Here is a 288,358-nt window from a genome sequence, read left to right on the forward strand (position 1 = left end):
TCTTCTTCAATTTCTTTCTTCAGAGACTTAAAGTTCTTGTCAGGCAGATATTTCACTTGCTTCATTAGAGTCACACGGAGGTATTTTATGTTATTTGAAACTATTGTGAAAGGTGTCATTTCCCTAATTTCTCTCTCAGCTTGCTTATCCTTTGATAAGGAAGGAAGTCTACTGATTTGTTTAAGTTAATTTTATACGCCATCACTTTGCTAAAGTTGTTTATCAGGCTTAGGGGTGGAACATTTGGGGTCACCTAAGTATACTATCATATCATCTGCATGATATGACTTCTTCCATTCGACATTATATCCCTTTGACCTCCTTTTATTGTCTGATATCTCTGGGTAGGATTTCAAATACTATATTGAATAAAAAAGGAGAGATTGGACAGCCTTGTCTAGTCCCTGATTTTAGTGGCATTGCTACTAAATTTCTCAATTTAGTTTTATGTTGGCTACTGTCTTGCTGTATGTTGCTTTTACTATGTTTAGGTTTGCACCTTGAATTCCTGATATTTCCAGGACATTTAACATGAAGAGGTACTGGAGTTTGTCAAATGCTCCCTCAGCATCTAATGAAATGATCATGTGTTATTTTTTTTTCTTTGATTTTTGTTTCCATAGTGGATATGTTGATGAGTTTCCATATATTGAACCATTCCCACATGCCTGGGATGAAGCCTCCTGGATCTTGATGGATTATTGTTTTGATGTGTTCTTGGATTTGGTTTGCAAGAATTTTATTGAGTATTTTTGCATTGATAATCATAGGGGAAATTCATCTGAAGGTCTCTTTCTTTATTGGGTCTTTGTGCGTTTTAAGTATCAGGGTAAAAATGACTTCATGGAAGGAATTGGATAGTGTTCCGTCTATTTCTATTTTGTGAATAGTTTGGACAGTACTGGTATGAGGTGGTCTATGAAGGTCTGATAGTATTTTGCTCTAAACCCATCTGGTCCTGGGCTCTTTTTGGTTGGGAGACGTTTAATAACTACTTCTATTTTTTTTCTAGGAGTTATGGAATTGTTTAGACAGTTTATGTGAAAGATTTAACTTTGTTACCTGATATCTATCTAAAAAAATGTCCACTTAATCCAGATTTTCCACTTTTGTTGAATATAGGCTTTTATAGTAAGATCTGATGATTTCTTGAATTTCCTCAGATTCTGTTGTTAATTCTCCCTTTCATGTCTGATTTTGGTAATTTGGATACATACTCTGTGTCCTCTGGTTAGTCCGGATAAGGGTTTATCACTCTTGTTGATTTTCTCTAAGAACCAGCTCCTGGTTTTGTTGATTTTTTTGTATAGTCCTTTTTGTTTCTTGTTGGCTTATTTCAGCCCTAGAGCATTTAGGTGTGTTGTCAAGCTGCCAATCAATGCTCTCTCCTGTTTCTTTTTGGGGGCACTCAGAGCTATGATTTTTTCCTCTTAACACTGCTTTCATTTTGTGCTATAAGTTTGGGTATGATGTACCTTCATTTTCATTAAATTCTAAAAGGTCTTTAATTTGTTTATTTCTTCCTTAATCATGTTATCCTTGAGTGGAGCATTGTTCAACTTCCCTGTGTTTGTGGGCTTTCTGTTGTTACTGTTTTTATTGAAGACCAGCCTTAGTCCATGGTGCTTTGATAAGATGCACGGAATTATTTCAATCTTCTTGTATCTGTTAAGGGTTTCTTGTATCTGTTGTGACCAATTATATGGTAAATTCTGCAGAATGTACCCTGAGGTGCTGAGAAGAAGGTATATTCTTTTGTTTTAGGTTGAAATGTTCTATAAATATCTGTTAAAACTATTTGGTTCATAATTTCTGTTATTTTCTCTATGTCTCTGTTTATTTTCTGTTTCCACAATCTGTATATTGATGAAAGTGAGGTATTGAAATCTCTTACTATTATTGTATGAGGTACAATGTGTGCTTCGACCTTTAGTAAGGTTTCTTTTATGAATGTAGGTGCCCTTGCATTTGGAGCATAGATATTTAGAACTGAGAGTTTAACTTGGTGGATTTTCCTTTGATGAACATGAAGTCTTCTTCCTCAACATTTTTGGTAACTTTTTCTTGTTAGTTGATTTTATTCCATATTAGAATGGCTATTCCAGCTTGTTTCTTGGGACTATTTGCTTGGAAAGCTTTCCAGCCTTTTAATCTGAGGTAATGTCTGTCTTTCTACCTGAGGTGTGTTTCCTGTATACAGCAAAATGCTGGGTCCTGTTTAAGTATCCTGTCTATTAGTCTATGTCTTTTTATTCTGAAGTTAAGTCCATTGATGATAAGAGACATTAAGGAATAATGATTGTTTTTTCCTGTTACTTTTGTTGTTAGAGGTGTAATTATGTTTGTGTGTCTCTCTCATTTGGGTTTTGTTGTAAGGAGATTACTTTCTTGCTTTTTCTAGAGTGTAGTTTTTCTCCTTTTGTTGGAGTTTTCCATCTATTATTCTTTGTAGAGCTAGATTTATAGAAAGATATTGTGTAAATTTGGTTTTGTCATGGAATGTCTTGGTTTTTCTGTTAATTGAGAGTTTTGCTGGGTGAGCATTCGTGTTCTCTTAGGGTCTGTATGATATCTGTGAAGGATCTTCTGGTTTTCATAGTCTCTGGTGAGAAGTTTGGTGCAATTCTGATAGGTCTGTCTTTATATGTTACCTGACCTTTTTCCCTTACTACCTTTAATATTCTTTCTTTATTTTGTGCATTTGCTGTTTTGACTATTATGTCATGGGAGGAAATCCTTTTCCAATCCATTCTATTTGGAGTTCTTTAGGGTTCTTGTATGTTTATGGGCATCTCTTTCTTTAGGTTAGGGAAGCTTTCTTCTATAATTTTGTTGAAGATATTTACTGGCCCTTTAAGTTGAGAGTCTTCACTCTCTTCTATCCCTATTATCCTTAGGCTTGATCTTCTCATTGTGTCCTGGATTTCCTGTATGCTTTGGGCTAGGAACTTCTTGTGTTTTCATTATCTTTGATGGTTTTGTTAATTTTTTTCTATGGTATCTTCAGCCGCTGAGATTCTCTCTTCTATCTCTTATATTTTGTTAGTAATGCTTGCTTCTATGACTCTTGATCTTTTTCCTAAGTTTTCTATCTCCAGAGTTGTCTGCTTTATGCTTTCTTTATTTTTTCTATTTCCATTTTTAATCCTGGATTATTTTTTCAATTCCTTCACCTTTTTTGTTGTGTTTTCCTGTAATTATGGGATTTTTGTGTTTCCTCTTTAAGAGCTTCTACTTGTTTGTCTGTGTTCTCCTGTATTTCTTTAAAGGAGTTATTTATGTCCTTTTCAAAGTCCTCTATCATCATCATCACATGTGATTTTAAATCCAAATCTTGCTTTTCTGGTGTTTTTGGATATTCAGTATTTGCTTTGGTGATAGAACTGTGTTCTGCTGATGCCAAGTAGTCTTGGTTTCTGTTGCCTTGGTTTCTGTACTTCTTGCCATCAGGTTGTCTGTGGTGTTAGCTTGTCTTGCTGTCTCTGACAGTGGCTTGACCCTCCTGTAAGCTTCTGTGTCAGGGCTCCTGCAGCCAGGTCTGGGATCAGAGAGTTGCTCCTGGATTTGTGTGTCTTGACGCATCCAGGTGGGTCACTTTGAGCAGAATAGTTGGTCTTACCTTTGCCCTCAGGTTTGTAGGTTCTCCTGGAAACTGGCTTTCAGTTCTTGGTGTAGGCAGACACTGCAAGGGTCCTCTCCTTAATACTTCTATGTTTTGTGCCGAGAGGGCACATAGGGCACTAGGTGTATTCCTCTTGGGTTTGTAATGTGGGCAGAAGTAGTTGTCTCTCCTGAGCTCTCAGGATTGTCCCTACTTCTGAGAGTCCAGCTGTTTTCCTGACAGGATTTTGGTGCAGGAAGCTGTTGTGCCAACTGAACGTTATGCATGCTACCACAATCTTCATGGATTTAAATGTGTGCCAGACTTTTGTGTCTAAAAGACACAAAACATCCCCACTGGCTGTTATGGTCTTTCTGCTTCCTATTCTGCATAGATCCCTGAGCCTTGAGGGAAGATTTTGATAGATTCTATTAAGGACTTTTCCAAAGTTTTGTGTTTTCTTCCCATTTTCCAGTTGTGATTCACTTTTAGTTTAAATCTACTTAAAGAAGAAACTTCTGTGATGGTGTCTGAGCATGGATCAGGCACAGGTACAGTAGATTGACATTAGAAACAATTACATTGTTAGGTTCAATTAGAAAATCAATATTATTTTGTTTACCTAGGCTTATTGCTTATCTATTCTTAAGTTCTTACATGCACAAACAATATCAGGCATAGATTCTATCTTATTGAGTAGGCCTTAAGTCTAAGCATACAGTGGTTGTTTACTCCTACAAGGTTATGCTAACTTAGTTTTTATTTCATCCAGTATCTGAATTCCAAATACTAAACTCATATTATCAGACTTTGCAGCAAGAACATTACCTACTGACCTAATTTACCAGACTTGGTTTAGTTTATATAATTATCAAAACCAACTTATGCAGAATGTTAAATAATAATCATCTGATTAAACTGGAAGCCAGAGATATATAGTCATGCCAATTATTTATTGTGCTATAACCTTTCTTGATGTTTTTACCTGGTATTTCTAAGTTCTTAATATAGTTTCATTTACAAATAGGGTTACCTGAACTTATGGAACTGCCTGACATTGGGCTTGTCTTGGTGGAATTCTATTTGTCTTCACAGCATGATCTTATTAAGGCAAAAGTCAAAACTTCAAGTCTGTTCACACAGCATCTGTTAGTAAATTGTACAATTGTGCAATTTTATGTAGTATGTTGAATTTCTAGAAACAAGGCTCATGTCCAACCAGACTCAAAGGAATTATACCACTCTTGAAGAGTACTAGTGAAGATACTCTGAACAAGTAAGCATATTGGGGCAGTAGAACTTATGGTCATTACATAAACAACAAAAACAGGCAATTATTGTGATCAATATTTTAGACATGAGAAAAATAATCTATAAATAGATTTGGAAAACTTTTCAAGATCATGTCAAATCATGACATCGAGGCCTGAATACAGATTTTCTATAAGGAACTACTACATCATCAAAATTGTTTAGAGATGAGGACTCTGAGAGCTGATCCCCAGGACTCCAAAACTCAAGTACTTTTTTACTCTCTACCTCTGCATTGTGCAATAACATAATAAAGGTAAGAATAGAAGAGGAAAAGGGATTGTCCAACTTGAAGGGTGTCTCCTCATTTCAACAGAAAGGTTTGTACAGTCCCTCATAGAAATTATGTATGTGTAAGTATATAGGCATTGATTATGTATGTATGAGTATATACTCAATATTTCTTAGTGAAGTGTCTCCATTCTAAGGAATTTTCAGGTAGACAATTTTATTGTATAAACGTGAATATACTTAAACATGTAGCATGTACTTTATAAATGGAAACCCAGACTAAATCCAACTAGGCACTGGTGGTCTTGCCTACTCTAATGGACAAACTCAAGCACACTCCCACAGCCAGCCTGCTGCCAAGAGGCTCAGGTCAAAACTCTGCTTCTTAGATAGCTCTCATGGTCTCAGCTTGCTAAACTGACCAAACCAGTCTTTCCTGAAATACATGACAAGTATTGCAGTTCCCAGGCCATCCACCAACTCTAAGGCTGGCCTGCAGAAAGCCAGCTACCACTCACTCAGATCCCCTTAGCCAGTGAAATGAAAACACTAGAGACTTATCAGATACCAGCCTGATTTATAATGGTAAATCTTCAATGTTCAACCCCAAAATGACCAGGGGAAAAAACACAAAACTCAATTGATATAAATACAAGCTACACACCTAGATTGGGCAAATGTTCCTTATACTATACTATTTCTCATCTATGAAGTCCCTAGATATTAGAATCTCCTCCATGACACATGGTTGTGGTTTATCTTCTTCTTCCTTCATTTTTCTCACCCTCCTACAGTTTGCCCTTCTTTCTCTATTCCCTCTCTGAAATTTTCAGCTCCACTTTTTCCTTCCACTATACCAGGTAGCCTTGCCTGAACAATTAAGATTTCACCTGACCTCATCTAAGTAAGTGATCTATTCCTCTTTGGGGTACCCCTCTTGAAGGAGGAGAAAATACAAATAGCAATCCACAACACTTAGATGAACTTTACTATATATCAATGACTCCGTGTGGCCTGTTGGTATGATCAAAAAATGTGATAAACACAGTATATGAAACTGCTAAAGGATTGGGCATAGTGTATTGTTTTAGAATATGTTTTTATAAGTAGGATGACATTTAAAACTAAAAGTACAATGCAGTGACTACAGAAAAGAGCATCATAAATAATATGATGGCAAGTGTTGCATGTACTCGCATGACATATGATCCCTTTACCTGATAGGAGTACAGTAACTTTACTTATGTATAAGAATTTCAACAATGTCTTATGGTAAAATGTACTAGTAAATAGGTAAAATGTACTAGATAACGATTCTAATAACAAAAGGATTTTTAGCTCCAATAACATTTTATGGGGTCACCACTATACAAATGGTGCATAGTTTACTGAGTTATCATTATATATTGTGTTTTCTGTTTGGTCATTTCATGCAGATATGTTAGTTTAAATAAATATTTGGGTTTATGTGTGCTTTTCCAGCAAAATGAAAGTGAAGGCAGTAAAATCTAACCCAAAGTGTTGAGTGACAATAAAGTATTAAACACGAGACAAATCAGTTGATTTAAAGCATTTTTTTACTTTTTATATCTATTACTCATATCTCTAATTAGGCTTAATCTTAATTGCCATTGTAACCTGATTTCAGGTTTTCTAGAAGTGTGTCTGCAAGGACATTTCCAGTTAGGATTAACTGAATGGAAGACCTGCTCATATATGGGTAGTAACAAAAAATTCATTACAGGACCAGAGTAAATAAGAGGAGGAAAAGGAGAAACTTAACTGAGTCCTAGCATTCTTCTATATCTGCTTGCTGACGGTGGATGCTAAAAAACAAACAAACAAACAAACAAACAAAAAAACAGCCCATTGTTCTTTATACTATGCTTCCTTACATAAATAAGCCATTTCTCCTTAAGTTCCTTCATGTCAGGCATTTGATCCCAGCAACATGAAAAGTAACCACTATAGTACTCAAAGCCATAAGAGTCTAATCTTTTATAATTAAAATCTAATTGTATTTTATAAAATGTGCGTAAGGGACCATTGGAGTTGGAATGTTTATAATAAAATAAAACTTCCAGGAATACACAATTGTACAAAAAGTGGGATGTAACTAAATTTTGTAAATTTTATTTCTATTTGTAGAGTGGTTCTTTTTCTTACTGGATTATTCCATTTCTCATTTCTAACATAAAAAGAAGTGTAGTTCACCTTCAGCCTGCCAGTTCCCCTTGGAACTTTGCAGTCTATTTGTCAATAGCCTTATTCTGCTTTTACAATATGATCTTTATTTTACTTTAGAGCACAGAATAGGGGGCAGATCTGAAAAGGAGACATACATTAATTTCCACAACATAAGATAGAGAAGATAGTGTTAGTAAAAACACTTTCAAAACTAGGAGTCTGTGTGATTCACGGAATGTCATTCAAGGATTTTTGTTTACTATATGAAAAATGAACAAACATAAATCTTAGAGCAGATAAGTACTGGTGGGTTTCAGATACCAAAAATGTGTAGGACACACAAACACTGAGAAATAAGAAACATCCATGGCAGGAGAACCTCCCCATGGGCAACTCCCCAACATCTGAGATGTTGATTTTGTTTCTAAGACTTCTTCAAGATGCTAGCTGTCCTGCCTTGGCCTTCACTGATCTTCACACACCCCAGGCTGCCTCCTTGGCTTGTCACACTGTACTCAGAACTCCACTTCTGCCCCATGTAAGACTGTTTGAATGCTTCTTCTCTCTGAAATGTTCTGCTTCTATATTTATGACTGGCTTCCCCATCTTCTCTAGTGCTAAACCACTAGCACCTTCTTCTTCTTCTTCTTCTTCTTCTTCTTCTTCTTCTTCTTCTTCTTCTTCTTCTTCTTCTTCTTCTTCTTCTTCTTCTTCTTCTTCTTCTTCTTCTTCTTCTTCTTCTTCCTTTTTTTTCTTAGATGCATTTGCTTTATTTACATGAGTACACTGTACCTGCTTTCAGACACATCAGAAGAGGGCATCAGATTCCATTAAAGATGGTTGTGAGCCACAATGTGGTTGCTAAGAATTTAACTCAGGAATTCTGGAAGAGCAATCAGTGCTCTAAACCCTGAGCCATCTCTCCAGTCCCCCTACTAGCACCTTCTTAATGATGATTTTCCCACTGTCCTGTTGGAAGGGATGTGCAAAGTCTGACTGAACTACTAAATTTACTTAACTTTTCATAACATTTTCAACTTCTTCATGCAGTGTTTTTTTTCTATTTTTTTCTGTATATTTTATCTGTTCTTTATTTTGGAATATAAAGTCTAAGGAAGAATTAATTTGATTGTTCACAACTGATTTTATTGTTCAAAAACATAGTCACTATGTTTCTTTCCTTCCACTTTTTCAGAGCTGCTGTGGCCAAATACCACAGACTGGGTAATCTGAGCAAAAAATTAATTTTCCTCAGTTCTGGATGCTCAGACTCCAAGATCAAGTTGCTAGCAGATCCAATTTTACATGATCCCTCCCCCTTTACTTGCACATGGATGCCTTTCCACCATATCCTCACACAATTTATTCTTGCTGAGTAGAGAGTCTGATACACTCATCTAGCAAAGCATTTTAATTATTTGGAAGCATTTTTAGTACTATGTTCAGAAACCTGCAGAAGGTTATTTTAAAAAGAAAAAGAAAGACATGTGAGACTTCTTATTGAGGCTCCTAATTATTAGCAATAAGGTCTTACTAACTAACTAACTATCCAACTAACTAACTAACTAACTAACTAACTAACTAACTAACTAACTAACTAACTAACTGTAGTCTCCACTAAACAATGATAGGAACATAAGCAAAACTCTATTAGTTATCACTGCATTTGATAACAGTGTTCTACTAATAAATGTCTTCGAAATGGGTGAGGTCATACAAAGAATAATTTCCAACAATGACTTAGAAACATGCTGCAGTATGAGAGAAAACTATTTTTCTTTCTTCATCACCATTACATAAGTTCTATACATCCAGTAAACCCTTCTACTTTTTAAATATCCATGCAGATGCCCAATCTATATGCTGAACTATAAATTAAAATAAGCTATACAAGGGGTTGGGTATTTAGCTCAGTGGTAGAGCGCTTGCCTAGCAAGAGCAAGGCCCTAGCAAGGCCCTGGGTTCGGTCCCCAGCTCCGAAAAAAAAAAAAAATAAGCTATACAAAATGTTCAGTCTGAAATATATGCCTGCCTTTGTCTCATGTTTCATTTCAGTGCTGGCATTAACAAAATAACTAGTATGACTGTTTAGTCCTAGGGTAAGCAACTTTTCCTTTCAATTTCTTAATCTAAGGGCAAGCAACTTTGAGATGCTTGATGCTAGCATTTCTAACTCTTTCGTTACTTTATTACAACTAACATATTCCATATAATCATATATTCCTCTAGGAGAAGTCAACTATTCGAAGAAAAATATTCGTGGTATCTGAATTCTGTCTTTCAATATGTAACAAAGATCAAAAAGGATATGTGTTCTAATTTTTGAACATTAACATATTCTTCAAACTGCAAAATGGAATTACTTAGGGTTGTTATGAAGACCCCTGTTGTTATGATCCTATAAATGGAAGGTCTTAATATAATGTACATAATTAATGGTAGAATATTTAATATCACTCAAATAAATTGGAAAGAACAAGGCACCTGGTACTAGAATATTATTTTAAATATTTTACAAAGTAAAGCAAACTGTGTGATGTTTGAAATATTTAACAGAGATACCTTACTTAAGTTCAGTCTTATACATTATATTAAAACTATTATTTTGTAATGTGTATAATACTTTTTGTGGTACAATTGGAGAGTTTATCATGAAGCAATATTTGTTAATTGGTTGGGAAACCAGAAACAATACATGGCTGCAACCTGCCAAAATTTTGAAAGAATACTCATCATTAATGATTTTAATCTGTTGGTCAGTACCTGATTCATGATGTAAGATTATATCAATAAAAATATAGAATAATCATTCAAAGTATGTAATGAAAAAGTATATAACCTGTGTTTAATTCTTTTTCAAGAGTTGGAAGATTCTCGTGTAGTGGATTTTTCCTCTATATTTAACAGATAGTACAGGGATTTATTATTCAAGGAGAACCTTCTCATTTTTGTAATTTCCTTGTCATTCCAAAAGGAAACTCATTCCCTGCTCATCTTCCCCCTTTTATAATAACCAATATATTTTATTCTTCCCATTACAGGACATTTTGACGAGGAGTCCATTTATAGAAAATTGAGATACACATTCTCAGTGGATGAAGGCAACTCTGTCATCTATATTTTCCATGACTCAGCCATACCCTTTGTTCTTGGACGTGAAAATCTGTTTTCACTCTCAGTTGGAAAGCCAGCATGGTTCGACCAGATGGCTGTTGACCTTCAGGCAATAGAGAGGAGAAGAGATTCCCAACAGCTCTCATTATGCTGGACAGCGATCTCACTTGGAGCAGCCGCCTTGAGAAGCAAACACCTGAAAATAGACTCTCTTTGAACACTAAAATCTTCTGGTTGTAAAACCCTAGGTTGCCTAATTTTTGTGATCTCAATGTCTTTTGTCAGTTTCATGTCCATTATTTTTTTATCTATTGAAGACCAGTTAATAACATTATAATGCCTTCTAAGTAGTAGAGGATATCTGAGTTCAGAAGCCTGAAGGTACTGAAGTATTGAAATACCTCTCTTATTTGTATAATCTTTCTCCTAGGACATGATAGACAGAAAACGAATGTTTACAAGGTAAATGATAGTAACCATGTTATGAACACTCATAAGACATTTGCATAAAACATTCAGAAACACAAAACATTGTCAGAATTATCTCATGGCAGAATAATAGCTTAATATAACCTAAACAATAGAAAAAATGGTACATGAACAAGTATGTCTGCCCAACTCTGGTGTGCAGTATTTCTTAAAAGTGTTCTGTCTTTTTTTTTCCTTTTGTTACTCTGGAAATATGATTCAACAAAGACTAAAACTATCCTCAAAATAATAAAGTAGTTTTCCAATATGTTGTATTTGATTCTCTAGCTCTACTCACATTTTTATTTACATGATCAACATACACAGTAATATGGAAAACATATCATTACACTTGCTTAAAAACTGACAAAGCTCATGAAGCTTGGAGGAGGTTGACCCAAGAATATTTTTTCTCTGTCGTTCCTGTTAGGTTACATTTTCCATCTGATTTGATCTAACAGCTCCTCACAAGAACATCTGGGTATGCTGGTTTATTAGTCCTCTGTTTAACTTTTGTGTTCTAATTCAAGAAAAACTGACATCTTGCAGGACTGTGTCTTTAACTCTCAGGTCTGAAGACATTAAACAACTAAAACAGGAATTAGATCATCTGAGAAAATACATCCATTTATTGGGCCACAGGTCAAGGGAAATCTCAAATGTGACCTCAGTTATGAGGTATAGGTGATTCTAGTACTAAATACATATTGATTTACAGACGAGCAGATCCTAGCATGCTGTTATGTAAACAGTTTCTATACAAACTATATTTATACATTAGATGTAACATGCTCATTTTAAATTCTGTCATTTGACTTACCACAAGTCATCACCCCTCATGACACAGAGCATATTGGGATGATATTCCTGTGTGGACAGAGGGTGTAGGGTTGACTAAGTTGCTTTATGACAAGTCTGTGACCATTACCTGTTCATTGCCTTTATTCACTAGCACATACTGGCTGGCCTAAATGGATGTGTTGTTCAAGTCAGAATGAGTAAAAATACCTAATTTTCTTTCAATGCTTTATATTGATAACCTCCATAATAGAACCGTGGAATAAAGCTAAGAATTTTTGTTCTTGCCCTATATCTCGTTTCTCCTGACTCATAGTTATCCATTCTACATATATTTGCCATCAAGTTCTTACTAATTTACAAAATTGAAAAGGAATTTTGTACACTTGATATTCACTCAGAAGGAAACCATTATTAATATTAAAAGCCTAACATTTTTATCTTGAAGAAAAACATAATTGGACTGAAGGTTATTTCCTGGGTACTTTTGAAAAAGCCAAATAACAGCTTTTCAACATGTTCTGCATTAAGTATCTTCATAGTGATGCATGAAAATAGCATCTGGCAATGGCTTGGTACCAGGAGTGACATGGCCACAGTATTTTAATGCATCTGTCTATACTTTAGACTCCATTCACAAATTTGTTTTGATGTACTAAGGGTACTTTCACTTGAATTTTTATTTATTATTTAACACAAACCTAGTAATTGCATAGTCCTCTCTTTAAAACTAACACAATTGATATAAAACCCTTGTTGGGTTTCAAAGAAAATTAAGCACTCAGTAATCTGAAATACCAAAAGAAACACAATTTTTTTCCATTGTATGTCTTGTTGTATTGTAGAGAACAATACTGTTACAATCCACCAAACTCACATTATCATTCTTAAGGAGATCTGGAGTTTTTCTTCTCAGCATTAAAAGAGTTGTTTATAGAGATGGCACTGGAGAGAGAAGAGTGTCTTCTTTCTAATTCTGTCCATATTCAATAAAGATTCCTTGGCAAAGGAAAATAATAGCAGGTCTCTGGAGACGGCTCTTACGCATTAGTTTTCACTGCTTGGGAGCAGTCTGATCTTGAGTTACTAAGTCTGCCTTATGAAAGTGATTGAAGAATTAGATCACATATACAATGTTTTGCTTCTTTTATCTGTAATGACTGTGATTAAATTGAACTATAAAATAGTTGCACGGATAGGTGAATTGAATATTGTATTTGAGTCATTCAATTCTGGTTTTGTTACAAGGTAAAATATAAGACATGGTGTTGAAATAATCTTCTGGTACACTGTAAAGGTTGTCTTTGTATTATTCTGATATTTGTTTCTGTACCAGCAAAATACTGAGTCCTGTCTGGACTTTGATATTGTTTGTTATTTGTATAAAGTATCACCTATCTCAGTGATTTGTAAACACTTTTCTCCATCACATTCCGATTGGTTTAGTAGCGATCTCATGGCCTATAGCAAGGCAGGAGGAGAAGATAGTCAAGACATCCAGGCACAGAGAAACTCAGGGAAAGAATCAGGAGCAGGGGCTTCACCAGCCAGAAACAGGAAGAAACAGTTACATGGAATAAAGGAGAGGAAACAAACCATGTGGCAGATTTTAGATTAGAATACATGGGATAATTAAGTTATACAGGGTAGCTGGGAAAGAACCTAAACTATAAGGCCTAATCATTAATAAATATTAAGTCTCTGTGCCATAATTGGAACCTGGCAGGTCAAGACAGTCTAGCGGCAACATGACAGGTGTCTTTTTAGTTTAGTAAATGATTTTTGAACTCACTATTTCAGATTATAGGGCATTTTACACCAGACTTCATATATCCACCCTGTAGAATATTTCAATTTTATTTACCTCATTATGTAAACATGTAGTTATATGTTTAGACGCAAGGACTTCTAGTCAGTTCTCTAAAGTATATGCAAGATAAAAAAAAATTCATCTCACAAAATTGAGCCTTGAGGAGGATACTCAATGCATCTTGAGAGGAAGATTGTAAATTTAGATTTTTGAACCCAAAGTCTATGTGGTTTGATAGCCATTTTAGCATTAGTGAGAGAAGCTGAAATTTTTCACAGTTTGGGCCCAGTGACAAGGTCCCTGATCCTTTAAGTGAACTATGGAGCCCTCCTGCATTTTTTCCGTGTGGGTATTTTGTTTCTCCTCAAGCCTCTATTATAATGTACTGTTATCTTGAAGAACCAGAACCAGCTGAAGATAAACTATCACCTCTGAATTCAGGACCCAAAGTAAACAATGTGTCCTTACAAGTAAATTATGACAGGTATGGTCACAGTAAGAAGAAGCTGATGTGCAGACAATTGACACATAATTGTGGCACTGTGTGGTTCAGCAAAATCAAACTGCATATAGTTCCACAGTGGAAAGCAACAACAAAAATAATGCTGTAGTAATGCACAGTTGTTCTTTTTCTAAAATTCTCTTTTCCCATTCATAGCATCTGAAACTTTCCTACAAAGCTTTTAATACAACTCAGCTACCAGCCTTCTTCAATCTTAATATCTCTGAATTGGACAAATTTCCATAGTCTGTATGTCAGTCATTCAAGAAATGCTGACATCAGCCAGCAGGAAGCAGGAAACCATTATCTTCTGTCCATCACCGTACTATTCTTCTGAAAGGAAGAAAGTTCATTGAGAGACATGAGATCACCAACTATTTCAATACATAAAATGATATTGACAATTTTTCTCTCTCTCCTTCTTCTATATTACTATTTCCTTATTTACTTGTGGTTTATGTTACCTAAAGGAACCCATCATCTAAGGCTGGTCCAGGAAACTCCTCAATCATGTGATGGGCATGAACGCATAGCTCTCTCTCTCTTCTCTCTCTCTCTCTCTCTCTCTCTCTCTCTCTCTCTCTCTCTCTCTCTCTGTGTGTGTGTGTGTGTGTGTGTGCCTGTGTGCGTGTGCACACACACTCACATGTACACACACAAGAGTTCAACATTAAGTGTCATCTGATTCTCAATTACTCTCCACTTTATTTTTAACAATAATGTCTCTGACTGAACATAGAGCTCACTGATTTTGTAAGACTAACTGATTAGTCCAGGAACCCCTCTGCCTCTGTCTCTTCCAGTAGTTGGAATAGAAACGTACATTGCTTACATGCTGTGTTTTTGTGTATGTATTGAGAATTTGAACTCTGGTTCCCATATCTATGCAGGAAACACTTCAGCCACTGATCCATCTCTCTGGTCTCTATTGTTATTGTTGTTGTTGTTGTTATTTGCAGGGATTATCTCCAAAAATCAGAATGCAAATCTAAGACAATCCTTTTACTTTTAATTTCTAATATTTGAATCCTTAGTCCTAAGAAATAGTCTCCAATACAATTTTAAAGGACACTATTTGTAAGTCTACTAAATTAATATGAAATCAAGAAAATTTCCTGGACAATCTACTCATATTTCTTGAGGGAATAACTTTGTCAGGGAGGATCATTGATATTAAAGACTGAGGGAATTCCCTGTTTATACTAGAATACAATAGCAAAAATTCACCACGATTGTAGTGCTTTTAGTACAGTTTTCTACTACTGTAGTTACCAATTTATCTGAATAAATTAGGATTATCAATTCAAAGTTCATAAATGCCTTCTCATTTGTATGATGTCCAGTAACTGTATTTTATACAATTAATTATATTTTCATTGTTCTTCACACTATTCCAATCAGCATTGTTTAAAAAATTCTAGTACCTATTACCCTATTCCAGAAAGCCATGAATATGTCTTACCCGAAGCATAAAGACAGTGAGACACAGAACACAATTATTGGGTAGGAGGTGTGAGCAAACTATATTAGCTCCTTTCAGCTGCTCTAGGTAGTTTCCATTATTATTATGTACAGAGAGTGGAGCTCATGTAAAAGCTAAGGGCACATTAGCAAGTTTACTCCATAATTATTTCTTTTTCTACTCTTAAGTTTCCTCATAATTTATCTGTCTTAAAAACATAAAGCGGGTCAGTGAAGTTTACCTTTAACCTGCCTTTTTGCTGATTATTTTTAAGTGACTAGAAAAAGAAAGACATAGCAACATTCTAATGAATGCATCAAAATGAAGAATATCTAAGTATCTACACTAATGCATAGTAAATATAGTTCACTACAGGGAAATGCAATATAATAAGCTTTTGAGTAAAGAACGTAAACTTGGAAGATCTGCTTAACTGAGAGGTGCTGTTTCAAGCATATTGGAAACACACTTGAGATGTTGTTGCAAAGACGATCCATTTAGCCTTTAGCTCCACATAGAATTTCAGAGATATCAAGTTAAATCACTAAAAACAAAGACAGAATTACTGTCACGAAATGTAAGGATACTTTTGCCCCCAGAAAATGCAGATCATGGCCACTTTGTTTTCCAATCAAGCCATCAAAAGACTTGAAAATGGACCAACTGCTGCTTCTAAAACAAATCCAAAGTTCAAAATGAGTTCTAGGACATTGAAAGCCAGAATTATATGCAAAAGTAGTAAAATACTACATTGGAAACAAACAGAAAACTGAGACTGTGTCAAAATAAAAGAAAAAGAGAAAAAGTCTAAAATGTGTTTTACAATATTATATAATTGTGAATGTGTTTTTAGAATCCTCTGAAGCATGGTACTCAGTGAAATAAAGATACAATTAAATACTTTAAAAGACAGATTACAGAATTTTAAAGGAAGTACATTAAACTATGACAGAAAAACAACAAATCCAAATTAAGTATTAGCTCTTCAGCTTTTGAAATGACACTGACAGATTTTAATTCCATGTAGTGACCTGTCCTGTTAACACCAAGTTCAAATAAAGATTTATAGAAAAAATACTCAGCCAGAATACAAAAAGTATAAAGATGAAAATATTCCAAATTTTACTTAATTTACACTCAAGTAATTAAAATGCATTCCATATGATTTGAAGTTCACAAGGAAAAAGCTGAAAGATTTGACAAAATTGGATTTTGATTAATAAAGCGTAAATCTCTCTAGCAAAAGTGTAGGTGACAAAACCTAAGCTACATTAAATATTTATGTTTTTCTAATTATAGAAAGTGTTTTTTAAATATATTTGAGACCAAAAAATCCTACAAGTCATTTAATAAAATCATTTTTAATTAATCACTTAATTTTTCACTTAATCATGTTTGTTTTCTGAACTTTCTGAAATGTTTAACTCCCTGAGATCATATCAGAATTCTTATTTTGCCTTTTAATATTCACGTATAGATGAAATAGTTCACATTTATCAGCATTAAGGTACCTTTTAAAACTAAGTGAGGGTCTACAAACACTGTGGAGTGATCCCTTCCAGGTCTCCTGGTTAAGCATAGAACGCACCCAAACACCTATTTCCAACACACAAAGATTTTTTACTGAAGGCGACAAAGAGGCAAGGTGACTGAATCTGAACTGGGCAGAAATAGCAGCAAATGGCTTTGCAGGAGTGACTTTCAAAGGGAAAAAAGATGAAGTTTGGTCTGTATTAAGATGATCTAGGATTAGTTGGTAGGTTCTTAATGAACCTTGAAGGTCAGGTTTAAAAGAGTCAGACATCATGAAGTAGGCAAATGAAGGAATAATCCTTGATGGCCAGCTTTGGGAATGTGGAAGTGGCTAAATAAGAGAATCTAATGATTTAGCAAGAGAAAGAAAAGAAGGGTCTGGTGGCACCTTGATTACCATGCTTGATTACCCTTCACTAAGAATACTGTTAAATTCAAGATTCCTGAGACAGAGGTGTCTGGGAGCAGTTAAATAAATATCACAAAGTCAAATTGTACATTAAAAGCTGGCAACCTATGTTCTGTTCGTCAGCTTTCCAGATTGTTCTATGTTCTGCTCAAGACAGGTTCTCTTGCTGTTCTAAAAACTCTCTGTATAGCACATTCCTTGAAGGTCAAAAGCATAGTCTTTTAATTACATATCAATTCAGTCATTACGCCACATTCCCATAAATCTGTACACCATGAATCTAGTCCCTTGATTGTTCGACAGTAGAACATTTTTCAGTCTTGCAAAAATATTCATAGCCTTTGCTAAGGACAGGCAATAAGATAGCTGGGTGGAACCCTGATCCCTGCCCTAAAATTACCATTCCAACAATGGACTTAACTTGACTTAAACTTTCCTTGTCTCAGGCTGACCTTGAATCCAGAAATCTTCCTGCCATTGTAAGCACAAACAAAAACTTAGCTGGGTGGGATCTTGCTCTGCAGTTACCACTTCCTAAATCTCTTTATAAATCCTTCCTTAGTGTCTTTTTGACAGACTGGCTCTTAGTGCAGCTGCCTCTGTTCTTTTAGATCTGATAAGATCCTTATACAATTTTTATTGCATCCTTATATTTTGCATAGTTGAAAAATTATATAATTTCGGACTCATGTTTTCAGAGTTCGTTTGAACAGCCTTAATGGCTGTCCTTAAGCTCTCAGCACTTACCATTTTGCTGAGACATAAAAACACTCTCTCTCTTCGATTGTTTCTAATTATCATAGAGTTATTAACCTTGGTAACCTTGCCAGGGAGAATATTTCCCAAAGTAGCAGCAAGAAGTAGTACACACACACACACACACACACACACACACACAGAGAGAGAGAGAGAGAGAGAGAGAGAGAGAGAGAGAGAGAGAGAGAGAGAGAGCCTTATATGCTCAGAAACCACTAACACTTTTCAAGGCAACACATGGGCTGGCTCTGTTTCAAGGGAGGGAACCATGTCACACTATTCTTACCATGGCCAAGCCTGACTCAGCAATGGGGAGCTGTAGTCCATCAGTGTTGCTTTGGAGGAGTACTTGGCTTCTTATCTGACTTGGCATTCTTTTGGGATTAGTGAGGTTGGCACTCAGAAAATTTCCTTGCAAGGATAACATATCTGAATTAGCCATAGGGTTCTAGGATAGAAGCCCCTAGTGTTTACAGTCTATTCTTCCTGAGGGACCCTAAAGGCTTTTCCAGTCCCACATCCTCTTTACAGCTTCCTCCTTCTGCCCGAGGTCAAGGCTAGGCCAATTCCATTCTCTCTCACCAGAACATTCTTGAATAAAAATTCTCAGAATGTACTGACCAATAGTCACCTGACCCTCTCAAAAGTCACAGGTAGAGTTCACATGCTTGTCATGCTTGCTAGCCAATAGATTTAAAGGTCAATAGGCTTAGCCAATAAGTTTGAACTATAACCTTGCTGTTGTAACCTACGCCCCTAAAAAGTATAAAAATTGCTTGTAATAGTCATTCACCTTGAGGGACTAATTGAAGGTTGACCTGAAACAGGGGACTGCCTATCCATCTCCATCTAGGTGTCTCACTCAGTGTCTTGAAGTAAGTACCACTGGCTGAGCGTTGGCATCTCACATTCCCATATACCCTTTAGATTCTGTGTGTTCAGAAAATGGACAATAAAAGCAGAGGAGTTAAGAGAAAGGAAGGGTTATTAACAGACTCTTATCTCCATTTCTCAGACTTGGTCTTGAGGCAGTGACTCTATGTTTCCTTTATTTATATTATCTCTTAATTCTCCCTAGATATCTCTGGGGCAGGCTACACTATTTAAACTTCTGTTTGTAAACCAAGGACCTCTCAGTCTGACCTCTGTTACCCAGTACCAGCCACCACTCTCTGAATATACTGAATAACAGAAATTTGTATTTCGAGGTCTATATCTAGTAAAGCATCATGTTGATCAAGAAGAAATATATGTTGTCTCTGAAAATAAAATCAGACATTAAATTATGGAGAAAACTATACACAAACAAGATGAGAATCTGAGTGGGCCTTCATATATCTCAAACATGTTTGAACAGATATTATATATCAATATTCATATTATTGGACAATTTAAAGTAATATAGGAGTCATAGATACCATTCTGTTAGCTTTGTTATAAAATGAAATGGACATTCATCTACCACAGAGCTCAAAAACTGTCTTGTGTCTTGATCTTTATGGTAAAACATAATGAGTTACAAATGGAAATGTAGATTCCACACATGTATTAAATTTTTAGATGAAATTTATGAAAACAAGTCTTGTCTAAACTTTGCCAGTGAGTAGTTCACATTTGGAGATTTCAGGAATTTCTGAAAGTAAAGGACCTAACACATACTATATTCAAGTATATGTTTGTGATCTTTTCCCATGTGAAACATGTTCATTGTGGGGTTTTGTATTTTTAAAATGAATAATATACATATTTTTCTTATGTGACCTATTTTATACTTGGAAAACTGAGTGCAATTTCTTCTCTTAATACACTAGTTATAGCTAAAGGGCAAAGACATGTTTGTTGTAGCACTGGAACCCCTTCAGAATACAGACATTGTATCCTTTTCTGTGCCTATACAAGTTGAGAAATTAAACAAAAGTGTCACAATAGATAGAAAAAACAAAGGACTCAGACCTTATTATTTTCTTTCTCTTCAAGTCATTCTCAAGACTCCTTTCCCTACGTACATGTTTTCTGCTAAAGATTTTGCACAGGTAACCCCTTATTGAATTTTACATAAAATGCATCTTTTAAAAGCTTTTTATTAGTTCTTTGTGATTTTCACATCATGCACCCTAATCCCACTCATCTCCCCCCACCTCATACCCACTCTCCACCCTTGTAACCTCCCATCAATAACAACAAAAAACACCTCTTTGTGGAAACTGTAGTGTGTCACAGTGTGCCCCACAGCGTGTGCTTTCTTTTGTCCATACGTTTTTGCTTGCAAATGTTCATTGTAAAGATCCATTTGTCTGGGATGAGACATCTGGCTTCTGCTCCTCTTTCAATACTGTAACCTCACTGGGACTCTTCTTGGACATTGTGTTGTTGCCCTGTGTCATGGAGTTCCTGCAATTTTGCAGAATCAGTCCCTTCATGAACTTCAGCATTTTTTCAATCAGGTATATGTTCATGTGGACCAATTCAAAGCCCTTGATCTGGGCTTGGGAGGTATCAGACCAGCTTACCCGCAACCCCTACAACCAGGTCAGCACTGTGCTGCTGTACAGGTGAGGTGCAAGGCCTGCTCTGTCAAATGTTGCAGCTCTTAAGGGATATGGCCAGTTCTCCCACTCTCATAAACCTGGGACAGTCTCTCTAGTCTGACAGAATTGGTGAGGGATGAGAGAGGGTGTTTCTGCCTCATCTGTACTACTACCCAGCAGACAAGAGGCAGTGCCAGCTCTCCTACCCTTATATACTCAAGGCCAGTTCACCGGAAACTTCTACTATAAAGACCAGGTCTATTGTGCTGCCCAGGCAAGGTGCAGGGGCCCACTCTGCAGGAGGTGCAGGGCCGAGATAGCTCTCCTGCTTTCATGTCTCCATGGTAAGTTCTCCTGCCTGCAGAAGGTGACAGAGTCAAGAGGAGGGGGTATCATCTCCTTGCCCATGTTGCTGAACAGCAGACAAGAGGCAGGCCCAGCTCTCCCAGGCTTATGCCCTCAGGGCCAGCCCATCCAAACCATGGTCAGTGATTCTGTGCTGCTCAGGTGAGATGCAGGGTCTGCTCTCCAGAGTACTGCACTAGTGAGGGCTAGGGATAGTTCTCCTGTTCTCCTGACTCTGTCAGGGCCAGGTTTTCTATCTGTCACTCCTGGTGAAGGCACAAGAGAGGGGATGGGCTCTCTACCTACCTCACCAATGCTACCTCATGTCAGAAAAAGTCAGAGTTGGCTCTTACACACTTATACCCTTGGGTTTAGCTCACCTGCAACTGCAACGCCGATGTGCATAACCAATCTCCATGTTTGATGCAGTGCCTATTCTCCCTATTGCTAAGCAGGTGAGGGTCATGACTTGTTCTACTGCTCTCATAGCCTTGAGGCCAGCTGTCCTGCCTGTTATAAGTGGCAAGGAGCAAGACGGGGTCATCTCTTCCTTGCCCATGTCACCAAGTAGCAAGTAGGAGAGCCAGCTTTCCCATGCTCATGCCCTCAGGCCTAGCTCACATCTGCCCCTACCACCATGGTCAGCTTTCCTGTGTTGCCCAGGCAAGGGACAGGGCACAGTCTCCTGAGTGTTGCAGCTAGTAAAAAACAAAGACAGCTCTTCTGCTCTCATGACTTCAGGGCCAGCTCTCCTTCCTGTTATAAGTGGAGAGGGATAAAGCAGAAAGAATGCAGCATCTCACCCTGGCCCATGCCATGGCAAGGAGATAAATGATAGTGTCAGCTCTCCCACACTTCAATCCTTGGGGTTAGCTCGTCCACAGTGTGTTCTCCCAAGTAATGCAACTGGCTAGGGTCAGGGTTGGCTCTTGTTTACTCATGGCTCTAGGGTCAGGTCACCCAAGATGCCCAGGTGAGGGGTGCAGTCAGTTTTGCATAGCTCTGAGACCAGACTATGGACGTTTGCCTGGCCTTTGGAGGTGACATACTCCTGCTGTTGTACCAAGATATGGCCCCTGGTGGCAGCTCAGGGCAGATATCCACCATCGTCACAGGGTGCATGACTGGCTACTTGCATCAGGCTGTTCCTCACTACCTTTGAGTCTCCAGTTCTACCCCTTTCACTTTCTCTTCTATGTCTCTATTATTTATTCCTGATAGTGGCATCTGGGGTCTCTGATCTTAGGAGTAGTCTCAGGAGTTCTTTGCTCTGCTCATGTACTATGGTATGGTAGAAGACCTCTTGAGCATGGTCTGCACCCCCAATCCCACGTCTGTGCAGCACTGAACTGGTGTTCATCTCAGGCTAGACCTCTGTTCAGGCCCCATTGTGCCAGTCTGATGGTTGCCTTGTGCTCATTCCTCACTCAGTCTGGCTGGGTGGCCATCTGTCTTAGGCTCGCTCCCACCCAGGTCCTTCAGACCTAGTCAGGGTTCTTCTATTCTCCAGCATTCTTCCTGTCCTGGGAGCCACTCTGGGTCTGCCTGCCACCAGACTGGTAGTTGTCTCAGCCTGACTTTTTTTCCCCTCAGGAAACATTAAGTTACTAGTGATTCAGATGTTCATAGGTCAGAACACTGAGTATAGACATAGCCTCTCTCCTCTCTATCACTTACAGACACACATGTTACACAGCAGTCATATCTACAGTCACTGTAGGAGCAATGATTTTAAGCATTTTAAGTAAAAACCTTTTATTTTATTTTATTTTGGTGTGTTTTCTGATTAAAATTAAGTTTTTCTTTATATCTACTTATTTTACTTTTTGATGTTATAACATTATTACATAATTTTCCCCTTTCCTTTCTTCCTTTCTAATTCTCTCACTAAGAGTTACATATACATATGTGAGCTAATATGCATAGATGTACACTTCATACATGCATTTTGTTATAACTGCCTGTTTAAAGATAAGGCAAGAATTAAGATAGCTAGAAATGTCAGTAAGTAATTACATCCTGAAAACAATAGGCATGTAACATTAAGAAATAAAGTCTTACTTTTTTGTTTGTTTGTTCTCCAGAAAACTATTTGAATTTCCCATACGAAAATTATCAAGGAAAGTGCTTTCTAAGGTCAAATCATGACTGACAAACAATAGTTGTTAAAATATTAAAGGCACTTACTATTGTGTCTTGCTATTTCTTTACAGACTGTTGTAAAGATTACACAAAATTTAATGGAGACTCATGATCTGCTCCCATTTTATTATTAGTTTCCTTTAATCTTGCCTTGGGTCTTGCATGTTATAACAATCTGGCAATTTCTTCTTACTCTATTTCATAATCTGTTATGGTAAGTCATACATGTATAAACATATTGTAAAAGATATATATTATGTCCATCTGTCACTACTGTTTACCTATTCATTACTCTCTGAACTATTTGGTTGTAGATGTGATTTGGCAAAGGTATTATTATGAACAGATGTTACTGTTATTGTTTTTGTTGTTATTGTTGTTGTTGTTGTTGTTGTTATTGTTTGTATTTACCAAAGTGTTTATACTTTTGGTAGCACCAAGTACTTTCATAAGAACTATGACCCCAAAAGTGTAAATGAATTAATCAACAGCAGAGATAAGTCCTATAAAAGCAAGAATAAGCAAATTGTTTCTGACATTTGTATTGAAAAGGTGTGGGTAGACACATAGTGTCCCTTGTTTGCAGTTGTTTATCTTCTCGACTTTTAGCACTCTGAACTCAACAACACAGTCAACAAACTAAAATCTTAACTTATTGACTTATCAGAAGTGAATCTCCAAAGTCCTTTCTTTAGCATAGCATGGCTTCTCTTGCTCGGACACCTTGTTTTTTCTTTTTTATTCTTTTCCTTCATTATCATTTTCTTAAATACCACATTTCTCTGGTCCTTTAATTCTCAGTTTATTACCAATAAATCTAAGTACTGTCTCTTTCAAGCATTTTCTCTATTTTCTTTCTTATTTACACATGTAGCACATTACCAGTACCCATGATTAATAGCCACAGGTTTACATTACTCTACTCAATATTTCACACATTGATGTCAAACTCTAACTAAATGGAAAACATAAGTACACACACACACACACACACACACAAACACACACGCACACACGGACACACACCATACAGTATTAATGATAGTAGCAGTAATAATAATAGATAATGATAATAATAATAATAATAGTAATAATAAATACCCCCAAACACACATACACAGCATATATAAGAACTGTTTTTGCCTTTTTCAAAAGCTTTTCAAGATTGATTTGTGCTGCCTAAATATTCCTGGATGGGTGGTCTTCTCTTGGCATATGGCTAACTAAAACTCTTTCTATTTCATAGCTAATAATGATCATTCACCTATACTTAGGAATGAGGAAGTATGTTCAAGCCACCATCTCCATGCTGGACTTTGGTTTCTCTTGTGTTTACATAGGTTATGGAATCCTTTAAGTGCATTTTCCTTAGCCCTAATTCCAGTAGTATTACTTTCCGTGATATGGGGCAGAAGAGTTTAGATGAATTTCCTGGGTAATTTTCTATACTGATAGGCAGCTCAGCTCTAAAAAACTGTACTTCTGGCAAGAGACTCAAGTGCATTAGGACATCAAACAGGATTGGTAAATGTAGCTGAGTAGGACTTCTTTTCTATTAAAAATGTACAAATATTTCACTTTGGAAAAGTGTTGCTTCATCAAGAAGTACCAAATCTTCCTAATGTTTCAGTCCCAGAAACATGGATTTATATGTGTGTACAATCTGTTATTTTATACAATAGAAAAACCATTCATAGTTTAAAAACAAAAGCAAAACAAAACAAAAATAAAACAACAGGAAAACAAACATGCTTTGAAATATGAAAGCCACATATCCAGGCAGGCAGATTTTAGTTCTGATTTTATAGCAGCCACAAGAACTGAAAAACACCAATCTTTGGGTGTGGGGTCAAGCAAGGAAGGAGGAAGACTTAATTGAAATGAGCTAAGAGAAAGGAAAAGAATGAGGATGGGTCAGGGAAGGAGTGGATTACAAATAAGGGGTGGTGAGCCATGTCAGATGGTTTGGAGAGGTCAAGTACAGTGTGCCCTGGAGACAGACAATTAGCAATTAGGAGGTCACTTGTTATTTTGAAAATAGCACTTCCAGAGCAGGAAGGCAAAAGCTAGACTGTAATGGGCTGGGAAGAAGTTGGATGAAGAATGAAAAAAAAAAGAAAAAACAGGCACAGATTATTCCTTGCAAACATTGGGCAGTGAAGCTAAGCAGGAAGATAATGCACTGGATTGAGATAGTAATAAAAGTACAAACAGCTGATTTTATTATATTTTATTGAAATATAACACATGTGGAAAACACAGACAGATAGACAGACAGACACACGTGCGCACGCACACACACACAATAAAACTTTAACAATACTGCAAGGTAGCATTTCTGAGATATTAACAAAATAAAATCTTAGGAAGAAATATTTAGTACCCATATATGACATATACTGCCAAATTTACTTAATGTTGCATAGTACATACATGTATTTAAAGTTGACCATTTGCGATTGGATAACATAACAGGTAGGCTCATCTCTGGGTAATTCTCTCTCTCTCTCTCTCTCTCTCTCTCTCTCTCTCTCTCTCTCTCTCTCTCTCTGTCCCCCTCTCCCTCTTTCTGTTGCTCTCTCTGTGTCTCTCTGTCTCTTTCTGTCTGTCTCTCTCTCTCTTTCTGTCCCCCAACCCCTGTTGCTGAAAGAACTCTTTGGGGATTTTTTTTAAAAATTTATGCTTTTATTGCAGTCCAGACTTTATCTCCCTCTAACTGTTCCACATCCCATACTTTCTCTCCTGTCTCCAAGAGGATGTTCCCACCCTCCACCTCCACCCCTCCAGTCCTCTCTACTCCTTGGGTCTTCAACTTTCTAGAGGGTGCATCTTCTTTGAGTCTAGACCTGCTAGTCCTCTACTGTATCTGTGCTGGGGACCTCATATCCACTGGCGTATGCTGTCTGGTTGGTGTCTGAGAGGTCTTGGAGGTCCAGGTTAGCTGAAACTGCTGGTCTTTCTGTAGGGTTGCCCTGCTCCTCAGCTTCTTCCAGCTTTTCCCTAATTCAAATGCAGGGACCAGCAGCTTCTGTCCATTGATTAGGTATAAATATCTGCAACTGACTCTTTCAGTTGGTTGCTGGGCCTTTCAGAGGACAGACATATTAGGCCTCTGTTTGTAAACACAGTGTAGCATCACTAACAGTGTTAACCCTTGGGGCCTCACCTTGAGCTGGATCCCAATTTGGGCCTATGACTAGACCTCCTTCCCCTCAGGCTTATCTCCAGTTTTGGCCCTGAAGATTTTTCAGGCAAGAACAATTCTGGGTGAGAGTTTTTGACTGTGGGATGGCAACCCCATCCCTCCATTTGATGCCCTGTCTTTTTACTGGAGGTGGACTCTACAAGTTCCCCCTCCAGAAATGCCCACTATAGGGCATTTCATTCAAGGTTCTTCTCTTTGAGTGCAGAGCTCTCTGGTACATTCTAGAAGGTGCCCCCCACCTCCTACCTCCTGAGGCTACCTGTTTCCATTCTTTCTGCTGGCCCTCAGAGCTTCAGTCCTGTTCTCCACATCCAATACCTGATCATGTTCCCCTCTTCTCCTCCCTGTCCCCTTTCTCACCCTGCTTATTCCTCACCCTTCCTGTGCTTTCTTTCTTTTCTCTCCCAAGCGGGATTGAGGCATCCTTACTTGGGCCCTTTTGCTTGTTAACCTTCTTGAGTTCTGTGGATTGTATCCTGGGTATTCTGTACATTGTTGGCTAATATGCATTTATTAGTGAGTACATACCATGAATGTCCTTTTGGGTCTGAGTTACCTCACTCAGGATATTTTCTCTTAATATAAGTGTGGAGTTTTGTGAGAGTTGCTGTATCAATATTGACAAAGCTACTGTATTGATTTTGTTTAGACAACTATACTGATGAGATTTCATGAGTGTGGCTTCTCTACCATATAGAAAAGAAAAATCTTAGAACAATTTTTTTTGCACAATATTTCTGCATCCTCTTTCCTTAATGTTTCCAGAGCTTTAGATATAGGGGGTATGTTGTGGCATATCATTTGGGACTGGACACCCTGTGATCAATTCTTCCTTACATTTCAACCAGTTGTTGTCTTCTTCAATTTTCTACATCTCTTGCAAAAATAAATTTTAATGAATAGAAAAAGCCACTTGATATGTAGTATATGGGTAAATTTTTAGAATGCAATTGGAAAGTATACCAGTATACAAACCAGCAAGAGCGGAAGGCATCCTACTGCACAGATATTTACACAGCCATATTCATTGCCAATTTATTTACAGTAGCTAGGAAAAGGAAAAAACTTTAATATTTTTCAGCTGATGAATAAGTTATAAAAGTATAGTTCAAATACACAATGAGATACTATTCAAATATGATTAAAAATAAAATTTGCAGGTCAATAAATGAAACTACAAAATACCATGTGTGCTAACCCAGATCCACAGAGAGAAACTCTGCACAAACTCTCTAATTTGCATATCCCAGCTCTGAATCTTTAGATTTGAGTATACTATCTGGAATCATTCTAGATACCAAGAAGTAAGCAAGGACTATGGGGAAGGAGGAAGAAGGAACTCTGGAGAGGGTAGAAGTAGAACTCTGAAGCCATGAAAGGAGAAATGGAAAAAATGGAATGGGCAGAGATTTACCTGAGGAAGGAGGAGGAAGGGCAGCACAGCAAAGAGAGTGAGCAAGAATAAATAAGCCTAAGGATGGTGAAAAACCTATAGAAAATCATATTATTTCATGTGTACTTGAAATTGTGTATATAAGGGTAAATGTACATATACACATATGTGCAGTTGAAGTGAACTTATTCAACTCATATTGATAATGCTCCCTGAAAGGCCATAGTTTATCTGACAAAAGCCACAGTGCCACACATGGAGATGATCCTTTCACGATTTTGAAGAGAATGTCTGAGTCTGAGAGTTTCCCCGAACAATACAAGTTGCTGTCATTCATATAGGTTGCCTCTCAGAAATTAAGGATAAGATTTTTGCCTCCATTGCCTATGGTCACTCCCCTACTTAAAAGCGTAATTCATCCCAATAAACGACACAGGACTCTTGCTTGGTCTCCTTCTTCTCTTCACCCCCATTTTGGCCCACAGGTAGAAAGCCTCTTCGGGACCCTGAATAACTGGGTCCCCGCTGGCGGGGACAGTCATTCATCTAGGTTGCCTCTCAGAAATTAAGGATAAGATTTTATTGTTGATGTTACTACGTAATTCAGACACAAGACTTAGAGGAATGTAACTGGAAGCCTACTAAGGGATAGACCTCATAATAACAGAAGTATCTTCAAAGCTGCCAAAGAAGAAACACAATCAACAGTCAGACCCAGCTGTTATGTCTATTAATGCCAACAATGGCCAGAATAGCAAGATCTCCTGAAATATGCATCAGTGGGACGTATGTCCCGAGTACAACAGCCAACTACTGAGATATAAAGCAGTTGGATAGGAAAGAATTTAATCCTGGTACCATACACCTAGTCTACTACCTGTATCTAATCAGGTAATGGATGCTAGAACAGTACCTACTTTCCTAAGCTGCTATCATTTCTAATTGTATTATAAACATTTATACTTATGTCTTTATATTTTTATATCCTTTTACTCATATTCTTTTCCTTATGAGTATAGCAAATGGATTCAACAGATATCTACAGAATGTTTCATCCCAAAGCAAATATATATATATATATGTATATATATATATATATATATATACCTTCTTCTCAGCACCTCAGGGTACCTTCTCAAAAACTGACCATATAATCGGTCACAAACAAACCTCAACAGATACAAGTACATTTTATTAATCCCATGCATCCTATTAGATCACCATGAACTAAGGCTGGTCTTCAATAACAACAAAAACAACAGAAAGCCCACATGCACATGAAAGAGGGACAAAACTAAGAGCATACAGTCACATGATCATGTTGTTCTTATACAGCCATGAGGATAAAGAAAAAGCGATTTCATAGGATGCTGCCTGTCTCTGTGTGTGGAAATGAATATTTCAACCCTAATATTTTAAATAATATGTCTATGGTCATAGAGATAACACAGTAAAAACAAGGATTCATATAAAATTAGTTTTGATTCCCTAAATCCTTTTCTTTCTTCATATTGTTTCAGGCTGTCTGTTCCTTTTTTGACCTTTTGGATATAAGGAAATAAGAGTTGCCAAGCGTTCACTCTCTGAAAAATTACCTCAGTTGTCAACTTGATAAAATCTGGAGTCACTAGGAAGAGTAGGCTCTGATCATGCCAGTGTGTGACTATCATCATTAAGTTAATTAAGGTGGAAAATAATCTGGATGGCACCATTTCCTAGGGAGAGAGCAAACAGGTGCTGAGTACAAGGTCTGTGTTCCTGATTGTGGATGTGACATAACCAGCTCCCTTAAGCTCCTGATGTTATGATTTCCCAGGTATGGTGGTGCTGCGGTTGAGAACTGTGAGCCAAAATAAATTTTATTTCTCATGGTTTTTTGGGGGGTGGTTGGGATATTTCATTACAGCAATCGGAATATAAGCTATGATACACTTCATTGCACTGGTTAGTAATTCATTTGATTGGTGGTAGTAAAGAAGCTGTGAGCTTGCTGAGCGCTCTGACAGCACACTATCCAGCGCTGCTTTGTCCATAAGGCTTTTGTCTGTTCTTCTACTATAGGGATCGCCTACCTTTTCAGGCTTACTTTTTAGCTCTGTCCTGAACTACCAGTGTAGATGCCTACGAAAGCTTTTATAGTTTTGCTATGTATCAAATCTAATACTCCAATAAAAACTTTCTGTTAATACTCATATCTCTCTCTCTCTCTCTCTCTCTCTCTCTCTCTCTCTCTCTCTCTCTCTTTTCTCTCTAATGGTACAAAATTTCAGAGAAGGAAAAATTGGGTATTACTTATTTGAAATACTTTGCTAGAGTAGATTAATGTGTGAAATAAAAATCAACATATGATTAAAGTGACTAAACTCACAGAATGCATTATTGCTACAGCAGTTTAATGGAAATTGGAACAATAGTAGATTTCATATAATATGTGATCCTCTGTACTTGTATTTTTTGAAAACTTATTTGCTTTTATGTATGTTCATTCGTGTGTGTATGTATGTGTGTGTGTATTGTGTGTGTATGTGTGTGTATTTTGTGTGTGTATATGTGTGTATGTGTGTGTATTTTGTGTGTGTATATGTGTGTATGTGTGTGTATTTTGTGTATGTGTGTGTGGTGTGTGTGTGCGCGCGCGCGCGTGTGTGTGTGTGTGTGTGTGTGTGTGTGTGTATGTGCGTGTGTTTGGTAGTCACATGTGCACTGGCATAAGCTCATACATATAGGCATATCTGGAGTTCAGAAACTGGTATATTGATGTGTTCATCAGGTTCTTTTCTGCCTTCTTTTTGAATGTAGGATCTTTTTTAGTGCACCTAGTACTGTCCATTTTGAATAGTATAAAAACTCAGCAATCTTTCAAGATCTGCTTGTCTTAGCACATTCCTCTACTTGTAGCCCTTTGAGAAACAAATGAGTGTTATTATGCCTGACCTGTTTATATGGGTGCTACACATCTGAACTCATATCCTCATATTGTGGAGCAACACATTACCCACTGAGTCATCTCCCTTGCCCTCACAGTTGAATTCTTGATTGTGCTACACATCAGGACTAGAACAATACATTGAAATCGGTGGCATGAACAATTCTATGAACAGCTTTGCTGTGTCCGGCATTATGTAGAAGCAGAAACTCATGACAGGCTAGAGATTACTCTAAAACCCCAACATGAAATGGGAAAATGTTTAAAGCTTATAAGGATTCAGCTAGGCAAAAAGTTTGAAGCAAAATTGTAATAAGCAAAAGAACCTCTCCACACATGGCATGGTCCAGTTTTTATTATTTTGGTTAAGAGCAAATATCATGGTTATTAGCAGTACTTAATCCACTGTGGGGACAAAGAACATATAAACATATATATTCAATAACAAAAATTATTATTTTCCCCTTAATTAATCCATGAAGAGAATAACAAAGCAATTAATTAGGGGCCTTATATTTTAATAGAATTATTATTTTTAATGAATATTTCTTTTAACATGGTGGAAAATGAGAATGAAGAAAGCTCAAGTGACATGCTCTAGGTCATACAGTTTGTACAAAGCCAATCTTTGAAACAAGCTGAAAGTCCTTCTCTACCACTTAAAAGATCAACATAATAAAATCTATTATAATAGCATTCTAGTTTTTCATAAAACCATAGCAAAGTATAGTCGTTACATGAAAAATAGAGTAACTAATATTTTCCTTAGTAAATCTATAGTAAATCGGTTCTAATAATAGCAACACTATAATAATCATACTAAAAAATAACTGCAAATTACAATCTGTATATTTAGTATGCCATTGTAATAGTTACCGTTCTACCAATATTTCTTTTGTAGAAAAGCTAAATTTACTCCAGGAATTTCATTATCTTTCCTTGTCTGCATAATTATAAGATTATAAAAGTGTAACCTTTGATGTGACGCATGAATGCTTTACATTTCTTACCATTATTGAATGATAAGAAATTAGGAAAAATAAAAAACACACAAAATTAAAACGCGAATATATTTATGTGTGTGAGAACAGGAAATCATTTGAGGGATGTCAAAATCATAAGGCCAGTTCATGACAAAGCTTAAATGTAGAGAAATCTAAGGTGTGTTTACTTAACACAGAAAAGGTCCAGCTTGTCTTACGCTACCTCAGTAGAGGACATCTCACTTTTCCATTAAAGATTTTCTTGGACTTTTCTGAAGGAAAGGGGGCTTATCTATGTGCACCAAAGGAGAGATGTACTGGTGAACAGCAATGAGCTCAGTAGAACTCAGATTCTTGCCACAGTTAAGCTGATGACTTGTCAGCAGTTGTGCTGAGAATTTAGGTATAAAAAGTTAACAAAGAAGCTTCAGCTCTTTCAGAAACTATAATTCTTTTGTTCTTAAATTTGAGTCACTACACCATGACTGAGAAACCATGTGTGGCAGAGACTGTTTAATGCTCAGGTCTATTAGTATTTCCTGAACATATAGGGTATTACCTTGTCTTCCACTTTGTCTGTAGACGGTCTGTGCTGCCTTACTGATGCGCCTATGATATCCCTCCTATAATACTCAATTTCTTCATCCTTTCTGGAGTGGGTGAGATGAAACACTGAAAGATTACAAGAATTCTGGTCTCTGAGTCCTGCCCTGAAGCTTCTCAACAAACAAGACTGAGAAGGGCATGCTACTTCATGGTCATGAATGATTATGCCACGGAGAATTTAGGGCATTTGCCTTATCAACCAACATTTCTTGATGTAAGGTGTATTTAGTTTAGGTTTTAGCTGTAGAATCAGATACAGAGAACAATATTGTTTTTTCTCTTCTTCATTCCTGCACTTCATCCTATCCTTTCTTGCTTTTCTCCCTCCCTTACCCTCCCTCTCCCCCTTCTCCTAATTCCTTTCCTTCTGTCTTCTTCATGTTTCCTCTTCTTCCCTAATAAAGTTTGGAGAGCACCACCCCAAACACTTAGCTTGGTTTTATTCTTTTAGCTTTCAGAAGCTTTGTTTTGCTTGTGTGTGGGATTATATTTTGAATAATAGTATGTGTATTTAAACACACAATGTTTTGACTGTAACCTACTAGAAGCCTCTGCCTAAAATCTATACAAATCTAACAGTGAGATACAAGCAATAAAAGGTTTATGTTTAAACTGTCTAAATAGCTTAGGGATGTATTGCAACAGCAAATTTCTCACTATTTAACACTACTTAAACAAAGGGAGCAAATAGCAGCAATTTTAATTTCGAGCTCTAAAATTCCTAAGGCAGAAAATAATTCATTTTTCATTATGTTTATGTTGTTGGTTTTGTGTTTTTTTCCCTGTGATTTCTTGTGTATTATTTCAGAAAATGTATTGTCTCCTTAACAGAGATTCAGGCACACAGCTCCCAATATGCACTTCAAAAGTACCTTTTTCAATCTCTTAAAGAAAAGCCTGATACGCAGTGGGCTCCCCACACCACACGAATGACATTTCTATATCAATGTTATCCAATGCAAAGTGGGTCACTTCAGGGACTCCCTATGGGTTACCATACCTCTTATACAGTGGGTGGTACTGAGACTAGAGGGAAGTTATTCTTATTGTTGAGAGTACAAAGACATTCCACTTTTAGTAAATTCATCCACAAATAAAAATCTTGAAAAGGGGCTGAAAAGAGGGTTAAGTTACTCAAATGTGAGAACCTGAGTTTAGATTTCAGCACCCACATAAAGACCTGGGTTTGGTAGCACTTTCCTGGAATCATAGAGCCAGAGAGGCAGAAACAGGACGTTTCTGGAGCTCACTAGCCACCTAGCTTTGCTGAACTAATACACCTTCAGTGAGAGACAGTCTCAAAATATAGTCTGGAGAGAGGGCAAGGAAGAAATTTGATATTGTCCCCTCATGTACACACACACAAACTCTCTCTCTCACACACACACACACACACACACACACACACACACACACACACACAGCACATAAGTAAAATACTTGAAAGAGAAAGTGTAGAACAAACATGGAACCTAGGGTTCTGTATATCCTGGCAGGAGCTGTTCTAATGAACTGCACCCTCAACCTGAACTTATCATCAAGTTTTGATTTACTATTAGCCGTTGTTAATATGAGCTAATTAGATTACTTTGCCTCTCTGTCAGGACCACGAGCGCAAGTGCTATTGTTGAATTGTAGCTTTGGGCTAGATAACTTCAGGACATTGCTGAGACGGAAGCTCAGCTTGCCTTTAATCCTCTCCTTTCCTGTCTACAACACATACTCACAGTAACATTTCTGGAGCGGGACAACCCGAATTAAGAACATTCCTAAGAAGCAAGCCCAATCTGTGGTGGGCAGACTCAGGATATTGGTGAGATATAAACTCAGTCAGAGATGGAGCTTCAGGTCTGTTTTACCATCAAATCCTTGAGAGTGGACCTAATAAAAAGTTCCCTTTGAATACCCTTGGCAGGGAATAGAGAGGCAAAGATTAAAACAGACACAGAAGGAACACCCATTCAGAGCCTGCCCCACATGTGGCCCATGCATATACAACCACCCAATTAGACAAGATGGATGAAGCAAAGAAGTGCAGGCCGACAGGAGCCGGATGTAGATTGCTCCTGAGAGACACAACCAGAATTCAGCAAATACAGAGGCCAATGCCAGCAGCAAACCACTGAACTGAGAATAGGACCCCCGTTGAAGGAATCAGAGAAAGAACTGGAAGAGCTTGAAGGGGCTCGAGACCCCATATATACAACAATGCCAAGCAACCAGAGCTTCCAGGGACTAAGCCACTACCTAAAGACTATACATGGACTGACCCTGGGCTCTGACCTCATAGGTAGCAATGAATATCCTAATAAGAGCACCAGTTGAAGGGGAAGCCCTGGGTCCTGCTAAGACTGAACCCCCAGTGAACGTGATTGTTGGGGGGAGGGCGGCAATGGGGGGAGGATGGGGAGGGGAACACCTATAAAGAAGGGGAGGGGGAGGGATTAGGGGGATGTTTGCCCAGAAACCGGGAAAGGGAATAACACTCGAAATGTATAAAAGAAATACTCAAGTTAATAAAAAAAAAAAAAAAAAGTTCCCTTTGAAGGGTGTTTTCTTAAGAATGTAAAAGTAAGAACCAGTATATTACTTCTATGGGTAAAACAATGGGTTACAAATATGCAAAAACATTTTGACTATTGGAATACCATACCAGACGTTTTCCTTCTTATTTGGTGTAATTGGCATCTACAAGCAATTGAATTAAGAAACAGAGAACTCAGAAGAAAATCTGTTGGCGTCTCCATATATGTCTCAAGAAAGTTTCTTTTTCAAGAAAAATGTTCACACTTCTAAATAAAGTCACCATTACAAATATAAAATTCTCAGCTAATGTCATGCTTTCTCTCTCGAAAGGAAATAATTATTCACTGCAGTATCTTTGTGTACTTCTTTGCCATTTTTCCCTATTAGATTCTGGAAACACCTATTGATCTGCCACTCCTACACCATAATGAGGGCTTGTGAAACAATGGTCAAATTCACAAATGTGAAGTAAGAATTGTAACATGGACTCTCTTGTACTGGTCGTAAAAACTATGGCTTGTGAGCATTTTGGCAGCATAGACAAGAGACTCTTAGTCTTACATAAAATGGTAGCATTGGTCGGCAGGAAGAAATCACTGTGCTCTATTGTCCAGATCAGGCAGGTAAGGCAGGAGACTCTGCTCTAGGAAATAAAATTTGGTTCTTGTCATACATGTATGGCACAGGCAGAGAGATAACGGTTGCCATGCCCATGGAATCCTTAAAAATAATTAATGTTCTTATTCAAGGGACTAAATAAAACAACTATAGCAGTAGTTGTACAAAGAAAGACTTAAAATGTATTTGTACATCCAATACCATATTCTTTATTCTTCCTTCTCTGTTTCTGTCTCTAAACTATGCAGAAGAGAATCTAATCTTATTATTTTATAAATGGCAAAGTAAGGAGAAAAATGAAGAAACCACTCCAGAAAAATAAGTAACAAGTCAAAGTTAGACAGACAAGGATCTTTAAAATCTGCACCAGCAGGTAATGAGAATTTATATAATTGTATTGGTAAAAAGCCATGAGTTTCAATTGTTATATATTAATTCTAATCTAATCTAAGGTACTGCTTTAGCAGCGTTAACCTTGGAAAAACAAGATAAAAACTAAGTTCTGAGTTAGTTTCACAAGTTGTTTTGTGGCTCACGCTGTAGAACTGAGTCTTGCTGGCTTTTATTTGAATGTCACTGACCCTCAGTGCCTCAGTAGGAACTTAGAAATACTGATAAATCTTAAGGTAAAGGCTTATGGGGTGACTATGTTCTATGAGTACTTGATATGCTTGGCACATTGTAATTGCAGAGTATTGTCACCACTGTGGCGATTTAGAGTGGGACTGGCAGTGCTACTTGACTTTATTACAGCAGCAACTCTAGACCTTTCCTGGTAAAAACAGGAAACATATTCAAGTAGTTCTACACACTTAATTCTTAGGAAAAAACAAAAACAAAGAGTAACTTTGTAAATAAGAATACTCAGATTCCTTACATATTTTCTGCATACTTCCTACCGGCACAAAGCTTTTCCATATATTAAAATGTAGTCAAAATCTCCAGGTGGGAAAAGATACTGGCTTTGCTACCAGTAATTAATTACTGAGGAAGACAAAAACTACAACACTTTATAGAAATTAAATGTGTAGAGTGAACGGTCTTGATTACATTAAGTAGCATGTGCTCTGATCTGAGCAAAAATGTAAGGTGTGGACTTTGAATGAAGTAAAAACTGGTTTTTCTCAGACTGGGCATTGACTTCCTCTTCGAACTGCTTTCCTGTACATAGGGAATTTGAGGAGAAGTTGAGAGGATAAGAGAGGAAATTGAAAAATACCTTACAGTTTTTAAGAGAAAAGGGAGGCAAAAAAAGCTATGTTTCTACAAGGTAGAAAATTTTGTGTTTTACTCGATCGAAATTATGTGCTGTTATTATTATTGTGTTGTTCTCTCATACATTATATCCTGATGGCTGTTTTCCCTCTCTACATTCTTCCCAGTCTCTCCCTTTTGCTTCTCCCTCGAATCCACTCATCCCTTTCCCATCAGAAAAGAACAGGCCTCTCAAGGATACAACCAACAATATTATAGCAAGTTACAAAAAGAGTGGGCACACACTCTCATATTGTTTGGATGAGGCAACCAAGTAGGAGGAAAAGGGTCCCAAAAACAAGCAAATGAGTCAGAGCAGCCCCCTCGAGATTTATACTTACTCCATTTACTTCAGGGAGAGTGTTTATTATCTGAAGGCATTCCCTACTGGGGGTTCTTTATGTATACTAGTGTATATGTGCAAATAGCAAAACATTTTTTTTTACTTTCCAATTGAAATCCACTGGATGGCTTTCCATTTTCTTATTGTTCTAGCTAGAAATTCAAGTACGATATTGAGCAAACATGAAGAGAGTGGATAGTCTGTGTAGTTCTTGATTTTAGTTTAATTACCTTGAGTTCCTCTACATTAATTTATAATAGTTTGCTGTTGGCTATTGGAATACTATAAATTGTCTATCATATTTAAGCATAGCCTTTATATCTTGATCTCGCCAAGATTTTTATTAAGAAGGAGTGTTTGATTTTCTCAAAGGATTTTTTAGAATGTAATGAGATGATCTTTTTTTCTTTCAGTTTGTTTATGTGGTGGATTACAAATGTGGTGAATTGACAGATTTTCTTATGTTGAACCAACCTAGCATTTCGGAGATGAAGGCTACTTCATAATGGTGAATTATCTTTTATTATTTTCTTGAATTAGGTTTGCAAGTATTTTACTGAGTGTTTTTGCATTTATGTTCACAAGGAAAATTGGTCTATAATTCTCTTTGTTTATTTTTATGTGGTTTTGGTATTAGGGTGATTGTGGCTTCATAAATGAATTTGGTAATATTTCTTCTGTTTCTGTTTTGTGGAAATATGTGAGGAGTTTTGGCATTAGTTGTTCTTGCAAAATGTGGTAGAACATTGAACTCAATTGAACCCAGTGCTTGTTATGGTTGGGAGACTTTTAAGGAATGCTTCTATTTTCTTAGAAGTTATAGGTCTATTTAAATAGTTTGTGTAATCTTTATCTAACTTTGGCAAGAATTTTAAAGTCTGACCTAGATATACATTCTTTGAGATTTCTTGATGTCTGTTGTTGTGCCCCCTCTTTTCAGTTTTGATTTTGTCAATTTGGACAGCCTACCTCTTTGTTTTCCTTAGTTTTGATTAGGGTGTGTTTATCTTGTTGACTTTCTCTAAGAAGCAGAACTTTGTTCAATGATTATTTGGATTGTTCCCTTTGTTTTTATTTTATTGATTTCAGCCCTAGTTTTGATAATTTTTGCCTTCTGCACCTCTTGGGTGTGCTTCCTTCTTTTTGTTCTAGAGCTTTCAGGTATACTGTTAAGTTGCTAATATGACATCTCTCCTTATTTTTTTCTCATTAGGTACTCAGTACTATGAACTTTCCTCTCAACATTACAAACATTGTGTCCTGTAAGTTTGTTATACATTTTTTTTTGCCTTGGCCTCGTAGTCATTCAGTAGAGAGCTGTTCAGTGTCTGTGAATTGGTGAGCTTTCTGTTCTTTCTTCTTGAAATTGAGCTTTAATCCATGGTGGTCTGATAGAAGGCAAGGAGCTATTTCAATTTTCTCTTAGGTAATGAGACTTGATTTGTGATCAAGTATGTAGTCTATTTTGAAGACAGCTCCATGAGGTGCTAAGAAAAAAGTACATTCTTTTGTATTTTGGTTGAAATGTTCTATAGATATTGCTTAGATCCATTTGGTTTATAACATGTTTAGTTTTCTCAGTTTAGTTTTTGTCTGAATTGTGGGCTGATTGGAAAGAGTATGGTACTGAAGTTTCATACTATCAATGTGTAATTTAAGATTTGGTAGTGTTTCTTTTCCAAATGAGCGTTCCCTTGTACTTGGGCAATTGATTTTAAAAAGCTGCTAAAAATTATTTTCTTTGTGAGTATAAAGTATCCTTTATACTCCTTCCCTATCTCTTTTGCATAATTTTGATTTGAAGTCTGTTTGTTAGATAATAAAATGGTTATATCAGCTTTTCTCTTATGTCCATTTGCTAGGAAAAATCTTTATTCAACCCTTTACTCTGATGTAATGGTTATCATTGATGTTGAGGTATATTTCTTGTATACTTTCAAAAGATGGATCCTTTTTGTTTTTTTACATGCATTCTGTTAGTCTGTGTCCTTTCTATTTGAAAATTGAGTCTATTGATATTGAGAGATACTAATGATGAATTATTTTTATTCTGCTTTTTTGTTATTTTCTTGATGATGGTAGTATATATGTATGTGTAAATGTGTGTGTGAATGAATATGTGTGTGTGTGTGTGTGTGTGTGTGTGTGTGTGTGTGTGTGTGTCTGCCTGCCATTGGCTTTCTGTTGTGACATGATTTGTTTCCTGAGTTTTCCTTGTTGAAGTCAACCTTCTTGGTAGAGTTTTCTTTCTAGTATGCTCTGTAAGGCTGGATTTGCAGATAAATATTGCTTGAATTTGACTTTATCATAGAATTCTCTAGGTATGGCTATTGAAAGTTTTGTTGGGTATAGAAGTCTGAAATGACATCTATGGTTTCTTAGAGTCTGCAGAATATCTGTCCAGGTCCTTCTGGTTTTTATAGTTTGCATTGAACAGTTTGGTGTAATTCCAATAGGTCTACCTTTTCACATTATTTGTCCCTTTTCCCTTGCAGCTTTTAATGTTCTTTCTTTGTCCTGTATGTTTGCTTTTATTGACATGTGGTAAAGGGACTTTCTTGTTAAATAGTTCTGTCTATTTGGTGTTCTGTTTGCTTTAGACATTTCCTTCTTTAGGTTAGGAAAATTTTCTCAATGACCTTGTAGAAAATACTTTCTCAGTCTATGTTTTCGACTGATGTATCTACTTCTGTCATGTTTTCAACAGCTGAGACTCTTTCATTTCTTGTACTCTGTTAGCTATGCTTGTATCTGGATTGCTTTCCTACACCTTCCTGTTCCTTTTTGCTTACCTAGATTTTCCCATTTCCAGAATTATTTTTTTCTTCTATTTTCTTTTTGAAGTCTTGAACAGTTTTAATCATTTTCTTTATCAGTTTGTTCATTCTTTGTTTTTCTGTTTTGAAAGATTTACTCATTTTCTGAATTTTTGTTTGTGCTTTTCTCAATATCTTTAAGGTATTTATTTATTCTTCTCTTTAAGGACCTTTATCATCTTCATTAAGTTGTGTTTAAGGTCTTTTTCTTCTCTTCCAGCTTTGTTGAAATATCCAAGGCTTGCTGCAATATAAGTGAGCTCTGTTGATAATGTATTGCCTTGGCTGTTGTTGATTGTTTGTTCTCACTAGTCTTGGCTGTCTAGGCATCTTGGTTTGTGGTTATTGTTGATCTAGGTACCATTGAGTTTGTCTTTGGTAGGTAAGTGTTTTGTTTCATCATTTTTGTTTTCTATCAGATATTCTGATCTATGTGGTCTGGAGTTCAGGTAGGGTTCTCCACTCAAGTTGGGGATGGGACATGATGACGAGGAGAAGTGGAGAAGGTTCATGGCTGGGTAACCTGTCTGGAATTCTGGTAGCAGGTGTGATTTTTCTTTCATCAGTGAGTCTTTACCTGACATTGCCTACCCATTCTTCTGGCTGTTGTGGTCTGCAGCTGGTCAGAATGTCCACCTGAGTTGGGGATAAGGGCATGGTAACTGGCTTACGTGGGAGAGGTGGAAGGGGTGACAGCAGATTGAGATTTTTGGAGTCAAAGCCAGTGAGTAAGAAAGCTCTATGAGCAGGTTGAGTGTCCTATCTATTCTTCATCATGTCTTAATAGGACATGTAGATAGTAATTTAATCTCTGACCACTAGAGAATGGTGTTAGTATTTCTGTTCTACATGTTCATTTTTCATTCACACTCTTTCTCTTTCACCAATTGCTGAGGGTGTGTATAAAAATAGGATTCATTGAAATAATTACCAGTTAAAAACCAAATTAAGTACTAGATTACTAAGTAAAACATATTTTATCTATACCTAGAGCAAAATAAACCAAAAAAATCAATATAATTCAATTCAAGACTAACTGAAAAGTGAATATAAATCTTAACTCACAGATCACACTGGAATGAGTTAATAAATCATTAGTCTGCTTGCAAGATGCTAAAATTGGATCCATTTTTCTTCATTTGTCAATTGGATCAGATTCTTTTAAGATTACACTTTATATGTTGGAGGACAGTACTTTTCAAATAGTCTTTTAGTGTGACAAAGGAAAATATGAAGTTTGGGGAAGATAGTGGGGCAGTAGCCATGAAGAATCTGTACAAGACAGCATATGAGTGCTTTACTGATGTGATTCTACTGTGACAAGGCCCATGGAAACCTTTTCACAATTTGGCAAGGACCTGTGGTAAACTTGGTAATCTCTATGCTTATTAACTAGATTGTGTGTGCTACAAGCTCTCCTTGCTTTCATTATGATGTTAATACTCATAGAAATACTTTGCTGGACATTGGCAACATCGTAATCTTGCAGGCTAATACCCTCTGGGTGAATCTATGTATTTCTCTATACTCTTTCAAGGGGTTAAACCTTCCTATCCTCTCTCTGCAGATGTGACCATGAATTCTGAGTATTTTGGAACACATGTGATCATGTCACTAGAGAAGCAGCTGCAGTCACACTCAATAAGCCGGTGGCAGTTGTGGAGGGGAGTGCATTCTGCTTGCATAACTGATCTGAGAAAGATATGCTTGATCAACAGAGACTTAAAATAGCAAAGCTATTTCTGACAAGGCAGCATATAGAGACTGAAAAATGGTTCCTGGAAAGATAGTATCAGGAATTGATAGATGTATATCAGGAAATGTTGCTTGAACATTGTATATGTTTCTGTCTGCAGTTAAAAAGTATTACCACAGGGCGGCGCTATTTGATGTCTGGACTTATCCTTACAATTGTGTAATCTATCTCTCACTTTGCATAACTGTATTAGCACATTTGATACCACTGGGTATGTGCTCATATCTACAGGACATGTCTGGCTAGGCATTTACTTTTGGCTTCTTAAAATTGTGCTTTGTGTTACAAAATAAGGGACTGGGTGATTGACTCAGTGGGAGGGACAAGAAAGGGGAAAATGTTGGGGATTTTTTTTAAAATAATAAAGTATTTATAATGCTGATTGTGATTTCTTTTAATAGAATAACCCATGATGTCACTACTCAAGTAAGGAGAATTATAATTGTTTAAGTAAAGATGGGCTGAGCTCTTGGGAACCATTTGCTTGAAAGTAACCAGATGGTCACTGTCTTTACCTTCACAGATACCACACATCTGTCCTCAGTTTCTAGAACTTCACCAGAGCTGGATTCCTGCAATAGTGCTTGAATTTATTAACTATATCTCACATCTGCAGATATGAGTGGAAACACACTCTGTCTCAAATGATCTTTGATAGCAAAAGTAAAAAAGAGAAGAAATACGTTAGACAAGATCTTCCGAGCCTCTGAGAGCCCTGTGAATGATGAATAAAATCAACCTGCTGTTCCATGATCACAAAACAAAGGAAATGGCACACATTCTCACAGTACACCTGTCACCATGGTGTAGTGACTCTTCTAAACTGCTGGTGGCCTCCTAGTTGCCTATATTGTGACATAGGCATGTCAAAGCCTCTGTTGTGAAGAGCCACTGGGAAACTTTGCCTTATTCTCATGTTCTGAACAAACGATTGTCACTGATGTTGGGAAACATTGCTTTCCTTTTCTCTTGTATAGGTATCTCATTTTTATGAAGACAAAAGCCATACATTCACACTGAAGAAAAATAGAGTTAAAAAAGATTTTTCAATATCTAAACACAGTCTTACAATTCAAAAATAAATTTTGGTAAGATTTCAGTTTTTATTTCTGTACCCATATATGTGTATTTGGTATAATTACAACATAAAAGATATTTTAAAAGGCTATTTTATAATAAGAATAGTGGTTGCTTATTTTAGGACCTAGAAAATGTGAGGACAATTATTTTCATTTCTACTATATCTATATTTGGATATTCTTATTATTTTTATAGTATGCATGATTGTATATAACTTCTTGTTTTAATCAACTTTCCGAAGTAGCAGTGTATCATGATCATCTGAACTTCAGTACCACTTATAATAACTGAATGATCTTGCATTGAATGATGCTAACGTTTTTGGAGACTAGATAATGGAAAGATAATTCTCTTAGAGAATAGAAACTAGATAACGATATTTCAGTTTTAGAACTGGATATTTTTAGTGTTTTTCAACATAATAGATTGTTGTAGTTGAAGGCTGTAGGTGTGCTTTGTGTGTGTGTGTTTGTGTGTGTGTGTGTGTGTGTGTGTGTGTGTGTTTAGGAGAGTATGAGAGAGAGACAGACAGACAGAGAGAGAGATAGAGAGAGAGATAGAGAGAGAGATAGAGAGAGAAAGAGAGAGAGAGAGAGAGAGAGAGAGAGAGAGAGAGAGAGATATTAAGGTGGTACATGTTCAGAGTATACAGACTGACCAGAAAATCAGGAGATCAAATTGTGCTTCAAACTTGGATCTACCTAGGTGCTCTTGACTGAGTTAACATCAGCAGACTAGCCTAGATAAGACTGACAAGAGGATAAGAATTGAGACAGAAGCTTAGACAGAAAGGTCTATCATCCTTCTCTCCTGTATAATAACACATTTCTTTACAAAATTGCTGAAGAGAACAGTAATAAATCTTGTCATTTTACAACCAAACATCAATTCATGAATATCCATTTGTCAACCTACTTAGAAAATTAGGAGTAATTGGTACACTAAGTTGTGTGAATGAAAAAAATAAATAAAAGAACAGTATGAGAGAAGAAGTAAAACGTGGAAGAAATCTTTGCTCCTTATTTTGTTTCCTCTTAGTGAAAAATTAAAGCTATATCTAAAAAGTCCTCCTCACATACAGCTGAAGGCTAAGATCAATATAAATCTTCTGTGTTTCAACATGAAAGCTTGAACATAGGGTCTTGCACATGCTATTTAAGTTTTCTACCATTGAGACATATCCCAAGTTAAGTTTACCCTTTTAGAGAAAATATAAATGGTTAGTACACAAGTATAAACAATGTATTTAGCCACATTTATGAAAATATTAGCTAATTTTTACTACATCACTAAAGTGGTCATTAGTATCGATTAGACCAATTCTACATAACAAGATTTATGGTGTTTATCTAGAATTTTTACATTTGATTGCCTTGTGACTAAGTGAATCAATAATTTTTAATTTAGAAAATAAAAATGCTAACTAAATTTAATAGTCCTATCAGATGGTCATCACTATTGATTAAAGTTGATAATAAGGATTGCTAGGTGCATATACGGCTTGTGTATTATATACTTATTTTATAATTATCAAATTAATTTACTTCTTGAGAAAAGCTCTTATATATTGAACTGGAACTTTCTATGTTGGGCACACTTTCCTCACATATGTAGCAATCTTTCTTCCTCTTCCTACTGAGCTTTAAAATTACTGTCATAAATGATCATTGTCAAATACTCTTTCCTGTATAAACTCATAAACACCTTTCTCCTTGAAAGAAATATACTAATTTGACTATAGTGTATTTGGATATTATCAATTCTACTTTCCAAACTTCTGATGAACAGACAAGTGCAGGCTCTTCTGAACAAAATCCTGGACAACATTGATAATACCCCCTCAACTAGAAAAAGTATAGTTTTAAACATATTACCTCCTTCCTTTTCATCTAATGATTGATAAAGCTCAGTCAAGAGAGCTAAACAAGGGTATTCAAACACAACACACAGTTAAAAGACTTTCTGAGTTCGTGTAGTAGGAACCAATGTTTTAAAGGCATAATACACGATTCAGTAGTAAGTAGAAATGGATTCTCACAGCAACTCAGTACTCAGCTAAAAACAAACAGTGCAGATTCAGTCATGTAAAGGACTTTTTTGCCTACAAATCCCTAAAGGTTTTGAGTAAAAATGTTGAGAATAATAGCTGTGTGGTACAGAGTAGTGTGTGATGAGTTAGATCTGTCTAGTCAGGTTACATTTTCCATCTTTCCTCAGAAGCACAGCACTCAAGCTATAAAAAGAATGGATAACCATTGGGTGGGATAAAGATGCTAACTACCCTTTGTTCTAAAGGCACGAAGAAGCCAAGCTGCTAATAGAGCAAGGGCACTGGAAAGTGATGAGCTGGCTTAAGTTTCAGTGTGTCTGCAATGTGACCTTAGAATTTCAGCTTCCTCTCTGGTACACTATGTGTCGTAATAACTGTTCATATCTCAGAGCATACACATGTAGTAAATGATACACAGAATGGAGGTTAATTGAGTACCAGGCATCTACTAGTTGGTCACCAACCAACCAACTTATTTTACTCCTTCATTTTTTTTTTAATATTTTGCTGTAAGTACTTATAATCTAATGTCCATGTGACCCACACTACGGAATTTGGATATTTCTTGTATTTCAATATTACCACATAAATTCAAAACATTTTCTTAGTTTATCTATATTCTCTACAATAATATTTCCTATTTATTTTATTTCCTGGTATTTATCACCACTTAATACTCATTTACTTATCTGATTCAACTTCCTGTCCTCAAAATAAGAGCTTAAGTGAATAGGAGTCAGGAATATTTTTCAATGGTGACTATCCACTTACAAAACTTTGTGCCTATTACATACAGAACATTCAATAAGCATCTGTTGAAATGAAAATAAATTTATTTTATTTACATCTGACAAGAGGACTTCTAATTGCAAGGAGTAACAAAGTAGATAATATGTTTTTCCAGCTTCATTTAAACACATTGCACAGTCAACAGTCGACATTTAATATGAGCCTCTTATTTAAGTAGTACATATGTGAGAGGCTGTTGGGTATGTTGAAAAAAAAAAGTAAAAGAAATTAATGATTAGGATACAACATTACAAATAAGTATTTTCTGGAAATGTAGATTCATATTTTTTTTTACCAAAACAGATAAAAGGCTTATAAAATACAGTAATGTGGAATTGAGTTGTCATTCATATATATGCATACATACGAGTCTAAGGCCACAAGTGTGTTATGTGTGGATATGTATATGTATTTGACAGTAATATAAAAATTTTCTGCCTATTTATTGATTAACCCATTGTTAGTATATTCATATAAATACAAAAACAAATCATATTTTTATTCAGTATTTTCAACTAACAGCACAAATACTTGTATGAATTTTGCCTGTGAAATGTCCCAGGATTAAAGTATGAGCAAAGAAGAATCCTCAGTTTGGATGGAAATAAAAGATAAAACATATGAAATAAGCTTAAAATGAGATAACTTAGACATAACTATTGTTTATTATCTTAATTTTTTTTTTACTAGAGATAGAGAAAACTGAAAGAGTTCCTCAGGAAAGGGAACTGGGTAAGCATTTGCATTGTCATGCAAAGTGAAAACCGATGGGCTCTCTTCCCCTCGCTTGGTGTCTGTGGAAGCCAGGAAGACTGAGAAAATGTAGGAAATGGTGCTTTAAAAGAGAATGTGGCCAAGCTCCCTCCCCCACACCCTCTCCACTTCAGCTCCTGCCAGGCAAGAGCTCGAATCTTTTGTGGCACACCATTATAGTATTAGGAAGTCACACAGTCATGAAGAAGAGAGAGGCTTTGCGTGCACTGCTCTGTGACTTAAAAGCCCCCCATGCTGAATCTTGAAACAGCATGAGACTCAGTAAAGACCCACAGGACAAAACCGTGTGGTCTACGAGCAGACCTGAAGCTGCTTCAGAAAAGCATTTAGCCCCAAGAGACGTTGTATTCACTTTGTTTATTAAATTTAGTATAAGAAATAATGCACCACACTTGCGTGGCTTCAACCTGAAGCTAGGCCCTGTCCCTACAATGGGATCCAACCTCCTAAACCCAAATTTGCATCCTTCCCTATCTGCTTCAGGGGGAACTGGAAGCATATTTCTCTTCTGAAGTGTTTCTGATAGGTTTTATGGGAAGTGGTCATGGAGGGCAGTACTCGTGGATAATGCGGACTCATCATCATGCGCATACAGTCCCTTCACAATGTTTCACAAACACACACAACACAAACACATAAACACATAGCTTAGGAACTTCTCCCTGCCTCCTTTGTCATTTTTCTAGTAACATATTCCCATACAGTTCCTCCCCCCCTCACATCAGCTCATCTCAGCCACATCATTCCTCTGAGAACAGTCTAGTATCTTCTTAGAGTATTAAATCTCCTGTTTCAAAAAAAAAAGAAAAGAAGAAAGGAAGGAAATAAATAAATAATGATGATGATGGTGGCAATGACGATATTTCACAGGGTATAATCCTGCTTGTCTTATAAAGCTCCCATCCACCCACGCATGTACACACACACACACACACACACACACACACACACACACACACACACACACAAAGAGTACATAGTGTACATTTTATTTTGTGCCCTACAGTGCAGGGAAATGTGGAGGTTTCCTGCACCTTTGCAACTATGAAGGTCCAGTTCATTTAAATATAGAAACTGAAAAATATAGAAGTATTTAAAGCTAACTGAGCAAAAGAACCAGAAGGAATTATTACCATTTGAAGATCAGAAGTAAGGGAAATAAATGTGTACTGACGAATCCTCTCCACAATCAGACTTGAAAATTTCTTCCGAAAATGGAAGGTGGAACAAGGGAAAAGAAAAGGTTAAAGAAATAAAATGGACAACCATGAAACGATTCATAATTTACTTTTAAAATGAATCAGCAAAGGAGGGCCTGATCTGCCATTTGCTCTGAGGACTCTGGGGCCTCACACTGAATAATGTTCCACAGCCCATTTTGATGTGCACTGAAATTAACAGTCAGCCATTTTATGAAATATTATCTTTGTTAGCTTTACCACTAACAAAAATACACTTCCAATTTTTCAGAATCACACCCAACATCTATTAAAGCAATCGGGGAAATTAGTTTGAGATAAACTGCACAGCGATTTTATTCATAGTCTCGCTGTATCTCACACTGTCAATCTGCATCACAGCTCACTAAATAGTGCCTAATGTTTATTGCATTTAACTGAATGTATACGATTCGGAGGGTTCGCCAGGGACCGATTATCATAATTATACATGTTTCTATGGAAACCCACAAGTCTATCAGTTTTGATTCATTATATTGTTATACCTTCTAGCACTTTCTAATTATTAGGTGCCCATAAAAAGTCTCAGTCTTGCTGTTACTATAGAAATGAGCTATAGACAGGCCTCAATTGTTAACCCTTAAAGGACCAAAATATATAGTCTCAGACAGCTGGTAGCTCTTCGTGTAGCTGAAATAGCTAATAATTTCATCTATTAGTAAAATTCATGTGATTTACAGTTGTTAATTTCTGAAAATATTTCAGTTGGGCAGCTAATGAATAATCACTACAGATTTAGCGTGATCGTCCTGAGTTTGAGATTTCCTCTCTTTATATATTTGCTCGGGTATTGACAAAAGATGCACAAAAATGAACACAACAATGAATGAGGGATCACAGAGTGTAAAATGAAAAGTCTTGTGAGACTGATCCTTTCTTTCATAGATAAAGGCACACTTGCTGGTGTAAACATGGAATTATATGTTAAGTGATAAAACAGAGATTGTAGTATAATAGAGACAGCTCGGGTGCAAAGTCTTTAAATCAAGCGTCTAAAATTGCTTCACAGCAATATGGCTATTTAGGTATAATTTAATATTGCTGCTTAAATTGCAATTTGTAATTTAATATTTTCATTTTACTTTTTCTCTTGCATTCACTAACAGAATCTGAGAAAATTGAAAGGGACTGAGCAGTTTCATTGTCTCTCTAACCCTCCTGCTATTATAGTTTTCAATTAGAAGTGCCTTTTAATTTAGATCAGGAAAGCTCTCCTAAAGTGACAGCTCGCCCTTCACACTGCATATCTATTTATTTCGGAAGTCAACACACCATTCAATAACCTGAGAACAGCTCTGATTGCTATGCTAATAGTATTCAGAAATATGTCGACACCCGATAGAAACAAGTAAACTAAGGCTAATTCATAAAGTGAATGGTAAACGCAGAGGACTCTGCCGCTGCTCTCACTCGCCAGTGCTGCAGCTGGAATCTTAAGGTTACAAATTTAATTCTTCCCCTCCCTTAGGGAAATGAACACTATATGATAACCAAACTGAAATTACATTTTGCCTAATGTTACAGCCTAGCCCATTTGATGTGGCTTGTTTTATTATATAAAGCTGCAGAAGGAGGCCACGGAGACAATGCCTGGATATGCTAATGCCTGGGTGAACCAGAAGATGTGGCTTCAACCAGAGCTCCCTTCAGCTCAAAGCTGAATGTATTTTGCTTTGTGCAGAGGGGGGAGGAGAGAAAGACTGGAGAATTTAAATGTATGCCCATATTAAGAAAAACAACAGCACTTGTTAGACAACCATTTTACTTTTTCATATTACAAGCAGAATCCACCACCATCCATAGCAGCTCCTCGTCAATTAGAAATCAATCAAATAGTATAAGCAACAAAAGACATAGACATTAGCATGTGGAAGTTCAAACCCGAAATAACAGAGAGAAGCAGCAAAGCCTTTTGTTCCTGGCTTGTATGTGACTACTGTTGGCTTTAGAGGAAAGTAGATTTGCTACTAAATGCAAAATTTAAAGCAGATTAGGAGTAAATTGAATCAGACACATTAAAAACTCCATTAATCAGAACACACATATGATATATAGGTATACAGCCGAGAATTAATTTTTTCTTAATTTATAATAAAATTCAACTCCTGCTCCAAACTAGACATTAGTTATGCAGAATAATTCAGCTATAGCTGCATATTTTTACTTACTTATAAAGAGTAATGTTTAATAATAAATACCTTATTTATAATCTGTGTCTACTTTTATTCTTGAGATCATTATTATTCCACTGAAACAACTAGATATTTTAGACATCTACAGAGCCTATTGTGTATATTTCAAACTAAAAAAAAAAAATTCACATAAATTGAGAAACTAACAAAATACACACATAGATAAAATATACAACCGTTTCTGGATGATTCAAAGGACTGCATGATAATAGCCCTATGGCCAGCACCTTATGCATTTGACTAACTAGCATAAGGATGGCAATGCCACCATTGCTTCAGCAAGCAAGCACTACCTGGCATATACACTTTGAGAGTACCTAAAGGCCACCCTTAAGTTACTGAATCCTGGGGGACTGAATGAGGTTCAGATACCAGGTCACAGGGTGATTAGGCAAAAGAAGAAAAATAAAGCATAGAAAGTAAGCCATCCAGGTAAGAAAGGTATCAATTCCTGAGATGCTGTTTATTTCCTAGAAAAAGAGTAGAGTTTGGTCCCTGAATGGCAAAACCATGAATTAATTAAATGCTGCTTCCTAACCTAGCAGCTAGCATAATATGCTTAGATTTTTGGTGACTCAGTAAATGAGGAATTATCATTCATGTTTGGAGGTTAAAATCCCAGAGAACAGAGCCAATAAAAGCAACTCCATGTAACAAAAACTCAGAAGCTATACCATCATTATCCACCAAATTGACATGTTTTAGGGCTCATATTTATTAATAAAACTTTGCCACTAAGGAAAAGATGTAGTCAACTAGAGAAAGTTGAAATTATTTGGTTCTATTTGATGTTGTTTGGTTTGTTCATTTTGTTCTGAAAGGGAAAGTACAAAAAGCCACTAATGGGGGTAGGTGGGCAGGTAGGGGAGCACCCTCATAGAGGCAGAGGGAGGGAAGACAGGATAGGGGGTTTGTGGAAGGGAAACTGAGAAGGGGGATGACATTTGAAATGTAAATAAATAAAATAACCAATTAAAATATGAAAAAACCACTAACAACTTGTGATTCTCTTTGGCTGAGAAGGGGCTCACTGAGAAGGTAGGCTGGTGGCCTGCACACTCCTTGTCCCATATGGCAAGCCTCAGGTTGAATGATTGACCCCTCAGGACAGCAACAGGTGCAGGTGGATTTGGCATTAAGTAAAAGGGTGCATCAGAAAGAAACAAACAAGCAAAACAATATTTCTACCAAAAGAGTGAGAAGGGTAGTCAGTCATCTTTAACAATACCAGACTCTTGAAAGGCATGTATAAGGAAGGTTTACCTCACAAAGCAGGATGCAGAATATCTAGAAATATCTTTAATGTGATTATATGAAGGGCATGGTTTATGCAGTTAGATAAAATGGATGAAAGTAGGGGCTACTGACTGGTCTCCAGAGTATCGATTTCAGTCCGTTGTTAATAGCAAGTCAATGAGTGCATTTCTAAATAAGACATAAGAAATGCAGCCAGTGCCTAGGAAAGAATTACTTGGAAGCCATGTGTCAAATATATAAGGCGAAGAAAGACGTTGACCAAGAAGCCCTTAGAGATTACTTGATACTCAATACAAGTGAGATTATTCCAGTTTCTTCCTAGGAAGAGAAAAGTGAGGACTTGTGAAAAAATTAGAAATTAGTTGTGACCAGAGAAAGAGAAAAGTGTGGACACAAATAATCCAGGGATAGACACAAAGGAAATGACAGTGCTTTCATTGGAACTGAGGTATGGCTAAAGCACCAAAGTGATTTCTGACATTGGTATTGCTGAGAATGTACAGCAGGTAGGCGGACAAAAGACCTCAAACTATTCTGACAAAGATTATTAACTTTAATTTTTTCTTATGTGATTTAAGGTATCGTTTCATGTTACAGTTTGGTAAACAATAGAATGAACGTAAATGAATATGGCAGTAAATTATTTGATCTTCTCTTTAGCAGCACAGGAATGTTTATTTCCATATGAAGATATGGAAAGACAAAGGGAATCAAATGAAAGTTGAGTCTCACTGTGGATAAAAGAAAAACATAAAATAATGAAGAAAAAAGAAATGAAGGGTTACTAAAAATGAAAAGAGAAAAACTGCAATAGAATGTTAAGATAAGAAAGACAAATCACCTACAGTGAGTGGGTTCAGATGCTCTGTGGGCACTGAATCAACAGTGTGTAGGGGAGCTAGTGGATGAGTGTGAGTGGCAGGTGAGAACATGCATGTGCCTTTTAAAACAAAAGGCAAGTAGGTTCAAAAGTAAAGAGAAGATGGCAGTAAAAGGACACATTGAAGTGCCCAGTGTGCTAAAGGCTAGGAAAGCAGCACACTGAAAGGAGAAATGACAAGGAGAGGGCATGAGAGAGTCCCAAGAAGACTTAAGACCTGAGATGATGGGGCCCTTCCACAAACAAGAAAGAGGAAATTGGTGGTGACTCAGATTTAATCTGGGGTTTGAAAGGATGTATACATATCAAAATAGGAACCAAATAATGCATTCAAGTGCTTTTAAATTGGAAATAAAATGAGTAGGAAAGCAGACTTTAAACAGCTAGCTTCTGAGGCCAAGATCTAAAAATAATGTTGAAAACTGAAAGGGCAAAGAGCTATTATTGCTCATGTGAGCAATGGGCATCTGCAATTTTACTCCTTTGCTTAGAAGAAAACCATGGATGTTTGCCAAGCAGAAATGGCAAAGCAAACAGAGCTTCCAGAGAGAGAGAGAGAGATGGGGGGGAGGGAGAGAGAAGGAGATGAGGAGAAGGAGAGGGAGAGGGAGAGGGAGAGGGAGAGGGAGAGGGAGAGCTAAAATAGCTAAAAGGTGCCCATATGATTCCTCACAAGCATGGCTGCCTAATGGAAAGCAACTGAGGCCTCAGCCCTAAAGGAAGAACTACTGACAACTAAATAATGTCAAGAGCAAGAGAAATAGTCTTCCCCACAGAAGAGCACAAGGCTTTGTTATCCAATACCAAGTGGGTAGCCCTGAAAACACACATACCAGAAACATTATAAGGATTGAGTGTACTTCATAAATATAAATATATATGAAACAATAATTAAATAGAAAAAGTCCATGAATTTGAACAAAAGCAGGGGGGGTATGTGGATGGTTAGAGGGAGGGAAGCCGAAGGGAAAGTGATAAAACTATATTACAATCAAAATTTTAAATGTATTATTTATAAAACTTTTTGAGAATTCTGTTCACTCAGCAGCTGGACATAGAAGGTGGGGATTTTGTCATTATCTTTGTGGTGGTGATATGTGGTCAATATGTAGTTTTGCTTCGTTCAATCTTTCCAGTGCTCTTTTGATCATGTTTTCATCTGACTTCCTAAATCTCAGTCTGTTTTCAATCCACATTTCCTTCAGGAAAGAATAAAAACTAGGCCTTAGTCATCTTCCATTTTTAGTCTCTTCATCTCTTCATTTCTCATCTATAATTGTCTGTTTTAGTTGGGAATTAATGGGTAGTATTTAAAAAATGTCCCTTATTTTAAATATAAATTGATCTGTACACACTCACTCACACACACACACACACACACACACACACACACACACACACACACACACAGCTTTTCAAATATCTTATACTTTTAAGCACTGTCCTAGGAACCTAGGAATGCAGTAGGGAGTAAGGGTAACACAGAATAATATAGAGTCAGGTGTTTAATTCATTGTCATAACTCTAGATCTAATCCTCATCCAGAGCACATCAACACAAAAGTTATTAGAAGAAAGTTGTAACCTTAGGATAGCTTATTCAAGAATGAAGTACACACTACATATTCTCTGTGGTATAAGAGTGTATTGTATACAGAACGTGCTCTGTGGTATAAGCATGAAGTACATGCAGTAAGGGTTCAGTGGTATATACATGAAGTGTATACACTTTATGCTCTGTGGTATAAACATGAATTAATTACATACAGTATGAGCTCTGTCTTATAAGCATGAAATATGTGTGTGTGTGTATGTGTATTGCTCTGTTGTGTCTACAATTAAGATTCCATTCTATCCAAACTACTACTCTGTCTCGTCTAACTCTCCTAATGTAAAGCCTAGAATTCTCATAACTATTTTAAAAGAGATGTAATATATGGGCTTATGGGGTTTTAGGAGGGATTTTCATCCCTTAAAATTAGATCACCAGATGAAGAGAAAATTCATTTTCTTCCTACTGAGATGTCCGAAGTCAAGAGGTATTGGCATGAGTTCTGTAACTCAGAGATGTGACAGTCAATATCGTTGTGAGTTCACTAATAGTGTGACTATGTGGCTGCCTCAGTGCCAGCACTTATGTAAGTTTCTGAGACAAGGAACTTGGGGCTGGGCAAATGCCTCAGTAGGTCAAGTGCCCTCCCTGGAGCACGAGGACCTGAGTTTGCTCCTGAGCACATATAAAAGCCTACGCATTGTGAAAGAGACAAAGGATAACCAGGACTTGATAGCAAACCACTGCAGCAAAATCAGTGAATTTTAGTGAGAGACTCTGTCTCAAACATAAGACAGGGACCTATAAAGAAGGGTATTTAATGTCAACATTTAGATTCTCCATAACATGAATTCTGAAAACACACAAGCACACACACACACACACACACACACACATAAACACACACATACACACACATGTACATATGTACACATATAATACCATGCACATAAAATTTAAATTTGAGAAAGGAAACTGAAAAACAGTTTCTGGATCAGCTGTGAAGATAAAGCAATGTCATCACCTGGATCCCCTTATTTCTCAAGTAAACTACTATATGGTTAATCCTAGCACCAGAGAAAACTTGGAAGTTGTGTTTTTACCTTCCTTTGTTGAGGTAGGGCAGAATGAGTACTATATTATAGTAGTTTGGGGGTTTTTGTTTGTTGTTTGTTTTGTTTGCTAGACAGCATTGTGACTCTAATTCTTACAATCCTAAAATCTATATTCAAAATTTACTTCATTTGGAGGGCAAGCAAGCCATACGGATTGCTAGTCTTTTTGTGTCTGTTTAGATCAGTTTAGCCAACAAGTTGAATGTTTTCTTGGAAAGCACAGAGCTTTGAACTTAGAAAAATGAAGATTTTTTTTCAAAAGAAGGTCAGCTGTGAGTGATAACACTATGCGTCTGGAGACAGCAGAAGAACCTCAGACCTCCTAATGAATGGTGAAGGAGCCAACTGCCCAGCCAAGGAAAGCCAGGCTATCAGAAGGTCATGGGAATAGAAGGACACAGTTTGTGTAAGAGCTGGCCCTTTTCCAATGTAAATGCTTCTAATATTGTAAAAGTCATTTCACTTTTAACACTTTTTCATTGAGATATAACTTAAATATCATATAATTCACACATTTAAAGTATACATTTCAATGAATTTTAGCATAGTTACAGACTTGTGCAAACATTATCATAGCCAATTTCAGAACATTTCCATAATCTCAATTCAAACTCTACACCCTGTAGCTATCACCTATCTATTTCCAATCACCCCAGGCCCAGAATCACTCGTTTATACTTTATCTTTATAGACTTGGTTGGTCTGGAGATTTCAGATAAATAGAATCATATAACATGTGGCCCTTTGTTTTTTCCCTTTGCATTGTGTTTCTAAGATCAATACATTTATTTTAATAGCTGAATCATATACCACATTTGCTTGTTCAGTAAATGACACTGATTTTGGCATTCCAATATACTGACCATTAAATAATATCGCTATGGAATTTTTATGTACTGAGACAAATATTCTTTGTCCATTATGGCACAGATTGTTTATTTGTAGATTTTCTTTATATATTATAATACAAGCATATTATGTGGCATGTGAATTGTGCTACAAAAACCATCCTTCAGAGGTCTTTTCCTTTTTCTCAATCAACTCCTTTAAAGTACAAATGTTTCTCAATAAACATGTTTCTATTTTTCTTGGACATTATCTGCAGTGGAATATATGGGTCATAGGCTGGCCTAATGCTAGTCAAGGGAGGAATTACCAAAGTGACCTCAGCAGTGCATATCCATATCAGCAATGATTCTGATGTCCTCACATTCTCTTTGACCTTTATTTTACCTTTGTATTCTAGTTGTCCTAAAAAATAGGAGGTGGCATCTTGTTGTACTTTGGGTTATCATTTCCCTGAAATAATAATGTATTTTATCATATTTTTCCTGTGCTTATTGGTCATTTTATAATCATATTATTTGGTTAAATTTTATTTATTTATACCATGTGTCCATTAGTTATTAGAATGCCTGTTACCCTTAATTGTAACATCCTTTATACAGTCGAAAGACAAATCTTTTATCAGAAAAAAAATCAATTGCAAGTATTTTCCCTACACTTTGAGTTATCTTTTCATTTTATTGATTATATCCTTTGTAGCACAAATGTTTGTAATTTAGATGTAGCTCAACATATCTTCGTTTTTTGTTGGTATACTTTTAACAATATTTCTAATAATACATTGTTAGTTCTGGAGTCAATAAATTCACCACTGTGTATTACCCTAAATATTTTTTCAACTATATTTTAAATATAATTCTCAAATTATATGGGGTTGATTTTCATATATGTAGAAGTAAGGATCTACCTATTTCGTATGTATTTCTATTCATTTTTTAAAGAAATTACTTTCCACAATTATTATAGTTGGCATCTTTGCTGAAAATGAGCTAAACAGAGACCTGAAGATTTACTTTATATAATCTCTTTCTCTGTATGTGTATATATATACACATATATATGTGTGTATGTGTCTTTATACATATATATATATATGTATATATGTATGTGTGTATATATATATTATATCTTTATGCTTCTATAACTTAATCTTGATTATCAGTTCTTGTACTCAAGTTTAGAAAGCACTAGTTACTAGCTATGCGGTCATCAAGAGATAGGTTTCAGATGAGGGAAATGTGATTTCTCCAACTTCGTTCTTCCTTTTGAAGATTGGCTATTTTTAGTCCCTTGAAATTCTTTGTGAATTTTAGAATTTGCTTGCCAATTTCTAGAAAGAAGCCAGCTGGGAGACTGATCAGGATCAAATTTTATCTGCTCATCAAGTCAGGAAGTCTTGTCATTTTAAAAATAGTAAATCCAGAGCCATAAACTGCTTTTAATATTGTAAAATGCATTTCTCACAGCGTCTCTGTTTGCCTTGGTTTAGTCTATTTTTATCTCATTAATCAAGTATAAAAAACTTAGTAGGAGACAGAAACATAGCCAGTGTGATAGACAAAAGAACAATAATTAGCAAATAGACATTGTTTCTGGTTCTGGGAGTAAAGTCAGAAAAGTTCTCTAAAAATCAGTCTTTTGTGTCAGTGGATCCTAGAGACATTTTAAGCCTCACTGGGGTCAGACATTTCTTCCACAAGCTTCAGGCCCTGGGCTATATCCTTTTATTGCACTGGCTGCCATGGCAACAGTTATGTGGGCTGGAAAAGAGGAGTCTACTTTGGCACAATCATTAGTGTTACTCTCACCAGCAGGAGGCACCAAGGAGACCATTCGTTCCCACTTCTGCAGGGATATATACCCAACTTTATGAAAGACAATGACAGAAAACTGAGAAATCTCCTATGAGATGCCACAAGTATGCTCAAAAACTGTCTATAAAACGGGACGTGTGTGTGTGTGTGTGTATGTGTGTGTGTGTGTGTGTGTGTGTGATTTCAGTAAATATGCATGTCAAAGACAACCTAAACATGCTTAATTACAAGAGGAAATACAATAAAACTTTTAAATTCTAGCTGTGCAATATGAAAAATCTTTTCCAAACTCAGGCATCTTCTAATTTCATTTTTATTAAATTTTATGTTTTCTGCATTCAAAGATTTTTGTAGTCCCACCTCCCACAATCAGAAACAGCCGGACTCCCAGGAGGTCTGCTTTAACCAATGTCACAGAACTTCCATAACCAGGGTCACAGGAAGCCTGCCCTAACTAGGAACAAAGTCCCCCTTCCCCCAAGGAGAGACAGCACTGTTTGCCTCCCAGAATGCCTACTTTAATCCATTTCAAAGAGTTCTACCTACCTACAAGAAGGGACTGAATCCAGTCAGTGACAGCAAGGTCAGTTAACACCAGAGATAACCAGATAGTGAGAGGCAAATGAAAAAACAGAAGGAACAGAAATCAATGCCACTTGGCAGCATCAGAATCCAGTTCTCCACCACAGCAAGCCCTCAATAATCTAACACACCTGAAGAGCAAGATTTTGACCTAAAATTTCATCTCATGAAGATGATAGAGGACTTAAGGAGAACATAAATAATTCCCTTAAAGAAATACAGAAGAATACAGATAAGGAAATGGAAGCCCTTAAAGAGGGAAAACAAATCTCTTAAAGAAATACAGAAACAATAAAAAAAATGAAGAAATTGAACAAAAATGCTCATGACCAGAAAAAAGAAATAGTAGTAGTAAAGAAATGACAAATGGAGGCAACCCTGGAGATGGAAATCCTAGGAAACAGATCAGGAATTACAGATGTAAGCATCATCCCTGGGATACAAGAAATAGAAGAGAAAAACCTCAGGGATAGAAGATAACATAAAAGATAGTGACACAGCAGTCAAAGAAAATACAAAGTGCATAAACTTCCTAACACAAAACATGCAGGAAATTCATGACACAATGGAAAGACTAAACCTAAGAATAATAGGAAAAGAAAAAAATGAAGATACCCAATTCAAAGGAAAATATCTTCAAGAAAATCATAGAAGAAAACTGCCCTATCTTAAAGAAAAAGATGTCCACAAATGTACAAGCCACCAAATACTTTAGGACAGAAAAAAAAAATCACTAAATGCACAGAACAAAGAATATTTAAAGTGGAAAGGGAGAAAAAGTCCAAGTAACATACAAAGGCAGACCTATCAGAATTATACCAGACATCTTAACAGAGACCCTCAAAGATAGAAGATCCTGCCCAGATTTCATGCACCCCAAAAGAACGCAAACACCAGCACAGGCTACTATATCTAGCAAAGCTTTCAATCACCATAGAAGGAGAAACCAAGATATTCCATGACAAAACCAAATTTAAACAATGTCTTTCCACTAAATCCACCATACAGAAGATACTAGAAGGAAAATTCTTACACAAAGAGGGGAACTACACCCAAGAAAAACCAAGAATTTAATCATATCACACACACATGAAAAAAACAAAAGAAGAGAACCACACAAAAATAATACCATCCCTAATAACAAGAAGCAACAATCATTGGTCTTTAATATCTCTCAATATCAATGGTCTTGATTTCCCAGTAAAAAGAAATAGGTTACCAGACTACTTAAACAGGACCCAGGTTTTTGTTGCACAGACACCTCAATGACAAAGACAGACACTACCACAAAATAAAAGTTTGGGAAAAAAATTCCAATCAAATGTTTCCCAAACATTTGAATTGAATGGAGTTGCCATTCTAATATCCTATAAAATAGACTTTGACACAAAAGTTATCAAAAAAGACAGAGAAAGAAACTTCATATTCATCAAATGAAAAGTCCACGAAGACACATTCTAAATTCTGAACATTTATGCCAGAAATGCAAGAACAAACACATTTGTGACAGAACCTTTACTAAATCTCAAAACACATATTGAACCTCGCACAATAATATTGGGAGACTTCAATGCCCCACTCTCACCAATGGACAGGTCATGGAAAAAGAAACTAAACAAGACACAGTGAAACTAACAGAAGATAAGAAAAAAATGAATTTAACAGGTACGTATAGAACATTTCAGCATAAAACAAAAGAACATACCTTCTTCTCAGCATCTCATGGTTCTTTATGCAAAACTGTCTATGTAATCAGATACAAGAATATAGGAATAATCCCATGCATTCTATCATATCACCACATTCTATCATATCATATCACCACAAACTAATGCTAGTCTTTGATAACAAAAACAGAAAGCAGACATACTCATGGAAACTATACAAATTGTTACACAACAATAATTTCATCAAGGAAGAAATAAAGAAATTAAAGACTTTCTAGAATTTAGTGAAAAAGAAGCCATAGCAATTCCAAACTTATGGACACAATGAAAGCAGTGTTGAAAAGCAAATTCCTAGCAATAAGTCCCTTCTTAAAGAAATTGGAGGGTCCTACAGTAGCAATTTAGTAGCACATCTGAAAGCTCTAGAACAAAACAAGAAGCAAACACAGCCAAGGGGAGTAGAAGGCAGGAAATCTAAAAAGAAAACCTCAGAAGATAGAAAGATCTCCCATCTCATGGATCAGTATAATTAACACAGCAAAATGGCTATCTTACCAAAATCAATCTACAGAAATGCAATCCCCATCAAAATTCCAACTATTTTCTTCAAAGAGATAGAAAGAGCAATTCTCAACTTCACATAGAAAAGCAAAAATCACAGAAAGCTCTAATACAAAGCAATAGTGATAAAAACTGTATGGTACTGGTTCAGAGACAGACAGGTAGATCAATGGAATACAATTGAAGACTCAGAATAAACCCACACATAGAGGGTTACTTGATCTTCAAAACATCCAAAATTATCCAGTGGAACAAAGAAAGCATCTTCAACAAAGGGTGAGTCTAACTGGAGGTCTGAATTAGAAGAGTGCAAATTGATCCATTTTTATCTCCTTGTATGAAGCTCCTGTCCAAGTGGGTCAAGGACCTCCACACAAAACTAGGTACACTGAATCTAATAGAAGAGAAAGTGCAAAGGAGCCTTGACCACATAGGCACACGGCAAATTTTCATGAACAAGACACCAATGACTCAGGCTCTAAGAAAATGGAACCTCATGAAATTGAAATGCTTCTGTAAAGCAAAGGACACTGTCAATAGGACAAAATGATAACCTCTAGATTTGGAAAAGATCTTTACCAACTCTCCATCTGATAGAAGGCTAATATCTAAAATATACAAAGAACTCAAGAAGTTAAACTACAGAAAACCAAATGAACCAATAAAAAATGGGAAACAGAACTAAATGAAGAATTCGCAACTGAGGAATCTCGAATGGCCATGAAGCACTTAAAGAAATGCTCAACATCCTTAGTAATCAGGTAAATGGAAATTAAAATGACCCTGAGGTTCCACTTTACGCCTATCAGAATGGCTAAGATAAAAAACTCAGGAGACAGCAGATGCTGGCAAGGATGTGGAGGAAGAGGAACACTCCTTCATTTTTGGTGGGATTGTAAGCTGGTATAACCACTTTGGAAATCAATCTGGCCATTCTTCAGAAAATCGGAAATAATTCTACCTAAATACCCAGCTATATGAACTATACCACTCCTGGGCAGGATCAAGTATGGGCCAGGAGGATGACTAGAAATGTGTAGCAGTCAGGGGTGGGAACAGGTTGGGGGAACCACTAGAAGTCCCAGATTCCAGGGATGGGAGAAGCTCCCAGGACCCAGCGGGAATGACATTAATCAAAATGCCCAACTCTGAGAAGACACCACCTCCAGTAGATATACATGGCCCCCATTCAAGGGATGGGTCCATCCACTCAATTCAAAATTTTTAACCCAGAACTGTTCCTGTCTAAAGGAAATGCGGGGCCAAAAAATGGAGCAGAGACTCAAGGAAAGGCCAAGGCCATCCAGAGACTGTTCTACCTTGGGATCCATCCCATGTGCAGACACCAAACATTGACATTATTGCTGAAGCCAAGATATACAGGAGCCTGGCATGGCTGTCCTCTGAGAAGCTCTACCAGCACCTGACTAAGGCAAATTCAGATACTCACAGCCAACCATTGGATTTAGCCCGGGGAATCCAATGGAAGAATTATGGGATAGACTGAAGTAGTAGAAGGCTATTGCAAGCCCATAGGAAGAACAACAGTATCAAATAAATGGACCTCTCCGAGCTCCCAGGGACTAAGCCACCAACCAAAGATTATACATGGGCCAGGCTGTGACTCTTGCTAGCAGAAGATTGCCTTATCTGGCATTAGTGGGAGAGGAGGTGCTTGGTCCTGTGGAAGCTTGATCACCCATCAAAGGGGCATGCTAGATGGACAAGGCAGGAATGAGTGGATGGGTAGGGCAGCACCCTCTTTGATGCAAAGGGGAATGGAGATGAGGATGAGGGTTCATGGAGGGGAAAATGGGAGAAAGGGCATTTAAAATGTAAATAAATAAAGTCATTAATTAAAAATAACTTTTGCTGTCAAAAAATTTGCAAATGAGCCTTTTCTTCCTTCCTTCCTTCCTTCCTTCCTTCCTTCCTTCCTTCCTTTCTTTCTTTCTTTCTTTCTTTCTTTCTTTCTTTCTTTCTTTCTTTCATTCTTCCTTTCTATATAGTGCACACAAATCTCAGGGCATTGATCATTTTTTTTTATTAAGTTGAGTTATAATACCTGACCTCTAGACTCTGCAGCTAACACTGTAATACTCTTTTCCTACTTCTATACCTTGAATTTCAAGAGGTCATTGGGTAAATGGTTTAGAATCTATTTCATGAGTACATCAGGATATTTTATTTTAAACAACTTTGCAGGCAATCTACTACTAATTAATGTGTGGTGTGAGATGCCAATGCCACATACAGAATACAGATACATAATAGCATCCTGTGAGTAGTTAAAAATTTATTCGATAGGAAAATTTTTATACATATCTGACATTTGAGTTTGAAATAGCCTTATCTTTGTTGTGTATGACTGGCAGTTTTTACCTTTGTAAACTCTTTAGTATGCAACCAATGTTGCATGGTACACATAATTGACTAAATATTTATCAAATATTCAGACACTTACCCGGTGGATTAATTATTGAACAGGCTTCCTCTGAACTATCTTTCTTTTCACTACAGCTAATTCTCTGTTGCTGGGTTGACATATGTTCTGTGGAGGCAGGGAAAGAGCTAACTCAGCAAACTGTTACTTTCAAGGTGAAGCATGTAAGTGTGTGAAGACAAGGTGCATAGGTCAGTCTATGTCACTGATCTAACAGACTTCAAAGAATGTTTGAAGCCAAATGCAAAATTCCTAATAAGCATGGTTTACTTGCTGTCTTTTAAATTTAATTTCAATTTAATATTTAGTGGTTCGTAAACTGATGAGGAAAGTGGAGTCTCTTCACAGGCAAAACAATTGTTTCAGTCACATTTTCATAAAGCATCTCTGCTATACTGTCATAAAAAGTCAGAAGCAGGGGAGAGCTGTCTCAAGTTAACAAAAGAAGGATCTTGTAGGTAAAACTAATAGTCACTAACTGCTAACTTTAGAAAGATTAGAAATCAAAAGTTGTTAAGGATAAAAGGAAATATAGCCTCCATCATTCTCCAAAAGAGTCATAGTATTAAATGATGTGACTCTTTTTTTTTTCTTTAGATAGAACTGGCATTCATCAGAAAACTAATTCCTTTACAAATCATGACTCGATCTCTTGATTAAATTGATGTAATCGTACATCTCTTTGATAAATTGGACAGGTCTGAAACTATCCTGAGGAGAACCCTCAATATTTCTTTGTTTGAATCTAATAGCTGGCTCTGGTTCTCTTCCTTAAATAGTCTCACTACAAGCAACCACAATTTACTTCTACATGTGACCTTTTTTATTGTTTCTCCAAAACATTCATGTAATATTTATTCTTCATATCCTCTTTGAAAATATAAAAGAACTAATTTTTTGCCCTTCGGTAAATAAATAATTCAGAAACAAGGCATTTTAATATGATTCTAAATGATTTTTTAAAAATCGGTTTCAAATAATCCTATTTTTTGTATCTATGCATACTGATCTTTGTTATAAAGAGGTCATAATTTCGAGGATACTCACAACTTATTAATTACTAAGATATTATTTTAAATAAATAATAATGTGGTCAACATTATCGGCAGATATGTTCATGTTGGAAAATATGGATGCTACATTTAAGTAGTCAAAAGTAATCCTGAGACTTCAAATGTGAAGAGAGAGGAAAGAGGAGAGAGAGAGAGAGAGAGAGAGAGAGAGAGAGAGAGAGAGAGAGAGAGAGAGAACTTTGAAATCCACTCAATCAAGACAGATATGTGGGTGAATCAGCAGGAGTCCGTTCTGGCTTCCCAAGAGTGCCCTGGAGCTGTCCACAGGAAGATGCTGGAAAAAGCAGCTGCAGATGGTTCAGGTACACAATTATTTCAGCCTGAAATGCAGCAGCATAAGCAGACTCATGTTAGAATGTTGCTGCACAGCACATGACCTGGAAACTGCCTCATGCAGGCTGAGAGCGTCTTCAGTCTCCTTTAATAATTACAAGGGAAAGATTCTCTGGAATGTAGGGAGAAAGTTCATCTAAGGCCAGGAACAATTTATTTAGTCTTAGAAACATAAATTTGCTTCCTGAGAAGAACTTGGCTGAATTGCTAAATAGCTGACATTTTCTCCCAGAAGATATAAGTTAAGATTTAAGAAGAAGGAGGCTACAGTTCAGCTACATGGATCTTCCCAGTATTTCTTACTCTGTATAAAAACATTAAGAATTACTTATAAAAAAAATCTGTTTATTGTTAGCAGAATTGCTCTCTCCATAAACTGAAAGAAGGAGGACAAAGGGTTTATAGGTTTAGCAAAATACAAGGATCCATGGTAAAGGTCAGGTGTAATATTCAAAAACAAATTAAAAGGCAGCTGTTCTATTGAACTCAGAAGATTCCAACAAAGGTTGGGTACCCATGGGCATTTGCTTTAAATGTGTTCATTATGATCACACCCCCAAAACTGCTGCAAGCTCTTCGAAGGCCTCTGTTCACCACTGTCCTTCTTGCATTATGTATGCAGTTATTGTTTTGCATTGTGCATGATCTAAAATGATACAAAACCATTTTGCTGAAAAATAAACCAGTGGTTTTATGCTTAACACCAGGATTACAAAATGTGATGTCATGAATTATTCATATCGTTCGATTTAATGTAATCATTTTCTCCCCAGTGTTAAGCCTCTGTGAATGGTGTCCTATGTAGCCACTGTTTTAAAGAACTTAATACCAGGGAGAGAAACACCTGGCATTAACTGACAGGAAATTAGACTCATTGTCACTTTATGGAAAAATGCACTTTTAATCTTTGATCTTTTGGACACACAAATTTTAAGGAATATTTATCAATACAACAAATGAATGAACCCTTTGTACTTACAGAAGTATTGATCTCCATATTCAAACATGGACATATGTTAAAATACGTACACACTTGCATTTTGAACTACCAAAATAGTAGAGACATTTTTAAAATGTTTATTCTAACAACAAATATATCTTGATACTTTTTTATATTTTACTTGGATCTCTTCTTTCCAAGTACTGACCTTCAGACCAAACATGTTGAAGATTAAATACATATACATAATTTTCCCTTGAGTGATTTAATCTTGAAGGCAGTTCCAAAATACCAGAAACAAGAGAAAATGTTTTCAAACACAAACTTTACCTTTAAACTGTTAGCGACAACTCTTAAAATCCACTTTTGAGGGTGGCTCGCTTGACTTTTCTGTGCTGAATATGGTAAAGACATGAATATGGTAAAGGCATATGTTTATTACTTGGAAATCAGGATGCAATTTATTCTTGGGTTGAATATATATGATCAGTATTCCATAAAAGAGTGAAGAACCAAGAAACACAATTCCTTATCTTATTCTATTCAGCAAGCAACTCATAAGTCCCTAAAAAGATATGTATTATCATTCACGGTGTTATGAGGGGGACCAATGACTAGTAACAATTTAACATAGTCCATTTATTCACCTAGAACCAAAAAGAACTATAATTCATATGTGCCATGATTGGTAGAGGTAGAATGTGTAAGCAATGATTTGCACAAGCGGAAAAATAAAGCACTAATAGTTTTAAGTCTTGTTTAATATGAGAAAAAACATAGCATTTTGAGGAAATATCAAGTCCAAACCTAAATAAATTATTGCACCAACAGAAGTAGTAAATAAAAGAAAAACTTACGTATAGGTCATGATTATATTTTTAGCAATTTAGCACTGATTTAGTATTTAGGGACAGTTCAGCTCACGGACACAATGAAGATGTCCCCATTGCTGCCACTTGATGATAGTCACTGTGGTCAACCCATTGATCCAGTACTTGCACCATCAAGGCAAGCTCTGTCTTTGTGAAAACAGATGTGTAAAGTTTCAAACTTAATCTTTACGGGACAACAGAAATTTCAGATTTTGCCACTTTCCAAAACACCAGTTAAGTATTTTAAGAGGTATTTGGAAAAGGTAAGGGAATCAGAATGATTCATGGAAAATGTTTTTCAAACTAGTTAGTAGCTTGTTTGATTTATTTCTAAAGCACTTTATTTTTTCATCATGCTTTAGGTAAGGGAAAGTTTCTCTTGCCACCAGGTAAAAACCATTGGGCATTGTCACTGTGAATCTTAGTAACACATTTGAACTCTAGTCTCATTAGCAAAGTCAACTGCCTGAAAGATGGTACTTCACTAGTGCAGAGGCACCTTCTCAGCTTCTTCACCTTCTCAGGCAGTAGTGTGTTCCTTTCTGGCTTCTTCCTGATCCTCTGAGCCTGTTTCTCCCCTAAATCAATGGTTATGGTAAAAGGTTGTCCCAGAGACATTCACAAAGGAAGCCCCACGGTCAGTTGATTATTTGCTCACTCATACACTCATCCAAGTTAAAAAAAAATTATCACTCATTCACATTCCAAATGTTTGTGTTCTTTAGGGGGAAAAAACACAGTCTAGAGAATTGAGAACTAGTGCTGGCGCTTTCAGGCTCTCGGGAAGCCACAGCCTAATTACTGCCTGCTGTGTGGCGCAGTTAAACACAATCAGTCAGAAAGCCTTAAAGATACAATATCCCTTTTCACAAACTGTCTGCTTGTCAATTCCAAGTCACCCCCCTGCTTTAAATCAACCAACCGCCGAGCTGTTATGAACAGCAACTGATTTTCCATGCCGTGCTGCACAACAAAATCACACCGTATCCTATTTTTAATGGCCACAGTTTTTCAACTGCATAACAAGAGTTAGCTAGCACTGCTGAGCTGAGCGGCATCAAAAAATGGGTTCAAGTAGAAATAACATGGAACTCTTGAAGAGAACAAGTACAGACCCAATTACAAGTGCATTGTGATGCCCAGTACCCATTACAACCAAATAGCAGCCAAGCAAACTCCAGCTTAATAGTTACAATGTAGACATCAACTTCTTTTATTTTTGTCCCTTCAGAAAACAGCTTGATAGTTAAATAAAAAGGAAAAAGAGCTTAATCACAAATATTATTTTATTAGCTCATGTCAATGTATGCACAGAGGGTTTTCTGTGGTGTCAGATTAGGGGCATATTAGCAAAGTCATCACAGAGATACTCTGGTCCCTTCCTGGGCTTCCCAGGATGACAGAAGGTTCACTGGGGAAATTCAAATTACCTTCCTTGTGCATTGTTCATTAAAAAATATCACTCTTCAAATGGTATGCTGTTTAATTATTGTTACTTTTGGTATATACACAAACAGCTATTTTTTCCTAATTTTTAAGGAGATTGTATCTCCATTCTTGAAGTACTGCATGAAATAGAGAATTAAGAAAGTTGTTTTTGGTCAGTCCATGTACAGTCTTTGGGTAGTGGTTTAGTCCCTGGAAGCTCTGGTTGGTTGTCATTGTTGTTCTTATGGGGTTGCAAGCCCCTTCAGCTCCTTCAACCCCAGTGCAGGGGAATGTTTGGGGATGGGAAGGTAGTAGCGGGGAGTGTATGGAGGGGGAGTACACTTATGGGGGATGGGGAGGAGATAGGGCGCTTATGGACAGGAAACTGGGAAAGGGAATAACATTTAAAATGTAAATACATATACCCAATAAAAAAAAAAGTCAACAAAAAGGCTGTTCTTTAAGGACATGGATGTTGACATATGACATGTTTCTTAAGACCTAGAATAAAAAAGGGAAATGGGCAAACAAATGTAACTGCATGAGGTAGAGGCAGAGAATGGAGGGTATTGAAAATAAACTCATTCCTAAGACTCAGACCTAAATTGTGAGCAAAGTGTTATAAGGGGAATCAGAATCAACAAAGTGAAATATAATTAATTTCCATGTGTGCGAAAGAAAGAAAGAAAGAAAGGAAGGAAGGAAGAAAGAAAGACAGACAGAAAGAAAGAAGAGCAGGAGGGAGAGAAGGAGGGAGAGGAAGAGGGAGAGGGAGTGAGGTAGAAATTTAACAGACCTGGTATTGTATTGGCCATTATAGAGCTGAAGGTCCACAGGCCCTTCAGTATAAACCTGCCCATCCCTAGACAATGTGCCTTCTTATTGGGTGCCCACCTCTCTTTCTAGAGCTACATTCCATTTGTTCCTTAAGCGCTAACTTCATTGTTTTCTGTGTCAGTTAGGTATTCAAGTTGCACATTGAGATATATTTCGACAACAATAGGGAAAATCTTTAGAAAACAATATTTCTAAACCGTTGTTGGACAATGATTCGTAGGATAAGAGTACAATGTGCATTCACTACTTTTCTGCATGGATTTTCTCTCCCATTTGAAGATAGAATACATGGCTGAACATTTCTGCCTGCTTTAGATTTTACTGTTTTCTTTGTCCCAGTTCAGTGAGCTCTACCCTGAAGCATGAAACTAAATGTTATCATAGGCAATGATAATGTGCAACTTGTTTTCTTTTGAAATAAAAGACAACTAGGAGAAGTGACTCTGGCTAAAAATAATTTTTAGAAAGCCATCAATTTATCCCAGATTCTCATTTTAGAAATGAGGAAAACGAGAACACAGAATGCCATGAATATCACAGTACATTTGTCATCAGCAGGAAGTAGCATCAACAGGTGATATATGTGACACTGATTCCAAGACTTGTGGTCACTATGGAAATGCTATTTATTGTATTCAGTAACTCACAAATATAGCTTTTATGAACTATATAAAGCCTGACTCAGAAGTCCAGTGAGTAGGAAGGTAAAGTAAATTGCAATGTAGGCTGTGGAGAGTTGTCATATGTTCTAGAATTACTTTTGAAGAACATGTTATCAAAGCAGCATTGCATGTGCAACAGTCATATACAATGAATAATCATAGGAACTTCAGGAGAGTAACCACAGTAGCTTTGAGTGATAAGTAGTAGATAAATTCTGGCATTTCTGATGAGAACACAGGACAACCCAGGTTCTGGGGTAGGCTGAGCAAAGGAAGCTGAGAAATGGGAACAGCATGGAAGAAAGAATGGACATTGTTAGGAGACGCCTGATGAAAGATGATGGGAGCAAGACAGCCAGGGTCTGGGCCTAGCAGTTATATGGGGCTTATGCTCCATCAGCCTCCATCAGCCAAAGAGATTTTTAAAATTAAGGAGATGACTGTGAAACTACCTCTACTTACAGCCTTACTTCAATATCACAAAAGTGTTAATACATTTTTTTCAGCCTCTGCCTTTGAATGATTTCTACCTCTCTTTCCTCCAAGTTTACCCAACCTTTTAATAGTTGGTATTTCGTAGACACTGAAGCTAAAATGTCCTAAACTTTAAAGACTTGCATGAAATATCCTGCAGCTAGGTTTGGAACAAAGATAAAAATGGTTGGCATGGTTTTTGTATTTGTGGCAATAAGATGGCATCTCATTTCGATGTATAAATAAAAGCAAATAGAACATTCAATGAATTGAGAAGTGAATATGAAAACAAAAGCAGTATGCTGGTTATCTCCCCTAAGAGCTAAGGGGGAAACGCATTGTTTTAAAAGGAAGAAGCTGAAGACAGAGAAAGAAACCTACAACAGCAAGAATATTATAATCAGCAGCATGGAATGGGGTTTTTGCCTTAAATGATTTATAAAGACTGAGGGGGAGGGGGTTGTAGATGTTATTGGGAATTTTATTGTCTGCTGCTTCTGTTGTTTTTAATACCACTAGCTTCTCATAAAGAATTTCCCCCCCAGGGGATTCTATCCCTGTAACTATATTGACTTAATTCTGAAGCACCAGGGCAATTAAAAAACTGTTCTAATTAATAGACACTAGAATGGCTGTATGTAAAAGATTTAAGCGGTTCATGCCTGGTGCACTAAGTGAATCTAAACAAAGTCACGCAGGGAGAGAGAGAGAGACAGAGGAGAGAGAGAGAGAGAGAGAGAGAGAGAGAGAGAGAGAGAGAGAGAGAGAGAGAGAGAACATTAGAGTGCCATTAGAATGTTTCAACTGAGATACTTGAAATAATTTTCACACTGGGTAACATGGCTCTCTGTAGGTGGGATTGGGCCAAAGAAGGAATTAGTTGACATATTTCCTTTATCTCTGACAATTAAAATGGCCTCTCATTTCAGAGGGCGAATAAAAATAAATTCATCTTTCCCTCAAAAATTCTGCTTTTACCCCCAACACACGCACACACACACACACACACACACACACACACACACACCCCTGATAAGCCTGGTCTCTAATTTTCTAATGTTCAACTAGGCTGAGAGGGTCAGACTACCTGGATCCCAACCCTATCCAGGACATGCTAAAACTAGAACCCTGAGTAGGAAGCCTAATTTCTCTGTTCCAATGTCCTCTCAGGTAAAATAGGAGAAAAACAATGCATTCTTCTGAGGGTTGTGCTTCAATGTCCATGAGTTAATTCATAGAAATTACTTATAAGAATGCCTGGAAACCAATTTGCCATGTGATGAAGTTGATGCTATGACTAATGTGGAGGTCAATTATTAATGTAAGGGCATCATAAATATTACAGTTTCAGTTTCCCCAGTAGTAATAATGCATGCTTTAGGAGTCAGATCATCCATAGCTCATACATGTCTTCTGTTACTAGTTCCCATGGTCCCCAAATACAGGAAATAGTGATGATCCCTCCATATCAAGGAAAGACCCAGAAGGTTTTTTTTTAATACTGTGTTGTCAATATTACATGATTACTTTTTTTCTGAACTCTTTTGTGAAAGTGTGATTGAAAATTATCTATACATATTCAACATACACAACTTAAATTAAGTATAGGTTGAGTAACCTCAATCTGAAAACCTAAAATATAAAACGTTCCCATCATCTGAAACTTCTTGACAGTCAACAGGATATTGTACATGAAAAATTATGTATCTTATTTCAATGAACAAGCCACAAAATATTACTTAAAATATGTAAAATTATCTTCTGACTATCTAGGCTATCTATCTATATAAGATATAGGCAAACATATATAGTTTTTGGATTTAGCTTGGAGCCTTACCCCTAGACATCTCATCAGGAATATGCAAATATTTCATAGTTCGATAAATTCCAAAATTGGAAACACTTCAGCCTGGAACATTTTGGATGAGGGACACTCTACTTGCATGCCCTTCATTGCCACAGTATATGCGTACATCTACCTTTAACTTCTCCACGTTTCCTCTCCTCTATTCACTATCATTATTTTTAAAGGTATAGATATTTAAGATCTTTCATCATAGAATTCTTTTGGATATAATGCTGTACGGTTTGATTTAGGTACAAAGGTACATAATAGATTGCCAGAACTTCAATGCCCTAAAGAGCACTTACTTTAAAAAATAGTGTCCCTCATGCTTCTATTCTTGAATGTATAAATTAGTACAAAATTAAAAGTTAGAAAGGACTAAACAAAAACATTTGATCTCCTATAGAACCTCAGAAAATTTATGAAAGTAATATATTAAGAGATCAAATTTGGTTTGTGATGGAATCTTAATACGAGAAGGTAAGAAGTAAGAAAGGAAGTCCAAGAGTTATTCTGTGAGTCATATTGTTGTCCAAATACGGAACCACTGACTATATTTGGTGAGCCTCCTGCTTATCTGAAACAGGCTTCTTGCACATAGATACCAGTTCTAGCATTTTTATCTTCAAGTAGGGAGGTTTAAATGGCTGTGCAGTATCAGTATAGCACTGGCTGTGATTCCTGACATAGTTTTGCATTCCAAGCAACACACTGGATCCTAGTGCCCACTTCTACTGATGTCTCTACCAGTATCTATCTTTTGAAATATTATTATGGGCATCATTATGGGTATAAAACTTGGAGCTGATCTCTGGTCCTAAAAGAGATTCTGTGAGTCACCCAATATCTTTTTAATATGGTTCACTGTCTTGCCATATATCACACACAGTGTATTTCTTTTTCAGCTAAGATTGCTGACTGATCCAGTAGCCAAATTGGATCTCTTTGAGCTAGACACTCTCATATATCTTCAAACGTACAAATTGAACAGCAATAACCTATGCAGCTTCATGTGGACCCTGACCAGTGCGTAGGTCGAAATTGCATTAATCTCTACATGTCAACCTTTGGAAAAGATATCCTCAAGTTAGAACTTGATCCCAATGGAGCAAAGCTGAAATAATGATGCTGGAGAGTTTATCAGATAAGGATGAAACTGAGGCTATTTCTGCAGATAGATGCCTCCAGGATTGATGAATACAGAGGAAATTCTTATACCTCTGTTGATCCTGCGTGCTCATTTTCTAGAGTCATTAGTTGACCTTGGAGATTACAACACGGAATGCAATGTAGGATGTTACTGCAATGTGTGATTTGAAAGATATAAACTACACAGCACTCTCTGACATCCATAGAAATTTCCTTGAATCAAATACCGCTGTGCTGTAATATACATTTTAACTATGAATAAGGATATAATATTTAACATCATAGGAAGGCATGTTGACTTTTTTCTTCTCTTTTAAACTTTAAAGTGGTTAGTGAAGTGTGTTGAGCATGTAGCTAAAAGTCAGGTCATGATTTGCCATGAACTCTCCACAGCTCGTTCAGTCAAGGTTATCTTTTCCAATTTCTGAGCTTATCTCTCTCTCATTCCCTTACTCTGTGTTCACCTTCCTGACTCACAGCTAGTCTCTTGGACTGCTTCACTCAGTTGTATGGCTCTGATCCTTATTTCAACTCTACCCTGGGCCATCAAGCTTCTTTCATGACTAGTTTTCTCCTACTAATCCTCTCCAACCCATGACTCAGTAGTCTTGTGTGGCTGCCCAAGCTATTTCCTTAAGATAGAATCTCAGACAATATTCGTTAAGTAAATTAGTAACTCACAGTTTCAGATTATCCCATTGACTAAATATAAAATTATCAGTTTTTAATATGTCCTATGTATTAATAAGCACATATTTTTAAATCTTTCAAAAATATCTTCTACATTTATACTACTTCTTATTCTGAGTCAAAGAACATTCTTGGAAATCAAGCTTAAAAGGCCACTTATGGTAAATATTCTGTAAACTATGAAAATGATAGCTAATTTCAATGTTGCTGTTTGAAAGCTTATCATATTTCTAGCATTATGTGATTTAATAATGATAATTAGCATTGCTGTACATAAAGCTTGCAAATAGGTGCTGCTTCTCATAATAATAAATGTAGAGAACTGCATCCTTTCATTAATGAGACATACCCACTGTGACCTCATCAAAAGGTACTAGAATTAAGTGATTAAGTGTGGGACTTCTCCAGTTTGTGAGTCAAATAATGTGTAAGCTTTATATTGTAAGCATTGCATCACAACATTTGAGAAAATAACATATCTTCCTCTTTCTTCACAATTGTACCATGTATTGACAAGATACAAAGGAGTGGATTCATCAAAGTAGTGGCAGCAGGTGGCCTTTCAAAATTTAGCTAGAAAATTATTTTCATCATTTTTATGTTGCTTCAAATATTAATGAGTAGTCACAGTGATAATTAGCAATTTCCCTAATTATAGAAAATTGGCACTTCACAAATAACAAACTCTAATATTATTTAGTATTGTGCCCGTTTTCCTATTAATCTTGGAATACAGCAATTATCACCAGAACTAAGTAGGTTAAAGCATGGTGGACTCTGGATAACCAACTGAAAGTGTCCAACAAAAGGTGCAGTGTCAAGAAAGTTCAAATTGTGTAATTGAAGATGAAACAGGAGTGGCCAATCCTACCCACAGACACTGTAAATTTGTTTGCTTTTGGCCTGGACTCTGCAAATGACATGAGGGGCAAAACCTAGAGAATTCACATCATCACCAATAAGAAAAAATCAAAATGTATACAAATTCACAAAATGAAGAGAACATATACAATGGGGACACATTGGGTCTTATGAGACCATCAGTATAAATTTTATTCTAAAATCAGCAAAACTTAGAATATGGAAATTATCTAGCATCATCAGATGAGAAAGAACGAGCCCTTTCCATGCTTAACAGTTCCTGACATGCCAAAGTTTTACAGGTTGAAATCATATATATGTGAGGCGGTATGATTAAAGTGCATCTTGATGTTAAGACAGGGGTTTAGAAATTTTTCACTCCTCAGTTCACTTTGGAATGGGACCAACCATAAGTACACACTTAACCTAAGAACTAGAATGCAGAACACCTAGTTTCTCCATTATTATGAATCCATCAGTATTACTCTCAATGTCTCTTAATTTTGCATAGAATGGACCCTCATAAATTTATCAGTAAAAGCAGATACATGAAAGTATCCTCCAGCTTTCTAAAGCTTTTCTTTTTTTTCAGAACTCAATAGTTATGAGTACAGAATCAAGTCTGCAATATCATGTGCCAAAATAGCATTTTTTTCTGAAATGTGTAACAGTCAATCCACCAAAAGCCAAATCAATCTGAAAGCCTTCTTAAATTAAGTTGAAATGTGGCATATATGTCATTGCTTGTCACAATAGGAAAAAAATGAGGTCAATTGAAACTGTTCACATAACTGTTATAATGATAAATAAAACTACAGTCTCCAGAGTTTGCCAGTTAAAGACATATAACAAAATGGATATCAGACTGTGACTATACTTAAAGATATTGTGAAGTGGTCTCTATCTTCTTAGAAAGCAATAAAATAAGTGGACTTTAATTCTGATAAAAAGACTGATATCCTAGCAAAACAAAAACTCTCAATCTTCATAGGTTAGGAAACATTGAAACATATTACAGTAAGATAATGCAAAATGTTTCTTCCCTGAATTATGATTTCCCATTTACCATAATCTTTAAAAATGGAAGATTATTTTTTGTTCATTGTCCTATAATAAAGAAACTCATAATGGCTCTCCTTTTGGCACTAGACACAGTCAATCTATAGCACTGACAGGCCCTCCATATATATATAGTATAAATGTCACTCTGGTCTCCATAGCCCTTGTCCATCATTCCACTCCACATATTGGGTACATTCTAACTCTTTCATGTTTTGATTAAATGACTTGTTCTTTTTGGCTCTTGTGAAATGTTGGCAACTGATAATCACTCTAACTGTTAATAGCATAAGAATGTGCAACCCAATAATTCCTTCCCTCCTTTAAGAACAACAACCACAAAACTACCTCATTAAAAACACACAAAACACACGCTTCCGAAAACCTCAAAAAATTATCTGCTAATTTTTGTGTGCCTTGTACTTCAGTATGTGAATCCATGTGAGGTTTCATTGTTCCACTAACTAGTTTTGTTATTTAATACAATAGTTGTGTTTCTAATAACAACTCAATATTGTTAAAGATCATAACCAATTATATTTAATATTTGTATCATGCAATGACATTTAGCAAGCACTTGATCAAGGACTGCACTAATTTAGAGCTATGAGATGGGGCTCTGATTTTTTTAATTACAAAATAAAAGTTAATAATGGTGCCTGTAAGAAAGAATATATATATATATACATATATATATATACATACTCAGTTATTGATTGAGAAGAATGATTGAATTAAACCTCACTACAGATAATTTATATTTAAATTTTTTATATTGGAAAATAGAGCAAAATTGATAAATGTCAAATTTTAAAATTACAGTATAATTTAAACTAAGTTTACAAACTGATGAATAGATAAAAATTCAATAAAATTCAGCTAAAGTAGTTATAAGTACTAACAAAGTAGAAAATGAAAAATTGTGGAACAGTAAAAAGAGAAAATTGATGACTGTAAGGCTGATGCATTGTACATAAAACAGAAATCACAGATAACAGTCCATTAGAGAAAATTTTGAAATTGTTTGCCTGTAGATTTTAAACTTTTCATGAATTGAATAAATTCCAAGCATACAATATACAAATGATTTAGAAATAAAGAATCTTATGAAATCTTATGATAGTTATAAACTAAATGTTGAAATTTTGCATGAAAAAAACCTCCTACATTGTGTTGATTAGTTTTTACTTTCCTTCCTTCCTTCCTTCCTTCCTTCCTTCCTTCCTTCCTTCCTTCCTTCCTTCCTTCCTTCCTTCCTACAGTCCAGATTTTATTTCCCTCCCTGTCCAACCCCACCCCCACCCCCAGGGTTCCAAATCCCATACCTCCTCCACACCCCACATCCACATTCCTACCCTCATCCCTCACCCCTTCATTCCCCATCTCCACAGGATATCCCCACCCCACCCACCCCACCAGACCTCTAAACATCCTGGGGCCTCCAGTCTCTTGAGGGTTAGGTGCTTCTTCTCTGGCTGAACCCAGACACAGGGGTCCTCTGCTGCATATGTGTTGGAGGCCTCATCTAAGCTGGTATATGCTGCGTGGCTGGTGATCTAGTGTCTAACATATCTCAGGGATCTAGGTTAATTGAAACTGTTGGTCCTTCTACAGCGTTGCCCTCATTCTTAGCTTCCTCCAGCTTTTCCCTAATTCAACCAGAGGGGTCAGCAACTTCTGTCCTTTGGTTGGGTGTAGTTCGTTGGATGCACATATCTGCCTCTGGTTCTTTCAGCTGTTTGTTGGTTTTTTTTTTTTTTTTTTTTTTTTTTTTTTTTTTTTTTTTTTTTTTTTTGGTATTTCTTATATATACATTTCGAATTCCTTTCCCCATCCCCCCCCTCCCCTTCTTAATCCTGGAGAGCAGTCATGGTAGGTCCCTTTTAATGAACACCCTATAGCTTCAGTAATGGTGTCAGGCCTCCTCTTGAGCTGGATCCCACTTTGGACCTGTCGTTGGACTTTTTTTCTGTAGGCTCTACTCCATTTCCATCCTTGCATTTCTTTCAGACAGGAAGAAATATGGGTCAGAGCTTTGGCTGTTGGATAGCAACCCCATCCCTCACTTAATGCTCTGTCTTAATCCTGGAGGTGGATTCAATAACTTCCCTCTCCCCACTGTAGGGTCCCCCTCTTTGAGTCCTGAGAGTCTCTTACTTCCCAGGTCTCTGGTACATTCTACAGGGTTCTTCTAACCTCCTTCCTACCGAGGTCATTTGTTTCCATTCTTTCTGCTGGCCCTCAGGGCTTCAGTCCTTTTCCCCCACCCAATACCAGATCATGTTCCCCTCTCCCCACACCCCCATCCCTTTTGTCATTGAGCTTTATTATGGCAATAGACACCTAAGATATACTATTTGTCTTACAAATTCATTCTACCAACTTTAAAAGATATCTTTCATATATTTTGCTTGGTTTCTCAGAAGTCAAAACAAAACAAGAATACTGCCCAGGTTTATACAATACAGTTATCAATACAAGAAATTAAAATAACCACCCAAGCCCAATTTTCAAGAAAATAATTTATGGGGATTAAATTTTAGTGAGACAGCATCAGAAAATATGGTAGTTGCACTAGGAGAACATGGCCCAACAAATCAACTAAGCAGAATTCGTGTAGGTACACAGAGACTAATGCGTATGCATGGGGCCTGTATGGGTATACAACAGGTCCACTGCATATATGGTAAGGTATTAGTTTGGTGGTTTTGTATGACTCACAACAATGGGAGCAGGTGAACATCTTCCTTTTTATGTGCTCTTGAAACTTATTTCCTCCTATTGGCTTGTCTTGGCCAGCCTCCACATAAAGACTTTTGACTTATCTTACCTTACCTTGTCTTTTCCTGTTTTGTCTTTTGAGGGTCTACTCTTTCCTGAAGAGAAAATGAAAGGCAGAAGAGGGGACAGGAGGCTAGGAGTTGGAGAGAGAGGCAAATTATGGTTCTGTGAATTTATTTTTAAGAAAAAGATCAAGAGTAATATTCTTTTCTCTTGCTGACAAGGTTCTGCTACCAAAGCTTGAACTGAGATATTATACTTTTCATACTACAAATACTATATATCTTTCCAAATCATTATATTCAAAGGAAGTTACTGAACATAAAATACATAGAGAGAACTGGAGACACTAGCTCTAAGATCTTCTAGACTAGTGGTTCTCAATTTTCCTAATGCTGCAGCCCTTTAAAAAATGTTGTAGGAGCACAATGATAAAGCTATTTTGATGCTACTTTATAAGTTTAATTTTGCTACTGTTATGAATCATAATTTAAATATCAGTATGTTCCAATGGTTTTAGATGATTCCTGTGAAACAGTCATTAAAGCCTCAAAGGGTGCATAACCACCAGTTTGAGAACAACTGATATAGACTATTGGCTAGAGTATAAACCTCACAATAACTGAACTTTGGTTCAGGCTATTGATTTAATGAACAATGAAGTAAAGACTTAACCCTAGACTTCAATTTCTGAGTTGTTAGTTATGAAAGTAATCAGTTATCCAGAAATTGGATGAGCACTTCCCATTTCATCAGAATTTGGGGTATTATATACATGTTTAAATAATGCATAAGAATTAGTCTTATTTTAACCTGAAATAAATTACAGATGAACAACTATTTAAGAAGTAAATTGAAAGAAAACTGATGACCAATTGGATGTCTTGGTCATGTTTTATTTCTTTTAAGCCTCAGCACATTCGACAAATGGTAGAAAACTGGGTAGGGTGTTTATAGTGTGTGAATTTAGTATGGATCTTGTTTCTTTGCTCTCCCATTTAAATCTATGTTATTTAAATACATAGGCGAATGCCAGCAGCAAACCACTGAACTGAGAATGGGACTCCCGGTGAAGAAATCAGAGAAAGGACTGAAAGAGCTGAATGAGCTTGAGACACCATATGAACAACAATGCCAACCAACCAGAGCTTCCAGGGACTAACCCACTACCCAAAGATTATATGTGGATTGACCCTCGGCTCCAACTGCATAGGTAGCAATGAATGGCCTAGTAAGAGTACCAGTGGAAGGGGAAGCCTTTGGTCCTGCCAAGACTGAACCACCAGTGAACGTGATTGTTGGGAGGAGGGTGGTAATGGGGGGGAGGATGGGGAGAGGAACACCCAAATAGAAGGGGAGGGGGAGGGGTTAGGGGGATGTTGGCCTGGAAACTGGGAAAGGGAATAACATTTGAAATGTAAATAAGAAATACCCAATTTAATAAAGATGGAAAAAAAACAATTGCTTAGTCTATCTATGAACAGATTAACTAAGTATTCCTACAATGTTGTGGTTTGCCTTGCCAAGATATAATATAGATAACATGGTTAATGAACAGAATTGATGGACTGGGTGATCAGCATATTGTTGGTTTTATAAATTGCAGAATGGTAATAATACTTAGTTCACCTATGTATAGGGAAAAGGTTTTTAACTGGACAAAAAGGGGGAAATGTTGTGGTTTGCCTTGAAATTTTCTCTGAATTTGTGGAATAAAGGCAAGAGCACTAGATTTGGGCAGAGGGAGGAGTTAGGAGTGAGAGAGGGATTAGATTCAGAGGTTAGGTTGAGAGAGGACAGTTGGGGACAGTTGAGCCAGTGGAACCTGAGCAGGAGGGGGAGAGGATGAGACAGTTAAGAGAGTGAGGGGGAAGAGAAGGAAGCTAGGAGGAAAAATGGGACGGTTTAGAGACAGGATGGGGAACTAAGAAGAGTTAGAAGAGACAGGAGATGGAGAGAGGGGAGAAGCTAGGAGTCGTTGTAAGAGAAAGAGAAACTAAAGCATGAAAGAGTTGATATATTTGGGAGAGTGAGTAAAGACAGTTTAGAGATACGATGGGGAACTGAGAAGAGTTAGAGGAACCAGGGGGGGAGAAGAAGCTGGAGACTTGGTAAATAAAAGGTGCAAGGGATGAGGGATTTGGGAACTGGGAATAGGACAGTGTAGGGTGGATCTGCCAAATCTAGACGCTGGATTGCTTTCACATTAATTGAGTTGTGTGTTCTTTTATGTAAGAGTTTCAGTATAAGAAAGTGTGTGGCTGGGCTGTGTTTCTGCCAAGATATCCAGCAGATATCTGGGGCACTGAGGTGTGGAACCTAGCAGGGTAAAAACACCAGTTGTATGTTCTTTTGTGTAAGAGTTTCAGTGTAAGAAAGTGTGTGGCTGGGCTGAGTTTCTGCCAAGATATCCAGCAGATATCTGGGGCACTGAGGTGTGGAACCCTAGCAGGGTAAAACACCCCGAGAGAAAAACTTTTACCGTTTTATTTTTGTTTTTACTTTTTTATTTTTATTTTTAAATTTTTTACAACAACACTACTCTATATTATGATGCAGGAAAATATCAACTTTGGAAAATAAAGAAAGACAACACATTTCCAGAGGCATTAGTCTTATAGCTGGTTTCCTTCAGTATAATATGTCATAAGAAGAAATATGAGATAGCTCTAGTTGCACAGAGCAATTTCAATAAAATTATTGAAATACATATTGTGAATATCACTACTCACTTTTAGATTATTTCTATGTATGTATTTCTCCACAAAGGAACTATATCTGTAGATATAGTGAGAACTGCATATTTATGATGTCCCAAACGGGTTTTCCTATGGCAAAGCCTGTTATACCACAATTACAATTCTGTATCTTCAGGTTCCATAAACTTTGCATTCAGAAGTTCCATGTTGTAGTGTTCAATGATTCTCAGTCTGTGTTTCTAAAATAGGAGTAGATGTGCCACCTGGCATATGGGTATGTTTGTGAAAAGAAGGAGGATCTATATAATAAGTATTATATTGTCCACTGGAAAATAAACTTTATTTGAAAATTTGGAAGCAAAGGATAAAGTAATTTAAATAGTAATTAAAAGCATACTTTGAATTTAAAAATATACAGCTGTTTTATGAGATGAACTGTAAAATGTACATAAATAATGTTGTTGGCATATCTAGATATTGTCATTGTTTGGGTCTTGTTGAAGCAACCATTCCTAGTAGAATCTCAAAGGAGACTTCTTGATCCATTGGCTCTTAAAATTTTTCTACCTGATTTTTGTTATGTTCCTTGAGCCTTGGGTATAGGAGCTGTGTTGCTGATGAGATGAACCACCAAATTGGTTTTACAATACAAATTGGTCAGCCCTGAAATCATACACACATAAACACCAAAAGTGACCTTAGCAGGACATGTGTGTATATGTTTGGTAATCTGTGTGTAGCAATATGTGTGGTTTTGACAAAAACAGTAATAAAGAAATCATCAATTTTAGAGGAAGTGGGGGCATGGAAGAATTGGATACAAGGGATGTAGGGGGAACTGGTGTGTGGAAGAGAAACAGACTAAGTAATAGAATTGAATTTTAACTATAAATGTACTTAAAAACATTTAAACCCTATACATCAGAGTTTTGTGGGTGCAGAGATTATGTTAATGAATAAATAAGGATTTTTTTGTTGTGGTTCATTTAAATGGCAGAAAGTATCCAGTGTAGGACAAAAGGAAGGTACTTGCTTATCAACAAGACTGTCTGGGCAAGACAATTATGTGAGCGTGTATTCATAGTCAGACTTTCTGAATACCCTGAATTTTTAAAATAAGTAATGAAAGAAAATATAATGTATATGACATACAATTGTTCCTATTACATCTCGATTTTTTTCTTAAATCATAGCTCTGCTCTGATGTTTCTCATGTGATTTGTCCTCCTATATGTTATGAGATGCTGATATCTTCTTCTCTATTAAACTAGTTTGTGTAGCACACTGCATCATTGTGGTGATGTCTTATTATAATCAATATTATACTAACGCTGTATTCAGTTGTTGGCAGCATCGGAACTAACTAGAAAGAAGAGGTCTTTAGACTTGAGTGCCATGCTGTATCTATTAAAACATACAAATGTTTGAAAAACATTTCCAAAATATACATTTTTCATCTCATTTAGTAATTTTATCTCTTCAATATTGACTTCATTATTATATCAAAAAATGAGTCCCAAGGCTACAGATTAATATGGCCACGAGTGCAAATCTGAGAACAGCATGCAAGATTCTTAATTCTAGAAGCCCTGAAAAAAGATGCCATGATTATCATTGGGTTGGAGCCCAGGGTCAGTCTGTCATTTTAAACAACATTCTTGGGGCCTGTCAATTTTTTTTTCTGGTCTAATTGGCTGTATATTGGGGCCACATGTGGGCAATCTCTGTTCCAATCTTGTTCTTTTAAAGAAGGAGTAAAGCATTCTCACATTTTGCCTCCGTCTTGGGGATTTGTTCTATCTAGGGTAATTCAGGCATTTGGGCTAAGCGAGTCATCTCAAAAAGATATCCTACTTCCTGTTGAAGTACCCCTTCTGGCTATTATAAATAAGGAGCATGCAAGATTCTTAATTCTAGAAGCCCTGAAAAAAGATGCCATGATTATCATTGGCCCAGTCTGTCATTTAAACAACACTTGGGGCCTGGCAATTTTTTTTTTAGTTAATCATTCCATTCATTTACATCTCAAAAGATATCCTACTTCCTGGTACCCCCTCCACCAAAACCCCATCCCATGACATCCCTCTTCCTGTTACCCCTCCACTGAAGCCCTATCTTCCCTCCCCGTCCCCTTTGCCTGTAAGAGAGCACCACTACCCCACCCTCCAACACACATACACTCTCTACTGGCCCACCACTCCAGCATCCCCCTATGCTGGGGCATAAACCCTCCCCTAGAACAAGGGCTATTCTGTTGCTGTCAGGCAAGGCCATCCTCTGCTACATATGTATCTGGAGTCATGGATCCCTCCAGGGACACTCCTTGATTCCTGGTCTAGATTCTTGGAGAACTGGGTGGTCAGATCAGCCTATGTTGTTCTTCCAATGGAGTTGCAACCCCCTCTGCTCCTTCAGTCCTTCCGCCAGTTTCCCCACCACGTTTCCGGAACTCAGTCTGATGGTATCTGTCCCATTTTTTGTCCCTTTTCTTACTCTGGAGAGGAACATTTATAGTTAAAAACTTAGAGATGGGTGAGTGGCCCCATCCCTCAACCAGTACCCATGCCTATCTACTGGAGTTGGCCTCAACAGGTTCTATCTTCCAATTCTCTACACATTTTGGCAAAACTCATCACCAGTGGGTCCTGGGAGCATCACGTTCCCCTGATGTCTGAGACTCTCCAGTGGCTATCTCCAGTTTTTCATCCCCCTCCTACATATTTTTGAACAATTTCCTGAACCTTTGCACCTCTGTCACATCTCCAGTTCCTGATACCCCTTCTTTTCTCTCTGCTGGATCCCCCTCTCCCCCTACCACCTACAATCCTCCTGTTCCCCTCTCAAAGCAGGATTGAAATATCCACACTCCGGTTTTCCTTTCTTCTATGCTCCATAGGGTCTATGGGTTGTATTATGGGCATTGTGAGCTTTTGGGCTAATATCCACTTATTATTGACTACATTCCATGTGTGTTCATTTGTATCTGGGTTATCTCAGGATGATATTTCTAGCTCCATGCATTTGCCTGTGAATTTCATGAAGTCATTGTTTTTAATCACTGAGTAGTACTCCATTGTTTATGTGTACCACATTTTCTGTTGAGAGACATCTGGGTTGTTTTCAGCTTCTGGCTATTATAAATAAGGCTTCTACAAATATAGTGGAACATGTGCACTTGTTGTATGTTGGAGCATCTTTTGGGTATATGCCAAGGAGTGGTATAACTGGGTCCTCAGGTAGAACTACCTACAATTTTCTCAGGAACCACTAGACTGGTTTCCCAGAGTAGTTTTACCAGCTTGCAATTTCACCAGCAAAGGAGAAGTATCCCTCTTCTCCACATCCAAGCCAACATCTGCTGTCACCTATGTTTTTGATCTGATGTGAGGTGGAATCTTAGGGTCGTTTTGACCTTCATTTCCCTGATGACTAAGGATGTTGAACATTTCTTTAAGTGCTTGTAGCCATTCAAGATTCCTCAGTTGAGAATTCTCTATTCAGCTCTGTACTCCACATTTTTTAATAAAAAAAGGATAGTTTATTTATTTACATTTCAAATGTTATCCTCTTTCCAGATTTCCCCTCTACAAACCCTCTATCCCATTTCACCTGACCCTGCTTCTATGAGGGTGCACCCCAACCCACCCACTGACTCCCATCTCACTGCTGTAGAATGCCTCTATACTGGGGTATTTAGCCTTCATAGGACCAAGGGCCTCTCTTCCTACTGATGCCAGATAAAGCCCCTTCAGCTCCTTCAGTCCTTCCCCTACCATCACCATTGGGGTCCCTGTGATCAGTCCAATGTTTGGCTTTGAGCATCCACATCTGTATTGGTCAGAATCTGGCAGAACCTCTCAGGAGATAGTTGTATCAGGCTTTTGGCAGCAAGTACTTCTTTACGTCAGCAATAGTGTCTGGTTTGCTATGTGCATGTGGGATGAATACCCAGGTGTCACAGTCTCTGGATGGCATTTCCTTCAGTCTTTGCTCCACTCTTTATCCTTGCATTTCATTTAGACAGGAACCATTCTAGAATAAAATTTTGGAGGTGGGTAGGTGGCCCCATACCTCAACCGAAGAGCCAAGCCTAAACTCTGGATGCATTCCACATTTTAATAGGGTTATTTGATTCTCTGGAGTCTACCCTCTTGAGGTCTTTGTATATTGTTGATATAAGCACTCTATCGGATGTGGGTCTGAAGACCAGTCTTAGTTTGTGGTGGTCTGATAAAATACATGGGTTCATTTAAATGTTCTTGTATCTGTTGAGGTTTGTTTTGCATCTGAGTACATGTTCGAGATTTGAGAAGGTACCATGAGGTGCTGAGAAGAAGGTATATTCTTTTGTTTTAGGATGAAATGTTCTATAAATATCTATTAAATCCATTGGTTTCATAATTTCTTTTAGTTTCACTATGTCTCTGTTTAGTTTCCGTTTTAATGTTATGCACATTGGTAAGAGTAAGGTGTTGAAATCTACTATTATTGTGTGAGGTTCAATGTGTACTTTGAGCTTTAGTAGCATTTCTTTTACAAATGTGGGTGCCCTGGAATTTGGGGCATAAATGTTCAAAATTGAGAGATAAATTTGGTGGATCTTTCATTTGGTGAGTATGTAGAGTCCTTCCCAATCTTTTTGATATCTTTTGGTTGAAAGCCTATTTTGTTGGATATTAGAATGGCTACTCCAGCTTGTTCATTGGTACAATGTCCTTGGAAAAATTTCCCCATCTTTTTATTTTGAGGTAATGTCTGTCTTTGACTCTGTGGTGTGTTTCCTCTATGCAGCAAAATCCTGGGTCCTGTTTACATATCCTGTCTGTTGGTGTGTCTTCTTATTGGGGAATTTAGTCCTTTGATTTTGAGAGACATTAGGGAACAATGATTGTTGCTTCCTGTTATTTTTCTTGTTAGAGGTGGAGTTATATTTGTGTGTCACCTTTCTTTTGGGTTGGCTGTGAAAATTTTAATTTCTTGCTTTTTCTTGGGTGTTGTTTCTCCTTATGTTGGACTTTTCATTCTATTACCCTATGTAGGGCTGGATTTGTGAAAAGCTATTGTTTACATTTATTTTTTTCTTGGAATATCTTGGTTTCTCTATCTATGGTAAATGCGGGTTTTGCTGGGTATAATAGTCTAGGCTGGCATTTTTGTTCTATTTGAGTCTGTATGACATCTGTCTAGGATCTTCTGAGCTTTTAGTGTTTTTGTTGAAAAGTCTGATGTGATTCTGATATGTATATCTTTATATGTTATTTGACTTTTTCTCTTACTGCTTTCAATATTCTTTCTTTCTTTGTTCTGTGCATTTGATGTTTTAATTAATAAGGGACAAGTGGACTTGCTTTTCTGGTCCCATATGTTTGATGTTTTTAGGCTTCTTGTATGTTTATAGACACTTCTTATTATAGGTTAGGAAATTTTTCTTTTATAATTTTGTTGAGGTTTTTTTGCTGGCCCTTTTAGATGGGAATCATTACTCCCTTCTATATCTATTTTTCTCAGGTTAAGTCTTTTAACTGTATCCTGGATTTCTTGAATGTTTTGAGATAGGAGCTTTTTGCCTTACACATTTCTTTGACTGTTGTGTTGATGTCTTCAATTCTATTTTTTTTTCAGTGAGATTATCTTCTAACTCTTGTATCCAGTTGGGGATACTTCATCTGTGACTCCTGTTCTTTTTCCTAGGTTTTTCCATTTCCATGGCTGTCTCCCTTTGAGTTTTCCTTAATGATTCTATTTCCAATTTTAGATCCTGGATGGTTTTGCTCAATTTCGTAACCTGTTTGATTGTGTTCTCCTGTATTTCTTTAAGGGATTTATGTGTTTCCTCTTTAGTAGATTCTACTTGTTTACTTTTGTTCTCCTGTATTTCTTTAGAGGAAGTATTTATGTCCTTCTTAAAGCCCTCTATCATCTTCATGAAATGAGAGTTTAGATTCGAATCTTGCTTTACAGGTGTGTTGGGTTATCCAGACTTGCTGTGGTGGCAGAACTGGGTTCTGATGTTGCCAGGTCAAATTAGTTTCTGTTGCTTATGTTTTTATGCTTGTCTCTCACTATCGGGTTATCTCAGGTGTTATCTGACCTCCCTGCCTCTGGCAGAACCTGTCTTTCCTGTGATACTGTGATTGTGTAATCCTGTGATCTTGGATTTTTCAGAATACTTGGGAAGTCAAGCTGCAGCTAGGGTGTAGACTATGTGGGATCAGGTAAAACACCAGGGCATTACTCCTGCCACAGGTGGGAACTGGAAGGCACACAAGTCTGAGGCTGAGCCCACTGTGATGTTTTATTGTAAAATCTAATGCTTTGGAACTTTCTTAGGATGATTTTAAATTCATAGTTGATGAATCTTTTCCTCTCCAAATCAATTTTAATATCTTCCAGTATAAAGGTAAATACAGTCCCTGTTCCCAAACACTGTGGGAGAGAGAGCTCATTGCCCTGATAGGTGGGTACTCCTGAGACTGCCGGGCAGGAGAGACCTCCAGTACTGCCCACCCTTAGCAATATCACTGGACCAAGAGGAAGCTGTATAGGGTCTCTGGGAACAGAAAGATAGGGGCACTCAATGCTGTGGTCCAGACACTGCCCGGATCTGAAGGGACCTGATCAAACAGCTCCCTGCACCCAAATCCGTGGGAGGGAGAGCTAGACCTTCAGAGGGGAAGACATGCCTGGGAAGCCAGAGGAGACTACACTCTGCCCACAGTTCTGACTCTAGAGGAAAACACCAAGGGCCATCTGGGCCCCCTGAGTACAGGGTACAGAGGGAAGGTGGGACAGGCCCTTCTGGTTGCTGCCCTCAAGGAGAGCTGAAACCTGGCTCTGAGAAGCTACTCCAGGCTCAGGACCAGAGGTAAAACCAACTTTTCTGCTCCAAGTGACCTGACTGGTGGACTCAGGACACACACCCACGGGAACACCTGAAGATCAGTAGACATGAATGACTACACGCCTGAAAGCAGAACATTCTGTCCCCATAATTGGCTGAAAGAGAACAGAAAAACAGTTTTACAGCACTCCTGATACACAGGCCTATAGGACGGTCTAACCACTCTCAGAAATAGCAGAACAAGGAAACACCAGAGACAACGTGATGGCAAGAGGCAAGCGCAGGAAACCAAGCAACAGAAACCAAGACTACATGGCATCATTGGAGCCCAATTCTCCCACCAAAGCAAACACTGAATATCCAAACACAACAGAAAAGCAAGATCTATATTGAAAAGCTCATTTTATCATGATGATGGAGGACTTCAAGAAAGACATAAAGAACTCCCTTAGAGAAATGCAGGAAAACACAAATAAACAAGCAGAAGCCTATAGAGAGGAAATGCAAAAATCCCTGAAAGAATTCCAGGAAAACACAATCAAAGAGGTGAAGGAATTAAATATGGACATAGAAGCAATAAAGAAAGCACAAAGGGAGACAACCCTGTATATAGAAATCCAATAGAAGAGACAAGGAGCTGTATATACAAGCATCACCAACAGAATGCAAGAGATAGAATAGAGAATCTCAGGAGCAGAAGATTCCATAGAAATCATTGGCACAACTGTCAAAGATAATGTAAAATGGAAAAAAATACTGACCCAAAACATACAGGAAATCCAGGACACAATGAGATCAAACCTAAGGATAATAGGTATAGAAGAGAGTGAAGACTCACAACTCAAACGAACAGTACATATGTTCAAGAAAATCATAGAAGAAAACTTCCCTAACCCAAAGAGATGCCAATAAACGTACAAGAAGCCTACATATCTCCAAGTAGGTTGGACCAGAAAAGAAACTCCTCCTGTTACATAATAGTCAATATACCAGATACACAAAACAAAGAAAGAATATTAAAAGCAGTAAGAGAAAAGGTCAAATAACATATAAAGGCAGACCTATACGAATCACACCAGACTTCTCGCCAGAGACTATGAAAGCCAGAAGATCCTGGACAGATGTCATACAGACCCTAAGATAACACAAATGCCAGCCCACGTTACTGTATCCACCAAAACTCTCAATTAACATAGATGGAGAAACCAAGATATTCAATGTCAAAACCAAATTTCCACAATATCTTTTGACAAATCCAGCCCTACAAAGGATAATAAATGCTAAAGCCCAAGAGTAGGAGGCAAGCTACACCCTAGAAAAAGCAAGAAACTAATCGTTTTGCAACAAAACAAAGAGAAGACAAACACAAACATATTGTCACATCCAAACACGAATATAACAGGAAGCAACAATCACTATTCCTTAATATCCCTCAACGTCAATGGACTCAATTCCCCAGTAAAAAGACACAGATTAACAAACTGGATTTGCAATGAGGACTCAACATTTTGCTGCCTACTGGAAACACACCTCAAAGACAAAACCAGAAACTACCTCAGAGTAAAAGGCTGGAAAACAACTTTCCAAGCAAGTGGTCTGAAGAAGTAAGCTGAAGTAGCTACTCTAATATCGAATAAAATTGATTTTCAATCAAAAGTCATCAAAAAAGATAAGGAAGTACACTTCATATTCATCAAAGGAATAATCCACCAAGATGAACACTCAATCCTAAATATCTATACATAAAAGAAACCTTACTAAAGCTCAAAGCACACATTGCACCTCACACAATAATAGTAGGAGATTTCAACACCACACTCTCATCAATGGACAGATCATGGAAACAGAAATTAAAATAGACATAGACAGACTAAGAGAAGTCATGAACCAAATGGATTTAACAGATAATTTTAGAACATTCTATCCTAAAACAAAAGGATATACCTTCTTCTCACCACCTCATGGTACGTTCTCCAACATAGACCAAATAATTGGTCATAAAACAGGCCTCAAGAGAATGATAGAAATAATACCATGTGTCTTATCAGATCATCATGGGCTAAAGCTGGTCTTCAAAAACAGTAACGAAAGAATGCCCAATTATGCGTGGAAGTAGAACAATGCCCTACTCAATGATAACCTGGTCAAGGAACAAATAAAGAAAGAAATTAAAAACTTCTTAGAATTTAATGAAAATTAAGGTACAACATACACAAACTTATGGGACACAATGAAAGCTGTGCTAAGGGGAAAACTCATAGCTCTGAGTGCCTGTATAAAGAAACAGGAGAGAGCATATATATCAGCAGCTTCACAGCACACCTAAAAGCTCTAGAACAAAAAGAAGTAAACACACCCAGGAGGAGTAGAAGGCAGGAAATAATCAAACTCAGAGCTGAAATCAACCAAGTAGAAACAAAAAGAACTATACAAAGAATCAACAGAACCAAAAGCTGGATTTTGTGAAAATCAACAAGATAGATAAACCCTTAGCCAGAATAATGAAAGGATACAGAGAGTGTGTCCAAATTAACAAAATCAGAAATGAAAAGGGAGTCATAACAACAGAATCATAGGAAATTCAAAAAATCATCAGATCCTACTATCAAAGCCTATATTCAACAAAACCTGAAAATCTGGAGGAAATGGACAATTTCCTAGACAGCTACCAGGTACCGAAGCTAAATGAGGAACAAATAAACCATTTAAACAGCCCCATAACTCTTAAAGAAATAGAAGCAATCATTAAAAGTCTCCCAACCAAAAAGAGCCCAGGTCCACATGAGTTCAGTGCAGAATTCTATCACACCTTCAGAGAAGACTTCATAGCAATACTATCCAAACTATTTCACGAAATTCAAACAGATGGAGCACCACCGAATTCCTTCTATGAAGCCACAATTACTCTTAAACTTAAACCATACAAAGACCCAACAAAGAAGGAGAACTTCAGACCAATTCCCCTTATGAATATCGACGCAAAGATACTCAATAAAAGTCTTGCAAACCAAATCCAAGAGCACATCAAACAACATCCATCATGATCAAGTAGGCTTCAGTCCAGGGATGCAGAGTTGTTTTAATATACAGAAAACCATCAACATATTCCACTATATAAACAATCTGAAAGATAAAAACCACATGATCATTTCATTAGATGCTGAGAAAGCATTTGACAAAATTCAACACCCCTTCAAATAAAAGCCCTGGAAAGAACATGTATTCAAGGCCCATACCTAACCATAGTAAAAGCCATATATGGGAAACCAGTAGCTAATACTAAACTAAATGGAGAGAAACTTGAAGCAATCTCACTAAAATCAGGGACTAGACAGGGAGGCCCACTCTCTCCCTACTTATTCAATATAGTTCTGGAAGTCCTTGCCAGAGCAATTGGACAACAAAAGGAGATCAAAGGGATACATATTGGAAAGGAAGAAGTCAAAATATCACTATTAACAGACAATATGATTGTATATATAAGTGATCCCAAAATTCCCCAGAGAACTAGTAAACCTCATAACCACCTTCAGCAAAGTGACTGGGTATAAAATTAACTCAAATAAATCTGTAGCCTTCTTCTACACAAAAGAGAAACAAGCTGAGAAAGAAATTCTGGAAATGACACCCTTCATAATAGTCCCAAATAATATAAAATACCTTGGTGTGACTTTAACCAAGCAAGTGAAAGATCTGTACAATAAGAACTTCAAGCCTCTGAAGAAAGAAATTGAAGAAGATTTCAGAAGATGGAAAGATCTCCATGCTCATGGATTGGCAGGATTAATATAATAAAAATGGCCATTTTACCAAAAGCAATCTACAAATTCAATGCAATCCCCATCAAAATTCCCACCCAATTCTTCATAGAGTTAGACAGAACAATTTCCAATTTCATCTGTAATAAGAAAAAACCCAGGATAGCTCAAACAATCCTCAACAATAAAAGGACTTCTGGGGGAATCCCTATCCCTGAATTCAAGAAGTATTACAGAGCAATAGTGATAAAATCTGTATGGTATTGGTACAGAGACAGACAGATAGATCCATGGAATAGAATTGAAGACCCAGAAATGAACCTACACACCTATGGTCACTTGACTTTTGATAAAGGAGCCAAAAACATCCAATGGAAAAGACATAGCATTTTCAGCAAATGGTGCTGGTTTAATAGGAGGTCAGCATGTAGAAGAATGCAGAGTGATCCATTCTTATCACCCTGTACAAAGATTAAGTCCAAGTGGATCAAGGACCTCCACATCAAACCAGATACACTCAAACTAATAGAAAAAAAAAAGTGGGGAAGAATCTCGAACACATGGGCACTGGAGAAAATTTCCTAAACAAAACACCAATGGCTTATGCTCTAAGATCAAGAATGGATGAATGGGATCTCATAAAACTGCAAAGCTTCTGTAAGCAAAGGACACTGTTATTAGAACAAAATGGCAACCAACATATTGGGAAAAGTTCTTTACCAATCCTTCAACTGATAGAGGGCTAATATCGAAAATATACAAAGAAACCATGAAGTTAGACTGTAGAGAGACAAATAACCCTACTTAAAATTGGGGTTCAGAACTAAACAAAGAATTCACAGCTGAGGAATATCGAATGGTTGAGAAGCACCTAAAGAAATGTTCAACATCTTTAGTCATAAGGGAAATGCAAATCAAAACAACTCTGAGATTCTACCTCATACCAGTCAGAATGGCTAGAATCAAAAACTTTGGCGACAGCAGATGATGGTGAGGATATGGAGAAAGAGGAACACTCCACCATTGTTGGTGGGATTGCAGACTGGTACGATCATTCTGGAAATCAGTCTGGAGGTTCCTCAGAAAATTGAACATTGAACTTCCTGAGGACCCGGCTATACCTCTCTTGGGCATATACCCCAGCATATAACAAAGACACATGCTCCACTGTGTTCCTAGCAGCTTTATTTATAGTAACCAGAAGCTGGAAAGAACCAAGATGTCCTTCAACAGAGGAATGGATACAGAAAATATGGTACATCTACACAATGGAATACTACTCAGCTATCAAAAACAATTGCTTTATGAAATTCATAGGCAAATGGGTGGAGCTGGAAAATATCATCCTGAGTAACCCAATCACAGAAAAACACATGGTATGCACTCATTGATAAGTGGATATTACCCCAAATGCTCGAATTACCCTAAATGCACAGAATACATGAAACTCAAGAAGGATAACCAAAATGCAAATGCTTTACTCCTTCTTTAAAAGGGGAACAAGAATACCTTTTGAAGGGAATAGGGAGGCAAAATTTAGAACAGAGGCTGAAGGAACACCCATTCAGAGTCTGCTCCACATGTCTCCCATACATATACAGCCACCAAACTAGATAAGATGAATGAAGCAAAGAAATGCAGGCTGACAGGAACTGGATGTAGATCTCTCCTGAGAGACACAGCCAGAATATGGCAAATACATAGGCGAATGCTATCAACAAACCACTGAACTGAGAATGGGACCCCCTTGAAGGATTCAGAGATAGGACTGAAAGAGTTTGAAGGGGCTTAAGACCCCATATGAACAACAATGCCAACCAACCAGAGTTTCCAGGGACTAAGCCACTACCCAAAGACTATACATGGACTGACCCTGAGCTCCAACCTCATAGGTAGCAATGAATAGCCTAGTAAGAGCGCCAGTGGAAGGGGAAGCCCTTGGTCCTGCCAAAACTGAACCCTCAGTGAATGTGATTGTTGGGGGAAGGCGGTAATGGTGGGAGGATGGGGAGGGGAACACCCATATAGAGAGGGAGAGGGAGGGGGTAGTGGGATGTTGGCCTGGAAACTGGGAAAGGGAATAACAATTGAAATGTAAATAAGAAATACCCAATTTAATAAAGATAGAGGGGTAAAAAAGGTAAGTACGTATATATGGGGCAAGGAGGTACAGAAAGGTATCCACCTGAGCCATTTAATGTGGCATAGGTACAAGGCCCTTCCCTAGTTTAGTTCATTATAGTGGTAATGTTATGTCATCATCCAAGAAGAACTATTCTATTTTGATTCTTCCACTAAAATTTTACTAGGAAAGAAATCTGTTAGATCAAGCTCTCAGAACTTGTTAGTTCATTGACAAAAAAGAGAGGTACAAAGGTGAAAGATTTCTTGAAGGGGCATTGAGAGCAATCAAGGTAGACATTTTTTTCTGTATAGTTACTTTGGTGCCTCTTAACTTGATGGATTCCTTGCCCTATCAAATAAGTTCAAGATATGAATTAAATTTAGCTGGTTAAAATAGACAGACCTGGAAAATATATCCAAGAATACACATGGGTTTTTTTTCTTTTAATCCATTTTGAATGTTATCCAAGGAAGTCACAATGAGTGTAATATACCCTAAGAATGGCACTGTAGATATCCACTGAATGCAGGTGGTCACTCCTGAGATTTAAAACATGTAATCCTCTGAAAAAAATCACACAGTTGAGAAATTTTTAGCAAGGACTAGAACACTGAGTCTTTTAAAGCCTCAATAATTGAGAGTTTTTTCCACATTGTTCTTCTTTGTCAAGACTAGCTCTGAAAAACAAAAATACAATTATAATTGAAGAGATCAAATTAAGAAGATGTTTATAAAATACTTCATTAGTTTAAATTAATTAAATATTGGCTAAGTACTAGCTTTTTATATTATCCTATTGCTAGTTTATATTCTGCTTTTAAGAGAGAGTCTAGATTCTAGTTTCTACCTGGGCCTAGAGGTGAGCCTCTGTCACAGCTCGCTGTACTCAAATCCACTGGGAGAAAACTGGTCTCCCAGGAGTGCTGACATACCTGAGAGCACTGGTAAGATCACGAATTCCACTCCTATGGACCCAGCCAAAGCCCTCAGGACACAGGAATTGAAGAGAAGTCTGTAACAGGATCCTTCTGATTTTTGTCTGCACCCTGAGCTGACCTTGTCACAAAAAGGGACAACTCTAGAGTTAGAAAAATTAGAAAGAAGAAGATCAGGACTTATACATGGAAGAATCACCAACACAGAATACTAGAGAAAGAAGAGAGAATCTCAGGGGCAGAAGATAATATAGAAACCATTGTCATAACAGCCAAAGAAATTGCAAAATGAAAAAAGATGCTAACCGAAAACATCCAGGAATTCAAGGACAAAATGAGAAGATCAAACCTCAGCATAGCATGTATAGAAGAGAGCAAAGATTCCCAACTTCAGAATCGATAAATATCTTCAACAAGATTATAGAAGAAAACTTCCCTAACTTAAAGAAAAAAAATGCCCATAAACATGCAAGAAACCTACAGAAAGATTAGACCAGGAAAGAAATTCTTCCTGTCACATAATATTCAAAACACCAAATGCACAAAACAAAGAAAGAATATTCAAAGCAGTAAGGGAAAATGGTCAAGTAACATATAAAGACAGACCTATGAGAATTACACCAGAATTCTTAACAGAAATTATGAAATCTAGGAGAGCCTGGTCAGACGTCATACAGACCCTAATACAAATGCCATCCCAGGCTACTATATCCAGTAACACCATCAATCAACATAGATGGAGAAAACAAGATATTCAATAACAAAACCAAATTTTCAAAATATATTTCAGTAAACCCAGCCCTACAGAGAATAATAGATGGAAAACTCAATCACAAGGGGTAAAACTACAACCTCGGGAAAGCAAGAAAATAATCTTCTTTCAACAATCCCAAAAAAGAGTGCCACACAAACATAATTCCAACTCTATCAACAAAAAATAGCAGGAAACAACAATCACTATTCCCTAGTATCTCTCAACATCAATGGACTCAATTTCCCAATAAAAAGACATAAATTAACCGACTGGTTACATAAAGAGGACCCAACACTTTGCTGCATACAAGAAATACACCTTAGTGACAAAGACAGACACTTTCTCAGAGTAAAAGGCTAGGAAAAAGCCACCATGATAAACTCTCAAGTCTGAATATCTATGCTCCAAATGCAAGAGTACCTACATTCATAAAAGAAATTTCATGAAATCTCAAAGAACACATTGCACCTCACACAATAATAGTGGAAGACTTCAACAGCAAATTCTTATCAATGGACAGTTCATGGAAATTGACACGAAACAGAAACATAGTGAAACTAACGGAAGTTATGAACCAAATGGACTTAACAGATACCTACAGAACATTTCATTCTAAGATAAAAGAATATAACTTCTTCTCTACATCTGATAATATTATCTCCAAAATTGACTACATAATTGGTCACAAAACAGGCTTCAACAGACAGAAATTGCAAGAAATAATCCCACTCGTGCTATCAGATCACTATGGACTAAGGCTGGTCTTCAATAACAACAAAAAATGACAGAAAGCCCACATAGACATGGAAGCTGAACAACACTCTACTCAATGATAACTCTGTCAGGGAAGAAATAAGAACTGGTGTTATCCCCTTTCTTAGTTTTCCCTCTGGAAACTCCCTATCTCATCCTCCTTCCCCCTACTTCTATGAGGGGTCCCCCATACCTACCTACCTACTCCTGCCTCCCCACACTGGCATTTTTCTACTCCTTGGCATCTAGGTTTCATAGGACCAATGGCCTTCCCTCTCACCAAGGCCAGATAACCGCATCCTTCACTACAATTGTGTACCTCTATGTGTACTCTTTGATTGCCTGTTTACTCCTGGGAGCTCTGGCGGGAAGATGGTCTTGATGGTTCATATTTTTGTTCTTCCTATAGGTTGCAAACCCCTTTAACTCCTTCAGTCTTTTCTCTAACCCTACATTGGGGAATCTGTGCTTAGTCAAATGTTTGACTATCAGCATCTGCTTCTGTATTTGTCAGGGTCTGGCAGAGCCTCTTAGGAGATAGCTATATCAGTCTCCTGTCAGCAAGCAATTTTTGGCAATAGTGTCTGGCTTTTTAAGTGTTAAGACTTCACTGGAAGAAGTAGGTCTTTGGAAACAGGTCTTCAAGTATATATTGTCATTTGGACACTTCATAATTTGTGCCCTGCTTCCCAGTGAAGTATGCAGGAAACAGCTCATCTATGTCATGTAGTTTCTCATTTCTGAGATGTTCTTTCAGGCATATGGGAACAGATGATAATAAATGACACCTCTCAGACTGACATTTTTTCACACTTGAGTTTTTATACCCAGTACCTTGGTCACAGAAGTATAAAGCTAATTAATACATCTACCGTACTTGTGTTTGTTTCTATTGTATTTAACCAGACACATTCTTAACCAATAAAATATCACTTTCTTTCTATATTTTGAGATTAATTTTTATGAGTACACTGTTGCTGTCTTCAGACACACCAGAAGAAGGCATCAGATTCCATTACAGATGGTTGTGAGCCACCATCTGGTTGCTGGGAATTGAACTCAGGATCTCTGGAAGAGCAGTCAGTACTCTTAACCACTGAGGCATTAGCTCATAATTTATAAGAGAAGCAAATTAAAATACTTAGTTGCATTCAAAATTAATACATTTAAAGGGAGAATTTACAAAAAACTATTCAAGAAGATAACAACAGTATAATGACACATATTTATGAAAATATCACAGCAAAACTCACTTCTTTGTATACAAAACAAAAAAATTTAAAGATATTCTTCACACTATTTTAAGGCCATATTAACAATGATATAGACATTTAGCACTTTTATTTTCATTTTATTCTTAGAAAGATTTTATTTTTATTTTTGTATATGTCTGCATGTACACATACACAAACACACACACATATGTGTACATGTGTATAGGTATTCCTAGACGTCAGCATATGGAGTCATATTCCTCAGAGAAATTGTGAGCTGCATGAAGTTGGGACTTGGAACTAAGCTCAAGGCTACTAAAGAGCAACAAGCAGTATTAAATGATAGGCCCTCTTTCCTCTACTTAACTCTTAAAACTAATGACTCCAACTGATGGGAAAAATGTAAGTTCACATGTTCATTAACATGTGAAACCTATAAATGGTCCCTAAAAAAATAGAATCATCCCGAGGTAGCAGCCCATTACAATAGCCAAAGAAAAGGAACACATTATGGAATCAAAATAATTGCTCTTCAGTAAGTGAATGGATGATTGAAATGTCATGTTTTCAGATAGTGTAAGGAAAAGGAAGCAATGGGAGTGGTGACAGTGTGGCTGAACCAAGAAGACATTATGTCAAGTGAAGCAATCTAGAAAGAAAAATATAATTATTACATGACAGCCTCTGCTTGAAGAACCTAACCTACAACTTGAACTCAGAGAATATAAAAGTGGTTAGTCTCAGGGTCTAGAGTAGGAAACTGGGATAAATATTCATTCAATCATATAACATTCTATTTAGAACAAATAAACTCAAGATATCTATTGTATAAGATGAAGAATGCAGTTAGTATTAATACACTGGACATTTTCAAATGTTTCTAAAAGCATAGATTTTAAGTGTTCTCAACACATATTATGTCGACTATGTATTTCTTTTACCTCTCCTATTTTATTCCATACTACAGAAACATTTTAGACATTATATTATATGTATGCTTATACACCTTTTATTTAATTAATATTTTCAAAATTAAAAACTAGTGTCTTTGATACAGGAGGGTACTCTGTAGGCTATCAAAATAGACATGTAAACCAACCCAGCCATGAGACCTTTGATCTAAATCTGTCCTGCCTAAAAATTATGCTAGAACAATGATTGCCTAAAACTTGGTGGACTAACCAAACAATGTCAGGTTTGATGTAAGGTCCACTCTACAAGATTCAACCGATACCTGACACTGCTTGGGTCACTAAGAAAAAAAAATCAAGATATCCCAATCACCTACTATAAACCAAATACTACTCATTTAATGAAATTCACAATAATGACTTCTCATGATATTCTGAGACAATCTTTCTCCTGCAGCAAATGGAAACAAATAGAGATCCACAGCCAGACATTATAAATCTCCATCAAATCATTTTCCTTAGGTCTTACTGAAAGCCATAAAGGAGGAAAGAGAATGAGTATAAGAGCCAGAGATGTTGGAGGACACAAGTAGAAAAAGACCTTCTAATCTACTATGCAAAGTTCATAGGAACTCACAGGAAGCACAAGGCAAACACAGGTCTACACTGGGTTCCCAGCTTTTTTAGTATAGTTCTCAGTTTAGTATTCTCATGGGCCTTCTGAATGTGTGAATTAGTAGGCCTGTGATTCTTGTTCCTTCTCTTGGGACTCTTTACCTTCTTTATTTGCATTTTTCCAACTTAGATATAGTTTTGTTTTATCGTTTTGTTTTATTGTGTTATATTTATTTTGCAAAAATTAAGATAAAAAACACTTTCTTCCCTATGGTGAGATTAAAGTAGTGTCTATCTCATAAAGCCATTTTGTGCGTTCATTAAGATAATCTGTGAATATTACCTGACAGAAAGTAAGTACTATAGAATTTTTCCATAACTATTATCTGTTAGTCATATCACAAAAGTAACATTACAGAGTCAACAGATGAACAATAACTGTATAAAAATGGTTAGCCATTAGTTTATTATTCAATACAATTTAGAAAATTTATACAAAAAACATCAACTTTAATTCGCCAAATAAACAATAACTTATAAAATGATTAACTATTGATTAATTAATGAATTTAAGGATCTTCGTTATTTTTTCCTTTCTCTAAGTTTTCTAAATTGTACTGAATGAGTGTATCTATTATTTTAAATGGAAACAAATCATTTTTACTTGATGTTAGCTGCTGTTATCTATGGAGTATAAAAAAGTTAATGGGATATAACGCTATAATATATATACCCACATGTGCACCATGACTCATACATTGCTCATAGTCATTGCAAAAACTCAAAAGTAGTTGAAATGCATGGTTTTATTTACATGAAACCACTAAAACCAAGGCATTGTATGGTAGTGTTGGTTGTGCACTACTGCATACATTGGGCTGTAATCTATCAGTGGCAATCTCCTTCTGCTCCAGACTAGGCTCTGCAATAGTGTATGGAGGGTTTATATGTCTCACATCTGAGATGCTTTATAATAACTAGTTAGGTTAAACAAATGTCTACTACAGTAAATGTTAATCTATACTTTTGCATGAAAATTTCCAATGTGTTTTTTGACAATGCAAACAAGATGTGGAATTAATTGAATTCCTCCTTAACTTTACTCTATCCTCTGACAGAATTTTTCAACTTTCTGACCTTGCCTCATTTGAATAATGCCAAAGTCTTGTACCAGAAAAAAATCCACCTGAACTTCTCAAGTTATTCCATGAAATTATTCTCCAAAAATATGAATATTAAATAGTGAAGTTTGAACAAGAGAAAATTACCCCAAACCCCATTATTCCATCACTGCTTCAGCTTTAGTTATGCATTGTAAGTGGCAGGCTCCATAGCATATATTTGTGCGTAGTGACTCTCTCTCTCTCTCTCTCTCTCTCTCTCTCTCTCTCTCTCTCTCTCTCTTTTTCTCCTGTGTGTGCCTGCTCTTCTTCCTGTTCTCCTGCTCCTTCACTTCCTCCCTATTCTTCTTCTTCTTCTTCTTCTTCTTCTTCTTCTTCTTCTTCTTCTTCTTCTTCTTCTTCTTCTTCTTCTTCTTCTTCTTCTTCTTCTGCTGCTGCTGCTGCTGCTGCTGCTTCTGCTTCTGTTTCTTCATTCTTCTGTGTCATTTTTCTTCAACAGTGTTTGCACTGTCAGATAAGTTAGATATATGCCCAGAAACACGCAAGTAAGAATCTATTGATTAGAATTCCACTTTCCATGAACTAGCAATACATTTGATTATTTTCTTAAACTCTCTTTTAGTTCTTCATATTAAGTAGTGTGTGATTGTATATTCCTCATATAGCCATTGAAACAATATATAAATACAACTTCACAGGGATACTATTCTTCATATTATCTTTGTTCATATTATCTTCCATATTATTTTTGTTCACAAATATTTTGCCATTCAAAAGCTTGGTCTTAAAAGTGGATCAAATAGTACATTAACTTGTTATCAGGCTTTGGATTGAAGTCAAAGACTACAAGAGACATTAGAAGAAATGTAGCTTGTGGGCCTCCTGAAATGGAGCAAGAACTCACCCTCCCAAACTATCCAATAATAATTTTATTTTAATCACTATTATTGATTTACCTACATAGTTAAAAGTATTTTTTTTTTTCATTTTTCTATTTTTTGGAGCTGGGAACCGAACCCAGGGCCTTGTGTTTCCTAGGCAAGCGCTCTACCACTGAGCTAAATCACCAACCCTTAAAAGTATTTTTTGACTAGCTTACGTTAAGAGGAAGCCTTGAGTATAATTTTTGCTTCTTCCATACTATATGAACCAAGATTAGAATCTCTAATGTTATATTCATTTCATTACATATCCTTTCATTGCAGTTGAATAAGAGCCATGTGAGTCTGCAAGATTACTATAATCTCGAAACATTGAAGATGTAGACAAGAGAGCACTGGAACAAGCTACGTATGTAGACTATTTTAAATGGAAAACTTCAGGTTGAAGAAGAGACCAAATCTCAATATAAAAGACAGAAACACTGAGAAAAAACTGACATCTAACTTGGACCACTCCATGTACTTGAAGACATATCTAATTGTATCCACATACACATTTGTAGGCATATACACATGCAAATGACACACAAACCTACAATTCATATACACAAAAATGACATATAATATGGGGCTAAAAACTGAAGACCAGGTATATTAACTTAATAAAAGTGGAAATGTCAAAATAGTGCTGCTTTTGTTGTTGCTTTATCTCAGGACAGGGTTTTACTATATTGGTCTAGTCAGTCTAGAGCTATGCATACTAGGATGACATCAAACTCACAGAGAATTTTCTGCCTCTGCCCTGTGAGTGCTGTGACTAACAATAAGCAAGTCTATGACCAGCAATGGCATTAAAATAGAAATAATTCACACTAAGAAGTTCTAATCACATCCTGTGCGGAAGAGAGCTAGACTCTCAGAAGTGCAGACAATCCAGACAGCACAGGGGTGACCACCACATCTGCTCCCATCCCTGGGCCAAGAGGAGCCCACATAGAGCCCTCTGGACACAGGAATCTAGGAGAAGTCAGGAACAGGATCCCCCTGGTCTCTGCTTGCATCCAGAGATGAAAGCCAATCTCCAGGAGTGCTGACAAACAAGAGAGCAGATGTAAAAACACGATTTTTGCTCTGAGGTACCTGGAACCCTCAGGACACAGGAATTCAGAAGCAGTCTAGGACAGCTTCCTGCCAGTTTTTGTCTGCATGCACAGCTGATCCCTTTCCACAGTTCTCTGTACAGAGATCTCCTGGGGAGAGGACGGGGCTCTCAGAAGTACAGACAATCCTGAGAATACAGGGAAGACCACTTCTGCTCACATTCCTGGAACACTCCAGGAACCTGCCTGGAACCCTATGGACACAGGAACCAAGGAGCAGTCTGGGACAGGATCCTTCTTGTTTCTACCTACATCTGGAGCTGACACTGTGACATAGCTCTCTGAACCCAGATTGCACTTTGAGGAAGTTGGTCTCCAGGCCCTCCACAAAGGCTTATAGGAGGGTTAAAGCCACTGTCAGAGACAGCAGGACCAGGTAACATGAGAGATAACCAGGTAAGAGGCAAGGACAGGAACTTAGGCAACAGAAACCAACACTACTTGGCATAAGCAGAGCCAAGTTCTTCCACCAAATCAAATACAGGATATCTCAACACAACAGAAAAGAAAAATTTGGATTTAAAATCAAATCACATGATAATGATAGTGGACTTCAAGAATGAAATAACTAACTCACTTAAGGAGTGACAGGACAACACAGGCAAACAAGTAGAAGCCCTTAAAGAGGAAACACAAAAATCCCTTAAAGAATTACAGTAAAACACAATCAAACAGGTAAAAGAATTGGAGAAAACAATCTAGAATCTAAAAATAGAAGTAGAAACAATAAAAAAATCATGAAGAGAGACAATCCTAGAGATTAAAAAAAATTGGAAAGAGATCAGGAGTCATAGATGCAAGCATTACCAATAGAATATAAAAGATAAAGACAGAATCTCAGGGGCAGAAGATACCATAAAAAATCATTGACACAACCATCAAAGAAAATGTAGAATGGGGGTTGGAGAAATGGCTCAGAAGTGAAGAGCACTGACTGCTCTTCCAGAGGTCCTGAGTTCAATTCCCAGCAACCACATGGTGGCTCACAATCATCTGTAACAAGATCTTCTTGTCTGCAGGCATGCAGGCAGGCAGAATGATATATATATTAAATAAATCTTAAAATAAAAAAGAAAGAAAATGTAAAACGAAAAAACATCCCAAATACCGTGGGGAAGAGAAATGACCACCCAGGAGTGCAGGCATCCTGAGACCACAGGACAGACTGCCACCTCTGCACACCTCTGCCCAAATCTCTGGTCCAAGAGGAAACTGCACAGTGTCTCTGGACATAGGGATATAGGAACATAGAGCCACCAGTACCATCGGTTCTGATCTGCACCCAGGAATGAACTGAACTGGCAAAACAGCTCCCTGAACCCAAATTCTGGATGCACAGAAGGGTGGATATTCCTGAGAAGTCAGAAGAGACTAACCTTTGCCCACAGGCCAACGCAAAGAAGGAATTGCGTAGTGCCAACAAGCAATCAGGGGCAGGACTCTTTGATTCCTGCCCATGACTAGAGCTGGAAGTTGGTCTCCAGGAGCACCAACATACCTGAAATCAGAGCACCTGTTTTCAGGACAGGCTGAAAGAAAACAGGAAAAGAGGTCTACAGGAGTTCTGACACAGAGGCCTACAGCAGACTCAAGTCACTCTCACAAACAGCAAGACAAGCAAACACCAGAGACAACCCACAGGCTAGAGGCAAGTGCAGGAACCTAAGCAACAGAAAGCAAGACTACTTGGCATCATCAAAGCCCAGTTCTCACACCAAAGAAAATAATGGATATCCAAACACACCAGAAAAGCAAGATTTAGATTCAAAAACACATTTTTGATAATGATGGAGTACTTTAAGAAAGACATAAAGAAATCCCTTCAAGAAATACAGAAAAACACAAGTAAACCAGTAGAAGCCCTTAGAGAAGAAACACAAAAATCCCTGAAAGAATTAAAGGAAAACACAAACAAACAGGTGAACAAATTGAAAATGGACATAGAAATGATAAAGAAAGTACAAAGGGAGAAAAGCCTGGATATAGAAAACCTAAGGAAGAAAAAAGGAGCTGTAGAAACAAGCATCACCAACAGAATACAAGAGATAGAAGAGAGAATCTCAGGGGCAGAAGATACCATAGAAAATATTGACCCAACTGTCAAAGATAAAACGCAAAAGGCTCCTAACCCAAAATATACCGGAAATCTAAGATACAATGAGAAGATCAAACCTAAGGATAATAGGTATAGAAGAAAGAGAAGACTCCCAACTTAAATGACTAGTAAATGTATTCAACAAAATTATGAAAGAAAACTTCCCTAACCTAAAGAAACAGATGCCCATAAGCATAAAAGAAGTGTACAGAACTCCAAATAGATTGGACCAGCAAAGAAACTCCTCCTGTCAAATAATAGTCAAAATACCAAATGCACAAAACAAAGAAAAAATACTTAAAGCAGTAAGGGAAAAAGGTCAAGTAACATACATATAAAGGCAGACCTATCAGAATCACAGCAGACTTCTCACCAGAGACTATGAAAGCCAGAAGATCCTGGATAGATGTCATACAGACCCTAAGAGAACACAAATGCCAGCCCATGTTACTGTACCCAACAAAACTCTCAATTAACATAGATGGAGAAACCAAGATTTCTTGACAAAACCAAATTTACACATTATCTTTCTACAAATCCAGCCCTACAAAGGATAACAGATGGAAAACTCCAACACAAGGAGCGAAACTACACCGTACAGAAAAAAAGAATATAATTTCCTTGCAATGAAACCAAAAGAGAGACAAACAAACATAATTCCACTTCTAACAATAAAAATAACAGGAAGTGACAATCACTATTCCTTAATATCTCTCAACATCGATGGACTCAATTACCCAATAAAAAGACGTAGACTAACAGACTGGATACATTAAGGAGACCGAGCATTTTGCTGCATGCAGGAAACACACCTCAGAGATAAAGACAGACACTACCTCAGAGTAAATGGCTAAAAAAGCAACTTACCAAGAAAATGGCCTGAAGAAACAAGCTGGAGTTGGTATTCTAATATCAAATGAAATTGACTTCCAACCAAAAGTCATTAAAAAAGATAAGGAAGGATATTTCATATTCATCAAAGGAAAAATCCACCAAGATGAACTCTCAATCCTAAATATCTATGCTCCAAATGTAAGGGCACCTACATTCATAAAAGAAACCTTAGTAAAGCTCAAAGCACACATTGAACCTCAAATGATAATTGTAGGAGATTTCAACACCCCACTCTCATCAATGGACAGATCATGGAAAAAGAAATTAAACAGAGATGTAGAGAAACTAACAGAAGTTATGAACCAGGATTTAACAGATATTTATAAAACATTCCATCCTACATGAAAAGAATGTATCTTCTTCTCAACACCTCAAGGAACCTTCTCCAAAATTGACCATATAATCAGTAAAAAAAAACAGGCCTCAACAGATACCTTAAGATAGAAATAATCCCATGAATCCTATCAGATCACCACACACTAAGACTGATTTTCAATAACAATAATGACAGAAAGCCCACGTACACATGGAAGTTGAAAAATGCTCTAGTCAATGACAACTTGATCAAGGAAGAAATAAAAAAAACAAACTAAAGACTTCTTAGAATTTAATGAAAATGAAGACAAAACATTTCCAAACATATGGAACAAAGTGAAAGTGGTACTAAGAGGGAAAACTCATACCTCTGAATGCCTGAAAAAAGAAACAGGAGAGAGCATATGTCAGCAGCTTGACAGCACACCTAAAAGCTCTAAAAGAAAAAGAAGCAAATATACCAAAGAGGAGGAGAAGGCAGGAAATAATCAAACTCAGGGCTAAAAATCAATGAAGTAGAAACAAAAAGAGCTATACAGAGAATTGACAAAAGCTGGATCTGGTTCTTTGAGAAAATCAACAAGATAGATAAACCCTTAGTCAGACTATCCAGAGGTCACAGAGAGTATATTCAAATTAACAAATCAGAAATTAAAAGGAAGACATAACAACAGACCATGAAGAAATTGAAAAAAAAATCAGATCCTACTACCAAAGCCTATACTCATCAAAACTGGAAAATCTGGAGGAAATGGACAATTTTCTAGACAGATACCAGGTACCAAACTTGAAGCAGGAACAAATAAACCATCTAAACAAACCCATACCTCCTAAAAAAATAGAAGCAGTCATTAAATGTCTCTCAACTTAAAAGAGCCCAAGTCCAGATGCATTCAGTACATAATTCTTTGAGACCTTCATAGAAGGCTTCATACCAATACTGTCCAAACTATTCCACAAAATTGAAACAGATGGAGCACTACCAAATTCCTTCTATGAAGCCACAATTATTCTTATACAGAAACCACAAAGACCCAACAAAAAGAGAGATCTTCAGACTAATTTCCCTTATGAATATTGATGCAAAAAATACTCAATAAAATTCTTGCAAACCGAATCCCAGAACACATCAAAACGATCATCCATCATGATCAAGTAGGCTTCCTCCCAGGGATGCAGGGATGGTTTAATATATGAAAACTCACCAATGTAATCCACTACATAAACAATCTCTAAGATAAGAACCACATGATCGTTTTTTACATGCTGAGAAAGCATTTGACAAAATTCAACACCTCCTTTATGATAAAAGACCTGGAAAGATCAGGAATTCAAGGCCCATATCTAAACATCTTAAAAGCAATATATAGCAAACCAGTAGATAACATCAAACTAAATTGAGAGAAACTTGAAGCAAATCAACTAAAATTTGGGACTAGATAAGAATGCCGACTCTCGCCCTACTTATTCAATATAGTACTGGAAGTCATAGCCAGAGCAAAGAAACAGTGAAAGGAGGTCAAAGGAATACAAATTTGAAGGGAAGAAATCAAAATATCACTATTTGCAGATGATATGATAGTGTACTTAAGTGACCCCAAAAGTTCCACCAGAGAAATATTTAACCTGATAAAGAACTTCAGCAAAGTGTCTGGGTATAAAATTAACTCAAACAAATCAGTAGCCTTCCTCTACTCAAAGGATAAATAGGCTGAGAAAGATATTAGGGAAATGACACCCATCACAATAGTCCCAAGTAATATAAAATATCTTGGTGTGACTTTAACCAAGCAAGTGAATGATCTGTATGACAAAAACTTCAAGTCTCTGAAGAAAGAAATTGAGGAAGATCTCAGAAGATGGAAAGATCTTCCATGCTCATGGATTGGTAGGATTATTATAGTAAAGATGGCCATTTTTCCAAAAGCAAACTATAGATTCATTGCAATATGCATCAAAATTCATACTCAAATCTTTATAGAGATGGAAATTCATTTGGAATAACAAAAAACCCAGGATAGTGAAACTATACTCAACAATAAAAGAACTTCTGGGGGAATCACCATCCCTGACTTCAAGCAGTATTACAGAGCAATAGTCAAAAAACCTCTATGGTCTTGGTACAGAGACAGGCAGAAAAACAGGGGAACAGAATTGAAGACCCAGAAAAAAACACACACACACACCTATGGTCACTTGATCTTTGACAAAGGAACTGAAACCATCCAATGTAAGAAAGATAGCATTTTCAACAAATGGTGCTGGTTCAACTGGAGGTCAGCATGTAGAAGAATGAAATTGATCCCTTCTTATTACCATGTACAAAGCTTAAGACCATGTGGATCAAGGACCTGCACATCAAACTAGATACACTCAAACTAATAGAAGAAAAAGTGGGGAAGAGTCTCAAACACATGAGCACTGGGGAAAATTTCCTGAACAAAACACCAATGGCTTATACTCTAAGATCAAGAATCCACAAAGGAGATCTCATAAAACTGCCAATCTTCTGTAAGGCAAAAGACACTGTCATTAGGACAAAACCGCAAGCAACAGATTGAGGAAAGATCTTTAGTAATCCTACATCTGATAGAGGGCTAATATCCAAAATATAGAGAACCCAAGAAGTTAGACTTCAGAGAGCCAAATAACCCTATTAAAAAATGGGGTATGGAGCTAAACAAAACATTCTCAGCTGAGGATTATTGAATGGCTAAAAAGCACCTAAAGAAATATTCATTATCCTTAGTCATCAGGGAAATGTAAAGGAAAACAACCCTGATATTCCACTTCACTCCCATCAGAATGGTTAAGATAAAAAAACTCAGGCTACAGCAGATGCTGGTGAGGATGCGGAGAAAGAGGAACACTCCTCCATTGCTGGTGGGATTGCAAACTGGTACAACCACTCTGTAAATCAGTCTAGAGTTTCCTCAGAAAATTGGACATTCCACACCTGAGGACTCAGCTATACTACTCCTTGGCATATACCCAAAAGATGCTCCAACATACAACAAAGACACATGTTCTACTATGTTCATAGCAGCCTTATTTATAATAGCCAGAAGCTGCAATGAACCTAGAAGTTCCTTCAGAGAAGAATGTATGCAGGAAATGTGGTACATTTACACAATGCAGTAGTACTCATCATTTAAAAACAATGACTTCCTGATACTCTTAACAAATGGATGGAACTACTGTGTGAGGTAACACAATCATCAAAAAAACAAAAACAAAAAACCCTCACTGATAAGTGGATATTAGCAAAAATACTTGGATTACACAAAGCACAATCCACAAACTACATGAAGCTCAAGAAGTAGGCTAACCAAAGTGCAGATTCTTCAGTCCTTCTTAGATGTGGGAACAAAAATATTCACAGTGGAAATACGCAGACAAAGTTCGGAGCAGAGAGTGAAGGAAGGTCATCCAGAGACAATCCCCCCTTGGGATCCAGCCCATATACAGCCACCGAACCCAGACAATATTGCTGATGCCAAGAAGTGCAAGCTGACAGGCAACTGATGTAGCTGTCTCCTGAGACGCCCTTGCAGAACATCAAAAATATTGAGGCAGATGCTCATGGCCAATCATTGAACTGAGAACAAGGTCTCCAATGGAGTTGTTAGTTAAATGATTGAAGGATATGAAGGGGCTTGCAACCCCATAATAACTACAATATCAACCAACCAGAGCTCTCAGGGACTAAACTACCCTCCAAAGTGTACTCATGGACATACACATGCCTGTAGCTGCATGTGTAGCAGAGAATGGCCTTCTTGGGCATCATTGGTAGGTGAATCCCTTAGTCCTGCCAAGGCTCGATGCCCCAGTATAGGGTAATGTTGTGGAGACGAGGGGAAAGGATGGGTATGTGGATGGAGGAACACCCTCACTGAAGCCAGGGTAGCTGGGATGGGTAGATGGTTTATGGATGGGGAACTGAGAAAGGGGATAACATTTGAAATGTAAATAAAAGTTTAATATTGACATATAAAAAATAGAAAGCCAAAATAATTCCAAAAAATTGAAAAGATATCCAACACCTTTATAGTGATAAACTACCTACCTTGGGCAGTCTAAATAGTAATTTAGTGAAATTAATTCATTATTGCCAAGTTGTTATTTCATTTTTTTTTAAATTGGAATATATTCTACTGGGTCATATAAGTAATACAAGCTTGTTATATAAAAGGTTGAGGTGCAATTTACTTTAGTCGCACATGAGAACTGATTTTTAAATAACTAATTTGGTAAAAGTATATTTAGATTTTCAGCATCTAAACAACTTGATCAAAGATATGTAACTCATGGAAATTGCTAAATGTTACCAAACTGAGCACTTTATATATTTTTTTAGATTATAGTATAGTTATATCATTTCTTCCATCATTTTCCTTCCTCCAAATCTTGCCATGTCCCTTTCCTTGCTCTTTTATAAACTTTTGCCTTTTTCTTTAAATGTTGTATGTGTGTGCATGGGAGTGTATGTATATACGTGTGTGTATGTGTGTACATTGTGAAATACATATGTTTAAACAAAAAAGTATATAAATATGCACTTATATGTATATTTTTATATATATATTTTAAATATGTACATATGTTTCCTAATGTATAAATGTACCTGGTCAGTCCATAAACTGTTACTTAAGGGCTCACAATGTGATATAGGATAACTAGTTAATGCCCTCTTTCTTGTGGTACAATTTTTTCTCAATCCTGGCATTCCTTAGTTGCCACAAATCTTCTTTGTCTAGTTTTGAGGCCTAATGGTCTTTTCCCTCAGTATGTTTGCATATTTATTGGTGTTGTCTGATCATGTAATTTTAGGTAGCCTCTTAGATAAGCATAGTACACTCCCCCTTTACTGATATCTGAACACTTTTATCTTACAGGAATGGTTTAAAAACATACTACTAAATTTTGTATAAATACATTATCAATCACAATCACTGACTAAAGCAAAATATCACATTTCATGCCAAAATATGTATGATAATAATTAGCAAATTTTCAAAAACCCCTAGTAATTAAGAATTATATGTTTTCTTGGCCTTAAAGAGATTTTTCAGAAAGTATCATACCAAATAATTTCAACATTCTATTAATAAGAGAACTAAATCATATATTTAGTGATTTATTGTATTTTCTGAAATATTGCAATTTCTGGACAGTGAATTAGGAACATTGAGATAAAGTAAATAACCAGTGGCGTTGTCCTCCTCTAATTTGGGAGTGCCACCTTCCCATGAATTTACTGTTAACCTTGATAACATCTGACCCAGTGAAGAAAGGTTACAAATGTCATCACAGGGGCATTTATGGATCCCATGAAGTTGTAAAACTTTTCAGGTATGAAATTCTAAAAGTGAGATATCCATAAATAAAGTTAATAACCACTCAAGATCTTAATAAAAAATTATAGTATTTCTGGCCTAAATAAGGAGAGGCCTATGGTATATTCTTATGAGAAGCCTCACCATCATTACTGCTACCAGAATTTTTAATAAGCCCACAAACTGGATATTATGCACCTATAAAAGAACAGTGTAAAAAGAGCCACAAACTTTGTTAGAAAAAACATTCTACGAACTTTCATTGTTGATATAAATATGCATTAATTAATTACAATATGGAATACTCATAAAATAAATACATTAAAAATAATAACCAGAAAAAATGTTATGACACAGAACAACCAAGTAATTTGTGGCAAAATACAATTAAAAATAAGCATATATGGGATTTGATATTTGCTTAATAGATATGCTAGCAATTTTTTCTCTATTTGGAGTTAAATTATGGCACAGGATTTTTTTTCAACTATACTTGAATTAATTGCATTTAAAATGAGAGGAAAAGAAAGAACACAAAAACTTCTTGAGTTAACTTTCTTGAGTTAAAGAAAACAGGAACTGTAGGCTTTTGGGGAGTGGCATGTGTTCTCAAGCATCTACATATAAACTATTACAGAAACACTGACTTTTCTATGAATTCTAGAATTTGACTGAATGTAAGACACAAATAGAGTATTGTCTAGAAAAACAATTTACCTACTCTGTACTACATAAGAAAGTTCAAGTCAAATATAGACAATGCTGAGCAATTCTCTAGGTTTTAAACAGACATTTCTGTGGGGCCAGTCTCTCTTCATGTACTTAGATATAAGCACATTTTACAAGGCACTACCTGTAAGGGTTGCTATACAAGTTCTATTGTCTTTTGTTAAGCTAATCAATCTGGAAATTATTTCAGGACACTATTCTGAAATTTTTCTGAAAATAAATTGTTTCTCAGAATTATGTACATTAACATGATGTATTTTCAATATTTAAATGTATTAATAGATATTTTAAGTCCTTTTTTGCTTTATAATATAGTAAATGTCAATAAGCATATGGTTCATGGAAAGTGATATTGATAATCTGATCAGAAAGTTTAAGAACTTCTGTTCAGAAAGTTGAAAGGATTTCTGTCTATAAAGCAGGAGCATATATACTCTGTTCTGCATATGCCTGTACCTACCTCCCCACACATACACTCTATACCATATATATGAAATCACCTTTAAATGAAAAGAAACCTAGTGATAAAACTGCATACTACTATAGCAATGAAAAGAATAATTATATGGCTATGGTAAAATAATATAAAATTACTTTAAAAATACAAATGATACCAGTCACCACAATGAGGCAAAATAAACAAAATAAATAAATGGTATAAGATTGTCTGAAAGAAGTGGAATTTTTATTTGCATATATCATGATCATTTAGGTAGAAAATAGCAAGTAATACTTGATGGTAGATTTAATAAAGAAATTTAGAAAATGGTCACTTATAAAAGCTTGGTAAAAAGATGTCTTTCTTATTTCTGTGTGCCAAAATATGCAATGTTAATTGAAGTAAAAGTGCCACTTACAATAAGGTGCAAGAAAATGAAACACTTAGAGGAACATTAAAGATTCTCCTGTTTGGATTGTGTCCTATAGAACACTTGAAACAGTGGAATAATGAAGATAGTCTAAACTAGATAGTGACAGAATCAATTGATTGTTATCAAAGTGCCACAGTAATGCAAGATATCAAATGGGAGCAACAATGATCATGCAGATGGACTGGGTTCAAACGTGTGCCCATGTAGAGAAATAAAACAACATCAAATACAGAACTTAACTCAAAATAGATTATGAACCACATTATAAAGGTAAACTGCATGTGTAAACGAAGATAAACACCTACCTATTAATTTCAAATGTCACAAAAGACCAAAGACAATGCCACCCAACGTGGCTTAGTGAATCAGTGACTTTAATTACGGTTACTTATAAAAGCATGCACGAGGTATTTTTTTTTTTTTTAGAGAAGTATAGCCAACTTGTGAACAACTACACTAATGAAGAAAATATCATTTTCTTCCTGCAATCAATCGGGTGTATGTGTGTGTGTGCGTGTGTATGCGTGCGTGTGTGTGTGTGTGCGCGCGCGCTGCCTGTATATCCTAGGAGAGCGGTGGAGATTCATTTGCTCTTCCTCACCCTTCATGACAAACAGTAAGGGCCCAATCTTCTTGGGGAGTTGGGGGTGGATTGAAAAATTCAAGAAGGCAATGACCGTATCATGCCCTGAAGGTAGCATTCCACCTCCCTTCTCCAGCTCTTAATCCCCGCCCCCCCTTTTTTTTTTGATGGTATTCCCAAAGCCTTGGAATAATATTGATGTTCCATTTAGGTAGTGTTGTTCTCGGTCCTCTATCTGCTTATGGATGAAGCAGTGCCAGGATGAACAGGTTCTACAGGTCTCGGTCTGGCAGGAAAAGCTGGAAGAGTTACAGCTCTTAGAAGAGGAGCTGGGAAGTTTGAGCAGCCTGCACGGAGCAGGTAGCTGTGATCCACCGATGATGGCTGCACCAGCATCAGTTGCAGAGGGGGCAAGGGCAGCAGGGGCATGAGCCAGGCCTGGCAGGTGTGTTGAAGGTCCAATGATAAATGATTCTTGAGAGTGATCTCTTCCCCAAGTGTTACAACTCAATAAATCAACCACTCACAATCTTCTGTGAAATAACTTATATGCTTTATTCCATGAGGACTACATAATCACTGAGGAGAAGGGCAGAATTTAGGGCTAGATACTTCCTACTGATTGTCATGTTTCTCTCAGTGTGGTGTGGTGTTTACCTGTTTCATAGCAGGTAGAGGTAGGCAGGAAGTGGATCCACTCCTATTGGTCTCAATTCTGAGATTCACAGAGTCTGAGTTTACTCAGCCTTACCAGTTCGTCTTGGCTCACTAAGTACAAACATTGTCCACTTACTAATTATCAGCACTTTGAAGAGGTATAAATGTATGCAATAATAACTGACTATATATAAAAGAAACTCTACTGAACAAGGATAATAGCAGTAATAATTTTATGGAATAAGCACAAATATTTAGAAAACAATTGACAGGAAAATCATACTTTTGTGCCAAAAAATGCCCTAAACTTTAGGGCACAGGCTTCTAAGTAGTCTTATATTAATACATATGAACTCTCCCCTTTGGCGATGGACTCAAATTTCTAAAAGTTCTGCTACTTTGTACCAGTAGGCACATCTTAGCTTATGTGACTCTGGTGTAACACACAAAGTCTACAGCAGTGCAGGATTGTTGAATACTATCATCTAGTAGTCTAGAAATTGCCTTCTGGTTCTATGACAGCTAGCCACTAGAGAAGAAGCCTCTGATTTAGCCACAACTTAATATTTCATGTCCTGGAATGTAAGCATGTAGTGTCTCAGCAGCAGAGTCTTATCACATAATTATGATTATATAACTATGCTGAATAACCAATAAGCGGTCTTCCTCTTCTACAAGTCATAGAAAAGTAGCCCAGAGCTGGCACTGAAATTTTCATGTTACAATCTTTAGCTTCTTAGATCATTGTTTATACACATGAAGGATGCCTTCATATGAATGAAGGATACCTTCATTCATTATTTAGCTCTTGTTTTTACCATTTGAACCACATGCATCCAATCTTATCTAATCATAAAGTTTGCAAATGTTTCACAGCTATATTTTTTTACCTTTTGTGAACAGATTTCTTCTTATCCTTGCTACTTTGGGTGTGCTTGTTTACTTTTTGATACTCTGCAGTGAATTTTGTTCTATTTGACAAAGTCAGTTGGGCGTTAGACACTTGCCTTCCTTTCTTTATTGTCTTCTAAACTCACATGTTTCTGAAGGCTTAAGCCAGCAATAACCACTCTATGACGGAATGATTTCTCTTGTACTGGCTCATTTTATTCAGCTTCTGTCTTATGAATATGAGTCTATTTTTCTTTGCCCTGATCCTGCAACCCTCAAACTCATCCTATCTGTCCCTTTCCCTGAGCCTCATTAGCAAAGCTATGAGAGACTCTCTTATTTTTCTTTTCTATCCTTTTAATATTTCCTTTTTAAAATGCTAGATCTTTGAGAAATTTGTACAGTAAGTTTTTATTATCATAACTTTCTTCCATTTCTTAAATAATTTTCTATTTAAGCAGCTCCAAAGTAGATTATTCCATGATTGTCAGTTGTCAGTTTTCTATGTTGACATATTAAAACCTCCATCTGCACAATGCATGGTCTTCCCTCCGTCTGTGTTAAAGGTCAGACCTTAAGTGTGTCTTTTTTAATCACTTTATTACTTTACATCTCAGATGATATCCCACTTCCCAGTTACCCCTCCACCAACTCCCCATACCATATCCTATGCTGGCGGATCAAACTTCCCTCAGATCAGGGCCTTCCCTCCTATTGCTGTCAGGCAAGGCCATCCTTTGCTACATATGAGTCTGGGGCCATGGATCACTCCAAGTACACTCCTTGGTTGGTGATCTAGTCTTTGGGAGAACTGGGTGGTCAGACTAACCTATTTTGTTCTTCCAATGGGGTTGGAATCCCCCTACACTCCTCAAGGCTTTCTGCCAGTTTCCCCACCAGGTTCCCTGAGCACAGTCTGATGGTTGGCTCCTAGCATTCATATCTGCATTGATTTGTTATTTGCTGAACATCCTCAGGAACTACTACATCAGGTTCCTGTCAGCAAGTGCCTCTTATCCACAGCAACAGTGTTGGGTTTGGTGTCCGCAGGTTCCCTGAGCTCTAAAGAGAAAGAGTCAATGAAGATCCACAATTTTGGCTGTCTCTCACCTAATGTTTTGGTGAAGGTCTCTGCATCTGCTCTTATTAACTGCCAGAAACCTCTCTGATGACAGTTGAACTAGGCATCAATACAGGAGAATATATGAGTAGAAGATCATTAGGAATCGTTTTATAGATATTATTTTTCTATCTTAGGATTCTGGATAGCCACCCTACAGTTCCAGATCATCCGGGCCATGTCAGGCATAGGATCCCTGTCCTGGCATACGCCAAGAATTTGAGCAATTATTGGTTGACCACTACCACAAATTTTGCAACTCCATTGACCCAGCCCATCTTGCAAGATAGAAATGTTGAAGGACAAAAGTTTTGTAAATAAGATGGTGTCCCAGTCGCATGGTGAGTAAACACCATGTTTATCTTTCTGATCTGTGGATACCTCACTCAGAATTATTCTTTCCTAGTTCAAGCCTGAAAATGTCAGGGTGTCACTTTTTTTTCAACCTTATTAAATTGGGTATTTCTTATTTGCATTTCAAATGTTATACCCTTTCCCGGTTTCCAGGCCAACATCCCCCTAACCCTTCCCCATCCCCTTCTATGTGGGTGTTCCCTTCCCAATCCTCCCCCCATTGCCGCCTTCCCCCCAACAATCCTGTTCACTGGGGGTCCAGCCTTGGCAGGGCCAAGGGCTTCCACATCCACTGGTGCCCCTACCAGGCTATTCATTGCAACCTGTGAATTTGGAGCCCGGGGTCAGTGCATGAATAGTCTCTGGGTAGTGGCTTAGTCTCTAGAAGCTCTGGTTGGTTGGTATTGTTGTTCACATGGGGTCTCAAGCTCCTTCAGCTCTTTCAGTCCTTTCTCTGATTCCTTCAACGGGGGTCCCGTTATCAGTTCAGTGGTTTGTTGCTGGCATTCGCCTATGTATTTGCCATATTATGGCTGTGTCACTCAGGAGAGATATACTTCCGTTTCCTGTCAGCCTGCCCTCTTTGCTTCATCCATCTTATCTAGTTTGGTGGCTGTATAAGTGTGAGCAACATGTAGGAGAGGCTCCGAATGGGCGTTCCTTCTGTCTCTGTCCTAAATTTTGCCTCCCTATCCTCTCCTAAGGGTATTCTTGTTCCCCTTTTAAAGAAGGAGTGAAGAATCCGCATTTTCATCATCCTTCTTGAGTTTCATGTGTTCCATGCATCTAGAATGTTTCGAGCATTTTGACTAATATCCACTTATCAATGAGTGCATGACATGTGTGTTTTTCTGTAATTGGGTTACCTTACTCAGGATTGTATTTTCTAGTTCCATCCATTTGCCTATGATTTCATAAAGTCATTGTTTTTGATAGCTGAGTAGAATTCCAATGTGTAGATGTACAACATTTTCTGTGTCTATTCCTCTGTTGAAGGGCATCTGGGTTCTTTCAAGCTTCCTGCTATGATAAATAAGGCTGCTATGAACATAGTGGAGCATATGTTTTTTTTATATGTTGGGGCATCTTTTGGGTATATGCTCAAGAGAGGTATAGCTGGGTCCTCAGGTAGTACAATGCTCAATTTTGTGAGGAACCTCCAGACTGATTTCCAGAATGGTTGAACCAGTCTGCAATCCCACCAACAATGGAGGAGTGTTCCTCTTTCTCCACATCCTTGCCAGCATCTGGTGTTGCCGGAGTTTTTAATCTTAGGCATTCTGACTGGTGTGAGGTGGAATCTCAGGGTTGTTTTGATTTGCATTTCCCTTATGACTAAAGATGTTGAACATTTCTTAGGTGCTTCTCAAACATTAAATATTCCACAGCTGTGAATTCTTTGTTTAGCTCTGACCTCCATTTTTAGTAGGGTTATTTGTCTCCTTGCAGTCTAACTTCATGAGTTCTTTGTATATTTTGGATATAAGCCCTCTATTAGTTATAGGATTGGTAAAGATCTTTTCCCAATCTGTTGGTTGCTGTTTTGTCCTAACAACAGTGTCCTTTGCCTTACAGAAGCTTTGTAGCTTTATGACATCCCATTTGTTGATTCTTGATCTTAGAGCATAAGCCATTGGAGTTTTATTAAGGAAATTTTCTCCAATGCGCAGGTGTTCAAGATTCTTACCCACTTTTTCTTCTATTAGTTTGAGTGTATCTGGTTTGATGTGGAGGTCCTTGATCCACTTGGACTTAAGCTTTGTACAGGGTGATAAGTATGGATCGATCTACAATCTTCCACATGCTGACCTACAGTTGAACCAGCACCATTTGCTGAAAATGCTATCTTTTATACATCGGATGGTTTTGTCTCCTTTCACTAAAATCAAGTGACCATATGTGTATGGATTCATTTCTGGGTCTTCAATTCTGTTCCATTGGTCTATCTGTCTGTCTCTGTACCAATACCATGCAGTATTTATCACTATTGCTCTGTAATACTGCTTGAGTTCAGGGATAGTGATTCCCCCGGAAGTCCTTTTATTGTTGAGGATAGTTTTAGCTATCCTGGGTTTTCTGTTATGACAGATGAATTTGCAAATTGTTCTGTTTAACTCTATGAATAATTAGATTGGAATTTTGATGGGGATTGCATTGAATCTGTAGATTGCTTTTGGTCAAATGGCCATTTTTACTATATTAATCCTGCCAATCCATGAGCATGGGAGATCTTTCCATCTTCTGAGATATTCTTCAATTTCTTTCTTCAAAGACTTGAAGTTCTTATCATACAGATTTTTCCCTTGCTTGGTTAAAATCACACCGAGGTATTTTATATTATTTGTGACTATTATGAAGGGTGTTGTTTCCCAAATTTCTTTCTCTGCTTATTTCTCTTTTGTGTAGAGGAAGGCTACTGATTTATTTGAGTTAATTTTATACCCATCCACATTGCTGAAGGTGTTTATCAGCTTTAGTAGTTCTCTGGTGGAACTTTTGGGATCACTTAAATATACACTCATATCATCTGCAAATAGTGATATTTTGACTTCTTCCTTTCCAATCTGTATCCCATTGATCTCCTTTTGTTGTCTGATTGCTCTGGCTAGAACTTCAAAAACTATTTTGAATAAGTAGGGAAAGAGTGGGCAGCCTTGTCTAGTCGCTGATTTTAGTGGGATTGCTTCAAGTTTCTCTCCATTTAGTTTAATGTTAGCTATTGGTTTGCTGTATATGGCTTTTACTATGTTTAGGCATGGGCCTTGAATTCCTGTTCTTTTCAAGACTTTTAGTATAAAGGGGTGTTGAATTTTGTCAAATGCTTTCTCAGCATCTAATGAAATGGTCACATGGTTTTTATCTTTAAGTTTGTTTATATAATGGATTACATTCATGCTTTTCTGTATATTAAACCCTGCATACCTGGGTGAAGCCTACCTATTCGTGATGGATGATTGTTTTGATGTGTTCTTGGATTCGGTTTCTAAGAATTTTATTGAGTATTTTTGTGTGAGTATTCACAAGGCAAATTGGTCTGAAATTCTCTTTCTTTGTTGGGTTTAGTTTATTTTATTATTTTTTTTTTGGTTTCATATAAGTGTAATTGTGGCTTCTTAGAAGGAATTCAGTAGCACTCTGTCTATTTCAATTTTGTGGAATACTTTGGATAGTATTGGTATGAGGTATTCTATGAAGGTCTGATAAAATTCTGCACTGAACCCATCTGGACCTGGGCTCTTTTTGGTTTGGAGTTTTTATTGGCTGCTTCTATTTCTTTGGAGTTATGAAGTTGTTTAAATGGTTTATATCTTCCTGATTTAACTTCAGCACCTGGTAATTGAGTAGGAAATTATCCATTTCCTCCAGATTTTCAAGTTTTGTTGAATATAGGCTTCTGTAGTAGAATCTGATGAATTTCCTCTGATTCTGTTGTTATATCTCACTTTTCATTTCTGATTTTGTTAATTTGGACACACTCTCTGTGTCCTCTGGTTAGTCTGGCTAAGGGTTTATCTATCATGTTGATTTTCTCACAGAACCAGTTTTGGTTCTGTTGATTCCTAATATAGTCCTTTTTGTTTCTACTTGGTTGATTTCAACTCTGAGTTTGATTATTTCCTGCCTTCTACTCCTCTTTGGTGTATTTGCTTCTTTTTGTTCTAGAGCTTTTAGCTGCACTGTCAAACTGCTGATAAATGCTCTCTCTTGTTATTTTTCTGTAGGCACTCAGAGCTGTGAGTTTTCCTCTTGGCACAGCTTTCATTGTGTCCCATAAGTTTGGGTATGTTGTACCTTTATTTTCATTAAATTCTAAGAAGTCTTTAATTTCTTTCTTTATTTCTTCCTTGACCAGGTTATCATTGAGTAGAGCATTGTTCAACTTCCATATGTATGTGGGTGTTCTTTCCTTATTGTTATTGAAGACCAGCGACCGTGGTGTTCTGATAGGACGCAGGAATTATTCTATCTTTCTGTTTCTGTTGAGGCCTGTTTTGTGACCGATTATATGGGCAGTTTTGGAGAAAGTAACATGAGGTGCTAAGAAAGAAGGTATATCCTTTTGTTTTAGGATAGAATGTTCTACAAATATATGTTAAGTCCATTTGGCTCATGACTTCTTTTAGTCTGTCTATGTCTCTGTTTCATTTCTGTTTCCATGATCTCTGCATTGATGAGTGTGGGTTGTTGAAACATCCTATTATTATTGTGTGATGTGAAATGTGTGCTTTGAGCTTTTGTAAGGTTTCTTTTATGTATGTAGGTAACCGTGTATTTGGAACACAGATATTTAGGATTGGAAAGCCATCTTTGTAGATTTTTTCCTTTGATGAATATGAAGTGTCCATTCTTATCTTTTTGGTTGACTTTTGGTTGAAAATCGATTTTATTTGATATTAGAATGACTAATCCAGCTTGCTTCTTCAGACCATTTGCTTGGAAATTTGTTTTCCAGCCTTTTATTCTGAGGTCTCTGTCTCTGTCTCTGAGGTGTGTTTCCTGTAGGCAGCAAAATGTTGGTTTTCATTGCGTATCCAGTTTGTTAATCTATGTCTTTTTATTGAGGAATTGAGTCCACTGATGTTAAGAGATATTAAGTAATAGTGATTGTTGCTTCCTGTTTTTGTATTTGGAAGTGAGATTATGTTTGTGTGCTTGTCTTCTCTTTGTTTTGTTGCCAAGACGATTTGTTTCTTGCTTTTTCTAGGGTATAGCTTGTTTACTTGTGTTGGGCTTTACCATTTATTATCTTTTGTAGGGCTGAATTTGTAGAATGATATTGTGTAAATTTGATTTTGTCATGGAATATCTTGGTTTCTCCAACCATTTTAATTGAAAATTTTGCTGGATACAGTAATCTCAGCTGGCATTTGTGTTCTCTTAGGGTCTGTATGACATCTGTCCAGGATCTTCTGGCTTTCATAGTCTCTTGTGAAAAGTCTGGTGTAATTCTGATAGGTCTGTCTGTATATTTTACTTGACATTTTTCCCTTACTACTTTTAATATTCTTTCTTTGTTTCCTGCATTTGGTGTTTTGACTATTATGTGACAGGAGGAGATTTTTTTTTTTTCTTGTGCAATCTATTTGGAGTTCTGTAGGCTTCTTATATGTTTCTGTGCATCTCGTTCTTTAGGTTAGGGAAGTTTTCTTCTATCATTTTGTTGAAGATATTTACTGGTCCTTTGAGTTAGGAATCTTCACTCTCTTCTATACCTATTATCCTTAGGTTTGATCTTCTCATTGTGTCCTGGATTTCCTGTAGGTTTTGGGCCTGTAGCTTTTTCTGTTTTACATTATCTTCGACAGTTGTGTCGATGATTTCTATGGAATCTTCTGCTCCTGAGAGTCTCTCTTCTATCGCTTTGTTCTATTGTTGATGCTTGTATCTACGGCTCCTTGTCTCTTCCTTTGGTTTTCTATATCTAGGGTTGTCTCCCTTTGTGCTTTCTTTATTGTTTCTATTTCCATTTTCAATTCCTTTACCTGTTTGGTTGTGTTTTCCTGGAATTCTTTCAGAGATTTTTGTATTTCCTGTCTAAGATCTTCTACTTGTTTATTTGTCTTTTCCTGTATTTCTTTATGGGAGTTCTTTATGTCTTTCTTGAAGTCGTCCATCACCATGATCAAATGTGATTTTAAATCTAGATCTTGCTTTTGTGATGTGTTTGGATATTCAGTGTTTGCTTTGGTGGGAGAGTTGGGCTCTGATGGTGCCATGTAGTCTTAGTTTCTGCTGCTTGGTTTCCTGTGCTTGCCTCTCATCATCAGGTTGTCTCTGGTGTTACCTTGTTTTGCTATTTCTGACAGTGGTTTGACTTTCCTATAGGCATGTGTGTCAGGAGTGCTGTAAACCTGTTTTTCTGTTTCTTTTTTGCCAGTTATGGGAACAGAGTGTTCTGCTCTCAGGCATGTAGTCATTCCTGTCCACTGCCTTTCAGATGTCTTTGTGGGCTGGAACCAGAAGGGCCTGCCCCTACTTCTTCTAGGTCCCTGAGCCCAAATAGTGCTAGGTGTTTTCCTCTAGACTCAGAAATGTAGGCAGACAGTAGTCTCCTCTGCTTTCCCAGGAGTGTCTGCTCCGCTGAAGGTCTAGCTCTCCCTCCCAAGGGATTTGGGTTCAGGGAGCTCTTTGACTGGGTCCTTTCAGATCCAGGCGCAGTCTATCGCAGAGATCCTGCAGCTTGACTGCCCCTATCTTCCTGTGTCCAGAGGCAGTATACAGTTTCCTCTTGGGCTAAGGATGTGAGCAAAGGTGGGCAGAAGTGACAGTCTCTCCTGTCTTTCATTCGGTGATCAGCTCTCCCACAGGGTTTAGGAGCAGGGAGCTGTGGGGTGGGATCAGTGAGGTTCAGGCGCCAGCTAGAAACTGGAAGTGTCCAGTCCCAGAGTAATTTTGCCTTTGTGTATCTTGGGTCCACCAGGCAGATCACTTGGAGAAGAAATTTAGTCTTACCTCTGGTCTCGGGCCTGAAGTTGCTCCTCAGGGCTCGGTTTCAGCTCTCTTTGAGGACAGCAACCAGAAGGGCCTGCCCCTACTTCTCCTGGGTCCCTGTGCACAGGGGGCCCAGATGGTGCTAGGCGTTTTCCTCTGGTAGTGTTACTTTTTTTTAACAGTTGAATAATAGTCTGTTATATGTTGCAAGATATTGGATCATATTTGGACCATGAGATTGTGAACTACAAGAATGTGTTTCTAACCGTGACTCAGCCTTTGATCCTAGATCTTTTAGTTTACTGTATACAAGTACTTTTGATGTGGCTCAACCCTAGCACTCATTTTTAATCCAATAACTAAATAAAGTCAACCACAGGCCACAAGGCAGAGCAACCAACCAAGCTGACAGGGAATGAATATAAGTAAACAGAATAGGAGGGTCTAGGAGTTGAAGGCTATTGACAGTGTGGAGAAGTAGAAGGGCATTTTCCTTCGGGAACATTGGATGAGTGGAAAGGTCAGCTGAGTGCTTTCTTTGCCTCTTTGAGCTAGCAAGTTTTCTTCCTAGGATGTGGTTCCTGAGTCTTCATTGGTAAATTGAATGGCTGGGATTTTTGTTTTGTAAAACTACAACTATGTACATTAGCACATTTTCCTTTCCTTTCTTCAATGGAGGGACACTTAGGTTGCTTCCTTGATTCTGCCTATTATGAATAAAGCCACGAAAACAAAGATTAGCATGTATTTGTTTAAGATGGAGTGTCCTTTTTGTATATACCCAAGAGTAGTATAGTTGTATATTGAGGTGGAATGATTCTCAATTTTCAGAGGAGCCACAATATAGTTTTTCAAAATGGTGTACAAGTTTTCATAGTCTGCATGCCAGAAATCGCTGAGCATTTCCATTATTCACATCCTCACCAGAATGACCTGCTACTTGTGTTATTCATCTTAGCCATTCTGATAGTTGTAAGATGAAATCAAAGTACTTTTGATTTGCACTTCCCTGATAGCTAATGATGTGGAACATTTCTTTAAATGTTTCCCATTTGAGATTCCTCTACTGAGAATTACCTAATATGGCTACCTACTTTTAATTGAATGTTTTTTTATGGTGTCTAGTTTCTTGAGTTCTTGATATATTTTAGAAATTAGCCCTCTATCGGATGTGAAGTTGGTAAATCTTTTTTCATTTCTATAGGCTGCCAATTTGTCTTATTGACAGTGAACTTCGCCTTAGAGAAGATCGTCAGTTTCACGAGATCTCAAACATTGATTGTTCATTTTATTGCATGCACTATCATTGTTCTGTTCAGAATGTTACTTCCTCTGTCAATGCATTCAAGGACGTTTCTAGCATTCTCTTCTAACAGATTCGGTATATATGGTTTTATGTTGAGGGTGGTTCTCTTAAATTTGAGGTTTGTGCAGGGTTACAAATGTGAATTGATTTTCATTTTTTTTTTATATGCCAAGATCAAGTTAGACAAGCACTATTGGTTGAGATGCTTTATTTTTTCCACTGCATATTTCTGGCTTATTTATAAAAAACAAACAAACAAACAAACAAACAAAAAAAACAAGTGCCCGTAGCTGTATGGATTTAATGTCTGCATATTTGATTCCCTTCTATTTATCAACTGGTTTGTTTTTATATCAATACCATGGACTTTTATTACTATTTTTCTGTATTACAACTTGAAGTTAGGGGTGATGATGCCTCTGGAAGTTTTTTAATTGTAAAGAAAAGTTTTAGCTATCATTTTCGTTTTGTTCTTTCAAGGTCTGAAAATACCTGTTTTAAAATTTTGATGGGAATTACATTCAATCTGTAGATTGTTTTGGTAAGATGGTCATGTTATTTCTACCTATTCATGAGCATAACATCTTTTAATCTTCTAATACCTTCTTCAAATTTTTAATCAAAGATTCAGAATTATTATCATATAATTCTTTCACTTGGTTGATTAAAATTAAACAAAAATATTTATATTTTTTGTGGCCATTGTGAAGGGTATTGTTTCCCTAATATCTTTCTTAGCCAATTTCTCCAGTATATACAAATGAGCTACTGTCCGTTTGTTTGTTTGTTTGTTTTTGCTTTGTTCTGCTTTATTTCTTTTTTCTATTTACTTTATTTTTCATTGGATATTTTATGTATTTACATTTCAAATGTTATCCCCTGTCCTTGTTTCCCCTCCAGAACCTCCTTCTCCCATCCCCCTCCACATGCATCTATGAGGATGTTCGCCCTCCACCCACTCACTCCCACATCACCACCCTGGGATTCATCTACACTGGAGAAATTGAGCCTTCATAGAACAAAAGACCTCTCTTCATGTTGATGCCAGACGATGCCGTCCTCTGCTACATGTGCTCCTGGAGCCATGCGTCCCTCCATGTAGACTCTTTGGTTGGTGGTTTAGTTTCTGGGAGATCTGAAATGTCTGGTTGGTTGATATTGTTGTTCTTCCTATGGGGTTGCAAATCTCTTCAGCTCCTTCAGTCCTTCTCTAACTCATCCACTAAGGTCTCATGGTTCAGTGTAATGGCTGATTGTGAACACCCCCCCCCCTTGTATTTGTCAGGCTCTGGCAAAGCCTCTCAAGGGACAGCTAAAACAGGCTCCTGTCAGCACGTATTTCTTGGCATCCGAAATAGTGTCTGGGTTTGGTGTCTGCATATGGGCTAGATCACCAGGTGGGGCAATCTCTGGATGGTGTTTCATTCAGTCTCTGTTCCACACTTTGTCCCCATATTTGCTTTAGATAGGAGCCATTCTGGGTTAAAAATTTGGAGATTAGGTGGCCCCATTCACCAACTAGGAAGCTTGCCATCCTCTGGATATGGACTCTAAATTTTCTCCCTCTCCTTTGTTGAGCCTTTCAGTTAATCTCATCCCTGTGGATCCTGGGAGCATATTGCTTTCCTGGCATCTAGGACTTGCTGGTGGTTACGCCCAGCTCCCCATTCCCCCATAGCTACAAACCTCTGTTTAAATTTCGACCCACTATCCTCTGTATATCATTCCAGCTCCTCCCATACCTGATACTATTCCCCTTCTCCCCTCCCCCTGCTCTGTTCCTCCCTAAACCTGCCCACCCTTTTCTTTCCATGAGCATTTTGTTCTCCTTTCTAAGAATGATTGAAGCAACCCCACTTTGGTCTTCCTTCTTCTTGAGCTTCATTTGGTCTGTGAATTTTATCTTGGTTATTCTGAGATTCTGGGCTAATATCCACTTATCGGTTAGTACATACCATGTGTGTTCTTTTGTGAATAGGCTACCTCACTCAGGATGATATTTTCTACTTTACAACCATTTGCCTAAGAATTTCATGAAGTTATTGTTGTTTTTTTTTTAGCTGAGTAGTACTCCATTGTGTAGATATATCACATTATATATATCCATTCCTCTGTTGAAGGACATCTGGGTTCTTTTCAGCTTCTGGTGATTATTATTAAGGCTGCTATGAACATAGTGGAGCAAGTGTTCTGGTTATATGTTGGTGTATCTTTAGGGTATATTCTCAGGAGTGGTATTGTTGGATCCTCAGCTAGTACTATGTGAAGTTTTCTGAGGACACCCCCCCCAGATTGATTTCCACAGTCATTATAGCAGCTTGCAATCCCACCAACAATGAAGGAGTGTACCTCATTCTCTACATTCTCTTGTCATGTGAGGTTTTTTTTTTTTTTTTTTTTTTTTTTTTTTTTTTTATCTTAGCTATTCTGACTGGTGTGAGGTGGAATCTCAGGGTTGTTTTGATTTGCATTTCCCTGCTGACTAAGGAAATTGAACATTTTTAGGTGATTCTTGGCCATTCGACATTCCTCAGTTGAGAATTCTTTTTTTTTTTTTTTTCTGTACTCCATTTTTAATAGGGTTAAATAACTCTATTTGGTTCTCTGGAATATAACTTTGTAAGTTCTTTTTATATATTGGATATAAGTCCTCTATGGGATCAAGATCTTTTCCCAATCTGTTGGTTGCTGTTTTGTCCTATAGTCATGTCCTTTGCCTTACAGAAGTTTTGCAATTGTATGAGGTCCCATTTGTCAATTGTTGATCTTAGAGCATAACCCATTGGTATTCTGTTCAGGAAATACTCCCCTGTCCCCATGTATTCAAGGCTCTTCTTCACTTTCTCTTCCATTAGTTTCATTATAAATGGTTTTATATGGAGGTCCTTTATCCACTTGGACTTGAGCTTTGAACAGGAGAAAAATATGGATAGATTTCCATTCTTCTACAAGCAGACCACCAGTTGAACGAGCACCATTTGTTGATTGTGCTGGTTTTTTTTTTTTTTTTCCTCACTGGATGGTTCTAGATTCTTTATCAAGGATCACGTGACCATAGGTGTGTGGATTCATTTCTGGGTCTTCAATTCTATTCCATTCCATTGTTCTACCTGCAGATTTCTCTCTAATACCAATATAATTTTTAATCACGATTGTTCTGTAATACAGCTTGAGGTCAGGGATGGTCATTATCCCAGAAGTTCTTTTATTGTTCAGAATTGTTTTAGCTATCCTATGATTGCTTCAAGTTTTTCTCCGTTCATTCTGATGTTGGCTCCTGGCTTGCTGTATATTGCTTTTATTATGTGTAGGTCTGGACCTTGAATTTCTGATCTTTCCAAGACATTTTCGTGAAGGGGTTTTGAATTTTGACCAATGCTTTTTAAGCATCTAAGGGGATGACCATGTGAATTTTTTTTCCTTTGAGTTTGTTTATATAGTGGATTATGTTGATGGATTTCCTTATATTGAAAGATCTCTGCATCCTTGTGATGAAGCCTACTTGAACATGATGAGTGATCTTCTTGATGTGCATTCAGTTCACTAGAATTTTATTGAATATTTTTGCATCAATATTCATAAGCATGATTTACCTGAAGTTCTCTTTCTTTGTTAGGTTTTTGCGTGGCTTAGGTATAAGAGTAATTGTGGTTTCATAGAAGGAATTGGGTAGTGTTTGTACTGTTTCTATTTTGTGGAATAGTTTAAAGGGTATTGGTATTAGGTCTTCTATGAAGGTCTCATAGAATTCTGCAATACACCCATCTGGTCCTGGGCTTTTTTTTGGTTAGGAGACTTTTAATGACTGCTTCTATTTCTTTAGGGGTTATTGGACTGTTTAGATGGTTTATCTGATCCTGGTTTAACTTTGGTACATGGTATCTGTCTGGAAAATTGTCCATCTTATCCTGATTTTCCAGTTTTGTTGAATACAGGCTTTCGCAGTAGGATCTGATGATTTTTTGAATATCCTCAGTTTCTGTTCTTATATCTCCTTTTTCCTTTGATTTTGTTAATTTGGATACATTCTCTGTGCCCTCTGGTTTTTCTTGGTAAGGGTTTATCTATCTTGTTGATTTTTACAAAGAACCAGCTCCTGGTTTTGTTGATTCTTTTATAGTTCTTTTTGTTTCTGCTTGGTTGATTTAAGCTCTGGGTTTGATTATTTCCTGCAGATTACTCCTATTGGGTGTATTTGTTTCTTTTTGTTCTAGAGCTTTCAGTCGTGTTGATGTTCTCTCCAGTTTCTTTTTGGAGGCATTCAGAGATGAGTTTTCCTCACTGCTTTCATTGTGTCCCATAAGTTTGGGTATGGTGTGTTTTCCTTTTCATTAAATTCTAAAAAACTCTTTAACTTCTTTCTTTTTTTTTCCTTGACCAAGTTGTCATGGGGTAGAGCACTGTTCAGCTTCCATATGTATGTGGGCTTTCTGTTGTTTTGTTGTTATTGTTATTGAAGACAAGCCTTAGTCTGTGGTGATTTGATGTGATGCATTCAATTATTTCATTATTCTTGCATTTGCTGAGGCCTGTTTTTAGACAGATTATAATGTCAATTTTCAAGAAAGGACCATAACATGCTGAGAAGAAGGTATAATCCTTTTTTTTTTAAAGGAAATGCTCTATAGATATCTGTTAAATCCATTTAGTTCATAACTTCTGTTAGTTTCAATGTGTCTATGTTTATTTTTTGTTTCTAGGATCTGTCCATTGATGAGAGTAAACTATTGAAATCTCCCACTATTATTGTGTGAGGTACAATGTGTTCTTTGTACTTTTGTAAATTTTCTTTTATGAATGTGCTAACTAATTTTATTTCCAGCCTCCTCTTCGAGTTTTCATCAAATGTAGGAACTAACTGATAGATGTTTTGGCATAATTTGTGCATTCTATGCTATCATCTGTGAATAGCCATGTTTTTACTTCTCTCTTTACATTTCTATCTCATTGATCTCTTATGGCTGTCTTATTTCTCTAGCTAGAATCTCAAGTACTACATTGAGTAGATATGGAGAGAGTGGGCAGCCTTTCATTGTTCCTGATCTTAGTGGAACTTCTTTTTGATTTTCTCTCCATATAATTAGATGTTGGCTATGTGCTTGCCATAAATTGTCTTTATTGTGTTTAGTTGTATAACTTCTATCTCTGATTTCCCCTAAATTTTGTCATGGAGCATTGTTGGATATTGTCAAAGGATTATTTAGCATGTACTAAATAATTACATTATTTTTAGGTTCCTTATGTGGAGCATTACACTGATAGATTTTAATTTGTTGAAGCATCCCTACATCTCTGATATGAAGCCTACTTGATAGTGATGGATGATCTATTTGATAGGTTCGTTGATGTGGATTATGAAGATTTTGCATTAAACTTCATGAGGGAAATTGGTGGTGTAATTTCTATTCTTTGTTGAATCTTTGTGTAATTGGGCATCAGGGTGATTATGTCCTCATAAAATGTATTTCACAATGTTTCATTTGTTTGTATTTTGTGTAAGTATTTGAGAAAGATTAAAAGTTCTAAAAACTGTCTGATCCTCTCTTTTTGCTTATTCTTTCTTCCTTTCTTCCTTTCTTCCTTTCTTTCTTCCTTCTTTCTTTCTTTCCTTCTTTCTTTTTTGTTTTGGTTTGAGCATTTTGGTTTTTGGTTTTTTTTTGTTTGTTTGTTTATTTTGGTTGAAAAAATTTACTGACAGTTTCTATTACCTTAGGGGTTATAGTTCTATTTAAATTATTCAATTATTCATCAGATCTTGATTCAATTTGCAAAGTGGAATTTATTGAGAAAATTATTCATTTCCCTAAGATTTTCCAACTTCGTGAAATAGAATTTGAAGTACAATCTAATGATTCTTTAGATATCCTTGCTATCTCTTGTTATGACCATTTTCTTTTCCTATTCTGTTTATTTTGATAGTGTGTGTGTGTGTGTGTGTGTGTGTGTGTGTGTGTGTGTGTGTATCTGCATGTTTATGTATCTGCAATGTATGCCTCCCTTCGGTTTTGCCTTTGTGGGGTGGTTTATTTCCTCTGTTCCTGGTTGTAGATAACCTCTTCTTGTGTTGGAGCTTTCTTTCTAGTAGGTTCTGTAGAGCTGGATTTATAAGTAGATTTATTTGAATTTAACTTTATTGTGAAATATCTTGTTTTCTCTATCTATGGTGATTGAAATTTTTGCTGGAATCAAGTGACCATAAGTATGTGGTTTCATTTCTGGGTCTTCAATGCTATGCCTATCTCTGTACCAGTACCATGTAGTTTTTTGTTTGGTTTATTTATTTTTATCATGATTATACTGTAATACAGCTTGAGGTCAGGGATTGTGATTACCCCAGAAGTTCTTTTATTATTGAGGATAGTTTTGTTATCCTGGGTTTTTTGTTATTCCAAATGATTTTGCAAATTGCTCTTTCCAACTCTATGAAGAATTGAGTTGGAATATTGATGGAGATAGCACTGAATCTGTAGATTGCTTTGGGCAAAATTCTATCAAATTTTCATAGAAGACGAAATACCAATACTGCCCAAACTATTCCACAAAATAGAAACAGAAGAAACACTACCCAATTCCTTCTATAAAACCACAATTATGCTTATATCGAAACCACACAAAGACCCAAGAATAAAAGAGAACTTCAGACCAATTTCCCCTATGAATAGCGATGCAAAATACTCAATAAAATTCTTGCAACCAAATCCCAGAACATATCAAGATGATCATCTATCATGATCAAGTAGACTTCACCCCAGGAATGTAAGAATGATTCAATATATGGAAATCTATCAAAGTAATTTGCTATATATATTTTAAAAAACTACAGGAAAAAAGCATGGCCATTTTATTAGATGCTGAAAAAGCATTTGACCAAATTCAACAACTCTTCATGTTAAAAATCTTGGAAAGATCATAAATTCAAGACCCATACATAACATAGTAAAAGCAATATACACCAAAGTCATAGGTAACATCACACTAAATGGAGAGAAACTTGAGGCAATCCCACTAAAATCAGGGACTAGACAAGTCTGCCCACTCTCTCCCTTCCTGCTGAATACAATACTCCAAGTCCCAGCTACAGCAACCAGACAACAAAAGGAGGTCAAAGGGATAAAAATTGGAAAGGAAGAAGTCAAAATATCACTATTTGAAATGATATGATAGATACTTAAGTCACCCCAAAATTTCACCAGAGAACTCCTACAGCTGATAAACTATGTCAGCAAAGTGGGTGGGTATAAAATTAACTCAAACAAACCAGTAAGTAGCCTTCCTCTACTCAAAGGATAAACAGCTTGAGAAAGAAATTAGGGAAATGACCCTCTTCACAATAGTCACAAATAATATAAAATACCACAGTATGACTCTAACAAAGTAAATGAAAGATCTGCATGACAAAAACATCAAATCTCTGAGCAAAGAAATTGAAGAAGATTTCAAAAGATGGAAAGATCTCCTCTGATCATGGATTAGCAGGATTGATCTAGCAAAAATGGTCATTTTGCAAAAAGCAATCTACAGATTCAATGCACTTCTCATCAAAATCCAACTCAATTCTTCATAGCGTTAGAAAGAGCTATCTGCAAATTCATTTGTAATAACAAAACACCCAGGATATTGAAAATTATCCTCAACAATAAAAGTACTTCTGGGGGAATCACCATCCCTGACCGCACACTGACTATTACAGAGCAATAGTGATTAAAACTGTATGGTATTGGTACAGAGACAGGCAGATAGATAAATGGAATAGAATTGAAGAGCCAGAATGATACATACCTATGTCACTTGATATTTGACAAAGGGGCTATAACCATCCAGTGCGGAAAAAAATAGCATTTTCAACGTAGGGTGACGGCTCAACTGTCAGTTAACATGTAGAAGAATGCAAATTGATTCATTTTTTACCACCCTGTAGAAAGCTCAAGTCCAAGTCGATCAAGGACCTCCACATAAAACCAGATACATACAAACTAATGGAAGAATAAATGGGAAAGAGCCTCGAACACATTGGCACAGGGTAAAATTTATTAAACAGAACACCAGTGGCTTATGCTCTAAGATCAAGAATCAAAAAATGGTACCTCATAAAATTGCAAAGCTTCTGTATGGCAAAAAACCACTGATATTAGGACAAAATGACAGTCAACAGATTGGGAAAATATCTTTACCAATCCTATATCCAATAAAGAGGTAATATCCAATGTATACAAAGAACTCAAGAAGTTAGACTCCAGAGAGACAAATAACTGTATTAAAAAATGATACAGAGCTAAACAAAGAATTCTCATCTGAGGAATATTGAATGGCTGAGAAGTACTTAAAGAAATGTTCAATATCCTTTGTCATCAGGGAAATGCAAATCAAAACAACCCTAAGATTCCACCTCATACCAGACAGAATGGCTAAGAGTAAAATTTCAGGGACCAACAGATGCTATTGAGGATATGGAGAAAGAGGAACACTCTCGTCCATTGTTGTTCAGAATGCAAGCTGGTACAACCACTCTGGAAATCATTCATGAGGTTCCTTAGAAAATTGGACATAGTACTACCTGAGAAACCAGCTATACCACTTCTCGGCATATACCGAAAAAATGCTTCAACATATATGAAGGTCACATGCTCTACTCTGTTCATAGCAGCCTTATTCATAACAGCCAGAAGCTAGAAAGAACCCAGATACCCTTCAACAGAGGAATGGATACAGAAATGTGGTAACTCTACACAAAGGAGTATTACTCAGCTATTAAAATCAATGACTTTATGAAATTCATGGCAAATGGATGGAACTAAATAATATCCTGAGTGAGGTAACCCAATCACAAAAAAACATGCTTGGTATGTACTCACCGATAAGTGAATATTAGCCCAAAACTTTGAATTACCCAAGATACAATCCACAGACCACATGAAGGATGACCAAAGTGTGGATGCTTCAGTCCTTCTTAAAAGGGGGAACAAAAATATTCCTAGGAGGAGATATGGAGACAAATCTTGGAGCAGAGACTGAAGAAATGGCCATTCAGAGCCTGCCCCACCTGGAGATCCAGTCCATATACATACAGCCACCAAACCCAGACAATATTGCTCATCCCATGAAGTGCATGTTGACAGGAGCCTGATATATCTTTTTCCTGAGAGGCTCTGTGAGAGCCCGACAAATACAGAGGCAACTGCTAGCAGCCAACCATTTAACTGAGAACAGCATTTCCATTGGAGGATTTAGAGAAAGGATTGAAGGAGCTAAAGGGGCTTGCAACTCCATAAGAACAAGAATACCAATCAACCAGAGCTCCCAGGGACCAAACCACTATCAGAAGAGAACGCATGGACAGACCCATGGCTGCAACTGCATATGTGGCAGAAGATGGCCTTGTTGGGCACCAATGGGAGGAGAAGTCATTGGGAGGGGAATGTCAAGGCAGGGAGGCAGAAAAGGGTGGGTTGTTGGAGGGGAATACCCTCACAGAAGAAGGTGGAGGGGTTGTGATAGGGTGTTTATAGATGGGAAACTGGGAAAGGGAATAACATTAGAAATGTAAATAAAAATCCAATAAAAAAGAGTGAAGTATACATAAATAAGATGACTCTGACACCTTGTTAAAACACTTTTACATTTCTTTAATTTTGAAGCACTAAAAACTGTAAAACTGGTGATGGCAGTGGAAGCAATCATGATCAAGGAATCATTATGCAAGAACATAAAAAGTAACATGAGATTAAACAACTAAAATTGTTTTGTAATGCACCACACACACACACACACACACACACACACACACACACACACACACACACACACACACACACACACACACACACACTTTTATCACTGAAGAGAACCCACCTTAACAAAATTTACTTTTTAGGGTTAAAAATGCAAGGAAATCTTAAAATATGGGGTCTTAACTTTTGATCTATGGGATCCTACATCTTCTAAGTAGATTGCCTTGGACAGTCTCAGAAGAAAAATACTTTTAAACATTGACAGAAGACTAGATTAATGCAATCTGGCACTCATTAATGAAGGAGACTCTTTTTCAGGATAAAAATACAAATCATTTATTAGTCTTTTTCTATTTGTTCCCATGGCCTCTGGAACCTTTCCAATCCATACCTCCAGAATCAGCTCACATCAGATTATCAGTTCAACACTGTTGCTTTTTCTGACTCTCCCTATAATCAATAACCCATGCTTTATCCAGCTCATGTCTTTATGTTTTCCTCAGATCTATTCTAGTAAACTTCTATTCTATGCTTCATACCATTCCATTATACATTTCCTACAACCCAGCTCAAAATCTCGGAAGTATGAGAATTCATTGGTAGTGTATACAGATCCAAAATCCATGATATTGTCCTTAAGAGCAAAGGTCACAGTTCACACTCCTCTAAAAATGATTAAAAATAAAAAAGTAAAAAGCCCATCACCTGCTTGATTCTTTCAGGTCTTTGGGAAGAATTCTTAGAAATGTGACACCTCATCACATTCCTGCTTCATACACAGGATAATTTTCAGGAATTAAATATAAAATACAAAGGAAGAGCAAATTCTTCTAAGAACCTTACATAAGCATGTACCCTCTAGAGCAAAATTTCTCCACCTAAACTTTCCTAAATATTCATAGGCATGAAGGTGGCCATGTTGGCTGATATGCTTTGGTTCTTAGAAAGCATTTATACTGAAGGACGTGGAAAGAGCCTTAATTACTGAGGAAGGTTTACATCAGAGTGAACGCTGAGAAACAACCCACTGAGAAAGAAGGAGGAGGAGGAGGAAGAGGAGGAGGAGGAAGAGGAGGAGGAGGAAGAAGAAGCAGAAGGAGCAGTAGCAGCAGCAGCAGCAACAACAGCTTCTGGGGTTAAATGCTTAGAACTGACTCCCAGAAAGGTATGAGAATCTGATAAAGGGTTCCTTTTAATGTTATGACTACTAGTAGGAAACAGAATTGCAATGCAGAACTTGTGTCTATAAATTAAGAAGATTAATTTAGGGAAGCATTTAACATGTTGCATCTCTTGGGACCTAACCCTGTGGCTGAGGCATTTCTCAGGTCAGCAAGTCATTTTAGCAGTCTCAAAGAAAACTGACAAGAAAGTATGCCAGGGGAAATTATCTCTACCACAAATAATACAAATGTGTGACCTGAATCTTACCAAGGCCCAGGGCATACATAGCATAACAGACTCACAATTCATCAAGTCTTTCAAAAGTGTCATGAGTAGATAAGTTTATAGCATTACAGTCTTATCAGTACAATACAAAATGTTAATTACCATTATTCTAGTGGCTTGTTGAACTCTGATGTAAACGAGCTTCCTAAATTGATAAATATTCTGAAAAACACTATAAGAGTTGTGGTTAAACTAGTATAAATGAGTATGTAGATAATACTTTCCTATAGGTTTTTAAATGCTATAATGCAATGCCTATAGGTAATACAAAATAAATAGTTTTATTTTCTACTGCTATTTATTCTTCACCATTCTAAGTTTTTATTTTTATGTACTATTCCTTAAATATCCCCAACTTCAAATTTGAGTGACATAAATTAATAAATTAATATAGTCCATACCCCTAATGCCATCATGTGTAAGTGTAGGGAAGAATGATCACTTATTTCGAGACAATAACTGCTACATTAATTAGTCTTAACACCATGCATAAGGGCCAAATAGATCAGCAAAAATCACAATTGAATAAAAAGAGAGATCCAGAGCAAAGACTTAACATAAAGCCAAAGTATATCTACTTAATAGTTTCTTTGGTTATGTTCACTCCATTTGATTAGCTTTTCTCCATTTAGGAAATGCTCCTTCAGTTGCTGTTTAAAAGCAAAAATTTCCATAGTGGATTTGTGTACAATTACTTCTTCAAAGACTGAATACTTCTCAATGCATGCAAGAATTCAGAAAATTTCTTCTGGTGTGACTATAAGGCATAGTAGTACACAGAAATGATAAAATTGCCTCTGGCATTCAGGTTAGCAAACAATTTACAAGTTCTCCATTTGGTGTAAGACTTCTAGCTACTTGGAAGAAAAAGACAAAACAAAACAGGATAGAACTTGCCTCAAGAATCTCAGAGACAAGCATCACTTGAGTTCAATACCAAGTAAAATCAAGTGTTATGATAAAAAGGGAGGGGCACCAAATTCTTCTATCCTTGGTGTTAGATACGTGACCATATCTATGAACTACTCTATGAAAGTCTTATTGAGTGTGACGAGCTAGATGAGCTTTCTTTTTTTTTTTTAATTTTTTTTTTTTTTTTTTTTTTTTTGGAGCTGGGGACCCGAACCCAGGACCTTGCGCTTCCTAGGCAAGCGCTCTACCACTGAGCTAAATCCCCAACCCCTAGATGAGCTTTCTTGAAGTAGAGTGCCAGAGAGTAGGGTTCAACAGGGGACATAAAGAGCTAGTAGTAGGAAATAGAAACCCTTACTTATTTATCTTAAGAAAGCTTAGAACTATTTTTGATAAAGAGCTACCAAAAAAGCTAATACGGAGGAATATTATGGCCAAAGTTAATTAGACAGATGATCCTGCTAATTCATTCAAAAACTTAACGCCCAGTTGTATAGTCATTGGACTAACACAAAGAGCATTGTTCTAAATCTAGAATGGAAGTATCTGATTTTGGAAATGAGAAGAGAGTGTAGACACACACAGAAGATAAAGAAAAAACTGGATTACTTCTTATATATACATGAGAAATAGTAAGAGTCTGAAGTCCATTACCTGAGATAATAACCTCACCAACAGGCAGGACAAAAATCCACATATTTCTTATTATTCAATAGGGATGTCAAAAATTCATAAAGTATTAGATAAAGCACACAGTCTTTTGCACCAAAGCTGTTGGACTTAAGTACCACCTCTATTGCTGGATGAATTCATGTATATACATTCAAGGTGAGGAAATAAATGGTACAGACCCCAGATTTCTTTAAGAAACATGAGGTTTAAAGTCATTTAAAAGGTTGATGTGTGAGATGATCACTATAGAGGAAGAGGGTGAACAATATCTACCAGGATATACAAATAACAGATTCTCAGGACATGAGAGGTGACAGACAAAATTGTGAGATATGCAGAACAGAGATAACAAATGGTTTCAAAAGTAGTGGTTAGGTACAATCCCTTTCCCCAGAGGCAGTATGGTTTGGGAGCAAACATTGTGAACATTTCTAAGTTGTTGCCAGTTTCATTCCACCAAACAAATGAAGGACATGAGTGTGGTTACAAATCACCAGCTATCTGTATAGGGACATTAAAACAGCTACACTGGTTGGCATCACTAGTACAATCAAAATCAATCCCAAAACAAGTTGGTAAATGGAACTGAATTCTGAACCACAGCAGCATATAGCATTAGTGTAAATATCATACTGAAACCTAACACTTTGATAAAAATATATCATAATCATTTTTGCTACAACAAAATAAAGCTTATCATATTTAGATGGAAATGTTTAGCAAGTTTTTCATATAAATAAAGTAATATCCAAATCAAAAGTCAGTTTATAAAAACAGGTAATCAGCAGCTTCTTTTTCCAGAAAAGCTATCTTTTTGGAAATACACCAAATATTATAAAGGAATAAAAATTAGACAAGAATATAAATTGCACATCAACTGTACCTTGACAAAACTAAACAAAACAGAAAAATGTAGAGGTATTGGTACTAAATCATTGTTTGATGCTGTGTCAGAAATAGCTATGTATCTATTTATTATACAGCATCTATGCTAAACTTAAAAATACTTGATCGAAATATAAATATTGTGTATATACCAACATGTTATATACAGAAATATATAGCCTGTTACAAATTAGGCAAATGTTTTTATAGCTGAAACATAGGTGCTTGTGTAAATCTGTTTACATATAACACAAGAAAAATACATAGAATTGCTTTTTGAAAGTTAAAAATATTGGAAAACTACATTTTTAGGTCTTCAATATTTAATTTTTAAATTTTCCCACAGAATACTTTTACTCTAGGAATCAGAATTATATGATATGCACCCTTTTAAAAATTAAACTACAAAGAGAAAAATAATCAAGAAGACCCAGAATATTTAGGCCAGTCCTTGTTGCCACTTCAATTTATATATGAAGCTAATGCAAGTGTCCTTAGATTTCTGTGAAAATAGAGAGGAGATGGTACTTAATCCAGCAATTTCTTTCTCAAACCTAAATTGTTTTAATCTATGATCTTGAAAACTGGATCATACTTTCACTCTGTCATCTGTAGAAATTCATGTGTTTGGTGTCATTGAGCCTTTGTTAGTGAGTAGTGGGTGTTGAAATTTCATTTGAGTTGATAAACAAGTTTGGCAAATTCAAAACAAAACAAAAAAACCCCACAAAGTTGTATAGATAAGGAAGATAGAAAAGGGAGGAAAGAAAGAGAGGTAAATGTGCAAAGGCAGATCAAAATATGTTGTATGAAACTTTTAAAGGTAGAAACAGATTATCACCTTTAAAGAAAGTTTGTAAAGGCAACTAGAAATATTTGAATTCAACATTAGTAAACATAACAAACAGACATGTTGAAAATGTATTAGGTTTTTTTTTTGTACTATTCCTCCTCATTCACAGTTAGAAAACAGGTTTGTGCCAGTTTTGGGCACTGACCTAAGGCATTACATGTGTTCCTAGGGGCTAGAACACCTATGTGAGTTACTGCAATTCAAATTTTCTTTAAGTTTTTTCAGGAACTTTATGGAATCGCCACTAGCCTTAGACATATTTATTACCAAGGAGAATTCAAACACATTCTTTCAATTGCTAAAAATGAGAACATTTTTCTAAAATATATTCAGTCATTGTAGATGGTATAGGATTATCAATCGCCTGTCCAAGCTATCTATTATCTATTTTGGGAGTACAATTTGTTTTGTGCATAGAGTATTTGTTAGCAGCACAATCCACTCTATATTTATAATTCATTTTGAACTGACAGTGTAGGTTGGAAAATTTTCCCCATAAGTAAAAGTAAAGGATGCATGTATTTAAACAAAAGGTCCTAGCAGTTTCCAAAAATGAGAAAGGGAGAGAAGGAGAAAGACAGAGATAGGGAATATAAACTTTGTCTGCTCAATGTTGAAAACTAAAAATACCAAGTGATTGTTTATTCTCTCTACATGACACTCAATATTTTGTAATTGTAATACTAAAAGAGATAATAAATGACAAATAGACACACTGCATTGAATCTGTGAGAGAGATACTGCTTACTTCTCAATAAAATTAATCATGCTGGTTAGACTATACATGACTAATGTTTTGTTCATACAAAATTTTATTAGAAAATCATTTTTACACATAAATTCTTACTTAGATGAAACTAAGTATTTTGCTACTCTTAGCACTTTTGAAATGAAAGAGAGTCCCAAATTAAATTACACTAAATGCTTTATATTTATTTAGCATTAAACCTTATTTCCCTTACTCTCATTCTGTCAGCATGACATCACTGGAGCTGAAGAGGAATGCTAATACTATTTATATTACACTGCAATGTCTTCTAATTGACCTTGTTTGTGCAATGGAATGGCTGCTTTTTTCTAGCTGCCAGCCCTTTATTGTAGCATTTTGACCACGCACTAGTAGCTCTTTGTGCCGCTGCTGGGTTCAAGAATCAATACTGGATTCCCAACAGCCAATAAAGGCAGCTGACAGCATGAATTAACTGAGTGTGGCCAGTTGCATGGTGGGCCATTGTCTTTAAGGAAAATCTGGCCATGATTACCAGCCACAATCTCTGAGTAAAGGTTTTAATGCAGAGTGCCAGGTTGCTGTAATTTAATTTTGGCCTGCTGCTCTGTCACACTCCCTTTTGCCACTGTTGCATGAGATCTAAGCTATTAATGGCTGCAAACTAAAACACACATGGAGACAAAGGCAAATACTCACAGTCATACTGTATGCTTCCACCTGACCTGGTCATTCTTCTGACATTGGAGCCTCATGATAGAGTCCATTTCCTTAAATAGATTTTTCTGCCATCATAATAAATAAAACCCAAGTTTAAAAATCATATTTCGTGTGTGTGTGTGTGTGTGTGTGTGTGTGTCTGTGTCTGTGTGTGTGTGTAGATATTTCAAACCTACCACTTATAAAAGCTTCACTTATATATAAATCAGGAACACCCCACACACCTACACACACACAAACACACACACAAACTTATGGCTTTTGATTACAAACTGCAAAGGTTATAAAAAAGGGCAACAATACTTGCTTATAACTCGATACTACAAATGATAACTACTTCTGTATTACATTGAACATATTCCCCCTAAATAAAAATTCCATGGATTCTTTCGTACCTTTGTCTTCTCAGCAGCACTGGACACAAAGCATATAACCCTCCTTTGTAAAACATGCTCGTCTCTCAGAATGTTTCCTCTGATGCTGCTTGCTGATACTCATGTTCCTGCTTCTCCCTCTATTTCATAAAACCTAATACTAATCAACTTCAGCAAAAAACTTCTAATTTCCATTTACTGTCACTCAAATCTTTATTTGGCTCAGATTCTCGATTAGGTTGGCCATCCTGTTGGCACACTGAGCTACATGTTACTCAAACTGAGGTCATTCTCATTTGCTGGCCTTTCTAGCTCAGTCCACATGCATCTGACAAATGTGTGAGAATGTGGGCCCGAGCTTAGAATTTCATCATCTTCCACACTCGGTCCTTCCAGTGGACGTCTTACAGTCTGGGTCAGGATGTCTAATAATTAAATAACTTCCTTTGTGTCTTGGCTAGTTGGTACTTTGTTCTTATTCTTTCAAGACTATTCTAGCTAATGTCCTTAGCCTTCCAGTTGGCCTGCAGGATTGAAATCCCCACCCTTCAGCTGACGTTTCTATCAACATCTCAGCCCTATTTACTTTCTTCCATGTTCGGGACTTCATTTCTTCTACCAGTTTTATGTTGTGCTATCTCTTGCTACTTCTCAGTGCCATGCATTTTCTCTTCACTTCCACTGATCAATTTCAATGCAAGAACATGCCCTATATCTGAGACCAGTTTATAACAAAGCAAAACAGAGTACCTGTTCGACCCTTGCCTTCAGTTCTGCAATTCATGCTGCAGTTAATGCCTGAACTCCCCAAGGTATGGCAGACAGAAGGAAAACTCACTGAATAACAAAATGAGATTTATGTAAGCCTGTAAGGAAAAGTGGCATGTCATTTCTTGTTTTATCAAAAAGCCTATATTTCTGAGAGAATTTTGGTATTGAAAACATCAGTCCTGTTTATAACAGACAATGTTCTTGCCTAATATTAATTCAGGTAGAGTTATTCAAGGGACAGTGCATTATGTACAAGCCATTTAACTTGAGCTTTAAAATGATTTTTCATGTCTCAGAATTATAAAAATGTACTAGTTTGGATCAGCATTCATTTTCCATGAACCAGAACAAAGCCTGTGGTTTGTTTTCAGAGCACTTTTTTTTTTTTTGCAAATGTGAGACTCTTAAAGACATAGTGAGTATAGTATCTGATCTATTTGCACCACTATGTTTTGTGTTACCTTGATGAATTTGAGGTATGTAAGTATCATGGCCACAAAAGACATCAATTAAAGAGTATAATTCATACATTCCCCCTTTGCATAAACACTGCAGTGAGCATGGGAAAGTTAAAGACTCCACAAATATATCGTAATTTATGGAGGGATAAACTGAGAACCATATGTAATAAACTTCATATTTGCCTCTGTATTCTCCTAGTGTTGGAAGAAAGAAGGGAGGATGTTTTCTTATCTTGCTGTGTTATCAGAGCTTCTCTTGTAAATCTTTTAGCTTTATGGTTTGGAAGCTCAGTAGCACATGAGTCGCTGTCTAAGGACAGAAGGACAGGGAAGGAAAAGCATCCGTCTGTACCTCAGAGGTAAGCTCAGAAGGCACTGCTGAGGAAATTTCCATAAAGCCTCAGTGACTCTACTTTGCAGTATAGGATAGCATGCTGAGCAGGAACTCCTAGGGACTTTTTTTTTTTTTTTTTGGATGCATAGAAACATTCATTCTGCTCTTGTTAGGAGAGGAAATTTGGACCAAGGAGGAATTGGCAAGCCACATTTCTGTTAGTGTCCTAGTTATATTAAACACTACAATTGCACTGATTAAAGACAATAAGCATGAAGGAGACGATATCTCTCCCACTCTGTATTCAGAAAGATGAATTTGTGAGGTCGCATCAAAGATTTCACAGTGATTAATTAAGCCCAATAGGTACCTTTGTTACTGATCTATTTCATCTACCATGATTCTTCTGACTAGAACGATAATTTTTTACCAATACCCTTTAAGAAAGCAGCATTCTCCAGGTAGAACCTTCATTAAAATAGATGTGTAAGAGCTAGCATGCGTTATACTTTCCCGCAATAACCCTACATTTTAAATGGCAATTGTGCTTGCTTAGACCCTTTCCTGGGGAAAGGATAGTAGCAAACTTGACAGCATACAGATCTGGATGGAGGGAGAAGGGGAGGACCATTCATCAAAGTCTTCGCAATAAACATGCTTATGAGAAATGCTACTTGCCAAACCTCAAATCATATGCCCTTTTCTATTTTTTTCTGCACCACGAATATGTCTGTGTGTTTACTTATTTTCAACCCACACATCGGAAGTTTTGTATGCCTTCCTGAGGTGACTTGGCTATATTTCGTCTTTTAATCCAAGCTTACCAGCCATAGAAAGAGGCAGAGAGCCCTCTGGATTCTTGTGATGATATAGGAGAAGGTGGTGTGGCATCAGCTGGGAAAACAGCAGCTTGTCTCGAAATAATCAGAAGTGACCACATCTAATAATAGTCTATGTGACAGTGAAGAGGAGACACCAGGAAGCAGGTGGACTTTATGACAGAGGATCAATACTGCTATAGTGGGGATAAATAGATTACAAATGGAAAATAAACTCTTGGAGAATAGAAATAGGAAGACTAAAGAAGGTGAAGAAAGACAGCCAAACATGCAGGAACCATCATGCACGACCAGAGGAGTGTGGGGATATGAGCAGGGCTCACAGCTGACTGTGGATGAAAACTGCACAGGTATGAGGGAAAAAAACATAAATGCGAATTGGTTTCCACCGCATGGAGAGGAGCAAGTCAGCCATATCAAGAAGCTTGAACTACCCAGAATAGAGAGGATCTTCTGCATTGTAGTTTAACATGCTTGCAGGGGAAAAAAAAACCTGTCAGGTACAAGAAGTTTTGACACCTCAAAAATTTGATTCTGTTCAGTGAGGCTTAATTTTTAGTAGGAAAACAAGAGTAATCCATATTTCATTTCTTTTGAAAATAGATTTCAATTCAAAGGGATTTGAATAGAGGTAAACCTCATTTCCATTACCTAGTTCAAAACAAATGCTGTTTCGATGCCACTGTGTGTACTTGGAAGGTTTTCTTGCTCCCTTGGGATCTTATCTATATTAACAATTCCCTTTCCATTTTTCATTATTTCTATTACATATTTTAAACACACACACACACACACACACACACACACACACACACACACACACACACACACACACACACACACGGTGGAGGGGGAGATTGGCAGAAGCAGAGAAGACAGAGACAGAGAGATTTAGCTGGTACACCCATAACAGCAACCTTCAATATGAGACCTTTCTGAAGTTAACGGAAGTGAAACACAAATAAAACTAAGGATGATGTAAGTGTTAATAAAGTCTCATTACACTAAAAGAAGCAAGCATTAGGATTACACAACTATCTGTTCTTGTCATGGACTGCGGGAACCTCTGCTTTTAGGATATAGGCTTGCAGAATACTGTAAGTCTCATTGAGACTGTGGACTATGTCATTATGTTCAGTTCAATTGTAATTTCATTACTGTATTTGTATAGGTAGAACTGACAATGCATTGAGTTTGTTTGCTGAGGAAGGATAGGGCATCTCATGTTCAAGTAACTGGCTAGCACAGGGGGAAGAGCTTTTTTTCCCTACCACTGAAAACATAAGTGGAAATCAGAAGGCATAGAACGGCTGTAATCTTCCAAAAGGAACAGCTTAAGAAATCTCTAGCTAGTCCTGGAATGTAGCAGATGTGTTTGTTGCTGCCAAGCTCACACTCATGCTGAAGAATGCTGACATGAGGGCTTAGAATATTCAATAAACCAACATAGTGTTTAGGTACATCAGATGTCCTCCTTGAAATGCCCTTCAATGCATCTCTGCATCCTTGAACCTCAAAATGGATCAAGATGCCTACATTCTTTGCAGCTCCCTGCTTTCTTTGCCTGAATCATGATGAGCAATGTGTGCGCAGGTCTGAGTGTCTCTCACAGTCAGCATAATGCTGGGTACACAGGTTACAGTTACTCGTTAGGTGAATAGCAACTCTTTGTGATGAAGATTATCAAATGAAGGAACCACCTTCTAACTTTAAGAGAAGTGTATAAACTTTTAAAAACCAAATCTTTCATTGAATGTGATAAGTGGCCTTGTGTCTCTAAAAGAAGATGGAAAATTGCAGAAAATGAAAAGCCAAGTAGGCCCATGTTCCCAGACAGAACCCTTCCTAAGAAGCTCTTGAAGCATTCATCCTGTGTTTCTCGAAAGATATCCTTTGGTTACCAGTTACCAGATCATAGACTTTTATTTCTTGATGAGAAATGTGTTTTCTGAGCATGAATTTCAGACTTTCTCCGAAAGTTTGCAATCCATCAGTCATAAAGCAAACATGATAATCTCCGGAAGCCAGCGTTACCTGAGCGTCTTCTTGGTCCTGTTATTATAATCTTTTCTAAGAAAAAATAAGTATACGTAATATCTGGATTATTAATGCTCTCCCCATCCCCAGACCAAGTACAATGCAGAGCTAACCTCTTTGCCCACTATTACAAAAGACCCATGGAGACTGTGACTCCTTCCTGTGGCTTTCTTACTTTCTCAGTAGTCAGAGCTCAACTGAAACATAGTAGGAATTATTTGTGGCCGTGCCTCATTCAAGTGCACAAGGTTTTTACCTTAGTCTGTACATCTGCTACATCCCAAGAAGCTTTCACGCAGCAAATGACTTACCCTTTGAGGATCCTAAGGTAATCTCTTCATCCAGACCATCACTTAAATAGGCCTTGTAAAGAGGCTATAGCAACTGCAACTAAAATTTACTGGTACCAGGAAGGTTACTCCATTCTCCAACAGAATACACCTTATGTACTTCTATGAGCACAAGTAACAGAAGCCTTGAACTTTTACTTTAATTGAAAGATAGTTAAAATGAGTTATTAAACACTTTTGAATCCATATTAGATTCAAGACTTTTTATATGTCCTTTGGATAATTAGTATATATATATATACATATATATATATACATATATATATACATACATATATATACATATATATATATGATGTTCACCTACTTTCCTACCTATAGAATACTCTTGTAACTCAACTGTCAATCAAAAATAACGAATACCAAGATGCCTTCAATTATTAAACAGTACATATTGCCCTCATGACACTTAAATACATCTTTTAATCTGGAACAGAGAGACAACAGTGGTTACTTTCTTCACATGAAAAGATACAATATCTATCTGTATCTATACATGCATACATATGTACACTCAAATGTATTTCAACTTTCTGACAATTGCTGCTGCCCATTATACTGTGAGTAAAAGTGACAACAAAATTCCTTATAATTTAAAACTGAGTTATATGGTTTATTTATAAAAAGAATCAGAGTTTCAATTTACTTAAATTCCATCTATATTTGATTATACTAAATGGGCTTTTGGTGACCTCGATACCAAATTCTTAACTCTCTAAGTTCAATCTCAAAGCAACCTGTGAAGACTTCCCTTGAGACTACGTGAAAGTGTCAAATGTGACTAATAAGGATTTTTTTCAGTAGCTTTGTTTTGTTTCCTGAGGTTTACAGTTGGAAAAATAGAGATTTTCTGTAGTGTTTTAATATATTTTATTATTTCCTGAAGTTATAATTTCATTTCTCATATTTTCTTTCCTCCCTACAGTCCCCATCATGCACCCTCTTACTGTCTGTGGATCATTCACTTGGCCAAAGAAGGAAGTGTCTCCGAATTAATACCAGAGTGTTTTTATTGTTCACCTCCTCCTGCCGCCTCAAGTAACTCACCCAGTCTCATTCCTGAGAACCAAACAGGTTTTCTAATGAGAAGTCCTTGTAAGTGTACATTAGGAACTTTAATGAGCAGAGAACAAAAGACTTACTGAGAGCAAGAGGCTGGGAATGAACACAACAGGTAGCATTAAATAGCAAACCTTGACAGTCCAGGTGAATTTGAATTTTGGAGAGGACACAATCCACAGTCCAAGCTCAAATAGAATGAAGACTCTGACAACTCTCTTACTCAGAGAGGCTTTGAAGCTAATAACATTCATCTTCTTTGACATCAAAACAGTATTTATTGTTTTTATCTAGTTGTTTAAATGCAAAAGTAAACAATAAACAAAAATGGCAATTACAGAAGAGAAATACATCATTGGTTATGGACTGAAGCATTGCATGTCTACTAAGTTTTCCGTCTCTCTGCAAAAACAAGTGATGAAGATACTCTCACTAAAAGCAGTACAGTAATTTGTATTATCAAAAGAACAAAAGAATCCACAGGAAAAACTAGACAACCGTCCTACTGCTGATGCCTTAAAAGAGAGGTATGACAATTGAAGAAATAATTTTTCTTTAGAAAATAAAATATAATAAGGAAGATCAGGATAAGAAAACAAAGATTAAGGTGATATATAAATCTATTTGAAGGGTTGGAGTGATGGCTCAGAGGTTCAGGGTATAGGCTGCTCTTTCAGAGAAACCTGGTTAAATTCCCAGTACCCATATGGCATCTCACAATTGTGTATAACCCCAGTTCTCAGAGATTTGGCATCCTAACACAGAGATCTATATGTAGGCAAAACTCCAATGCACATAAAATACTAATAGATAAGTAAATCTTTATTTAAAGAATTAAAATAATCGGGGCTGGATAGATAGCGCATCACTTAAGAGCGCTGGCTGCTTTTTCAGATGGTCCAGGTTCAATCTCAGCAACTACATAGCAGCTTACAACTATCTATAATTCCAGTTGCAAGGGATATGTCACCCTTCTCACACAGACATACATATAAGCATAACATAAATGCATATAAAAAGATATAAATCTTTTAAAAAAGAAATTAAAAACGATTTAAAATAATTATTTAGAACTTGTATCTCTAGAAGTTTGCTTTGTCATGCAATTTCATTTAATCTTCACTTACATCTTTCCATATGACTTAAAATGAATTTTTTGCATAAACCTATTGTGTTATATAGCTCACCTCTTCTGATTAACTCTCTTTGAGGCTGGGACTCTATGACCTCTGTATGACCAGTTAAAGTGTTACTGAGACCTCTTTCAAATTTGGTTCAAAGGCAAAGGAAAATTTGCTTTCATGGTGATAGTATTATATACTTCTGCTTTCTTAGTACCATCTGTTTGTCAGAAATACAGGTCGCTGCCCCAAAAGTTGGAAGGAGAAACAGTCAAAGCTCATTGCTCTTTTTTCTGTAAAACAAGATACATTTCAAAGAAACTTCTAAAATTTACCCGGTATCCAAAAACAATTTAATTCACTAACTTGATACAAATTTCCTTCATTTATTTACATTTTATATTACTATATAAGCCAGATTGAGTAGGTTTAAAGTGTCACTATGATACTATGTTAGTGTTGTACTGTGAGTATATTGGAGGTAACCTTACAGGTAAACTACCCTTTAATTTTTAGGAGAGTGCTTGGTTACAAGTAACAGAGTATGATGGTACAGTGTCTTAAGAAATGATTGCCAATTTTCCCTACAACAGTTTTTAGCTGTTTCTGGCATACCTTTAGCAGCTTGACAGCTCTGCTCACTGTTTTCTAATAACAAAAGAGCTGCATGGTTCCAGCTATTACATGTGCATTCAATGCAGGAAGAGAGAAGAAAGTGATCATGTATTCCCGGTCTTCTTTACCAGAATGGTAGAAACATTCCAGAAGCATGCATGACAGACTACTTAGATCTTGCATGACCATTCCTAGTACAATGCAGAGTGGAAAGTGTATACAAGGAACTCACTGAAGAAACCACTGAATGGCCACTCAATTACAGAAAATGATTTTCTTTTGGATAAGAGACAAAGAACAACCTGATATATCTGGAAGGATACAGAGTAGAGAGAGAACAAAAAACTAAACTAAACCAGACTGTACATGGCCAGGGCTATCTGAAAGATGAGAGCGCAGAGGATGTAAAATTACTTGGGGTTATAAAGAGGAGGAGTAGCTAGATGGCAGGTGCAGGAGCACTGGAGCAGGCCTGGGAGTTTAGGAGAGAGGAGGAGGTGAGAAAGTTAAACATGCTAGCATGGAGTCTTTGAAATGTATAACGTGTACTTGTAAACAGGAACTGTAGGAATCTGGAGACCATCATGGCCTTGAATATACAATTATAGGTATATGTTAATGAAAAACCATATATATATATATATATATATATATATATATATATATATATATATATATCCCTCTGCCACAGTCAATGGACCCAGGAGCATGGTTCACAAGTTCCTGAGGAATGCTCACTTTTATATAACTGCCAGAAATCCTTCTATAGTCCAGCTTGAGCTAATTTCTCAATATATGTATTTCCTGACACTTAATCCAAAGGAAAGAACATAATGACCATAATTGGCCTACAAATCAAGAGAGATATGAGATTTAGTATGGCGAGCATGCATGTACCACTCTCAACAAATGTGTGGCTTTATTAGTAAGAGAAGGAGAATGGATCTAGGAAGGAATATGTTCTGTGTTAAATAATCATAAATACAAATAAATGGACCTCTTTCTTGACAAAATCTATAATATAATATGTATACCTTACTCTTCAAACTCAAAATTCTTGCCACATTGACATCAACCCCATAACATGTCCTTTTGGCACGGATGCAATGACTGAACTGAGCTGAAGTAAGAATTATTTTTTACTCTCATCATTTGAAAGGAGCCTCAAAAGTGCCTATCTATGCCTTTAGATCCTGCTTTCGTCACATTTAGTACTAAAGATAATATGCAATGAAAGATTTCATTAACCATTAAAGGCTAGTAATTGAGTTTATAGAAGTTAATAATAAGTTTACAGATTATTTTGCAAAACAGACCTAGGCCAATTTCTTCTTTATTAATGCTTATTCAACTAATCTTTGGTGATTGGCTGGCCCCCACTTACCACTTCATAGAGCAACCTCAAGTGTAGAAGGAGCAGGTGGGGAAATGTAGAATTCACCCAATGGTTTTTCGTCTTCCTTATATAGACCATGTGCTGTGTCTCCACTCAGAGACCAAGGAAACTACTGCTCTCATTGGAAGAAATGGTAAGAAAAGCACTATTGGCTTTATACTTGCCTTTGGATGTCGAGAAATATATTTCAATAAATAAATTACAAAACTTCATTAATTTCACTGATACTAAGAATTGATTTCAAATTCTTTCAAGGTTAAATCCACAGTCTTAGACAACATGAAACAGCCTTGAAACTTCTTAGAATTTAGAGCATTGTGATAAGAAATCTTATCAAGCCAGATATCTGCATTGCTGGGGATAAGAGAGAGCAGTCAAGTTCCTAAGAGGGGAAAGTTTATAAAGTTACATCTTCAAGATCTTTTCAGGTTTGCTTAAGATCTCCCTTCTTTGATATCATCAGTTCACATTTTCTTCTTCTAACCTATCTTTCTCTGACTAGATTTTTATGTGCAGTTTAAGTTATCCAATACCAATTATAACTATTATGTGTTTATATTTTCAAAATGGATGAAGTGTGCAAGGGAAGAGCAAAGGAAGGAAGAAGAAAATGAGAAAGACACACACACACACACGGGGTGGGGGGGGGAGAACTGGATATCTGTGAAGAATAAGTGAGACCCAGAACAGACTCATATTTATATCTCTCTCTCTCTCTCTCTCTCTCTCTCTCTCTCTCTCTCTCTCTCTCTCTCTCTCTCTCTCTCTCTGTGTGTGTGTGTGTGTGTGTGTGTGTGCATGCTGATTACTTAGTCATCAGAACATTCCAGAGTGATTTTCATCATTCTGTGAATAGTTTGAGAGTTTCTATAAATTTTCAATGTTCTTCGTTTTATTCATGTGAGGCTTTCAGGAATCTTCCCCAGGGATAGATGGTTCTGACAGATGCTTTGCCTTCTCTGAATAAACATTTCCAAGCCATTGCATGTATTTTTAACATCCTTTTACATCTTTCTGTAAAACGTGGTCTGCAGCAAAGACCACTAACATTAAATCAGGGAATATGGGAACAGATTTTATGTAACTTTTGTCTGAAAATAGTCCAAGCCACTTCTTTACATGGAAGTGTTGATGAAGAGACTTGCATGGAAAGGCTGCTTTCCATAGAAACAAGTTTACCATATAAATGATATTGAATTTTTTTGTTTTGCCTGAAAAAGCTATGCAAAGAAAAAAATTGCCAATTTCAGTCCCTTAGTTCTAGTTCTTGACTAGTCTAGAGTTGGTCTGCTCTGCCAAGAAAAGAGACAGGACTATTTTCACTTTTAAATTCTTCATTCCACAAGTCACTAAGCTGTATGGCAGACATATTTCTGTGGGAGCTTGGATGAGGATAATGAGCCCTCAGCCGTCCCTCCCTGCACCAGGAGGACCAAAGACCGACCTGGTCATGAAAGCCCATTTGTAAACTTCAAACTGGCCTCCAAATCTTTGTTACTCTTATTACCTAGATAGTGTGTTAGATGTATTTCAATGCTGTTGTGGAAAAGAAAATGAGATTCTAAACTTTGAAGCACAGGGAAATTATATCTCCTTAGACATCAGTTCAAAGAGAAGAAAACCAAACAGGCTTTTACTCCTATTAGTAGATCAGGGACACACTCTGTCTTTATCTGCTGCAGTAAAAGCAACTGACACTGTTTTTCTCCTGCATCACAGTGGGCACAGACTGTCTGCCTCAGGTTACTCTGAATATCCAGTGCTGTAGGAGGTTGGCTGTAGGAGGTCTCACCACATGTTCAGCGAATGAGCAAGGGATTCATTTTGAACCAGGCATTGGGTTGAGGCTTTTTCTTTTCCAGGATTGCCTTCCAGAGCATTTTCTCCTTGTTGTTCACATCCCAGAGCAGTCTGTCTTGGCATTTTAACTCTGTGTTTCTTCATCTTCCTTCAGGTTAAAACATATTTAAAAAAGTAAATTTTCTTTGTCTGGGATGACATTACAGAAGTGAGAGAAATAGAAACCTCACAGCTACATACAAACACACTGGTGCTTTCTCTATTTTGTGTCTGCCCAGTGTTTCCTTGTGATTAAATTCAGTTCATACATTCCAGATTAGGACACAAGTTAGAGATCGCTTTCATCCAGTCACTGACAGTCATATTTCATCATTATATGGTTTTAGTATGAGTCACTTTTATATCCAAACTAAACTGCATTTAGGAATGTATTATTTTATATGTAATTATAACTTATTACAATATATATACATATATAAGCATATATATGCATATATATATATTACGTTGATACTACTTTCTCTCTTATACCTATAAGCAATCTCTGAGAAGAGACTTTGATTCTATATATGAGTTTTCAGCAGTTTTGCTCTGAATGGCTAGCTAGTACCTGACCCCATCTGTAGCACAATACTTCAAGATGCCGCTTTTTTCAACTGCAATATTTTCTCCAAACTTTCAAGCAGACACTGAGAATTATCCTAAAACTTACAGTTGTTCTCCTTTATCTACTTGTGCATTAATAATTTCAGCATGAATGAATTCTTTTTTAATAGTTCATGGCTATATGTAATTTTTTAATGTGTAAATGGCCTTAAGTGTGGCCATGGACCCTATGAGCTACTCTTCTGCTACTATCATAAGTAGTATAGTTTTGTTGTTGTTTTTCTTAATCAATTTATACAACGCCAATAGACTTCTTAGCTTATATATAAGTACCTCTGGCCTAGAGTGAACCTTTTCTTTGAAGAGTCTTAATTCCTTTTCATAAAAATCAGTATCAGTGATCAATACTTGGGTGATAGCATGATCAATGTTATTTTTAATTTGTGGTCACTTCTGGAGTTTTGTAGATGTTTTAGGATATTTTACAGGTGTTGGAAGTGCGCCATTCCACTACTTCTGCCATAAACTTATTCTCACTTCACAGGGCCTCAGTGGAACTTTGAAAGAACAATCTAGGGTGACTGACAGGGAAACATAGAGATGAGATCAAGAGTTTTTGATTCCCTGGCCTAAATTTCAGAAGATGTAAGAAGATGTAACTTTTCTAATCCTAAACTTCAAAGAAGTATCATTTAGATGACCTATGTTAAATATTTGAGGAAGACATTTCGCCATACACTTTTATTCTGTTTTATGACATGGGAACTTTTGTTCAGTGGAAACTACCTTTATTGGAATACTTTTGGAAAAAGAAAGACACTGAGTTCAAAACAGTTTCAGTAAGGTGTCCAATAGAATCCTTTACAAACGTACAACAATTTACATCCATGCCACTAAGCCTTGAAATAGCCCAGTAAGCATACATCGACATGAAGCCCTCAGGTATTGTCTGGGAATGTTAATTTGGATCTTTTGAGGCAGAGTTAACTCACTGTGAAGATCATGTTCTTCTGCTCCTCCATTTTCATCCATAACTCTCTCTGTACTACAGCCCCTTCCTTATAAGTTTCACTTGGCAGAAACGCCTTAAAGGAACGAATTTTTCTCCTCCTTTTTGTTAATATCTCTTAGTCTTTAGCATTCATTCAACAATGCCTTTGTATAAAACTTCCCAGAATACGATTGCTTGCTTTGAAAGCTTATCATAGTTTAGAAGTTGCTTTTCCGTAACTTCCATACTCACTTATTGAATTATTTTTCAATATTTTCATGAGTTCTTTGAGAGGTTCACATAATTTCTTTTGATCATCTTAGCCTTCCAACTTCACTAGCTCTTCCAAGATACACCTCCCTTCTCTACTCAGTTTTAAAAAATATTTATTAATCTTTTAACACTGACTTACTTGTGCTGTCCAATTTTTCATTTTTCCCAGAGATGGATCAACTTAACTGGGGTCTAAAATCATGAAAGACCATCTGCCTTCCCCAATAGCCCCACAAGTTGAGGTTGGACACTGTACCCAGTTTCCATTTCCATACCAGGATTTGGCTGGGTTTGAGTTTACACAACATTTGTGAAAATTATCAGTGCATATGTCTACCTGTCCAGATTTGTCCAGAAGATGATGTTTCCCTATGGTAATCTACAACTCTGGCTTTTACACTTTCTGCCTCCTTTTAAACAATGACTCTCAGTTCTTGCATGGAATGATGGAGATGTGGTAGATAACTTGCCTTTAGGCTTGAGAATACTCTCTTATTTTCTGCATTCTGATCAGTATAAGTTAGTTTCTCAATCACCATCCCTTATAAATAGAAGTTTCTCAGATGAGAGTTGAAAGATGTACTGACCCATGGATACAATCACAACTCTTTAATTCTACGTCCACTTGAAAGCATGATAGTATGTAAGTTCTCTGATAAGGCCTCTGCATTGTCTAGTTATATGTACTTAGCCATGAATAGTGCCAGGTATCTTGTGGAGCATGATTTAGATAATAAGAAAGTGGCTAATTACTCCATGATGTTGGAGCTACTCTTGCACCAGTGACCATGTCTTTTCTGGCCGTTCATGGGCCCACAGATGGTTATGAATGATGATTACATTTCTGCTCCAGTCATTTGTATAACACTTTCTAGTTACAAAAACTAGCTGGTGTGGATGAATTTTCCAGGTCCATTTGACATGTTCTATAACTCAAATATGCAGTATCACCAGACAGAAATAGCACCCGTTAAGTTCTCGAATCAAGAACAATAGAAATAGGCTGTAATATTTGTGAGTCTGTGAAAGATCACTACCCAAGAACTCCACAAGAAAGATCTGCTTACTGTCACTGATGTTATTGTTAGCCTCTTGTGTCTATTAGGGATATTGGTGCTCTGTTCCAGAGGGGATCCATCTTAACTCCTCTTTGTATTCTCTACTTCCCTACTCCAGGTAAATGTTTTTTCTGATCTATTATAGCCTGAGTAAATTATTTTTAAATTAATTTTAGTTTGGAACCATCAAAATTAGTCTCCTTTATTCTTGAAGGATAATTACCCAGTAACCAAATTTTTTATAGCCTATCTAGCTACTTGGAGAAAGGACAGAAGAGTCAGATATAGCCTATATTCTATGTAGCCTGGGATTATGTTGACCCCGTATGCAAGAATCAACATCTGTTTTTCTTGTCTTTCATGAGCGACAGTTTCATGGAGCCATACAAGATCCCATTGCTCATGAAGCCCACATTATAGTGAAACAAGGCTAGTCAAAAGGACAAGTGCAGATAAATAAATGGGAAATTTCAGAAAACTCATAAGGGTTTTCTTCAAAAAGAAAACTAATCTAACCTTATAAACATTTGGAGGCTGAGAGCCACAAAAAGAGGAAAGAGCAAGTTTAAAGGACAGGAAGCGGATTGCAACTTGGAGAGATGTACAGCACATAGGCCAGGTGACAATGAGGCGTGAAGCATAGACATCTTGTGGGATAGTAGACCATGCCAGGAAAGTCAGTAAGATTGAGCAAGTCTAGAGTCCCTGGCACCCAGGTACCCACCTACGACAGTAGATGGCTCCCTGCTCCCTACCAGATTCCTTACCTGCAACATATGCCACACTTTCTACATAAGAAACATGACCTTGTGGTCACGTAGCCCAGAAGAGAGTTCTCCATACTAATGAGGTATTTAGAGTCCCTGAGGGTTTAGTTAATAAGTTTATCTTCCTGGACATTCCTTCGGGTAGAATGTATTGGACCTCTGGCCTACTCTGAGAAGGTGGTACACATCCATTTTCCATGATGAACAGTCAATAAATGGTATGAACAAATATGGCCTCTCTCTTTAATGAAAAACCACCATGGGTGGCATGGAGAAAGTCTTCAACTACCAAGCCCTCAAATCTGTTCCCAATTCTTTGTGACCCAGCAGTGCCTAGATGTTCAGGAGTTTGGGAGTCCTAGTCCTGGCCTTGGCAAGGCTCATAAAACCCCACCCTTCTTTTCTGCCTACTCTGTGTGGGTTTTCCAGTGGCAACTGGATACCTGGGAGTTTGGGAAATCCAGCTTCTGCCTCCTACACCTTAGATTGTGTTTTCCCATCCCCTGAGCAGTGTCTTTGCCTCCGTAGCAGTGCTTCCACACCCCAATAGCTCACCCACAGCCTCTTATGAAGTTCACCTGTTGCAGCAGGGGACATTATTGGTGGCACTTGAGGGGAAGGCATAAATGAGAAAGAATAAATGGTAAAGATAGGTTGATGTATAGGTTACGAGTACAGGTGATTGATCACAGAGCACACATAAGTGAACCACAGGGTAAACAAACCACTTGGCTGTATCCACAGCTTCCAACAAACAGCTCCTGCTTGTCTTCTGCCATAAATGTCTCGGCCTGTCCAGTGATAAGGCTTTTTCTCTCCACTAATTTTGTTTATTTCAGTCTCTAGTAGCTTTTGGCGATTCTTTCTGTGGTTTATGGCTTCCCCTTCAGTTGACTTTCTCATTCATTTAATTTATTTAACAAACATTCGCCAAATCATTTGTACTGCCAATTACTCTTCTGAGTACCGAAAGGACAACTAAAATGAATCAGTTCCTGTGTCCTAGCCCTTAAAGAACTTGTCCGCTGGAAGACAAATAGGTATCAGGATGATATATCATCTGAACCATGTAAAGGTCTACTGATGGACATCGTCTGCTATAGATCTCGCTTGCTCTGCCATCAACAATTATAATATAGCCCCTTGATATTTCTGCTTTTAATTCTCTTCTCTGAAATACCCTTTTATTCTGATTCAAAATTAATCTTCCTGAATCAATGCTCTCATGAATTTTTGGGCCAAAATATGTATCCCAAAACAGAAACTAAATGTAATGTGAGTCCCTGGATAAGAGCTCTTAAGAAGAAAAGAATATCCACTGTGAAAAAGACTGCTGAAAACCAAAGGCCTCTAGATTAGAGGTGTTAAAGTAGTACCCACTTCCTAGCTATGATCATTTTGCTGCTGTGGTCACCAAAAAAGGTTATCAAAAGGAATGTAGGTGTGTGCTATATGCTTTCTGGAAGTTTCTGGAAGTCTAACGTTGACTTAAATTTTAGTTATACATCAATTAATATTAGTTTTAAACACACAGTTGTTCAAAATATTTGTGGATAAGAAAAATAGGACGTTTTAATGACATTGTAGTAATAAAGTATCTAAAATAATGCTATGTTAAATAGAAAAATGTAAATGAAGTGACTTATCAGTGATAGAAATCAAAGGACCGCATCTTTTGTTATTGTCACTGGTGACTCTCACAGAGGAGTGCAGAGCCACAGAAACATATCTTTTAATAATTTGTGATATTTGAGCTTGATATCTGTGCCATAGGTCTGTTTTTTGTTGCTGTTGTTGTTCTTTTTATTTTTTTCGGTTTTTATTTTTGTTTTTGTTTTTTTATTGAGATAGGGTCTCATTATATATCACTATCTGTTCTTGAACTCACTAGGTAGCCAGGATGGCCTGAAACTTACAGAAAACCCTCCTCAGCTTCTGCCCCCAAATTGCTGAAATAAAAGATATGCATCACCACACTTGACTTATGTCATGCATTTGAAAGCAAACAGAAAGCAAAAAGGGCTAGTGAGCCTTTATTCTCTGTGATAAAATAGCTGAAAAACACAACTGGAGACATTCATTTGGTTTCCTTGTTTAGAGTCATCAATCCATGCCCACTTATTTGATTCTGTCATGTCTGCATTTGTGGTGAGGCAGAATGAAGTCTTAAGCAGCATGTTGTGGAGCACAGCTGTTTATCTCATAGCAGTCATGAGCATAAAGGAGAGCCCAGAAATAAAACATACTTCTCAAAGTCAAATTCCCAGATCCCTCCTCTGCTAATAGCCCATCCATCTAGAAGTCCACCATTGATTAATGTAGTCATGAGGTTAGCACCCTTTTGATAGTATTGCCATTCACAATATGGGGACCAAACTTTTAGCAATTCACATTTAAGAGAGTCACTCCATAGCGAAAGCAAAACAACATACATGAGTATTAAGGCAAGCTCACAGTTACCACAAAACCTGATTAAGATAGGTAGCAATATAACATGGGAGGAATTCTGAGAAGTAGGTCATGGCTGCATGTGTCTATTACGTTTTCTTCTTTTGCAAAGACATTTTATTATCTTTCAGAATAAGTACTGTGCCTGGTGGTGCTAAGTAAATACATAACTCATGCATTATTCAAAAATAAATGCGTGCTCCAGTGCTAGCAAGCTGTGTGACTGTAGGCAAGTGCCTTTGCTTGCTATCTGTTCCCTAACTGGTTGTGGGTAACAAAATAATGAAGAGATAAAAGAGTAACTTTTCAAGCCAGAAACAAGTCACTTTTATGGTGACTATTTCTTTATTATCATGACTTTAAAGGAAGAACAACTAACATTTATTAAGTCAACAATACACTGCAGAAGCTAAGTCCAGAAATCTGGATGTTTAATCCCTTAAGTGATTCTGTTGGAAGTTATCCCTGTGTTACAGTTGAAGAGATGGAGTAGTATTGGCCCCTGAATACAGAGTAAATATCTTTTAATGTGGGGTGTTTCTTTCATTATTACTGTTTTACGTATGTTCTATTTTATTAAAATTGACTTTTTTCATGTACTATATTCTGATGACAATTTTCCCTCCCCCAACTCCTCCGGGATCCTCCCCACTTCCCTAGTCACAAAATCCAAGTATGGTAGGATGTTTCTTCATTAATAATTTCTTAGTTATCACATGAACTAAGGTTTCTTGTAGGAGTTTCAGACATGTATCTCATTAGATATTCTTAGTCAGCATCTTCCCTCACTGTCCTCCCTCGTGCACTTTCTTCCTCTTGAGCTCCACACGGTTCCCATTCTGCTTAAATGTTCATGCACTCAACTCCCCTCTTTCATCCACATTCTCTTGAGATACTTTGTTCCTTTTACATAGCCCCATTCTCCTTTCATGTTTCTCACATGTGCAGCAGACACACACACACACACACACACACACACACACACACACACACACACACCACACATTCAATCTAGATTTCACATGGTATTCGCCTTCCTGGACTTTATTAGTATTCATATATGAAAAGGCCAATAGAGAAGGAGGCTAACAGCATTAAAAAGATTCACAGAGAAGAGGCCACAGGGATAGCCTCAGGGCCAGTCACTGGGCAAAGGCCTGAAAGAAGAACACAAGCAGGAGTTTTCATTGTGGTTTCTCAGGAGAAGGCAGAGAAAGCAGGTTCAGCAGGTCCAGGACAGTTTCCATAATTCCAGTCGGATCTGGGCATAAAGATGCCTCTTGGTTGTGTGACACATGGCCCTTGGGTGATTAGGGAGAATAATGGATGCTAGAGTGAAAAGGCCCGAAGTGGAGGCAGCTGGCAGTAAAGGCTCTTGACTGGCTGGTCTGCATGTGAAAGCCAGAATTGTAGTTCAGCACCTACAGTGTCTTGGAGCTGACTCCTTGACCTGGTTGTCCTTACAGGGCCAGTGAGATTCCAGTAAGTTCATATAGAAACTCAGAAATGCGATTATGAAAGCCAGTCACAGATATAGCTATATTTTGGTAGATTATTTATCCCTTTATTTTATTTTAGTAAACAACTAAAAAAAATTCCAGTGAACTATTTTTAATAGTTCTACGATGCTAGCATTTCCAGCCTGCAACTCATGTATAGTCACTAATGGGATATTTATTTTGTACTAAGATTGGACTAGCCATGTCTGATAAGTGGATATGTTTTAGGACAGGACAGAATTAGAGAACTGCAGACAAATTCATTGGGCTTGATGGAGAATTTGAGAAATCTCTGAGCATCTGTTTGAAGGTGGAAGCCATGTGGCTCATTAAAGTGATCTCTGTTCTCACCCATTGACCTACCCTAGTATATCCACAGCACTGCCGTTGTCTGGCTGGCAGCTCTACCCTCATCTCATTACCATGTTCCCAACATCACTGTGATCTGCTTTTTCCCTTTCTCTCCCCATTAAGTCATCTTTCCTGACTTAGACAAAAGAAGATGCTGCTATTGGCACTCTCCAGTTTGTGACTTCAAAAATTACTGTTCATAGGGCACAGACTACAAAGTGACCTTGGATCAGAAAAGAAATGCTGAAAAAACTACTTGGCTAGTTGTACAGTGGCAAGTAAAACTTGAAAATGCTAATGCCAGACCCTTTTATCATTCCTTATAAATATGTGCAATTCTCACCCAACACCAAAGCTCCTTGGTGATCTGGAGGTGAACAGGAAAACAGATTCATTGACACTGTCTTTGTAATCTATGCATCAGCTAAAAGATCATAATGTGTGTGTGTGTGTGTGTGTGTGTGTGTGTGTGTGATATGTATGTGCAATTACATAATAAAATGCATGAGTAGCTTGTTAATCTGAAAGAAATAATTAGAAACAAGGAATTGTGTATACTCTTTGTCTGGAAGTAATGCTTTCATCCCTGATCATTTGTCAGCTTTACCTGTTGTCTTGATGAAAGTTAGCATAAGTCAGTTTTAATGCCCCACTCGACAGCATCAAGCAAGAGGCCCCCTGACAATTCCCATTTAATTTTGGCTGGATTCTAACAGACTTTTTGCCTGTCCTTGCTGGTTTCAGGTGTATATCTAACATACAAAATAGTGAGGTGTCTGTGACTGTGTCCTGAGACAAAAATCCACAGACCTCAAGAGGGGTACTGTGGTCTATGTTTCTCCCTGGGTTTCCTATAAATAGTGAGTGACTAATGAACTTCACAGGAAATGTCAACAGCAGCAACATTTTTCAGGACGAAAAATTCAAACTTCTATTATCTTACCAATATTCTATCAAAGATGGATAGAAATTTGAAAATGAATGGGTGGAAACTCTGTAACCTATGCAGCATGTTGAGAAAAAAAAATCATTTTTTGTTCTATACTATTGTCTATCACTACTTCTTTTGAACACCTCATGTGAATTTTGCTGAGCAGACAAACTGATCTTGAAATTTAAATGGCTCTGTGGATTATCAAAGTATTACTTTAATGACACATAGGTTATATTCAAAAAGAAAAGCAAAAAGTATGGATGAGTTTCCATTCTCAATTGCTCCAGTAATAGAGAGCAAGATGCTTCCAAGTGTTTCTCAGAAATGCTCTCTAAGTCCATGATTTCTATTGAAATCACCAGCTTGTCTTCAAACTGCTAGGTTATAATAGTGGAGTATGTCTAATAAAAGGCCACAACCCAGTACAAGATAGTCATTAGAGAAACATTATTATTATTTTCTAATTAGTAAAAAATTATTGGATTTCCTGTGGCTTCCTCCTGCTGAGCAATCATTTGATCTTGCTTATGTTGACAAACACACACGTCACCAATTCTGCCTCATTTATCATTTGACAGGGACAGTATTTGCTTCTTCGTGTGTAAAGAAAGGAAAATTTAGGGGAAGCAAACAGGCAGGAGGAGTCAAGCAGTAACTCAAACTCATTTTCTTGGTTAACAATAAGGGAGTAATCCAGCATGTAAGGGAAAATCATTCACTATTTGTTTTGTAGCAGAATGACTTTTGAATATCTTCTCGGGGTAATGCTAACCTTGACTTCACAAACCTTAAAAATAAGCCAAATTGGAAAACAAGAGATCTCATGTGCTTAATGTTGAGAAAGGTGATACTTGACAAAATAAAGGAAAATCATTGAGGTTGATTAGGAATGATTACTTTTTACTATGTAAATTGATATTGAATTAAACATATATTTGGACAGGAGAAAAAAGAAAAAAACATAAATTCCCTGTGTCTGTATTTGATAAAAATAAAAGGAAAATTTTTATATTCTATGCAAAACAGACTTTTCAAATTCAGTGTGATGATTTGAAATTTCAATCTGTCTTCTTAAATTTGGTTAGCCTTTTAATTAAAAAAAATCAGTACCTAAATAAAGTGTTTAACAAGTACTGTGGAAAGATGAATTTTCTGCTAAGGAAAACCACATAGGTCAGAGCTTCCCAGGAATTTACAGTTTGGACCTTTTACAAGATCTAATGGTTGGTTGATGTAATGTACAGAAATCATCATTATGGATGGAGAAAGATATAAATGATTTCAGGAAAGAGAACATCTGAATGTGGATAAAGGCATAGCTCAGCACCAGAGGTGGAGAAATGTGAGGACTGTGTGCTTGCTGCCAGGATGGGCTGAGAAGATCCAGCTGACAGTGAGAGTGAAGAACTTGGCTAAATCCTCAGGCTTCACATACAGCACCTTGATTCTAGGCTCTATCAGTGTAAATGCAGTGGACTAATATTGACCTGGCCTGTCATCAAATTAAATATTATAGCCTTTCAAAACCCAAGCTCCCAAATATTGAGAGTGAGCTTTAAAGAGATCCAAAAATTCTAAAGTATATCAGTACAGTGGTTTCTTTTTGCACACTGAAAACAGTCCTAGATAAAGGATTTCCCAACACGAGGTAAGAAAAACATGTCAAAGAAAACGTGTTTTTGATTCTATTTCTAAAATACAACATTCAGCATTGTGGATACAATACACCTACGGAAGTATAAGATTCCTTTATTAGGCATTTTGATCTTGTTTTATATGAATCCCTTTTTAATTTTTACTAAGGTTTACCCAGGACTCCCCTTTGTGATTATAGTTTGCTGTGAGGGATATATGATCAAAGTACATGTTAAACACCTTTCCTATTTCTCTGAAATCAATATTTATTCTTAGGACTCATTAAATATGACAGTTCAGAATTTAACACTGTTAACATTCTGCAACAAATTGATATTTTAATCAAATAGAAAAAAGAAAAGTAGTAAGAGTGAACAGACAATTTTCAAAAAGTACAATAATCTACTGCTTTGTGTGTAACAATTTAAAATGGTAGAATAGTTTTCTTATATTTTTATATTTGTGAGATGAGGTTGACCTAAATAGCACTATTTATGTTACAAAATAGTCATTAGCAAAACAAAAAGTTAAATTCATTGAAGTCGTTTTCTAAACCATTTTATAACAAAAAAACTTTCAATAATAACAAGATTGGACAAAAATGTCCCCCCTATTTTGTCAGAAAATTGTCTCTCTGTAAATTGCTCAAAATGGATTTTTAAGGTCATATTCAATGCATCTGCAAATGGTTTCACTTTTGTTAAATGATGGATATTGGTTTACAAATTATTTGTATATGTCTTTATTTTTAATGAAAAATGTGTAAGAAAAGCAAAATGCTTGGGCCATTTTATCCTTGAGTGCCTCTCTGGGACATAGATTATAAATTCATGTTTTTAGAGATAAGATTGACTCCATAAGAATCAGATGCTGTCTCAAAATATTTGACAACTTTACAAAAAGGAAAAAAAATCAGGATTTTATTTGCTATTTGCCAAAGAAAGATAATAAAACACTTGTTCTCATTTTAAACGGATGCCTGGTATTAGAAAACAGAATATTCAAGGCTTAACTGAAATGATTAAAAATTGTAGCTGTCTCATTAATATAGGACTTTAAGGTAATGGCAAATGGCTCATTGGTTCTTTGTGTGAATAATGTGATCAGACGATGGGGGGAGGGGAGGCAGATGAAAGAGTATGGAATCATATGCGCTGATTTCCATTGCCCAAGAGGAAAATATATAGATAGATTCTCCCTTCCCTGGTTTTTCCCCATGACAACAATCTTGAAATGCTGAAATGCACCTCTCTAAGCTAGTATTCATCAACACTGATAGCTAAAATGTACCTAAAGGAAAAGACAAACAAGCAATGTGCTTATTAACTTGGATTATTAACAACAGACTGCCTAAATTTCTGTTTCACTTGAAATTACAAGAGTTATATTTTTATTCTGATTATCACGGTTGTACAAACCTCTCGGTACAGTGAAAGAAGACACAGGTGTACATGTACAGAAACACAAACAATGAATCTCTGACCCCATCTCTGTCATCAACATACAATTTCATATTTTCCCATTTGACTAACATTATTGTTCCAAATATATGGAACTACTTCACAAACCATAACAACTGGGTTGCATCTTGGCAATTCTCCCATTAGGAAATAGCCCATTTTCTAGAATCTAAAATTGCAATCACAGAGGAAAATAAAATTTCCAAAGAACTGAAAGTGACTTTAGAAATCTAACTTATTACTTATTATTTTCTTAAGTTTTTAGAATATTTTTATCTCTCTCAAGAGTGCAGCACAATAAAAGCAATGAAACAGAGAGTTACAATGATGTTACAGGAGCACTAAGTGTGTTTTGGATTTTTAAAAATACAGAAAAGGGCTAGAAGAAAGGCTGAAGCACTTGCATTTCACGGACTATGGCATGATTTGTGAATATGTCACATATAATCAACCTGTGGACAAGTGTCCTGGGTAAGTCCTCCGCACACTAACCACCACTGCTTTACAATACACGATGTGGAATATTTTTTAAATCTCTTCTCTGCCTTTAAAAAATATTCTGATTCTGATTAAATAGATGAGAATTCAACAATAGAATACACAGCATAAATATGTAGTGTGTAATCCATGCATTTAAAGAGACCGAGCTGGTTATAGAAAAAGGACTTCTAGAAATATTGACTCAAAGAATCTCCATTTTAAGGGGGGACAAAATCAAAATAAGGAGTCAGGATCATATATGTCTCTGGTATTGCAGTGTATGCTTGGGGTTAAGTAGGCAGTTCTGAAGCTCCCTGCATTCTCTTCTGGGAAGGAATGTGAACGTGTGTCCAGGGCAGCTGCTGGATTTTTCCTTTGCCTGCTCTCTGCCATTGCTTTGCCCTGCCTCCCCGTGTCCAACATCAAAATCACACAGGCAAAATAAAGAAAGCCCTTTGCTTCGACCTTCACTGTAAATGATTGCACCACAGGCGGAGGATGGCAAAAGTGTGGGAGGAGGAATGCTCCCTCTAGTCACTGGCAATTATCAGAGCAGGGACCCCCCAATTCCTGCTCTGATACCCTGGCTCTGGGGGATGCCACACAAGGGAACAGAAAGGCATACACAGGAAACCATTTTGTCTTCTGATTTCTGTACTAGGCATTTTTAGCCTCATTTTCATGAGGGGCAGAAAAATAGCATTTCACATTTATTCCCAGCAAATGTCAGAAATGTGTTTTCAGACGAAAGAATATTCTTTTCAAGAAAAAAATGTTAAAAATCTAAAAGCTGACAGTTAATACATTTTTCCATTTTAATTAAATGTCTAAAACCCTAAAGGTATCTACAATGTTTATTCTAAAAGTTATTTATCTAGATAAACTGTTTATTAGTGTAGGTGAGAGATTATCATTTTACCACACTTTATAAATGACATATGGCTACATGCCTGCATATCAGTGTCACTGCTGCCAGCAAATACTGTAGCTGTTAAAGAACAAAAGACAGCATTTCATATTTCATACAACAATTTTCAGGAATGCACCCTAACATACTTAATTTACAATATAGGTTAGGAATGCAATTGGTGTGTTGAGAGATCTAGCTAGATAATAATGTTATATTTAATATACATAAATAGGCTTCAAATTGCATAGACATGCTTATACTTAAATTGTACAATAAGGAATTAAATATACATTTACAGCCTGCATACACTTCTAATGGCAGTGAGAGGGGTGGCCTGCCCTCTAAGCAATGCAGCAGGTGTTTGCATATCTTCATAAGAGGCTGCAAGTGTTGTGAAGTGCTTGAATCCTTACTACAACGAGAGCAGTCATGATTGGCTCAATTGATCACTGCAGTCACTTGATATTACATAAAATGTTGGTGTTGAAGCATATGGATTGGATAATAATCAGAGTTGTTCTGACATGGTCTATTAATAATTCAAGAAGGAAAATTTGAAAATGATTCTGCACAAAGCTACAGCACGCGGTTGACACTTTATTTATAACACTGCTCTTTGTGTGGTTTGCGAGCTGTGCAGATTGCCTGCTCAATGGAGTTATTTTTCTAAAGCATCAATATTCCAAATCACCATCAGCAAATAATCAGATGCATCACTTGTCACCATCGAAGGGTTGAAACATCCTGTGTCTCTGTACATGGGTGTAGCTGAAGCTAACTGGCAGGCAATCAATGTTTCTGTATGTATTGAAAGTGCAACAGAAGATGGGGCTAAAGATTCCATGCACATGATCAGTCATGCTGGAAAAATGACTCATTGGTAACATTCATTTGAGTAAATTTGTTCTAGTGAATAAATCCTCTCCATCTATTCACTTAAACAACATAGGAACAGCAAACAGATATAACCGCATTCTCATGTCATCTCCCTGGTGAGCATGGAATATGACTGTTTCTATAGAAGTAAGAGACAGGTATTCATAGTTCCACAGACTAAGCTAAAAACCATAAACAGTTTTAATATATATGAGTGGTTTTTCCTGCAAGTGTATGTGTGCAGCAACTGTGTCTAGGGCACGTGGAGGTCAGAATGGCGTCAGATCTCTTGAAACTGGAGTTACATCCAAGTGTGAAGTGTCATGAGGGTGCTGGGACGCAAATCCAAGTCTTCCGGAAGAGCAAGTGCTCCTCAGTGCTGAGTCATCTCTCCAGCCCCAACCGGGTAACCAGATGCTTCAAATGTAACTAAAGATGCAGAATGAAAGAGTAACACGGATTTCCATATTCTCAGAGGGAAGAACCCTACTAAGCTTAAGAATCACACAATGTGTGGCATAGCCATCAGCAGTTTGGTTTCCACTACCACTGTTTCTCACTATCCGTGGACCTCATTCCACAGGAGACCTCATTTCCCAAGCTGGGGACATAGAACTAGCACTGAGCCATAATGCTTGCACGTCTTCATATATCGCCTCTGCTTTCTTGAATCAAATTGATAATTCAGGTGCCCGCAGGAAATTGTTCCAATATGCTTTATAAAATCTAAATGATACCAAGAATTAAACTCATCAAATTCAAAGTCAACCATTAGTGAAGTTCAGCAGTAGGTATATTATTCTACATGGTTTTTGAATGGGTTGCTGCATGTTGAGTCCTAAAAAATAATCACAACATGTAACTCATTCATATGGGTGCAGGTTTGAAGTACAGAAGAACACCATTAATATATGAAGTTCTTTATCATAACCAACAAATAGCACACTCTGCAATGTGGCATATTAAATATCAGATTGGGAGTTGGAAAATTGGCTAAGTGGTTATGAGGTTTCCTGGTCTTTCCAGGAGAACTTAAGTTTTGTTCTCTTTGTAGGGTGTCTCTTATCATCCTGTAATTCTCATTTGAGGGTATCTAAGGCCCTCTTGTGGTTTCTGGGAACAAGATCACACATTCACATCACACACACACACACACACACACACACACACACACACACACACACACACACGTTTTAAATATATATGAAATAAGAGTAAATATAAAATGAAAATAATGACACTATTGATGAATTGCATTATAATAATAAAAAATAGTGGATTTTTAATCGTTAAAATTTGAAATTTTCTGATCTACAAGGCAATTCAAAGATCACATTCTCTTTTTTGTAAAGGACTAAAAGCAGAACAGATTAGAATCAACATGAGAAGTATTTCTAAGTTAAAAACAAAACAAGGTAGCTGATAGAGAGCCAGGGTTTAGGGGAAAAAAATCACATATTCAGGAAAGTTTATCTTATCTGGCCTAAAAATGTTTGAATCTAATACCTAAATATCACATGGTCTATAGTTAACGTTTTCTGTGCAGTCAACATTTAAGGTAGGATGTAAATTTAAAAATTTTCAACATTATCCTCAGTGGAAATAAAGACTATATATGTCTCATTTACATATATAGCCTGATAAGCTGAAGCATCCTAGAGGACTCACCAGAAGCAAAACTTAAATCTGCGCTTTGGAATAAATAAAATCAGTTCTCCTTGCAAACACTTCCTACCATGCTGAGCTGTTCCAGTAGGTTCATGCTCAAGCAGAGGTGCTCTTTGATTTAAATGAAGAAAATCTGGGGACTAAGTGAATAAGGAGTTTAGGTATGTATGACATTAACAAAAATTAAGAAGGCTTAGAGTCTGAAATCATATGTTCTACTTTTTATTGGTACTCAAAACTGTTACTCCTGATTAAGATATATACATACATGTACATATACACATATATACACACACACAGACACACAGATACACAGACACACACACACAGACACACACATATAAATATAAATATACATATACATATACATATATATATCAAATACATATATATGTATGTATTTGATTATATAAGTATAAGTTTGATTATACAAGTACAATACTTGTATAAGTTTATATATATATATATATATATATATATATATATAATCAAAAGGTACAAAAAGTTTTAGAGGCAAGGAAAGACTACAATAGGTTTATGTAAGGGACCTTTACTCTGGGATCTGTTGTTAATGTCTAGCTAGGAAAGATTGATGACAAAACCTTTCTTGACTCATGCTGCCCATATTGTTTCCTAGTAATATTAAATAGACAAAAATATATACAGTGGCTTATTTCATGTATGTTTATAATCTAATTCCTTTCCCAAAAGTACTCTGCAAGGTAAATATCTAGGCTATATTATGATGATGAAATTAAAACCTAGAAAAGAAACATGACAAATTCATATCAGAATTTTGAGGAAGAGATTAATTTTTGTTTTAATCCTAAGGCTTCAGAATTCAACTTCAGTGAATTAGATTTAAACTATAGACAATGGGTAAGCAAGGCACACATTTTAAGTTTATCTTCATCTTCTGTTTATAAAATTGACTCCATTCTATTATCTAATTATTATTTTGAATAAGGATTAATAAGAACAATTTTGATAATGAGGATCTATTATGACTCATAGAACTGAGTCTCTGTATTATAAAATACCATATAAATCAGGTAGGAGAGGTTAAAGAGTTTTTTCCCACTCTTCTCAATATAAAAGCCAAGAACTTGTTTATTTCACTATGTTCCAGTATATCTCAGTAGGAATCTACTTCAAAGAAAGGGCTACATACTAAAATAGTCCTTCTTAACCTGTCTTCTCAAAACCACGGGAATTTAAAAATCTTTTCTGTTACCATAAAAACATTCGTACATCTTGTTTCTTGGAGACCAATGAGAAACACATAGGACCACTCATCTGAAACCATTTTTAATTCTCTAGCAGCCATAGTGCAAAGATTTTAGAAGTGAATCTTGGTGCGTTTAATACATACATTCCTGCTAACTTAAACAAAGTATGGCTTTACAAAAAAACAATGAACATTTGTTATAGGAATACACAGGCATTTAGAGAAAAGCCAGTAGCAAGTATTTTCAGATTCAAATATAGTGTTTTGTACAATGTTAGGGGAAAGAGCAGAAACTGCATAATGGGAAGTCCTGGTTTTAAGAATTTTACCTTTTGACCTACAGCAATCACTACTTGAATATCAAACCGGACTGTGGATGGACTAATTCTTTTTCTCAAACGATTGCTTTGAGAATCTATTAAGGTAATCCAAGCGGAAGTAGACTATTCTATAAACATTCAATTCAGTCTAAAATACCAATATTCATCAATATTTTTGTACACACAGACATTTTTTAATTATTTACTCATTAAGATATCCAGTTCTTCTTGATGAAGTAAGTACCTTCAAGATCTTTTTACAAGGACTTTATTAATATGATTCCTACAACCTCTGTTCTTTTCTTTTATATTTCTTATGTATCTTCATAGTACTTACTTGAATACTTCTTGAAAAATATGCGTTTCTATTATTGGTTTGATTCTTCACAATGTGACCTGTAACAATCTGGAACATTTCTTATAATTTCTGACCACCTCAGATCTTTTATTAAATTCTGATCCTCTGTGCCATATCAGTCTATCCTTCCACCAGTCTGGGCACAATATGCAATTCTGTTGAGTTTCCCCACAAAAGATCTCCCCTAATAGCTTCTCCTGAGGATAAGGCCAACAGGCACCACACAGCTTTCTTCCTCTTTTGTGGTTTCATATCCACAGTCTCACCTCCCCACTTCTATGCAGAACAAATCATAGCTCTTTTCTTTCGTTTGTAGATCCGGCTGCCCCTCTTCTCAGTTCCTTAACACCTTTGCTGTTATCACTTTCACAGAACCTTTCAGTGTTTCGCCCAAATAATTTCAGTGGCACACAAAATAACTGCTACACACAGCTCTAAATAAACACACTTCTGTCTTGGTTATAGCCACACTTATTTGTAATTGTTTGTCTGACTCTCCAAATAAGATCACAGTTCCATATGGGACTGTCTCTGCTATGTTTATCAGTAGATTCTCATTCCATCCCTAAATGTTCAAGAAATATTATTACTCAAGTTAATAAGTAAGAGTGAACAGCATAAAAGGGGAGTTAGAAAACACAATATAGTACAGATAATTAAAGCTTAACACTGATTTTCAATGAAGTCTGTTTTGGTACTTATATTTGCAAATCCACTTTATCTCAACCTTTCAAGTACCTGAAGAAGAAATAGGGGAGAAGAAAAAACAGAAGAGAAAGAAATGAAAACAAAACAGGAAAAAAAACATATTTAATGGTCAACATTTAGACTGCATTGTATTCACTGATAACATTAGCTGTTTTCTTGTAGGAATTACTAATTAGCCTCTCAATTTACTATATTTATGTGAGAAGTCAACCCTGGCCCCATGGTTTTTCTATATATTGGTAAGAAAACATTGAAAGAAAACCAAATAATAAAATAACATATAAATATAACAGAATTTCTGAACATATATGCAGACAGTTTAATTATTTTTTATTGCTTTAACAGATTGAACTACTACTGATTGGCCCAGGTGTAAAAATCAATAAAATCCCCTTTGATCCCTATTAGATTTCAGAGTTCTTCCCAGTCTCTGATTGGAACTAAATGAAAATCCAGAGTGCATGGTATATGGCCTTTTCTATGTACAATAAAGAAACCCACCAAATGGCTCAATAGACCTTAATATTATGGGGAAACGCATCTGCCATTTGGTCCACTTTTATTCTGATGAGATGGTTTGGGGTCAGCGCACAGTTGCAGATCCTAAATGCAAATCATGGCATGATCCCAGCACACGGAATTACATCAGCGCTTTTGATGAGAGAACAGAATCAATACAGAGGTCAAAAGTGCACCACTGGGAGGAGAGCCATAATCAGGCATGGGGATTCCCCAAGACTGCAATTCCCCTGATGGAAAAGCACAGTTGCAAGAGCTTACTGAATGTAGAGAGGCTACCTACACAAAGAACTGGCTCACAGAGGGTTTTTCTCTCCCCATACTCCTTTCTGTACCAACATGATTGGATTATGTTGTGAAGTTTGCTAACAAAATGCTGATATATAAGACAAAATTTCCAGAAAATCAATATCAAGTAATTGCCTAGGCAACATTGGAAGATAAAAGAATCTTGCATTTTACCCTTTACAGTTCTAGAAGGAAGCAAACCATGGAGCTCACAGAACTGAGCTATTCTTATTGTGCATAATGTACCTTTATATACCAGCAGGCAGCACAAATCATTTCGTTCCCCACTGCTCAATATACACTGATTTCACCTCTTCTATATGCATTTTTTTTGTCCCACACTGATGCCCTTAAACACTGTGCACCTGTCAGGTCCTGAATATCCCTTACCTAGCATACAACAGGAGTACTTACAAATGAATAGCTTGTTCCCACAATAAATAGCTCCTTGTGGTTGTGTAGCTTGATAAGTTTAAGAAATAGAGCACAATATCAACCACACTGCATTTTCTATAAAATGATGTCTGACAGAATGTCCTGCTCAATTTATTTTTATACTGAATGAATCAGCGATGAGGCAAAACAGATATCAGAAGCCCATTGTTATTGCGATGCTTAGGAAAAATGATTTTTGTACCCAGCAATATTAAGACCCAAACTATCAAACCAATTATCAATATAGCACATATGTTTTCTTACACTTCAATGGCCAGAATTGTTCTGTTGTATAACTTTGCCCAAATACAAAGTAATCCTTTGCATTCACAAGCTTAATTTACCCCTCCCGAACTAAGAAAAATAAAAGAATATTTATCTTTGTGGTCATAGCTGTGTGTCAACTATGATTTGGTCCCAAAAAGTGATTTCAAGCTTAGACAACAAAGCAATGACCTAGGAAAAAGGAGTTAAGTTGTTAAATGCATGACTATAATTATTACTTTATATACTATATTTTTACTTCTGTTTGAAGAAAAATAAATATCTGAAAATATTTTAGTAAACATGATTATTTGAAACACTTTTGATCCTAAATTCTACCATCCTCATTCATTCCCAAGAAGGTATATTTAAAGATCTGGTAATAGAAAAGGAATAGGCATGGAAAGCAAGCTAGGACTGGAAAGAAAATATGTCTAAGTATTTTGTGTGATATTGGCTTGGACAATAAAAAGGAAGTGGGTTTATAGTAACTGATGCTGAAAGGCATATTCAAATTATTAGAAATATATTAATTTTTGCATAATTGTTTCTTTGTACTTCGTGATAGAAACAGAAGCCCTGTTAAGGATAGATCAACTCCATCTTTAATCACATTAATTCAGAAACATGTTGAAATTGGAAGATGAAAGGCTAGTGCTTTATTTACATAAATATAAGCAATAAATGAGCAATTTCTTCGTTGAACCAAATCAATACACACTGCATTATCATGTTGACCTCTTTTCCTTGGGGGGTCAATAAATGTGTGAATCCTCAGAATAATATACCATTCAAACTAGATTCAAGTCTCCATGTCTCCAGGGATGTTTCCAACTGAGGCTGGCTGATGAATATGTGGCAATGTTATTTCAGGGACTGTAGCACTTGTAAGAGAAAAAGATGGCCACTTTGGTAATCCATTCAAATAACCCTATCCTAGCTAGATAGGGTTATTTTGTATGGTCTTCTTTATCCCAGAACTGAACCACAAATTGGAACACTCTCACTTTTCAGCATAGCATCCTGAGAGGAAATCCAAGCATACAATTTAATAGCAACCAAAAATTTGACACAGGTTAAAGATACGACAGTCATAGAAACTTAGTAAAGTTTTGTTGATTGCCTACATCTTGTGCCTTTCTGCTAAGATATTACAAACTTGTGAAAAATCCCATTTGATTGTTATCCTTATTAATAACTCATGATGCAAATAATTAGTTGACATCATCTCAAAGTGCCTTAAGAAATTGTATCAGTTGAAGCATATAGAAAGAAAATAAATTACAGTTGAAGCAACTTGTAAGCCAAGAAGGTAATATCACTATTTTGTGATTAAATCAAGATAGGGGTGTGTGTGTGTGTGTGTGTGTGTGTGTGTGTGTGTGTGTGTGTGTGTGTTTGTGTAATCCTGAACTACTAAGAAATTTTATCCACTATACAAATCAGGGTAAAATAAAATTACAAACACTTATTGACTACATAGGAATTAAGGCTTTTCGTTGCAATAAGAGTTTCAAGATCATCCATTCATTGAAGGAAATTCATCATCAAATGGCAGATTAACAAAATAAGATTGCAAGTAATAGAATAAAAATGGTAGAAAACGCATCAACAATGTTTCTCTCTTTTATCCCCAATACAATTAAAGGAGCTCACCTTTGAAAACTTCATTTCTAAAAGAAAATACTTTGAATTTATTTTAAGGGAAAATAAAATGCAAATGTATATTTCAAAACAAAAAGGCTGTGAAGGAATGTTCAAGAGCAAAAGTTTTGCATAATGAAAACATTATCTGACATTCTTTAAAGTATTAGCCCTTTAAATTACAGATATTTCTGTTGATTTTAAATGAAATAAGTAGAATATTTATTATTAAAAATAATCATTAAATTATAGAAAATAGTGTAATATCTGGAATTTGCTTTAAAACAAAAACTAAGGTTTTATATTGTTGAACAAAAGTAATCATTAACTGGCAAGTATTAAAGCTTTTAACAACTAAGTTCGTGAGTTCATTATTTTTTTCTATGTACTTAATACACATAATTAAAATTCTATATAAGATTGTATATATGCCCATATATTCATGTTATTCCTTTTTGTATTTATAAATTATAATTGTGTGAAAAGATTTGAATATATATATGTATATATATGACCATACATACATATATGTATATTGAGGTATATATACATATAAAAATAAACATATATAATACATACTTGTACATAATGTATGCATATATAATACACATGTGTACATAGTATACATATATAAATATAGATATACATTACGCATTCATTCTGACTAGACTCTGAAGCAGGGTTTTTTGTACCCAATGTTGCTTGTCAAACTCTTCATCTTTATTAACCGTGTTGAGACATTTTCACAGGGAACTCATTCTACAGTTGCCATAGATGAGGCCCTAGAAAATAAGACCCTTGAAATCAACAATGATCAAAGCTTGTATTAACTCACAGATACTAAAGCAGTATGCACCAGACCTGAACAGGTCCCTCCTCACATCCCATTTCTTACATTATAGTTTCCAGTTTAGTGGTTTTATGGGATTTCTGAGTGTACAAATAAGTGGATCTCCGATTCCTGTGCCTTCTCATGGTTTCTTCTGTGTTTGTCTTCTCTGACTCTGATGTGTTAATTTTTGGTTTATCTAATTAAGTTATTTTAATTATATTATATCCCTTAGAAACTTGTTTGTTTTTTAATGAGAGACAGAAAGGAGATGAATGTAGATGGTACAGGAGGTGGGAAGGAAGTGGGAGGAGTAGATTTTGGGGAAGCCATGATCAGGATATGTTATATGAGCAAAGAGTATATTTACGATTAAAAAAACCATTAAATTAATTATAATATATGTTATTAGACAAATTACCATTCACTCTTTTTTTTTAACCTTTTTTTTTATTATTAACTTGAATATTTCTTATAGACATTTCAGTGTTATTCCCTTTTCCCTGCTTCCGGGCAAACATCCCCTCCCCCTCCCCCCTTCCTTATGGGTGTTCCTCCCACCCTCCCCCATTGCCGCCCCCCCCCCACAGTCTAGTTCACTGGGGGTTCAGTCTTAGCAGGACCCAGGGCTTCCCCTTCCACTGGTGCTCTTACTAGGATATTCATTGCTACCTATGAGGTCAGAGTCCAGGGTCAGTCCATGTATAGTCTTTAAGTAGTGGCTTAGTCCCTGGAAGCTCTGGTTGCTTGGCATTGTTGTACATATACCATTCACTCTTTTAATTTGATTTCTGTTGTAATAAAACACAGACCAAAACTTGATTACTCCACATCATCGAAAGTAGTCAAGGAGCGTAAAGACAGGAACCTGGAGGAGAATTCATGAGGAAGTATTGCTTACTGGCTTATTCTCTAGTTTATGTTCAGTTAGCTTTCTTACGCAGCCAAGACCCAACACTCTATGGTTCTATTCAGTTGGCTATGCCCTCCTTCACCAACTAGCAATGAAAACGAAGCTCTGTATGCCCACAGGCCAATCCAATATAGACAATTCTTCAACTGTCATTTCCTCTTCGCAGATAATTCTAGGTTATGTCGAGCTGACTGAAAATAAAGCTAACTAAGACATTCTGTCTTTTCCACCTGTCAAATTATAGCTGTTCCTTCTTGGTATGATCTCAAGATCTAATGTTATTGTAATAATTTTACACAGAGAGGGAAACAGTTCCCCCAATCTTTAAAAGTTTCAACATTGAGGTTTGGGGATTTAGCTCAGTGGTAGAGCGCTTGCCTAGGAAGCGCAAGGCCCTGGGTTCAGTCCCCAGCTCCGAAAAAAAAAAAAGAAAAGAAAAAAAAGTTTCAACACTGAAAGTTCAAAGTCTATGATACCCTTAATTTCAGAGAAGGAAATAGAGGATATAATTCAACTTATAAACATAGGAAAGGACTTTCTGAATAGAATTGTGATAACACACACAATAAGACCAATAAATAACAAATAGGACCTCATAAAAATAAAACTCCTATGCATCAGTGGATGCTATCATTGATGTGAATTGGCAAACTCCAGAATGGGAAAAAATCTCTACCAGCTATATATCTGATTAAGGGATAAATCTAGAATATCCAAACAGCCTAAAAAGAAATAAACCAACCTAAATCTCAAGAAAGCAAACAACTGACTAAAAATTCTTTGTATGTTATTAGAGTTCTCAAGTGAAGTACTCTTTTTTTTAATATTCAATCATTTTTTACAGTACAGTCATTAACCCCCTCTTGTTCTTGCCTCTGATAGTTCCCCATCCCATTCCTCCTTCCACATTTCTGAGGGAATGTACCCACCGCCCACACTCCCACACCCCTATAACCCCCACATGCTGCCAGGCCTCCACATTCCCTGCGGTCTCAAGTCTATCAATGGTTAGGTGCATCTTCTGTCATTGAGGCCAGACCAAGCAGTCCTCTGGTGCTATTTGTCTAACGTCATCAGACCAGCTAATGTACACTGCCTGGTTGGTGGCTTAGTGTCTGAGAGATCTCGATTGCTAATCTTCCTATAGTGTTGCCCTCCTTCTCAAGTTCTCCCAGCCTTTTTCTAATTCAACCACAGTGGTCTCCAACTTCAGACCACTGGTTGGGTATAAGTATCTGCTTCTGTCTCAGTCAGCTGCTTGTTGGGTCTCTCAGAGGGCTGCCATGGTAGGCTCCTGTCTATGAGTACAACATAGCCTCAGTAATAATGTCAGGCCTTGGAGCCTCCCCTTGAGATGGGTCCCAATTTGGGCCAGTCACTGAACCTCCTTTCCCTCAATCTGTTCTCTACTTTGTCCCTGCAGTTCTTTTAGACAGAAATAATTATGAGTCAGAGGTTTTTACTGTTGCATGGCAAGCCCATCCTCTACTTGATACCCTGTTTTCCTACTGGAGGTAGATTCTACAAGTTCCCTCTCCCCACTGTTGGGCATTTCATCCAAAGTCCCTTCCTTTGTGTCTTGAGATTCTCTCACCTCCCAGGTCTCTTGTATATTCTAGGGATCCGTCTATCTCCAACCTCTTTGTATATTTCACATCCCTCTGCTGGCCCTTGGTGCTTTACTCCTGATTACTCCAAAAACCAAAAACAAAGAAAAAAACAGACAACAACAACAAAAAAGAAATTTTGAAAAGAAATAAAAATGGCTGAAAAATATTTTTCAATGTTCAAAATTTTTAGTCATCAGAAAAATGCAAATTAAGACTACTTTTTACAATGTCTACAGGATAATAAATATCTGCACAAGCTCAAGCCAAATGAAATCACAATATTGAAAGAGGAGGCAGACACAATGCTCCACTGCTTTTGAGGAGCTATTGGACTTGATAGATTTGTGGAGAGGAGATGTCTGTTTTCCTCAAGGGATTGGAATATTACACATCTAAGAATACAAATTGTATTTGATGTATGTAAAAAGAGGAAAAAAGAGGGAAAATTGATTGATTCAGAAGATAAGGTAGCTCTAGTAGGATGCAGAGATGAATATAATCAAAATGCACTGTACAAAATTCTAAAATAACTTCTAAACTTATTTTAAAACTTAAGAATCAAATGACAAAAAATACTAGAATGGATGTAGGGAAAGAAGAACATTTACTTACTATTAGTGAGAATGCAAATGGTACATATGAGAACAAATGAGGTGCTTCCACAAAAAGCTATAAACAGAGATCTATATGACCTAGATATACTGATCTTGGGCATATACCCAATGGAATCTATATCTGAATACAATGATACTTTCTTATCCTGTTTATTGTCGCTACTCTCCCAATAGCCATAAAATGAGAGCAGAGAAGATATTTCCCAATGGTACACAAATGAATAATGAATGCAACATATTTATACCCACAAATATTATATATATATATATATATATATATATATATATATATATATATATATATGCAATTTTCAGGTATATGGACAGAGCTGATAATCTGAGAGAAGTAACCCAGACACATCACGTAAGCTCTCATATATGGATGCTAGCTTTGAATCTTAGATATGTTTTTAAATTGGGATATATATAAAGTTCAAGAAGCCATGGAGGAGAGGTGGGAATGACTTTTAAGAAAGGGTAGATAGGATACAGGTGGAATAAAGTAGTCTTGGGAGAACAGAGAAACAAAAAGGATTAAGTAAGACAAGGTATGTGAGGAATACATAGAGGAAGAAACTCATATGGAAACTTTCTCCTGTGTAAGTTTCCAAAATTTAAACAATTCCAAATTACAGGGGGCAACATCCCCCTTAGATGCCAGAAACTATCAAATATAAATCCCAGTGCAAGCAATAGGTTATTTCTTTTGGAGTTGTTGGTTGATGGCATGACATAAACCTTCTAGCATTACAGAATAGTAGCAGTGCTTTTGGTTATGCTCCAGAAGGTGACAGTGAGACTATATTGTTCAAGACACCACCTAACTGAATCATAGAACATAGAAAAATTTCCTGAGATTTTTGCTAGCTTTCATACTGCTAGAAGGAGAAAGTCAACATCAGTTTTGACCAACAATGAACTCTGCATGTTTCAACAATGAATAGACAGGCTAGGTCTGACCATTGATACAATAGTATTATAAATGTTACTAGAGGAGCTATATTCTGATTAGATTAAATGCCTATGCAACAATAGGAAACCTATGGGTACTGGGAACAGAAGATTATATAGGCTTGCTTTTACTTTCCTTAAAAGGAAATAAGTCAGGTGTGATGATGCATGCCTGCAATGTGAGAACTCCAGAATTGATGCAGGAGGATCAGTAGTTTTATTCAACTCCTGTCACTTGATTCATCATAGGTCTTATGGAAAGAAAAACCTACTACTATCATGTCAAGTATACATAGAATTAAATCAGGCCTTAATGAGTGATTACTGCATTACTCAGCTCATCAGATACATTTCTTCATGCAGTAGATGAAGACTAACATAGATACTGACAACTGGTCAATATGCCGAGATAGATGGTTGTGGAGTGCTCAGACATAAATGGAAATCCATGCCACACCCTGATTTCCAAGGCTAAGAAATCATTGCTCAATGGGAAAGAAAAAAGATTACCAGAGCCAGAAGTAGTAGATGACTACAAGAAAATAATCTTTTTTAACAGCACACTTGCACAAATGAAGTAAAAGCAGCAGGGCAGCATACAGCAAATATGCTCACATAAAACCAGACATCTTCCCAGCATGGAAGGGCAGGTAGTCACAAAGTCCCTCCACTGGTTGAGAAAAATGTTGGTAATCGATGGTTACTGAGGTCAGAGAATACGTTTTTCATTACGTATGTAGCTACTAAGAGGCACTACATGCTCCAGTAGATGGTCCAATACTAGGCACCCTCACCTCTAAATGGTTTCTGGGGATTCAAATTAAAAACAAACAAACAAACAAACAAACAAACTTGAAATTGGAAAGGAAGTCTTGTGTGGATAAAAAAATAATTGGAGGGAGTGACTGGAGAGCTGACTTGGTCAAAAATATACTATTTGCATGTGTGGAATCCTCAGACAACAACAAAATGTCCAAGACCAAGATATCTTATTTGTGTGCTCTTATATAAAACAAAGAAAACAAGTTACATAGTTCTTATTCCAAAAGGGGAAAATAGGACAGGGTATATAAACTAGAGATTAAAACAAAATACAAAATACAGCAATATAAATCAATGCCTATCGCTCAATATCCAGCATTTGAAACTCAGTGATGACCTAGCTCCTAAAGGCTTAGCCAATTTCATTGCTCCAAATGTGCCATGAGCAACACAAATGACCACAGCTTCTGTATACTGACCTTATTGTCCCAATGAAGCATAATTTCATTTGTTTCAATACTGCTGATTTCTTACTAATTACAGCTGATTTTTGCAGCCCCAGCCGAACAGCTTCTCTGTCCCTGTTGTATTAGTCAGGCTTCTCTAAAGGATCTGAAATGACAGAATGAAAACACACATGCACCCACATGTGCACGCACACACACACACACACACACACACACACACTCACACACACACATACACACATGCACACATGACACACATGGATTAGTGAAAGGGGAGATTTGCTACACTAGTTTAAAGAATGCATCCAGTTAGTCCAACAACTCCTGTCTCACAATGGGAAGATTAGGAAGATATCTGGTAGCTGGCTCCGTTCAGGAGCTTGATTGTCTCAGAAATCTCAGTCTGGAGCTGGAACCCTGGGAGGATTCCTGGAAGGCTGCCCTACCTTCAGTCTGTGTTAGATTTTCAAAACAAAAGTTTGATTTTTTTTAAATAGATAAACTTTAACATATGAGTGAAGGAAAGCAGGCAACAGGCAAATTTCTCTTTTCTAAGTCCTTTTTTTGGGGAGTGAGGGGTTGTCACCTGAAGGGGTAACCCAGATTTAGGCTGGACCTTTCTTCTTCTTATAATCTGATTTTAAAAATTCCTCTCAGGGACTACCTAGCATCTTAGATTTTAGTTGGTTCTAGATGTAGACAAGTTGACAACCCACATTAGCTATAATACCATTGAAGCCCAGAAGTTTCACTTCAGTTGGCTAGTCTCTTACTAAGCACAGCCGAGTCTTCAGACCCAGCTGACCAGTAACTAGAGGCTACTAATGTTTTAATTAATTAATTCAAAATTTAAAATTCATTCTGTTCCCTCTTCTTAATATAGTGACATTGTTAATATTATTCAAAATTTCACACAAACATCCTGGCACCCTTGCCTCCTTTGGAAACCTCCCAAGCCAGGCCTTAATTGTCTGTATCTCTCTGCATCTTATCCTACAAGCTCCCACAGTATGTCCTATCAAAGTCCCAATGACTTTCTCAGCTATAACTTTCAAATGCTTACACAATCTTCCCCCAAACTCAACAAGATAACATTGATCACAGCACTACTCCACTCCAAGTCCCAATTTCTTTTCCAGTTTGCATCTCTGTCGCTGTTATGAAACACTCAGTGCTGTTTACTGGCTCATTAACTGGCTTATGCTTTCCATGAAGCTCAAGTCTTCCTGCATCAAGATGGTACAGGCCCAATATGACTTGGACCCTGCCACATAAATTAGCAATCAAGAAGTGCTCACAGACACATGCACAGGCTCATCTAATAGAGGTAGTTCTTCAGATGTAACTCGATTCCCAGAGGATTCTAGTCTGGGTCAAGTTGGAGATAAAGACAAACAGTACAATCCCAATTGCTATTAATTATTTAACCATTCATTTTTGTTTCACTTAACAAATTTAAATTGTAAAAACTTTCATCAAGTAAATTTACTATGAGTCTTTGGTTAGTTAAGAATAAAAATAATCCTGATGTTACTTTGTTTTATCCTTTCGTTTCATTTTGTTTTGCTTTGCTTTGTTTAAACCTCTGACTGAACTATATTTTTTCTACACATTTAGAAACTTTATCTCTTAAAGATTTTAGCAATCTATTAATTTCCTCTACTCTATACTCATATTTTGAAAATTATTTCTAAATAATTTTTTTCGAGTAGATTACCACATTTCCTTTGCTCATGATTCTATGCTCTTGGCCTACAATGTGATTTCAGAAGTATGAAAGTTTCTTTTATTTGCTGTTCCAAAAGCAATGCATTTCTCAATTTGATTTGTGCAATTTGATTTGTGATTCATGTTTCCAAAATTTTGCAGCCAAAGATGAAGGTGTAAAGGCCACGTGGAAGTACTTTTTTGTAGCTAAAGTTACAACTTTATTGTATTTGAAGTATTCAAACTCTACAATGTTTAGTGCAACAAGACTAATGGCAGTGCCATCTTGGCATTTTCATGGAGAATATTCATGCTTTTAAGTATTGCAGTGTGACCTCAATGAAACCCTCTTGGTTTATGAAGCAGGCTTCCTTTGTACTTAGAGGAAAGACCAGTCACTGTTTTCTTATGCTTATAGTCTACACCTAACATTTTGGCCTCTTTCCTATGATTACTGCCACAAATAGATTAGTAACTATCTTCATCTACTTGAGTCTATATTATTCTGCTGTAACTAATGTCACTCCTTAAGAAGCTCAAGTCACAGACCTGAGGTCTATTTCCATGGCTTTAGAGGTTGTTACAAAAAGCACATGGCCTAAACCAAGCCAACATGAATGATTTCAAGAACTTTTATTAGAACTGATGAAAAGGAAGAACTTTTACCATTGGAGTTGCTAAGGTAAGGACTACATTCCAGAATTATTTTGAGACTATTACAAAGACTGATAACTGAAGAAAGAAAGAAGACAGTGAGGGAAAGGAGCAGAAATAAAAGAACAAAATAATGTGAAATACAGGACAACAGGGCCTAATTACAAGACTAGAATCTAACTTACTTTGCTGCCCATTAGTGAGCTTTCTGCTACTGTGACAGACTACCAGAAATAATCAACTTAAAAAGAGGACTTTTTCTTATATGGTTTCAATCCATGATTGGTTAGCCCTCTTGTAATTGGCAGTATAGCAGTGAATTTCATCATATTAAAATAATAGTAAAAACAAATGACCCATTTCATGGTTGTCAGTAAGCAAAAGGAAGGAGAAGAGGGAAAGAATCCTAATATCTCCTTTGAGAGCATATCCCAAAGGCCTAAAACCTTCCATAAAGCTCCATTGCCTAAAGGCTCTACTATCTTCAAATAGTGCCAGAGAGTAGAGACAATGCTTAAACACATGGAACTTTAGAGAACACTCAAGACTCAAACTCTTGCTCTGTGTTAATGTTGCCAGTGAACTCTTGGAACAGGTACATTTTATCCCCTTTAGTACTCTAAACTCTTCTAGAGGAGCACACGTTTACAATCAAGATCTAAATTCTTTTCTTAGCCAGGTTTTCTTATGTGAGCCATGTAGTAGGCACATATGGTTAAATTTTTAAATATACTCTAGGATATTATACAATTAATACATTTTAGATGCAGAAGAAAGGAATTAACTCCTTACACAAAATACATGCCTGTAAACATTCAAATTTAATTTGCCTATAAAAACATCTTTCTTTGGAAACATCTAAAATCTTTGCTCTGGTGTCTAATGACTTCAATTTTTCACTTGTAAAACATTTTAATTACTCCCTCTATTATATAAACCTCATTTTTATATCCTAGGCACTACCATCTACATCCACTCAGCCCACAGGACTTTGTATGTGCAAGTTTGAACTTACATTTTTCAACAAGAGCTCTCTGAATTTCCTAACTTCATTAGCTTCACTGGAAAGTGGATGGCTGTCCTAAACTTTTTTTATTTTGTTACCTCAACAATACTATATTTTATACAGTCTAACTTCCTTAATATTTCCTATACATAAACACTCATTTCAATTCTATTGTCATTGCTTAGTTAAGGTTCATATATACACTATTTCAGAAATCCCTCACAGGTCTTCTACCCTCTTGGCCTATCAACACTATCATTCTAAAAGTAGATCTTGATGTGAGTTCACTTTCAAACCAGTCTTGCTTTTATAAACCCCATCTTCCACTGTGTGCAGTGATTCATAATCTGAGCATGTCTATGATGGTTAACCTGGCTGTGAACTTGTTAAGATTTTAGAAGCACCGTGGAAACAAATGCCTTGCCATGTATTGCAGTAAATAAAAGTATGCTTTCTTTTATCTGGCACTAGATCTGGAACCATAGTGACTCATGACATCTATTAAATGTTTTCATCCTAGTCAGCAAACCATCTCACCAGCTTACCTCCATCTCATATCACGCTGATGGCTACTCTCTGAGGCTGGCAACAATCTTTCTACCCATCTAGTTCCCAAGGTAGATTGCCATCATGTCAGACATACACATCCCAATTCCATGGTGTCCCAGTGTGTCCAGCCACCAAACACTTTCTTGAACTCAATTAAATTGACCCATGAAAGAATATATAATACAATAACCTCTGATCTAATTGATAAGATATAATTGCCCACCTAGATAACATGCAGTTTGCTCATCTAGATACACAAAATCTTGTACACATCCATCCCTTAAGAATATTCATAACAACCTGTAAATGTGTGGAAAGGAATCTTTTTTTTTAAATTAACTTGAGTATTTCTTATTTACATTTCGAATGTTATTCCTTTCCCGGTTTCCGGGCCAACATCCCCCTAACCTCTCCCTTTCCACTTCTGTATGGGTGTTCCCCTTCACATTCTCCCCCCATTACCGCCCTCCCCCCAACAATCACGTTCACTGGGGGTTCAGTAATGGCAGGACCAAGGGATTCCCCTTCCACTGGTGATCTTACTAGGCTATTCATTGCTACCTATGAAGTTAGAGTCCAGGGTCAGTCCATGTATAGTCTTTGGGTAGTGGCTTAGTCCCTGGAAGCTGGTTGCTTGGCATTGTTGTTCATATGGGCTCTCAAGCCCCTTCAAGCTCTTCCAGTCCTTTCTCTCATCCCTGCAACGGGGATCCTGTTCTCAGTTCAGTGGTTTGATGCTGGCATTCGCCTCTGTATTTGCTGTATTCTGGCTGTGTCTCTCAGGAGAGATCTACATCTGGTTCCTGTCGGCCTGCACTTCTTTGCTTCATCCATCTTGTCTAATTGGGTGGCTGTATATGTATGGGCTACATGTGGGGCAGGCTCTGAATGGTGTTCCTTCTGCCTCTGTTCTACACTTTGCCTCCCTATTCCCTCTTCTTCCCCTTTTAAAGAAGGAGTGAAGCATTCACATTTTTGGTCATCTTTCTTGAGTTTCATGTGTTCTGTGCATCTAGGGCAATTCAAGCATTTGGGCTAATATCCACTTATCAAGGAGTGCATACCATATGTGTTTTCTGTGATTGGGTTACCTCACTCAGGATGATATTTTCCAGTTCCAACCATTTGCCTACGAATTTCATAAAGTCATTGTTTTTGATAGCTGAGTAATATTCCATTGTGTAGATGTACCACATTTTCTGTATCCATTCCTCTATTGAAGGGCATCTGGGTTCTTTCCAGCTTCTGGCTATTATAAATAAGGCTGCTATGAACATAGTGGAGCACGTGTCTTTTTTATATGTTGGGGCATCTTTTGGGTATATGCCCACGAGAGGTATAGCTGGGTCCTCAGGCAGTTCAATGTCCAATTTTCTGAGGAACCTCCAGAATGATTTCCAGAATGGTTGTACCAGTCTGCAATCCCATCAACAATGGAGGAGTGTTCCTCTTTCTCCACATCCTCGCCAGCATTTGCTGTCATCTGAGTTTTTGATTTTAGCCATTCTCACTGGTGTGAGGTGAAATCTCAGGGTTGTTTTGATTTGCATTTCCCTTATGACTAAAGATGTTGAACATTTCTTCAGGTATTTCTCAGCCATTCGGCATTCCTCAACTGTGAATTCTTTTTTTAGCTCTGAACCCCATTTTTTAATAAGGTTATTTGTCTCCCTGTGGTCTAACTTCTTGAGTTCTTTATATATTTTGAATATAAGCCCTCTATCTGTTGTAGGGTTGGTAAAGATCTTTTCCCAATCTGTTGGTTGCCATTTTGTCCTAATCACAGTGTCCTTTGCCTTACAGAAGCTTTGTAGTTTTATGAGATCCCATTTGTCGATTCTTGATCTTAGAGCATAAGCCACTGGTGTTTTGTTCAGGAAATTTTTTCCAGTGCTCATGTGTTCGAGATGCTTCCCCAGTTTTTCTTCTATTAGTTTGAGTGTATCTGGTTTGATGTGGAGGTCCTTGATCCACTTGGACTTAAGCTTTGTACAGCGTGACATTGCCTCCATGTTCTCTTGGCTACTTCTCTCTCTTGCTCCACTCTCCTCATCCTCTCTAAAAATTTTCTCTCGCTCATCCTTTCTTGTCCCATAACAGGTCTTATTCTATCTTGTACCGGCCTTCCTCTGGATAATGACATCATCCTACATTTTACTCTTTCTGTCTAATTAGAAAAGAAAACTTTTCTCTCAAATATAAGCTGAGCACAACTATCATTTTTTTATTTTAAAAGCATAAAATATACGTAACATGTAGTCTAACATTATATCAGTTAAACAGGACCTTTAGTTATCCATTCCAGCTTAAGAAAGTCTTAAAATCTATGTTATATCCTGGCTAGCTTGCATATTATCCAATAACTATCTAATAAAATATGTATTTTCAAAGTTAAATAGCCTGACATGCTATGAGACTATAATCAGTATTCAACCCTATCAGAAATCTGAGAATGACCAAATGTCTATAAACATAGGGAGCCTAACATGGCTTCCAGAACTGAGAGGTTGTAGAGACAAATCTCCACTAGCACAGTCCTACGTTAACAACATTTGTGCACACATCTTCAGCCTTTTGTCCTAGAATCAACTGACACACTCTTGAAATGTAGAAATCTTGAAGGGCTGATAATTCTGGCTCAGCAAATATCATCAGTCAACTATTCTGCATAAGATGCCCCTTGGTGGACAGTATTAGTCTGTAGGTGAAACAGGCAGTAACTGTCCAGTGGCTGCCTAACCACAAAGTATTGCCTCACCTGGAGGTGGAGATGCTAAAGTTTTTCGTTAAATCTGCCAAAGGGGAACTATTAGGAGCAGATATGTCTCATCAAAAAATAAATAACTTTAAATGTTATATTTTGTGGATTTCTGATGTTTTTGAAAACCATCTATCTGTAAAAGGTAATCTAGAAGAAGAGGAGGAGGAGGAAGAAGAGGAGGAAGAGGAAGAGGAGGAAGAGGAGTAAGAGGAAGAGGAGGAGGAAGAACTGTATGCAAGTATTTATGTCTCAGTGTCCTGAATAGAGACACGAAAGAACTTAAGCTCTACTATATTATCTTTCCCAACATAATCTGTGTTCTCAAATTATATGCAAAACCTAAACATCTTCCTTTGATTTTCTTTTGTCTTTCGCAGCAAATAGAAAAGTAATTGATAGATATGTATCTAGAATTTTTAAACTTATTTTTGTAGCAAAATTTGGTTTAAAAAATAAGGAATAATTATATACAAATCAAACACAAAATTGGAAAACACACCTAGGAACTACAACAGAAATAGTTATTGCTAAGGGAAGAAAACCTCTGTGCATTGGTGGTAAGCCTCTTCATGATCTGCACCTTCCTAAAACATTTCTTGCAAATCACAAAAATTAAACTGAGGTCAGCCAAGATTTGTGCCCTGTCTCTTACCATTTTTCTGGTCTTATAGTTTAGTTTCCTTTTATTGATCTGTTAGTTTACCGAACATCATATATAAAGTATTATTTTAGAGAACATATTCAAAAATAGGGGAAATAATTTTTTAACTGAAAGTGCTAAAACGGCAAATAGTTGACCTTTTGATTTACTTAGTTTGGAAGATTATTTGTCACATATAAAATTTCCCTATGGTCTATCCTTTAATATCACTTCTTCCTTTTAGCAAATACTATGACATTACATTGGTCAGTGGTCACCTACTGTTTGTGATTGGCAATAAGTTTATTTAGACCCAATATATATTTCTTTTGGACAAACCATCCTGGAGGAAAAATAGGATTTGTTGGTGCCCTTTATTTAAACACTTTTTTGAATACAGGTTATAATGTTCATGAGTACCCAGATTTTTCTCCAAACTAGGCCATTTGAATTAAGGAAGTTGCATTCCATTGTATGAACTTTATATCTGCCTCTATAGCTGCTCATAAACTTGATATTAATTTTGAAGGTATATATTTACCACCCAATATTCTACATCCCTGAGACTCATTTTATATTTAGAGATATTCTGTGATTAAGATGATCTCTCTTTCTCTCTATATGGGGAAGGGGTTGTAATGACTGAAAAGACAAAGTATAGTAATGCTGGAAAGCTGGTATTTACATGACAGAAAGGTAAAACAAAGGATACTCCCCAAGAAGTGAGGCAAGCAGAGAAAAGTGGGAACCCAGGAATGAGAAATATGAGGAATATGCTATTTAAAAGACAGGAACTAAATCCAGGGGCTGCATACATATAAGGAGAGTCTGGGCATGAAAAAAGCAAGAAAAATACTTTGGATGTGATTGCGTATTGGATGTGAAATTCAGCACTGTATCTGTGTCCATCATAGTTTGGCCTTGTGAATGTCTAGAAATGCCTTTAACCTTTCTTACTCCTCCAGAGCCATCCTCATACATCTAAAACCAAGGTCAGGGAGGTCTCCATGCTCAGAACTCACACATTGCTATGACTGAAAAGTTGCAGCACTCCTTATATTTTCTGAAGGAATACTTCTACCTTCTTCCCACCAAAAGAACAAAGTTGCAAACATTTGAAATTTCCCATCAGAATAATTATCAAGGGATAAGTGGATGATAAGATGAGGAAATGAGAGAATGAAGTAATAAAGAGATGAAGGGATAAAGGGATGAAGGGATGAGTTGAAGGGGAATAAAGGCATGAAGGGATGATAGGGTGAGGGGATGCAAGGATGAGAAGATTAAGGGATGGAGGATTTAGGAAACAAGAAGATGAAGAGATGCAGGGATAAAGGAATGGGTTGGTAAAGTACTTCTGTCCAGGCATGAGGACCTGAGTTTGATTCCAGGAAGCCTCATTTAGGAAAATGCCACCGGAAACTTGTCTGTAGGCAAACCTATGGAGAAACTTTTGACTGATGATCTATGAGGAGGGGCCCAGCTCACTAAGGGCAGTGCCATCTCTGGTTCTTTGTGCTATAAAAATACAGGCTGAGCAACCCTTGGGGATCAAACCAGGAAGCAACACCTCCCCCCATGGACTCTGCATCACCTTAGAACTGCAGAGGAGTGAAATGAAATTTTTTCTCCACAAGTTGGTTTTGGTCACAGTGTTTTCTCGCAGCAATAGAGATCTTATTTAAGACACTCACACATGAATGTATACATATGTACACACAGACACACACACACACACACACACACACACACACACATGCATGCACAAAAACTTCTGAGACAACAGACACTCCAAAGGTGCATAAATAATGAATTTTTATGAATTTAAAACAAGCAAGGACACAAGGTTAGGTGTGTATGAAAAGGAGGATGGGGTTGGGAGAGTGTGTGACTATGGCCAAAATATAATAAATAACATGTTCAAAGAAAAGAATATTTGAAAATTTATTTTCAAGAAAGAATAAATAAATAGAAAATGTACAAAATACAATTCCAGAATTAGTTTTTCCACAAGGCTTCTCTATTAGTGAGAGCTAACTACCACTTGTCCTATAATGTTAGATGAAAGATGACTGTAGCACAATTTTCTCATTTACCAGCATTAACCATAACATCCCTGTGGATGAACATGGAGAGGGTGGAGCAGTAAACACTTCAGGCATTTGCTTCGGAGTCTGGGAGAGTCTGGATTTGTAGTAGCTGTTAAACCACCTCAGATAAACTATCCGTCACTCTGTCTATTCAAAACTTGAGGAGGTGATGAATGGATAACGCAACCTGGACATGTAGTATAGCTCTAGATAAGTCATTGACCCATACTTCCCATGCACTGCACCTTTCAGATCAGGAATTAAAATGAAAACCTGTTGAAGGAATGGAAACTCTTACAGTGTTTGCAAAAAACAGGGAATTAATATACTCGTCTTGAATCAAAATTTAAATTAATTCATTTTAAGTGCTACCAAATTCAAACCAAAAAGAAATTCAAGCTATAATTTAATCCAAGAAGAAACATTCATTTTTTAAGTTAACAAAAGAACATTTGCAAAAAAGACTTGTTACTAATTATATTTTGCTGACATATGCCAATTATATTCAGCGATATTGTTCTCTCGGTCTGTTGGGTCACACACCAACCTCGGAGAACAATGATGCTGGATTAACAATTGCAATGAAAGCTTTTAAGTTCTTATACTCAATTAGATTCTGACAAATGTACCTTTAAGTCACAAAAAGTTTATAAAATTAAAATACTTGGATAAATTACATAGATTTCACACAGTTACCACAAACCCTGAGAGATGGAGTCTCCTCTATTCTTTGCATTCATGATATTCCTTTCTAATTTTTAAATGAATTAGTCAATTGTGTACATGTTTAGTCACTTCATCACTTAAAATCTGTGTTCAGTCCTCTCCATGAGACATTTCAAACTAATGGGGAACAATATAATTTACCCACTTAATGACCTTCTTTGGAAGCCCAGTTGTTTTATGATTATAGATACATAATTTAACCTGGAAAAGTCATATGATGATCGAACAAATGAAGCAAGCGTTATCACAAAGACTGAAAATAAGCAAAGATCAATGTTTACAAGCATTCATTCATTACTTTCCTGACAAAAATGTGTGAGTATACTCTTATAGCCACTGGAAGGATAGCAAAGTTGAGGTACTACAGTAGGACTGCATGGGAAAATAATTTTTGCATATGGAATTACGTTCTTGGAATTTGCCTGATACTGATATTTCTACATCTGACATTGATTTAGGTACTGTGAGCACACAAAATGGCAAACTACTAAAGACTTTGCCAGTGTGGTTAGACATCAGGTCAAGATTTACATCACTATAGATTATTCATTACAATTACTGAGTGAGTAAAACATATAGTATTCGTGTATGTGTGTGTGTGTGTGTGTGTGTGTGTGTGTGTGTGTGTGTGTGTGTGTGTGTGTGTGTATAAATGGTAAAAATGAGATGGACAAAATTCAGCTTGCTTAAGTTAGAGACAGTAGATATGTAGCAACATTAGTCAGAAGAAGTCTTAAGAATTTAATGTGGAAAAGATTCTGGTAATACTCTGGACTTGGGATATATTCTAACTTTACTTTGGATTAAAACAAAGCTAAATTCTAAGGGTCCCTTAATATTTGCTTTCTAGTTTTTATTATCAAATTTTAGTGTTATCACATTCAGCCACATTTCCAAAAATTATTGCTCATTGAAAGATAGGTGTTTCGAGCAAGAATTGTGTAAATAATGTTATGTCTTCTGTATGAAGGAATACCTCTGAAAGAAATAATTAATTTATTTACAGGAAATCTGTAGAAACTCAGTGAAGGAATCCCATTTTCTTTTAAAACCAGCTTTTCAACAAACTTTTGAGTCTCTGGAGTGCTTCTAGGTTTTCCTCGACACTTCCTGCTTTTAGAAATAGGTCAAGCATCAAGACCATCTGAAACTTATCTTCTGTATCACTTCTCTGACACAGATTTTACCCCCAGTGTAGAAGTCAAGTAGAACATTTATGATAGTGGTGGTTACTGTTTACCTCATCACATTTGCATGATCTTTCTTTGCATCCTGGTTAACAAAAGGATTTTCTAGAGTCTTTCTTGACTTTCCATTATTACCTTGGCTTTTAAGGTTTTAGAAAAATCTCTCAATTGTGCAAGAAAGTCATAATTCCAATAGTACTTCTTCCTCTTGATTTGGTTAAGATGTGAGGTCATGAGGTTTGGCCCCTCCTCTGAGCATAGCTTTGCCTTTTTCTCCTTCGCTGATACCATGCTGGCATGCATCCTTGCAGTATCACTCATTCTCCCTTGCACTTTGTTCTTCTCCACCTCCCTCTTCCTCTCCCATGCACATATACTCACACATCCACACAGAGAGGAAAATCTATATGTGTCAGACATTCAGCAAGGGAAAGACAAAGGCACTGAGTTAATTACCCATCATTTACTGCTGCTGAGAAGAGCAGATGGCAGCAGACGATATGTAAATGGCAAGGGGCAGTGAATTATTCGATTTTTTTAGATTAATCGTCGATGACAAAGAAAGTGATTACAGGCTGTGACATTTATACAAATGTATAAAGTACATCACACTAAAAAATTGAGCTTAATATTATTATGAAGGTGTCAAGCATATAAACACTATTGTCACAATAGAAAGCAACAAATTTACAATAGTCCAAGAATCCAACCTCCCTCTTTCTAAAAAGTTTATGGAACCACAGAATCTAGTGAAGGAAAGATGGACCCATGTCTGAATATCATGAAATAGTTCTGTAAAGTAACCAGATTAAAACAAGTAAATCCATGGACAGACTGTTCTGTGCAGTAGGATGGTGCATATTGAGGCATAAAACAAAAGAAGACTTTTTTTTCTGAACTGATCTGGTGCTGCATCAATGAGTGGACTATAAAACAATAAAGAGGGCTAATAAAGTAGAAGTAGAAATTAAAGTTAAATGTAATAATTCACAATGAGGTCCATGAAAGGTATGGAAGAAAAACTAATTCAAAACGAAAAGAAAAAGAAAGATTGCACTTCTATTTCATAGAAATACTACTGTCATATCAGGTATGCACAGATAATCTCCCAGTAATTTTTAAGGACCAAGTGAAGAAATTTCTGTCCAAAGGTGCTTTTTGAACATAGACAAGTGCTTACATACACGCTTCTGCAAACACACGCACACACACACACACACACACACACACACACACACACACACACACAAACACTCACCACCACCACCACCACCACCACCACCACACCAACTGCATCCCTTTGCAGGAAGGAAGCATAGTGGCCTATTATTTTCAGTTACTTCAATAATTAATTGGTACATGAGAGAATCAGATGCTTCCGTTGGCAGATCAGAGAATTTGCCCCATCATCAAAATGTCCTCGATCACCCTGTTATTAAATCTATATGATGTTGATATTGTTATGAAAAGAGAGCCACAGAGCCACATTTGTTCTCTGAAAGCATTCCAGCCACTGCAGTCCCTGAGGCTGCCCTGTGGGATGAGAGCTCATCTCCAAATATTAAAATCAAGAAAAAGAAAAAGCTTGGGGCATATCTATTTATAGATTTGAGAAATACTTTCAAAATATTCAAAGCAAAACATTACCAAAATTGCTGCTGAGTATTCCACAGTTGTACACTCTTTGCTGACAATGGTACTCCATTGTCAACAAAGGATAGGGCAGGAGAATGGGGCAGGAGCTGGCTTGGGGGAGGGGTGCTGTTAGTCAGCAGCCCCTGCAGCAGCAGTGGCAACACTAGATAGAGCATTTATGTCTGGCAGTCCATTTTGAATGAATATGGGTTCAGAAATAAAGTGCAGGCAGAACCAATCTGCCCTGAAGAAAAGCACAGAATAAAATATTGCACAAAGAAATGAGAATTTCCAGGGTGGCTTTAACAGCAAACCAAGCTGGCAGGTGCACAGAGCAAACCATTAGCATTGTGTGCCCTTGTCGCAAATATAAGTGGTTTTGCTTTTTGTTTAGCCATAAAAGCAATATTTACAGATGCAAATAATTTTGATTTACATCTTGGTATAAATATGATGGAGAATATTATTTAGGATTCCTATTAAAATATTTACCTGTAAATATATGCTGTTGAAATTATATATGAATATACTTGCAACTTAGTTGTTCTCACCTTTAAGCAAAATTGAGTTCAGGATAAAGCCACATTATTCTTATTCAGCATTTTATATGGTTATAAATGTAATCTTCTCTGAGTAAAAATAATAAGCAAAACATTGATGAAGATTTGCTATTGCCTAGATTCTCTGACAAATAAAAGGGGACAATTGTTTTAGTGAAGACGCTGTATAGAGCAGCACCATGAGTCTCTTTGTACTCCTGGATTGTGACATAAAGGTACAGTGCTTTGTCTCTAATCTTAATATTGGTGGGTAAAATACAAGCTAAATGAAGTAATACCACATCAAAAGAGGAAGGTGTTCTGGAAGAATTTTCCCTCAGAGATTTCATAAATACCTGTGAAAATATACAAAAGGAAAAGAAAAGCCTCTTGAAGCTGAAGATGTTTGCGGCTATTGAACCTTAATTAAGAAATCCAAAAGTCTGTGTCCCTCTCAAAAAATAAGTATTTTCTTTTAATAAAACTCTCTCAAAAATATTTAATTTTTAAATCGTTCCTATTCATGTACAAATTTTCTGCTGAATATTCTTTGAGTATTAATACACATCTACCCTCTTCAGTTACTGCAAAAGGCGAAAGGCAAATGGAAATGAAGAGATGGTTGTTCAGATTTCATATGAATACTCAGGGCGCAACTATGTGTATAAAGCAGTATTTCTGTTTTACCAAAGAACCATTTTATGAAAGAACAGAAATGAAAGCAGTGCTGCAGGTAACCAAACACAATTTTATTTGCTTCATAACAGATTATAGTAGGGACTCGTGCTTTAATAAACACATATCACTTATTGTTATTATCCAATACATGTATAATTATGTAGTGAAATCATTAAAAAATCAAAGTATTATATCAGTAATAAATATTTGAGTTTTTAACATAGGAATTATAAGGACAAAATACATATACAGGATTATTATATATTTATATAGTCTAGCTGCTATTGCTTTATCCAGGTACTTTATGAATCCCCATTGTATTCAAGGAGATTCGTAGAGAAATTCTTTTGTAGAAATATAAGCAAATATAATGAGGCCAGTGTTTAAAATTATATCTAGAATTTATTTTAAAGGGTTTAGAATTTTAGGCAATTATATTTTAGAAAATATGGTCAAATAGCAAAATGATTACTTAAGTAGAATACTAGTAATATCACTAAATTAGCTCTGCATTAAATGAAACAAGAATTTTTATCTACATGTAAGAAGAGGGTTAAAATTTGAAAGAGCTTTCTGCACATAGAAAGTAATAAACATTTCAAAACCAATGGAAAAAAATCCAATAAAATAAAGCATTTCTTAAAATTGAAAGACAAAGATCTCACTAGATTCTAGAGTTAATTTATGGGTTTTGTTTATTTCTTGTTTTACTACAAAGGATATATTGTAAGCCTCTACAATCTGAAAAAGAATTACAAACCTGGCCTAGCACAAAGAAGTGTACATTTCATTGTAGCATATTCTAGTGCCTTTGTGCTTCACCTTTTAAAACACTATCATTTTTCTTTGTAAAATATCTTAGAAATGTTTTGCATTGTGCATGCATACAAACATATATTCTGCATATTAAATATTTAGCTTCATTTTATATATATAATACATTTTTATAACAATACTCAGCTATTCTCCAATGGCAAAGATAGAAAGCCTCCGCAAGAAAGTACATGCAATTATTCCCTTTCTTTTTAAAAATATAGCCAATTGAGGTAATATTAATAGTACTTTAAAGCACAGATTATCTCCAATTTGCCTACGTTCTTATTTATAGATGCTAAAATACATTTTGTCTTTTAAAAAGAACATCAATTCTAAGACAAAATTTTGTCTTGTAAGAGTGGATCTTACATTTCATCTTAGGATGCTTCTTCCCCGTTCAACTCCACTGACTCCATTTTTATCAGTTCTATTTTTAAGTGTAATACAGAATTTACTATAGCAACCTAAATCCAAATCGGTTTTTTCATGCCCTTTCTTCGTCTAAATCAAGCACATACAGCCCTCTGTTGGAAGGACTTCAGATTGCATTATGTTGCCTTCATTTCAGCAAAGAGAATGTTTAGAACGCTATTGGGTTTTTGTTTTATTTTATCTTTGTTTTTTAATTTTTGTGCTAATAATTTATATGACAAGAAAAAATAGAACTCCAGGTTATGTGCAGCTTCACAAAAAAGCAGACAAGACTTTGTGCCAAAATAATAAATTATATAAGCACATGGAACATTTGTTCTAGTGACTCTAATCTGTGCATTAATTGAAGGAATGATGATAAAATGGCAATTCTATTCCTCTACATTCTTCAGTCAGTAAAATACTTGGGCACTGTTTAGACAGAAGAAAATTAATACAGGTTTTCTTTCATTTAGCTTGTAAGAGAGATCCAGAGATGTGAAATACACTCCTTTGACAAGTAATCATTTAAATGGGTCCTACTAGCTTTTAATGTGTTAAAATATTTATATATTCATGTGCAACCACAATATTTTCCTACTTTTAAAAAAAGAAGTAACCCAAAGAGATTTCTCAACTTTTGAGGGTTATTCTAAAAAAAAATTGGATTCTTTTAGCACATTTTTAATATCAAGTTGAGCAGAAAGTCTGTTGGCATACGAAGGTGTCACCTTTCTTGGATGGCTCTGTCTTCCCATATGCTGCAAGCATCACCCCGGTCTCCTGCAGGTCTCTTCCATGCATCCTGTCTCCTACTGGTTTTTAACAGTAGCACTTCCCCCTATCCTTATGTCTGTCCAGTTTGAACATCGGCCTCATCCTCTTGGATAACTGTCTCCACCAACCTAACACACCTCACATTCACAAACACTGCACTGAATCTCAACTTCAAAAAGTCATGGCTGCAATGTTGAATTGTGCATTGTTGAAAATAACAACTGCTCTTGTGGCATCTTAATTCACATTGATTAGCTAGGGATTTAATGCATTTTCTTCGTGAAAGTATCGTTTTAGTCAGTGTGTGTGGTAGACTGTCAGATGTGAACACTTACTGATGCAATTTTCAGTCATGTGAAATGTACATCAATGTCATACCTTTTAGGAAATATTAGTAGCTCATCTACCAAGGGGAAAGGATGAGTAAAAATGTGTTTGCATGCCAGCCTGGCATCTCGCAAGATAGGAATAAAAAGTCAAATTAATTCACTTAAGTGGGCGTGGTCTTTTATAGCTCCAGGCAAAGGGCATTAGGTCTATTTTTAAAAAGACTCAATTATTCCATATTATATAAGAAGATATTAGAAACTGGGTCTTGGAAACCTTCTCTACATGAAAGGAAATGCTGATCTTCTTATTCCTAAGCCAAACCAGCTTTGCATTTGTGCTTATTTCAGTACATCTAATGTCTAGAAGCATAACTGAACACTTCCAGAATACATACTACTGTATTTTGAGGTAATTAAAAAAACTTAGAGCTAAGGAGCAAAACAAGCAGCCATGAAACAGTAACTGCTGGTAATTCAAAGTGAGAAGGAAATGCTCATTTAAGGGCTAACCTAGTTCACCTTCATCTTCATCTTCCTTTTATTATCTATTTTTATTTTTATATACTTCACCTTTTAATTTTTTTCACTTCCTTGTTAATCCAGAGAAACTCCTGTTTTTACTTGCATTAGGCATTTATTTTTCTGAAAAAAGAGTGAGGAAAGCCAGCCATAGAGGATAGCAGAAAGATTTTGCATTGATAACTGTAGGCAAAGCCCACTCAAGGTGTTTCAGACAAAGAAACGGACATGAAGGTCAAAAGCAAACAGTATTTTCACACACACACACACACACACACACACACACACACACAGAGAGAGAGAGAGAGAGAGAGAGACAGAGAGAGAGAGACAGAGAGACAGAGAGAGACAGAGAGACAGAGAGACAGAGAGACAGAGAGAGACCATCGTTGTCGTCATCATCATCATCATCATCATCATCATCATCATCATCACCACCATCATCATCCACAAGCAAATCCATAGTGTTAGACAAGGGATTTGGAATAAAGGCCAATTTGTCTAAAGACTAATTCATTCGTACAATCCTCAAGAATTATATTCAGTGGCTGCAAGACAGAGATCAGTCTCTATAGAGATTGCAGCAATTCTAAAAAAAATTCTAAAAAATCATCAACCAAGATTAAACTGAAATGATTACAACATATATGTAAATATTCTGCATAAATACATTTAGCTACTCAATATTTCATGTGTGCACCCATTCATGTTCAAGTCTTAACTAATAGGAAAAAAAAAACCTCTTTTGGGACATCTTGAGGTGGTCTAAAATGAATTTAGTGTTTCAAAGAGTTGCACAAAGGAGATTCTCACGGAAGATGTTGTAAAAAGAGTAGAAGAACACAAGGAGATGAGGGCTCCAAGAAAATAAGGTCCTCTCCATTGAGAAGAGCAAAACTCATATGAACTCTCACAGTCGGAGACAGCATGCACAGGAGCTGTACAGGTCTGCAACAGGTCCTCTGTGTTTATATTATGGTATCCATTTTAGTGTTTTCATGGTATTCCCAAGAGTTTGAATAAGTGGGTGTATGAGCCTTGTGCCTTTCCTTGGGCTCCTTTCCTTCTACTTGTTTCTCTTGTGGAACTTCAATGTGATAGCTTTTGTTTTATTTTTATACTTTTGTTTAGTTGTATTTTTTTAAAAAATGAATGAATGAGTGAAAAATGTGTGAATGAAGAGTGAAAACATAGTTACTAGGGTAATGATTGACTCTGATCTGTCACTTATACCTGCTATGAGAGGGAAAATGAGTTTTCCACAATAGAATGATTCCAGATATATCAACAACTCCAGGATAAAGCCTCATGTTCAATAGTTGACCAAAATATAAAGAATTCCATAGCATTGCTTTTTTTTTTTTTTTTTTACTTTTTTGGTGTACTGTTGTGTGTATGTGGGTAGCGGCTATTATTTGGTTGCAGTTTGGTATTTTGGGGGAGAGTTATTACTTGGTTTGGGGGAATTTTGTTAATATGTGTGAATTGTATGTCTTAAGAAAAACCTGAGTTAGAAGGCAGGGGCAAGTATCTGAAAGGATTTGGGGGAGCAGAAGAATATGATCAAAATATATTTAATGGTAAAATTGTCTTAAAATATAAAATTCTAAAATATCCAGTATTCAAATTGAATCCACAGGCAAACAAATATGTGTCTGTACTATTGAGACTAAAAAGACAATTAATATGGAAAGCTAATTTTAATTAGTAACTAGAAAAATCTCAAAAACTGAGTAAGTAGCATGTCCCTATGGTTTTCACTTTGCTGAATAAAGCAGATGGGCATTGCTGTTGAAATTTCTCCCTTATCTCTTTAGGCTGTGAGTCAAAACAGGGTAGTAGTATTTCAGAAAACACATGCATTACTAAGACTGACTGACAGTCACTGTCACTGCACACCATAATGGCCTCTGCACTGGAAGGGTATGATGAGCTTTTGATGGCAATTCTGTATTCCTTATGGTGATAATCCTAGGTGTCTAGATTAATGTTCCTTAGAGATACTGACCTAAAAACACTATTGTTTCCTCCATGTTTTTAGAGCTCATAATTGTCTAAGTTGGGGAAATAGCAAATATGTCTTCCCAATAACCTACCAGAAGATGTCATTTTATGTAGTTCAAAACCAAGCTTTAGAAGAGATCTTATCTTCTTCCAACCTTTAATCCAGCATATCCATATTCTCCCAGTCTTCCATTCCTCTTGCCCTTCCTTCCTCAGTTTCTCTCAGCCATTATAGAATTTTCTGACTTGTCAAGTTAATCTGTAATAAAATTATTTTTTTACCATTACACTTCTGTCTTTAAAACTTTCAGTGAAACAGGTCAAGGTTAGAATTTTGGTTTTATGTTTCTAAGTTTTTAGCAAGTCTCAAATAAAATGCCCAGATACCTTTGAATTTCACATAAACTACAAAAATACCATAGTGTAAACACTATCTATATAGTATTTGCAGTATCTATTGAGAATTCATTGTTTGTCTGAAATTTACAAATAACTGGCCACTCTAAACTTTCATTTGCTGAGCAAAGACTCCCAATTCTATCATCTATTGTGAGTGAACTCACCTTCCACCATTGCAAAATAACTGTTCGGCTTGAACCCAAATGACATCTTTGTGTTTCTCCCATACCTGCCTATCTGACACCTGACCTTGATTCTGTTCCCCTTCCTGTCATGAGGCCCTCTCTCTTTCACTCTTTTAAAACATTATCAATCCTAAAAATCAAGATCAAAAGCATTATCTTCATAGACTTCTGATTATCGCAGAGTTGGTTCCTACAGTCTAATGTCTTTCACATTTATACATCCCTTAATGGCCTGCCTGGTGATTTTCAATTTTGTTATGGCCTGGATAGCCTCCAATTCTTCTCATGATCAGTTACCATATAAAAACTAGAAGATGGGGCTACTATTGTCCTGCATATTTGTATACTAACCAGGGAATGCTGCTTATGCCTTTTAAAGCAGAACTGAAAACTGACCTTAGGAAGAACCTACCATACACTGAATTTTACATGATAGTTTTTAAATCATACAGATGACTAGCAATATTTTCTCATTTTGATCAAAGAAACCAAAGCTCCTATGAGTTAAGTGATAAGCTCAAGGTTACAGGGGCCCATGCAACATTTGAACCCAATGTTGTCTCCTGCGTTAACACCCCTATACACTCACCATTAATACTGTTGTCAGTTCCTATTGCTGCAGCTGCCACCACATGGTTTTTAATGTTGGTTCGGAAGCATCAGGAAATGAAAAATCCAAGCAGGGCAGTTAAGGTCAACTAGGCAACTAAGGAACTTTGTTGGAGGCACAGATTGCAGCTGGTGCGGATGCTGCTGCCCTGGGAAAAGAGGGAACAGCTGGGGCACCAGAAGAGAAAATCCACTGCATGGGGTGATGAAAATTAAGAGGAGCAGGAGCAAAGCTGACTCCACATTTCCTGTTAACTCAATGTTTGCAAGCAAACAGAGGTGCAGAGGCACCTCTGGCAGAGAGGGTAGTCCCACGAAATCCCTGAAGGCCAATGTCATTGTGTTCTTCCTATGAAACTGCGTTGCTTGGAGAAGTAAAGGAGAGAGGCTGCAGGCAATTTCCAGCATAGAGGTTCTAGCAGAAATCAGACATTTGTGTGCCGTGAATGCCTGTGGGCCAGTAAAGTCTTAAACAGCATCTTAAACAGCACAAAGGCTCACTAAATGCCACTGAACATTTTCTTTTTCTGTTTATTTTTTTTTTATTTCAGTGCTCATTTGCTCAACACGGCATTCTCTGCTGGATTTTAGCTCTAAGCTCCACCAAGAAAAATGTGGCAATACTCGGGTCAAGGCAGCTTAACTCACCCACCTCCTAGAGTAAGAACTTTTGCTTTTCTAGATCTGTAGAATGGTTATCCAATGATAAATTTTATTTGAATCCCCCTGCTGTTTGGAGACCACATATTCTAGGTTGTTAAATGGGAATCACTTGGAAGATGGAACATTCCAGAGAAAAAGTCTACCTGCCTGTTTAAAAGCTTTAATAGCTAAGTCTAAAAGCAAACTGTGGTGGTCAGGATAAGCAATGGTCCTCTACAACAGCAAAGGAATTATAATGAACCGAGAATCAATAGAAATTACAAACCTGTTTTGTTTTTATTTTCAGCTCTAACCTTTGAGAAAAAGTAAGTCTGTAAATTGTCAAATAGGATCAGCACACTAGTGATTCAAGACACAAATAGAAATCGGGCATCTGCTACTATCAAGCATCCATAAACTCCTTTGTAAAATGCTTTGGTTTTCTATTCTGTATGAATGTCCACACAAGTGAGGCACTGCACTGTAGAGATTCTTGTATGCTTGCACATAGCAAAGTGCCTTGCCAAATCAGTTATACGATGTCTCATTTACATACAAAACAAAAAAGACAAACAATTTGCAATACCTAGAAGTTGATTCACTGATTCTTAATCTAGTCAAGATGAACGGCTAAAGCCAATTTACACATAGGGAGGGCTACTAACCTCACAAGATATAAAATCGGTAAAATACCAGCCAGCCAAAACACCTACAATCAATAAAAGATGGCTGCGTTACAGACCCTGCCCAATAAGGTAGTATCCTACAAACACTATGCTATTTCTCTAGTAGCTGCCATCAATATGATATAACCTGGAATACTTTCCTCTCAAATTGTTTTCTGCCTGTCTGTCACTCTTTCTCTGAATTTCATATTTACACAATGGATATAGTCTATTTGAAAGTAGGACCAATGTGAACAGCGATGATGGAGTTTAGAAGAAAAGCAAATCCTACCAATATTTCAAGGGCACACAAATATACTGAAACAAGGGATATTGCTAATAGGTGACAGATTCTGGCTGTTCATACTGTCTGCCAAGCACCCAAAACTGGTGCAGCAGTCACTTTGAGCTAGTTCTGAATCAAAGAGGCTCCTATTGTCTTTGTAAGCATATACTCAGACACACACATAAACAGATACCTACATGAGAATTCATATGCACACACCTATACATGTACACATTCACATACGTGGAAACACAAAGAGTGTACTCACACACACTTGTAAATGCACTTAGAGATATTCATATATGAGTGCAAGCATTCATGCAGCCAAGTATTCCTTGATGCTGATATGTGTGCACCATTGAGGTCAGGTTAATAGAATTTCAGATCGGAAAAATTTATTCATCTCTCATAAGTAAACATGTTATCATGGGTTAGAAATATGATTTAAAAATATGTATGATAGAGCGAGGACAACAGGCCTAGAGGAGACTATGGTTACTTAATATGCTATCTTCATACACGTGAAGAAGGTAAAAGTGAGGCCTTTAAGTGAAGATGAAAGGCAGCAGCAGTGTTGTTTATCCTACAGAAGAGCAAGTTAAGAGGTGATCTGATTACTAGTTTCGAGTACACAAAGGGCATTTTTATGAAGGTGCTGGTGATTGATTGCTCTCCATATTGGCAGAGGACCTGACAGGAAAAAATGGGCCTCAAGATAGAGTTCAGGTAAATATAAAGAAAAACATATTCAACCTCAGATTCCTAAAACACAGAAATGGCTAGAAAAGAGTATGGAGAGTGCATCCCTGGAGCACTTAAGAAGAAAATAGCAGTTATCTTCCTAGTGCCTATGACGGCCTCTGCTTAAGAGAACCTGCCTGGAATCACATATTATTGATTCTAGGTTAGACTGGGAGAATTGAAACTGGAATGCGAAAAACAAAATGCCATGTGGATAATATTATATTGTCTACCAAGCTACAATTTAGTCAGGGATTAATTAGCAAGGCCCTGAACATCCCTGGGGGTGTTCAGGAATAAGCAGAGCTCCCCATTGTTCCTTGTCATGTCAGCTCTGTCAAACACAGCTTGTCACACACTGATATTTTGCTTCTTTCCTTCCACATAGGCAACCTTCCACAGGAAGTACCACTTCCTTCTTCCTCTTTATCACCACAGATCTACCAGTGTAAGACCTTAAGCCTAAGCCTCATACAGACCTCATTTCTGATTTAGTTCACTGTATAGATGACGTCATATTAAATATTATTTACACTTGGCAGCCTGCAGCATGTACGTTTCTATTCTGGACTAGTCTCTGATGTCAGCTCCTATTTCCAATTGCCTTTGACACATGTGCATTGCTTCCCCCACTGGGGCACATTAAAAGAAAGCTTTGATTTGCCACATCCCATATCCCAGCATTTGTTCCTCTCCTGCTCACCTTTCTAAATAAAAACCTTTCCGAAGTTTATGATTTTTATAGTTCTTATTATGACCTTAGTTTTTTTTTATTCCACTTTGAATGCCTAATTCAAGGAAAATTCTATCAATTTACTCCAAAATTCATTTTAATTTAAACTTGTCCACTGCTGCCACCATGCTTCCAGTCCGTTTACTTTTCCCTTTTGGTTATCTCAGCCCTGTTGTGCTTTACATCCCTGCTTTATCCTTGCCCTTCCATGCATTCAGAGTCAGCCTTTAGAAAACAAGAATTTAGGAGTGATATCAGCAAATGCTGAGATAGGAATTATCTGCCATCATTTTCTAACAATGCAATAATACTTGCAAATACAAGTCCAGCAGACAAGTGCAAAAGTAGTGACACACTTCTACGGTAAAAATAAGTCTCCATACATAGAAGAAGGAGACAAAACATTTTCCCTACATTACCCAACCTCAAGACTGCAGTCAGCGCCAAAAAAACTTTATGTTTTAATTCTTTCTTTCCATGGATCCTGGGTAGATAGATAGATAGTTAGATAGATAGATAGATAGATAGATAGATAGTTACACAGATACATAGATACATAGAGATTGTGTGTGTGGGGGGTTTCTTTACTTGTGCATTAAAGAGAATAGAAAAGTGAGGACTTACAAGATGTCATAAAATAAAGTATGATTGTGGTTGTTACAGACAAGAGCAGGATTAAAGCTTAATTCAAGAAATAATGGCTTAGCACCTTCCAAATTCTGGGTACACTACAACTTTTAATATTTGAGGTTCTGAGTCCCAAAACAGTTATCTAGGTACCAGAACAAGATACAACAAAGACATTATGATCAAATTGCCATTTGTTGTTTTACCAATGAAAACATTTTAAGACAGGAAGAGAAATATTTCTTGTACATAAGGGAAGCTGTTTGTGATTGTCGACAAATTTTCAGCATGTCGTGGGTTGGAGAAATGGCCCAACAGTTAAAAGTATTGGCTGCTCTTCCAGAGGACATGTGTTTAAATCCCAGCAAACACATGGCAACATACATCTGCATGTAACTATGTATATATGCAAGCAAAACATCTACATACATAAAAGAAAAATAAATTATTATATTAAAAAGAAATCAAGTAGGCTTTCTTAAAAGTGTAAATAAGAAACGTGTCTTCCAATGAGAAATACCTCTGAACAGAGCTCTCCATCAGAAATCAAAGGAATAATTTTTTTTTTCATTTGAAGCAAAGGAATACTAATTTTTTTCCCACCTGGAAAAAAATTAGTGGCCAGCCATAGGCACGTGGAGGGAAGGGAAAAGGAGGCAAGAACAGAGAACAAAGAGTAAGAGGAGGTAAGAGCTTTTTTAAAAAAACAAAAAACAAAAAAACCAGGGTCTCCCTATGTTGCCCAAGCTGACTGGAGTGCAGTGGCTATTCACAGGAGCGATCCCACTACTGATTAGCAAAGAAGTTTTGACCTGCTCCATTTCCACCGACCTGGGCTGGTTCACTCCTCCTTAGACAACCTGGTAGTCTCCGACTCCCAGAAGGTCACCATATTGATACCGAAATTAGTGCAGTCACCGGTTCGGCATAGCGCACTACAGTCTAGAACTCCTGGACTCAAGCAATCCTCCTGTCTCAGCCTCTCCAATAGCTGAGACTATAGCCGCCACTCTGCCAGGCGGGATACTAATTAATAACATGAAAACAGAAATGTTATTTAAAAACAAAAGCTACTATTGCCACAACAAATTGTTAATGGTAACACAAATTGTTAAAATAGCACATGGAGACACCAATAACAATAATGTGGTAAAAGACAAGTAAAAATGTAATTTTTAAGTGTAATAAACGTTAATTTGCTATTAGCCTAAAATAGCCTCTTGTAACTGCAGCATATTTCTTGTAAATTCCATAGCAACCACAGGGCAAACACTTAAAGTCATCAGAGCACAAAGAAAAATAAAACATGAAGAAGAAAGAAAAACCAAAACTATAAAACAAAACGTTAATATATGTTATTATTTCTTAATAATCATATCATATATAAGCAAACTAAGTTCACTGGTCAAAAGCCATAGTGTGGCAGAATAAAAATACAAGCATACAACTCATGTCCACCATATGAGTCATTTTAGCTTCAAGTGTACAAAGGTCTGAAAGTGCAAAGATGAAGAAAGGCGGCAGTCAAAATTCAGCAGAAATAAATAGCAATGCCTCTATTAGACCAATAACTTTTAACTCAAAAATTGTAGAAACAAAGAATGTCATTATAAAAGGTCTAACTGATCAAAACTACATTCTAAATACACACAGATGATTAGATACAGTCACACAGAGAGATATAGGTTCCCTGAACTTGAAAGTTCATAAATATGTTAAGAAATTGGAACAAATAAATAGATAGCAAAAGAATCCTAATGGGAGACTTGAGTGCCACTTTCACCTGCAGACAGAAGCTACAAGCAGAAAAGCTGGACTTGGGATCTTCTGCAGATGAACGACACCAAGCACATATATACAGAAATTCCACTCAACAGCAACTAATTACTCATTATTCTCAAGCATACAGAGCTTGATCCATCTTAGATCAGAGGTTAGGCCACATACTTAGTCAAAAGAGTTAAGAACATTAAATTACACCAACTATCTTTGCTGACCATAAAGCTAGAAATCATTCATGTGAAGAAGACTGGCAAATCCACAGCAATGGCTCTGTGGAGATGGAGAAAGGATGGGCAAGGCTCTGAGTTAGCAGGCAGGAGGATGTATACACACTGAGGCAGAGAGCAATGGAGCGGGAATGATAAACACAACCCAACAGTTACAAGCTTAGCTTACAAAAAGACTTCAACCTGTTTGCGTGAAAATAAAAGGGGACAGAAATTATAAAAGCAAAGATAAAATGGGGGTATTATACTCACATAACAGAAGTACAAAAGATTATAAGAGACTACAATAAACAGTTTTAGAGTATTATCTAGACTGGGAAAACAAAAGAAATTCCTAGAAACATGCAACCTACAAATACTGAATTAGGAAGAAACACAAAATCTGAATAAACTAGAAACATGAAAGGAAACTGAATTAGTAACTAAAAAACCCGATTTGGGGTGTGCGATTATCAGGCTGAGCAGTTAGGAGTTCCTACTACACTCCCAGAGACCCCAGTTCATTTCCCTATTACTACATTGAATGGCACATAATTCAACTCTAGGGACCCAACGACTCTGTTCTCCAAAAGGCACCCACCAGCAATCTCTCTCACACACACACACACCTAAACCTAGATAAACCTAAAAAAAAAAAAAAAAAAAAAAAAAAAAAATTGCTGAACATGGTGACGCTCACCTTTAATTCCAGTACTAAGGGGGCAGAGGCAGGGGGATCTCTGCAAGTTCAAGGCCAGCCCGGTCTACATGAGGGAGTCTAGGACAGTCAGGTCCTTTTTATACAGAGAAACCCTTTCTCAAAACACAACAACAACAATAGTGACGATAATAATCTTCCAGTGAAAAGAGCCCCAAATCAGAGGACTTCAATGGTGAATAATTCCGAAGATTTCAAGAGTTAATACCAATCCCTTTCAAGTATTTCCCAAAAATGTGAAAAGAAAGAAACACTTACAAATTCAGTTTATAATATTAAGGCCATACAAGTTCACATAGCAAGCAAGAAAATTATAGGGCACTCCTTCTGATGAATATAGGTATAAAAACATTCAACAAAATAGCAATGAACCAAATTCAAGATCACATTGAAAAAAATCATGCACTATGATAAAGTGGGATTTATCTCTTAGATTCAGGGTAGCTCAATTTGCACCAATCAACACATGCGATCTACCTCATTAAGAGAATAAAGGACAAAACTATAAATTGTCTTATGATACTGAAGAAGCACTTGACAAAAATTCAATATATTTCCTATGATTAAAAATTCTCACCATAATAGGTTTCAAAGGAATAGGTGCTTCAAAGTACTATATACATGTGAGACAAGCCCACAGTCAACATCATGTTTCATTGTGAAAGTTGAAATCTCATTGCCTAAGACCAGAAATGAATAAAGTATGTACAGTCTTGCTACTTTTGTTCAGTACAGTATTGAAAATCAATTCAAGTAAGCAAAAAATTGTGAATGAAAGATATTAAAATTGGAAAGAAAAGAAAATACTCTATTTACAGAACATATAGTCCTACATATACAAAAATCATAGACCATAACTAACATTGTTAAAATGACTGTATTACTCAAAGCAATCTAACAGGTTCAGTAAGTCTCTATTGAACATATCAGTGGCATTTTCACAGAAAAATATCTAAAAATCATATGGACCCTCCAAAGAACTGAAGAGCTAAAACAAGTGGGGAGAGAAGACAATTGGAGATCACACTTTCAATTTCAAATTTTGTCACAATGTTACCAAGGGTAGAGATTAAGTCCACATGTGTAGAATCAACTAATCTTTGACAGAGACACCAAGAAAAGCAATGTGAGAAAACAGGTCTCCTTCACAAATAGTGTTGGAACAATTAAATATAAGTATAAAAGGGAATAAAAATCGTACCTTTGTCTAGACTTATACACAAAAATCATCTCAAAATGAATCAAACACTTAAACCTAAGTCCTGAAACCATTTGTTTTCAGAGGAAAATATGAATTCTTTTTAGATAAATAAGATGAAAGTTTCCATGTGACTTAAGAAAAAAATAAAGCAAGTTAGGACAACCAAAAATGAGATGTATTATTTTTAAACTATTTATCTTATCTTATGTAATTTTTATTTATTAATAATAAATATGCTAAAATATAGAATAACTAATAAATATTTAATGAGAAATAAATAGCATTAATTAAAAATCACCAAGAAAATTGAAGAAGAATTTTAAAGAATACACAAATGGGCAAGTGTATGAAAACATTACTAATAATGAGAGAAATGAAGAATGAAACCACAGTGACCTATTGTATCATAGCTGTTATGATGGTTATTATCTAGAGTAACACAATAGTCTGTATTATGGAAAATGTGGCAGTACAAGAAACTGTCTATATCTAAGTGTTCCGCCACCTCTCTTCCAGGGAGGTGGCACTATAAAGATGTTTCAGTCATATCCATTACCACTTGGCAGTCCTGTCCATTATCTCTTTGCAATCCATGGTAATAGTTTGAATGAGAATCTTCACAGCAAGCTCATGTAGTAAACAGTTAGTCCTCAAGTGGTAGTGTAGTTTGATAAAAGTTTAGGGAGATGTGGCATTACTAGAGAAAGGATATCACTGTGGTTGGTTTTTGAGAGATTAAATCACAAGCCACCCTCTCTCTGCGTCATGCTTTAGGGTGAAGATGTGAGCTTTCAGCCTCTTGTTCCTGCTATAGTTCCCTTTCATAATGAACTCCTATCATCCTGGAACGTACAAGTTGCCTTGGTCATTGGTTTATCACAGCAACAGAAATTTAACTAACACACACCATCCCCTTTTCACCAATATCTTCCTCATGACTCACACATCTCCTTTATTATCAACATTACTGAATTTTATGTCACTGTGACAAAAATACTAGACAGGACAGTTTAAAGAATGAAATGGGTACTTGGGCTCAGGGATCCAGATTTGAGGCATAGTTCGTGGTTGGCAACACCTGCTTTGTCAGAACATCATGGCAGTAGAAGAGTTTGGCAGGGCAGCTTCCTGCCCTCACAGTGTATAAGAAGCTGAGCACACAAATATAAGCTTAGAGTAAGGCAGGATACAAAGCACCAAGAACATGACCCTCTGACTTATTTAAAACATCTTTGCATTGTCTATTTACATTGACCCCAGCAGATTTATCTATATATTAGCTCAAAACTCTCAAAAGGTAAGGGTCCCTGTAAACAGTCTCACAAACACAAGTGTATACCTTATAAACATCCTACATGTGTTAACCCATTCAGGCTGATGATAACGATTTACCTTCCCATAAACCCATGCTTTCCCACTGCATGCCAAATGGAGTACCCAGAGCGCTCTTATCTGGCCTGCACAGCTCTCAGCAGAAGAAAGAGAACAAGCAGCCTCTCCTGTCTTACCTGCAATTGCTTACTCACATCCCAGCCTCACCCTGACTGATCCAGGTCTCTGCAGCAGCTAGAGTCCTTTCTCTTCTCCCTCGTCCTTGAGCAGAGCTTTTCAGCTTTATTCCTATGTGAGATCTCAACTACACTACCACATGTTTCCTATATTTCTTAGTCTCCACCTAGAAGAAGCCAACAACTAGCTCCCTCGAAACCCAGAATAATTACTTTCACTCATTAGTCATTATTACACTGTTCCTTATTAAAGCCATTTATATGTGATTATAACAGAGCACCCCAGAAGATTAGGGTCAATTCTGATTTCTAGTAACATTACAGAGCCTTGTATAGGGCTTGGTTGGTACAAAGGGCTCGAATGGTATTGATTTTGCTGCCTGTGCTGTGCGTGGCATGTTTAAGAAGTAGTGGGCAATGTAGTGCAGAGGCTCAGAATACAAGCTGCAAAAGCTTCCTGTGAATGAAAAATAAACAGGTGAAACAAAGAATTTTAAGTAAACAAAAGATAAGGGAGAGCATCTTCAGAAATGTCATCTTTATGGTTTAGAAGTGTAAGGGATATGTGTACTTCTGAAAAATGAATTGCCATTCATAATTTTATAGATAATGTACAAAATGTATAAGGTAACATGAAATCAAATGAATAAACGGTGTGGTGGAAATCTATTTTCTCCTGGTCTATGTGAAATATCTCTTGTTCCAGATCACATGGACCCCTGTGGAGTTAGATTTCAAAGTAAGCAGCCTGAAGTGTCTGAATCTATATATATGCAAGACTTGGTTGTGCCATTACACACATAGCTCCATGGTAGTGACTTAAAGCAAACCTGATATCTGCTGATTGCCATGGTTGTTAGGTTACTATTTAAATTCACTTGATCTACTTATGGCTTGGAGAAAAATGCTGAGTTGAAACTGTAAATTTGGATAAGATATTTAAAAGCAGTCTCCCACAAAATTAACCAAAAATTTGTTTCAAAGTATTTACAGATGCATAAAGTTAACAATAACAACTGAAAGAAGCAGCCTTCCATAAACATTTTTGAGAAACTGCAAAAATATTGCAAGTGATTAGATTTGATTTGCAGTTCATCTTCAAATAAAGCACAAGAAGAATTTTCAAATTTTTATGAAAAATCTGCACATGTTGTTTGTGATTATGACCTTGGAAAATTGGCTATGTTTCCAAGGTCAACAAACCTCTTTCAGCCTGACTTATACTATTACTTAAGCTGTAAATTACTGCCCAGGCGATGACACCACTGAGATAGTCTATCCTCCTGCAAGGGTCCCATTAAATATTGTCTCACTGATCAAACAAGGGTTGGGAGCGAAAAATGTGTATTGGAGCAGGTTGTTAAAAAGATATGCTCAGGTATGAGCAGTCTTCTCAGCATTATCACGGCAAGCACAGCCGGAAGACCTCACAGCTTGCCTTTTGTTCTATACCCGACTTTCATTAAAAGCCTCCAGAAGCATTTCCCAGGTGTGCTGCCTGTACAGAGGGCATTCAGCTTACCAGTGCCCAGGCGTTAAAGATAAAAGACCTAAATTATGGTTAGAGCTGTGCTCTTGGATACATGAGGCAGAGAGAAAGCAGTTACATTGTGCTTACTGGATAAAACTACCATTAGTTAATTTCTGAGAAGCTTGCCTAAGAGTTTGAGCCAAAAGAGAAAGAGATCTGTGTGTTTCTTTGCCTTGAAAGACAATGAGCAGTCCTGTGACTGTACACCTTCTATATATAGAAGAGTGAGAATTTTAAAAGCATCTGTAAGCTGGTGCTACATTGATACTGTTTAGAAATGGATAGAGAACATGATTATCTACGTTTTGCTTCACCTGGGAACACTCATAATAGTTTTCTACCGGACTCTTACGGAACAGGAAAGCAAAGGTAAATTAGGAAAAGAAGCCAGCCTTACATAGAGACTTGTTATAACCATTCTCTGTTACGAACGTTTTGTAACTTATTTAGCTTACTAACATATTTAACTCCAAGATAGTTCTTAAGATCTATTTAATAGAAATAGCAGCTGGGATGCACAGGACCAGAGCAGCTGAGGACACACATGAGGTGCAGAACTCATACTCAGAATGTAGGGGATGTGACACAAGCCTTCTTTGCAATGGATGACAGCAATGGATTGCCTCAGAGTTCTGGATGCCAGATGTTCCGCATGACAATGACTGTAGTATCAAGTTGCACTTAGGGGGATGCATGGAGATTCTCTTCCAGGTCACTCTCATGAATGGCCATCTAGCTTTGTCCTTATGTCCTTACCAGTTTCCAATTTTTAGCCAATTTCATTCAGAATAGGTCACTGTTAATAGGTAAACTGGAATATGAAGTAAAAGTTATCTGGTACAGGGACAAATTCTGGTACCAATTCATGAAATTCTCAACAACACACAAAGAAACAAACTGGTGAAAATTCCCAAAATATACTTCCTGTGAAAGCAGATACTTGTGTCTTTTCTTTCTTTTCTTTTTTTTTTTTTTTTTTTTTTTTTTTTTTTCGGGCTGGGATTGAACCTAGGACCTTGCGCTTCCTAGGCAAGCGCTCTACCACTGAGCCAAATCCCCAACCCCACTTGTGTCTTTTCTATTCTACATTTCTTTTTTCACTTGAACACCTCATCTTGTTCACTTACACTGGAAAGATGACCACCATTCATCCATATTCTCGTCTACTGCCCTCCGTTCCTGGACATGGCTTCATTTATCCAGAACCACTTTCATGAGTGCCCAAGGTTGCAAATTATTACTACAGATTCTCTAACATAGTATTATTAAACATCAAGAAGCTACAGCCTGAATCTATATGCACCACTGGTGGAATCCAGGATAACTGTCAGAAAAAATAGATTAGGCCAACGAAAAGAAGCAATAAGTTCTGGGCTTATCTTCTCTTAGTCTCCATCTCTCTGACGTTATATCAACTTTTTTTTTAGATCCAATTGATAAGATATAATTGCCTACTTAAACATACAAAGCCTGGTACCATCCATCCCTTAGGAACATTGATAATAACCTGTAAATATGCAGAGCAGAATCTTAACATCACCTGCCATGGCTTCTTCCCCTCTCCTCTTTCCTGTCTCCCCTCTCCTCTCTCCTGTCTCCCCTCTCCTCTAGTCTTCTCCTCTTCCTTCAAACTTCTCTCCTGCCCATCCTTCCTTCTCCTCCAATGACAGGCCTTCTATCCTGTACTTGCCCTTCACCTGTACTTTACAAATTCAATGGGGAGGCTCTGGTGAAGTCACCTGATTCCTGAGTATGTGACTAGGCAGCCATCCTTGGGGCAGTGGAATTAGCATCAAAATACAGATAATTTCAGGGCAAACCACAACTTCTCCCCCTTTTTGTCCAGTTAAAAAGCCTTTTCACTTATATATACATTGAGTACAATTATTACCATTCTACAATTTATAAAGCATATAATATTCTCAACACCCAGTCCATCACTATATCAGTTAAACAGAACATTTAGTTATCCATTCCAACTTAATGAAAGGCTTAAAATCTATATTATATCTTGGCTAGCTTGTATACTATCTATATATATATATATATATATATATATATATATATATATATTCAGAGTTAAAAAAGCCTGATAGGCTATGAGACTATAATCAGTTTTCAACCCCGTCAGAAATCTGAGAATGACCAAATATCTATACACATAGGAAGTCTAACATGGCTTCCAGAACTGAGAGGTTGTAGAGACAAATCTCCACTAGCACAGTCCTCTGTTAGCAGCACGTGAGTGGAAGTCTTCAGCCTTCTGGCCCAAAATCAACTGACAGACACTTGAAATGCAGATTTTGAAGGACTGATCACCAGGTCTTGGCAGAGTTTATCAGTCAACTATTCTGCATAATTTGTCCTTTTCTGGACAGTATTAGTCTGCAGATGAAACAGGCAGTTTTGTCCAGTGGCTGCCTAGCCACAAAGTATTGCCTCACCTGGAGGTAGAGATGTTCAAATTCTTCATTAAATCTGCCAAAGGGGAAATGTTAGGAGCAGATATGTCTCAACAAAAGATAAATAACTTTAAATCTCAAATTTTGTGGATATCTGATGTTTTTGAAAACCATCTATCTATATAAGGTAATCAGAACTGTTTCTCCAAATCCTAAATTTTATTCTGAAAGTACTCTCACAAACTCAGAGCCATGACTTTGCTATTTGAATCTTAACTCACAGGTGTAATCAACTCAGAAGTTTGTAATGACAACAATAGAAGGACTGGCTCTAAACCTTGTACTTTTAAACTTTTTGACAAATAAATTCTATACCCAAACAAAGATATGATTTAAGCTTAGTTACCAAATGAGAGTACGACTGTATAACTCAATCTAGCTAATTCCTCCCTGTTAAATTACAACCATTTCTAAAATCCTAACAAAAACAACTTTAGAATAACCACTTTCAGCCCCCCCAAAATCCAGGGAGTTGGGGCGACGACTCCTCCATAACTTCTTCAAGCTGTACATGGGCGTTGAGATATCCTTAGGGGTAGGGGGTAGGAAGAATGAAGCAAATGCTGTAGCAGGATGTATCCTGACTGGACCCAGCTGAAATTCCTTGAGACCAGGATTCCAACTAGGCACACTCTGTAAAATACAACTCTCAAGACAAAAGTTTAGAATCAAGATATCTTTTTGTTTGATTCTCCTGAATAAATTTTTTAGGCGGTCTACCTCTATCAAATCTGATCAGTATGACACTGTGAGGTTTCCAGAGCCTAATCACACTTTTTAAAAACACAAAGACAAAATCTTTCTCCCAAAATACTGTGTTCCTTAGTCTTAAACCAGAAAAGCTTGTATCTTGCACTCTTTCCCAGAGTAATAATATAACCATAAAACTCAAAGTCACACCTATCATGAAAACTAAACAATTTTTTTTAAAAGGATGTAAGCTAAACAATGAGCCTGATAGGCTTTTGTACGCTATGATATCAGGAAATGAACCCAAAATTCCCGTGGAGCCCACATTAAGAGAATTCGAGCTCCCTGTTGTGGTAAATATCAAAAGTAACCACAAACCCTCACTAGCCCGAAACAACCAGCCCTATGGCCTTTAGTGGGGTAATTCATAAAACAAACCAAATACCTTCTATCAATTCCAATATCAATAAGCAACATATCAAACCAGGACTTTTGCCCAAAATATCTCAATCTGTTAAGCTCTCTACCCGGAGCCAGAGATTTTTATTTAATGTCAATAACTTCTACAATATATGCCTGCATTCACTCTCCCTGGTGTTACAGACATTTATCACAACTCTCTACTTGGAGGTAGTGACTAAATTTTCCCTATCTAAGTTCTGAACCATAGATGAAAATCACCACATGATTCGGGTAATCTCTTTACTCTCCTTAAAACAAACTTAAACACCTTCTATCAATTCTAAAACCAACAAACAACTTAAAACTCAGGACTTTAGCCCAAAATATATCCATCTGTTAAGCTCTCTACCTGGAGCCACAGATTTTTATTTATTGTCAATAACTTCTACAATATATGCCTGCATTCACTCTCCTTGGTGCTACAGACATTTCATCACAACTCTCTACTTGGAGTTAGTGACTAATTTTTTCCTCTCTAAGTTCTGAACCGTGGATCAAAATCCCCACCTGATTCAGATAATCTCTTTACTCTCTTCTTTCTAAAAACAAACTCAATCACCTTTTAATAATACCTGTAATTAAGAAGTAGCTTGTCTAACTAGGATTTCAAACCAAAATTCCCATGGAGCCCACGTTAAAAAGAATATGAGTATCCTGAAAGACTTTCTAAACAACTTTCTTTAAAAAGCAACTTTTAATCTCTAACTCTCTGAGCTGCCATTACTTATCACACAGCATGGGACCTACAGCCTGCTAGCCCAGGCGGCTTCCCCGTTTCTTTGTTTGAATTCCCACCCTTGAGATATCACATGACTTAAGATGACCCTGGCCTCCTCTTACTTGGAAAATAAAAACTTTCTCTGAACTCTTAAGATTACTAGTGGATTCTTGCTCATCACCTTAGTTCGCCATCTGTTGTAAAAATATAAAAATAAAAATGAATATTGTTGATCTTTTAACCCGCTAGGTCCACACCATGGTGCCCTAAGATATCTGCTAGATATCTTGGCGGAAACACATCCCAGCCACACACTTTCCTCACTCAAACCCTCACATACAAGAACACACAACACAATAATCTTAGATCCAATTGACAAGATATAATTGCCCACTTAAACATACAAAGCCTGGTACCATCCATCCCTTAGGAACATTGATGACAACCTGTAAATACACAGAACAGAATCTTAACATCACCTCCATGGCTTCTCCCCCTCTCCTCTCTCCTCTATATCAACTTCTTATGTTTGCCAATAAATCCACCTATCTCTGTCACTCTGTCTCTCTGTCTTGCTGTGTCTCTCTCTGTCTCTTTCATGTTTCTGTTGCTCTCTCTCTCTCTCTCTCTCTCTCTCTCTCTCTCTCTCTTGTGTGTGTCTGTTTGGGGGGTTATGGGGAGATATCTCATGCTACTTTTAAAAATATTTTACTTACTTGGTATCGTTGGTTGGAAGAGAGTAAGTCCTGTATTGTGTGTCTATACATGAAATTGCACTATAGAATTTACGCTATGAAGACTCAATTCAGAGTCTACTTTAGAAACTAGATTGTTTGGAAAGGTTATCAACTTTGTTTTCTTCCATTTGCATCATGTCTGTTTGGCTCATAATTTTATACTGTAACCCTGGAAGAACATCATTTTATGATGAAAAAGTGAAGATTAAAGTAACTATGTGGCCTACTCTCAAATTACTGCTGTTAATGTTTGTTTCACTTCATCATTTCAAGTCATGTTTTAGACCAGAAACTCAAACTATTGTACACAGTATTTTAATTGAAACAATATTGTTTTGTTTGGAATAATAAACTCAATAGACATTTCCAAATACATTAAATAAGTATTCATTATGCAACCATCTTTATTACCTACTCATATTTTCCTATATTGTTTTTAAGCTTATTTATTCTATTCATACTTTAAAATTAATCTTGAAAATTAACAAAAACAACAATATTTTTAGCGGAAACAATATTTTCCTGGACAGTGATTAGAAACAACTAGTTTTTATAACAATATGGAAAATTTAAAGTTTAATAAGAATATGAAAATAAAACTTTAAATTTATAAGATGTCACACTCATTTCAATGGCACATAAAGAAAAGCTCAATGATTTATAATTATTAATATGCATGTATCAGCCCAAAATGTTGTGGGAATATCTCCCCATTTGTTATTTTTCTCCATTGTTAACATTTTTTTTTACAGTTCCACCAATATATAGTGGACTTTAGCCATTTTTATTCCTGTAAGCCTTTCTCTTTCCCCAATATCAACAACTACCCCTCCCTCCAACTCCCATGTCTTCTATGTATATGACCCACTGACTTTAATCAGGGTTTTTTGCACGACCATAGATAGGATATTACTTACAGATAATGGACTATTTTCAATGGATCTACTTTTTGGTGGTAACTATAGAAAGTAATACTCTTTCCTCCAGAAGACATTAACTACCAGTAGTCCTTTTAAAACACATAGGAAACAGATAAGTTGAACTAGACATTTTATATTCCTACAAGTATGAATTCTGTATTAAATAAATATTTATTTAATTGCTATATTTATAAAGGAATAAGGTCTTTAAAAGAATCATACTAAAATGAAGAACTGTACTATATCAAGTTTGAAGTTATTTGCATACAAAATCATGGATGTGTACATAATTATGGATGCACACAAGCACATGTAGATATAGTATATGGAAATGGATACAGGTGCAGATTATATATATAAATATATATGTATATATATATACATATATATGCGCCATACTGTCTATATCTATCCTTGTTTCATGTTTCATTTTAAAAATTTATTTTTGAGCTCAACTTTAGATAAAGTAGAGGATAAAATGTGAATTAGTGAGTCGCCAAACAGTGCAAATTATTGATATAGCCCTTGTTTGCTTCTCAGGGGTTATGAACAACCCTCTCATACTTAAGGCCCCATATTTAGGATACATGTATATAAATTGAGCTGGATCCGACCTGAAGGCCTCATTCCTATGGTCTATCTCTTGGTTCCCAAAATATTATGAAAATTTCCAAGGGTTGAATCAACAGAATCCTACCCAGCTACAGCAACTATGAACCAGGAGAATTACCAGTACGGTAAAATGTACATAAAGGTGCAAGAAGTGGAAATTACATTTGGTGGAAACAACAGATGTCTAATTGGACCTAGGACACACTCATCAGGAAGGAAATCATATCTGGTATGAAAAACCTAGCCAGGTTCCTGAGTTTAGTAAGGTCATTTACCTTAGAAGAGTATCTACTGCCCTCACTTTGCTATACCAGTGTAATTCAATACTAAATTTTAAATCTTATTCATATTCCCATAGATAAGTGTAGTTGCCACTCCTCCTCAATTCTCTTTCCAGCAAATCGAGAGCATTGTGGAAAGTCAAAACTGAACACAAAGCAGAAATCAATGTGTTTTGGGGACCACAGCCCCAACAGATACATCAAAACTCCTGCATCTATGGCTCAAGGGACTTCCTAGAAGAGTGGACAGAAAGACTGTAAGAGCAAGAATGCTAAAGAGTCTACTGTGAAGCAGTGCTATAGAAATGGCTGCATAAACGAGACTGGAAAAACAGTAATTTCAATGGACCAGTTAGTATGTAAAGGGAAAACTTGTGCAGTCCAACACAAACAATAAATTACAAGCAACTATTGGTTGACTGGAAAAGAATTAGTCTTTCCCAAGGATATGGCCTCTTATACATTGTAGAGTATAACAATCAAAATTAAAACTGTATATAAATAAACATAGATTAAATATGTTCTTTTTCATATTTATGCATACATACATTCACAGTAGCATATACAAGTAGCAAATATAATCAAAGACAAATTCCTTGTCAGCTTGAGGTGTATGGGAAAGATTCAAGGGACTATGGATGGGCTGAAGAAAGAGAGGAGTGAAGCAGCCAGGATGTAGAGGTCCTACCCCTGTGTTTTTCTTTTATATTTTCTTCGTGTAATCTACACTCATTGTTATTCACACACAATTATTCTATGATTCCTAAAGGACCTTTAGAGATTGGGATTGGTAGTGCACCCTTGCAATCTAAGCATTCAGGAGGCTAACCCATCAGAGTTATTACCATTTAAAGGCCAGCCTTGCATATGTAGTGAACCATGTTTCAAAAATACAGATGAGGTCAGTGGTCTAGGTGGGAAAGATGCTTACAGCACAAACCTAGCAACCTGAGTTTGACCCTAGGGCTATACAGAGAAAGGAGGGAATCCATGAAAGTTAGCTTTAAACTTCCACATATGTATCATGGAATGTGGACATGCATATATTGTACACACACATACACACACACACACACACACACACACGCACACACACACACACTAATAAAAGTTTAAAACAAAGACAGAACTAGAGACATACATCTTTTGCAACCTACTTTTATTTATTTATTTGTTTTACCTTATTTATTGGATAGTTTATATATTTGCATTTCAAATGTTATCCCCTTTCCTGGTACCCCCCCATCCCATATCCCGAACCCCTGCTTCTGTGAGGATGCTCCCACTCCCACCTCAACACTCTGTCACTCCCCTATACTGGGGAAACTAGCCTTAACAGGACAAAGGGCTTTTCCTCCTATTATTGCTGACCAATGCCATCCTCTGCTCTACATGTGGCTGACTGAAATCATGAGTCCCATCATGTGTACCTTTGGTTGGTGGTTTAGTCCCTGGGAGCTCTGGGGGGTCTGATTGATTGATATTGTTCTTGCTATGAGGTTGCAAACCCTTTCAGCTCCTTCATTCCTTTCTCTAAGTCCACCATTGGAGACCCCCATACTCAGTCTGATGGTTAGCTGCAAGCATCCTCATCTGTATCACAAAAGCTCCAGCAGAGCCTCTCAGGAGACAACCATATCAGGCTCCTGTCAGCAAGTACTTCATGGCATCAGCAATAGTGACTGGGTTTGTTGTCTGCATATAGGATGGATCACCAGGTGCAGCAGTCTCTGAATGGCCTTTCCTTCAGACTCTGCTCGCCATTTTGTCCCTGTATTTCCTCGCGGGCATATTTTCTTCGCCTTTCTAAGAAGGACTGAAGTATCTATATTTTGGTCTGCCGTCTTCTTGACCTTCATGTGTACTGTGAATTGTATCTTGTGTATTCCGAGCTTTTAGGCTAATATCCACTTATTAGTGAGTACATACCATGTGTGTTCTTTTGTGACTGTGTTACCTCACTCAGAATGATATTTTCTAGTTCTAACCATTTGCCCAAGAATTTCATGAAGTCATTGTTTTTGATAGCTGAGTAATATTCCATTGTGTAGATGTACCACATTTTCTGTATCCATTCCTCTGTTGAAGGACATCTGGTTTATTTCCAGCTTCTTGCCATTATAAATACGGCTACTTTGAGCATAGTGGAGAACGTGTCTTTATTATATGTTGGAGTATCTTTTGGATATACGCCCAGGAGTGGTATAGCTGGGTCCTCAGGTAGTATTATATCCAATTTTCTGAGGAACCTCCAGACTGATTGGGAATGATTGGTTATACCAGCTTGCAATCCCACAAACAATGGAGGAGTATTTCTCTTTCTCTACATCCTTGCCAGCATCTTCTCTCCCCTGGGTATTTGATCTTAGGTATTTGGAATCTTAGTGTTGTTTTGATTTGCATTTCCCTGATGACTAATGATGATGAACATTTCTTTAGGTGCTTCTTGGCCATTTGATATTTCTCATTTGAGAATTCTTCGTTTAGCTCTGTGCCCCATTTTTAATAAGATTATTGGTTCTGTGGGGTCTAACTTCTTGAATTTTTTGTATATATTGGATATTCGCCCTCTATCAGATGTAGGATTGGTAAAGATCTTTTCCCAATCTATTGGTTGCAGTTTTGTCCTAATGACAGTGTCCTTTGCCTTACAGAAGCTTTGCAGGTTTATGAGGTCAAATTTATTGATCTTAGAGGATAAACCATTGGGGTTATGTTGATTCTTGATTGAGACCATAAGCCAATGGTGCTCTGTTCAGGAAAATTTCCTCTGTACCCATGTATTCAACACTCTTCTCCACTTTCTCTTCTATTAGTTTCAGTGTATCTGGTTTTACATGGAGGTTCTTGATCAACTTGGACTTTAGCTTTGTACAGGGAGTTGAGAATAGAATAATCTGCATTCTTTTACATGCTGAGCACCAGTTGAACCAGCAACATTTGTTGAAAATGCTGTCTTTTTTCCACTGGATGGTTTTAGCTCCTTTGTCAAAGAACTAGTGACCATAGGTGTGTGGGTTCACTTTTGGGTTTTCAATTCTATTCCATCTATCTACCTGCCTACCTCTGTACCAATACCATGCATTTTTTATCACAATTGCACTGCTTGAGGTCAGGGATGTTGATTCCCTCAGAAGTTCTTTTATTGTTGAGAATCGTTTTCACTATCCTGGGGTTCTTGTTATTCCAAATTAATTTGCAAATTGCTCTTTCTAGCTCTATGAAGAATTGAGTTGGAATTTTGATGGGGACTGCATTGAATCTGTAGATTGTTTTCAGCAAGATAACTACTTTTACTATATTTATTCTGCCAATTTATTAGCATGGGTAAGTTTTCCATTTTCTGAAATCCTGTTGGATTTCTTCTTCAGAGACTTGAAGTTCTTGTCATACAGAACTTTTACTTGCTTAGTTAGAGTCACACCGAGGTATTTTATAATTCTTTCTGACTATTGTGAAGAGTTTCAAACCTACTTTTAATAATGGTTCTACCTCTCCTCTAGTCTACTACCCAGTATAGCTAATGGAAAAGAAAAGTTATTAGGATATGTGGTAAGTGGACATATTCAACAATAGTTCTTTAGAAGAAATTTTGATCTTCTTTTGCAGCAGTTCAGTTCCATCTCAAAAAGTAAACTGCATACCATTCCTGTAGGCAGGCATACTCAAGGCATGAACCAACATCTATATTCAGTCATTTCAGCAAACAGACATTGGGCTGCTGTATTTCAATCCTGAAGAAACCACTAGACTCATGCACCAGCCTAAGGAGAAGCCTTGAAGAATAACAAAGCAGAGCAAACGAAATAGTGCTCAGTGCTCATCTTCCATTGTGAGGTCATATTTATACTCCATCAAGTGTCCTTGCACGTGTTTGCTATATCCAAATATCCTCTGACCTATGTCTGCGTCAGGAAAACAGTTTTTCTTGTGTTTACTTTAGCAAGACATCTTCTTACTTGTGTGCCCCAGCAAAACACCATTTTACATAACTAAGTTTCCAAAAAACTATGTTTCCATTTTACTGAAGAGCTAACTTGGAAATATGAGTGACCGTGAGAATGACTGCCTTGCAAGACACAGGAAGCAGAATTTCTTATATAAAGAAGGTGCCTCGAACATTTGACATTGGTTAAATCTAAATAATAAGAAAACTAATTTAGATACTTTATGGAGATCTTTCAGAAAATGAAAATAATCAAGGAATTCATGGAAGCTCCTGTTTGAAATATATCTCCATATATTGTATGAAAGTAACACAGGCATTGAAGCTGCTATTTCGGGGGGATTCAGTAATAGGCTGGTGCTACTGTCTTCTGTAGCAAATAAAGCAACACAGAAAATATAGTCAGTCGGAGCTCAATTATTCTATGCAAGCACCTTTTTTAGCTATGACTCTCGAATGCAAAAAAGTATGTCCACGCAGGCAATCAAAATACAGTTTAGTTTTACCAATAATTGGTATGGTTGGGTAGAATTAGGTCACAGGAAACAAATCTGGAGATCTGTATCTCTAAACTGTGAATTATCATATGAGCTATAATTGTCAGCATTTAATGATTACTGCTTTAAAACTAATGTGTTTGAAGGGTGAAGCACTCTAAAAGGAGCTACGTTCTGCATCCCTCTGCTGCCACATCTACAGATTATTCCCAGTGCTCTGGAGATGAGGTCTTTACACAGATTCAGATGACTTTCAGTGGCAATCACCCTCAGCAAATATCTAACAGTTTCTTCAAAAACAAAAATTATCAGAAAGAATAGATGTACTCTGAGGGCAATAGCAAAAGTATTAGCATGTGCAAAATATCCACCTATTCCCCAAATTAATAAAGCATCTACATAAAAAGTTATTACCAAATATATAAGCACCATTATTTAAAACAAATTTTAAAACCTCTCTATGAACCCTTCCCATATAAATGGTCTTCAAGCCAATGGGGACTTGTGAGTGTCATATTTAATGCTGCTACATACTTTTCCAGCTGAGATAAGAGAAAGACAACCATATTGCTGCATCCAGATACATTTGTGCTTATTATTATTTCATTTCACTTTAAGATAAAAATATTTACAAAAGTGAAGAAAGTGAAACTAATCTATTATGTGTAAAGGGGCAAATGCAGAATAAAAAAGTAGAGCTAAATTCCCTGAAATCATGACCTAAAATTTACCTACCATATTAATCATTTTCCTTTCCAATTAATGTTTCCAATTTATGTCTAAAAAGACTACCATCAGAAACATAGTTAATTGTCCTCTGAAGTTTAATGTTATTAAATACTTAAGAATACCCATAAAGAAGGGGAGGGGGAGGGGTTAGGCGGATGTTGGCCCAGAAACGGGGAAAGGGAATAACACTCAAAATGTAAATAAGAAACACTCAAGTTAATAAAAAAAAAATCAACTGTAAAAAAAAAAAAGAATGCTTGAGTTTTCTTATATAGCAATTAGGATTAGGATTAGAGTAGTTTCTTTGCTTTGGGATTCTCATATTTAAAGTAAAAAATAATAGGTACTGATGACTATAAAAGTGTAGGAAAGCTTTACTACCATCCCTATCACAGATATCAAAATGATAAACTGCCACTAGTGTTTGCCAATCACACACCTGATCTACCTGTATACAGTACCAAGGAGAGTAAGAAGTAACATCTGCCACACGGGAAACTACTACACTAGGTTCCTTGACATCACTAGGATGGAGAAGAGGAAGAATGTATAATTGGGCAAAGCAAATACAAACAGCACACATGCATATAGATACACATACATGCACTCATACAAGGCACACACAAACACATACACATACATTGTTCTTATTTAGCTGATGATGCTAAAATGACATCCATTTCTTTGTATGCTAACCAAAATTTATTTATTTATTTATTTATTTATTTATTTATTTATTTATTTATATTTTATTTGCATTGATGATTTGCCTGCAGGTGTCTGTGCATATGTTAGATTCCCTGCATCCAGAGCTATAGACAGTTGTGAGCTGCCATGTAGATGCTGGAAATTGAACCCTGATCCTCTCTAAAAGAGGGGCCAGTACTCTTAACTGCTTAGACATCTCTCTAGCCCCCTAAAACTTTATTTTAAAAATGAATATAAAGTAGAACATATAAAAGCATCAAAACAATTCATTTCTCTGAAATGCACCCATGAAAGCCTTATTAAATCCAATTTTTACATTGTCCAAGATTAGGTTTCAATAAAGCTACAAAGCCAGTTTATCAGGGCCTTGTCACGATCTATTACTCTCTATAGCAAAGCCAGTCCATAATGGGACTCAAGACTAACAGAAGGCCCCTCCGTTGTTCCATCACTAGCCAGCTTATCTTCTGGTAACTTAACCCAGCAATCAGAAAGGGCATAACTAACCCCCTTTCTTCAGTCTAACAATGAGAAAACAAAAAGAGAATATTTTATGGAGGCAAATTATGGGGCTACTTCTTATTTCTGCTGCTTCAGAATTTGTTCGCAGTCATTAAAATGACGCTTTTGAAGGAAGCCAAAAAAGAATCTACTTTTACTGGTTAACACCAAGAAAATCACCAGTATTGGAAGACAGTGGGTAGTCACTTTCCTACAAATGTTTAGATTTAAAAACAGAGTTGTTAAATAAACAGATGATAAAAACAAATTTTACAACGATGAAGAAAAAGGTAACTACCCCAATGACATATTGTACTATGAAAACTTATCATTAAATAAACAAAAGCCATTAAAAAAATCTTGAATTCTCCTTAAATAAAATGTCACTGGTGAATGTTAGTAGAATAGATTTCTAAAGAGTCTATTCCTCCAAAATTATACTGATATTATGAGGAAAAACCCAATTATAATTACTTCTATTTCTGAGAAAAATTAAATTTTATAAGTTTTTACATTTTTCCCTATCTAAAATTATCTAAAATTATAAGTTAGAATATATATAGCTTTCACTATAAGCACATTTATTACACATCCAAAATCTTGTCTTTTTAAAGAAGTCAAAACAAAAATGTTTCCAGAATTAAACTGTGTGAGCAAATTTTTCATCATATAATACAAACATGTAATAAAATATGCATCATCGATGGCTTATAGGAAAATTTTGACTACTAAGTATTTTTTAATTCAGAATTTAGAACCCAGAAATGCAAGCTTTTTATCTTCCCTAATCTCCTCTAAATCCATTTTCCAACTTCAACCACAGTTCTATAGCGGACAACTCAGTGTGGCCTCTCCTACTGCTCTATACTCATTCCCGGGGACTAAACAGATCCTGAGAGCATAGTCTTCTTTGCTCTCTTTTCTGTACCCTCTTCCTAGTCCTCCCCTTTGAACTCATCCCCATTCCTGAGTGTGAGCTCCCAGTACCTAGAAATATATTCTGAACATTTAATTGACACACCTGGCAGGATCTTAGAAACATTTCCTCCCGTGCAACCCATAGTCTCCAAATTCTCCTAAGAATCACAAAAGGCAAGAGAAATGAAGAAACGGTGCTTACACTTGCCATAAAACCAGATAGTCTGCCCGTGGACCTTTCCCACTCTCTCTCTCTTAACCTAAGCCTAGTTAGCAAGATCATCCATAGTGATGCAAGAGAATACCAGCAGTATCTTCTTGTTCCGTATATTCGCACCTCCTGTGGAACCTTCAGACCATTTCCCCTGCCTCCAACCTCTAATCCCAGCATGCATTCCCTGTAAACATACCAACAGATAAGTCCAGTAAAACAGGTAAGACTTGGCCAAACCACTCTGTGAAAAGCCAAATAGGAAGCAGAAACAAAAGAATAGTACACCCAACCAAGAAAAACTCAGAAATCAACACCTACACCTATAGTCTCTCCAAATTCAGATGCCTAGATGCCAGTGTAGAACATAATAACAGCCAGGGCAATTTGTTCCACCATAGTCCAGTTATGCTACCACAAGAGACCCTGAATATTTTAACACAGCTGATATACAAGAAAAAGGCCTTAAAACCACCTTATGAAGATGACAGTGGACCTTAAAGAGGAAATGAAATCCTAAAAACCACAAAAACAATTGGAGGAAATGAATAAGTTCCTTAACAACAGTTGAAAAACAAACAGTTGAAGAAAACAACTACAATTCTTTAAGACCTGAAAACAAAGATAGAGGCAATAAAGTAACCGTAAACGGTGAAATCCCTGAAATGAAAACTTTAGGAATACAAAAGGGAACTAGAGAGGCAAGAGAAAGAATGGAGCTTGGCATTCAGCACTGCCATCTTAAGCTGGTTACCCATTTACTGCTTTTTAAATGCCATTTAAGGTCAAGCAAAGGGTATGGTTATATTTTGTTTGTTTGTTTGTTTGTTGTTTTATTTTGTTCTGTTCTTCGCCTTACCTGATTCTGCATTCCACCACAAATTCCAAGAATTAAAAACTTACTATTAAGAGGTGGGAGGAAGTAGGTGGGTGGATGAGGGAACACCCTCTTAAAAGCAGAGGGGGAGAGGTGGGATAGTGGGTTTCTGGAGGGGAAACCAGGAAATGTGATAACGTTTTAAATGTAAATAAAAATGCAATTAAAATGTTTAAAGAAAAACCCAAGAAACCAGTTCTTGTATAATCTCAGAAGCCCATCTATTGTGAGTTTCAGTCTTGGGATCCTATCTTACACATTTTGCTCTGGGCATTTGTTTTGGGCCTTAATGCCTGTTAACCCAGAAGAGACTTGAGTCACAATGTTAGCTTCCGTGTTTGTGCTGTGTCCCTGTCTGGTCAGTTTGCTGTTCAAATCAATAAAACTGCTCTGTTTAAGAAAACATGGTTCATCCTGGGTGTTGGATTTTCTCAAGACTGCACAATAGCAAGCTTTACCAACAGAATATAAGTTATGAAACAGAATCTTAGGCATTCAAGACACAATAGAAGACACATTGCACACTGATCAAAAAATATTATTAAATCTATAAAATTCCTGATAAAAATAACCAGGAAATCTGGAACATTATAAAAAGAGTCAACCTACAAATAATAGAAATTGAGGAAGAAGAATTCCAGCTAAAAGGCCCAGAAAATATTTTCAACAAAACCACAGAAGAAAAGTTCCCTAACATAAACTAAGAGATGTCTAAAAAGGTTCAAGAAACAGAGAACAACAAATAGATTGGACCAGAAACACTATTCATACAGAACAAAGGAAAAAATAATAAAAGCCTCAAGGGAAAAGAGCACATAATATATAAAGGAAGACCTATTAGAATTACACCTGACTTCTGAAGGAAGACACATGTGTGCCCAAGTTTGTAAAAGAAACAGTAGTGCAGCTTACATCACATGTTGATTCTTACACACTGATAGTGGGAGAATTTAATACCGCATTCTCACCAATGGACAGGTCATGAAGACAAAAAATGAATACATAAATGCTGGAGCTAACTGATAATATAAACCAAATGGACCTAACACATTTACATAACATAACACCCAAGCACAGAAAAAAAGAATACTTCCTTATCAGAACCTCACAAAACGTTCTCCAAAATTGACCACCTACTCTGACTCAAAGAAAACCTCAATGGATACAAGAAAATTGAAATAGCTTCCTGCATTTTATTAGATCATCATGGATTAATGCTGTATATGAACAAAAACAGAAAGAAGAGAATGTCTACATACTCATGAAAACTGAAAAGCTCTACTGATAGAACTTAAAAAGGAATGAAATTAAAGATTTTCTAGAATTCAATTAAAATCAATGCATAGCATACCCAAACATATGGCACATGATGAAAGTGGTTGTAAGAGGAGTAGGACTGAGTACCTACATAAATAAATAAATAAATAAATAAATAAATAAATAAATAAATAAATAATAAATGGTGATATCTCCTACTAGCAACTTAACAGCACAGCTGAAATCTCAAGAACAAAAAGAAGCCAGCACACTCCAGAGAAGTTGAAGGTAGAAAATAATCAAAGTGAGAAATAAAATCCATGAAATAATAAAGAGAACAAGAACAACAAAAAGAATCAATGAAACAATTAAAAAATCAACAAAGCAGGCAAAACCATATCCAAACAAATTAAAAGACAAAAACCCTAAAATACAAAAAGAGAATATCCAAATTAATAAAATCAAAAAAGAAAAGGGAGACATAGTAGACACTGAGAAAATCAAAGAATCATAGGACATACCTTGAATAAAACAATTATATTCTGGAAAATTGTAAAACCTGTATTAAACAGATAATTTTCATAATAGGTACAACTTACCAAATTAAAGCAATACAAGATAAACAACTAAAATTGACCTATAACTCCTAAGGAAATAGAAATAGCCATTAAAAGTAACCCATTGCAGATTTCTACCAGACTTTCAAAAAAAAGTTAATGTCAATAATACTCCAATCATTCTACAAAATAGAAAAAGAAACAACATTCTGTTTGCCAAGTTCATTTTGTGAGGCCACTGTTACCCTGATACTTAAACTGCATACAGAATATTATAGACCGATTTCCATTATGGATATAGATGCAGAAATTCTCAATAAAATAATCACAAAACTAAACTAAGAATACATCAAAAAGACCTTCCACCATATTCAAGCAGACTTCATCTCAGAGTTTCAGGAATGATTACACTTATGCAAATCAATAAATATAATCTGCCAAATAAACAGACTGAAATACAAAACCACATGATCATCTCATTAGATGCAGAAAAGGCTTTTTTTTTTTTTTTTGCAAAATCAAGTAATCTTCATAGGAGGATTAGAAAGATGAGCGATACAAGAAACATACCTAAACATAACAAATGTAGTGTACACACCAAAACTGAAAAGTGAATTTTCAGGTTCATATGGAAACAATCACATACACATGACATACACAAAACAGGATAGCCAAAACAATTCTGAATACCAAAAAAATGTAATGTATTACCATACCCAATCTCAAATTATACTAAAAAATAAAACAGCATGTGTTGGCATTGTTCAGACCAATTGAACAATGAGATGTAATATAAATTCCAGGTATAAGTCTACATCCACATAGACACCTGTTTTTTTTTTAATATAGAAGTCAGAAATACATGCTGCAATAAAAATAACATCTTCAACAAATATTACTGGTGCAAAAGAATGTCTGCATATTAAAGAATGAAGAGATGAAGAGATCCATACCAATTACCCTGTATGGTTCAACTCCAAATAGAATAATGACCTGGAAATAAGAATAGATAAACTTAGTCTGGTAAAAACAAACAAACAAACAAACAAAACTCCAAAACAATGCACTGGCAAAGGAAAAGACTTTCTGTGCGAAAAACACTATTAGCACAGGCACTAAGAACACCAATTAATAACTGGGACTGAAACTGAAAATTTCTGAATGGAAAATGACACTGTCATTTGGCCAAAAATGAGGCTATGATATTGGAAAGAATCTTACCAATAAACATTCAGAGAGCTAATATCCAACATATATTAAGTTAAAAAAAAACTGAGACATTAAGAAAATTAGTAACTCAATTTAAAAATGAGGTACAGATCTAAACAGAGAATTATCAAAAAAGGGAAAGAAATGTCTGAGAATTACTTAAGGAAATATTCAACATCTTTAGTCATGGGGGAAATACTAACCAAAATTATTTTGATATTTTATATACCCTTCAGAATGGCCACATCAATAAAAGAAATAACAAGGAAAGGAAGGTAGAATGGTTATGAAAGGCCAGGATATGGAAGACGTAACTGGGAAGGTATTATCAATTGGAGAGGGGAAATGAAGAGGGAGTTAAGGAATGAAGAGAGACAGCTCAAACTAAGGGTCATTGTGGGATTGTATCAATACCATAGTAGAAATTTCCTGAAATGTGTACATTTATGATGGCAATCTGCATGAAATGGCCAAATAATAGGGGGGGACAGAATCCTAACTGGATATTTCTTTTCACCAGATGAATCTTCCAGTACCAGGAATTAATAGGTTATATCTAACCTGTTGTTGGCCAAAGGGGTCCCGTAGGAACCCTGAAATAACACAAGCAATTGTTCAGGCTACTGACTGTTCTGAATAAACTGACTTTATGTCCCTGTGACTAAAGATATCACTTATACAACTCAATGGGCATGCAGAACTTTATGTAGTGCCTATCAAATATCTTCACCTTCATGGTATTGGAAGGCAGTCTGCATGTACTAATGGGGAAAAGCTTAACACCAACTCTGCTACAAACCTTTCTATCTGTAATTCTCAACTATCTGTAATAACTCAACTTGTTAGTTATACTGGGGCAATTGTGACACAAAGCTTTTGGGAGCAACCACACAATATTTGATTTAATTTAACACTCTAACTATACTCAATTCTGTAGCCAAGAACCCAAGACCAGACAGGAAAGAGAATTAAAGTAAAACAAAATACTACTCTCATAGCTAAATGAATCTATCAATATAATCCTACATAATGAAATTTAGCTATACTCATACTTCAGTACCATGCCCATAGAAGCTTCCTTCTGCAGCAGATAAAAATAAAGAACTAAGACCCATAGCCAGCCAATATGCAGAGACAGAAAGAACATTCAACCATAAAAGTGATATCTCACACCTCCATCAAATTATTCCTCTCGTGGCTCAAGGAATCTTGTGGAAGAGGAGACAGAACAATTGCGAGAGCCAGAGGGGATGGAACACACCAGGAAAACAAACCCCTTTAAACACAGCATGCCTATACAATATACACATGATCTCACAGACACTGGCTACATACACAGGGTTTGCATGCGTCCGTACCAAATGGAATCCCGGAGGGGAATGAAGTGAACCCATGCAACCGTCTCTAAGTCAGAAATGACTCTAAGTTACAAACATTTACAAATGTTAAGTTTGCCTTCCATATTTTCATTTTTATCTTGTTTTATTTTACTATTGTTCCTTTGATTCCTGTTTACTTTCCAACAAGAAACAGAAAGGGTATGGATCTAAATAGGTGGAGTATGGAGAGGAACTTAGAAGAGTATGGCTAAAGAAAACCAAATTCAAAATATCTTGTATGGAAACTATTTTTAATAAAAATATAGTAAATATAAACCAGAGATCTACATAACATAAACCACAGTACATAAGTGCTTAGTTATTAAGCCAGGAGATGATAATAAAATCTAAGTTAGATCATTTAACATGAGATGATTCTCAAGTACATCCTATCTCATTTCCTCTGTGGATATCACACTAAGACCTTGATTCCTCTATCATCATTCAGCATCTTCTCCAGCCAACAAACAAATGTTCTGGGGAAACTACTGCTCTCTCTTGCTCTCTGTCTCTCTGTCTCTGTCTCTGATTCCTCTCTCTCTTCCTTTCTTTCCTTTTCTACCCACTCCTTATCTCCATCCCTCTCTCCTTCCCTTCCTTCCTCCCCCTTCTCTCTTTCACACATACACATACACACACACACACACACACACACACACACACACACACACACACACAAACTCATGAATGGAAATAAAATTTAAAAAAAGAATTTTTGTGAGTGAATAGCAACTTTCAAATTTTGCGGTTTAGAAAGTGTAATTAAAATCTATGGAATCTTCACCAGGTTCATCCAGCTTTAAATCATATCATCGTTGGGAAATATCAAGATAGTATATTTCAGGAAAGAATATCTCAAAATTTGAGGTAGTCACAAAAATCACAAAGCATAGAAAGCAATCTCTAAGGCATCCCAAGTGCAAGAGAACAAACAGAGGGATCATGGTGATGCCAGCATGCAGGCACTATGTGACTATGCTGAGAAATTAATGAGTGACTTTCAGATAAGACAATTACTAATGTGCTTCTATGACTTAGTATTTTGTTGCCATTTTCCTGTTAATCAATTAGAACTGCTAAAGATTCCCTTACTACTTTTTACTCCTAATGGATGACTTCACTTCTAGTTTTCGAGGGAAAAAAACATAAATGAAACACAGCATCCTTGCTTCTGAGAGAAATAGTCTATTTGCATAATGGGTGCCCCCACGTTGGACGGAGCACGAATATACATATGGCCAAGACTATTCAAAGGTAAAATGTGGAAGTTGTATATTCCCTTCAGACTCATGTACTTCACACTTGATAGAGGGATGGTAAATAAGTAGATGTTCCAAAGCAAATGATGGAAACTTAGGACAAAAAGTAAATAGTAACAGCTGGCCGTGAAAAATGATAGGAAAAAAGAAAATCAGGTTTCAGCCTGATGCAGAAAGCAAGCATGGGATGTGTGATCTGATTCTATAACAGGCCAGAAAAGCTGATTTCCCCAGCTGCTGGCTATGGAATGTGGAAGAAATTATTTTTATTCATTCAAGAGATGTTTTCCTAAAGCCTTCCTGTGTTCATTTTACCGTTCTGAGTGATAGGTTACCAGAAAAGAGACATATAAGATCTGATAGCATCTGAATTGGCAGTGTCTTCCACATGCTTATGCTTTGGATGTTGCTGACTGGTGATGCTACAGTGTGAAGTTCTAGAAAGAATTGCAGATGAGGGATACTTACAAGAAGAAAAACACGTGGAGCAGGTTTTTGGTGTATATTATCTCTTACTGCTTCTTGGCTCCTCTCTCTGTTTCCATGTGACGCAAGATGTGAACAACCCTGTGCTTTATCATGGTCCCACAAACTTCACATGAGGACAAGAATGCATTGAACCCTCTGGCAATATATTGCAAAATAAGCATATTACTCCTCAGCTTGTCTCTGTTTAGAATTAGGAATCAACATGAAAGTAATTAATGTATGATCCAGGAGTTAAATGGGGTCAAATCAGATTTGAGAGTAATGAATTACTCAGTCCCCAAATTAATTATGTCCCTGAAATACTTTTGTTGACTTTGAAAATCCTAAATTTAAAACACTTGGAATTTATTAGAGAATGAAAGCATTCTGCTTTTATTGGCTACCAACTCAAATTAGCAGACAACCACCATGGTAATACTAGATTTGCTTAGAATGTACTTGATAACCAGATTACTTAGGTCCTAATTATTCTATGCCATTCATCAACTATGAGAGCATGGCCTAGGTGCTTAACCTGTCTAGAGTTCAATTTTATCTCTGTAAAGTAAGGTGAAGGTGGATAACAAAGGTTTTTTTTGGGGGGGGGTTGGTTGCAGTTAAATGAGAAATAATACGTGTGAAATAATCAGAACCATGTCTGTAAGGGTTACATATCATTGTAGGCAAAATTCCTGAATAATCAGACTGGAGTTCAGTTTACGCTGTTACTCTGAATAAATAGCATTCTGTCAGTCTAGGTGCTTTTATACAACCTTAGACAAGTCACTTAAACCTCATTAACTCGAGTTTCCTTCCCAACAAAGAGGGGCAATGATACCAGCCTCATAATACTGTCTCCAGAGTTGAAAGCGAACTGCAGACGGAAGAGCTGGTAGGTTGCAAATTGCTATGCAATTGTTGCTTGTTGTTATCATCTTGCTCTTTTTAACCCTCGTAACCAAATTGGTAAATGCCTCTCTCCTTAGGAAGAGGACAAAAATGAACACACATGAACATGATTTTGACATAAGGTTTCCTGCTTTCCAGACAGAATATAATGGAGAACAACAAATGCTACCAAAAGAGTATGAGAGTTAATTTCACATCAATTTGTAGAATAAAAAGCTAATAAAGCTTCAGAGGAAGAGTCACTGAATCAATGCTTTTCCAGCTTTGGCTCATGGAAAGTACTGCCTTGTGTCTTAAATTCTTTGACTTCCATGATTTTCTTTATGTAACCTTTGAATAATTGAATAATCAAGGCACCAAAGCTTCTCAACTGAAGCTTCCTCCTGTGAGTCCCACTTTTGGCCTCACTCACTTGCCTTCCATACATTATTGTCTCCCTCAGTACTTCTTTTGTTTTCTGTGCATAACTCACACCCCTGAGACACTTTGATGAGAAGAAAGGGTTGTCAGATACATCTTAAAATTGACTCGAATCTACTTCCCTGCCACATGCATTCCTTGAATGCCTACTGATATCATATTGGTCTTCATGAGAACTGCAAAATTAAAATTGAGATAGAACTAAATCCTTATGGACTAAGTCTCAAGTGGGAGAAATTGTCCAAACCAGAATATGGAATAATTGTACAATTACTACAGAATAAGTAGTAATTGTATGAGTAAGGAAGTATGCAGGCTCAGAGAAGGCTGTAATTTAACTGAATCAGCAAAGGGGTGGAAATCATATGAGTTTCTTCCTTCATAGAAGACATAGCATTTCAGGAGCAATTGATAAAAGAGTAGATTCTTTGAGAAAAGGTCAAGAAGCCAGGTAAACTGTACTGCAGAAACCTGCAAAAGCAGCTTTTGCTCATAAAAGAGAGAGAACAACAAAAGGATAAGTATACCAAGACAAATAATAGGTGACAATGACAGAAGTGAACTAAAGCTAGAAAACACAAGTCCAATGTATGCAGAATCCTCTAGGAAGTCACAGGAGGATGCTGAGATATTGTTTCATTTTACCATTTTGGATCAGCTGTGCGGATGACATAGTGTTCTCCGTTTTAAAAGCTGAGGCATGATACTCTAAACAAAATGGAGGAAGTATTTGCTTCCTCCCAGTTGAGAATCAGGCAGAATGAATGGGATACTCTAAGCTCTCTAGATTGCTATCTACAAGATAGTCTGCCCAATGCGGCAACACTTAACGACAAACATGCTAGCCAAGCGTCTTATCCGCAATAGGCAGTGTTATGACCTTAGATGCTACAGGCATCTAAATCCCTCCTTAAACTACATGCCCAGTGATTCCGCATAATGCCTCAATATAGACGCGGTGCACTTGTGTTCTTCATCCTAAAGTAGGCCTGTACAGAGCATACTGTTTCTTTTATTTTGGGCGATTTGTATAAAATGGTACAATTACACGTTTTAGTTCCCCAAGAAGTAAGGGCAGCTTCAGCCGACAGGCCCCAAGTGAGGAAATGGCTCCAATACTGCATTTTATAGTTCACAGTGTGTTTTGCCTGCCTTACTCACTCCCCAAGAGGATCTAGAGGTGCTTTGTGATTTCCTGCCATGTATTCCCCAGGATTCCTTCCCAGAGCAGCGCAGACTGCAGTGCTAGAAATGAGCAGGAAACAACTTGCTGAACTGGCTCCTTCCACAGCTGTCCTTCTCTTTTTTTCCCCTAAAGTACTTTAGACAAGAAAAAAAGCAACGACAAACTAAACCATGACAGCTTTTCATAATCTTCTCTCTTACTCTCTCCAAAGCCAACAGAATGAAGGCCCCTGCGATTTTAGTTGAGCCCCTTAGATAGGCAGATGTAAGATCAATGGTGCTTTGAGGATTCTGCTTTGAATTTAGAGTCTTAGAATGAGAACTGCCTCTCCCAATAATCAATGCTCTTTTCAAGTTTGCTATGCTCATTTTTGAAATGCAGAAATTTGAAATGACTACAATGCCTGCTCTACAGCCTGAGAAACTATCGTCCTTGCTGACAGCCACTAAGCAATGCAAGGATAATTGATACTATTCCTTACACTGTCCCTGAGTCTGCTTTCCTATTTTGTCTAAGAAATCTGCATGCGTCCATGGAAGTAAGCAAATCTCTGTGATTTCAATCCCTTGTATTATCAACAAATGTTTACTGAGGTGTTCTTTTTAGGATTCTTGGAAACCACAAGGCAGTGGTTTTTAAAGCCATTCTTTTTATTATTATTATTAATTATTTTATTTATTTACATCTCAAAGTTTATTCCCTTTCTAGATCCCCAGACCATGAGCACCCCACTTACCCCTCCCTTTCACCTCTAAGAGGGTGCTCCGTTACCTACCTACGCACACCCACCTTACCCCTCTAGCATTCCTCTTCTTTGGAGTATAAAGCCTCCATAGAGTCAAACACATCCCCTCCCACTGAGGCTAGACAAGGTAGTCCTCTGCTACATATGTAGCAGGGATCACTTGCCTGCTGATGTGTCCAATTTGGTTGGTGGCTTAGTCCTGGGGAGCTCTGAGGGCTCCTGTTGATACTGCTATTCTTCCTAAGGTGCTGCTATCCCTTCTGCTCCTTCGTCCCTCCCCTAACTATTCCAGAGGGGTCTCCAATCTCTGGCTTTAAGTGTCTGCAACCGTATTAGTCAGGCACGAGGAGAGCCTCTCAGAGGACAGCCATATCTGACTCCTGTCTGCAAGTACAACATGGCATGGCAGCAACGGTGTTGGGATTTGGTGAATGCCTATGGAATGGACCTCAAGTTGGGACAGTCTCTGGATGGCCTTTCCTTCAGTCTCTGCCCCATTTGTGTCCTTGAATTTCCTTTAAAGAGGAACAGTTCTGGGTCAAAATTTTGAAATGGGTGGCTCCATCCATCAACTGGGGTCCAGGTCTATTTACTGGAGGTGGTCACTTCAGATTCCATCTTCCCTCTGTTGGGTATTTCAGCTAAAGTCATCCCAATTGGGTCCTGGGAGCTTCTCATATCCCTGGTGTCTGGGATTTTCTAGAGGTTCCCTCCATCCCCCACCCCCCTGCTACAGATTTCTATTCATTCTCCTGGCCCTCTGAGCTTCTCTCCTGTCTCTCCAGATATTTGACACTACCTACCTTTTCACTCCTTCTCCCATCAATATCTCTGTGTCCCATTATTATGTTGGTCCCCCATCTAAGAGATATTGAAGTGGATGCTTCCATACTTGAGCTTTTCTTCTTGTTAAGCTTCATATGGTCTAAGAGTTGTATCATGGGAATAAAACCTTTCACAATAGCCACAAATAGAATAAAATATATTGGTATAACTCTAACCAAGCAAGTGAAAGATCTGTATGACCAGATCTTCAAGCCCCTAAAGAAAAAAATCAAAGAAGACCTCAGAAGTTGGAAAGATTCCTCATGCTCATGAATCAGTAGGATTAACATAGTAAAAATGGACATCTTACCAAAAGCAATCTATAGATTCAATGCAATCTCCATCAAAAATCCAATTCATTTCTTCACAGACATAGAATGAGCAATTCTTAACTTCATATGGAAAAACAAAATATCCAAGATAGTCAAACAATTCTCAACAATAAAATAACTTCTGGGGGAATCATCATCCCTGACCTCAAACTGTGCTATAGGACAATAGTGATAAAAACTGCATGACATTAGTACAGAGATAAATGGGTCGATCAATGGAATAGAACTGAAGACCAGGAAATAAATCTACACACTCTTGACCTTTGACAAAGAAGCCAAAACCATATAGTGGGAGAAAGAAAGCATCTTCAATATATTGTGCTGATCTAACTGTTGGTCTGCATGTAGAAGAACAGAAATTGATCTGTATTTATCACCTTGTACAAAGCTCAAGTCCAAGTGGATCAAGGACCTCAGGGTAAAACCAGGTACACTGAATCTAATAGAAGATAAAGTGGGAAATCACCTCAAATGCATTAGCACAAGGAAAATTTTCCTGAACAAATAGATCACCAATGGCTTAGGCTCTAAGATCAACATTTGACAAATGTGACATCATAAATTGCAAAGCTTCTGTAAGGCAAAGGAGACAACTGTCAATAAGACAAAATCTCAACCTACGGATTCCGTAAAAATCTTCACTAATTCTACATCTGATAGAGGACTAATATACAAAATACACAAAGAAGTCAAGAAGTTAGACCTAAAAAAACCAAATAACCCAATTAAAAAAATGGGTTAAACAAAGAATTCTCAAGTGAGGAAGTCGAATGACCAAGAAGCACTTAAAGAAATGTTCACCATTCTTAGTCATCAGGGAAATGAAATCAAAACAACCTTGAAATTGCAACTTACATCAATCAAAGAACATAAGATCAAAAGACTCAGGTGACGGCAGATGCTGGCAAGGATGTGGATAAAAAGCAACACTCTTTCATTGCTGGGCAAACTGGTACAACCACTCTGAAAAATCAATCTTGCAGTTTTTCAGAAAATTTGGAAATAGTTCCCCCTGAAGATCCAGATGCATCATTCTTGAGCATATACCCAAGAGATGCTCCACCATACCACAAGGACACATTCTCCTCTATGTCCATAGAAGCATTAATTGTCACAGTCACAAAGTAGAAACAACCCATATGTCCTTTAACTGAAGAATGGATACCGAAAATGTGGTTCATTCACACAATGGAATACGACTCAGCTATTAAAAATGAGGACATCATGAATTTTGCGGGCAAATGGGTGGAACTGGAAAAGTATCATCCTGAGTGAGTTCACCCAGTCCCAAAAGGGTAGGCATGGTATGTACTCCCTGGTAAGTGGATATTGGCCAAAAGTTAAGAAAGCAACTCTTAACCTTTCATCTAGATTGAAAAGTAAAACATATTTATCAAATTTCAAGTCATTCAAAATGATGTTAAGAAAGATGTCTCTAAGGACTTCCTTGTTGCCTCTCCTGACCTGGTTTATTTTCGCAGCCTGGTCCCCTCTCCCAATTTTTGCACAAAGTAGCCTGTATCTGAACTGATAAAATGGCAGTATGACCGGGAAAGGTGAATATGTTACATTCGTGTCTTAAAAGGTCCCATTTGCTCCCTTTGTAAAACTCTGTGACAAGTTCCTTCATCATCTGTTTTCAGTTTTCATCCTTGGCCTCATTTCAATTTTAGTGTCTTACTGTTGCTGTCACAAGTTACCAGGGATGCAGTGATTTACAAAAGCACACAATTATATTGCTCTTTGTTTCAAAAGTCTTCTGAATATCTGGAATGGATTCACTGAGCTACATCATGGCCTTCATGTCCCATATGCCTGCAGGCTTTGAGGACATCTCATGCTTTTGCTTTTTCCACCTTCTACTTGGCTCTAGGCCCTTTCTCTATGCTGGACATTGGAAACTGAGTTGAATCTCTCACATCAAGTCACTCTAATGATTTTGCTACCACACTTTTCATCCCCACCCAACTTGCCATGACATTGGATCCACCTAGAAAGCTCTAGATGTTTTCTGTTTCCAACCTGCCTTTGTTTCCCCTGCTATGAAGAGATAGCATGAGGAAAGCAACTTTTTTAAAGGACAACTTATTTTTCTTGTCAAGTCAATGTTTTTATTGTTAGAAAATAGCCAGGCAGGTGAGGAAACCCTACAGTCAGTGTACAGGTGAGAGGGCTACAGCTAACAGTTTCCAGGTTCCGCACTAAATCTCTCTGGCCCCATCTTCATCACTCACAATCTCTTCTAGAATAGAAATAGCCACTGCATCTTGAAGGGGGCTACCAGGAAATTAACAGTAGTCTAGCTGCCCTCATTAAAAAGCAACTCCCTTAGGGCAAACAGTAACTTTTTAAAAGGCGATCAGCTTTTGCTGGGTTCAGGTCACTGCTGTGGGTTTACTGGACTTCAGGAAACCCTGCCCATCAGTCACAAAGACCATGCAGCATTAGCTTCTGCTCATTAGAAAGCAGACAGTGCCCCTCAAGTTGGCTGTAGAGACGCTCTTACAAGTCATCAATGATCTTTTCCAGTTTGACTACTGATCTTTCAGCAAACTCAGCATGGGTCTCTGCCTCTTTGAGTTTATCAGTAAGAATCTTTATTTCTTCTTCACACTGGTCTTCTTTCTGAGAGTATTTTTCCTCAGCAGCACTCAGACACTACAGGTTCTGGTTCATCAGACTGATCTGCTTATCCATCTCTCCACAATGGAACTCTGCCAGCTCCTCACATTCATTCCTCTGTGTATTACAAGTCTCCTTCAATAATCACCTGTTGTTGTAAAAATATAAAAAATAAAAAAAAATACAGTTGTCTTTTACGTCGCTTAGGTCTGGCACCTCAGTGCCCCAAGATATCTGCTAGATATCTTGATGGAAACACATCCCAACTCCGTGGCGGCCCAGTGTCTCCTGCCAAAGCACACTTTCCTACACTCAACCGTCACATAAAAGAACATGCAACACAATAGTCTTTGACTCAATTGATAAGATATAATTGCCCACCTAAACATACAAAGTCCAATACACATTCATCCCTTAAAAACATTTGTAACAACCTGTAAAGGTACAGCGTGGAATCTTAACGTCACCCGCCATATTATCCTGCCACAGCTTCTCTCTGTGTCCCTCCTGTCTCTTCTTTCTGTTCCACTCTCCTCCTCTTCCTTCAAACTCTTCTACCGTACATCTTTCCTTCTCATCCAATGACAGGTCTTCTTCTATCCTGTACCTGCCCCTCACCTGTATTTTACAAATTCAATGGGAAGAAGGTTCTAGTGAATTCAACTGAGTCCTGAGTACTGACTAGGCAACTGTCCTTGGGACAGTGGAATTAGCATCAAAATACAGATAACTCCAGGACAAACCACAACAATCACCAACTTATGAGCCACCTCTTCATACTTCCTGTGTGCCTCTTCTGCAATGTGCTTTGCTTCTTTTAGCTGGATTTCCCAGAGTTCCATCTTTTCTTCATCTTTTAGAGCCCGGTTTTTGATCACCTTCATGCCTCTCTCACTCTCATCAGCAGAGGTTTCTGCTTCCTCCAGCTTCTGTAAAACAGTGTCAAGGCACTCGTGGGTGTGGTCCAGCTCCTCTTCAACCAGCTGGATCCTGCAGGTCAAGGAGGCCACCTCAGCTTCAGCCTGCTCCTGGGCCTGCCTTTCTCCCTCCTTTCTTCCCTACTTCCTGACGGAGGTTCTCGGACCTCTCCTCTGCATCTCAGTCTGCTGCTGCAGAACCTGATCTTGCACTTTACCTCCTCGATGGTGGTGCTCCCAGTCATGGTGACTACCCAGCTGCTTCAGGAAATCAGGTTCCTATCCAAAGAACAACATTTAATTTGGACTGGCTTACAATTTCAGTGGTTTGGTCCATTATCATCATGGCAGGAAGCATGGTAGCTTCCAAGCAGACATGATGCTCAACAAGAAACTGAGAGTTCTACATCCTGATTTGTAGAAAGGCAGGAGTCTCTCTTCTGTGGGGAGCCAGAAAGGGATGGGTGTCTCTCTTGTACTGTGTGGAAGTTGAGAATTAGGAGCCCTCAAAACCCACCTACACAATAACACACTTCCTCCAACAAGACCACAACTACTCCAACATTGCCACATCTCCTAGGAGGGCAACCCCTGGGGCCAAGCATATCCAAACCACCATACCTCCTGATGAACCTTGTTGCTTCATCTGCCACCTCCACTTTTTCACCATATAGCATATACTTTCATATTCTGGAGATTTCAATATAGACTTTTGGGAGGCTGGAGAAAATCTTGTCTGCCTACCATCACCTCTTTCAATTTCCCCTTAGCACATATTTATTTTTACTACACACACACACATCCCCACACACACACATGCCATCAATACAACATCCTCAAACACACACACACATCCCAACACACCCACACCACACACACACACACACACACACACACACACACACACACTCACACCAGTGTTTGCTGTTGTTATTGTTTTCTTTGTTTGTTTGTTTGGTTTGGTTTGGTATGTTTTACCACAAATTTATGATTATTTAGGATATTTCCTGGATTCAAAAATCGTGTTTCCATTTTTTCCTTCTAAAATAACTCCATAGTTTGTTTTCAACTGATAATTTTTGCTGAGAATCCCCCTCAATACTACTCAATCCTTTGAATAGTATTTCAATCACTATGCTTTAAATCTACTCAAGAAATACTAAACTGTTAAATGCCAATAAAGTTATTGTATATTGAGTATACTCCAGGGACTAATAAACTTTTTTTTATAGGATTTAATGAAAACTAGAAAAATTAAGCAAGGAGTTTCATAGAAAGGTAAATCATGAGGTCTATTGGGCTATTAGAAAATAAAACCATATTTCCAAAGAAAAAGTGAGAAATATACAATTTGAAATGGAAGATTTGGAGAATGTTCTTTGAGAAAGTGATTTTGGGAAAGTGAGACCAATGGGACAGCAATTAGAGCGAGCCAAAGAAATAGAAGAACATGTCAAAGGACAGGGTAACATGTCCAGAGAGCAGCTGAGAGATATGGATCACAGAGACACTCAAGCCTAGATGGGCCACAGTGATGAGTTTGTTCTTTGTTCTGAGAAAATGGGACATCCTCACTAAGGGATAAGTGTAAGCCCTTTTACAGTTTTGTAAATTCTGTATGATGTGTAAGCAATAAAAGATTAATGTCCAAAAAAAGTAAAATATACTGAATACAGATTTTCCAAAGGAATAACAGGGAGAAAGAAATAAAAATGAAAAATGAAAATTGAAATGCATATTGGGAGTCAACCTACGAGAAAAACATAGCAGGATTTCTAGGCCAGACTAATATCCATTTGAATTGGTGCTGATACAATCAATTGAAGAAAAACCTGTCTGGCCAGTTTATAGTTCTTGCCAACCATAATCAACAACTGAAATGTAGCCACAGGGGGGACAGATAAGTGAATTTATCCTGGTTTGAGGTTTTGTCAAGAAATATTGTGGAGGAAAAAAATATAATGAGTAAAAACAAAGGAAAGCAATTAAAGGTTTTGTTTGGTTGTTTTTTGGTTTTTGTTTTCTTTTGCAGTAGAGTGATATAATAACTCACAACTAAATTCTCACTGAATAAGAAACAAGTAAAGCTTAAAAAATTGGGGGAGGGCAAAAAATTATGGTAAGAAACTTGAGTTGCTGCTGCCAGGGTAGATTTCAATGGTAACTAAAGGAGGATAGAAAGAAATTTGTCATTTTGTTTTATTAATTAAAAGTCAGACTGGACCTTGACTATGGAAATACCTGCATTGTGACTGTAGAAAGATTGCTGAGATGGGTTGCAGAGACCAGTAACCCACATAAAAGTTCAACCCTTAGGGGAGTTACCAAGTGATCTAGCTTAGAGGGGCTATGGAGGCTTTCAAATGTGCTGCGTATTTTGAATAATAATGAAATTAAATAAAGAATTAGAAAAAGTTGTAAAGAGAGCTTATGTGAACTGAGAATATAGAAGTATCCTATAATTTCATAATCAAAACTTTCTTAACACTTATGCTGAAACTTTCACATATTCACAGACAACAATAAAACTTTCAGCAAATGTTAGATCTTAAAATATTGGCAATATTATCTTTCTTCTGGGACAGAGCTCCCCTCTTCTAATAAAATGTTTTGGAATCTATTCCCTACCCCAGAGGAGCAAGTGGCTAATATTCCTTCAGCACACTTCTCATCATTATTTGGTATGTGTGGAAGTGCATGTCCTCCACCACCAATGGCGATCAGGCAGTTGATATCTTCCTGTCAGAGGCTTCCCTGATATTTCAAAACCCAGCACATAGTCTGTACCTACTGACAAATTCATAAGGACTATTGACCTCAACTTGGATAAAGTGCATGGTTAAAAACAAACAACAATAATCTTATCCCTTGTTAGAGACATACCTCCAGAAAACTTCACAAGTCCTAGAGATTACAATGGAAACTGATCTCAGTGCTGTACAATGCAGTCATAGATACAGCATGAAATGACAATTCCCTCAAAGCTGTACATGCCCATCAAGATCTAAAAGGAAAACAGAAATAAGCCCTCCATGAACATGATTGTGACTTTTTGAGAGAGAGCCTGTGGACACAAATCATAGGAAGAAGCACTTAAACAGACAAAGCCTAAGATTTTTACAAGGAAGAAAACATTCGCTCAGAACAAAATGTCTGGTTGCTGGTGTAGATACCATATTAGATCTTCATCAATACTCATGACTTTTATTTACAAACAAAACAAAGCAAAACAAAACAAAATGCAGGTTGTATGGAATGTATGAAAGGAGTCCAAATTTCTACTATTTTGATAATATAATAATCAGGAAAGCAGTTCCTTCATTATTATTTAGAGAAGCAGATGCTATCAGAGCCACATTGGGTTAGTAGAACAATTATAATTAAGAAGACCTTTAAGAAATGGTTTTCTTTAAGATACAGGTTTCCTGGGACTCCACTCTCCATCCCATCTATTGTTGTTGTTCAGCTCAGCTTTAAGTAGTCATGTTGATGAGAACTTATGAAAACAAAAGATGTTATGAATTTGAAGAGAGCAAAGAGGGATAAGTAGAAGTATTGTTGGTAATGAGATAAGGGGAATGGTAATTTTTCTTATGATTGGCAAAGGTTCTTGGCATCAAGCGTTCATGATTGAGGTTTGATGACAGGGAACCCCAATTGGTAGAAGGGCAAAACTGACTTTCAAATTTGTGCCTGATCTCACCATGCACAAATGGTATGTGTACCTCTCAAACCCAAAGTAGAAAATAAGTATAATTTTAAACATGCTTGGAAAAAAGTTTTTTTTTTTGGAGAAAGACAAAATTTGCTTTAGAGAACACTGAAAACTACACGTTCAGTGTTAGTGCTTAATGAAGGTCTGAGGCAGGAAACTAGCACAGAAACAGCAGGTGGCCAGTTAGTACCTTAGAGTGATATTTAGCCTGGAGACTCAAGGGAACATGATTATTAATGAAAAATAATTTTATTATTGCATAACAAATTCTTGAGGTAGTTTTTATTTGGACTGATTTTTAGAGATCTACTGTTTATTTTTTGAGGACAGATTTAACTAATGTATTCAGTAAAATGAAAAGCACTGAAGCAAAAAGTCAGACTTACTGCAGAATTTCAAAGGCACAGTGGACAGTCTGTACATAGGGCCTTAAGTACCTGTCTCTCTTGCCAGCCAACCCTCTGGTAGGGGGAGGAGGTTGACAAGTGAGGTAGGAGGAAGTGACTTTGCTCAAGGTCGAGTCTGGGCTTCTGTTTCCTGCCAAGCTGACTGCAGTTCTTTTCCAGTAAGCCCTGCCCCCTGCCACTTTCCCCACTGAGGCCTTTCCCTCTTTGTTGCCATGTCTCTGAAAATAGAATATGTCTAAATTTCATGGGTGCTGCATCTTAAGTGATCCAAATAAAGGGTTTGGAATCGGAGGCATATCACAGCTGGAAAGTGTTGTGTATTGCCGGAAATAATAGGAAGAGAGAGGCAAGAGAGGCCCTATGTTTTCTCATTCACCCTGCAGCCTAACAGAAAACTGAGGGAACTGGGAGGTGGAGGGAGGGGAGCCTGCAGTCATCCTGCTGTTCTCAATTAGTATTCTAGCCACACATTGTCCCATCAGAGGAAAATGCTTCCCTCACACACGTGTTCAGGATATCAGTGGGATGGATCTGAGCAAGGGCCTCTCCAAACACAGTGGCCATCTGCTAGGCAAAACATAGGGCTCTGACAAGCAGAAACTATTCAGATTCGTTGTTGGGCCACATTATTACGTATTTGACAAGGGTAATGGCGGGCTGTCATTAACCTCACATGACAGTTCCTACAATGACACACTAAAGCAAGGACAAAGAGCTGAACTCAGTAAAAAGGCACCTACTTCTCATTTAACCCTGGAATTATGTGACGCCATTATCCCTGACAGAGGCTGGCAGGCCTGGGGTTAATTTCCGTTGCTGTGTGTGCTTATTTCTTTTAAAACATGCCCCTAGTATGGCCTAGGAAACTGTAGGAGGACACTGTATTGATTATCATGACACACAGATATAGATACAGGAACAGAAAGGGTCTCTGAGAGAAATGTACAAATAGACAGATTTTGCAAGCCCCAGAAATGCCCTTTGATGAAGCAGCTGAACTCTGTTACACTTAAGGCAACCATTATCCAAGGAAGATGTAGTCCTGTGAATCTCTCTCTCTCTCTCTCTCTCTCTCTCTCTCTCTCTCTCTCTCTCTCTCTCTCTCTCTATATGTATATATATATATATATATATATATATATGATTTCAAGGAGGGGAATAACTATTTTGAAATAAGAGTATAATGCTATTGTGAATTTTCCAAGCATGGATGAAAATTAGGTAAAAAAGTTAATTGTTTTGACAAAAACTTATTTGTAGGTAATAAATGACAAATCTTTAGTTACAAACATAAGCATATCTGTTCGTTATTTTATAAAACTTTGAACAAGTCATAAGAATCATCTCCTCCCATCTCCAGGTACATATGGAACCAGATTTTCCAGAGTCATGACTTCTTATGGCTTCCACCTTAATTAAAATTTGAAAATTTTAATTTCAAAAGAAAACTGTGGGGTCTTTGCATATAGTTAAAGAAAAATGATGTCTATTTGCAAAGCAGGCCCATGGAACAGTAATTTGTAACACTCATTCACAATCATAGTTCATAACTCTGAAAGTGTTTCTCCCATTCCATTGTCTTTCCCTGATATCATGAAACTGTGGAAGTGATGACAGCCCATGGTAATGTTTTGTTTCAGTTTAATAAACTGGAATCAATATGGGCCAATTCATTAGGAAAAATACACATACTGGAAAATTATCAAATTATCATATCTGGGCACAAGGTTGGGTAGTTCATCTACCGTGGTATAGTGTTACCCATATAGTAATTATGAATGCAACTGTATGGTAGCATCCAAAACTGAAACTGTCAACGATATAGATATCAGGCTACTGGGTCTAGAGTTTAGTCTGTTCCTCTGCCCTATGTGCAAATTAGAAAGATTGAATATTATCTAGTTTTTACACAGAGTGCCTGACTTTGATGCAGCAGAAGTCTGAGTCAATAAACCTTTGGGCCTGTGATTATGACTATATCATCGTTGTTGCTTAGAACTCATGTGGAACAGTTGGCCTAATTACTCTTTACTAATACCCTCTGGTGAGAAGTGAAGGGATTAGAAATAAAACAGTCAGGTACAGGCCACACAAGTCATAACACATTAAGAAACCAACCCAGCATAGGAACTCTCCTATACCCTCGGTTAGGGTGGAAAGACTCAAGCTATTGACATTTTGTTCTGAAGCACCACCTGTCCCTGCTGCCATACCCTCCCACCCCCTCGACTCCTACCAGGGTGGATATCTCCTGCTCATGTTCAGGCCATATCAGTCAGAACAAATAAGAGACCCACAGTTAGGATGTGAAAGACCCAAGCCACTGAGATCCCTGCCTGCCACATTGCCCACCTCTATTGCCAGATCTACAAGGCAGATATCTACTGCTCAGCTGCAGGTCTTGCCAGTAATAGAACCTGCAAAGCAAAAGGTCGTGTTAGGTGCCAGAATTCCAGTCCCCAACTCTGAGAGAGACTCCCTGCTGAACCAGAGGTCATGCTAGCTACACTAAGGAGGAAACAGAAACTAAAGAACAAAACACCCATCCAAAAGACAAACTCAGAAATAGGTACCAAGATCTATATTCATTTCAACCCCAGATGCCTAGATGCCAGTATAAGAACACAATCAATAACAGTCAGGGAAAAATAGTAACACCAGAACTCCAGTACCCTACTATAGCAACCCCTGAGTGTTCCAATATAGCTGCAAGACCAGAAAACAACCTTAAAAACAACTTTATATATATGATACAGTTCCTTAAAGAGGAAATTAATAAAGTCCTCAAGAAAATCTAGGAAAACACAAAGAGTTGGAGTAAATTCATAAGTCTCTTAAAGAAAACCAAGTAAAGGACAAATAAGCACATGAAAGAAATGAATAAAACTGTTTAAGACTTAAAATGGAAAGATAATCAATGAAGAAAACATTGAGAAGAAAGAGAAAAAAAGGAGAATCCAAGCTCAAATGACCACAAACATTTTTAACAAATTTTAAAAGAAAATGTTCTTACCTTTAAGAAGGAAATACCTATAAAAGTACAAGAAGTTTACAAAACACAGAATAGATTAGATCAGAAAAGAAATTCTGCTCATCACTTAAAAATGAATACACATACAGAAGAAGGAAAGAATAGTAAATCCTGAAAGGGAAAATGTCTAAGTAACATATAAAAGCAAACCTATTAGAATTACACCTGACTTCTGAACAGAAACTGTAAAAAACAGAAGTGCCTGAGTAGATGTCCTGCAGACCCTAAGAAACCATGAATTCCCCCGCGTACTGGTATAACTAGCAAAATTTTCAATAGGCATAGTTGAAGAAAACCAGGTATTCCATAACAATGTCAGATTTAAAAAATACCCATAAGTCCAGCCCTACATAAAGTAATAGTAGGAAAACTCCAACTGAATGAGCATAACTGCACCCAAGGAATCACAGGAAATAAATAATTTAAATAATTTAGTATCAGCAAAACCAAAAGAAGGAAAACACACACACACACACACACACACACACACACACACACACGCATGCACACTGTAACCACCAACATCAAAATAACAGAAACTAACTATCATTGGCCATTAATATCTCTCAAAATCAATGGACTCAATTTCCCAATAAAAAGACACTGGATAACAAAATAGATGAAAAACAGGATCCATCATTCTGATTCATACAAGAAATAGCCCTTAACATCAAAGATAGAAATTACCTCAGAGTAAAAGGTTGGAAAAAGATTTTTCAAGCAAACAGACCCAAAATGAAAGCTAGTGTAGCAATTCAATTATCTAATAAAATATATATTTCAACCAAAGGAAAACAAAAGATATAGGGAAAACATTTTATACTCATCAAAGGAAAAATCCACCAACATGATGTCTTAGTTTAACATCTATTTGCCAAACAGAAGGGCACACACATTTGGAAAAAAATTACTAAAGTATAAATCACACATTCACCTTCCATCATTAATAGTGTAGGACTTCAGTACCCTATTCTTACCAATGGACAGGTCATCCAGACAAACACTAAACATACATTATGAACAAAATGGACCCAACATATATCTGCAGATCATTTCACCCAAACAAAATATACCTACTTTTCAGTACCTTGTGCAACTTTTTTCAAAATTGACCACATATTTGGCCATAAAGCAAGTATCCACAGATACAAAATAATTGAAATAACTTCCTGTATTCTATGAGACCACCATGAGTTAAAGCTGGATTTTAATTAGAGCAGAAACAACAGAAAGGCTACAAATACATGGAATCCGAGCAACTTTCTACTGAATGATTCCTGTGTCAAGGCAAAAATAAAGCAAGAAATTAAAGACTTTCTAGAATGCAATGATACTGATTCACAACACACACAAACTTATGCAATAAAATAAAAGCAGTGCTAAGAGAAAAATTTATAGCATTAAGTGTCTACATAAAGAAATTGGAGAGATTTCATACTAGCAACTTAACAGTACATCTAAAGCTCTAGAACAAAAAGAAAAAGAAAAAACCATACCCAAAAGGCATATAGGGCAGAAAATAATCCAGCTGAGGCCAGAAATCAATAAAACAGACAAAGAGAACAATACAAAGAATCAAGGAAACAAAAAGTTGGTTCTTTGGGATTATCAACAAGATAGACAGACTGTCAAAGACCAGCTTTGACAGGACAGATGGAGCATAGAGTCGGAGATTCATCACTCAGCAGACTTTTCTCTGAGGCAAAAAAAGTTGATTTTCTGGGACTGCTGAAATACTCTCTGGGACCAGTGAACAAATGAGGAAACATCACACACACACACACACACACACACACACACACACACACACACACACACACACACACACTCACACACACACAAACACACACACACACCACACTACACACACACACAAGCACACACACAAACACACACACACAAACACACACACAAACATACACACACACACTTGGTGGATTAAGTAAGCTTTAATAAGTTCTACCAATTTACAAAAATACATATATATACCTACATATATTTCTGTAACTTGTCAAAGCTTTCAGTGTAGCAATTGGGATACCAACCCATTCACAAAACCTAGTACCTACAATTTTTCCTTCCTGCAAGATGTGCTGTGGTTAAGGTGGCACAGAACATTTTGGAGTGGCCAAAGAAAGACTCGGTCAACTTGAGGCCCATGCCATGAGAACAAGCCCATTGCTGACACTTTGGAGCACAAGGAAACAAAGGTTGCACAGCTCATAAATATAGGACAAAACTAAACACGACTGGGGAAAAGAGTCAATGAAATGATTTCAAATGATATCTGCTATATTTGTAGAGTGAAGCCAAACACAATCATTGTCAGAGAGATTTATTCCAGCAAATGATGGAAGCAGATGCAAAGACCTACAGCTAAAGACCAAACAGAGCATAGGAAATTCTGTGGAAGAGTTGGAAGAAGTATTGTGGGGGCCAATGGGATAAAGGATAACACACAAAAACAGCCAACAGAATCAACTAATTGGGCCACATAGTGGCTCACAGGACAATCAGGGTGCCTGTATGTGTCTGACCTAAGCCCTCTGCATATACATTATGGTTGTGTAGGTTGTTTTCTTATTGAACTCATAACACTATGAGCAGTTGCTATATCAGACACTTCTGCCTACTTTTGGGACTCTGTTTCTACTGTTTCCTCTGCTAACCTTAATATGAGGATGTACCTATTTTTATAGCAAAATGATATACCATATTCAGTTGATACCCCTGGGAGTCCTGAATTTTTCTGAAGACAATAGGAGGAGGGTTATATATAGGGGATAATGGACTGATTATGCGGGACTGGGAGGACAAAAGGAAGGAGAAATTGTGGTTGGGATGTAATATATGAGAGAAGAATAAAAGAAAAAAGATAAAAAAAAACACAGTCAAGAATTGTTATGCTTTAGATAAGAATGCCCACATCTATGGCAGAAAAAAAATTGCTAATCTTACCAAAATCTTAACCACTAACTTTTTCTAAACATAGAACAAAATTTTCTAATATATAACCTAGGAATGTGTAGAAAATAATGTGGTAGAAAATGGTTTACGATCCGAAGATTAGTGCACATCTCAAAATAAGAGCATAAAATCACCAGGAAGATAACAGAGAAAATCAATTACTAGCATGCACATAGGAGATGATTGTTTCACTGGAACATTCCTGATGACAAAATTGAAGACTGGGGTAGAAGAAGAAAAAGAAAATAATCATAAAGGCTATTATAAGTAGAGCCATCCTGTTGACCTTACTCTCTGTCAATAGGGAACAATGAATGAGCGTATTACTCTGTAGTTATTTTAGTATTAAAAATACTAAGACCAAAATGGAAGAAATATTTCTGTTGGTAATATTCACCCTAGACCCAATATTAAAAATAAAGAAGAAATGGGGGGGGGGAACAAAAATAAAGAAGAAAAAAGAAAGAAAACAACCATAGTGGAATGAGTTTGCAATTCTCACCTTGGAGAGGCAGAAACTCAAAAATCTTTTGTGTTTGATGATCAGACATTTTAACCTATTTATTAAGTTCCAAGCCAATTAGCAAATTTTCTCAAAACTCATGGATAAGACCTGAAGACACATGAGATATGTGAACCTCTTCACATATGCACTCTCTTATCTCTCTCTGTCTCTGTCTCTGTCTCTGTCTCTGTCTGTCTGTCTGTCTGTCTCTCTCTCTCTCTCTCACACACACACACACACACACACACACACTTGCATTTGCACACACATACAAGGATTCATATACACAAACACACCACAAACTAAGGTATGATCAAAATAATATATACAACGGTTTATATCAATCAAACCTTGTTTTCTAGATAACATATTAAGAAACAGCAGATCCTCTTGGTTTTCTTTAAAACAATCAATTAAGTTTCTATAATGATACTTGAAAAGACAAAGAGAGGAAAAATTCAGAATGGATCCCTCACAAATATAAAAAGAAAATTATATTTGATTTTTAAATTCTGTTGCTTTTTAAATATCCCCTTTGGCTAAAGTGGTGTTTTTGCTTCTGTTAAGAAAGGTGGCTCTGCTTCCAGTTTCTGTCTATGCCTGTTGCTGACATGGTCCCACAGCTCTCTGTACTCAAGTCCCAAGTGGCAGAGAGCTGGACTCTCAGAAGTGCATACAACGCTGAGAGCACAGGGGAGACCATCACTTTTGCTAATATGCCTGGCCAAAGAGGAACATGCCTGGAGCCCTCTGGACACAGGAACTGAGGAACAGTCTGGGCCAGGATCCTTCCGGTTTCTGCCTGTGCCCAGAGCTGACCTGGTTCTACAGATGTTGGGACCCAGATGACCTGAGGAGAGAGAATGACTTTCAGAAATTTAGTGAATCCTGAGAGCACAGGGGAGACTACCTGTTCCACGCACATTCCTGGCCCAAGGCAAATGCTCCTGGAGCCCCCGGACACAGACACCCAGGGGCAGTCTGAGACAGAATCTTTTTGGTTTCTGCCTGTGCCCAGAGCAGACCCTGTGACACAGTTCTCTGTATCCTGATTCAGATGGGAGAAAGCCAGTCTCCAGGAGTGCTGACACAGAGATTTAAAGGAGGCTACTGTCAGAGACAGCAAGAACAGCAAACAACAGAGATAACCAGATGGCAAGAGGCAAGCAGAGGAACCTAAACAACAACAACAACAACAAAAACAACAACAACAACAAAGACTAGTTGGTATCATCAGGGCCCAGATATCCCAGCAAAGCAATACAGGATATCCCAACACACCAGAAAAGCAAGATTTGGATTAAAAATCATATCTCATGATGATAATAGAGGACTTTAAGAAGGACATAAAAATTCCTTTAAAGTAATACAGGATAACACAGGTAAACAAAAAGATCTTTATCAATCCTACAACTGATAGAGGGCTAATGACTAAAATATACAAAGAATTCAAAAAGTTAGATTCCAGAGAACCAAATAACCCCAATAAAAATGGGGTTCAGAGCTAAACAAAACATTCTCAGCTGAGTAATATCGAATGGCCAAAAAGCACCTAAAGAAATGTTCAACATCCTTAGTCATCAGGGAAATGCAAATCTAATCAAACTAGAGATTCCACCTCACACCAGTCAGAATGACTAAGATAAAAATCTCAGGTGACAGCAGATGCTGGTGAGGATGTGGAGAAAGGAATACTCCTCCATTGTTGGTGGGATTGCAAACTGGTAAAACCACTCTGGAAATCAGTCTGCAGGTTCCTCAGAAAATAGTACATTCCACTACCTGAGGACCCAGCTATACCTCTCCTGGGCATATACCCAAAAGATGTTCCAACATACAATAAAGACGCATCCTTCACTATGTTCATAGCAGCCTTATTTATAGTAGCCAGAAACTGGAAAGAACCCAGATGCCCTTCAGCAGAGGAATAGATTCAGAAAATGTGGTACATCTACACGATGGAGTACTACTCAGCTATCAAAAACAATGACTTCATGAAATTCATTGGCAAATGGAATGAACTAGAAAATGTCATCCTCAATGAGGTAACTCAATCATAGTAGAATATACTTGGTATGCACTCATTGATAAGTGGATATTAGCTCAAAAGCTCAAATTACCCAAGATGCAATCCACAGACCACAGGAAGCTCAAGAAGAAGGGTGACCAAAATGCAGATGCTCCCACTCCTTTTTGAAATGCAAAAAAAGTATTCATAAGAGGAGATGTGGAAGCAAAGTTTAGAGCAGCCACTGAAGGAACGGCCATTCAGAGCCTGCTCCACATGTGGCTCATATATATACAGCCACCAAAAACTAGAAAGGATTGATGAAAAAAGTGCATGCTGAAATGGACCGGATATAGCTCTCTCCTGAGAGACACATCCAGAGCATGTCCAATACAGAGGTCAATGCTAGCAGCAAATCACTGAACTGAGAACAGGACCCCCTTTGGGGGAATTAGAGGAAGGACTGAAAAAGCTGAAGGGGCTTGCAACCCCATAAGAACAACAATGCTAACCAATCAGAGCTTCCAGGGACTAAACCACTATCAAAAGACTATCACATGGACTGACCCAGGGCTCCTACTGCATATGTAGCAGAGAATAAATTTGTTGGGGGACCAGAAGAAGGTGAAGCCCTTGGTTCTGCCAAGGTTGGATCCCCAGTGCAAGTGAATGTCTAGGGGCGCAGTAAGGGAGGTAGATGGGGGAATACCCATATAGACGAGGGGGTAGGGATGCGGGCTTATGGACAGTAAACTGGGAAAGGTAATACCATTTGAAATGTAAGAAATATATCTAATTAAAAAAAAAGAAAAAGAAAACTCCCTTGCCAAAAAAAAAAGAATGAAAAGAAAATATATAAATCTATGGATTGTATAAGGAGAAATGTATGGTGGGAGCATGTAAAGGAGAGAAAAATGAAAATTAAGAAAAAATATCTAAGCATGTTTCCCACTCGCACATATACAGAGCTCTCCAGGTGTTTTTACTCACCAAATAAAGACTGTGGTGTTTCCTAACACACAATGTGAAAACCAAAAAAAAAAAAAAAAAAGACCAGGAAGTATTTTCAACAAAATTATAGAAGAAAACTTCCCTAACATAAATAAATAGATGCCCATAAACATAGAACAAGCATACAGAACCCCATAACATAATAGTCAAAACACCAAATGCACAAAACAAAGAAAGAATATTAAAAGCTTTAGTAAAGGGAAAATGTCAAGTAACATATAAATGCAGAACTATCTGAATTACACCAGACTTCTTACCAGAGATCGTGAAAACCAGAAGATTCTGGGCAGATGTCATACAGACCGCAGGAGAAAACAAATGCCAGACCAGGCTACTATATCCAGCAAAATTCTCAATCACCATTCATGGAGAAACCATGACATAATCCATGACAAAACCAAATTTACACAATATCTTTCCACAAATCCAGGCTTACAAAGGGTAATAGATGGAAAACTCCAACAAAAAGTGGGAAAGTATGCCCTAGGAAAAGGAAGAAAGTAATCTCCTTGAAACAAACCCAAAAGAAGAGAGCCACACAAACACAATTACAGCTCTAACAACAAAAATAACAGGAAACAACAATCACTATTCCTTAATATCTCTTAAATCAGTGGATTCAATTCCCCAATAAAAAGACATAGACTAAGAGACTGGATACAGAAAGAGAACCCAGCATTTTGCTGCATACTGGAAAAACACTTGAGTGAAAAAGAGAGACACTACCTCAGAATTAAAGGCTGGAAAACAATTTTCCAAGCAAATGGTCCCAAGAAACAAATTGGAGTAGCTATTCTAATATCGAATAAAATCGACATCCAAGCAAAAGTAATCAAAATGATAAAAAAGGACACTTCATATTCACCAAAGGAAAAATACAGTAAGATGAACTCTCAATCCTGAATATCTATGTTCCATATACAAGGGCACCTACATTCATAAAAGAAACTTTACTAAAGCTCAAAGCACACATTGTATATCACACAAGAATAGTGGGAAACTTCAACACACCACTCTCAACAGAAATATGAACCAGTTGAATTTAACAGATATTTATACAACATTTCATTCTAAAAAGATTATACCTTCTTCTCAGCATCTCATTGTACTTTCTCCAATATTGATGATATAATCAATCACAGAACAGGCCTCAACAGATACAAGAAGAATGAAATAATCCCATGTATCCTATCAGATCACCATGGACTAATACTGGTCTTCAATAACAACACAAATGAAAGAAAAGCCACATACACATGGAAATTGAACGCTCTATTCAATGTTAACATGGTCAAGAGAGAAGTAAGAAAGAAATTGAAGGATATCTAGAATTTAATGAATCACAAACTTCCGGCATACAATGAAGGTAGTGCTAAGAGCAAAACTCATAGCCCTGAGTGCCTCCAAAAAGAAACTGGAGAGAGCATACCCAACAGCTTTACAGCACAGTTTTAGAACAAAAGGAAGCAAATACCCTCAAGAGGAGCAAAAGACAAGAAATAATCAAACTCGGGGCTGAAATCAACCATGTAGAAACAAACAACAACAACAACAACAACAAAAAAGACTATACATAGAATCAAAAAAAAAGCAGGATCTTGTTCTTTGAGAACATCAACAAAATAGATAAACCCTTAGCAGAATAATCAGAAGGCACAGAGACAATATTCAAAATAGCAAAATGAGAAATGAAAAAGGAGATATAACAACATAATCTGTGGAAATTCAAGAAATCATCAGATCTTTTTACAAAAGGCTATATTCAACACAACTTGAAAATCTGGATGAAAGGTACAGGCATCTAGACAGATAGTAGGTACCAATGTTAAATCAGGATCAGGTAAACAAACCATCTAAACAATCCTATAACCCCTGAAGAAATAAAAGTAGTTATTAAAAGTCTCCCAACCGACAAAAGTCCAGGACCAGAGGGCCTTAGTGGAGAATTCTATCAGACTTTCATCGAAGACCTAATACCAATACTGTCCAAACTATTCCACAAAATAGAAACAGAAGGAACACTACCCAATTCCTTCTATGAAGGCAAAATTATGCTCATACGTGAACCATATATAGACTCAACAAAGAAAGAGAACATCAGACCAATTTCCCTTATGAACATCAATGCAAACCAAATCTAAAAGCACATCTGTACTGGTTAGTTTTGTGTGAAAACTTGACACAAGATGGAGCTATCACAGAGAAAGGAGCTTCAATTAAGAAAATGATTCCACCGCACCTGAAGGGACCAACCGGATAAACAGTTCTCTGCACCCAAATCCCGTGGGAGGGAGAGCTAAACCTTCAGAGAGGCAGACACGCCTGGGAAACCAGAAGAGACTGCACGCTGCACACAGTTCTGATCCCAGAGGAAAACACCAAAAGATATCTGGAACCCTGGTGCACGGAACCTCCCGGAAAGGGCGGCGCAGATCTTCCTGGTTGCTGAGGCCTCAGAGAGCTCATAGGCAACACCCCGCGAGCAAACTTGAGCCTGGGGTCCACAGGTAAGACCAACTTTTCTGCTACAAACGACTTGCCTGGTGAACTCAAGACACAGGCCCACAGGAACAGCTGAAGACCTGTAGAGAGGAAAAACTACACGCCCGAAAGCAGAACACTCTGTCCCCATAACTGGCTGAAAGAAAACAGGAAAACAGGTCTACAGCACTCCTGAAACACAGGCTTATAAGACAGTCTAGCCACTGTCAGAAATAGCAGAACAAAGTAACACTAGAGATAATCTGATGGCGAGAGGCAAGCGCAGGAACCCAAGCAACAGAAACCAAGACTACATGGCATCATCAGAGCCCAATTCTCCCACCAAAGCAAACATGGAATATCCAAACACACCAGAAAAGCAAGATCTAGTTTCAAAATCATATTTGATCATGATGTTGGAGGACTTCAAGAAAGACATGAAGAACTCCCTTAGAGAAACACAGGAAAACATAAATAAACAAGTAGAAGCCTACAGAGAGGAATACGCAAAAATTCCTAAAAAGAATTCCAGGAAAACATAAATAAACAAGTAGAAGCCCATAGAGAGGAGACAAAAAATCCCTGAAAGAATTCCAGGAAAACACAATCAAACAGTTGAAGGAATTAAAAATGGAAATAGAAGCAATCAAGAAAGAACACATGGAAACAACCCTGGATATAGAAAACCAAAAGAAGAGACAAGGAGCTGTAGATACAAGCTTCACCAACAGAATACAAGAGATGGAAGAGAGAATCTCAGGAGCAGAAGATTCCATAGAAATCATTGACTCAACTGTCAAAAATAATGTAAAGCGGAAAAAGCTACTGGTCCAAAACATACAGGAAATCCAGGACTCAATGAGAAGATCAAACCTAAGGATAATAGGTATAGAAGAGAGTGAAGACTGCCAGCTCAAAGGACCAGTAAATATCTTCAACAAAATCATAGAAGAAAACTTCCCTAACCTAAAAAAAGAGATACCCATAGGCATACAGGAAGCCTACAGAACTCCAAATAGATTGGACCAGAAAAGAAACACCTCCCGTCACATAATAGTCAAAACACCAAACGCACAAAAATAAAGAAAAGAATATTAAAAGCAGTAAGGAAAAAAGGTCAAGTAACATATAAAGGCAGACCTATCAGAATCACACCAGACTTTTCGCCAGAAACTATGAAGGCCAGAAGATCCAGGACTGATGTCATACAGACCCTAAGAGAACACAAATGCCAGCCCAGGTTACTGTATCCTGCAAAACTCTCAATTAACATAGATGGAGAAACCAAGATATTCCATGACAAAACCAAATTTACACAATATCTTTCTACAAATCCAGCACTACAAAGGGTAATAAATGGTAAAGCCCAACATAAGGAGGCAAGCTATACCCTAGAAGAAGCAAGAAACTAATCGTCTTGACAACAAAACAAAGAGAAGAAAAGCACACAAACATAACCTCACATCCAAATATGAATACAACCGGAAGCAATAATCACTATTCCTTAATATCTCTCAACATCAATGGCCTCAACTCCCCAATAAAAAGACATAGATTAACAAACTGGATATGCAACGAGGACCCTGCATTCTGCTGCCTACAGGAAACACACCTCAGAGACAAAGACAGACACTACCTCAGAGTGAAAGGCTGGAAAACAACTTTCCAAGCAAATGGTCAGAAGAAGCAAGCTGGAGTAGCCATTCTAATATCAAATAAAATCAATTTTCAACTAAAAGTCATCAAAAAAGATAAGGAAGGACACTTTATATTCATCAAAGGAAAAATCCACCAAGATGAACTCTCAATCCTAAATATCTATGCCCCAAATACAAGGGCACCTACATACGTAAAAGAAACCTTACTAAAGCTCAAAACACACATTGCACCTCACACAATAATAGTAGGAGATTTCAACACCCCACTCTCATCAATGGACAGATCATGGAAACAGAAATTAAACAGAGACGTAGACAGACTAAGAGAAGTCATGAGCCAAATGGACTTAACGGATATTTATAGAACGTTCTACCCTAAAGCAAAAGGATATACCTTCTTCTCAGCTCCTCATGGTACTTTCTCCAAAATTGACCATATAATTGGTCAAAAAACGGGCCTCAACAGGTACAGAAAGATAGAAATAATCCCATGCGTGCTATCGGACCACCACGGCCTAAAGCTGGTCTTCAATAACAATAAGGGAAGAATGCCCACATATACGTGGAAATTGAACAATGCTCTACTCAATGATAACCTGGTCAAGGAAGAAATAAAGAAAGAAATTAAAAACTTTTTAGAATTTAATGAAAACGAAGGTACAACATACCCAAACTTATGGGACACAATGAAAGCTGTGCTAAGAGGAAAACTCATAGCGCTTGAGTGCCTGCAGAAAAGAAACAGGAAAGAGCATATGTCAGCAGCTTGACAGCACACCTAAAAAGCTCTAGAACAAAAAAGAAGCAAATACACCCAGGAGGAGTAGAAGGCAGGAAATAATCAAACTCAGAGCCAAATCAACCAAGTAGAAACAAAAAAGGACCATAGAAAGAATCAACAGAACCAAAAGTTGGTTCTTTGAGAAAATCAACAAGACAGATAAACCCTTAGCCAGACTAACGAGAGGACACAGAGAGTGTGTCCAAATTAACAAAATCAGAAATGAAAAGGGAGACATAACTACAGATTCAGAGGAAATTCAAAAAATCATCAAATCTTACTGTAAAAGCCTATATTCAACAAAACTTGAAAATCTGCAGGAAATGGACAATTTCCTAGACAGATACCAGGTACCGAAGTTAAATCAGGAACAGATAAACCAGTTAAACAACCCCATAACTCCTAAGGAAATAGAAGAAGTCATTAAAGGTCTCCCAACCAAAAAGAGCCCAGGTCCAGACGGGTTTAGTGCAGAATTCTATCAGACCTTCATAGAAGACCTCGTACAATATTATCCAAACTATTCCACAAAATTGAAACAGATGGAGCACTACCAATTCCTTCTATGAAGCCACAATTACTCTTATACCTAAACCACACAAAAGACCCAACAAAGAAAGAGAACTTCAGACCAATTTCCCTTATGAATATCGATGCAAAAATACTCAATAAAATTCTGGCAAACCGAATCCAAGAGCACATCAAAACAATCATCCACCATGATCAAGTAGGTTTCATCCCAGGCATGCAGGGATGGTTTAATATACGAAAAACCATCAACGTGATCCATTATATAAACAAACTGAAAGAACAAAACCACATGATCATTTCATTAGATGCTGAGAAAGCATTTGACAAAAATTCAACACCCCTTCATGATAAAAGTCCTGGAAAGAATAGGAATTCAAAGGCCCATACCTAAACATAGTAAAAGCCATATACAGCAAACCAGTTGCTAACATTAAACTAAATGGAGAGAAACTTGAAGCAATCCCACTAAAATCAGGGACTAGACAAGGCTGCCCACTCTCCCTACTTATTCAATATAGTTCTTGAAGTTCTAGCCAGAGCAATCAGACAACAAAAGGGAGGTCAAGGGGATACAGATCGGAAAAGAAGAAGTCAAAATATCACTATTTGCAGATGATATGATAGTATATTTAAGTGATCCCAAAAGTTCCACCAGAGAACTACTAAAGCTGATAAACAACTTCAGCAAAGTGGCTGGGTATAAAATTAACTCAAATAAATCAGTAGCCTTCCTCTACACAAAAAGAGAAACAAGCCGAGAAATAAATTAGGGAAACGACACCCTTCATAATAGATCCAAATAATATAAAGTACCTCGGTGTGACTTTAACCAAGCAAGTAAAAGATCTGTACAATAAGCACTTCAAGACACTGAAGAAAGAAATTGAAGAAGACCTCAGAAGATGGAAAGATCTCCCATGCTCATGCATTGGCAGGATTAATATAGTAAAAATGGCCATTTTACCAAAAGCGATCTACAGATTCAATGCAATCCCCATCAAAATACCAATCCAATTCTTCAAAGAGTTAGACAGAACAATTTGCAAATTCATCTGGAATAACAAAAAAACCAGGATAGCTAAAACTATCCTCAACAATAAAAGGACTTCAGGGGGAATCACTATCCCAGAACTCAAAGCAGTATTACAGAGCAATAGTGATAAAACTGCATGGTATTGGTACAGAGACAGACAGATAGACCAATGGAACAGAATTGAAGACCCAGAAATGAACCCACACACCTATGGTCACTTGATTTTTGACAAAGGAGCCAAAACCATCCAATGGAAAAAAAGATAGCATTTTCAGCAAATGGTGCTGGTTCAACTGGAGGTCAACATGTAGAAGAATGCAGATCGATCCATGCTTATCACCCTGTACAAAGCTTAAGTCCAAGTGGATAAAGGACCTCCACATCAAACCAGATACACTCAAACTAATAGAAGAAAAACTAGGGAAGCATTTGGAACACATGGGCACTGGAAAAAATTTCCTGAACAAAACACCAATGGCTTATGCTTTAAGATCAAGAATCGACAAATGGGATCTCATAAAACTGCAAAGCTTCTGTAAGGCAAAGGACACTGTGGTTAGGACAAAACGGCAACTAACAGATTGGGAAAAGATCTTTACCAATCCTACAACAGATAGAGGCCTTATATCCAAAATATACAAAGAACTGAAGAAGTTAGACAGCAGGAAGACAAATAACCCTATTAAAAAATGGGGTTCAGAGCTAAACAAAGAATTCACAGCTGAGGAATGCCGAATGGCCGAGAAACACCTAAAGAAATGTTCAACATCGTTAGTCATAAGGGAAATGCAAATCAAAACAACCCTGAGATTTCACCTCACACCAGTGAGAATGGCTAAGATCTAAAACTCAGGTGACAGCAAATGCTGGCGAGGATGTGGCAGAAAGGGGAACGCCCTCCATTGTTGGTGGGATTGCAGACTGGTACAACCATTCTGGAAATCAGTCTGGAGGTTCCTCAGAAAATTGGACATTGAACTGCCTGAGGATCCAGCTATACCTCTCCTGGGCATATACCCAAAAGATGCCCCAACATATAAAAAGACACGTGCTCCACTATGTTCATCGCAGCCTTATTTATAATAGCCAGAAGCTGGAAAGAACCCAGATGCCCTTCAACATAGGAATGGATACAGAAAATGTGGTACATCTACACAATGGAATATTACTCAGCTATCAAAAACAACGACTTTATGAAATTCAGAGGCAAATGGTTGAACTGGAAAATATCATCCTGAGTGAGCTAACCTAATCACAGAAAGACATACATGGTATGTATTCATTGATAAGTGGCTATTAGCCCAAATGCTTGAATTACCCTAGATGCCTAGAACAAATGAAACTCAAGACGGATGATCAAAATGTGAATGCAGATCGCTCCTGAGAGACACAGCCAGAATACAGCAAATACAGAGGTGTATGCCAGCAGAAAACCACTGAACTGAGAACAGGACCCTGTTGAAGGAATCAGAGAAAAGAACTGGAAGAGCTTGAAGGAGCTCGAGACCCCATATGTACAGCAATGCCAACCAACCAGAGCTTCCAGGGACTAAGCCACTACCCAAAGACTATACATGGACTGACCCTGGACTCTGACCTCATAGGTAGCAATGAATATCCTAGTAAGAGCACCAGTGGAAGGGGGAAGCCCTCGTCCCTGCTAAGACTGAACCCCAGTGAACTAGACTGTTGGGGAGAGGGCAGCAATGGGGGGAGGGTTGGGAGGGGAACACCCATAAAGAAGGGGAGGGGGGAGGGGGATGTTTGCCCGGAAACCGGGAAAGGGAATAACACTCGAAATGTATATAAGAAATACTCAAGTTAATAATAATAAAATAAATATATATATATATATTTAAAAAAAAAAGAAAATGATTCCACGAAACCCTTCTGTAAGGTATTTTCTCAACTACTGCTCAATGGGAGAGAGAACCCAGCACATTGTAGGTGGTGTTGTCCCTAGGCTGGTAGTCTTGGGTTCTATAAAAGAGCAAGCTGAGCAAGCCAGGGGAAGCAAGCCAGTAAGAAACATCTCTACATGGCATATGAATCAGCTCATGATTACTGACCTGTTTGAATTCCAGTTCTGACTTTCCTCAGTGATGAACAACATGGAAGTGAACTGAATAAGCCCTTTACTCCCCAACTTGCTTCTTGGTCATGATGTTTCTGCATGAATAGGAAGCCTGGCTGGCTAGGATAATATTAAAATAATCACCCACCATAATCAAGTAGGCTTAATCCCAGGGTTTCAGAAATGGTTCAATATACAGAAATGCATCAATTATATAAACAAACTAAAAAATAAATAAAAACATATGATCATTTCATTAGATGCTGAGAAAGCATTTGACAAAATTCAACACCCCTTCATGAAAAAAGTCTTGGGAAGAACAGGAATTCAAGGCCCATACCTAAACATAGTAAAAGCCATATAGAGCAAACCAGTAGCTAACATTAAACTAAATGGAAAGAAATTTGAAACAATCCCACTAAAATCAGGGACTAGACAAGGCTGCCCACTCTCTCTCTCTACTTATTCAGTTTAGCATTCAAAGTCCTAGTCAAAGCAACAAGAGAACAAAAGGAGGTCAAAGGGATACAAATTGGAAGGGAAGAAGTAAAAATATCACTATTTGCAGAAGATATGATAGTATGCATAAGTGACCCGAAAAGTTCCACCAGAGAACTACTACGCCTGATAAAAAACTTCAGCAAAGTGGCTGGGTGCAAAATTAACTCAAACAAATCTAGCCTTCCTCTACTCAAAGGATAAACAGGCTGAGAAAGAAATTAGGGAAATGACACCCTTCATAATAGTCCCAAATAATATAAAATACCTCGGTGTGACTTTAAGCAAGCAAGTGAAAGATCTGTATGATAAGAACTTCAAATTTCTGAACAAAGAATTGAAGATCTCAGATGATGGAAAGATCTCCCATGCTCACTGATTGGCAGGATTAATACAGTAAAAATGGCCATTTTACCGAAAGTAATCTGCAGATTCAATGCAATCCCCATCAAAATTGCAATTCAATCCTTCGTAGAGTTACAAAGAACAATTTGCAAATTCATTTGGACTAACAGAAAACCCAGGATAGCTAAAACTATCCTCAACAATAAAAGAATTTTGGGGGAATCACCATCTCTGACCTCAAGCAGTATTACAGAGCAATTGGGGGAAAATTGTATGGTATTGGTACAGAGACAGGCAGATAGATCAACAGAACAGAATTGAAGACCCAAAAATGAACCCATACACCTATGGTCACTTGATCTTTAACAAAGGAGCCAAACACATCAAATGGATAAAAGATAGCATTTTCAACAAATGGTGCTGGTTTAACTGGAGGTCAGCATGTAGAAGAATGCAAATTGATCCATTCTTATTTCCCTGTACAAAGCTTAAATACAACTGGATCAAGGACCTCCACAACAGGCCAGATACACTCAAATTAATAGAAGAAAAAGTGGGGAAGAGTCTCGAACACAAGGGCACTGAGGAAATTTTCCTGAACAAAACACCAGTAGGTAATGCTCTAATATCAAATATTGAGAAATGGGACCTCACAAAACTGAAAAGCTTCTGTAAGGCCAAGGACACTGTCATTAGACAAAACACCAACTAACAGATTGGGAAAAGATATTCACCAACCCTACATCTGATAGAGGACTAATATCCAAAATATACAAACAACTCAAGAAGTTAGACTCAAGAGATCCAAATAACCCTATTAAAAAACAGGGTACAGAGCTAAACAAAGAATTTACAGCTGAGGAACATCGAATGGTTAGTCATACTTAGTCATCAGGGAAATGCAAATGAAAACAACCCTGAGATTCCACCTCACACCAGTCAGAATGACTAAGATCAAAACTCAGGTGACACAGATGCTGGCAAGGATGTGAAGAAAGAACACTCCTCCATTGTTGGTGGGATTGCAAGCTAGTACAACCACTCTGGAAATCAGAGTGGAGGTTCCTCAGATAATTGGGCATAGTACTACTTAAGGACCCAGCTATATCTCTTCTGGGCATACACCCAAATTATGCTCCAACATATAACAAGGACACATGCCCCCCCCCCGTTCATAGAATCCTTATTTATAATAGCCAGAAGCTGGAAAGAACCCAGATGCCCTTCAATAGAGGAATGGATACAGAAAATGTGGTACATCTACACAATGGAATATTACTCAGCTATCAAAAACAATGACTTTATGAAATTCGTAGGCAAATGGTTGGAACTGGAAAATATCATCCTGAGTGAGCTAACCCAATCACAGAAAGACATACATGGTATGTACTCATTGATAAGTGGCTATTAGCCCAAATGCTTGAATTACCCTAGATGCCTAGAACAAATGAAACTCAAGACGGATGATCAAATGTGAATGCAGATCGCCCTGAGAGACACAGCCAGAATACAGCAAATACAGAGGCGTATGCCAGCAGGAAACCACTGAACTGAGAACAGGACCCTGTTGAAGGAATCAGAGAAAGAACTGGAAGAGCTTGAAGGAGCTCGAGACCCCATATGTACAGCAATGCCAACCAACCAGAGCTTCAGGGACTAAGCCACTACCCAAAGACTATACATGGACTGACCCTGGACTCTGACCTCATAGGTAGCAATGAATATCCTAGTAAGAGCACCCAGTGGAAGGGGAAGCCCTGGGTCCTGCTAAGACTGAACCCCAGTGAACTAGACTGTTGGGGAGAGGCAGCAATGGGGGAGGTTTGGGAGGAACACCATAAGGAAAGGGGGAGGGGGGATGTTTGCCCGAAACAGGAAAGGGAATAACACTTTTTCGAAATGTATATAAGAAATACTCAAGTTAATAATAAAAAAATACAAAAAAAGAATGACTTCATGAAATTCTTAAGCAAATCAATGGAGCTCAAAAATATCATGGTATGCACTCCCCAATAAGTGGCTATTAGCCCAAAAGCTCAGATTACTCAAGATACTATTCACATACCACATAAAGTTCAAGAAGCAGTATGACCAAAGTAAGGATGCTTTGGAACAAAAATATTCATAGGAGGAAATATGGAGACAAAGTTTGGAGCAGAGACTGAAGGAATGGTAATTGAGAGCCTGCTCCACCTAGGGATCCAGTCCATATACATATAGCCACAAAACCGGACAATATTGCTAATGCCAAGAAGTACATGCTGACAGGAACCTGATATAGCTGTTTCCTGAGAGTTTCTACAAGAGCATGATAAATACTGAGGCAAATGCTTGCAGCAACAGGGTCCCCATTGGAGGAGTTAGAGAAAGGATTGAAAGAGTTGAAGGTGCTTGCAACCTTATAAGAACAACAATACCAACCAACCAGAGCTCCCAGGAACTAAACCATTACCCAAAGAGTACACATGGACAGACCCATGGCTCCAGCTGCATATGTAACAGAGGATGGCCTTGTTGGGCATCAATGGGAGGAGAAGCCCTTGGTCCTGCCATGTCTGGACCCTCCAGTGTAGCAGAATGTGAGGGTGGGAGATGAGAATGGGTGGGCGGTTGGGTGGAGGGAAAGGGCATAATTTTTGAAATGTAATAAAAAATATCCAATTAGAAAAAGATCAAGGCAATAAAAAATGAATGTTGACTCTGTTAATTTTTGTCATTTCTAATTAAACAATTTCCCTTTGTATAATTTGGACAGAGGGCTTACATATAAATGTAACTTAACTTTTTAGAATTTTAAATTTTACCTTCTGTGTGTGTGTGTGTGTGTGTGTGTGTGTGTGTGTGTGTGTGTGTGTGTTGCCTGTATGTGTATATGTACAGTGGCTTCTGGAACCCATGGATAACACAATTAACTTTCAGATTCCCTGTAACTGGAGTGTCTCACTCCTGTGAACTACTGTGAGGGTGCTAGGTATTAAACACTGATCCTCTGCAAAAGCAACAGTTACGTTTTATTGATGAAACATCTCTCCAGTCCCAAATTATTAACATTAAAACAAAAAAGTCATAATAATCATTGTAGTTAAAGCCATATATGGTGGGAATACAAGCCAATAACTCTAGCACACAGGACACCAAAGTGAGTTTGATGCTATCCTTTGTATATTGTGCTATCCTTCTCTAAAGACAAAACCTAAGACAAGCAAAATCATTGTTTAATAAATAGAAGTGCTTGTGATGAATTAGTTGCATTTTAATTTTGCAGATTAGTCATTAGTGTCTAAGTTTTGTTGCAAAAAGCATTTTTTTCATCCTGAATTCATTACTTTAAGGAGTCAAAATTAACAAGTAGTAACTTGAGAGATAACACCTCTTAAAGGAACCAAAGCAGCAGACCTTAACTTTTTATCTCTTTCTACAGGCATTTGAGTTTTCAACATATTATTTTCAACATATTCTCCAGCTTAAAAGTATCATCTGACATACTAGAAATAGTGCAATACTATTCACAATAAAATATTTATAACTAAAAAGTATAATATTCCAGAAAAGCAAAATAATAGTCTATCTAGCATACCTACATATGTACAAGTGTACTAATATAAGCAGATTTTCACATTCAAATTACATGTACCTATTTGATATAAACAAAATATTACCAGCATTTCACTGTATTCCATATGCTAAGTGAGACAAATTTGTTCTCACACTTTGAAAATATTAAGTTAAAATAAATCTGGTCATTGGTGAGAAGACATTCAAATGTGTATAGTGATAGGGGAGATTGTAACAGTGGTACTTGCCCACTTTTCAAAGTCAAGCAGTAAAAAGCAGAACTGGGAATGAGGAAGTAAGCAGACAAATGTCATAAAGGGGGAGTGACTGAGATGTAACTTTCTTGGAGGGCAGTCTTTTTAGAGGAGTCCATTATAGAGTGGCTGTCCCAAGTGTCCCAGTGCTTAAGTTCAAGAGAAAATCAGTGTCCAGGTACAGAGGAAGGACAGATAAGTTTAGTTAAATAAACTATTTCAGCTCATTTATGGGGTAAAGAGTATGAATTGGAGGGTCAATGTTATAGCCATTTAAATAAACAAGGCAGTCTTCCATTGTCTATCAAGTCACATAAGGGAAAGTTAGCTTTCACAGAAAGCCTTAGAATACTAAAGGACAAGGACTTTCTTTTTCTTTTTAAGCTTTACTTATGGTTTAACATAATTTTACGTTAACCACTCTTTGTAATTTCTATGAATTCCACAGTATTGAATACATACAGAGTGTTATTGGCTGAAGTTCTCAGTGTTCTTCTACCTTGTAGAACCTAATCTGGATCGTCTAAGAACTCCCCTTTTCCTGAAGTCTAGGCAGACAATAGTTTACTTTCATTCTCCATTAATTATATAACTCTAAATTCATCATCAATGTTGAGTCACATATTTGACATTTTGCAATCAGTTTATGCATGCCAAAGCAAATATTAGAAATAAATTTTGGGTTTACACAATTGAATATATTTCCCTTTATTTATCTATGAATTCACCAGCAGACAATTACAACACCTAAATCTCTCAAAATGGTTATCCCAAACTCTTGTTCCATAAACTGTTATCTTTATTTGTAAGTTAGTAGATCTCATCCTTAGGGAAGATGTCACAGATATTTTAGAGCCTGTTGACTTCTATGCTGTCTTTGTCAGAGACCACGCATAGGCCCTGTGTGTAAACTCACCGTGGTAAGCTTTACGGTGTACCCAGAATCAGAATGATTGTCACCTGAGTGTTTCCCCAAATTGTACTGTGTTTAAATATACTTCTAATAAACACCCTGGAGTCAGAGTTCTGAAGGTTGGATCAGATTGACTAAGTCAGTGGAATATCAAAGAAACATGAACATGACACAGCTTCTATGCCCTGTGCCCTCAGCAGCATATTGCAATGAAGAAAATGAAGATTTTATTGTTCTAGAGGCTAAGACCAATTGCAAGGTATTAGCATGTGTATGCTAACAAGTTTCCTTTGACATATTGACACAGGGTAGAATTATTTGGGAACAGGAAACACTGATTATTGATTCCCTCTATCAGATTGGCCAATGGGAACGTTACGGCTTGAGCTCCTGACTTACTTTAATGATGACAGGGAAGTATAAGCTAAATAAGAGCTTCCCTATACACATTGCTTTTGGTTCTGGTCTTTAACAAATTAGTAGAGATTGGAGCAATCTGTTTAGAGTCTGTAGGAGCTTTAGAATACAGGGTTTGCAACCATATAGGAAGAACAACAATATCAACCAACCAGACACCCCAGAGCTCCCAGGAACTAAACTACCATCCAAGGAGTACACACGGAGTGACCCATGGCTCCAGCTGCATATGTAGCAGAGGATGTCCTTGTTGGACATCAATGGGAGGAGAGATCCTTGGTCCTATGAGGGCTTGATGCCCTAGTGTAGAGGAATACAAGGGCAGGGAGGAGGGAGGGAGTGAGTGGGGAATCACTCTCATGGAGGCAAGAGATGGGGTGATGGGATGGGAAGTTTCCACAGAAAAAATTGGGAAGGGGGATAATATTTGAAATGTAGATAAGTTAAAAATCCAATAAAAATGAAAAAAATCAAAATACAGCAACAAGGCTCACGTAAACTCACTGAAAGCAATCTACAGATTCAATGCAATCACTACCAAAATCCCAACTCAATTCTTCAGAGAAATAGAAAGAACAATTCTCAAATTGATCTGGAATAACAAACAACCCAGGATAGTGAAAACCATTCTCAACAATAAAAGTACTTCTGGGGGGAACCATCATCCCTGACCTCAAGCTGTACTACAGAGCAATAGTGACTTTAATAAAAAAGAAAAAAAGCCTGAAACTGGTACAGGGACATGAAGGTAGATCAATGAAATAGAATTGAAGACCCAGAAATGAACCCACACACCTATGGTCACTTGAAATTTGACAAAGAAGCCAAAACCATGCAGTGTAAAAAAAGAGCGTTTTCAACACCTGGTGCTCGTTCAACTAGTAGTCAGCATGTAGAAGAATACAAATTGATTCATTCTTGTCTCCTTGTACAAAGCACACGTCCAAGTGGTTCATGGACATACATATAAAACCAGAAATACTGAATCTAGAGAAGAGAAAATAGGAAAAAGCCTTGAGCATTTCCCTTGCACAGGGAAAGTTTTTCTGACTAGAATACCCCTGGCTCATGCTCTTAGATAAACAATTGACAAATGGAAACTCATTAAATTAAAAAGCTCTGTGAGGCAAAGGAAACGGAAACGTACAGATTGGGAAAAGATCTTTCCGAACCCTACATCTGACAGAGTACCCTACATACACAAAGAGTTCAAGAAGTTAGACTCCAGGGAACCAAATAGCCCTATTCAAAATAGGGAACAGAGTTAAAACAAAGAATTCTCAACTGAGGAATATCTAATGGCTGAAAGCACCTGGAGAAATGTTCAATATTCTTAGTCATCAGGTTGAATTGCAAAGCAAAACAACCCTGAGATTCCACTTCACACCAGTCAGAATGCCTAAGGTCAAAAACTCAGGTGACAGCAGATGCCAGCAAGGTTGTGCAGAAGAGGAAAACTCCTCCATTGCTATTGGGATTTCAAGCTGATACAACCACTCTGGAAATCAGTCTGGTGGTTTCTCAGAAAACTAGACATAGTACTATCTGATGACCCAGAAATACTTTCCACGGCATACAACCAAAAGACGCTCCAAATTGTTACAAAGACACATATTCCACTATGTTCATAGCAGACCTTTCTGTAATAGCCAGAAGCTGCAAACAACCAAGGTGTTCCTCAGCAGAAGAATAGATACAGAAAATGTACATTTACACAACTCAGTTATTAAAAACAATGACTTCATGAAATGTTCAAACAAATGGATGAAATTAGAAAATATCATTCTGAATGAGTTAACCTGGTATGTACTGGTATTGATAAATGGATATTAGCCAAAATAAATAAATAAATAAATAAATAAATAAATAAATAAATAAATAAATGTTCAGAATACCCATGAAACAACTCACAGATTACATAAAACTCAAAAAGAAGAAAGACCAAACTGTGGATGCCTCAAGTCCTACTTGAGAAGGGGGAAGAAAATAATTATGGGAGGTAGAGAGAAGGAGAAATCTGGGAGGAAGAGAGAGGGGGAGGATAAAGGGGGGCAGCGTCAGGTGTGGCAGGAGATGTGGAGAAGTACAGTAAATTGAACAAAGGTGTGTAGCTGTGGGTAATGGGGACTGGGGATAGCCACTACAAAGTTTCCAGATGCCTGGGACCCAGGAGTTTCTCAGGAATCAACAGAGATGACATTAGCAGAAATACCCAAGAAAGGGGAGGGAGAATCTGTAAAGATCATAGCCAGTGGATAGTTACAACCCCTTGTTGAGGGATGGGGCCACACACACATCTCAATAATATTAATCCAGAATTGTCCTTGTCAGAAGGAATTGCAGGGACAAAGAGTGGAGCAGAGACTGAAGGAAAGGCCATCCAGAGACTGCCCCATCCTATTTGCAGATACCACATCTAGATACTATTGTTGATGGCAAGAAGCAGTTGCTGACCAGAACCTGGTGTAGCTGTCCCCAGAGAGGCTGTGCCAGAGCCTGACCAATATAGATGAGGTAGCATTCAGCCAAAAGCACAGGGACCCCAATTGGAGGAGTTATGGGAAGAAATGAAGGAGCTAAATGTGTTAGCAACCCCACAGTAAGAACAATATCAATCAACCAGTCACCCCAAAGCTCCCCAGGACTAAACCATCAACTGAAGAGCACACATGGAGAGACCCATGGCTCCACCCTCATCTGTAGTAGGGGATGGACTTATCTGGCATCAATGGGAGGGGAGGCCCTTGGTCCTGTTGAAGCTAGATGACATTTAATGCCAGAGAGTCTAGGCAGGGAGGAGAGCGTAAGTTGGGGAGAACCCTGATAGAAGCAGGAGGATGAGGGAGGGGATAGGCATTTAACTGGGAAGGGGGATAACATTTGGAACATAAAAAATAAAATAACAAAAAGAAGAAGATGAAGGAGGAGGAGAAGGAGAATTAGAAGGAGGAGGAGGAATAGGAAGAAGAAGAAGAAGAAGGAGGAGAAGGAGGAGAAGGAGAAGGAGGAGAAGGAGGAGAAGGAGAAGGAGGAAAAGGAGGAGAAGGAGAAGGACAAGGAGAAGGACAAGAACAAGAAGAACAAGAAAAAGAAGAACAAGAACAAGAAGAACAAGAACAAGAAGAACAAGAATAAGAAGAACAAGAAGAACAAGAAGAACAAGAACAAGAAGAACAAGAAGAACAAGAAGAACAAGAACAAGAAGAAGAACAAGAAGAAGAAGAAGAACAAGAACAAGGAGAAGAAGAACAAGAAAAGCTCCAGGAGAATTTCCAGGTATTCTTGTCCTTTTAGTGGGCTTTCATCAAGCCAGCAGGGGCTTCTATGTGGTACTCTTTTTTTTTTTTTTTTTTTTTTTTTGGCTTTAATATTTCTTTCTTTTTTTCCATCTTTATTAAATTGGGTATTTCTTATTTACATTTCAAATATTATTCCCTTTCCCGGTTTCCAGGTCAACATCCACCTAACCTCTCCCAATCCCCTTCTATGTGGGTGTTTCCCTCCCCATCCTCCCCCATTACCGAAAGCCCCCCAACAATCACGTTCACTGGGGGTTCAGTTTTAACAGGACCAAGGGCTTCCCCTTCCACTGGTGCTCTTCCTAGGCTATTCATTGCTACCTATGCAGTTGGAGCCCAAGGTCAGTCCATGTATAATCTTTGGGTAGTGGCTTAGTCCCTGGAAGCTCTGGTTGCTTGGCATTGTTGTTCATATGGGGTCTCAAGCCCCTTCAAGCTCTTTCAGTCCTTTCTCTGATTCCTTCAATGGGGTTCCATTCTCAGTTCAGTGGTTTGCTGCTGGCATTCGCCTATGTATTTGCCATATTCTGGCTGTGTCTTTCAGGAGAGATCTACATCTGGTTCCTGTCAGCCTGCACTTCTTTGCTTTATCCATCTTATCTAGTTTGGTGGCTGTATATGTATGGGCCATATGTGGGACAGGCTCTGAATGGGCGTTCCTTCTGTCTCTGTTCTAAATTTTGCCTCCCTATCTCCTCCTAAGGATATTCTTGCTCCCCTTTTAAAGAAGGAGTGAAGCATCCGCATTTTCATCATCCATCTTGAGTTTCATGTCTTCTGTGCATCTTGGGTAATTCGAGCATTTGGGCTAATAGCCACTTATCAATGAGTGCATACCATGTGTGTTTTTCTGTGATTGGGTTACCTCACTCAGGATGATATATTCGAGTCTATCCATTTACCTATGAATTTCATAAAGTCATTGTTTTTGATAGCGGAGTAGTATTCCACTGTGTAGATGTACCACATTTTCCGTATTCATTCCTCAGTTGAAGGGCATCTGGGTACTTTCCAACTTCTGGCTATTATAAATAAGGCTGCTATGAGCATAGTGGAATATGTGTCTTTGTTAAATGTTGGGGCATCTTTTGGGTATATGCCCAAGAGTGGTATAACTGAGTCCTCACGTACTACAATGTCCAATTTTCTGAGAAACCTTCAGACTGATTTCCAGAATGGTTGTACCAGTCTGCAATCCCACCAAAAATGGTGGAGTGTTCTTTCTCCACATCCTAGCCAGCATCTGCTGTCACCGGAGCTTTTGATCTTAGCCATTCTGACTGGTGTGAGGTGGAATCTCAGGGTTGTTTTGATTTGCATTTTCATTATGACTAAAGATGTTGAACATTTCTTTAGGTGCTTCTTAGCCATTAGGCATTCTTCAGTTATGAATTATTTCTTTAGCTCTGAACCCCACTTTTAATAGGTTTATTTGTCTCCCTGCAGTCTAACTTCGTGAGTTCTTTGTATATTTTGGATATAAGGCCTCTATCTGTTGTAGGATTGGTAAAGATCTTTTCCCAATCTATTGGTTGCTGTTTTGTCCTAACAACAGTGTCCTTTGCCTTACAGAAACTTTGTAGTTTTATGAGATCCCATTTGTCGATTTTTGTTCTTAGAGCATAAGCCATTGGCTCCTTTGTCAAAAATCAAGTGACAATAGGTGTGTCATTTCTGGGTCTTCAATTCTATTCCACTGGTCTATCTGTCTGTCTCGGTACCAATACAATACAGTTTTATCCTATGTGGTACTCTTAACCTTTGTACCTCTGCAACTCCCAATCAGATCCTGTTTTAATGCAAATTGCTGTATCATCAAATTTATTCCCTCTGCTCCAACAAAAGGAAGAAAAGAGGAACCACACACTGCCAAAAAGGGTTTAAAAACCCAAGCTGGAGGTGGGAGAGAAAATAAGCGGATAAAATCCAACTCTGGATTCCTTTGCTTTGTGGGAACTCTGAGTCTCTGCTTTTATTTTTGCTTTAATAAATCTTGAGTGAGAGCTGTGACTTCAGGTTTCACTTGTGATTCTTCACTTGTGATTCTTCACTTGGTGAAAAACAACCAGAACTGTGTCATAGATACTAAAAATACAATTCCCATTTTAATTTTGCTTTTGGTTTTTAATTTGATGGGATTGCTACTTTATTGTGTAAACAAATAGCTCGTAAGTACTTTTTATCTTGAACACAGTGAAAACTTTCCAGTTACATTATTATAAAACTAAAAGTTGTTTAATTCTAGAGTTTTCACAAAATTATTTTTAGATGTTATGTGGAAATAGGCTAAATATTAATAATAAAATCATCAAAATATTGACATTCGTTTTAGGAATAAATTAGAAATCTGAGTGCTTTCTTTCTCCCTTTTGTATGGATGTTTCTTCCAAATTAAAGTATTTCACCTAGTAGGAAGGGGCTCATGAGAAACCCCTCTCCAGCTTTGAGACATATAAAACCATTTCTATGACAGAAAACTGTGGCAAGTCAAGTGACAGAGAGAGAGAGAGAGAGAGAGAGAGAGAGAGAGAGAGAGAGAGAGAGAGAGAGGAGGGTCCCAGACCTGTCAAAGAGGTAGGGCACTCTCTCTCTCTCTCTCTCTCTCTCTCTCTCTCTCTCTCTCTCTGTGTGTGTGTGTGTGTGTGTGTGCATCCAAACTTATAGACTATCTGACAGCAAGAGTATGTTCTAATACCAACTACAGTCTCACATGTCTGCACAAATTCACTTAGTGCTACAGTAGAGTGCTGACTGGTCAGGAGGTCATGCATTTAGAAAGATGTAGAAGATCTCCTTTCTATTCTCAATTTTGCTACATGAAACTGCTCCAAAATGATGCCCCAGAAAAGGAGGATATGTTGGGGAGTGAGGTAGAGGTGTGGGAACACTCACAGAGTCAAAGAGGAGACTTGAGGGGGTGAAGAATATTGGTGGGGGAATTGAGAAAGGAGCAATATTTAGAATGTAAATAAATAAAACAATTTTAGAGTCATTCACAAATAGAAAACAAGTATTTGACACTCTATTTCAATTCCTTTAGAATTTGTTAGAAGAAAGTTGATTCAAAATAAAAGAAACAGTGCAGGACAATAAACCAAAAAGTGCCCATCACCTTATTTTCCTTATACTTATTGGATTTTAGAAATGATCTGACTAGTTCCAAAAATAATTGCAAATTGATGAGGTTTATTGTAGTTTATGAAATTTATAAATAAATTTAAGAAAAACTACATCTTTGCTGAGTACTCATTGAATGATAAATTCTAGCTTTTCACTTATTCAAATCCTCATTTGTGTGTCTAAATAGAGTTTTCAAACATTATATAGGTGTTGCATATTTCTCTGTTAAATTTGTAACTAGCATTTCATCATTGTGTCTAACACTATAAGTGGACAGCTTTCATTAGGCTCCCTCAAGCTGGGACCAGGCTGTGGAAAGCTGCTTTCTTTAATGTTAAAGGGGAAGATGGCACATTAGTAACATTCCACATTATGTCTAATTATATTTTAAATGATTAACTCAGTCTTTCAAAATCTAAAATAATATCATCTATAAGTAATTATCATTTATCTACTTTATTTGCAGTTTTTAACCTCAGGTTCTTCTTGCTCTTCAAATTGTGTGCTGTTCAGTGGTTTATACATATAGTTTGAAAGCAGCAGCACAGGGCATTTGTCTTTAACGTTGTGTGGAATTTAACATGCTAATATTTTACAACAGACATCTACATTAGTGTTTATAAATAAAATGGGTACAGTTTTCTTCATTTCTGTTTTGCCTGTTCACTTTTCAAATAAGAACACTTATGGTGTTTCTTTTTCCCTATCTGCATGTATGTGTACATGTTTGTGTGAACATATGTGCAAATGTATGTCTCAGGTGAACTTCAGGTGTCACTGATGTAAAATTAATTGTTCTTTGGAGAGTCAGTTGCATTGGAAGGTGTTTTGCTGCTGGGACAAACATGTGAAGGAACATTTAGGTGAAGTGGACAAAAGTGAAAGGCTAAGGCAGACTCATGCAAGAACATTTAGCTAAAGCAGGCACATGCGAAAGGATGTTCTGCTAAAGCAAGCACATAAATGACACGTGATGAAAGATTCTTTGCTAACAACACGCATCTATTGGTCTGCCTTTCATGGCATAGTGGAGTGGTCAGCCTTTCATTAATTGGGACTCCATAGAAAGAAATGTGCCAAACCAGTTAGTGGATCTGGACTGATTGGCAGAGTGATGTCAGCTAAGACGGGTGCATATGCTGAGGCAAGCCCCGTGGAGGATATGTGATGTTTGGAGGTTATGAATAGTGACTCGTCAGACAGACACTAAGCTAGACTTGACTTACAGAGATAGCTATGCAACCCTGTGGGTCTCTCATCTTCACTGATCTTCACTTTTCTGGAAGAGGCACAGCTGAGAACTTTTCCTGGATTCTCTGGGCTCCCCTCGCACTGACTCCTGCTGAGGCTGAGGCCTATCTCTGCTAGATAGTGTCATTGCTGCTGATTTGTGTTTGCAATCCCAAGTCCCCTGAACTGGACTGCTGATATATCCGTATATGTTTGCAAGTGGATCGAGCTGCTGCTACTAATGTGTGAAGTGGACTTGATTTCCAGAAAACACAGATGGCAGTTGCTTTAAAGAACCTTTCTAAACAGGCCTACTTCCCTTATATCCTTCCTTTCCCATTATCTTTGGTGGGCTGTTTGTTAAAAGAAAGGTTAAAAATTTAAGAAGCGTCATTAAAAATGTGTTTTGAAAAAATTAAAGTTACACGTAACTCCTAAAAAGACCTGCCCTATGCTTCCTTGAGCAGAATAGTTCATTAACCTAAAATTCACTGATTTGGTTTGGTTGGCTATAAGCCAGCCCAAGAAAACCATCTGACCCTCCCTCTCAGGTGTAGAATTACAAGCACATGCCACCAGCTCTAGCTTTTTAACATGAGATTTAACTCACATTCTCATGCTTTCCTTGCAGACACACTTCAGCTACTGAACTGTCTGCAGGTCTTTATTTATTGTCATAGTTAATGAATCATTCTTGCATTTTAATGTAATAAGAATGTTGATCTTTCTTTTGAGGTCACTTTTATGCATGCTGCCTCTAAAACATTTCTCTATCCCAAAGCCATGATAAGGATGGCCTCTGATGTTTTCTCCTCAGTTTGAAAATCTATCATTTTAAAGTAAAATTTTTAGTTATCTAGAAATTATTTTGATGTATTATTTAGTATAGAAACCCACATTTTTTCACAAGCAGACAGCTAATTATCTCACTGTTTATTAAGTGATCCATGTTCTTCTTGTTATAGCACAGTCACACATCCAAGATCTATACACATAGCAAATACTATGTTACTTGGCCATCAATATAACTGGCAACAATAATTTTTCCTAGTTCTGAATTTTAGAGAAAAGTTTAACATTGTACCTCTAATATTTTATGGATCAGCAAGAAAAATATCATACAAAAGTAAATATTTTTCAAAGATGTGATAATATGAAGGGCAAAGACACATAAAAAGATTATTAATAGCAGTTTCATGAGTCATTTTGGAATCCCAAATTAATGTTTTAAATGAAGCACCTACTACAATGGCAGATAAACACCCTGCGATCTGTTATATGGTTGGAAGGAATTCTTGTTAACTCTGTTATAGTTTTCATGATTCCAAGAATTTTGGCAATCATTGAGAGTGGATGAGAAACAAGAGAACATGCCTTTAAGATAAAACATGAAACATTTGTCTTTGAGAAAGAAAGTCCAGCAGCAATGTGAGGTATTCTGGAGTTGGAGTGTAATGAGAAAAGCACTATGTGGCCTTTTAGAGTTGAGATATCTAAGAGTGCACCCAGAGAGAGGGAAACTACTACAAGCATTCCAAAGATGAAAGGAAACCTGAATTACATGAACAAAAAAGACAAAATTCATTCCAAAACATCCCTACCACCATCTGGCATGGGCAAGGTGGAAAACACCCAGAGAACCGGATGTCACTAAGATGAGTATATCAAGTAGTGGAGAAATAACAGATGATGATAAGAGATGCCAAACAATGTGTGCTCAATGAAGACAGGCAGTGCTAGAGATAGAAGGGTAGTGAGGAACAGCCTGATATGAGTACCTGTGCTTGGGGCCTGAGGCCTTGGTGAGGCCTATGCTATCACTGAGGATCATATCTGGGCCCATGACCCTGTATCAGCTGTGGACTATGTTGATGGCCCTGGGACATAGACCAAGTCAACTTCCTTAGTCTACGAATCTGCTTGGGGCCATGCTGAAGTCTGAGAGGACAGCTGACCCTCCCCTCACTTCTATGGTATTCAGAAGAGCTAGCCCAACCCCTAAGCCATTTTCCAGCAGTGCTAGAGAGCTGCCTAGTGCTGATGGTATGGATTCAGGGAAACTGATTGCCTGACAAACTCAGTTACTACCCTGGTCCACATATAAGTTCTCCAATCAATATCTACTCCATCTGCTGGAGTGCGGGGAAGACCATGTCCTATAGAACCACTTTGCAGAATCTCCATGACACATGGCAACAGCAGAGTATCAGATAGGAATCTCTGTGAAGATCCAGTATAAATAGCATAGAAGAAGCCAGAGACTGGGAACCAGACTAATGACTCACTTCAATAAACTGTGTGACATACCATGACACACTGTAGTTTCCAAAGTGAGATGTTTTGATTGTTTTGTTTTGTTTGTAGGGAGATTTCAAGGGTGGAGGGCAGACATGGAGGGACAGGGAGATGAATGGGACTGGGGTCCATGACGGGAAATTCGTAAAAAATTCATAAAATGTTTTAAAAAATCATTCCCAGGAGAAAACTGACAGTGTTTAGTATATGATCACTATCTAAAATATAAATAATATGAATCACATCTGCAAGTTGGAGAAAGATATTAGTGAGATTTATTTCTGGTCTATTTAGAAAATCTCTAAAAGATGACTTTGGAATTTCTGTGCTTCCTTTATAAAATGGCAAACATGGTGAAAACTAGAAATATTTTCTACTTATTCATATACATTACATTTGATATAGACATTAAATAACATACAAAAATGCCATGTTGGTTGAGAATAAATTATAAGTAAAACAAATTATGCAATGCAATTTTTCAATCAAACAAAAATGTAATCCCTAAAATGAAATCAAAATTCTACATTTGAGCAGAAGGGATGATTAATATGCCTTTTCCATCTCAGAAAAGTTAAAACATAAAAACACAAAAATCAACTCATAAGTTTAGTCTAAGAACCTGAGCACAGGCAATTTTCCATTTTTGTTTTGTTTCTTTGTCAAATTCTTGTTTCTTTGTCTTTGTCTTTACCTCCGCTTCAGATGTCTCCCTCTACCCCACGCCAAGGTCATCAGCCACTGAAGAAAATCTCTTGACTCATTGGCAGTTTGCTTTTCTATAGTATTTTCTTTGACTCTGTGTAAATAAATGTCAGTAATGGGAATTTCAGAGTTAATATAGTTCAGTACTATTTATAAATGTTTGCTTATGAAGCCTGATCTAAATTATCTTTGCTCTGAGTTATATTTAAAAGGAAAAACAAGCAGAATCCTAATGAGAATGGCACATCAAGTTGTGTCAGATGTGTGTGAACTGACACTACTTTCCCAGGTTGGTTGAGCCAAGTCCAGCAGGTAGGTTGACTTTCAGTGATTACATAGAACCACTGCATTTCTTTCACCAGGTTTAAGCAGGAATCACCAAATAAAATATTCTATGTCAGTGTTTCAAAAACTAAGCACATACCCACTTTTCTTGATGGGTCAGAGTACAAAAATCCTGTTTAAAATAACTTACAAGTGAGGATATGCATACCAAGATTACAGGTCAGCTATCACAATAGGATACACATCACAAGCAAATGCCTGTGGGTATCTTGGCTTTCTGTTTACTGCTTGATGCATAATTAATGTTGAGGTCAGAGTTGTCACATTCTCTTATTTCCTTTTTGTAGCTATTGGTATTCCCAGTAGCAATTTAAACTGCTAGGTCAGCTTGAAATATTTTATACATAATATGAACAGAAGAGATAAGTTCTATGTCTAAGAGCAATAAAACCTACAAAGATTGAAAACAAATATAGCTACTGTGAGTAGTTTTTTGTGATAGACATGATATTTATTCTTCCTAAGTTTAAATATCTTCTTATAAATGAGAAACATTGTGCCCTTCCAAAATTCACTAGAATTTTCTAAACAAAAACAAAAACAAAAAAAGTTATACATGAAAAATACAGATAAAAGCGTTCACAGAAGCAAGAAATGGAACAGAAAGCACTTGTCCCACGGCATCACCCACTATAATATTTATTTTGGCATTTGCTTCAAATGCATCTCTGTAATTTAAAAAGAGAAACATTCAAATACTTAAATGTTAGTTTTTGAAGGTTCTATTTTTCTAAACCTCAATTGTTAGCTCATTTGCTAGAACTTCACTAATAATCAGCCCACTTTTATCCTATATCTCAAGTTAAACATAGGCAAATTATACACTCACATGTTTCTGGATGATACTATGTGAATGAAAGTAATTACCCTAGAAAAAATGTAGGACAGACTTGTGTTCTTAATAGTTCTTAGAAATGCACAGCTCTGTTTATGTACACACACACACACACACACACACACACACACACACACACATTGTGTGCTTCTGCTTTGCTTGAGTACCACTCATACTGTTCATATTTCCTTGTTGAACATTAACTTTACCAAATTTCCAAATGTAATTTTATATAGCATTTTATTGTTTCCTCGGGAAGGATAAAACTCAAATGAGTGGAGTGTTCTATCTAAGTGTTCTGAGATTTGGATAACGGATTGTTCAGGTGTTGATTGATTTTTTTTTTTACAGAAAATTTTGTCCACTAAAAAATAGCAGTTTTACATTTGCTGATTTTGGAGTTTTGCCAGGACAACAATATTCACATTGTATCATCTCATTCTTATGGAATCGACTATCTATTTTTGAATGAATAAAATTAGCCAAGACCTTATAACTAGTTTGGATCTGAGTAACAAAACTACCAATAGCGTATCTTCATAATTTCATGAAGGTCCTCTCCTGGAATCCCCAGCTTCAGTAATTGAGAATATCTGTCAATTTGGTACACATTACTTAATAAAATAAGTTGGAAAATGAAATCTCCAGAGATTCCTACTGGATCATAAACCAGCAAAGCCTACAGAAAGGATGATGCTGAAGACATAGGAATTCATAATGGACAGAACATTGAAGAATTTGATTTATTATTTTAGTTAAACAATATATTATGTGGTCTTTTAAGCCTTGATCTCTGAATTTGGTGAGGAAAAAAAAAGGTAACATTTTTCAGTCAATTTCATGGAAATCTATACCCCTTATAAATACTAAATGGCTCTCTATACATAATTCTAGCACTGTAATGATTGAAATTTCATAACAGGTACTTTTGTGCTTACTGTCATCTATCTGAAATTGTAGAATGTTACAAAATTTGAAAAGTCACATAGGGAAGTGATTTTTGTCTTCTGAGATTCTGATGTGAAAAATGTATCAACACTCCCAGTCTTTGTTCTGTACATGAATATTGTTCAGTGATTTTTCTTATCAAAATATAAAACCAGACACAGCCCTGGGAGAAGGACCATGGTCCTGATGAGATTACCTCTGATGCAAAGTTTATATGGAACTCGACAGACAATTAGCTCCATGACCACCAGATTGGGACTGGCTCATGCATGAGATTCCAACAGCTATCTGGCATAATACCCAGTAGGGAGGATTTCATGAGTCAATCAATATTCTCTGACATTGGAATATCTAACAAAAAAAGTCAAATTGTTTTGGGCAGAGCTGCCATATTGCTCATGTCAAAGTAGTATGTATATACCATCTGCTATAGTATGTGTCTTTAGTGTTCCCTAAAGCATATATTTTATATCTGAAGTGGCATGTGGGAGATCTTGACTCTTTTAAGGGTTGGGACTTAATGATAGTTCTTTGTGTCATTAGAGGTATGCCCTGAAAATTATAAGACCCCAGTCTCTTCCTGTCTTTGCTTCTTTGTTATATTTTATTCCCAGTGTACATTGCATTTGTTTTTTGATAGTAAATTTTTGTTTCTAGCTAGCTTTCTGGTATTTTGACTCAACTATTTGAACTGAAAGTTCCTCATTTTGGCATAATCACCAAAGTGATTTTAATAAATATGTGTTTTACTTGGTGCATTTCAAAAATTCCATAGTAATTTCAATTTTCTTTGTACTCTACCTCAGATTGCAATCTGGGATAAAATAGGTAAGTTTCAAGTTTCCTGTCTCAGCACCATCACTTCATTGCTGAGAAAAATCAAAATGCTCCAGAAGTTATCAAGTGTTTTTATTGAGCCCCATCCCTCAAAAGAGCTGTCTAATACAGCTTACTGAGAGACTACAACATTGGAATCTTAGCTCAGATAGTTCCAGTTCCATAGTACTATGTCATATTAAGGGCTAGGACAGTTTGCGCCAGATTGAGAAAAGAGCACATTTTAACTTTCCTACTGTTTTAATGCCAAAATCTAGGGAAAATATTGTCATGTTTTACTTTTGAAATCATATTAAGTATTCTGGTTTATTCTGGGGAAGACAGATTCTTGTATGGAATATAGCACTGCCCCAAACCAGTAGCAGAAAAACAGCCATAGGATTTCTGAGGGTATTCAGAGATTTATGTATGAATTCCCAAGCCACTAATAAAAAAAAATGACACACTACTGCATAGAACCTATACATATCTGCACATATGTTTCAAATCATCTCTGGATTACTAATAATACCTAAAACAATATACTTCCTATATGAATAGCTGTTATACTTTATTTTGAGAAGAATGTCAAAATACATCTATACATGTTCACTACAAATATTTTTACAAATATTTTTAACAGTGGTTGATTGAATGCAAAGAATTCATAATCCCTATAGATGTTCAACTATGATATCTCAATGACTCTAAACTATCTTGCAGACTGTTGGAAATATTGTTCTATATTTAATTCCAGGCAGCTCCTTGACTATAGTGCTTAGTCTCGTAAGTAAAGGAATTTGCAGTTTACTTTCATAGATAAATTTTTCCTATCATGTTCAAAATCAATTCAGAACAAAAAAATTCACATTTGTTCTGGTGACCATGAAAGAAACATAAAATTTATACTAAATAAAAATAATTCAAATAATTTCCTCTGTCTCAATGATAAAACACTCTCGTCTAAATATTTCAAGTCATGTGGAGATGCTCCTCATTGCTGTCCTCAATAGTGTCACAGGACTCCCAGCTCTTTAGGTAGGTCATTATTGTGCTGGGCCATGTGGAATTCTAGAGAACATAAAAATCTTAGAGAAACAAAGATCTATGGAGTCAATCAGTGTTTTGGGAAGATAATGAACTAGCTGGGCAAAGGAAGTAGACACAGATATTCTTGATCTAGATATTGAAGAAGGAAGATGGAAAGAGATTTTTTTTAAATCTATCTTTTAAAAGTCATTTTTTATAAAAATGACACAAAGCAAACCAGGTTTATAAGGCAAGAAAGATGTGCCATATATGTGAATTTTACAGGTGTGAAAACTAAGGTAGCTCACTAGGGGAAGGAAACATCAGCCCCAGTGTCACCAAGCTTGTGCTCACGGTATGCATTCATTGTGCAAATGGATATGATGGATATGGCGAAAAAGAATTTATAGTTGTGGAGAAGGGGGGACTAGAAAGTAGTGCCTGGGATGTATTGTAAGGAAAAAAGAAAAGAAAGGAAAAAGAAAAAAGAAAGAAAAAGAAAGGAAGGAAGGAAGGAAGGAAGGAAGGAAGGAAGGAAGGAAAAATAAAGAAAATAGGATTCTAAATGTTATAGCAAATTGATATCATATAGATAGATATTTAATAAAATATACCTGCATGAGAAAACATTCTGCAAGGGACCTGAGAAATCTTAACTTGGAACATTTACACAAATTAATAGGTAAGGGACAAAAGAAAAAAAAACAATACAAAGTTGGCCATATACATAGCTGTCTCCAGTTTGTGTTCTCTTCTTTTAGTTAAACATAGATGAATCTGAATTCTATCTTGGAATTGTTACTGAAAAAATAAAATTGTCTGGACTGACTGAATTGCTGCCCATTCAACAACTTTGTTTTCTAAACAGTTAAACTACTTAGCTACTGTTGAACAGTTAGGATGATACATTTGTTTATGTATCCCTTATTCCCTAGGAAAATTTGAAAGCTTCTTCCATACCAAGAGTTCTGAAGCTTCATCCCTTTAATCTGAAATAAAAGTACCAGACTAGAAACATAGCCAGGCACACAAAATTGGGGTGTGAAGCTTATATTGTGAATGCAGAGACAAGAGGACAGGAGGCTGCACTCTATCAGGAATCAGATCAGCAGAACCCCATGGTCTGTGCTATCACATCCCCAAAGCAAAAGAGCCATGCAGTTGTTCACACACATGATAACAAGTTATAAAAACGTTCATACTGCATCAGTATTACTTTAGGGGGGATTCCACATTTTACCCTTGCTGACCTACCTAACTATTGCATAACTTGCTGGAACTGTTTAAGAAGACAAGGATGGTGTGAGAACTGAAGTGCAGTTCTGTTTGATACCAAATACCTATCTTTAATGGTGACTTTATGCTTCAACTTAAAGAATTTGCATTCACATCATGATGGTGATGGTGGGAATCAGAGTATGTATATTAAATTGTGCCTCACATCCATGAGGCCAATTTCTACATAGATCACACCATGAAGTAGAGTTAATGTTTCCAGTTATAAATCAGTGAGCCTTAGCTGTACACTTGTTCCCAATTTGCATCTAGGAATGGGATCATCTAGACAGGCTCTAAGTGCTTCTTTGTACAAATTGGTCCCAGGACAGCAGAGGCAGCTTGATTTGTTCCTGCCTTCTGTACACTTGCTATTGAAAATGATACCTCTGACAAAGCCCACATGTTGCACTATGGGTTAGGACAGGATGGCAGCCTCATTGTATGTGGCAGGAACAAAGGCATTAAAAACTAAGCTTCCTACGCTTTTATGTCCATCCACTTTCTAGAGGAAAAAGACCTTTAATTTCTGCTACTGTATTAATGCCTGCAATAGGTTGAGAGAAAAGTGAAAACTGATTTACTAAACAGAAAAATAAAAGGTAAAGAAAGAATTTAGGGGAACAGCAGGATGTGAAGGGAATGAGCAGGAGAAAACAAGAGAAGATGGAAAAATTAAAAAGGAGACAGAAAAGGAATGGGGTTAACAATGAGAAGCATATGGAAGGAGGAAAAGTAAAGAAGAGGGATTCCAGGAAAATAAGTAATACACTAAGGTCAAAATACCCAGAGGACATGGAAGCAATAATTGAGAAGTGTGAGCTATTCCACTGTCTCCATGATACATTTTTCAACACTAGTCAACAACTCAAGAGTAGAATATCTGTCATGAATAAGAATCATTAAACCAAGGTAAAACTCAAGTACAAAAGATAATTTTTTCTGGATTTTTCACTAGAACCATAAAGAATCCCTTAGTTTGTACATTTAGAGAAATAAGCATTTACAGGTGGAAAGAATGAATTCATGTTACAGATGGGCCTTCTTTATGACTTAGAAGTAAAAATATGTAGAAACAACTTTTCTGCAAAAGAAGACTAATTCTAAAAGCAATCTCTAATAAGTAAATATCCATCACTTCATGATAAAAGCATGTGGAATGCCTTCCATCTCCCTGAGTGAAAAATTAAAGATAGTATACAGTATTTTTAAAGCACACGTTAGGTACTGATATTTATTATATTTATTTATCAATCTTAATTATATTAAGAGTATCCATATATTTAACATATATGTTAAAAGTTAAATAAATGCAGGTTTGACATAAGAAAAGGAGATGAAGAAACTGAGATAAATTCTTGAACAATAGAAAACCATAAGGAAAAGACATAGCTGAGCCATATATGAAATCTATGAAGGATGTGAAAAACACATATCCAACAAAAGGACTCTGGGTGGCCTGGACACATGGAAGGAGAGAAGGAATTCCAGACCAGAAGGCCATTGCAAGCCTGGAGATACAGCAATTGCCTTTGTCAGTGGGCATAAGAAACAGGCAAGAAATATAGCCTGTCATTCAGGCAAACTACAGGAGAGACAGCAGAAAGCACAGCATAGTACTCTGAGAACAAAGTAGTACTCCACAAGGTGTCAACACAATACAGGAAAAAATAAATAACTAAATAGGTAAAGACACAGAGACTTGCACACTCGTGTTTACAGCTGCACTATCAACAAGACAGAGCATGGAACAGGCCTAGGCATTTATTAACAGATGGATGGATTAAAAACGCAGTAATACTAACTGAATAGTTTTCCTGTCCCCAGACACTTTTCTATGTAGCCTAGGATGGCTAATACCTCCCTATGTTATTTATCCTGGTCTTAAACTTGGGCATCCTCCTGTTTCAGCCTTCCTTGTCCCTAGGTATCTGTACAGCACCGTGACTGTTTTGGAGTACCTCTCTTTAGTTTTTAGGTGACTGCTTTCTACCCGAGTTTCATGAGCTTCCCCATGGATCTAACTATGGTCCACCATAAGAAGATTAGCTACATTACGTTAAGACCTGCTCTGATGAGTGATTTTCATTTTACCCTATTTTTTAATATTAAAAACCTTATTGTTTTTAATTGGGTAACCATCACAGATATTTGAAGTTATAACTCCATCATATAGATGTCAGCATGTAGCATATAAATCATTCTGAATCACAAAGCCAGAAATGGGATTAGCTGATGACATTTTCATATGATAAAATTAAGAACAAAATATATTCTTTCTATCAAGGACAGAAAAAAATATAAAACCTATACCTTTCTGACTCTTAGAAAGAGGAAAATGAGAACATGCAACCAATTTCTTTAACACTGTTTTCATGTCAAATACAAGCACATTATATAACATTTATAAACTCTTTACTGTTGGTCACTGATGTGATACTAAAGCCCAGTTTAGTAAAATTACATCTAAAGGCATCCAGGCTGACATGATGCTTTTCTGAACTATAAAATAAACTTTAAAGTGCACAAAAGGACAGATTAATGGCTTTCATTAGCAAAACTTCCATTAGTCTTTTTCTCATCTACTACTTTACGACTTGTCATTAGGTTGAAGTTTTCAGTTTTATGTTTTTTGGTTGCTGTTTTTGTTGTTGTTGTTGCTGTTGTTGTTGTTGTTGTTTTGTTTAGTCTTAGAGAGCTTGAAATTAAGTTAGTTAATGTCATCTCCGTGTGGGCACAAATAAATTCAGTTCTTTAGAGCAGTTTTAACATATCTTTCCAAAAGGACAACTATTGCTTATCGGGAAAAACAGGTGCTCTACAAATAAAGCTGTGCTCAGTAACAAAAAGCTACCTAAACAAGGACTTGAGGCAAGATCTGTACATCTTAGTAAATAGGCAGCACAAAAGCAGAGAAAGGAATCAGTTTTTCCTGACTCCATTATCTCAAGATTTGGCCATAACAGTTGAAGTTAAGATGAAAAATGTTCTTCCCAGTATTCCTAGTTCTGAAGTAAGACTTAAGATTTTTTTTTAATTTTTTATTTTTACACTCCAGATTTTATCCCCTCCCAGTCCACTTCCGTGACTGTTTCACATCTAATACCTCCTCCCTGCTACCCCAACCCTCCTCTCTGTAGGATGATGTCATTATGCAGGTGAAGGCAGGTACAAGATAGAACGAGGCCTGTCATTGGACAAGAAGGAAGGATGGGTGGTAGGAAAGTTTTAGAGGAGAAGGAGACTGAAGTGGAAGGAGGAGCAGCTGAGAAAACATGGAGGCAGATGTTAAGACTCCTCTCTGCATATTTACAAGTTGTTATGAATATTCCTAAGAGATGGATGTGTAAAGGGCTTTGTATGTCTAGGTGGGCAATTATATATTATCAGTTGGATAGAGGTTATTGTGTTTTGTGTTCTTTCATGTCCTGATATAATTGAATTCAGAGAATATGTGGTGGCTGGAAACACTGGGCCTCCATGGAATTGGGATTTGTTTGTCTGGCACGGTGTCAACCTGCCTTGGGAACTAGATGGGTACAGAGATTGTTGCCAGTCTCAGAGAGTAGCCATCAGCAATGTGATTTGGGATAGAGCAAAGTGGGTGAGACATTTTGCAGAGTGAGATAAAGATATCTACCAGGTATCTTGGGTCACTATGATGCCAGATCTAGTGTGGGGTAAAAGACAGCATTTTTTCTTAGAATTTTACAGCAACAGGTGGCAAGCCAATGTTGTGGTAAGCCCAAGAATTGAGAAAAAGTTTTATTTTCTAAGTAAGAGGGGGCCAGTGCCATGCTGAAAACATGATGGCCCAAGCATGGGGATCTTAAACAAAGAAGCACAAACAGACTTGCAGGCTGTATGTCCCCTGGTGTGATAAGTAGTGGCAGCTCAGAGAGTTCGAGATTAAAAGCTGCTTTTTTAGAAAGTTGTTTAGAAAATGTTTCAGGATACTCATATTCCTTCTAACATGGGTTCCACAGGAATTTTGGGTTAAAATCCTAGTGAGACAAGCTGCTTCTTTATGACAGGTATTATTAGAAGGCAGTTAAGTTTGCTTTAAGAAGAAAAGAGTACAGAGATAACCTGAATCATATGGGGATTCACCCATGTTTCAGAACTTAGGGAAATTTAGTCACTGGCTGCAAGTAGAGAGTTGTAATAGAAGTTTGTAACACCAGGCAGAGTGAATACAGGCATATATTATAAAATTTATTAATAAATAAAAACCTGATGCTCTGGGTAGAGAGCTTGACAGATAGATATATTTTGGGATAAAGTAAGTTGCTTACTTATGTGTATTAAAATTGATAGAAGGTGTTTATTTTATGAATTACCCTGCTAAAGGCCATATGGATTGATGATGCTGGCTAGTGAGGGTTTGTGCATATTTTTGATATTTACCACAACAAGAAGCTCAAGTTCTCTTAGCGTGGTCTCCATGGGAGACCTGATATGACAGATTAGAAAAGTCTAACAGGATCACACACTATTGCTTATGATATTTTTGTAAAATTGTTTAATGGTTGTAATTTTGAGTAAAATTAATAATGGTTGTAACTTTGAGTTTTATTGTTATATTATTGCCCTGGGAGAGAGTACACAATACAAGCTTTTCTGGTTACAGACTAAGGAACATGATGTTTTGGGAGAAAAGTTTGGGTTGTAGTTTTAAAAAGTGTGATTAGGCTCTGGAAACCTTCCAGAGTTATATTGATTAGATTTGATAGAGGGAGACTGCCTGAAGAACTAAATTCAAGAGAATCAAAGAAAAAGATAGCTCAATTCAAAACTTTTGTCTTGAGAATTATATTTTGCAGAATGTATCTGCTTGGATTCCTGGTCTCAAGAACTTTCAGCTGGGTCCAGTCAAGATAGGCACATCAGGGTGCGACGTTGCTCCATTTTCCCTACGCTCTATTCCACAAGGATATTTCAACACCCACATCCAGCTTGAAGAAGTTATTGAAGAGTTGTCTCCCCAATCCCCCTAACTTTTGGGGGACTGAAAGTGGTTATTCTAAGGTTGTTTTTATGAGGAATTTAAAAATGATCATCATTTAACAGGGAGAAATCTAGATTGATTTCTACAGCAATAATCTCATTTGGTAACTAAGCTAAAATCATATCTTTACTTTGGTATAGAATTTGTTTAAAAAATTTTAAATGACAAGGTTTACAGCCAGTCTTTCTATTGATTCCATTACAAACTTCTGAATTGATTACACATGTAAGTTAAGGGTCAAATAACAAATTTGTGGCTCTGAGTTTGTTAGAGTACTTTCAAGATAATATATTAAGGTAGTTAATGGACAACAATTCAGATTACCTTATATTGATAGATGGTTTTCAAAAACATCAGAAGTCCACAAATATGAGCTTTAAAGTTTTGTATCTTTTGTTGAGACATGTCTGCTCCTAACAGTTCCCCTTTGGCATTTTTAACTAAGAAATTGAGCATCTCTACCTCCAGGGGAGGCAATACTTTGTGGCTAGGCAGCCACTGGGCAGGAACTGCCTATTTCAACTACAGACTAATACTGTCTACAATGGGACACCTTATGCAGAATAGTGGACTGATAATTTTTCTAAGCCTGAATTATTAGCCCTTCAAGATTTCAAGAGTATGTTAGTTGATTTTGGGCCAGAAGGCTGGAGATGTGTGCTTTCATGCTGCTAACAAAGGACTGTGCTAGTGGAGATTTGTCTCTACAACCTTTCAGTTCTGGAAGCTGTGCTACGTTTCCTAGGTTTATAGATTGGTCACTCTCAGATTTCTGGTAGGGTTGAAGACTGATTATAGTCTTATAACCTATCATGCTGTTTAACTTTGAAAATGCATATTTATTAGATAGTTATCAGTATATAAGCTAGCTAGGATATAACATAAATTTTAAGCCTTTCTTAAGTTGGAATGGTTAACTAAACATTCTGTTTAACTGACAAAATATTGGGCTAGGTGTTAGGTATATTTTGTGCTTTTAATTTTCAGCTTATATTTGAGAGAAAAGGTTTCTTTTTAATTTCACAAAAAGGGTGAAATGTAGGATGATGTCATTATGCAGGTGAAGGCAGGTACAAGATAGAATGAGGCCTGTCATTGGAGAAGAAGAAAAAAATGGGCGGGAGAAAAGTTTTACAGTGGGGAGGAGACTGGAGCAAGAGGGAGAGAGGAGTAGCCGAGAGAACATGGAGGCGGATGTTAAGATTCCTTTCTGCACATTTACAGGTTGTTATAAATATTCCTAAGGGATGGATGTGTTCAGGGC

At 37.0% G+C, this 288,358-nt stretch overlaps 1 non-coding gene and 1 pseudogene across 1 annotated transcript; both read right to left on the bottom strand.

Annotated features, from left to right (window-relative positions):
• Positions 1-22,650: 22,650 nt before the first annotated feature.
• LOC116897574 lies at positions 22,651-22,782 on the bottom strand. Its single transcript, XR_004387583.1, has one exon. It is a non-coding gene; the product is annotated as a small nucleolar RNA SNORA17 (small nucleolar RNA).
• Positions 22,783-236,887: 214,105 nt separating this feature from the next.
• On the bottom strand, positions 236,888-238,250 carry LOC116895576 (annotated as a pseudogene).
• Between the last annotated feature and the right edge of the window lie 50,108 nt (positions 238,251-288,358).

This window comes from Rattus rattus, chromosome 3 (assembly GCF_011064425.1).
Source record: "Rattus rattus isolate New Zealand chromosome 3, Rrattus_CSIRO_v1, whole genome shotgun sequence".
NCBI lineage: Eukaryota > Metazoa > Chordata > Mammalia > Rodentia > Muridae > Rattus > Rattus rattus.